We start from the raw sequence: 288358 nt of genomic DNA, 5'->3' as shown, positions 1-288358 counted from the left end.
GTCGTGAGGCGTCTCAGACGCCACGTCGCTGTTCTTTGATTATATCACACTACAAGGCCCGTTCATTGTTCATAATCGGGCCTGGTGCTGAAAATTTGCCAGCTGTGACAAAATCAGGCAGAATTCATGTAGTCTGATCCCAGCAATTGAGAAAAAATTCTGAGGTATGTGAGGAAAAACAACCCAAATGGAAATGTTGCCTAATGTTAAAATCTCTTCATATCTGCAAACATCATGTGAAATTTTCATAGATGGCCAGGTGTCAAACTCCGGCACAAACATACCACTTCTGTGGAGGTCTCTGTGTGCTCTGCAGCCACGTGCTCCTGCAGGGAGATCTCTGTGTAGCCCATCCTGCCACAGTAGGGACATGTGAAGGCCTGGGGCTGCTCCACCGAAAAGGCTTCTCCACCGTAGTACAGGTCTGGAGGGAAACCAAGGTGGACATTTAGTTTTTTTATTTGGTGGCAGCGGAATAAGCTGTGAACATAACACTGACGTATCATGACAAAGTTGTTAAGGCGAACATTTTAGCAAACAATAACTTCACATTCTGTAAAGCACGTTGTAACTATGTTTTGAGTGTGCTATACAAATAAAATTATTATTATTATCATTATTATTAACTGCCTGTTTACACACCCACCGGACACACATTGGCATTCATTTTGAGTCGTGTTTTCCAATTTTCACTTTCCTATGAGATCTTTTTGGGTCTACAAAGCTCCTGAGGGACATAACTTTGTCTGTCTGCTCTTTGAGGCTGAGCAGGTAGCTTATAGTGGGTTTATCTGCTGGAAACAAGGTTGATGAGAGTGGTGAGGCTGGATCAATATTTGAAGAACAAGACATCAAAACATTGAGTTGGAATACGCAAAAAAACACTCCATAGAGCTGAGGAAACTGTAGATTCAGGTAATACTTCTCTGTTGTTTTGTCAATGTGATTGAGCCCTTTCACATTACAAATACTCATTGTTGATATGAGATAACTGATTGGCGAAGCTTTAAAAAAAAAAAGTGCTTTGTAACAAACATTCCCTTGTCTGCTGCACATGAAATCACCTAAAAGAAGCAAGCTTACCTGTCGCTGACATAATAGTCAATATCGTGAATGCAACATACGGCTCTCATTACAGCTTTTCCTATTTTTTCTCCATCAAAACAATAAAAAATGTTGAATTCTACCCTTACACTGAGGTCTTAAAATGATACAGTATGGAGCTCTTAGTGCAAATACTGAGATCTATCTTAAAACACAAGCTGTCTGTCTAAGAAGGACTTCAGCTATGCTGAAAAACAACACAAAATGAAGCAAAGACAAACACATAATAGAGGACCTCTTCGCAAGTTCACACCTTCCTCTATGTTTTCTGCGACAGTTTGTATTTTTTTTTTTAACAGACTGTAAAACAGCATTTCCAATGTGTGGAAACATATTTCACAGCACCAATTCATGAAATAATGATTGAAGCAGACATCCAAAAGCAAAGGGAGTCACGCATTCTGTCCAAATTATAATTTTATTGCTGTTCAGCATGTGAGATGATACCACAAAAATGCCAAGTTGACCAAACATGTATAGTAGCTTAACGTGAAGTCTGTATGCTAAAGGATCTGAATATTTCTATCCCATCGCTGTCACAACACTTTCTCAGACAAAACGAAGCCAACAAGCCCAATAACGCACTCCCAAAAACTCCTCACGCTGTCTGGGTCAAATCAATCACAGCTAAGTCATTTGGGAGCAGCCTCCCTGTCTGAAAGCAAAAGCAAAGGCCAGTGAAAGATAACACACACTGTAACAGTTCAACTTGTGCAGGCTTATTTAAGCCAGTGGAGGGAGGTTTACTAAGACTGCCAGTATTAGTGGTTTATCCTTATTATGACATACCGAGAAATGCAGGTTCTTGATGGACTTTAAAGCTCCAGTTTTAGACTTGCTGTTTAGTAAATCTGTGACTGGGATCTACGCAACTATGTTTACCTTTTAAAACATAAAGTCACTGCAACAAGTTTGAAAATCTAGTCTGAAAAATGACTAATGACATTTATTTATGATGCTATTCATCATCTTTGTTTTAGCACATACTGCCAACATGCCTGCAGCTGGACTATCACCCATCACACCACATGAACACTGGCATGCAGATAAAGTCAAACTTTTCTTTGATAGTTCAGTGGTGATACCCGTCTTGCTGCCAACAATAACGTCTGACTCAGAACTGCAGTTTCAGGTGATAAAACCACAGTGAGAAATCAGTTTATGGGATGATGTGTGTCTGGTTTAGGGGATATCTCAAACTGTAGAAATGCAGCCACATTCAGACATCTGTGTTTTCTTGCCTGCCTGTTAGTGGAGTCAACATCTGTATATCACAATGAAGTGTTACTAAACGTCTTTAACCTCAACAACAAACACCGTATGAAAATGCTAAATCACAGGTGGCTCATAACCTCATGAAATGTGCAAACATAAGACAAATTCACACTTTTCATATTTCTTACAACCTGGATAGGCACTCAGCTGTAATTAGCCTGTAGGGAATATCGAATGTACTCACCAAAGTCGACTCGGGTTAATATACACTGCATGGGATGCTCTGTGGTGTGTCTGGTTGTGGTTGCACCGCTCTCATAGCACGATGCGCACAGATCGTAGTCGTAGCAAATTAAACATTTGTATCGTCGACCTCTGAAGTTGCCTTTTAAACATGCATCACAGCTCACACCTGAGGGAGGAACGACAAGAGAAAGGACAAAAAGAGAGGTCAAATGTTGAATATTTATGTCATCTTAATTGGGCTCATCAACACAGCATATTTTTTGACAAGTGGAGTGCAGCCTATTTTAAAATTTGACGTGTCACTACTCAAGGTTAACTTTGAAGAAAAACATCTAGATGATGAAAATAAATAACTGGTGACAATTTATTATGTCCTCTGTGTTCTTACTGCACATTAAACAGGATGTTAAGACTTGGATTCCCTGAACCAGAAGATGATGATCTAGATTCCCAGTTACAGAGAATACAAGTTTCATACATTACACATTGAACCATATCTGACTGAGAATTGCGCAGAACAACTTGAACAGGAAGGTGACTGCCTGTTTACAAATATACAGCTAAGATATTAAGAAGATAAATGGTTTTAAAAGTGACATTATCACAGGATGAAATGGCATCTGGTTTGACATCCGGATATGAAGCTAACGAATGATGCATCGTGTTTATTTCGTTGCAGTTTATCAAGGATTTTGCATTTTGTTGCTTCAGTTGTTTATTTGCATTTGCTCTGGTTGTATAGTGGTAGGACTTGGGTGGGCGAGATTGGATTTGTGTTTGTTCTTGTGTTGGTGATATTGTCCCTTTTGTTGCTTGGTTATGAAAAATGCATTCAAATGAAACAGTGCAGCCTAAAAATAACCAATCTGAAGAATCATCGCTTCTTCTGACACAGTCCATCTAGATTTAAACATTAAACATGTCACATGGCTTCTATTCATGGTAAGGACACTGAATTATATATTACTTTTTTTTCTAGAGAAAACTAGCTTCTCTCATAACACCTGCCTCATCTATAAATCGTCATCACAATATTCCCACTGACGACATATTTAAAAAGCTTCAACGTCTGTCTCACATGCGGTAAACGTCAAGTCAGGTCCAGGCAATCCTTGATTGACCAGGACAGTCGTGCAGTGTCGGTGTCTTGCATGACACCAGGCTGTCTAAACTCCCTCTTATCTCCATTCATAGCTATCAAGCTGTAAAACCTCAGAGTCAACCTGATCCTGACGAGTAGCTGCAGCAGCAACGTCAGTGACAGTCACAACGATAACTTCATGTTAAACCTCAGAGCTGAGTAACTTGATGACTGCTGGCAGTAAAGTTGACAACAACACAGGCATGGAAAATAAAGGCCGCTCAGGCCTGACTAACCTTCGTTACTGGCCAACATGAACCACTTAACGAATAAACCAGCTGCCGTTAGCTAGCTTAGCTGCCAAGCTAGTCAGCTGTGACTGACTTTACCTAACTCTACTTTTTGGTGGTCGGTGAGCTGAAACAAATATTCGTAATGTAAGCTGACATCAACTTGACACTAACTGCGAACTTCAAGCCTAACAAGGTTGGCCACAAGGACGAGGTGAGTGTTGGTTTGCTAAATGTTAGCTTGCGAAGCTGCAATCTAGCGTTAGAGGCCAACTTTCACCAGGAAGGAGGCTGAAACTAGCTTAACGATGTGACAAGCCTCAACCGCACACCGCCAGCTGCGACTCGCTGCTCTCCACTGTTTCCTATTCTCGGCACTCCCCCTTTTCTACCCAGCTCGTTAACCTACATAACCTACTGCCAGTTAGCTTGTCGGCTAGCTGCGATAATAGCCCCACTTAGCTAGCATTAACTATCTCCTTCCGCTTATTTGTCAGCGTTGTTTTGGTGAAACTAACAGCTGCCTACTAGCTGTTGTACACTGTTAAAAACATGACGTCGACTGCAAGGACCGTTTGGATTAACTTACACTCACATTTTGTGGCCGCCATAATGCGTCCCCAACGAAATTACACTGCAACCTTGCTGCTAACACTAGCCAACGCTAGCTAGGATGAGCTGCAAAACAAGAAATTGTCGGCTAGCGGTGCTCAGCCAACGTTTTCTATCTCAAACACTGACTCGAAGTGTGTTCTCACCTTCATGACGGGACATCCTACGAACACTAACGCAGCCCCTTGCTCGGGCTCCCTGGCTTGCAATAGAGAATAATATAAGTGAAGAGAAGAGAAGCCGGGGCTGGCTGGCTGTCCCTGGCCTCTTCCCTCATGAAGGATCCGGTGTGGCACACCGCCTCCTCCTCCTCCTCCGCCTCCTGCTGTGTCACTGCTCGCTGCGCCGCTGCTCCGTCCACACGATGGCGCTGCTGTCTCACTTATTGGCATGAAGATTTCTCTTCGTTACTGTAAAGATGACACTGACCCCACAGGGAATTTAAAAAACACTTCAAGATCCCCTCCAGACATGTTTTAAGATGTATATATAATACTCTACTTTGAATAATAATCTGTCTGATATGGTTTTCCCATAAAAAAAGTTAAATTATCTTGTTAAAATCCTTAAGATGACATCTTATTTCCTCTCATTCAAAATTCAAGAACCTATAAATAGGCAAATATATTTAATTTCAGAAGTTTAACTTGCTGGACACAAGGTGTATCAGTGTCACATCACACTTGTGTAAGTTGAATATTGGATCAGGATATTCTTCCAGGATGTGAACTACAGGGGAGCTCCTGCTGACTCCTCTTAATAAGACACAAGCTCCCCTGAAAACATGATTTGTGAAGTTTTGAAAGTCTCTAAGATATTGACAATATGCTATTTTCTCTAATTTCCTGTATCTTCATCATCGTGTGTAAAATGAGGCTATTGTCGATGTATGATTCATGTACGAGGGTGATTCATCACTAATTCACTTTGATAAAGATACCAGCATGCATGCTATCCTTGCCATCACCATCGAAGTGTGGTGGCGCAATATCATATACTTAACTCACTTTAACTCAAAGATCAGCAAAAAAAAACAACAGCCCACCAATAATGAAAAATAGGCTTCCCTGACAACCATGGCATAGTTCGCATCCTGTTTTTCACATCACAAATCATGCTGGTAGTTCCACCCCTTAAAGTCGTATTTTCAGTGACCACAGAGAAACTTTCCACTTTCAGGAGATGAAAGTGAAAACAGCCTCTGAGTTTCAAACTCTGCACATACATCATTCTGTACAGTGAAGCTCAAACATCCAACTGTAGGAACAATAAGGAAAACAGGGGGACTTTAATATTAGTTTAATTTAATAATTAATTGAATAGAATAGAATAGAATAGAATGCCCTTACTGTCATTGCACAGCAGTACCGTGAGATTAAGGGTGCAACTTTCTGAGAGGTGCCACATAAAAAGAGGATGTACTGCAAATACATTTACAAGAACAGATAAGTAAAAATAAACACTCACGAATATACACGATTCAAATTTACACCTCAGATACACATTGCACATTCACACATACATTCTTTCGTGCTTCCTCTACATGCACACGTTAATGCATACATACATACATACTAACTCCAATAGTTACACACATACATATCAAGTAAAAAATAAAAATTAAAAAACTAGCATTGATATTAAACATACAGACATTGACAGTTATTGGATGGTCAGTATTGCACATAAAACTTATGTTATGTCCTTGGCCTTAAATATTTTGACAACCTTTACTCTTAAATAGAATATAAATAAACTTTGTTGTTATTTGGCTTTGATAAAGGACTCCTGAGTATTATTAATACCTAGTGGATTATCAAAGTGAAGTAAACAGAATTGAATTGAGACAAACTTTTATTCCACAAACACGTCATTCTTCATAAGACAACTACTGAACAGTCGTTGACACCCATCACCTGTTAGCCTAAAAAAACTTACTTTAAGCACCAACTTGAGTCAAAAACTCCCAAATTTTTCCAACTGACAATATAAAATAACAGTTGACAAATAATTACAACAGCAGTGTGTTATAAAACGGAGCAGTAAGGGCTTTTCCGAATTTACACAGTAATGAATCAAATCCAAGTCCTCTTACTGGAATAACAAATACATGGTTAAGTAAATGATACAAATGTTAAACTGTGCTAACCTTTGGACTATCTCACATCAACTCTACTGATCAAATGCACCGCCTGGGCTTGCAGATAGCAAAAAAAAAAAGTAAAAGCAGTCACTGTTCACCCCATAAAATAATTGCAAACCTATACGAAACAAAAATAGAGAATTTTTAAGAAAGCTCACCTTGCAGCACCCCTTGCTCTTTGTGAAGTGTTTCATTTGTCCAAATTATACCTGAAACACCAAGATTTGGCAAAACCTGTCAGTTTCTCAACGTGACACGATGTATTTTTGCAATAATAACAACATATATGGCATATATAGCCACTAGATAATTCCCAAATGATCATGACATGACATTAAAGTTATCCTGAAGAATCCTACAAACAAGATAATTGGAATGGAGTTTCAGATGTGACGGTCATTTCTAAAAGGAGAGGGCAGGAAGAAATATGATGGAGGGTATGTATGTAAGTAGCTCTAAAAAATCTAAATGCTTCAAAAGTTATGGGATCTTAGACAATTTTGCATTAACCACAAAACAAGAATTACAGGGTATCCAAAACCTTTGTGTGCGTCCTCTCGTTCTGGCGTCATGGTTTCATACCTAAAATGTTGTACAATAACTTCAGGAATGAATCAGAGGTTGCACAAGATAAAGATGTTTAGATTATGCTCTTTGTGGTCTGAAATCTGCTCTTTCCACTGAACAGCCTGCGTAGGTGAGTGTTTTAATAATTCACAGCACCTCGTTGTTGGGTCCTGTCAGCCAGACCTTGTAGTGCAAAATCAGGACAGTTCAGCATAAGGCAAATTCAAACTGGCACTCAGACTGACCAGCTGGTTGAGGTACGGGTTGAGGACGGAAAGAATAACAACACCATTAATAATAATAATAACTTTTGTATAGCACCTTTCATTACACGCAAAAAAGTGCCAACGTCATCAGTCAAGCTTTCTCTTTCAATTTTACGGTAACATTCTGGGAAGTCCTTGATTTCAATTTGTTATTTGAAGAACAATATTTTTTCATTACTCTAACTTTAAAATAACAAACAGAAATTAAAGAGGGTGCAGACTATATTTAAAATGCAGTCAAGCTAAAAATATGTTGGTCTCAAAACAGAATCTAGGTCTAATGGAGACAAATATTTGTACAAAGTGAGAAAAATGTCTATCTTTACCCCAAACTGGAAGGTTGAGGTCAAACAATACTATCAACCGTGCCAATAAGACAGCTCCACTTTTTGGAAAAGTTCAGTTTTTGACAGCTAGGAAGCTCCTTAAGGATCTATCTTGTTGAAACTATTTTTGAAAGTGTGATTTTTTTTTATATACGGTGGGGTCCAAAAGTCTGAGAGCACTTTTCCATTCAAATGAATGGGAAAGTGGTGGTATTAATCCACTACTGTGGATGGTTTTCTAAAAAACAGGTCGTATAAAGGCTTGACTTGAGATTTCATTCACTTGAATGGGAAAGTGGTCTCAAACTTTTAGACCCCACTGTGTATATATATATATATATATATATATATATATATATATATATATATATATATATATATATATATACTGTATATTCTAAAAGTTCCTCTCAAACACTATACCATTATGACTGTAACGTTTAAGCCAAAATTCCCCATGGGGTATTCAGTCTCATGGTCACTTGGTTGTACTTTGTCTTGCCTATTCTCTGGTTTCTGCCATTAGTTCAACAACATGGAAGTCAAGTGGAAAGTCTCCAAATTGGCACAGATATCAAATAGATGTGATGCACCAACCCACCGCTTTGCTTCTCTTGCCACGAAAAACAAGATATGCGTGAAGTAACGTCAGTCTTCAGTCACTCCGAGATCCTGTAAGCCAGTAAAGGAAATGAATAACTGGTTGAGTTTTCTGTTTGTTTCAGTGGGGCTTTCCACACATAAAATCATTTGCATGAAATTAAGTAATTACCTAATTAGGGGAAGCAAGAAAGACGGTTCATTTGAATCAGTTGATCAGACCTTTGCAGCTTTCACAACGGCTGCACAGTGCAGTGTCATCATCTCCGCTCTTCCATCCAGAACTAACGTCCGTGAAGGAATCATTTCTATAAGAGTGAGTGAGCAGGATGGATTTTATGCTACGTTGCATCATCTCATCATTTGAACTCACACCTTCTGCTATGTTATCACAAGCATATGGTTATTAATACATGGGTGCTTGACCCTGTTCTAAGAATAGGAATGAGTTATTTTGGATGCTTTGTATCACGCACAGCCTCACTTTCATCATAAAATAGATATTTGATCTTATTAATGCTGTTTTTTTTTTAAAAAGACTATATATAAAAATGCATCATTTCTAGCCATGTCAGTTCAAGTCGCAGTGACACTGTAAGAGGCCTGATTGATATGCATTTGACAAAGATATTATAACTATTATTCCCATATAGATAAAGATTTTGGTCACAATAATAACCCTAAAAATACACTGTTGAGAGACATGATGGAGCAAGATCTGTCTGGCGTTACAGCTGATCTACTTGAGGAATAACTCACAATACAGACCATGATGAAAGATGTGAGGAAACACTGAATATGTAAATGTATTTTCGGCTTGTGGAGCTTGCAGTGAGCCTTAAACCCACTGACCTACTACACACTCAAACCGGCAGGATGACTTTGTTTTCGGACAGGCGCAAAGGATGTTTACAATCAAGGTAGCAGGGGCTGCTGGTGTGGCAGGTGACACTTCCTGCTGGGTAGAGAGCGCTGATATATGTACACAAAACAGTGGTGTTATTGTAGCAAAGACCCCTTGCGTGAGTGCGCCCATTCTTCGCCTCATCAATTGAAACTGGTCGGTGAGCTAAGCTGATGGTTTGGCAGCACGCCAGGCGGAGGGGACGAGTCTTTCAGCGGGGGAGGGAGCCTCGCCATCCCCCCCCCCCCCCCCCCCCCCCACACACACACACACACACACGCACACACACACACGGGTCGGAGCCTTTTAAATATTCCCATGGAACCGCAAAGAGGGATTGTGGGTTTCCCACGTATGATAATGAGCAAAGGAAGTTTTTTTTTTAAATTTTTCATTGTTTATATCACACTGTAACGTAAAACATAATACAAAATACAGCAGTCTGAGCACCGGTCCTGCCTGCTCCGATCCTCTGCAAGCGCCTCCTCCTGTCAATACGTCTCATAGCCTCATTGACTGTTTTGCCTATTTTTACACATTGTTTGAACTAGGTTAGTCAACAAAGGTATGGAGCTACGACCTTCATACCAACACTGAGCTACTGGAGACGTTTTATGGCGCCTTGCGTCAGTAGTACACATCCCACAAGGGTTAAAGCGCAACGTGAGACGCCTCGACTACAACTTCATTCAACTTTGCCACGCCTTTTCAACGTAAACAAATGGGGGCTTGACCAATAAGATCCAAGATAGATCAGCCGATGATCAGATGACTGAAAAGGAAAAACTATTTAAAACTCTAATGAGACACTTGATGCAAGTTAATACATTTCTTGAGCGGCGCTTTCACAGGAGCGCACCAAAAAACGCACCGCCGGCTCTGAACTCACTCATCCAGGCTACCTATCGCGCTACCACCGGCACAACAGAAAGACATTTTATATTCTCAGCAAGCTTTTAATTCCTCCACACCCGCCTGTGACTGAGAAATGAATCATAAAACCGTTTTACTGTGGATTTTCCTACAGTGTGCCGCTGCGCTCTTCTCGCCTGCTCTTGGAGACAACGCTGTTCTTGAAGGTAAGAAATGGCTTTGTGTCTATTGTTCATTCATTTCTATCATTAATTTATTTCCCAGCCTCAAGGGGAAGTGTCAAAACAGCAAACGTGTAAATTAGGGGGGGAAACGCGCCTCTGAAAATGAATGAGAAGCCTAAACAGCCAGTGCCCTACACATTCGCTTGATTAATTAGTATTTTTTTTAGGCTATTAGTTAAATTAGGCTACAAATACGATCAAGTGTGGCGGGCAGAGTGAGCGAGAAAAACGGGGATGGATTTAAAAGACGGCGACGTGTCCTTTTCGGGAGAGCAGCAGGAGTCTCAAAGTGGAGGACACACAACGCCACGTCTGTGTGGACTATTTGGAAAGATGTTCTGCTGAATCCGCGTTTTACCACGGACCAGCTTACGAGCCTTTTTTTACTACCCAGCTGAAGTCATTTTCGTCTGTGTGGCCCATCACCAAAGGCTGTTGAGTTCACCATTTAAATTCAGATGTGACGTTTCAGCTGTGCGCCACGGGATTCATCCTGATTGGTTTTAATCAGTTTATCCAAAATACAATTACAGCAAATGCATGTCTCTTACAAAAAAAAAAAATCAACTCCGGTTGTGTATTTTTAAAATACCCCCTTTTTAATTGGCAATATATTCATAATTAAATGATTTTTCTTAACCTGTCAGCATCCTCTGAATGTTTCCAAATGCTTCAGACAAACGCTTTAATTTTAGCTTAAGGGTTAGGAGCAGAGTGTGTTAACGTCAGATATAATTACCCAAGCTGTGGTTGCAGCTGTGTGAAAAGAGAGGATGAAATAAAAGAAGAGAGGGGTGGTTTGGCTCCGTGCCTGCATCTTCGGTATGACTCGCAACCAACCGGCATTATTGTAGCAGATGTGTGCTGTAAAAGCACTTGATTGGCTGTCTCAGCCACTCCCTGTAGTTTTGAGGGATGATTGGCTGGATGGTTTCTCAATTGTATTTGAAATTGAAGCAATTGATATGAGATTAGTGTTTATTTTTTTTTTTCTATATGAGATTATAGGCTTAAGAAAGACTGAAGAGACAGTAAGAAATGCATTTAATCAGAGATTTCCGTCTATTATATCTAATATCCTGTTTATTTTCCCTCAGGTGCAGACAGTGGATTGGATGAATTGTCAACAGACAGCAAGTCTCTTGCTGGCACGGTTAAGTACAGCATGAGAAAGAGTTTAGATCTGGACCACGAGGGCTGCAATCTGAAGACTGGCGAGAAGGAGTGTCTAGAGGAGTGTGGCTTCAACGCCACAGCCAAGACCATCTTCATCATCCACGGCTGGACGGTACAAATGAGCACACAATGTTTTTAGATCACCCACATCTATTTTGCAATTTCTCCCCCTCTTTCTCTCTCTATGTGGGTCACTCTTGACAAGATGCAGCCTCACTTCTACCACAGTGAACAGAGCTTGTGTGTGTGTGTGAGTGTGAGAATTTGTTGTCTCTCTGGATGGATTTGTTGTCTCTCCAACCAGAGTGCTTTGATTGATGGAATGTGACATAACTGTGTGAGTGTGACAGAGGTCACCAGGTTAAAGTAGTTTAGCTGAATGAATGAATGACTGACTCAATCCTGTTGTCCTTTTTTTTTCCTTAGATGAGCGGGATGTTCGAAAGCTGGATGCACAAGCTAGTCTCTGCAGTCATGCAGCGTGAAAACGAGGCCAATGTGGTGATCGTTGACTGGTTATCGATGGCTCAACAGCTTTACCCTGATGCAGTCAACTACACTCACACCGTCGGCCTTGATATTGCCGCCATGCTCAACTGGCTTCAGGTGTGTACAGTCAACTTTGTTCCTCATATCAGTCATGTTTGACTGTATTTCTTGAACTGACTAATGAAACCTTGCAAATAACTTTCCCCTCACTCAAAACTGAACCAGTTAACAATAAAAAAACCCCCATGAGCACTACAGAAACCTCAGGCAGGTATCGTCACTCATTCCCAACTTGCTTGGTCTTAAAGGCGAGGTTTCTAAAGTATTTAGGGTGGATGTATAAATGAATGTCATAGATGTTTTGGGATGCGTTGAACAAATGATTAATGAGGTGTGTGTATGTGTGTGTGATCTGAGCTATCTTGACAACTAAGTTATTTAGGCTGAGTGACAGAACACCTGAATACCTTCAAATCCATAAAACTTGTCCTCCTTCTGTCTTTCAATTGCATTGTGTGAGCATGACGGGCCCGTCAGAATGAGTCTGCAGAAGTAAAATATCATTAAATTATCTGTTAGATTAGAGTCCATGTTAGAGTCCATTCTAGTGAGCTAATTTTGGATAGTTTTGGATTTCCTAACTGGTCCAGATTCTTGTTTGTTTACCTCACACTTCAGAAAACTTTATATTTTGTCACAAAATTGGACCAGTGCACTAATGTCAAGAGAGTAGAGATTCGGGCATCCTGCCACGTAGTTGTAAGTGTAGACAAAGAGTATTTCATGGAGACAAACTGAGACAGATGGTGGAGGCGCTGTTGCATGGAAGGGACTGTCAGTAGACTGTGCTCGAGTTAACTGAGCTTGGCTCGGTTGCAGGCACGACTGATCATCACTGGCTGAAATCCAGGATTTGTTCAGTATGGGTTAGTGTTCATGGTAGCAGCTGCTTATGCAACTTTTTTGTCTTAACAGGACGAGCGGCAGCTGCCTCTGGAGAATGTGCACCTGATTGGCTACAGTTTAGGCGCTCATGTAGCAGGCTACGCAGGAACATTTGTTGAAGGGACCATCGGCAGAATTACAGGTAAATTCATTGAGAATCGGCAAAAAACTCAAAACAAAATTTGCTACGTGATTTGCCTAATCTTCTGTCTGATTTTTATTTAGGTCTAGACCCAGCAGGGCCAATGTTTGAAGGAGTAGAGGAACAGAGGCGCCTCTCTCCAGATGATGCTGACTTTGTGGACGTGCTGCATACTTACACACGAGAGGCATTGGGTGTGAGCATTGGGATCCAACAGCCAATTGGGGACATTGATATCTACCCCAATGGTGGCGAAGTGCAGCCCGGCTGTGCATTGGGCGACGTGCTGGCAGTGGCTGGAAGTAAGTGCTCATAAAAATGTCTGTCTTTGTTTGAAGGCTCCAGCTGTCCAGATGAACAGTTGTCAATTAAACAACATCTGCAGTAATCGGGGATTTTGCAACAAATGTTTTAGTGTCAAGATTTATGCCATTTTCACCTTAGTGTTTTTTTGGAAGGGGGGCACAGTAGTTATGGGATTATGTTCATCCTTTTGCACTGACTTTATCACTCATACATATACTGTTTAGTATACACTTGTAGTCTCTATCAACTGTTGCTTATCTAACATACCTTCCTCAATTTCTCCAGATTTCATGGAGGTGATGAAGTGTGAGCATGAGCGAGCCGTGCACTTGTTTGTGGACTCTCTGATGAACAAGGACCACATGAGCTTTGCTTTCCAGTGCACTGGCCCAGATCGCTTTAAGAAGGGCATCTGCCTCAGCTGCCGCAAAAACCGCTGCAACAACATCGGCTACAACGCAAGGAAAATGCGCAAGAGGCGCAACAGCAAAATGTACCTGAAGACACGTGCAGACACTCCCTTTGGAGGTGAGTAAGGACATGACACTTTTAACCTGCTGTTGGTTTTATCTTTTACTTCTACTTTATTATTTTACTACTTATCTGAATAAGATACTGATAAACAACTACCAGTTTCTTATCTCTATCATATCCAATTCTAACATGTTTATGACTCCACACTTGCCAGTCTAAACTACTACTGTAAACGGCTCCATTGCAGATCAAACATTAACTCAAATTTTTTTTTATTTTTTGTTTTTAAGGCTACCACTACCAGATGAAGATGCACGTGTTCAACAGAAAACAGGCAGACAATGCAGATCCCACCTTCTATGTCAAGTTGTACGGCGCCCATAACGATACAACAAACATATTTGTTGATGTGTAAGTACAAAATCTAAATACTTCCTGCAAAACAGAGTTTCTAACAACACCTCAGCATGACAGCACCTAAATCACTGTGCACTGGCTTGTGATTATAAATTTGGACTTGTTTGTGCACACTTTTTTTTCTTTTTCTATGTACATCCAGTCACATTACAGATTTGTGATGTACAACTAGCTCAAACTAGGAAGGGAACTTACAGTTCAAGTTTCCAGAGTTGCTAATTTAATAGAACAATTTGACTGACAGCTTTAACTAGAAATCTTGGTGCAGCTGAAACTGTTCAGCATTTGATGCCTGCTTCAGTCACTCACTACTTTTTGTTTCATGCAGAATAAATGACTAAAACACAATTCTACTAAAATGTCCATTTTCAGTTGTCTTGACACCTGACTTAACCTGATCCTCCCTTCTATTTGTCCAGCCATGATGACACTGTCGGTCTGAACTTGACCAACACCTTCTTGGTGTTTACTGAGTCAGAAATCGGTGACCTGCTGAAGATCCGTCTGATCTGGGAAGGAGACACTGAATCCTGGAACTCCGTCTGGAAGAACATTAAGAAGACGTTCTGGGCCTGGAACACAAAACCTCCCAAACCTGTGCTGGAAGTTCGTCGGATTCGTGTGAAATCTGGAGAAACACAGAAAAAGTAAGTTGAGGAGCAGCTGAGTAGTCACTGCACTTCTGTAATGATGCAGAGTTATGTTTTTTTATTACTCTTTTTAAAGATTTATTGAGTTTGGTTTTTTATGTTATCACAGGTTTACCTTCTGTGCCCAAGACCCTTCAAAAACTGAAATTTCTCCAGGGGAATCGATATCTTTTGTGAAATGTCGTGATGGCTGGGAAGTGAAACCAAGAAAACGGTACAGAACATGATGAAATGTTGGATGAATAATCTCTTATGAAATGACATTTAATTATAGTGTAAATGAATAAGGAACTGCAGTATGGTGTATAATTATTCTTAGTAAATTACTGTTTTTGATCAACAGGCTGCCCATGTAACAACTCAGCACTTCCAACAACCAATGCACCGTCACCATGGGGACCCAACATGGCTAAGTGAGGAGCACTGCCTTCTCTTTATTTGAGCACTTTTCGTAGGAGGATGATTGATCAGCGCACGGTGAGAGGGTCTTGATGTCTCAGACTCTGAGCTGCACCTAGATGGTTTCCATTGGTTTCTGGAAACGAGGACTCTGAGGTCTGTCCGGCGTTGGAAGGAAAACGGGGCGCAGGATGGAAGTTGGAGCAGTCTTAACCGTTAAGATTGCCGAAGGAGTTACAGAACTTTCCTTTTGTGTGAAGTAGAATATCAATCTGTGTCAATGGACATACACCAGCAATTGTAGTCGCTGTACTGTACATTTTTAAATATTTTTTTTTTTATTTATAAAAAAAAATGGAAGCACTGCAAGACCAACGTTATTTATCAGAGCACATCCCATTATGAAGCATATGTTGAATGCATTTCTCCTAGATGCAGTACTTGTGTATGTTAAGTGTGTTGTTGTTGTTGTTGTTGTTGTATGAGTGATTGTTTGTGTCTGTTGTGACCAATACGTGTGCCTTTCTGCTGAGTGAGATTACCGATACACTGTATAACTGAAGGAGATATCTGATCTCATTGCACATGATCTTTGCGGTTCTGTGCATAGTGTTACTGTTACTGTATGTGGCTTTTTTGGGGTGTGTGTTTATGTATATAATGTAAATAACTTTTTGGAAAAATAAATTCACATGTTCTTTGTACTAACTTTTGCCTTGTCTATGATTTTCATTCTCATATGTTGCAAGATCTCTTTGCTTCTTTTTATTGCGTTCTATCTCGGTAAGGCTGAAATTATAGTCACTCAAAATACACAAAACCTCTGAGCATCTACACAGAGGAGGGTGTTATGGGTCATCATCTGTAGGCCTTTTCACAGCTAGACAATAGCTCTGTTCTGTATTATTCAAGTCTCCAGTAAGCCATAGCTGTGAGCAAGTATGCACAATACCAGGACCCTGAAACTGAAGCAGCTAGATAGAACTCAGCCATCATTAATGTTATTATTTATTATGTTTACAACCCTGCCTGTGCTTTTTTTTTCCCCCCTCATTTTGGCCACACCCAACAGTGCATTTCGCCTGACAAATTGAGGTCTGGCTTTGCCTTAAGCAGAACTCACAAATCACTTCTTTGAAATGGTCCTTTGGAGTGTCAGCCAAGCAGACTAGTTTTATCCAACTCCTGCCAGGAGGAGGGACTGTAAGGGAAAACATAAAGCCCACTAACGTTATGCTTAAAATCTATAGTATCTAAGAAGTATAAAAGTAAAAGCCACATAAATGTATCCGTTTGTCTGCCACACACATTCACCTACATGCTGCCAAGAGAAGCATGTTCCAGCAGCCTTAAAATCAGGTCTCAACAAACAGATCAATTGTGCTACGTGTGTACTTCTTTCAAAGTTTCACTGGGACAGAGACAGTCAGCCACCTGAAACCTCACTTGTCAAACCTCAACATTGCTTCCTCTAAACTGGAGAGTTTATAGAAAAATATACCAAAACTGAAACACCTTTTACGTTATCTAGAAATATTAAGTACTGCACACGTCTGTTTTTTGGGGGGTTTTATCTTTTGGTTTGTCGCCACATGTTCTTACACGTGTACTGACGTTGTTCAGTATCTTTCAGCTAAACCACAACTTCTGTTATGTACCAGTCAGATTGTGAGGCGTAATAAATAAAGAATGCCACAAACATGCCCGATTTGTAATGATACATTTGTTGCGGCATGAAGCGGTAAAGTGGCAACATCCTGCTGAGCCTCTAGTCCCGCTCATGTGCCTTTTAAACCTCACGCCAGAAAAACTGCATCACAAAAACTCAAATAGTTTGTGTTACTCCATCCTTTGCCCTGTCATGTTGAAATACCTGGAAGCTGAGTGAGAGGAGGTATGTCGCAAGTGTGTTACACTTAACATCAGGTGGGTGTCTAAAATTCTCCAGTTTTAGTTGTTGTACCTTTGTTAGCTAAAACGATTCATGTCTTTTTGTTTCTATCAACTCTCTAACATTATCCTCATGTTTCCTGATTGTAATTATCTCCAACACTCTGTTCTATTTTGTCCTCATTTCTCACTGCAGTATGTGACCCATTTTCCTCAAAGCAGACAACCTACAATAAACCCAGATGTCTGTTACTGGGAACTTGGAGCTGTTGTGCCCCCACAGTAACCAACATACTACCCAGAGTTGGTTCTGTGACTCATTTTATCTCCATAGTCTTGAAGTATCTTAACCCCCTTGATTCCATCTGCCTCCAGCATTTAACAAACCACAAACTCTTTAGTCACCGTCTCCTTTGAAGTCTATAACTTGGACTTCTGGGTCTCTTGCATTAGCCAGACACTAAAACATTTCTGGATCAACCTCACCAAAGTGTTTTAGATTGTGGTTTGACAAGAGTAAAAAACCTCTTAAGTCAAGGCCTAGCTGACTTTTTTCTGAAAGAAGAACTGCATCTCATGGTGTCCATTAGCAGGTGGAGTTTGCTCAGTTGTCATCTCATGACGTGAGTTGCTGTGACTGGTTTTGGTCTGGTGTTCCACGACAGTCTGTTTTCCAATTTTCCCTCAGTCTGTTGTCCAGGGTCCTTGTCGTTTCACTGATGTAGTGCTCCTTTAGATGGTTGTTAAGTAGGAGATAGCCATTAGCTAAAATCAACACGTTATGATCAAAACCAAATCTTTTACAGAACAAAAGCCCGTTCTAAGAAGCAGGTTTATTGAACTTTCTGGAAACTTTGCAGATTAAAAACCAGCTCAGGTCATTGTCCATCAGACCATGTTCCAGATTTGAGAAGGTTTGAGTTTTAATCTGCAAATTTATTCACATAGTTTTTTGAAACAGGTCCCTGGTGGACATTTGTGTAAAGGCACCATCCAAGATTCAAATGTAAACAAAAATTGATTGATTGAGAGCTAATTTAGTACATCGACTATCATCAGACAACCACTCAGTCTTAGCTATTAAAGGTTTCTGATGCTGGTAAAGTTTACCTACACTGGTAACATACAGTAAAGCCGGTCTTTTTTTTTTCAATTATGACCAGCTAAGAAACAAAAAACAATCTTACTGTGTCCAAATCAAATCCTAAGAGATTACAGAACTGTCCACATTAGCTGTGACAATTATTCAGACTTTTATATGCAGCATGAGCTTTTGCTATATGCATCATAGTCTACCTATAAACCATCCCAACTGTATCATTAATGCGACGTTCTGTTCCAAGTGAATGATAAAATTTCAGGGGAATTCCACAAAATCACAAAAACTGAAACTGGGCAAACAATATGGTTTTGTTTGCTAGCTAGAGAGACGATACATTCTCACCTTTCCACTCAAAAAGGAACTGAGTATTCACAGAATCACTAATACGCTACAGTGCATATGTAGCTCTTCTGAGAAGAGGAATCCATGCTGTTACCATAAAGCCTACAAAGTGGAATCACATAATTAACTTTAAGAAAAACTGGTCCTACATCTGCAATCCAATGGTAAATTCATTTGTGCATGCCCTGCGGGGGAGTAAAATAAACCTGAACAAGGTTGCAAATATAAATGTTTGTCTTTGGAGGTGCTTCATGCAATGTCTCTTTCATTGCTTCCAGATCGTTTGGCGCAGCACGACATGAGCAGTCCTGTGTTGTTGGTTACCCCGGCGCCACGTGCCTGACAGATTAAAGGGTGGTAGTGCACACATTGCCACATGTTGGGATGTTGGCTCAAGCGCCACACCAGCCTCTGCCCTGTGGATCAACAGCACAGAGAGGGTTGGGGGGGGGGGGGGGGGGGGGGACTCACCTCACATGATCTGAGCAGTCGCTGCATGCACTGATGGAAGTCCTCCTTCAATTGAGAGGAGCCACTTGAAGGATGTGTCTCAAATGTTTCATGACATGACAGCGATCACAGTGGAAAGTCTGTCAGTACAGGCAGCTGTTGACCTCCCTACACCCACTGGGTCTACTGTAGTCAGTGTGATGCCAGCTGAGTGGTTGTGGCATGCCGGTTAGAGTCTGGCGTGAGTTGAAAGCATTGTGGTCACATGGATTCTCGGTGTTTCCAAGTAAGACGTCCTCTAAATTTTCTTGGAATGTAAGAGGCCAGAAGGTGGACCCTCTTGTTTCCAGGAAATATGTTCTTACATATTATTATCTGAACAAATAAATCACTGGACATTTAATCTGAGAATCGTGTTTTTGAAGATGTGTCATGATAATAAAACTGGATGAGTAAGACATAAAATACTCTTCTCTTTTACTTGTTTGTTTTCCCTTTTGGCGATAACGGAAGTCAAACTGAGTCATCTACGTATTTGGCTTTTTATCAGTCTTTCCATTTAATGCTAATCACATAATTTTGTCATGTGGGACATTGGCAGACAGAAAACACTGATTAATAAGCAGATGAAAAGCATGCGACTTTCGCTTTGTTCCCACCAGGTCAAAGTGGAGCATCATCTGCATCATCTGTTAAACTATAGCCTGCAGATGATTACCACCTTAAATACATGGCTACCTGTTCTACATAGTTTCCAAATATCTCATAGTCTTATTTATTGTTATGCCCTTGTACACTGCACCAAGTTACATACCTGAGGAATGTCATGACGTCCAAAGGAAAGTTGAGAACAGTGCTCACATGCAACAGAAGCGTGCTGTTCCTATGACAGCAAGTGAATATTATTATTAGCCTATCATGAAATAGCCGGTCAAAATGAATATCCAATCAGAGATCACATGCTTCGAGATCTATGCTTATGTTTTGACAGAACACACCATGTTTGTTTACAGGCGGCTATAATTACACTGTCACCTGGTCTCTGTATACATATGTGAGTGCTTGTAGGGGAGTGAGGGGGGGGTTATTTTCCATGAGATTCCTCAGTTCTTATTGGTGCGTACAACAAAACTTGACACCGCTTTAAGGGTGTCACATTTGTTTCCCTTTGTGCCTCTAACTGTACATTGTGTTTGGGTTCAGTGCTGTGCTATGATATTATGATGTCAGGGCCTCAGAGGCCTTCAGTTGACTTTTACGACTAGCAAGAATTCCTAAGGTCAAGTTCATAATCAGAGATGCCTAATGAATCATCACGGTGCAAAGGAGAAGTCTGAGGTCATCAAAACAAAGTAAATGATAATTTGAACCAATTCCCTGTGAGGATATCGACGTTCCTAAGTGACAGTCCTTCAGTATTTGGTGCGATGCGTATGGTATGATCATCACTTAAATTAAAGATCTGCTGTCCAGTGTTTTGGGGTCTGGCTTGTGTTATACTCTTGTGACAACTCTGTCTATTATTAGGAGATAAGACTTATCATATACTGTATTTATAGTTACATGAGATTTTATTGGCATCACTTGGAGATAAGCAGACAAGGACACTAGGCTTAACACATGATCTTATTATTATCTGTACACCAAGAGGAAGCATAGATGTCAATAATTGAATTTTATATAAAATCCTGCTCATGGGTAAAGTGTTGTTTTGCCCAAAGAAAGAATTTCAATTCTATTCAATATTATTTTCTATGTATATACAGTATATGTGTGATTTGTGGATATAGAAACAAACAGAAAAATCTATTGAAAAGCTGAGTGACCTCATGTTTTTTCAATCAAAGGTCGTTGCTGTAGGTAAAAAAGGGCCAAAGAACTTGGGATGTAAAAAGGATTTTGTTTATGCACATAAACGTGTTATTTAGAAGTATGTAGAACCATATAATAATATATATATATACCTGATGTTTTACCAGAATACGTTTGATATTGAGGGCTTGGAGCCAAAGGGGTGAATATGAGTTTTATATATCAAATGAAAGTTCTCAGTGAGATCTTGTCAGTGCCAAAAGGACACAACTGAAATGATGACCCATAGGTTGTAATTAGAAGAAAACTGTAAGGTGTAACAGTAAAAGTGGAGTTTTGGTCGGTGCCAAAAGGGCGTAAGCTCACTTGCGCCCTTTTAGCACTGAACAAAGCATTGTGGGTAGAGCATTCTAACAACACTTCAGTCAAAATGGCTGAGAGGAAAGCATGGTCAAACACTAAAAATTAATATTTGACAGCAGAGGAGGTTTTAATGAGTTTGATGGAAGATGAACCAGATGAAATAGATTATCTTATTATCGATTCAGAGCCAGAGGGTAAATTCTTTTATACTTTGACAGAATGACAGAATGTGTACACTATGTTATGCATACATGCTATGTACTCTACATACATGTTATGTAAAAGAAAAGCATAAATACATTTTTTTTTATTTATAAATTGTTTATTTAGGAGTGTATCTGACTGAGACCCAGGAGAAAGAGCAGCCAGGAAACAAGGGAGAGAGAGTTCAAGAAATAGAGAAAGAGAATCCAGAATATGAGAGAGATTGAGCTCAAGAAAAGGGGAGAAAACAACCCGGAAGCACGGGAGTGAGACCTCAATGCAAAGAGACAGAGCAGCCAGGAAACAAGAAAGGGCAACCCGGAAAAAAAAGAAATCGGGAGAGAGAACAAGATGAGGGTGAGACTGAGGAACAAATCCTTGTGCTAGAACCAGTGCTGATGGAGGATGTTGCTAAAAATGTGGAAGAACTCAGCGACAATGATACGCAAAGAGGAAGGAAAAGAAAAATACTAAGATACTGAGAACTGGGGGAAAAAACAAAGCAAAAAGACTGAGAAATTTAGGCTAAAGTTATGTTAACATAGTTAATATCTGTGTGCCTGCAAAAAGAGTAAAGGAGAGGAACTGTGCCTCTTGTCGGTACAAATGCAATGACAATTTCCCCGTGTCACACAGGTTGAAAATATTTGAGCATTTTTGGTCAATGGGAGATTCAGCCAGGCAAAAGGATTTCATCATTAACTATATATTGAAAACAGAAAAGAAGAGGCAGAGAACTAAAGGAGACTCAAGAAGACAGAGCACATCTGAATATCATCTCCATGGAGCAATGTGAGTAGCCTGTACTACTCACGCAAAGTGAGCACATACAATCTAACAGTATATGAACTGGACACTAAAGGAGCATGAGGGGGGAAGGTGGTCGTGGATCATCCGAAATAAGCACTTGTGTGTTCAAGTATCTCTCTGCACTTTCGGATGTAAATCGTGTAGTTCTATATTCAGACATATGTGGTGGACAGAACAGGAACGCAGCTTTCTGCTCAACGCGCCTTCATGCTGTTAAAACCTTTCCCTTCTCTGTGATCGACCATAAATACATGAAGTCTGGTCATAGTCAGATGGAATGTGACAGTGTCCATGCTGCTGTAGAGACAGCAAGAAGAAAAGTCCCTATCTACAACCCAGATGGTTACTACACACTAGTGAGAGTGGCAAGAAGAAATAAGCCATACCATGTTCATGAGCTGAGCCACAAGGACTTACTTGACTTCAAGTAATTTTCAAGTCAGATAATCAAAGGCAGAGTGAAAGATGAAGACGGAGAAGTTGTTCGCTGGCATGAGATCAAGTGGTTTCGCTATGTAAAAGAGGACCTCAAGACAGTTTACTTCAAGTATGAGCTCTCTGACCAGTCGTTTAGAAAGATGCAGGTGGCACACTGAGCAGCCAGAGGAAACCACTATGTCACAACACCACAGCAGATGTACACAAGTCCTTCAGAATTAGTCCTTCAGTAAAAGCAGCTGACACTGTGCAAAAGAGGAAGTATCCCACAGTGTTATGAGGAGTTTTATAGCTCTTTGAATGTGTCAAATGAGTAAGAACACCCAAGTCCCAGGACACATCAATAAATGATAAAGGCAAAATGTATTTAAAAAAAGGTTGATGTACATGCAGTTATACCGACAATGAGATTAGCTTATGTGTTTATAGAGGTTTTTAAAAGTTTTTAACAGAAAAATCAGTATCAGTTGATGTGTATGTTCCTTGTAGCCTAGAATTTTAAAAGTCTTAATGAAAGTTGCAGAGCATTACTTCAAAATGAAGATATTTGTTCTTATCTTTTTTCAGTGTTGACTTACTTACATAAGCCCATATTCTGCATTAGTCTATCAGGAAAATGTTTGTGCCAAAAAGGTGTATCTCACTCTTTTGCCGTTTTTTAAAAAATGTTAACCCAGTGAAAGAAAATTTCTCCAATTAACTATTTTGATTACCTATTACCTCCTAAAGGACTTATATAGACTGAAGATTTCTTTCTTGTATTTTGGGTTCGTGGTATCTTCATAGTTTGCTTAATTGACCAAATGATAAATGAACTGCCTGTAGCTGAGATTGTGCTGTAAGTATCATGAATTAAGGGTGAAGACAGGTTAATGGGTGTAAAACAAAGACAAAGTTAAGTACAGGATAACTGAAAAAATGAACCAAAATTAACATGGATTTCAAGTAATTCACATCTCCCATGGACAAATTAATACATTGATGTTTCATGATAGCAAGTGAATGGTAATTCTGCTCCAAATCTTTGAATTTGATATCTCTGTGATTTATTTTTGGTACAATGGAAGAAAGAGAAAGGAAAAGATTGGAATGAGTATTCAGAGTGATACTGTTCAGAATGACTTTAGGAAATACGTTATTATGAGTTCAGAGCACCGGGTATCCAACAAAGAGTGACTTCCCCTTTTAAGACTTCTGGTTAACTGTGTGTGCTGTTGCTGTCATGTTTTTACAAAAAGCTTTATATCCCAGAATTAAATCTCGTTTGTTCTGGAAATCCCCGGTAGCCAAATAATTACATGCCACATAACTGCAACGTCCCTGGTCCCTGACTTTGCATGGGACCCTTGTTGCATGTCAAACCACTCTGTCTCTCTCCCCTTGTTTCCTGTCTGCTTCTCCACTATCATCTCTCCATTAAAGTCATTAAACTCATCTATTTTATCAAACATAAAGAGGGAGAAAGAAGACAGGTCGAGCAGGGGTCATTGTCCTGACGTGCAGCTCCTACACAGCTGGACCTCTTCCTGGCTCTGAGCTGCCCACTCGCTGCTGTCCTCAGTCTCCCTTCATTGTCTGACAGGGAGTTACTTGTATCATACCATATCCAACCATGACCACACCCCTACCGCTGACTGCCAACAGAAGCACAACTGGAGAGACTGGTTAGCCAATGGTGGAAGAGCTGGCCATCTGGTAAACCCAGTTGACCCAGTCAGCAGTGAGTCTGCATCAGCATCGCTTCTCATTATTTTCTCTCATGGAATTTGCTCATTTGAGAGATTTATTAATGTTGTCTGAATGTCACATATTGTTCGAGACTTTTGCTTAGAAATGTCAAGTGGAAATTACAGAGCGATTTCCCAAACAATAACTCACACAACTTTCACATGTTAAAGTAATTATATTGTGGGAAAAAGGGACTTGTTGCGGAAGCGAAATGAATCACATTTCCACGTGCAGGGGAAGTCTGAAATATGATTGCACGTACACGCAGAGCTTCAGCACAACCTCCAACCGAGTGTCACTCCATGGGATTTTTAACTGTTTTTTGATGCAGTCCTTAACCTTTTAAAGGAGTGATCCTAAATTGTGGGAAATATTCATTTTATTTCAGATATATGATTAGATCAATACCACTCTCTTGTTAGGCGCAGGAGATGGTTAGTCTAGCTTGAAAGCGAGGGGAAAAAGCTGGCTTGGCTCTTTCTCCAAAGTTCATTTGCCTCCTAGCACCCCTAAAGGCGCCTGTCGACTGTGCAACAACAATGATTGTGAAAGTAGGTGAAAGAAACGCCTGTAATGAAATCTTGAAATCTGGTCACGATCTGTGTTATACTGCATAATATCAATATAAGGCATGTCAGATCCGTTTTGGATTGCCAATCAAAGATTTTACCACATTCATCTCATGATTGTCAACTTTTATCTCAGACAGCCCAAAATCTCACAGTGTAAAGGGGCCTTTCAGCTCACTAGTTAACACGTTGTATCTTGTTTGTTTAATTTGTACACAAACAGTAATGTAAAAACAAGAATTTGTGGTTTCAGGAGGATATAGATGATGTAGCTATGAACAACAGTTTATCCATCCGCCCAGCACTTCTATGTGACGTCTCCAGCATTAGCGCTGTTTGCCTGTTCACTATGGCAGCAAAACTCAGGACAGTCACTGCACCCACTGTTGTTGTGCTAAGAAATCATTTATAGTGCATAATCCCCCCTGAAACCACAAATTGCCATTATTACATTTCTGTTTGTGTCACTATGAAACAAATAAGACACAACATGTGAATCACTGAGCTTTAAAGGAAGATAGCTGTTTCCTACTGCCTCCAGTGCTTCAGGTTGATATCAATCTTCCTGTCGAACTTGCAGAAAGAAAGCAAATAAGTGTATTTTCCCAAATTGTTGAACTATTCCTTTAAAGTCCCCCCTACACTAAAAAAAATGTGTTTTGTTTTTTGTTCTTTCACATGGACATTTGAGCTTCACTATGCAGATGTGCACTAGATTTGACATCTGCTGAAAGGGGAAGGTTTCTCTGTGTTCAACTAAATCTGAGTTTATGTGTTCTTACAAGCTTCATTTGTGACATCACAACTAGTTTGAAGCTGATCATGGTCGAGGACACAATTTACACAAGTGTGATGTGGAAACTTGAGGCATCCACTGCACATACACTGAGAAATATCTTGCATCTGTGACCAGGAAAGTTCCTGAAATACATTTGGCATTGCCTCAAACCAATGCCAGACTCCTCGATGGGATGGGTCAGAGATAACAGATGAGCAAGTGTAACAGAGAGCGCCCTCTCATTCAGGTTACTCAGTAGCTCATGAAACCATTCGGTAAACAAAACTTTTGAGTCATAGTGGGTCCAACCCAAGATAAAAAGGTAAACATGTGACGCCTGTGTTTTGGAAACATTAGCATCCATGCGTAGCTGTACATGTTCACTGAGTTCACAAGTACCACATGAAATGTAGAGATTTAGAGATTATTATTATATACAGTTCCTCTGTGTGTGGTCGTCTCATGGATTCAACTGGAATTATATTTAATGCTTAATTTTTAGATATCAAGAATTCAAAGCCAACAGGGGGTTTTAATAAACCTATATGAACCACTACAACATCACTTACAATTTGATTATGAAGCTTCAGCCATCCAAATTAATCAAATCAATTAGATATCTTTCAATGTTACAGTCTTTTTAGTGCCAATTTCCCTCTTTTTGTTACTATACTTCCACTGTAGCTCAACAGGGAAACACTGTCCGAGGAAACACAAAAAGGGAATTTGATGCTAAAAAGACTGTAAATGTGGCAGTTATCCACTTGATATGATTAACTCAGACTGCTGATGTCTCAGATAAGCTTCAGATTAACTTTTAAATACATTTTTTTGCAAATGGATCTTTTAATATGAACTGGAGGAATGATTACAGCGAGGAAAACCTCTTTCAGTGTTTACATGGGCATCTGACTGTTGTTTTCAGACTGACTTGAAAAATTGTAAACCTGTCCTTTAGCTCTCAAAACATCCCCTTGAGGAGGTCAGCAACAGGAAAAATGTCCAAACATTCAAGGTCTAAAGCTCAAATTCCCCCCAAAATAGAAATAAACAGACAAGATCAGACAGAGATTGTTATGTTTTCCTCTTCTTACTCAGCATCACACAAACTGAAACTATCCCACAGTATCACAGGGAACATCACTGTTAACAGGACAATACTGGATTGAAACACCATGATTTACTCTGCTCCCACACTTACCCACCCGAACACGCACACACATACACACACACACACACACACACAAACAGAGCCTCTGATGCTGGCCTGAGCATTATCATTTCTTCTGAGGCCGTTTTTTGGTGTCAGGAGCGTAGGCTGAGACTTTCTCATGGGAACAAGCCAGACAAGTACGAGGAATGCAAAGAAATGCCCTTCAAGCTGAAAGAAAGTGAAAAAAAAAAACTATAATCTGCTGAGAATAGGATTTATGTAATTCTCACATGTTACAAAAGGATACATTCGGGTCTCTGTCTACGGTGAATTTTTAGAGCAGGCACGTTGATTTTGTTTAATTCCTCCAGCCATACCGCCCGAAATCAGCTTATATTTAAAGTCACAAATACATTGTGGGCACAAGAGAGCAGGTCAGCATCTCAGCACCCTGTTGTGTTTATAGCAGAATTACAAGATTATTAAACTACTTATAATTTTATTTTTCTGGATTTTTAATGTGATTAACTATGGATATCCATATTTTGAGAAGAATTTTAGGACTGACATCTGACAAAAGTCAATGTAGAACTGATGTGGCTGTGACCTGACTTGCTGCTTTGGGTGTGGATTTATATATCAACACTTTCAGCCTTCTTACTGTTTGTTTTCACACATCCCGATAACACTGACACCATTAGTTTGCTGCATACATACTGTAAATGATTTAAGGCGAGTCACTTCTTTAAATAGCTGCTTTGTACGTGACTACTCATGATTATGGCATGTATGTCTGCGTAACACAATAATCAGCTTTATGACGACTAAATAAACCAAACACTTAGTATTCAGTTTAATCTCCATGTGGATTGTTTTGTAAACATGGCCATGTTTAGGTTTAAATAACACGCTCAATAAATGACCAAACTCATTATGAGACTATAAACAACAACGGTCAAATGAACGTTGGTCTTTTATGGCATGGATTCAGGTCAGCACAGCATTGTGTTTTTGCCGAGCCAAATCCATCAAGTGTATAGAAATTATTTGACTTTGAAGTCACATGGTTTAATTCATATGATGTGAAGATTGTAACTCACTTGTACAGTAGATCAAACACAGCCGAGTGTCTACAGCCCGACTCACAGCAGCACCAGACAGATCCCACCTCAAAGGAAACTTCACTTTTCATCAGAGCTACAGTAGTGTGGAATGAGGATTTACTGTTAATCTTTTAATACCAACACCATGTTCCAAAGAAACATTTTTTTCTTGGGGAAGACAGTGAGAAGGGGCAGTTGTAAGTGAATTGAGGCCATCCACTCATCCCACGCTCCACTCCTTTAAATGTAAAACTTACTTAAAAGGTTTGCAATTTCCTAGTAAAATCCAAGGAAATTTCCTGGAAAGAACAATGCACTGTAATTTGTACAAATTATAAGAAAATAGAGACAGTGCTCAATTGGTCCATTTTGATATGATTAATGCCAATTAATTGCTAACCTAGAGTGGCTATTTAATCCATTAGAATTGAACACTCAGTGTGTTTACCAACCAGGAGCTGGTTGCACCAGTTGTTCTTAAGTTCAAACATAGCCTAGTTATAACACAAGTGTTTCCTAAGTAGGGATTTATGCATTACAAACAGGTTTCACCACACAAACTAGGTCTTATGTTGAGATTAGTTCTTACTAAATAGACCTACTAACTGACAGTTCTAACTGTGCAGCTACCTGAATTAACTGACAAACGTTAGCTTACTAACAACATCATTTAGGTTTGCATAATCACATTTTTTCACTCATTCAAAACTGAAGTTATTAGTAAGCTAACAGCTAATGTAGGTCAGTTCTTTCAGTTAACTACACAACAATCAACTGAACAAACTGACAAGTGTTGGGTTACTAACATCAGTTAGGTTAGCATGACCAGATTTTTTTTTTCATTCATTTATAAGTGACATCTTTGGTAAACTAAAATCTGTCAGTTCGTTCAGTTAGCTTCACAACTGACAAACATCAGTTAGATTAGCATAATCAGATTTTTCTTTCATTCATTTATAAGTGATATCTTTGGTAAACTAAAATCTGTCAGTTCGTTCAGTTAGCTTCACAACTGACAAACATCAGTTAGATTAGCATAATCAGATTTTTTTTCACATCCAAAACTGACATTATTAGCAAGCTAATGTAAATCAGTTCATTCAGTTAGCTACACAACTGACAAACATTAGTTAGATTAGCATAATCTACAGGTTTCTAAACCGTGCCCTCATACTCACATTCTGTGCGTATGGATTATATGCTCTCTTCTGTTCTTCAGCGGATGGACCTGCCTTGCAAAGATTGCAGTAACCACATCCACCCAGTAAATTCAGTTTTATCTAGATTTAACAGCAGATTAGCAGATTTAGCTTTGTGTTTGTGGAGTTTCACAGCTTTTACGTGTACAAACTTACAAACATGAATCCAAGGGCATGGTTTAGAAATCTGTGCACACAGTTTACAAATCCGTTAGCATGGATTTACACATTAAGTTTTTTTTCCATCATGTGACCCTCCGTACTGATGTTATTAGTGAGCTAATGCTTGTCAATTTGTTCAGTTACCTACACAATGGTTAACAGAACAAACTGATAAACATGAACTTACTAATAACGTAAGTTAGGTTAGCACGATTGAATTTTTTTTTTCACTCATTCAAAACTGCATGAATACTACTAACTCTGACACACATATTTCTCCATGTATGCAGATATAAACAAAACCAAGTCATACATGTACAAGTTGAAAATGTTGTTGGGCCTCCTAAATTTTTTTTTTTTTTGGAAGTTATCACTTCCTGTTTACACTGAAGATTGCTTTTGATTGGATAGGGCTTTCCTAGCAATCAATTTACACATTACTAAAGCTTTTATTAGCTATAATATCTTTATTTATATAGCACCTTTAAAAACAGAGTTTACAAAGTGCTTTAACTGACAAAGCAAGTCTGACATTAAGAAAACAGTGGAAGGCAATAAAAAACAATAGAGATGATAAAAAAGATTAAAACATGATAGAAAGATGATATAAAAAGAAAATACAACATCAGATAAAAGCAACTCTGTAGAAATGGGTTTTAAGAAGTGATATAAAAGAAGTTACTGATTTTGCTAACCTTATCTCCTCAGGCAGGTCGTTCCAAAGCCGAGGGGCCCTGATGGCAAAAGCACGGTCATCTTTAGATTTAAGCCTTGACTTTGGAACAGCCAGAAGGGCCCCACCTGAGGATCTAAGGCTGCAGGCTGGCTCGTACAGGGTCAGCATTTCTGTTATGTAGCTTGGAGCCAGACCCAGGCATGCTTTAAAAGTGATCAGTAAAATATTAAAATCAATTCTAAAACGAACAGGATTGGGGTGATGTGATGTCATCTGTTAAAACCAGTAAGAAGACTAGCTGCTGCGTTCTGAACTAGTTGTAGGCAAGAGAGGGATTTTTGTCTTATGCTGGAAAGGAGGGAGTTACAGTAGTCTAGTCTGGAGAAAATGAGAGCATGGATGATTTTTCCAGGTCAGAGTGGGAAAGCATTGGCTTAATTCTGGAAACGGTTCTTATTTTCAGGAAGCAGGACTGGACAACTTTTTTAATGTGTGGTTCAAAACTTAAATCAGAATCAAATAGTACTCCTAGATTTCTGGCAGCGGGCTTCATGTTGGTGGATAGGGGACCAAGACTGATGGGGTTTTTTGGATTTGGGGGACTGAACAGTATGATTTCTGTTTTTGAGTTGTGAAGTTACTGAGACAATCTATAACAGCAGCTGGGCTTCTTAGGTCACCGGGTCTCAGGGGACGGTATATCTGTGTGTCGTCTGCATAGCAGTGAAAAGAAACATTGTGTTGTTGAATGATTTGGCCAAGTGGAAGCATGTAGATGGAAAATAAAATTGTACCTAAAATCGAACCTTGAAGTACAGCTATGACATTCTTTAAGCTGTGATAGTGATTTAGTAACTCACTACTGTGAAACTAGCAAGTAGTACTAAGAATTTTGGAAGGACGTTATTCACAAACTTAGTAATGGATTCATGAATAGCTGGTGCAACCCAGTCTTGGGGCAGTTCAATTGGGCTGATGTGAAAACAGCATACAGCAGCTGCAGCATCCAGAGACAGCTTGAGAGAGGTGGTCTTGGTCCATGTCCAAGGAAACCCGAGTACGGCATTGCAGTGAAAACACAATACAGGCCAGATTGAACCCTAATGTAGCCATGGGACATCATTTGCCTCCAGCTCTATGGTCTTCTCACTAGTGATTTCTGTGCTCACAAAACATTTCTTCCTCTAAAATTCTGACCAATGGCTTGGTTATTACAATATCCATTGCTGCACCTTCTCACAGGTACTTAGCATTTTTTCTTTTTTGTCTGCCTGTCCAGCTTAAACCCAAATCGTATCAAACAGTAAGCTAAAAAAATAATTCAGACCAAGTTAACAGGTTGATAGGTGCAGTACAGCCCTGCTTTGTCAAGGACATAAGTAGTATAATATTACAGTTTTGGGGAAATTATTAGGAAAAACATACTTTAAAAACTTTCTGTCCTAAACCAAAGAAAATAAAAGACGAAATGTGTTTTTGCTTAATTAAAACTATAAAGAATAAATCATTCAGAGGACAGCAGTGAGACAAAAAGGAAGACAATCCTCTTTGATCCAAATATACAACAAACATCTGAAAGAAATTTTCCAAGATAAAAAACAGTCATCAATGAGAGGAGATTGAGGAAAGAGGCAGATGTGTGTCTGTATCGTTTGGACTGGCATTTCTGCTTGTCTTAATTAGAAACAGGAGAACATGGAGGAACTTGATTATTGAACTCGGCTAGTGCCACTATGAGTTGCAGTCTCTTGGACCGACTGCAAAATTATACCTATTGCTTATAGATACTTGGTCTCTTGATAACCATATAGCAACAGCTTAAAACCTCTGCTGTTTATATGCAAAGAAGTCCCGCCCTATATTGTGCACTTTGGACTTATTGTATGAATCAATCATCAGTTAAAACCTCATACATGCATTCCAAAGGCAGACATGTACCAGGTGACTGTTTTCCAGTGCGCATTATTCCATTGTGGTGCTAAGTGACTGAAAAGTAGCAATAATCAGTATTTTTATACTAACCATGGGACTAAGTGTAACGTGAAAAGGGTTACTCATAGTCAGGGGAATTATCATCTAACTCTGCAGTTCCCCTAAGCTCTATAAAGCGTTTTAAAGTCTTTCAGTAGTTATTTTGGTTTTATGACCCACAACACTTTGGTTCACTAGATTCCCTGATCAGTGCTGTTTCCAGCCATGTTTGGCAGCAGTTTTATACATTTAAATTGACTGTACACTACCTGCCCTGCACCAAAAGGCAGACAGACTAAAACCTAAAGCTAATGCTAATGTTGCTCCGTGTCTTCTGCATGTGTAAATAGGCAACACGCCAGCCATAACGTTTCAATGTGTTTTTACAGTCTATTTCTCTGTCTCCAAATGTCTAAAAAAATTAATTAAATTTATAAATGAATACTGCTTTAGGTGAATCAATTAACTGTTCTCAAACCCTTTAAAGCGCTGCTGCCAGTAATTTATGATGTAAAACATCACAGACACTAGTGTTTGTTTCATTTTAAAGGGAAATCACTTTGAAATCAGAATTTGACTGAGGTCTAGCCACATGAAAAGTTTGTAACTTCTGCAAGATTAGAGTTTCATTTTGATAGGGAATTGTGCCATCAAACTACAGTAAACTAGTACTGGTTGCTACAAATTCACTTGCATTGTTAGTCATCTGTCATTTTTTCAGACTGTCACTGATTTTTGCATCTGTGTCAGATTAAAACATATCCTCCAAATACAGGTTTGTGTTACTTTTCCCCCAAAGATTCCCTCCAAATAAAACAATGACTTGTTATCAAGAGGAGTTCATCCATCAACCTTCCCACCTTCCAGATGTATGGGAATGGACCACCTGAGCTTTACTGTATGTTATGGTATTCGGTGGGAATCCGTGTTGAGTAAGAAACAGAAACAGCTGGTTCTTAGCTTGACATGGATTATGCAAGGCCTGAAGGCAGATGACAGTGTTCCCACCTCGAATTACACTCGCTGTGGGACATCTGCAGACATACCTAAGTACACTAGCGCTCGCACACAGCTCCGAACCCGACTCCTAACCCGACCACAACCTTTCCAAAGAGAAGAGGATCAAAGGTGACCATAAACAGGCGACACTCCTGTTCAGTGCAAACACAGACATAGTCATGGGCAAAGACTCAGAGGTTGAGGGATTTCCCCTGGTATTGTGTATTTTGTGAATGAATGAGTAGCACACAATGGTGTGGCAGACAAGCTCAAGAGATACACGGACAAAAGCTTTAGGGGAAAAAAAGCTGACTGACTGGCACACACGAACAAATCGTAACCATTTCCGCCTCTGGGGGTTGTGAGTTACTCATGAAATAGTATTTCAGAAAGAATGAAAAGGAGCTGGGAAAACTGAAAGAGAGAGCGAGAGGGGGGGAGAAAAAAAGCACAAACGTGTTGATTGGCTCAGGGCAGGGTGCCTGATTCTAGACCCATTGTGATTGGCTGAGAGGTATGGCCTCACCTTAAAAGAGGGTTACTCCAGTTCAATGACATTGAGATTTCCATGGTGTGTGTGCGCATGTGTTGGCGTGGCTGGAAATCTACATTCACTACAACAACATGCTGTTCAAATCAACTACAGGCATGTCAGAGAGAGATAACAGCATGTGCAGGCATTGATCTGCGCATTCCTGATCCCTAAGTCACGTCATAACACAGCTGTATTACTTTCACATCATATATTTGTCAAATCAACTGTCAGAACACGCCTCATCAGTCATGATCAAACAGCAACCGATCCGGGCTCATATTCATAACAGAACATCTAAAGATATTTTAAATGAAAGCTCAAAGACCTGATAAAAAAAAATACTAAAGCAGTTTGCTTCACATTAGCAAGGTTCAACAAATAACTTCCTTTTCAGTTGCACCATTCAGGCATTTAAATGTGACAGGCAGCGTGTCAGCGTAATCAGCAATGGCAAGGAAAGTAATCGCTTGGAAAACACCACTAGGTACCATAAAATCAGCATTCAAAGTAGATTCATTGGTAGGCATGTACACATTCCTACTCTGTGTAGTGGAGCCATCCCCCCATGCCAATTCTAACCTTAACCCTGACCCCTTCCCCGCTCTCCTCCACCAAACCTTTAAACTGACCCTAATCCCTGGACCGTGACCCTGTGCTCACTTTGAATGTTAGCCATTGAATGTGTGGCACTTAGCCAAACAAAGGGACTTTGTGTCAAATCCAACTCGAGCGCTTGGTGGGAAAGTGGGTGTGATGAGTTATTTCCCTACTTTCTAAACTTTTGATCTTAAATTTATGGTTCCGCCCAGTATTATTCCAGATGAAGATTTCCTAATCTGATTCTGGTTATTACAACTATGACGCCCACTTCCTTCCCAGTTGAGACTGAGTAAACTGTAATGATTGAGTTTTTTATGACACATGGGGCTGTAACAAGCTGTAAACCAACAAGTCCACCAACTTCAGCAACTAAATACGTTTGACCATGTGCACTGCAGAACAACACATGGGAGCATTTTCTAATCAAGCGCACCTATCAGCAGTAATCATCAGGAAAACGTCATTTGTATGCACTGTTAAAAAATAATGATGTTTTATGAAGTGACAATGCTATGGTTAAGGTCTGGTTAGGTGCAGGCACAAAAAAACACTTGATTAGGTTAATGGAAACTCTTCTGCCACCACACCTCTTCTGATTGAGGAAAACTGTCAACTTTTATATCAACATGTGAACTGTGCCACTGCTTCGGGTCATAATTACTACAGCTGCTAGATGGCATCTGTCACTCAAATGTAATTATATGTCATTTTTGGGTGACATTATGACATATTGTGTCATTTTTCTTGGGGGGACAGTTTCCTGTAAACACTGACATATTATCTATTTCCTTATTAAGCTGATACAGTGAACGTGCTAGCAGACATTTTCCTATTTTCACATTCAGCAGATATGGTTTAACATTCATTTGAAGTCGTGTTAGTGGACAAATGTGAATCTAATACCACCTCTCTCTTTAGCTCTGTTTGTGTGTTAACCAACACTTGAGGGAAATTTCTGACACTTCAGTTTCTAGTTCACCAGCTAGCCATAACTTTGTCATTTGGTGTTAAGCAGGTAGTGTAAAGTGGGTTTATCAGCGGCTTTTTGATGACAAAAGCTGTCTGCTCTAACTTGAACGGGGGTTGATGAGAGCAGTGAAGTTGTGGGGCCTGAAAACCAAAAGACGATAAAACAGTATGTACAACCTTCTTCCCTGCAGGAAAACAGGATTCTTGTAAACGGAGTCTGAAATTACTCATTTGGCTTGGAGATTTCAGCATAGGTTGGACACTGCCAACACCCACAGGAGACAGACTGATTGACGCAACTGCAGACATGATCTCAGCCATCAAAGTTCAACACAAAACTGAAAGTAAGTATCTCATGATGGGTGGGTGGACCTGAGTTTACCTGAGAAGAGTGTTTATTCTGTCGCCTCATAAACACAAGTTCATCACAATTTTAGGTATTTACAAGAAGTCTGAGCTTTGGCAAACCGGTCAATGTGGCCTCCCAGTGTTGTGTACTTAGAGTAAATTTGGAAATAGAGTCTTATTTAGTAAAAAAATAATGCTGGAGTATTTCCTAGAACACACAGGAAGCCGAGTCGAGCTCACAGAGCACCAGACAAAAATAATCTGTTTGAAAAGATGTAGCTTTACACTGAGCGCAGGCAGCGTAACATGGTCATGTAGAGTAACATGTATGACCATCAAACATACCCATGTGTGCAAATGTGAAGATGAGAGGAGGTTGAAGAGGGTTTTTTGTCAGTTGAGGAAAGTACAGCCTGCTGTACTTGCAGGGCTGTTACCAGACAGCTGGAGAACACATGAGCACACACCTCACCCAACAGATGATGCTAAAAAAAATATAACAAAGCATGAACGTTTGTGTATTTAATTCCATCATTCCTTGTGCCATGACAATGACCTGCAACATTTTACAGAAAGTGGACCATCTAAGCTGTAAGGAAACTTTCTTGCCCAGACTTCAACCTCTCAGGAAGACCTTTCTCTTGTAGGAATCCTAGTGGTAAACCCGTACCCCAACCACGGCCTCTAAAATTATATTGGTGAAGCTTGTTGGGGGTTGGTAAAAAACAAGCATTGAGTGAAAGGTGCAATTTAGGGAGAGAAATGTTCTAATTATTGTTTGATACCATTTTATTGTGTCTTTATCTTAGGATGACTCATATTGAACAATATGTTGTCCTTAAGGTCAGTTTTGTGACAAATCTGACTGGTGGGAGAAAAAAAAAGGTCAAGGACAGCAAATATTTCCAAACAACCTCCAAAAAGAGCAAATTCCTCTGAGCAACAATCGGCTCATTCACATCTGTCACAACTTGTTCTATTTGCTAAAATGCTTTATTGCTTTTTCATCCAAAGTTGAAGCATTTTCCTCTCAGCCCACTGTAGCGCCCACCTTCAGATACAGTCATGATGCCCTGACTGAAATTTTGAATTCCTCATAAGTGTCCATGATTTGTGTTTTTATTGTTATTGTTTATACTTGATTTTCAGTAGAAAATACAATAGCTAGGATATGACACATATTTCTTGTTAAAATTACAACTTGAGAGCTTGTCATCATTTACACTGAGTTTACGTGTTTTTGTGTGTTTGATTCCAATGAGGGAGCACTTTTCATAGGATGCCAACTATTGAAAACCATGAAATATAGCAGAGCACCTGTGTTGAGTGAAATATCACCTAAGGGTTTCTTGTATGGTGAGTGACAGTTAGTGACAACTTTGAAGTTCCTAATAAAATTAAATTGTTCAAGAAGTTGTTCCAGTTTTCCACAGTAAGACACTGACTTTTTGAAAACAGTGACATATTGCTCCAAAATGATTCATTGTAAAATAAATAAATAAATAAATAAAAATACATTTTAAAAAAAGAATAAAGTTGATCAACACACTTTTAACGCCCACTGCAGGGTTAATGACAGCAGGTCATAAAGATGATGGAAGTTACCAGGGGCTTAACTACAACTTAAGATATTCAGCATGTGGTTGCAGAGTCAGTAGTGCTGGATTTGCACATCTGTTACTTCACTTTTTTTCTTTGAGAGACAACTTTCCCAGCAGCAATAAAAAGTCACATTTCAAAAATGTTTTTGATTTGAAAAACCAGATATTACAACTGTTAGCTTTTTATTTTCATGTACAGATTTTAACTTCTTACTTTTTGAAATATAAGATAAGATAAGATCAAACTTTATGGATGCCATGAGGGAAATTTAGCATTACAGCAGCACCACAACGAACCAAAGAGGTAGATATAATATATGTATATATATACAGATAACAACAAAGATGAAAGTTAGAATGCTATATATAGTACATTCCCCATTTTTCCATCCAATTGTGATCCATTTCCATTTTGACGCACTGCAAGTAAACCTTAGAAAACCTTCTGACCTATTTTCACCAGAACGATGAATTCCAAGACAGAACAAGTCACATAGGAATCTGAGTTAAACTATAAAAAGATCCATAAATTCAAAAGTAATTAGAGGGTGGGGATGATATCCTGCCTCTTTCACTATGCACAATTATGTGCAATCAGATCAACAGTAAAATGCAAACATTCAAAGAACAGACCTAATTCAGACTAATGCTTGCACTTAGTGTTTTAATGAGTAGGAGAGGCATTTCACAATAATTACATGGTAAACCTGTCTATGTCTGCCTACAGGTATGACTTCACATGAATGCTGTTGGAATGCTTCGCAGACATAAAGACCAAAGGACAATTCCTATGGCTTAAGTCTATCCAATCCGTCCAGATCAGGAATGCAGCAGCACAGCCGAGCAGCTCAGACACCAATTTCCTAAGCTCTTCCTGAGGAGACATACGCGCCACACAGGAAAGACAAAAGCAGCAGAATTGACTTCTGCCCTTTATGTCATGACTTAAACAATCTTAAAGTATTGTAGCTAAACTAAATCTCTTGTTTCACCTCCTGCGTGTGTTTCAAACTCAAACTCCAGAACAAAGTGTTGGAAAGAAGATCCAAATTCCCAGTTTTTGTATAACTTCCTGATTTAAATCCTTTCATTCAGTTCAGATTAAAGATTCATAGTCACTATGTTCACTTTTTTTCCCTAAGATAAGCGATTGCATCACTGTTCATATAATGCTGTGATGCTAGCTGGCTGTTTCTGAGTGTATTCAGTTTAATAGTAAGTTCAGTTTTGCTCATTTCAGGACAAAACTAGGCTCATATAAACACTGCAAACAACACAGTTATCACATCTTAATTTTTTCTGTTATAAAGTTGTTAGCTAGAGAGTAATGTACTGTATATCACAGCTGAGGTAACAATGCCTCTTTCAGTCACCAATGACAAAAGCTCCAATGCTAAAACCCACTGATGACAGTGACAATGATGATCAGTATACACTCAGCTAAACACCTCTAAGATGATGAAAGGTTTATGACAATTTGACCACTTTATTTTTTTTTTGCCTGTGGTATGTGATCATGATAAAAGCCCACACACTGGCCCTCACCTGATCCCTTCTTTTTAAAAATCCAAAAACAAGCATTGAAAATTACATCTGATGACATTTATGGTCTCGTTCCAGAAAAAAAAAGTTTTAGTTTCTCAGGATAAATGTGCATTATGTAAGTGAAAACTCTGCTATACTACCAACAGCAACAAAAACACATGTAGCATTTTGTCCTTGATTATATAACGAAGGCAATATCGGCAGCGGAAAGGAATGTGCTCATCAGATCAGACTGTTCAGAGAAAAATTGGTGTGCTTAACACCTTTGTTCTCCATGACAAAACGTTTGGCTGCAGACGAGGGTTCCCAGCAGACTGTAGTTATCACAGTGAGTGTGTGTGTCTCCGTGTTGTCCGAGTGAGAGAGTGTGCTCAGCCATCTGAAAGATAGACTTGATATCACACCACTCTGTCTGTCTGTCACGTAATTTGCCATGCAAAGCCCCTCTGACACCACCCACCAACACGCAACAACACAGCTTGGTCTCCTCTCATACAGCACATACACACACACACACACGCATACACAGAAAGTCACAGCCCAGTCACCTCATACACATCCCACCAGTTCTCACCAATAAGATGTCAGGGAGTCTCCAGTAACAGGTGTTTAGTGTGTGTGTGTGTGTGTGTGTGTGTGTACCGCAAAAGCTGTCACTCTTAATATTGGGAAAAGCTGTTGCTTTGCTCTTTCCACTGGCTTTAATTTATTTATTTCCTTTTAGTTTTCAGTTGTTTTGTTCAATTTTCAAGGGGTTTGTGGGTTTTTTTTGTCTTTGTTCATTGCCATTTTTACCTTCTCCATCTTCTCGACACCTACTCCTGTCTTCAGTTGTTGCATTGTTCATGCACCCCTTTGAAGTTTTCCACCGCCAAATACCACATACCGCTCCTTTTTTTTACAGTGTGTATACTGTATATGTTTAACATGCCCTTTAGAATTACTACACCAGTGTGGGTGTGTTTCAGTACCTCATTTGCACCCTCCCTTGAGCCGCTATGTATGCTAGGATGAAAAGACTCTGTTCATTGCTGTTGTTGTAAATAACAAAAGTCTAGTCCTTCTGTATGACTGTTTTTTTCCCTGTTGGCCGTACAATGTGGCCTGTTGAATAAAATGAGTAGCTTTCGGTTTCAGAATAGACAAGTTTGGTTTTGACCTCATTGCTTAAATTGCTGCCTACACCTGTTTCATTTTTATTGACTTCTCGTGCCTCTAACCGCATTCGCAGACAACAATGTCAGTAGACAATGCTGACAGTCTGCACGGACTGAAAAAAAAAACCTACAACAAGTCTTGAATGTCTTGCAGCTTTTCAAAACAACATGAAATATCAGGTTTTGGTGTCAGACCTCAGACCTTCAGAATTAAAAAGCAAGGCTCTTTGTCAGACTATTTTAAGTTGTTCAATAATCCCATAAGAGGAAATCCAACCCTGAAGAGTCTAAGATTTTAATTTGTCTACTGAAAGTCAACACACTGACTCCAAATGCAATGCAGTCTCACCATACAGGAGTTTTGTGTTTGGAGAAAAGTGCTCATCTATAATCAAAAACACAGTAGATCAATAGATCCCATTCACAAATATGCACAGCTTCAGCTGAAAGCAATCAACCATTCCTTAGTTGTTGTTTTCTTTCCTTAAGTAAATCTTGAAAATGTAGAAATGACTGACTGTAGTGTAGCCAACTTCAGAGAGAGTGGATATCCAAAAACACAATAAATGAACTAACTAAATCATAAAATGACTGTTGGAATGCAGTAAACACCAAAGACGGACAAACAGTCTAAGGAAAACCATTTTGTTGGTGCAGTCAACATATAATTAACATAAACAAACAAGCAAGGGCAGAGATACCACAAGTGTTACAGCGTGGCTAGAGGCATCAAATGAATAAGTTGTTTAAAATTATATGATCTATCCTCAACACACTGAGTGATAGGAGCTTAATCACATCCTACTTTAATTCCACTATAAGTCAGTGTTATGCTACATTATATGAGCTAATGTGCACAGTATGATATTCTAGTAGGTAGTATATAGGGAATTAATGCTCATTACTTTTTTATAGTAGGTAATGATTATGTGACCTTGGATCATTTGCAATCATAATTGGTGAGCATAAATGTTTTCACATCTTTTTCTACAGTTATTATTGTGCACCTTTTTTGCAGATGTATGTTGCATCCTGGACAACCATCAACACCACTCAAAAAAAAAAAAAAAATCAAGCAATTTTTGTGTCATTTAAGTATTTTTAAGGATACTTGATTTTGTTAGTATTCTAGTGTGAATGCAGTACATACTCAAAACAGGATAGAATTTATATACATTATGCAAATTAAACATTGTGCCATTGTGTATAATAAAAGCCGGAAAGGTCTTGAACACAGGCAGGAAATGTCAAACAAAGAAAAGATCACAGAATTTAGGATTGAAGGGTTAGGAGTGACTGTAAGTATATAGCTAGTGAGAGTGTAGTGTATAGTGTATAGTGTATAGTGAGAGTGGAAAAGTGTTTCTGTACACTAGAGCTGATGAGAGAATGAGCAACGTGTGACTCACAGGTGTGCAGGGAGGAGCAGGATCAAACACACTTGGGACATTTCCAGAGTGATGAGTTTTACTTCACCCTGTTTCACTGACAAGAGATGATGCAATATGCTTGCCTATAGGGCAGTAATTAAACAGACTTTTAGACCGACACTGCTGCGTATATTTTACAAAGAGAAAGAAAAAATGTTTTTCCTAAGATTTAATTTAAGATTTGGTTTAATTTCTTTCCTTCTTTTCCAGAATCCAAGAGCTGTCTCATCACTATCACCATTAATATTTGTTACATACTAACAAACAAAGCTAAGAAGAGACTAAACACGGTCCTGAAAATAGGTCTAATCAAGTGAGGGCCTTCACTTTGTTTGCATGCTAACCTTTTTTCCTGTTTTCCAGTGAAAATATACTCTAAACATGCTTAGAATGAGTATTTAGTATGTATTTGGGACACAGCTGTGGTCTGAAAAGTTCATAATTAACGCTAAACTATAAGTACAGTCACATTACGTTGCCGTTCAATATTATTTCATTTTCAACCCGAAAAAAATATGAGATCACACCTCTGATGATGACGGTGTTAGTATTAGTGGACTGAGCACATCCGGCTGGTTAAAGTAAAACAAAGGTGAACCCTGACCTGCGAAACCATGTGCTTTCTGTTTCGGTATGATCCGGAGATCATCTTTAGCCACATATTGTTTAAACCTGGACCATCTCCATTGGTAGCTGCTTCCTGCAATATGTACGCTTGTTTTGGTATGATCCAGAGATCCAGAGATCATACCGAAACAGAAGGCTCATGCTTGGATTCTTCCATTGGTCAGTAGAAGCGAATGGGAAATGGATGTAATATTCATAGGACAGAAGTGTAGTGTGACTATACAGGGACATATAATGCACATTTACTGGTCTGTATTTTTTTTATCTGGGGCTATACTGGAGTACCTATGCATGATTTACAGTAACCCAATGAATGCGTCTTGGCTGATTTCCAGCAGCTACATGAACAAACAGTAGAAGTAGGATTTCACATGCAACACATGGAAAAACCCTCGAAACAAAGTCGCGGCTGTAATGTAGAAAAAACAATCAGAGCAGGTTGAAGCCTGGGCTTTTGACTTGCAGGGAGCATTTCTACATACAATATGTTCACCTCAAGTTTTTGTACTTTGACCATGTTTAGCATAGATATCCGACATCATAACAGTATATAAATAAGAGAAAATCACAAAAAGCATAATATGTCCCTTTTAAGAAGGAGAGAGGTAGGATGCTGAAGATTGAGAAAGGGAGACAGCAGGTGTTGTCATGAACGGATGGGTTTTTTTCTATAATGTTGTGTGCATGTAAACAGCTAATTCTTTAGCCACATGTTGTTTCCATTCAAGCATAGACTATTTCCACTAGTAATTGCTTCCTGCAATGTGTAAACTTGTGGCATTTTACAAAAAGGAAGTGATATTTCACTAAAAGCTCCCTAACCGTATGTCATTCTGCAAAGAATGGAAACTTTCTTTGGTTTCAGTTCTTCTTCATAAGCCATCATTTATCTCTCCAGCACTCTGCAATGCCCCTTCACAAGTACCTTCTTGGTATGTGATATGCTTTTTTTTCTTGACAGCACTGACACTTGACACTGATGACACCTCACAGTGTGTCTGCTCTCAGTTTCCATCTCTCATCTCCAACATTGGTTTTGGTCTTAAAATATACATTCTGTGTGGGTCATATGAGTTACCTCTGTGACGTTTACCTCTGAAAAGTTTATTCTTCCCCATGTTGTTGATTTTAGATAGCAAGCAGAGCAGATATGTGACAATTTTATCATATAAAGTTTATTTACTCAGCATGTCACCAAAACTCAAACTCATTTTTCTGGATTCATGGGAGCAATTTGGCTGCGCTGTGTCAATTGTAAGTCATACAGTCATACATCAACAGGCGTGAGGGCATGACCTCACTTTTAATACGTCATTAGCAGATACTCCTACAAGAATCATGATGCTATTAATGGAGTCACACACTACATCTCATTTTACATTTACTTTTTAGGCCTTTAGTTGACACACATCCAGAGCCTTTTAAAATGAGTGAGCAAGTAAGGAGTGTGTTAGCAAAAACTATGGCTGAAGTATGATATTTTGGAGATTTTATTGACACATTATTTGATATTTGCAATTTGTGGTGCATGGGCAGACCTGCTATCACAGTGTATAATATGTGTACAGGGTCTCATCATACCATGGGGGCACTTGCAGGTGGAATGATAAAAAAAATCAGGCTAAAATCTGTAGCCATGCTATCAGTTGCATGAGTCTGTTACACATCAGAAAACAAAACTGTTGGGTGGATACAAAAATGACAGACAGCTTTTCTTTTCTCAGCTCCTTACCACTAGTAGGGCAAAAAATAGTTTGGCAGAGGTGGTTGTTACCTAAATCGAAAAGGGTTTATTATCTTTATAGTGGCCATTTTCTGACATCTGAGACTTGTCAGGCTCAGCTCTACATGCTAAAGGCTGAGTCAGTTGCTTCTTTTAAATCTAAGCTCAAAACGTACTTTTATTGGTCAGCTTTCCCTGATTTTATTTGATTCTAGTTTTATTCTGTTTTATGGATCTTACTATTCTTATTTGTTGTCAGTCTGGCTAGTTTATGTTGCTCTTTTGGTTCTTTTATCCTTTTATTGTTGCGCATACATATCTGTGATTCTATGCGAAGCACTTTGTAACTTTGGTTTTATAAGTGCGATATAAATAAAGATGCTCATTTCCATATATATTTATACTATATTTTTCTTCTGGGACTCCACCAGAAGAGAGTAGCTTTGCATGATTCACAATTCAAAAAACTACTTATTTATCTTATACTGGCCTTTTATGAAGCCCCTCAGTTCAATCTTTGTCTCTTTAACAGGCAGTCTTATCTCCCATCTCTTCAAGGTCCCCCTCCTGATGAACCCACTCTGTTCTAATTGGCCACCTTCAGGAAGTCTAGCGAGGGGTAGCACATATCAGAAGTGTGTTAAGTTATTTCCAATGAAAACCCAAGATCTCCTGTTTCATTGCTTCATATTAAAAGCTATTAAATGACTAAATAATGGGAGACTTTTATTGTGAAGAATTTATAATAAATTAAACATGTTCACCACTTAATTATTAGAGCTTCATAAGCAGTGCTACTCTTCAATAAAAACAGTTCTACAAAACAAGATGTGAGATATTTGGAGCTCTTTGTTCAGTGGCTCAGTTAGAAATATTGCATGGGGGAATAGTATAAGCAGGAACAGCCACAGTGATGATGTTTGATGACGAGCTGCAGATGACCAGCACACCTCCAACAACTAAACAATTTATTTTACTTTGCCCTGCTGTGTAATGGAAAAACACTCACAGCGTGCCTGCATTACTCGAGTCATGGCTCGGCATGACTACCCCCAAAATAATGGCAAAATGCCATAATGTTAGCAGAGTGGAGCAGTGAACTCATGCACTGTGTGGAGCAGATCACACAGATCAAGATCAAGAGTTGACGTCAGCCTGGTTTGAAAGTAGAAAACGCGGGAAACCAAGCGCTCGGAGCAGTCTGGAGCTGGTGCTTTTTTACTCACAGGGATTACTTCTACATACATTTACCTCATTATTTGACAGGCCATTCCTTGACCTAAACCATGTGGTTATTATTGTAACCATCACGACAAAGTTCCCCTGACCTTAATGAAGTAGTAATTTTAACCCAAACCATGCTCTTTCTCTAAACTTAACCAAGTTGTCTTGTGCCTAAACCATAGACTGTATATAAAGATGTAGCAAGGTGTGACATCACCCATTGGTTTGCAATGGAGCGAGTTTGAAGCCCAGAGTTGCTGTTTATGGTCAGCGCCATCTTTTCCATTTGGAGCCAGGACCTTCCAAATAAGGAGTGCAGGGTCTAGCCTTCAGTGCTCTGGAAGCACACCTTGCCACCTTGGACTGAAGCTAACATGAGCTTACTGAACTCCGAGTGGTGCATAATTGGGCTAAAATTACCTAACTAACACAGCAGGTACAGTATTGTTATCAAGTAACATTAAACTTACCGAAATATTGTAACAATAGTCTGACTCAGTGCAAATCCAGGAGCGGGGCAGAGCAGTAGGTGAGCAAACTGTCAATCACAGCTGTAAGTTGACGTCCACACAGCAGACATCAAAGCTATGATTCGTCTTGGAAGGGTTTTGGAAGGCACAGACAAGTGATACTGTTCTGTAGATTGTAGCATTGGATCAAATGCTTATATGTGTTGTTGTAGATGGCAAGGACAAACAAATTTTGTTGTTTTATTTGCAGAACTTGTGGCTTTCATCAGTCTAAGCAGTACATTGTCAGCCTCAGTTGTACAAGTCACTAGGGGTGTAACTGGGATATTGTCTAGTCTGCTTCATTTCTAGTCTGCCAACAAAATATTCAAAATCGTATTTTAACCATGTACCTGAACTTATTAAATAAAAAAGGATTAACATGCTATCAAACCTGCAGTAATTATATTAACAAGCATGTTTTCATATGAGTTTGGAATCAATGGCAACTTAACTTTAGGACAAAAAGGGAGGTGGGGTAAGGCTTCAAGAGAGAATTAAATGTTTTGAAAGTGAGAAGAGTCGGTTACTCTTCTTGGCCTTTTGATAACCCTACTCAACATGTGATGAAACAACATAATGACCTCTGTGTTTCTGGTAGATATAATAAACCATGTTGTGTTATTTTAGCAGTGAGAAAACGTTTCAATATCAGTTAGGTGATGGGAAAATGCACTCTCTGGAACATTTGGCATCATTTCAGTTCATTGTTGATTCTTACAGTGTCTAGTAGTAGGGAAAGTTGACGTTCTGCAAAGGTGAAACTATGCAGTTGGACAAAGACATCTCTGTGAAAGATAACTCGGCGCACCCACAGACTCACTGGGAAGTTTTACCTTTATTTAATCATAAATCGCATTACAGCACAGGACCTTTTGTGAACCTCATGATATGACTGTCTTACTGTTTGTAAGACCAGTGTTAGGCAAGTTTCTTGAACATTGTAATAATGAACACATTATATATATTACTAATTTAAAAAGTAATTATATTTCTTTACTAATAACTCAACAGCAAAAGTAATTAGTGACATTACACAACCTCAAAGCCTCCATACCCTCATGTTAAATCTTCTCTATTTAACACATGTAGAAAAAACAGCTAGCCAGCAGTTTGGTGGTATTTACTACCATCAACAGTTAGCGCAGCATTAGCCCCAGTGATCCTTTACCAGTGGTTAATGTTAACAAGCCAGCTAAGAAGCATTCAAATAAGACAACTTTGGAGTTAGCTGGAGTCACAGTTCTCCTCTCATGAGAGGTGTGACTTTGGTTTGTATTGGAGCCGGTTTGAAGCCCAGAGTTGCTGTTTATGGTTGGCAACATCTTTTCCGTTTGGAGCCAGGACCTTCCAAATAAGGAGTTTGGGGTGTTGCCTTTCATGCTCTAGAAACACACAAATCTACCTTGGAATGAAGCTAACACAAGCTTACTGAACTCCGAGCAGTGCACACTTGGGCTAAAGTTACCTAACTAACACGGCACGGTACTGGAGCCAGCATCTAGTGGCCATCGGTGGCATTACACTTTAAGATACTTCCACATTGGCTTCAGCCTCAAGCCATGGTAGTTGCCGCTTGGTCCCCACACCTCCAGCTCCCGTGTCAAGCTAGCATACACTGGACCAGTCTGTCCACTCAATGCACAGAACAAACTGATATCAACCCTCCATCAAACTGTAAGGTGGCAAACAAGTCAACCCCCAAACTGTCTAATTGTCTATCTAATTTAATTACAGAATTTCAAATTATAATCCCTATAACACTGCTTGTTATTGAAAAAAGGAATAACATTACTGTAACACATTCGTAATGAAACAATCTGATTTCTAGCGACACCAACATTGCTTATTTTATGAAGAAAAATCTCTCTTGCTTTGAGTCCACATTCCATATCTTGATAAGAAGACAAAATAAGCTTGCAGGACACTGCGGGAAAACAAATGTTTCATCATACAACATCATGTCTTGGTGCAAGATGAAAATGTTCCCATTACTCCCTGAACATGTTGACCATAATAGTTTTGAAGAATCAACATGTGAAATGCCCTCAAATGTTCTAAGTGTCTGAGGAAGAACACTGTGTACAACGTCAGGTGTGACGTGGTTAAAGATTATGAAAATGCACAATGATACCCTGTGTGGCTTTGTGAAAATGTGTTAAGTTCCCTGGATAAGATTCCAAGGCTGTGAGAAACCTCCAGAACATGAGTCACAATGAGCCGGATTAAACAGTTACCTATGTTTTAAGATTTTGTAATGTTCTTATGTGGGATTGGGTTAAATGTTAAGCTCTCTCAGCAAGATAAAATCCAGCATTTTTCTCTAATAACGTGGTTTGCAAAACAGAGAGGCGTTGTGGCCATAAAGATAATTCTGTATCTGTTATAAGGAAGCAATTTCTGACTTTCCTGCTTTTCCCTGTCACCTGAGCTCCACACCCATTTACACACCTGCTCCTTATTCCCACATCAAGCCACATCTCTCATCAATCCCATCTGCTGATGAACCTTGGCCAGACTATTATTGTGCTACCATAGCGTTCATGTGCTTGTTCTGTTCTTTTTGCCTGTTTGTTCATGATCTGTCTGTTTTATTAGGGGTTTTGATGCTGTTTGCCTTCTCTCCTTTTGGACTTTTGGCCTCAATGAATGACCACCAGTTGCTGATCTATTTTCTGAACATTAACCGAATGTAAACCTCTTTTTAACCTTAACTCCTCTCCCTTTGAGTCCACATGACGTTTATAAGAATCACAGAATACACTTGTGTTTTTTATGTATGATAAATAAAAAAATCAACTGTAAGCAGTTTGATTGAATCCATCCGAAGTTTGAAACTACCTTTCATGGCCTTTGAATTATAATGTTCTATCTGACATTTTGTCAAAAATTGGTCACATGAAATTATTCTTTAAGTTAACATTTTGGGTAGGTTTATTTGTTTATTTTTTGTTTTCTGCATTATTGGCCCTAAAATTTGAGAAAAGAAAAGGTTATATCTCAAAAATTCAATCTCTAACTTGGTGCTATAAGGCTCCAACTGCAAAGCACTGGTCAGCACTAGAAATGTAGGTGGACCAATCAGGTTCCTGCTGCTTTACCATGTGACCTCACTGCTCTGTGACTGTGGTTAATGGAGCTGAAAAGATCATGAAATGTTGCTCAATCTTAAATTTTGAAACCTCAGAATTGATTATTTTATGGAAATTTTGATGAAGGACACTGTTACAAATGCCAACTGTGTTAAAAGTCAGACTTATCTTGTTTGGACATTTTCGTGACCTGATGATAACTGAGTTTGTGTCTGATGATATAACTTGTGTCCTGCAGCTGACACAATGATGACATTCAGAGCTCAGACACCAACAGCAACCTCAGTTTGTCCAGACAAAAAAGAAATAAATTTGGGAGAAGAAAAAGACAAGAAAGACTCTGGAAAGAAGAACAGACAAAGAAGACAACAGCAATATAAAGTTGAACGAGGAGAGAAAGTATCAGCAAATTAATTGAGACATTTTTTAATGTTCTTTCAATTTGTCTTTTGGTGTTGGAAAAACTTTATGAACTATATTATGCAGTTCAAATCTGCAAGTGAAAACCAAATGTAGTTATGTCTACATTTTAAACACGCAGCTTAATTGTTGTCTGTGCCCAAATATCTTAAACCATGAACTCCCTTCAGTAGTTCATACTTTGATTTTGTGTATTAAAACAAAATCAGATTAATCTGTCTACTTTTTTCAAACAAAATCATTGCCTTCTGTGAAGCCTCAGCAGATAAAATTTGTTAAAATGAAAAATGAGTTCTCAGAATCAGAAGATTCAATCTGAAATCTACCTGATATAGAAAACCCTATTTAAAAATGTGATAGGATGGTTGAAAAAAAAGCTAGTAGGTTGACCTTGAGTTCAGACATTTTTTGGCAAGCTTCTGCTCAGCAGTTTAAGTTATGAGTTGCACTAAACCTTAAATGGTAGGTGCTGATTAACATTTGTTAAATTTGCTTTACTTTAAATGTTTTCTAGTATAATTTTGCTTTTTAATGATGAGTGACAGGTTGCAATGCATGATGTAAGGCTCTAAGATACAATGAACTCCTCACATTGTGTCTTAAAAGCCTTTAATACAATATAAGAAGAAAGCAGGTTCAAATGTTAACTGAGGTCTGGTAAGTTAGTAATACAAAATATGAAAGACATGACAGGTGATTGTAAGGACTTGGCCTAATTTAAAGCCATTTACTAGTCATTTGGATGCAGATATTGTCATCACTTTACATATATGAGAAGATAAAAAAAATCCTGGTGGATTTTTTAATATTTTATTTGGAGTTCAATAGTGCATGATTAACTTTTCATCAGTGTGAAACACTTACTATGTATGATGGTAGAAAGTGAGGTTCCTCTCTCTCTGCTCTGAGGGATTCATATACCTAAATGTCAGCATGCCTGAGACAGAGCTCAGTCTCTGAAGTGTCAGCTCTGTCTCTCGTTGTTAGCCTTTGCGGTGCGCGCTCCATGACAATGCAGATCAAAGAGTACAGTGCCGGAGTCATTAACTCGCTCCCCCTTGTTCTCCTCACTGAGGCTTTTGTTCCCATGGAGTTCTCTGAGGAATCTAGTCTCTGGACAAATGAAGAGCCGTGTCCAGTTCTGTTCTGTGCGAGGCAGTGTGAAGGCCAAGCCAGAATAGTTTGGTGAAAGTTACACCGGTATTTATGCTGGAATTATATACTGACATTTTTGTGTAAAGAAAATCTATAAAATACATTAGCTTACCTCAATTTGAATGTTTATGTATGCCAGCTCCACAGTATTTGATACTGGTACAGACTGTGGAAAGAATGTCTTAGATCTTAGCTGTGAACGCTGCACGCAGTGAACTGAAAAGCAAACAAAAGAAGCTGAATAAAAACATACCAAGCTCAGACTATCCTATATTATTGTTACGGCAGGTGTGTGTGTTTGTGTGTGTGTGTGTATGTGTGTGTCATACCTTTTTTAAACAACCAAAAAAAAAGGAACTAAAATATGGCATCAAAAACACACATATCAGCTATCGGTAATTTGTTTGTTGGATTCCTACATGTTGTTATATGGTGATGTGCGTCAGTGAATTAATTTTATAAACCAGTTGTCCTGTTCAAGGACATAGGAGACTGGAGCCAATTTCAACATGTACTAAGAGAGGTGACGTACACGTTGTACAGGTCACTAAACTTTAATGGGTTACATGCAAGCAGGCAAACAGAAACATGCACTCGAATTAGTCTCTAGTTCAGAGAATCAAAACTAGAAAACTAACGCAGACACGGGAAGAACATGTAAACTCCACAGAGAAAGGCCTCGCTGGTTCTCCTTGCAATGAGGATGACTGGATTAACCTGCTAGGGAGGCCTGGGGCAAAAAATGAGCTGCTGAGCCGTTAATCCCTTGTTCCTCCAGCTTTCTGTGCAATGTGTACAATTTTTGTATGCCTCTGGTCTCTGATTTGCAGGTGTGGAAGTTTGATTAAGCATATTAATTTAGGAATATGCAACATAAAACAAAATGTTGACACCCTCTTCAAGACAGGACAACAAGACCAGAAAACGCATTACCCACCATAAGGCCCTTATCGTGTTGATTATGCGCATTAGTGCTGCATGTGCCCAAACTAACGAGCCAGTTGATACACAATGAGCTTGGATGCTTTTGGGGCACTCAGTTGCTCACTTTACCTGTTTGGTAACAACCTTGGCTGTAAGGTGACTAAGCCTCTAAGTACTAAACCTCTTTGGTGATGCATTTTCATGTGAATAACTGGCCAAAAATAAGTAGGACACTCTTTAGATATATCCAGTGCAGCTACAATAAAGTTTGATATCAGGAAATGTGAGAATCATGTCTTTTGTTTAAGTCTCAGAATATTTAAAGGCATACAGGAGGAAACTCCTCCATACAAGAGACAGAAACAACAGGTTCTAACTTTACAGCAGATTCAGTAGAGCCCAATGTAATGCAGCTGTGAGACATGTTACAGTTTGAGTAAGGAGCACAGCCGCGTTCTTAGACACGTAACACACACAGCTGAACTGTCACCATGTCAGCCTATTTATATGCTGTTAGTAGGTTCGCCTTTTGATTTAAAGAAATTCTTCTCTGCAAAGGGTGTCAGAATTCACAGTAACTGAAGTAAAAGAAGATGAGACAGGTTGAAGGCAAGTGGAACATCACATCAAATATTGATAATATATGACAGAGTAGGGTGTGTTTTTCTTCTTTTGAAAGGCTCGGTCAACTGGTTTTCAAATTAGGATGTTATCCTAGGATGTGATTTTTTTTACATATAGGAACCGAAAACTTGACATGTACATTCTTCTCTGCTGAGAAAGGGATGTTTTCATGTGTCATTCAGCATTTCTCACAGCTTTCAGGTGGCTGTTAGGTAACATGTCTCTGCATGCATGTGTTTTTTTTGTTTTTTTTTTACTCCGCTCCATAAGGTGATCAGTCATGTCAGGTTCTGAATATTCCAGAGTTTTTGGAGGGCTGCAGATTGGAGGGAAGCTCTTACCTTCTGTTGACTCAGTCAGTGCTGGAAAGAGACATGACGCACTGAAACTTGACTCCTTGCACTCCGCAAAGAGCTTGGACTATATAAAGACGAAACTGTTGCCACAAGGTACATCTGAACCCCCTCAACCTGTGCACTTGCGCGCACACACGCCATCACACACGTGCACATCTACTTATCATTTATTTGCTTAGTCAGTTTCCCTATCAACTGCCTTATCTTCCCAAACATCTTCACGCTTTTTTTTCTAAAGAATGCACTCTTGAGCATCCTCAAAGGCTTGTTAGCATTCATCTGGTGCATCTGACAAGAATGGCCACTCTGTTTCTCTCCAATCAATCAGAGGGCCCCCTGAAAAACCGCATCGCCCTCTGAGCGCCAACACCTCTGTCTTCGCTGCTCTTCTGGCGTCTGCAGGACTCGGGGTGTGATTCCGGGCACTGGGATACCTAGAAACTGGGCCTTGTGGTCAGTGCCAGTTTCCATGGTTCCCCCCTGTCAAAGGGACGTTCTTTTCTGGGTCTGGTGTGTTTGTGAAGTCCCCGTGAAAAGATGGCTCTGTGTCCTGAGGTCCCGAGTCCACCGGCAGCAGAATTCCTCTGTGACTCTGGCTGAGTTGGGGTTGTGCAGCACAGCGGATGGAAGGGAAAGTGGGGGGAGAAAAACAGAAGCAGCATGTTTGGGTTCTGGCTCCGTGCCACGCATCAGTTAGCCGCTCCGGGGACTGGGTCACAGAAGGGGTTCACAGGAGGGAAGTAAACAGGCCAGTGTATACACATTTACACCAGCAAACACACATTCACCAGTGAAGACACAAGTAGATATCTGTGCATGTTGTGCATCCTGCCATTTAGAGTTTCCATTCATAATCTGTGAAAGATTGAGCACCAATTTTCACACAAGTGAACAAACAAACCCCCTTTAGATATATCATAATATACTTCAAAAATCTTTCATATGAAGATTTATTCACATCTTAGGGCTTAGGTTGAATTTTTTTGCAGTGTAGTTTGCTTATTTACATATTTTCACAGTGTAGTCATCGTGTGAGTCATTGGCTATTGGCACTCCCTGCTTCATTGTTTTGTCACATGTGAGGGTCTATATACACACAGAGTAGGAAGCTTCTGTTTAAACACCCACAGTGACTCACAGGAAGGAGAGGCGGAGAAACCATCCATAAGTGAAACTACACACATTGGATTCCCAGATATTTGTGAAAATATTTCTCATGAAACTAGGAAAACTACTATCTCTCTGATATGTTTCTTGTGAACCAAAATAAACCTGAGAACATTGACGTCAAGAATACTTTTTTTCACTGGGAGGAATAAATCCACTCATTCTCACTCATGCTTAGTCACAAAACATGATACCAGCAAATCACTGCACATCAGATATCTTTGTTCCTGCTTCTTACAGTAAACGGAATATGCAGTCCCAAGTTTTGCAGCTGACTTGACATCCTTGTGTTACAAAAGCACAATTGTCCCAGGCTGGTATGTGTCATAGAGTCTGATTTCAAAATGACAACCAGTATCACTTGCCCATCCAGTTACAGCAGTGAACTACTCACACCTTACAGCTCTACAAGCTCCACAATTAATTTCTTGATATTCTTGAGATTTGTCTATTTCTTTTCAAGTGTCAGGTTTCATTATTAATTGAATGTGCAGTTCAAACACAATTACCAACAGACTAAACAATACTGTGCTGTAGTAGTACTTGGGAATTTAACATCATGAAACCTCAGCCACCTGATGGCTGCACTGATAATGGGCATAGTCATGAAAGCATGTAGGAAACCTGTTGTGATTTCGGCTTCCTATCTTGATTCTGTATCTCAATTATGTGCGGCCAACATGTGTTAGTAATCGCCAAGGAGACCTGCGCCACAAAAGACTGTTTCCCTTTTTCCTGCTGACGTTTTCTCTTGCCATTGTGATCTTAAGAGGATATTTAGTGGTAAGATTATAAGAATTTTTAGTCATTTAAACTGGAATAGAGCTGCAATGATTAGTAAACGATTAGTTGACCAAGAAAAAAATTAATCAGCAACTATTTTGATGATTTATTTCTTTCATTAGAATTTAGAAGAAAAAATGCCCAAATTCTCTGGTTTCAGCTTCTTAAATGTGAATATTTTCTGGGGTCTTTATCCCTCTGTGATACTAAACTGAATATTTTTGGGTTGTTGTTTGACTAGAACAAAATATTTTAGGTTACATTTTGGGCTTCGAGAAACAGTGATTGACACCTTTCACCATTTTCTGACATTTTGTAACCCAAACAACTAATCGATTAATTGAGGAAATAACAAGCAGAAGAATTGATAATGAAAATAATTGATGATTGTCGATTGCAGCTCTTGACTCCTGGAGTCAATTAGACCAAAAAAGGTACATAACTAAACCATTAAAATCTCAATAACTCATTTCAAATTATACTGTCAATCACTATGGAAGATCTCTGACTGACTGATGCTGTCATTGATAATAAAAAAATATTATATCCTTTTGTATCTCAAAAAGCTGAACACTGATGAAAATGACAATGAGTTTTCTGAACGATTTGACAGCATCAGTTGAGCTCGTCTCGCTCCGGGACACTTCAGCAGGACAGTTGTTTGCTGTCACGGTGGCCTGAGGCTGCTGGGCTTTCCTGTTGAAGGACATGAAGTGTGATTGTTCACTCTGCTTCCCTGCAGCATCCGAGGTGTCACTCAAGCTCTGATTTGATATGAAAGGCTGATGAGCAAAAAAAAAACCCATGATGGATGTGACATTCTGCCACTGATTTTCAGCATTTGTACACTTTCCTTTAATCCTGGCATGCAGAGAGTTGCTGACGGTTGTTTTACAATCTACCTATTCTTTTTGAAATTTTCTTAAAATAAAATGATGTTAACACTTCTAATGCTTTTTCCACCATCACATGTTCCAAGTTTTCCTCTGTGCCTACACAGAAAATAGGCTTGTGTACGTCAATTGTTATTATCTTAATACCACTGTGCATACAATAACTCCCTTAAGGATAATATCATTCTTAAACAGGCAGGGGAAAATGCTGTGAATTTTCACCACAGCGTTCAAAACGGGCTGACTCCGCTCCTACTGTCAGCTGAATGCCTGACTTTGCACTCACTGAACGGCTCCGTTTCCACTGTGGCTTCTGAAAAAGCACCTGGGACTCCCCACATCGTGGCAGATGGAGGGAACAACCACACACCCACTCAGGGTTGGAGGCTCCGCTCCGTGGGGCCAAACATAACAATAACCCTCGGATTGGTCAGCGCTCCTGTGCTGCTCTGCTTTCAATGAATTTGCAGTGTTGAATCCAAGGTTTTCCATGGTCAGAGCCAATAAAACCTCTGTCCAGAACTACACTACACACTGTGACTTTTAAAGAGAATTATTTATTGGAGCAACACCGCCTTTCATTTAAAGTGGGTATCTAGTGGGGCCACCTGTACAAAACAATATCTGTATCACTATATTGTATGCATATTAGTGGTTTTGCAATAAACTTGAAACTTGCGTGCAAGGTGTAGACCAGTGTGAACTTCAATGTAAAACAAACAATCCTCACATATTAATTCACTATTTGTTTTGTGTTCAGTCTCTTTTTCATAAGGTAGATGCCATTGGGCTGAATTATTGCGGCAAGACATTGAAGTGCAAGTGACAGAGTTCTTCCTCCCTCTGCTGGACATGTGCTGGCTGTACTGCTACCTTCTTAAATGTCACATTATTCCTGGGCAGTGGCAGTTAAATAGGGTTGGGAAGGTTATTCTGTTGCTGATTATAATTATCTCTCTCTAATTGTAATCAATAGTATCAAGTATTCGATTGGATTACTCTAATGCCAATTTTGTTTAATTACTTAAGACTTACAGTTTTAAGGGTCCAGTGGACAACTACTTTGCAGATCATAAGTTTTTTTTAAGACAGACAAATACAACAAAATACAACCACACACATAGAAAATAACAAATCACACAAAATCAAACATAAATCAACTCAGACATTATAGTCACACATTTACTACCAAACCTGAAAACAAAAAACAAAAAAAGAGGAATTCTACATGTTCATTGTCATATACAAAATAATAACATTATGTGGAATATAAAGACAAATGTATTTATAACAAAATACTTTTTACCCATTCTCAGCTACAATGAACTTTTCCCAATGCTTAAGATAATTTGTGTCATTATATCTACTTGCCTAAATTGATTAATATTCACAGGATTCATCCCTTCAGTTTTAAAAATAAACATTTTAACATTATAATAACAATAATATTGCAATTTCTTTCTATAATATCACCCAGTACAACTGAGAAACGGCTCGGCTGGAAGTTGATTTCTGAACATATCTTTATTTGAATCTCCCTCCAAACGGCAGAAACAAAATGACAGAACCAGAACAAGTGATCTGTTGATTCAGATTCCAGGAAACAAACACAGCATTCATCCGACTTTGTAATGCTCCAAATCTTTAGCATTTTTCTTCAGTCATCAGTTGACTGTTACTCTCTCTCTGCAGTCATCATTAAAATTAACAAAAAAAAATGTTTTGGTAATCCTTGTGTCCCATGGACAATATTAGTAATCTGAAAGTAATCTCCATTTTTCAAAAGCACATTTAATTTGATCTCTTTGGTATATAAACCTTTTTCAACTGCAGACATTTTGACTGCGGGCACACTGCTTATAGGACTTAACCATGCCCACCCGCTTTAATGTCATACACTACCACAGTAAGTATATAATTATAATGGATCAGAGTCCTGTGAAACACAAATTAAACAAGCTTGTATTCTGTTTTTGTATTACCTGAATGAAACATTAACAGATTTATTGAAATAATAGACTGACGTTAATTATCTAACTCAAGCTGTTGATATTGGGATAAGAGAACATAAGCTTAATTTCCACAGCTATGCTGATGACATACAGCTTTATATTTCATTGGACCCAAGTGACAACCAAACCCTTTGCCATTTAAAAACTAGTCTGGCTGCAGTAAACAAGAGGACCAACTTTCTTAAATTAAATGGTGAAAAAACAGAAATATTATCAGTTGGTCCACAAACAAAAAGAGAACTAGTTAAATCAGAACTTATGAGCCTGGGCATTATCCTAGAGTCAGACTTAAATTTTAAATCTCACATAAAGAAGGCGACAAGAGCAGCTTTCTTTCATTTAAGAAATATTATAAAGGTACAGCAGTTCATATCCCAGCAAGATGCTGTAAAACTTGTTCATGCATTCATTTCAAGTACCTTAGATTACTGTAATGCTCTTTTCAGTGATCTTCCAAATCAATCCATTGATAAACTACACTTAATTCAGAACTCTGCTGCCAGGCTTTTAACTCGAACAAGAAAGAAAGAGCATATCACCCCAGTTTTAGCTAATCTGCACTGGCTCCCAGTGTCTTTTAGGACTGATTTTAAAGTTTTTTTACTTATTAACAAGGCTCTTAATGGTTTGGGACCGGCTTACATAACTAATTCTTTGTTGTTTTATAATCCTTCATGGCCTCTTAGATCCTCTGCTGCCAACTCTGCCTTTTTCAAACTATGAACCAAAACTTTGGAGTTCCCTGTGCAAGGATATAAGAGATGCAAGCTCTGTGAACAATTGAAAACTTATTTATTCAACATTGCTTTTAACTAACTGTCACTCCTCCTTTGTTTTATTCTTATCTTTTACATATTTTATTGTTCTTATGCCTTCCTTTGTTTTATTTCTATCTTTAACATACTCTATTATTCTCATCATACTTGCTCTTGCTATTTGCTGCCTCTTTTGTTTGCTATTCATTTAATTTCTTGGATTAATTGTTTTAGTTTGCCTTTTTTAATTTATTCTCATTTCTTCATTTTATTGTAAAGCACTCTGAGCTACACCCCCTGTATGAAAGGTGCTATATAAATAAAGTTGATTATTATAATTATTGTTATTGTTGTTGTTATTGTTATTATTATTATTATTATTATTATTATTATTATTATTATTATTATTATTATTATTATTATGTATCAAATACATGACTATACACATGTATTATCTGTGTGCTTGGCATACATAGACAGCCCACATAAAGTCTTCCTTGTCCACTGAGATGTTAAACCTAATGGACCTTTTTTACAGCAGTTATTTTGATGTCATAGCAGGAAAAGCACATTAATAACAGTAATAACGACCGCTTTCACTAACATGAGTCAGTTCCAGGACTTTGGTACTGTCTTTAATTGAAAAGGCTTAATGGAACAGAGTAATCATTAATAGTTAATAGTTACACCATTTCCTTCTATGTCAAGTAATAATGATTCCCAAGGGAAAAGGCTGGTTTCTTCAGAATGATTTACAGGCAAAAGAAAGATAAAAGAAATTTCTAAATTGTAACCACCAGACCCTCTGCATAGGTTACACATTACAAATCATTCAAAACCTAACAGGTGACTATTAAAGAAAATATTAAGCAAACCTGAGGTGCTTGTTGTTTCTGACAATTGCACTGCTTCAGTAGGTCTGACTAAAATAACAAACTAACAAATTGCTTAAGAAAAAAGAATACATTAAAGAAATATATTCTTATTGTAGCTGATCCACATTTATTTATATGTATGTGAAGATTCTTAGTCATCCTGGTCATGGTATATCCAGAGGAGCTTAGTCAAGGGCAACTGGACTTGTTTTAAATTCTTCAAGATGTTTCACCTGTCATCCTTTTATGTAGCTGTAAGCAGATGATTATTAATGTATTTGACAGTGTGGAAGTGGAACCTAGCATATAAACAGCTAATGAATGACAATATAGTGAAACACAGTTGTAATAAAATATGTCTTAAAAAGGAGAATAAACACTTTAAAATGTCATATCTGCTTATAAATAAATTATAGTGTTATAAACATTAAATGTTCATATACTGCTAACAAGTGCTAGTGATATATTTTATTACTGTCAATTTGTGGTATATTTATTCAATCTAATGAACAATTCAAATTTGAAAGTTTAAAGTGACTATGCTTATAATTTCCATCCTCTTAACCTATATCTAGAGATTGTATTCAATACAAGCCTTTATCATGAGATGTGGGCCCTTAAAATATATATATATGTTATGAAATTAATAAAAATTAAAATTAAAATTTTGAATAAACATACTGCTGACAATCATTTCTATCTATATGCAAGTCGGATGATAACTAACAGCCTGAATTTCTGCAGTTTATATGAATGTGGATCGTTCTTTACTATGTAGTTCCGGAGTACTGCTGGAACAAAGATGTTGATGACAAGATAACAATCCCAAATATAATCTAAGTATAATGTTCATGGGCACCTGCGCGTGCAACTAATAAAAATAAAACGTTTTTTAAAATAATTATACATATAAAAAAAGTTATTCGGCTACTAACTAGATAAGATGTGAGTTACTTCTGACTATATTTCTTGGATAAACGCCGAATCGTTTTCGTGGCCAAACCAGAAGTTAACAGCGCTTAATTCTCTCGCTTCGCCGGTTCACCTCTGCGTGTGTCAGGCCGACACCTGACCGGCTGTTGGAGGACATCCAAATACTCCGCTGAGGCTGAGGTCAGAGCATCGTCTACCATGAAACAATGAATTTTATAACAAAACCACGTTAGTCCGGGCATTGGCTGCGACGTTAGGTGCTATATTTGATTATATTATGGTATGTTGCCGTTGTCTTCGAGTGTGTTCCTAACATGTCTGCTGTTCCCTAAACAATGAAGAAACACAGAGCCGCAAAACATATAACGTTACGGAAACGGTGCGAACTGCAACCGTTCTTCTGACTGATATGTGTGTTCAAATTGAGACACAATTGTATAGCTAACTTAGCTTAAACAGTAAACGGCAGCTGACAACAGATCTACTCCGCTTTGATACCATTCTAGCCGTACCTTTAGTGTGCAGCTAGCTAACATCACGCTGTACTGCGCCGGTAACGTTACCGTTATAAGCCTAACGTTGTATCGTCGCGTTATGTGTTTTCTTTGTTATTTTTAGGCGGAGGATGAGCAGCACCGATGTGGCTTTTAACAAAAAAAAAATGAAAACACGGTGTAAGTGTGTAAAGACACACTAAGGGGCGCTCTGGCACACGTAAACAAAACCGGGTACCAGCTTATAGTAAAGCAACCCCGTAAACCAATTTTTTTTCATAGGATGGCGAAGTTATGACCCGCCCTACTCTGCTTCTGATTGGCTAGATATCGTTGCCTTCGTTGTTTTGATTGGTTAGGTTTAGGTATGAAGAGTGAGATTGGGTAGGGTTAGGGTAAGAATATCAGGTTAAGCCAATCAGAGGCAGAGTAGGGCGGGTCATGACTTCGCCATCCTAGGAAAAAAATCGCTACCCGTAAAGGCGTGTATTTTGTAACTATTAGCTGTATTAATATTGGTTAATACTAATCTTCATAGTATTTTTTACAGTCTATGGTTAAAAGCGAATTTACTTATGCTTTATATATAAGTCATAAGCCATCAATTAGAGCAACTTTCGGGTTTTCCAGGTCGTGAAAAATCGTTCTTAAAGTCATTAAGTTATTAATAAACTGTATCAAGTGTCTCACTTTCTAATAAGCCATCATGTCTTCATTACAAATGCTAATATAAGCCAACACTGAAAAACTGTATTTAAACTGTAATTATAAATGTTAATAATATTTTTTATAACAGCCCATCAATTATTTAACTGTAAATAGATTTTCATCGAAAAGCTCTGCAGCATTTTTCCAAAAGGTCAGGGGTCTTAGATTCCATTGAAGCATCTACCTGATCACCTAAAGGGCTAAGAAGACTAACACCTTATTATTTTCATAATCTATCAATCTGTTGATTATTTTCTCAATTAATCGATTAGTTGTTTGGGCCATAAAATGTCAGAAAATGGTGAAAATGTCGATCACTGTTTCCCAAAGCCTAAGATGACGTTCTCAAATGTCTAGTTTTGTCCCGACCAACAGTCCACAACCCAAAGATATTAGTTTACTATCATTGAGGACTAAAGAAATCAAAAACTGTTCCTATTTGAGAAGCTGGACTCAGAGAATTTGGAAATTTTCCTCATAAAGAATGACTCAAAATAATGAATCGATTATAAAAATAGTTGCCAATTCATTCAATAGTTGGCAACTAATTGATTATTTGACTAATCGTTGCAGCAGTCAGAGGTCTTTTCATAACCATTAATAATGCCATTAATTAAAACTTACAAACCCTTAGAAAGGATGCTCTGTTAGAACATGAGCTCAAGAACTGCAAATACAGTATACACCTTACTTCAGATGCATTATCATTTTACAATTTACACATCTTTTGTGTGTCTGACAACTATATAACATCAGATTTTCCTGTTTCTTACATTCTGTGTCCTTAATCTTTTGATTTCTGTAGGTGAGGCACCCAGACTGAACTACAACATGTAAGAGCCTCATATACATTTTAAAGAAGTTTGAGTAAAATTACATTGAATATTAATTTCCTAACCCTAACCTTAACCCTTTTTAAGCTAATGTCTTTTGTTTTTTATTTTTGAAGGTCAGGGTTGAAATACCACGTCTCTCTGCCTGTGGCTGTGGGCGCCCTATTGGTGGGTCTTCCATACTCCATCTCTCTAGCAGCCCAGTGGCTATATGGCTGGCCCAATAAGCCTGGATATAAGAAATACGTAGAAGCTCTAAAACCAAGGTAACTTGTGAAATACTATATATCTGTTTTTTCCCTGTGAAATACAATTTAGTTACAAGTTCTGACTTACTGTTTCCCTTCTCAATCAGGCGAATATACTGTTTGACCAGAGCTGTGCTGGAAACACTTAAATACCTACAGTATGGGAGACTTTACTTTCAGTGGAAGTCATGGTACAAGAATGACGAAAACCGTAAGCATTATGAGAAGGTGTGTTAAGGATAAGTTAGAAAAACCTGCTTGTTGTCATGTATGTGTCTTTATGTAGATCATGTATGTTAGAGACCACACATTCCAGTGTTATTGTTTCTAGAAAATGTTGTCAGTCTATGAAACACTTTATGTATTACATGTAACAGTTTGTGATAAAAGTCTCCATTTTGTCTGTCTGGATACTTGAAAGGGCATCACATTTGGTCGTCGAAGCAACAAACTGGACCTGTACCATCCGCCCAGGTTGGGTAAGTCTGAGGATGTGCCGGCACCATTGGTCATTTTCATCTACGGAGGTGCATGGGGCTCTGGAGAAAGAGCCATTTACTGTTTGTTGGCCAGACAGATGGCTGAAGAACTAAGTGCAACTGTCATATGTCCCGACTACTGCACATATCCAAAGGTAAGAGTTTAGAACAACACACAGTAGTCTTGTTGGCATTTGATAAGATTTCTAGCTCATACTGTATGACTGAAATATGAAATGTTCTTCTCATACATCCGTGAACTGTAGGCTAGAATTATACCCACATGATAGATAAGAAATTTAATTAGAAATGTTAGTGTGGTATCTGAAGTGACTTCTACTTTCATCTGATCGCCAGGGGAATGTTTTAGGGATGGTACAGGATATTGCTGACTGCTTGGTTTGGGCCCAAGAGAGTGGACAGAAGTTCAACTTTGACAAAGTAAGAAACATCTTTTAACTGTTCTGTAGAAATTCAGGAAAGGGCTGATTGTAATGGCAAGATTGACCGTTCTTTCTATGTGAATCCTCAAAAGAAGAAAATCTTTTAAACCTTCTATGAAATGAGACTCGTCATGTCATCGCATACATGAAGCCTACAGGCACAGTATCTCAGTATTTCACAATCCCTTTCAATATCACATAATCTTTGCAGATAACAGTCCAATCTCAGAAGAAAATTATGATCTTAAAGTATTTTCATGGGACATTTTTAAGCCTGAGGTTTAACATAACTAATTTCTAAAAACTCTCCAGTTTAATAACACTGACCCATATATTTCTAATGTACTAACATGTGAAAATATTTATATTTTGTTGGAGAATACTTTCATTTAAGTTGGGTTTTTTTTTAGACATTTTGCCATCATTCTGCACATCCACATTCACCCAGTGTTACTGCTGAAGGTTGCTAACATGTCAGTACAAGCATGTTGTTCATTCTCTGTCTCATTCTTCTTTCTTTTACAGGACAACATAGTGTTAATTGGCCATTCAGCTGGTGCACATTTATGTGCACTGACCACACTCTTTCTCACTGACTCAAGAGAGGAGCTTTTCATAGAGGCAACCAAGCAGCAGGACATTACACTTGCAATAAGAGGAGTTATTGGTAAGTAAGTTTGTATTGACAACAGTTTTATGCTAAAAAATGTATGTGTGGCTCAAAGATGTTTTCTGCCTTTGAATTATTTGGTGGTGGTTTTTATCGCCTTTTCCATGACCCGAGGGCATTTGACAACATTTCTAACAGCTGCTCAAGCTCAAAGCAAAGTTCTCCAAATACAGTTTTCCAAAAAGAAAAGAATTGTAGATTTGCTTTTTTCATATTTCCGTCAAAACCGATGTTCATGTGAATGAGTCTCTTTTGCATTTCCTGAACAGGTCTTAGTGGCGTCTACAACATCATGGACCATTACGAGCACGAGCAGAAGCGAGCGATTGAATACGTTTCCACCATGCACAAAGCCATGAATGGCGTAGAGAACTTCCCGTACTACTCGCCCACACACATGCTGCGGAAGTTGAGCCAGGACAAACTGAACAGGTGTGACGATACAACAGCTGAGACTTTATTTCTTATCTTCAACAGCAATGGAAGCATTTGTTTTTTTATTTATTTTTTACAGTATCAATATGAAAATGTTTTAGCTATAGTCTTCTCTTGTCTCCATTTACAGAGTGCCTCCATTCGCTTTGCTCCACGGTACCAGTGACATTATCGTACCCGTTGAATCTTCCACAAAGTTCTCTGAGCTCCTCACCTCGCTGTCTGTGCGGGTGTCGCTCTACCTGCTGCCCAGAGTCGACCACACTGAGATCGTCACCGACCTCATGGCGTCAGACAGACGCTTCTACCATCCCATCTACAGCTGTATCAAACAGGAGTACAGAAAACTTCTGGGAACCTGCTGACGTCCCATCAGATCATCCGTTCATCATTTATATTTACTGATTGTGCCATACACTTGATTTGTTTACAGTAACTGCTCTAATACCTCAAAGTGTATTATATTTAGCCTTGATTTCAACTTTATTCTTTTCAATTGTAATTCAATAATTCAATAACAGTTCATCATTTAGCCATTTGTGTGTGTGTATGTGTGTAATTGAGTAAATCCAGGAGTCACTTTTCTAATCATTTATAATGTATGGTCTGGAATTTTTTTTCTTAATGGATGGTAATCTGGATAACATCATACTGGATAACATCATACTCAGACTTTATAAGTGAAAGGTATCATGAAGTACAAACTTTATAATGAAAAATACATGAATACGTGTAGTATTAACATTGAAGTCCTGCTACTGAAGTCTCCAATTGAAGTGACAACATTTTGATTCATGAACTTGCCTGTTTATTTAATATAAAATATTTTCCTGACTGTAACATCTTGTTCTTACTATTTATTGATCTTTGAAAAGAACAGACATTAAACCCACCAGAAGGAACTGGTAACACTTTTCTCCTCGCCTCGGGTCTTTTAACTGCCCACAGATCTCTCACAATTTTATGCTTAATAGATCAAGGTGCAGTGTTTGACTTGTATTAAAGTTGTGTATCTGATCTGTGTTGTACATACATACAGTACTAATCTACTAGAGTAAGAATTTGGTATATGTAGGCAGTACAGCAAACCCTGAAATACACATTGGTTTAAAAATAAATGAAGGCAGTAACATGTAAGACACAATGCACAAATATGCATTTATGAGCACCAATTAAAGATTTTTCTACTGGTACAGTCAGCTTCCGGGGCTGATCCAGCATTGCAAATGACAGTAATCATAATTTTCCTTATTCATAATTCATAATTTTGATTTATTATAGTAGCAGCAGCAGTAAGAGTAATAGAAATAGTACTAACACGAGTAGTAATGAAGTTAGAAACACTAGAAGTAAAAGCAATAGTATTAAAAGTAGTAGCTCTTGCAATAACAGCAAGTAGCTAGTAATGTACAACAAAAGTGATAATAGTAATAGGAGTTGGTATGTTTTTATCTTAACTTTCTACTTACTTTTAGTGGGCTCAACCATAATGTAGAAATATATTAATTTGCCATAATCCCTTTATTTAAACTGTCCCACCACCTTTTACTGACATTTTATTACTATTCTTTTATGACCATTGGATATCAACCTTGCAGCAAGACCTGGCTCATATATATTTATATATATATATATGTGTGTGTGTGTGTGTGTACTAGCTCAAATATATATACTATATATAGACAAATATATATAAACCCCTCATCCCAATAGTGTATGACACTTTAAATTAGGACCCATGGCAAACATGAACTCAGTTAACAGTTCCATCTATTAAAACTGCATAGGCGGAATTAGGTGCTTTTGACTGGGGTCCCCTAGGACCCCAATACATCGGTACTTCTAAAAAAGCACTAATTGAGACAGAGACGGAAAACAATGTTATAAAGTCATTAGGAACAAATTAATTAACAAAGTCATGAAAAATTGGAGTGATAGAATAAAGCATCTGTGAGATATGACAAAAAGTAAACCTCAGGGGTCTGCAGGTACCCCAGTCAGTAGGATTAAGTTTAAAGTCATTTAGAACAGTGGTTCTCACTGTTTTCCCCACCAAAGACCCCTAAATTAACACAAAATATACCAGACCCCCATTTGTTAAGATTTTGACCCAGGGTCCCCCATCTGATAAGACTTTGTGTCATTGTGTTACTTATGGATGGAATCATAGTGAAAATAAATTATTCCCCTTTTTGCTGGGGACCCCCTGGTACACCCTTGAGGACCCCTGTAGGTCCCTGGACCCCACTTTGAGAACCATTGATTTAGTGCATACTTTAAAAGGCTTTAACTTTGGTTTTATAACTTTTTTTCAAAGTGTGACTTTTATTTTATATTAATGATTGTTCATTATTTAGGCAAATGTAATTAATGAGCATACTAAGCTCTTTTTTCCCTCTCCCACATTTATTTTTCTTGTTTGTGTTGTATTTTGTTTTTGTTTGTAACATGTGCCAATAAATAAACTTAGACTAAGAGCTCATTACATTTATATTATTAACACACTTATTTTAACATGACTGTTCCTTTTTTTAGTTTACATTTTGAAAACTGAGATTAACCTTCTGTTTTTTTTCCTTTGAGGAGAACACACGCGCGCGCGCGCTCACACACAGATACATGCACGCACGCACGCACGAGGCGGAGTTTAGCGAGGATCTGCTTCAGTGGTTTAGTTCAGCTCAGTTCAGTTCAGGGTCTGCGCTGCATACCGGTGGTCTAATACTGCGTCTTGGGGGGGCGACTAGCTGAACTCTCTGTGTTGTTTTTTTGGAGACGTTACCGAAGCCTGAAGAAGTGAAACCCGGTCTGTAAATATGTAACCGTTACCGTTTTGGTCTGTTAACGTTACTGTTTCCACCGGGAGAAGGAAGATGGACACCAACAAGAAGAAGTTGTGTCTCGGCGGCTTGCTTTGCTGGTCGCTCCTGGTCGAGCTGGCGTCGGGAGGTAACAATGCAACTTTCTAAAACAATTTCAATTAAAACAAACAAGATTTAAACGAATATAAAGGTACTTTTAATGACGTTTTGTTCACACAGGAGCAGCGTCACTCTGTTGGTGAATTTTGACGAGTTTCCCTCAATGTTTTGTAGTTTACTGAGGAAACCCTGAATGCTACTTAAAACCCAGCACCTCAAGAGTTACAACATCCTAAATAATATAATTAATCTTTTTTTTTAAAAGCTTGTCAGGGTGTTTGCGATTTCTCTCATACAGTATGGCTACAGCCCTATTTCTGTAACATCATGAGCGAGTCTATAAAAGCAGGCTAAAAAAAGCATGAATTGGCCTTTAGTATCACAAAGGAATGTTAAATGTTTTCTGTACGTGTTGTTGAGTCGCTTCAATGGTTCACAGGTTAAAAAATGTTTTCAGTCAGTGTAACACTCAACAGGATTAAAAAAAATGTGAATACAGGTTGGTGTGTGACACAAAGGAACAAATATTTTTGATTCATTGTCACTAGAACTGCCTCGATTAGTCGATTAATCGATTAGTTGCCAAGTAATAAATGAATTGCCAGTAATTCTGATAATCGATTAATCATTTGGTCATTTTTTTTAAAGAAGAAAATGTCCAAAGTCTCTGGATCCAGCTTCATAAATGTGCATGTTTTCTGGTTTCTTTAGTCCTCTATGACAGTAAACCGAATATCTTTGAGTTGTGGGCAAAACATAGATATTTGAGCACATCACCTTTGGTTTTGGGGAAACAGTGATCAATGTTTTTCACCGTTTTCTGACATTTCATAGACCAAACAAAACATTGATTAATGAAGAAAATAATCAGCAGATTAATCATTAATGAAAATAATCGTCACTTGCAGCTTTAAATGTCACGATTAATTCCAGCAACAACTGGAATAAACATTTAGTTAAATTAAAAATCAAAACAGCATGATTCTGCATTATTATTATCATTATTATTATTATTATTATCATTAATATTATTAGTGACGCATTAAACTATGGATAATCTATGCATGCATGGTGCACACAGTGTACCATAAGACGCCAGAGTGCATCACCTTATCAGAGGTGGCAGCAGAAATGGGACCGTGATGCCCACTGCACTGGAAGAGCTATCTGACTATGACAACGGCACACTCAAATGAATTCATAGGAAAAGAACAGTCGCTGTGTTGAGAGACACATGTTGACAGATGTATATTATTTACATCCATACGGGCATTCATTCATTAGCCTGTCTGGTTGATTTGATCCTGGGCATGTGTCATCTAAATTCAGCTTCATCCAGGCTGCGCTCCTGGGGATCATCAGGAATTATTTCACCGTGACTCACACTCGCCATATACTTCACTGAAAATAACTATATAGTATAGGCATTTGCTTTACCTTGTTGCATTTCTGAATATGTGCGTCCTCTTGTCTCTGCTTACCTTGGATTATGAAACAAGCCTTTGCTAAAACAGCCACATCCCAGGCTTCAACAATGCATCTGCAGCAGAGTGGCTTGACAGTCAACAAACCAAAGAGGCGCTTCAGTCAAGTTGCATCTCCGTTTTGTTGTATAAACTGAGCACACAGGCACTGACAAGCACTGGTCCTGCCTTTCAAATTAACTGTAAGCGGGTGTTCACTAAAAGTTCACTGGCTTTGTTGTTTGAAAGAGCGGTTTGTGAAATCTCACAAAAAAATGTCCCTGTCATGCAGAAACTGCCCTGCAGACATGTAGATTACAGAACAATGTTCAAACACCTCCTGTTTATGCTTCTCGGGGCACACAAGTCAGGTGTACGTGGGTATGTTTATTTGTGTGCATTGTTTTCTGGTCTGCTGCACTCTTTCATTTACATACCCCCAAAATATCCACGTTTCAGCACTCGAGTGTGCCAAAAAAGCTGAAACAACCTAAGTTTTCTTCCAAAAACAACATAATTACTATCTTTTACAGCTTTGCAGGCATCCAGCTCTTTATAGGCGAGTGCACTATGGGGAAGACCCGTGTTTTTAACCAAACGTGACGTTCAATCATTCGACTTAAACGTCATTGTGATAACACCAGAATACAATTGAGCGTGCATGCCCATCCTTGTGAATTTAAGAGAAAAATGTCATTGCGTTCCTCTTGGCCAGTTTTCAGAAAAGCTTCCTTCATGTTATGCACACAGAGTCAGTCAGATGAATGAACATGACGTTTATATGAGAAAGGACAATAAATCCAGTCAGTCCGAATCAGGGCCAGGACAAATAATCCTGCTTGCTGTGCACCTCTGAGTCAATCAATTTTGTTTATTTTCATCTACATTTAACAATTTGCTAACTGGCGCTACAGGCACTTTACACCTGACTGAGAATCACAATTTAGGACGCGCTGGTCAGTTAATGACAATTAATTCAGCTAACACACAACAGGAATAACTGAGATTGACAAGCACTTCTTCAGTCCACTGCCTTTGCTAGTGCTGAAAGATTTGTTATATCATATATAAATGATGATATAATAGGTATATACTGTATAAATATCTAGGCTTCCTCAGTGTATCAGCACGTAGAGCTTTGAGAGGAATCATTGGTAAAAGTAAGAACATATTCAAACATATTGTAAACTTTTTCACGCTTGTCAATGTACTTCAGCTGAAGTTTGGGGCCAGTTTTTCAAGGTGTTAATCAGTGCAAAACAGTGCTTTCGATATTTTTTTGGTGTGCACATATATGCACCAAAGTTGGCTATATTAGTGATAGGAGACTGGAACTATGTGAAGTTTGCTGGGAAAGATATGTAAATTAAAATAGGCTGATATCTGTTTGGGATAAACAAATTAGATGTGTGCACTTTGTTTTACAGCTATGGGTTTGGTAAACTAGATCAATGTCAACTAGAAAAGATCAATGTTGGTTTTGTTAAGAGAATCTGCGTTGGCTGACATATGGATATGAATGGATATGACACAATGACAACTGCGTACATTTAGGATGATGAAATATGACTGTGGTGTAGAGAATTTGGGTTGCAACTAACAATTACTTTCATTATCGATTCATCTGCAGATCATTTTCTGAATCGTTTTGTTTATAAAATGTCAGAAAATAGTGAAAATTCCTATTGTTTTCAAAAAAGTCAATGGTTATGTCTTTAAATGTTTTGTTTTGTCCGGCCAACAGTCCAAAACTACAAAGACATTCAGTTTACCATTACATATGACAAAGAAAAGCATTAAATCATCACAATTGAGAAGCTAAAACCAGCTAATGTTTTTGTCATATTTGCTTAAAAAATGACTAAAGCAAATATTCGATAATCAAAATAATTGCTGATTAATTTTCTGTCGAACAACTACTCGATTAATCGTTGCAGCTCAACAGAGAATTATGTTGTATATTTGATCCAAGGTGCTAGTTATATCTTTATGTGCCGATTTGGGATTTGTTCAATGTGCCAACTCAGTGATACATAAAATTAGTTTCTTTTTGTCTTCTACTGTCTTTTATGCAATACCTTGTTTTGTAAGACAAAAACAGAAATTGATTTTGTAAATGTGGTTGTTCACATACAAAACATTTGAATTAGTTGGTCACTTAGAGAAAGCCAGAGATTAGGAAAAAAAGTTGATACTTTATCAGGATAAACTTTAGACTAATAGCATTTCTTTTCCTTCCTCTGCTATTCAGAGTGCAATTAATTTGAAATTTTGCACATAAACTTATCAGAATAACAAATGATTAGTCGATTAATTGATTAGTCAATCGTCAGAAAATACATCAGCAACTATTTAGATAATTTATCATTTCAGTAATTTCATTTCAGTAAAAAAATGCCAAATATTTGATGGTTCCCTCTTCTCAAATGTGAGGATTTGCTGTTTTCCCTTTTCATATGAGAGGCCTCTGAGAAAAGAACCATATTTTCACTAGAAAATAATCGTCAGATTAATCAATAATTAAAATAATCATTAGTTGTATAACTAAAATATATGCTGTTTGAAAGTATATACAGGTAAATGTAATGTAACAGATGTTTGTCTTTTGGTTTTGTATATGTGTTAGATATTCTGCTGTATATGTTTTTGTTGTTTTATTGTGCTGACTTGTAATCTCACGTGGTATTGGTCAAATGTTATTGATATTTTTGATACACTGAGGTTAAACTAAATTGTCTGTCTGCAATTAGCTCCTGTTGATTGGTGACTGGGTATTGAGATGGCTAAAGGGCTATTTTCCATGGTTTAGTGGTTTAATTGTGTTACTTTACACTGCAGTTTATATAGATTGGATTTGGTCAAGCAAACTACCCATTAGTGCATTAACCCTTTTAGGAAAACAATGCATTAACTCACATTAACTTTATCAAGCTTTGTCAGTGAGTCACTCCGGCCCATTAGCAGTAGGCCACCCTTGCCCCTGGGTCATGAACTACAAATAAATCAAACGTGGACTGGACACGTTTCCTCACAGAGGCGAAGATGTTTATTAACCTTTGAGTCTGTGTGGGACTCTCAAGCTCATTAAAAACTAAACTGGTGATGCCCGGGCATGAAGGCTGAGATGAGAAAGCTTCAGAGGGCGTTAGCCCAGATTACAGGGTGATGTGAAATGGCAGGGAGGTGAGGTAGAAGAAACAGCTGGGTTCATCTGCCACGCTGCTTCTGGAACATGGGGCAACAGACAATGCAGGGACGTCAGAGCCTTTCATGTTCAGGTTGAAGGTTCCTGTCAGGGCATGGCAGGCCCAAACATGTCTGACTCCCTCCAAGCCACTTCCACATCCAGTGCCTCAGTTTGTATACCGCTGTTGTGGCATTAAAGTCAAATACTTTTAAAATTCACATATGTCATTTTGGCAGTTTAGGACAGTCCATGAACAACTTTCTCGCAAACCTACAAAGACATAAACCTGCAATTCTGCCACGATGCACAGGCTGGAGTTTGTTTCATCCTAAAGGTAGTTATTATTCTATAGGTAAAGTTTTAAAACTCATAATTGTGCTCTTGTCTTACTTGAATGCACGTAAATCATAATAAGCACATAAAGAATGAACACAACTGGCCCACCAGGAAGGCTAAGCTAAGCAGATCCGAAGAATCTTACAAGCATACTTTTAAATCAGGTGAGGTATAATTTGTGCACTGTGTGTGTTATAAAGCTGTGTGTGTATGGGTGGGTGCGCTTACCTCTTACACGGACTCTGCTCCACTTGTAAAGAACAACCAGGATGATAATTAGCCTGGCTTTTATATCTAAATGTCACATGTTGGCTATATTAAGACCACAATGCTTGACTTGACTTGCTCTGTGTTTGCTGTATTCACTGCCACTGTACTTTCTGTTCCAGCTCTCTGTCACACTCAGCTCAGTTTGAGTGAGTGTTACAAATTGGTTTAACAGCCTGCAAAAGACATTTGAACATATACGTTCTGTCCCTTCAAAATCAATCTCTTACTAATATTTAGTTCGTCTTTCTCCAGCTTCCTTCTATGGCGATGGCTTTGTACAGCTCAAGGCAACAGAGTCGTCCGACCATAACACGCTCCGCATTCGCTTCCGAACCTCCAGCACCAGTGGCCTGCTGTTTCTTGCCACTGGCCATACTGACTACTTCCTACTAGAGCTCCATGCTGGTCGCCTGCAGGTGGGTACATCCATGTCCCCAGCACATGAGCATATGTGTTCAAGCATACATGAGCATACACACATGTACACGCACATATATATACATCCACACGCACATATATATACATCCTCATGCATATATACATATTTCCACACAGATTTTTGTGCTGGACGACACACTGACCACCGTAAGCTATTTCTCCATCTCAGCTGACAGTGTCAGTCTCTCAACACAGTAACACAAGTAGACAAGCCTGCGTGGTATGAACTGAGTGTCAGCTTCATACCAGTCACTTCTTGTCACAGGATTATGAAATCTTTTTATCATTATTATTATTTTTTTTTTTTTTATTGTGTTTGGATTTAGTGCCAGATGATAATCACTTGATCACAGTGCACGGCACATCTACCTCACACCACCTCCAATCAAAAATGTCATATTTTCTTGAATTGTCAAAAACTGTTTGTGTTCACTTCACTTCACTGCTGGTTCTGTATAATTCTATGAAAATGTAATATAATATGCCAAAATGTAATGTAACCATCATTATTACTTAGTCTGTGAGATGTCAAAAAAATTGTGAAAACATGACTATCACAGTTTCTGAGAGCCAAAGTTGATGTCTTCAAATGTCTTTGTTGTTTTTGTTGTCTTTGTTTGTCCAAAAGTCCAAAAGATATTTAAATTACAATATAAAACAGAGAAAGGAAGCAAATCTTCAGATTTGAGAAGCTGTAAACTGTGAATGTTTGGCATTTTTTCTTGAAAAACAACAGAAATTAAGAAATTTTCAACATGAAAAAACATGTACCACTTGTTTTGTTTTTTTTGTTATTGTGTCATCATGGATAATTGAGATGGCCAATAAGAGATATCAATGAAATTGCCAGGTCAGAGAAATTATGAGAACCTGGCTTTAATGTTAAATTCAAGTTAAACAGTAAAAATGCTCATATTGTCACTATATTTTTCTGTCTTGAAATATGCTGTTGAAAGAAATTTAAAAAAAAAAAAAAAAAGCTCAGACATAGTCTTGTGCATTTTGTCTAGATTTAATGCCAAAAATAAGGGTGGGTTGGTGTCCCATCAGGGTGCACTATTTTTAGCCCACAACACAAGCATCGCTGAGAGGATTTAGGGATGAAATACATTTGTCTCTTCAAGACTGCCTCTGGAGTGTCCTGTAAGCAGCTCTGCCAGGCTAAATCAACATAAAGAATAGACAGATGTATGAAGACATTTTAATATGTAGACACTTTCAGAAGAAAAACAGGAAGTCCTGAGGTATCCATTATTGTTTTGTGATCAAACTCCACAAATTTTTGTGACTAAGCTTCTATTCATGTTAGACTTTTGCTGCCGGGAATGAATCACACTCACGTACTTCAGTGAGCACGAGGAGTGAACTGCTCGTCCCTGTTCCTTAAACTGGCACAGGTCACCAAATAATTTTTTTCGCACAAGTTATCCTCGGGCTCGGGGTCTCATTCCATGTGAGTCAGACATGAGCGTCTCTCCCTGGAAACCCATGCATGAATAGCAGGGACTCAACAGCAAGCCTTGACAAGCATGTCATCTAAATGCAGCATTAGTCTGAGATGGTGACATGATGCTCCGAGGACATACCAGAAGGCGAAGGGATAATAGTGGTCTTCCTGCTTTAAATCACAGGCAAAGCCCACTGTTATAACAACAGGTGACGTCATGGAATATGTGCCGTTGAAATGCTGTTTCTCTTTCCAAGTGTCACTGTGTCTATAGTTAATCATTTAATTCATAAAAGTCATAACATCATAGGATATATAAATAATTATTTCATATGATAAAATGAAAATATTTTTTGTATTTATTTTTTGTTTTCATGACATACAATTTTTTTATACTATATCATTAAAATATTTTTCAAACAGTTGTCTTAATGACCATTTTAAATAGTTGCAATCCCTACCCTCATATTTTAAAAAACAAGACTAAGAGTCTAATGCCACTCTAGCTGCTCTGTGATGCTTAGTTACAGCAGTGCTCTGAGTTAAATGCTAACATCAGTATGCTAACACTCACATTAACCATGCCAACATGCTGATAATTATCAGTTGTGGTGTTAACCATGTTCACCATCTTAGTTTAGCGTGTTAGCTTACTAACTTTTACTAATTAGCACTAAACACAAAGTACAGCTGACCACTAAAGTTATTACAATTCATCTATAAATGTCTGTCCCAAATTTCATGGCAATCCATCCAATAGTTGTTGAAATATTTCAGGCTGGACCAAAGGGGTCAACTGACGGTGCTAGCATGGCTAACAGCAATCATATTTATTGTGGGCGTCACAAAAATGGTCTATTCTAAACTGATAAACCTGAATTTAGATTGAATTGTTGCTTAGTTCAGTGTGTGTTTTTACTTTTTATTCCTGTAATGTGACAGAATTTGTAATCCAGTTGTTTCTTTCTTCTCCCAGCTGAAACTGGACTTCGGATCTGGGGAGCAAGTGTTACAGTCAGAAAGAGGCACTCAGCTCAACGACCTGGCATGGCACTCTGTGGAGGTCCGTCATGTGCAGATCAATGTCACTTTGACTGTAGATAAGAACTCTCACACAAGTGTAAAGATGCTGGGCTCCCATCACGATCTTAACATCTTGGATGGTCTTTATGTCGGAGGGTCAGGCGGCCTGGACAGACCTTACCTCCCTAGAGACTCAGTCGGCTTTCGAGGCTGCATGGATGACGTGGTCTTCAACGAACACGACTTGCTGTCATCACTGAGGCCGTATACTGGATTCAAGAATGTCCATGAGGTGTCTTTAGGTTGTAGTCCCCAATTCTTTGCCACTGAAGAGGACGCGATCAGCTTCTTCAGCTCCAGGGCCTACATTTCCCTTCCACCCTGGAATGCCCAGCAGGAAGCAGTATTCCAGTGTGTTGTGCACACTTCAGCCAAAGAGGGAATAATCCTGTACAATTCTGCCAGAGAGGGGGACTTTGTGGCTGTGGAAATTCAGGAAGGTTTGCCAGTGGCCATTGTTGGTAAAGGTGGGACCAAAACAGAGCTTCGTTCACTCACGTTTATCAATGACAAGAAATGGCATACAGTCAAGGTGCACTTCAGTTCTAAAGGTCTTGAGCTAACTGTTGATGGAGAGATGGTGAAAAGCAGCATTAGCTCTCGTTCAAAGGGGCTGCAGCTAAAAGGCTACCTTTTTGTTGGAGGTATTGATGACAGCACCAGATCAGAAGTCAGAAAGGTGGGGCTGGTGTCTGTGTCTGGAAAGCGTGTGCGTGGAGGCTCCTTTAAGGGATGTTTGAAGAACATCGAAGTCAACGGAGTGAAGATGGGTCTCTCCAATGCTGTAGTCACCAAGGATATCTCAGTTGGTTGTGAGCCAGAGAAAGAACTAGAACCATTGACCACTGTGAGTCCAACGAGTGCTCCAGGATCCCTATTTCACTTGGTGACACCAACACCTTCACTACACATGTCAACACTTGCAAGGGGCTTGGACAGAAGGTATGGCTCTAATTTTGTGCAGCTAAAAAATCTTGTGGTCCAAGAGGGTGGTCGAGCATCTCTCGAGGCCAAACACATCAAGGTACTCTTGGACTTCAAGAAGCTTGGCATTCGACAGTCTCAGATCATGTTCCGAATTCAGGATCAACCAATGCGTGGTCAAATAAGGCTTGATGTCGATCAGGACCAAGATGAGAACACCTTCAGCATGTTGGACCTTTGGCATGGACGAGTAATGTACATCCACGGAGGCTCTGAAGATCCGGATGACTTCTTCATGTTTTCAATTTATTCCAGCAGCAGAAAACAAGTTCCTGATTATCTGAAGGACAACAAATTGTACCGCTACAATATCACTGTCACACCCACCAATGATGCGCCTGAATTGAGTCTTCCTGAAGGAAATCTTTTTGTTCTGTTGGAAAACTCAAAGAAACGCCTCACCACGGATGTTCTGAAGGCCACAGACATTGACAGCAACTACACTGATCTTGTCTTCTCTGTGCTAGGTAACCTGAATGCAGATGCAGGATATTTGGAAATTGAAAACAACCCAGGCACTGCAGTGACCTCATTCTCTTATTCAGACTTGGAGGAACTGAGGGTGTACTATGTTCACAAGGGGGTTAGAAACTCAAGGATAGTGCTTAGAGTTAGCGATGGGGAGAAGGTCAGCAACACTGTGGTCTTAAGGGTCATGGCTGTAGCGCTTGAGTACAAGATTGCCAACAACAGAGGCCTTGAGATCATTCAAGGAGAGACAGCTATAATTGGATCAAACCAACTGGCCGTGCAAACCAATGCTGTGAAACAAATTGTAGACATCCGTTATGATATCATTGAACCTCCGCAGTATGGAGAGCTCCAGAGACTTCACTCAAGCGGTGAATGGAGATCTACCGACTCGTTTTCCCAAAGGCTTCTAGAAAAAGAGCGCCTGAGGTATGTTAGCACGTTTCAAGAAATCCAGACATCTAATGTCACAGATTACTTTAAGTGCAAAGTCAATGTAGCTGCAAGGGCAACCACTGAAATACTCTTTCCAATCACTGTGAAGTGGGTGAAGTACCACCTGGTGAAGAATGCAATGATAGACATGGATAAAGTTAGAAAAGTGACACTGGACTCAGAGAATCTTTTTGCTACAGCTGAAGGTGTGGTCCTCTCAGAGGATGACCTTTACTATAGGGTTCTCACCACACCAAAGAAAGGAAAACTCCTGCTGGACACCACAGTTTTAAAGAAGAACTCAACCTTTAGCCAAAGCAATGTCACAGATCTCAAAGTACATTATGAGCTAGTCGACAGGCCTTATGAAGATACAAGTGACAGGTTCAAATTTCAGCTGGTTTCTAAACATGCTCAGTCACAAAACTATGATTTCCAGTTCTTGATTAAAGCTGATGTTAACAGTGTGTTTATGAGAAATGATGGACTCGCTCTTCAGGAGGGAGAAAGTAAATTGATCACAAAAGATGAGCTTTTCGCCGAGACGTTGAGCACAAAGGATATGTACTACACTGTCATAAGCAGCCCCAAACATGGAAAGCTAGCCCGTATTAGTCAGTCAAATTCTAATGCTAGCTACAACAACATCTTAACCTTCAGTAATCAAGATATATTAGAGGAACGGATAATGTACATTCATGATGACAGTGAGACTACTCAGGATGAGTTCACGTTCATAGCCTCCACCAGCAAAGGGTTCAAATCTTCCATCACAGAGGATGAAATAGGCACCAAAGAAGGAACGTTCAACATATCCATTCAGCTTGTCAACGACCAGAAGCCAGTACGTGTCATTGATAAAGTTTTCCAGGTAGTAAGAGATGGACAGAGGTTACTCACTTCAGATGATTTGCGTTATCATGATTCAGACTCTGATTTTGATGACGGCCAGTTGATTTACACCCGCCGTGGAATCCCAATGGGAGACCTGGTGCTGGTAAATGACACTACTCATCGACTGTTCCAGTTTCGTCAAAAGGATTTAGAAGAAAAGCGAGTGTTGTTCATTCACAAAGGTGTAAGCACGGGCAGGTTTGTGCTCTTTGTCTCTGACGGAAAACATTTTGTATCAAGTCTTTTAGACATCAGTGCACATGACCCTTTCTTGAAGGTTGGCAACAACACTGGCTTACTGGTTCAGAAGGGACAATCAGTGACGTTTTCCACCACTAATTTTAGTGTCATATCAAATCTGGACATCAGAGATGACCGGGAAGTCATGTTCAAGCTGATTGAGGCTCCTAAGTATGGAAGACTTTATCGCAATGAAACAATGTTGGAGTCATTCACACAGTCTGATCTCAAGAATGGGCTCATATCTTATCAGCACAATGACAGCAAACATCTGGCAGACTCTTTCAACTTAACAGTGAAAACTAAAGGCCTTCAACTTGCAGTGAGGATCAATGTGAAGGTTTACCTGGAAAGTCATCAGAGACCACCCATCGTGCAGCATCACAACACCTTACTGGTGGAGGAGGGAAAACCAGTTAAGATTGGTGAAACTAAACTAGAGGTGAGTGTGTGAGAGACAGTGATACCTCAATTCAAGAAATATGTAAACCATTTTGAAGGTCAATGTCACCATTTTTATCAGTGTTTAAATATTCAATATTATGTATTTGCAATATCAGTACAGTTTGATAATTCCCTTGCCACAAAAATCTAGAGAATTAATTTCATATTTTGTTTTTTAAGTCAGTTTTCTAAACGTCTCCTTTAAACACATAGCATGATTATAAGAATAAGAAATAAAATCTTAATATAGTAGCACCACATTTAATTAGACAGAATTGAGGCTACAGTATTAATTATCAAAAAGAGCAGTTTTTACTGCTCTGGTATTAAAGGCTGCTCAAAGGTTAAAAACTGCATGCTGATGGGTGTTTGTACATTTTACAATGATGTCATGTTACACCAAGAGCAAAATGAAAAATAAACCTTAGTGACACATGGGATATGTCAAATTTAACCACTGAATATGGTTGCTGATTGCTGCAGGTCACTCACGAGGACAACCTGCCATCTGAGATTGTATTCACAGTCAAGGCGGCCCCCTCTCATGGCTTTCTCCAGCGTTTTGTGGAAGTGGAGGAGCGTTACATCGGAAGCAAACAATCTCCTGTCAAGACATTTACCCAAGAGGACATTAACAGCGGGAACATTCAGTACATGCAGGTGGATCCCAACAAAGTCAACGACACCTTCATCCTCGATGCAACCAACGGGGTCACTGACGTCAACGACATTAGGGTGTCTGTTGACATTATCCCACGCCTCATCCCACTTCTGGTCTCCAATTTCACGTTGAACGAGGGCGCCTCCAAGGCACTGACCCAGGAAGTGCTAAAAGTCACCAACCGACACTTTTCTGGAATCAACTTCCTGTATAGTCTAACCGAGCCCCCGCAGCATGGTCACATTGAGCACTCTCGACATCCCGGAGTTCCTATAACCTCTTTCACCAGGAGACAGGTGAGATATTCGTACAGACAATCTTGTCATTATTATATAGCAATATAGCAATAGACTAGCAGTTGGAGTATTGGATGGATGGATAATTAGATTTATTATTGCAGCTACTATTTTCACACCCATACCAAACAATAAATACACAGAGGTCCTTCCTCCATCCTTTTTTTTGTCTATTGCCACTTTACCCACAAGCTGATTTAGGAGGGAATGTTTTCTGTAATTTGACATAAATTTGCAGGTATTTTTACAATGTTTGTTACCTGAAATACATTTTTTTAAAAAGAGCATTACCCTGGTTTGACCACCCTTTCACCTAATCTTGCTTGAATCTCATGACCTTGCCACAAATTGATTTCTAAAATCTTACAAAGCAAAAATGTGTTATGTAAGAGTAATGAGTTATAAAATAAATGATGACTGTGATTTAAGAGTCACAAATTATTATAATGTGTCTTGATTTTCTAAGGTTCTCTCTAATCATTTTCATGTTTTATAACCAGGTGGAACATGAATTCATTTACTACGTACATGACAGCAGCGAAACCTTAGCTGACAACTTCACTGTGGTGGCCAATGACACAGGCCTGAGGAAGCAGAGTGCGGCGCAGACGGTGTACATCCAGGTTACAGCTGTCAATGATGAGCCTCCTGTTATTACAGCCAACAGGGTCCTCAGGGTGAGTCTGCACTGCCGCTCTATATTTATACTCTGGACTTTTTTTTTTACTAGCAGGTCTGGCACCATAGCTTACTGTCAGACGATTTTCATGTGGGCAGTGTTGCAAGTTGCCATGGCTGGCTGGCTGGATGAGGGAAACTATGTTTGCTATGTGGAGGAGGGTCCAGGGGGTTTGGCAGCACAGAACAGGCTTTGACATACATTTTGAGGTGCAGCGGGCTTGTAAGAGGAGCTGTTTTGGTGCTAAGATGTGAAGCTCTCAAACCAAATCCTCTTTTTATCAAAATATACAGTATTACTGCATTTTGGTGAGCTAATTTAAAGCAATGTTGCTTCAGTGGACTGAAGAGAATCTGCTGTTTAATATAGTCTGGGTTGCCTCCAGGCATTAGTCAGACATAAGGTCTTGCCGCTGCAAATATATCGCTTGAATTAATCCATCCCAAAGCATCGTATTGTTGAGTGACATGATGGCATGGCCCAGAAATGGCAAACACTGTTACTGCACCATTCAGTCCTATTTCCTCTACTTCACATCTATCCGCCTATCCATAAAAGAAGAAGAAAAAAATCCTGCTGGTTATTTATGACCTGTCCATAAAAATGACTTTTACTAACATATATTTTAAATATGTTTCTTAAATCATAAGTCGTAAATCAGATCAAAGCTGTCTTGTGTACATGTGCTGAGCAGTACTGACTTGTCAGCTTTAGACACTGGAGTTGGGAAAGGTCCAGCTGGAAAGACAGGCTGAAGTATAGGTCTCTGTTGTCCAATGCAGCTTTGCCCCAAATGCCTCAAATTCCTCTGGGATTCTGCAGAGTCAGAGGAGAGCTACTTCTAAATTGCACTGCATTGAAGAACACCATGAAGCAGGTTGAATCTCATCAGTTTTTAGCTGAGTAGTTTTGGAAGGGTGCTTTTTTTTGGTGGTCACTGTCAAATTAGTATGCACACATCATCAACCTGTTTAGCTGAATGTGATCATTAGTCATTATATACTGTTTTACTAGATGTTAGCAAAAACATTAACTGGGTTCTCAGTGTCCACAAGGTGGCTCTCTGCTACTGCACTTCTATTGGGCAGCATTTTCAGAGATTTACAGGTCTTTAAACACACGATTGTGTATTTCCCTACGTGATTAATCAGAAATTAACCTTTCAAACAACTTTGATGTTTGGTAAATAAAGCTTGAAAAAGGACTTGCTGGGACTGGAGTTCAACAGATTTATATCTATCATGTCTGCCTCAGGGATTGTGTCTTTTTTCATTTTAAATCGGCTTGGTAAAGAGTAAATATTACAGCAGCAGGAACCAAAAAATATTGTATAATGGAGGAGTCTGTTTTAAAGAAACTATATTTTTGTCATCATCCAGTGGTCCCTAAATCAAATCAGTTTAATTGGTAGAATTATAATTTGCATGCACAAGTAATAAAGCCAACAAATAACTGAAATTTATCTGATATCTTTCATATTCTTACGTCCAATCCAAAAAATTGTTATCCACTACAAATGCATTAATTTTCTAATCATTGCAATGACATTTTTGACAAATGATTGACATTTTCTTTCTGTTTTCCACATTCTGTGACAGACATATAGAAGTAATGTTATTAGTTTAAACTATAGGGACTAAAATCCATCAGTTTATCACAGAGATGTGAGAAGCGTCTTCTCATAATTGAATTATTTTGAAAGTCTCTTCTCTAATATGAACACAACAAGTACAAGTCTTCAGCCTGAACAGTTTCACTTACATCATCTTTTAGTTTTTATATTTAATATGTACAGTGATTAAAAAAAGGGTTAAACAATGAGAAAACAGTAGAGAAATAACTTATTTTGTGCAAGTGAGATAAAAACAAGGCTTATTAAAAAAAAACTCAACAAATAAACAACAAAACTGTTGAGGTTTGCCACTCAAGACTATAAGGAATTCAGTAAAAGAGGATCAAAGATGTAAATGAGGTTAAGTGTGTTTTGTCCGTAGACTTCATTTGATCTCTATCACTAAAGCCACAGCTTGATGAGCAGTAGACACCCCATCCTGTTTGAGGAATAGATCTCAACACCAAGGGGCAAGTTTGTGCAAATTGATCTCATGTGTCTTTCCTTTGCATTTTGTGAGTCACACTAATCCCGTTCATCAAACTGATCCTGCTGTGACTTCCTGTCAAGTGGGGGATTATTTGAGGTGCAGTCATTTCCCACCAGAGGAACACACACTTGCATGCGTGGCGAGTGTTCTCACATGTGGAGACTTTCTGCTGTGGGACCAATGAGAAGTGTGTGATGTCCTGTGTTGTGGGTGGTTGTGGGGTTTACAGGTGCTAATTGGAAAAGTACCCCATGCTTCTGTTCCAGTAAGAGCAGTGCAGTTAAAACACTTAGAGCCGAGTGACAGACCAGCTCGCTGCCAGTTAGACCTCAGCCTGTAATTTTGCCATTTTAGGTACAATTTTAGGGCCATTTGGACTCAAGTGTCACCTAAAATGTAGTCATTTTGCAAGGTAAAATTCAACCTAAGATACTCTGTGACCTTTCAGCAGCTGTTTTGTGACAAACTGTTATGACAGTTTTTTATACCCACTTCCCCTCACCCTACTACGTGCACTTCAACAGCCTGTGATCGCAAACATTTCTCACAATAACCAACTTTTAGAAAGGAGCAGAGGGAACTTTGTGGTAAAAAACAGCCTGCAAGTTTATCAATGTGTGAACACTGAAATATTACTGTGATCACACCCTTAACATAAAATGCTGCACGTCATGCAGCTGCATTGCACTTTGGCCCACAAAAAGTGCTCTAAGGGGAAATTTGCACTACATACTGCCTGTCTGTAAGTGACACTATATATGAATTATAGACGGTAAACACTGGAAACAATGAGCTCTAACCAGAGTAGATATTGGAAGCAAACTATGACTAAAACTTAATAGAAAAAAATAGGTAGTTGCCAGTTTTCTGTCATTCAACTAACCAATTATTCAACTAATCATTTTCAGCCCCTATTTTAACATCAACAAGTTTTTTTTTATTATTATTATTTACTAATTTGACTAATAATTTACTAAAACAAAATCCTAGTAATAACACAAAAAGTGCGACCATCACTTAGAGAAGGGATTAGTTTACCCTATAGCCACTGCATGGGCATGAAGTGCAAACATTTTTTTTTCATATATATGCATCAGTGCAAAGAAATCACTATAAAATACAAGGTATCTATAAAACTATCAATATGACAAACAACCGGCAATGATTGAAGAGTACCACTTCAAATGATCCAGTATAATTCTCATGATTTTCATTTTAGCTGCAGAACTGTCAGTAATATTTGGGGAATTACAACCTGCGTGAGGGACTGTGGCATGTTATGCAATTGCTGCTGTGGCCTGGAGTATAGAAGCTCATCCTGTGTTGTCAAGTGTCTGCACGGTTCAGTAGTTTTGTGTACTGTGTGTCAATGAATTCCTCTGTTCCTCTGTGGAGAAGTTAGACTGCCGCGTTAGCTCCAGGCTTTTGAATTTACATGGAAGGCAGGATCTAAACTGTGCCCCACCGACACTCTGCAGTGTATTCAACTGTTTACAGTCTGCATGGCTATATTTAGTCCCGAGTTGTCCTTCATTTAAATTACGCTTCTGAATGTAACTTGAGTGATGCCTCGACTGCCATTTTTCCATAGGTTGTTATGGTCTTACTGTTGTTTTCGTGCCTTAGTTAGAGATGGTTTTTATAGCATTTCTGCTTCATTGGATGATGTACAGTGGAAAAAGGCTGAAGAGGAGAAAGAGAGAGAAAAACATGTGTAATTGCCTCGGAGCTGAACTCACACCCACAGCATCCTAGGTCCACTGTGTGCGGTAATGAATGACAAGGACACGACAGTTGTTTCCATGTTTTTTTTTCTGTCTCACTTCCTTTTCAACTGTGTACTATTTGAATAGAGAGGAGGTGTTACACAGTTGCTCTACAGTGCATTTAATTCATAAAAAAGTAAATGAGAAATAATACTATTCTCCTCCTACAGACTTTTTTCAGTATACCTGTATCATGTGGATGTATTCAAGACTGGCATCTACAAATCCATCAAATAAGCTTTAATTTAGCAAGTCTTTTGTGCCATTGTAATATCTTGTATTTCATTTCTAACCATGAAAACAGCATATGCACAATTTCAAGAGAAATGTCAAAATTGCATTCAGTTGTCAAATATTGTTCCTACACATATGACAAGCCCTGTCAAACCAAACATCTCTGTTCCCATGTTCCTGGAGGTCTATATTTTCATATTGAGTACTGATGGCACCTGTTGTGTCCTTGTCCGTCATGTATCCAGGTTTGGGTGTCCTCAGTGACAGAGATCAGGCTGGAGGACCTGAGAGCGCAGGACATGGATACACCCCCAGAGGAGCTCCACTTCATGGTGACCCCACCCAGCAACGGACACCTGGCCCTGAAGAGCGCCCCCATGAAGGCGGTGCTTAACTTCACCCAGGCCCACATAGACCAGGGGCAGCTGCTGTTTGTTCACAAAGGTAAAGTCAGTTTTTTTCTATCACTGAATATTAACACTAAGTACTGGAGAAGACTGGAAAGGAAAGACACTTTTACTATGTGTAACAGGATTTTTGTGTCAGTGAGTAGTTTAAAGATCCCGTGTGGACATTTTTAATAGTATAAAAATACTGAATTTTGAATAATAATCAGTGTTTGATATGGTTATTCCACAAAGACAAGTTCAGTTACCTTAATATGCAAACATTCTGTTGAACACAAGATGTCACCTGTATGAGCACCGGAGGCTTCAAGTTTCAACATCACACTTCTGCAAGTTGTATACTGCACCACAACTGACCCCAAACTAGTTGTGATTTCACAAATCATGCTCATAGGTACACACATTAAACTCAGATTTTCAGTGAGCATCGAGAAACTTTACCAGATGAAAGTGAAAGCAACACATTTTTGAGTTGAGGGGGGCTTTAAAATAAAAAAAAAAGAAATGTAGCTACAGGAATATATTTCTAAATATTCCTCTGCTTCTCATCAACTTTAATTTATTCTCTTTCATGCTGTTGATGTATTGCAGTCCTTTTCTTACTGTGTTGTTTTGAACCAAGATAACTTGCTGTTGTCTTTCTTCTTGCGTCCACTAGAAGATGCTATTCACAAATTCCAAACCGTTTGATTTGCTCACTGCCAGTGTGACTCAGTGAAAACAGTCAGCAGCAGAAACAACATGCAACACTCTACATTAGCCATGAAATTACATGAAAAACACTGATATCGTTAAGACAGACCGGACCGAATGCCAAAGTGTGGCTTATTCTGATAATAATCAGAAATGCTGATCAGAAACCTTTTTTTTTTATGTGTATTTTACAGAAACCAGATGCAGCTTATTTGTATTTGTGCTCCTGCCAAGAACAAAATGAAAACCTGTACTCACAAAACTCTGTTGTTCTTTATTCACAGCTGCAGGCAGTCAACAACTGTATTTCATAAATTTCATCTTTTGTTTTATTTGATGTCCAGGTGCCATGTCAGGAGGATTCAACTTCCAAGTCAACGACGGTGTGAACTTTACTCCCAGGCAGATCTTCAGCATCACTGCCAGAGCCTTGGTTATCACTTTAGAGAGAAACCGTCCACTCAAGGTGTTTCCAGGTAAATCACCCCCTCTGAGTCAAAGCTTGTGAATTAAGGATAAGGCCGGATTTACAGTATTCTACTGTTTTTTTTACTTATTATCAACAAATCCCATGAAAATCACAACCAGTAGCGCCTTACTCAATCTTTTAATACCCACCCTATGTTTGGCACTCAGGCCTACGATGTAAATCTTAAAATATAGGTCACAAAAATATAGTTTCATGTGTTCAGCTGCATCTTTTTTTAGCAAATAGGCTTTTGTGTCATTATGCAACTGCACAGCTGCTTCTTGAAAATGAACTGAAACATGTTTTTTTCTGTTTCTCAGTCTTACACTCACAGTGGCTCTTTCTAGTTGTACTATTATTAACCATAGGCAAAGGTTTGGCTTCCTCTTTATTTTGTTTCTTTTTTTAGGACTCAGTTGAACTGTGTGTGCTCTTAAAGTGACATCTTGTCCTCTCAATTTCTGTATTTTGAAAGATTTAACCTGCTCATATTTTCACCCTGACTACCGTCTCTGACCAGAATTCCTTTGTTTAAATAATTCAGTACCTTTCCTGCAGAGAAGTCATTACTTAACTAAATAGCAGACTGGTGAATCAATTTTGCCATTGCTCAGTGTTTTGATACGCAGTGTGCTACTTTTAATACTCTGGAGCTAAAAATAGTCTGCATGCTGTCTGTGTCTGTAAACACATTTCAAGGTTTCCTGAGATTTCCAGTGGTCTGGTTTGTGAGTTAGGAGGAAAAGATATTGGGAGGGTAGCAAACTGCCAACTGGCACGCTCTGCTGAGCTTCCCAGCCACAGGGTGAGTGGCTACTTGAAAAGCTGTGCCACTGTCTGTCTGAGGCAGCCCTGTTCGTGCTTTGTGCCAGGCGGGGCAGAGAAGGGGGGGGGCGGGATCGGAGCTTTAACTGACAATGTGAGGTTTTTATGGTGTGAGGGGTGACATGAAGCACTTTGTTTTTGCTCTTCCTTGCAAACTCCTCAAATATGTGGGTGCTTTGTGTAAAACTATGCAGAGACTCCTCACTAAATGGTTGGATATGCTTAATTCAGAAAATCAGCGTTCACCTGAAAGCATTCTTCATGTGTCAGATGCAAATAACACACAAAACTTTATAAGTGATTCTTAGTGTGGGGAAGTACATTCATGATTTCTTTCAAGATTTTCATGAATTCACAAAGCGAATTATTTAATACAATAAAAATATAACCAAGTGTTATTACATTTGTATAATGGGAATCTGTTGCTGTATTCACCTGTTTAATTAGAATAATTTCATACATTTGTCATTATCCCATATGCCTAAATAACTCTAAACATTTTTCATAGTGTTTGTCTTACATCTTAAATTTCCAAAGCAGCATACAATTTTCTCATTGCTCAGGCATGGACTAACCAAGCAAATTTAATTATGTTCCTGTGAGCATTTCTACATTTTACATGTGTACATACTGTCACAAAAGGCTGCACAAATGTATCACAATATAGTAAAACCCTCTCTTGTACAGAAAGAGAGAGGTGGAGCAAGACCTTGTAGGTTTTCATTGTTAAAAGAGCAGAAAGCCCATCTCTCCCTCTTCCTGTAAGAGAGAAATTTCCCATGAGAGACAGACAAGGATAGTGGGAGTGCTTGCGAAAAGTGATGAATGAATTTCACTGTGCTTTGACCCCTCTTTCCCTCTATCATTGCCTTCCATCATTTGTCAGTAGTCTTTTTTTAGTATTCTCACAATCCTGACAGTGGCAGCAGAGCTATGGAAATCTATGTAATTCATCTTGGGAAGAAAAGAACCTCTCAGAAGCCAGTCCCTGTCATCTTGCACAGATGTTTCTACTTCCCCAAGTAGAAGATTTCTGCGCCTTCAAGGAACTGATCCACTTCTTAATTTCTTATTTTGTTTTTATGTAACACCCCGCACTGCAGTTGGACAGTGCTGTAAAAAAGTCTGTGATGTCTGCAGTGCAGCTTTAATTTGACACATCAAAGGACTCTCATCGGGTCTATTCCAGACCTTGTTTTGCATAATTTGGAGTCAAAAAGATGTGAAATGCTTCCAGAGGGAAAACTTTCTGCATTTGATGCAGCCACACAAGCATTTTAATAATGTGGTCACAGCTAAACTGAATACCAGATGCAAGGAAAAACTCTTTTTCTTGACAGATACAGTCATTAACAAATGTTTAATGATCATTAATCTAAGCCACTTCATCTGTATTTTTGTTACGTCAATTTCATGTCTTTCATCCAGGCTCTTCAACACCAATCTCAAATGAGGATTTACAAGCAGTGACCAATGACATCAGCAACACCTCCAACCGCATCATTACATTCAGTGTGATTCGGCAACCTAAACTGGGGCGTCTGGTGTCGAGGCAGCCTGATAATTCCACAGTGGACATCTCCACTTTCACACAAGATATGGTGAGTGAAGAGCTGGAGGTCTTAGCGACACTTTTGTCTCATTTTACAAAGGAATATTTTAAAATACAAAGGATGCAACTAGAGTAAGATTAAACATCAGAGTTTCTCTATTCATGTGGAAAGTTTCCAGATTTCCATTGTATGAATAATAGATGTTATGCATCTTCATTCAGGAAACCAACTATGCACTTCTCTAGCTTAATGGAACATGCAAGGCTTTTATGTAATCAATTATTTCTAGTAAATTATTATCTGACATGATTAAAGCTGTGATGCGCAGTGTACTGTGTTTACTGCTGAGAAAAACTAATTTAAAATAATGAAATATTGAAAATGTGAGTCAGAATAGCCAATAAATATTGAAACCACTTATCTGTTCATGTTGATTGAATTGTCAGCTCACTTTAGGAAAAGCTGGATCTGGATGTTGTGCAAATTTGTTGAATTATTTTGGTTCTATGGTGTTTTTCAGGTGGACAGGAAAGAGGTTGTGTACATTCAAACCCCCATCGAGTCAGTGGGCTGGGAAGCCATGGACTCCATGACCTTCTCTGTGGCATCACCGCCTGCTTCTCTGGACAGCCAGACCTTCAAAGTAGACATCTCCTATGAGAACACCGGACCTGAACACAACACAGTCCTTCTTGCAAACACAGGTAACAAAAAATACTGACTGACATGTTGATGACTTTACAGTATAAGTTGGAAACAAAGATTCAACAAAGTTGTCCTTGGTGATGCTTTCTTGGTACTAGGTGCTGAGGTAACAGAAGGGGAGAGTGTTGTCATTGATGAGTCCAAGCTGGACGCCACTAACCTGATGTCCAGGCTGCCGACGCCTCAGCGAAGCTCCCATGAGGTCTGGTTCCAAGTGACATCTCTACCTCAGTATGGTGTCATTGTGGTGGGTGAGAGAAACCTCACCAAGGAGAAACCTAACTTCTCTCAGTTCATTGTCAACAAATATGGTATCACCTACAAGCATGACAACTCGGAGACAACTCGTGATTTCTTTGCATTCAGTGCATGGATAAATCCAAAGGGCAAAACAGCGCAACGTCCTCTGGATGACAGTGATGTTATTGAGGAGCGTTTCAACATTACAATCACACCTGTGAACGATCAGCCACCTTTGCTAAAGACCAAAGCGCCGAGTTTGACAGTTGTACAAGGAGATACAGTCGCCCTTAGACCTGAGAACCTCAAAGTTGAAGACATAGACAATCCTCCTGATGAAATAATGTTCTCTGTGATTAGCAAGCCAAACAATGGCTACCTCGCTCTTGAAGGGAGTTTGAATGAGTCGATTGTGGCCTTCACTCAAGCCCAAATCAATAACGGAAGTGTTTATTTCATCCACGATGGAAGCCCTGCCTCAGGGGTGTTCTACTTCAGTGTCACAGATGGCCATCATAAACCAATTTACAAACTCTTCAACCTAGAAGTGACAGAGATCACCATCTCTCTGGTCAATTACACCGGATTGACACTAGAGCAAGGCAAGACTTCAGTATCACTGACTGGAGACAATCTTGCTGCCAAGACTAATGGGAAAAACACTACAATTCACTACCAGATTACCATGCCTCCACATTTAGGCAAACTTCTAATGGACAACCAAGAGGTTACACAGTTTGAACAGGAAGATTTACAGACTGGAAGGCTGTCCTACCATATGACTTCCCTTTCCTCTGCAGACAGTTTTGAGTTTACTGCTTTCACTTCTGAGGCAAACCTGACTGCCCAAGTGTTTAACATCACTGTCAGACCTTTGATCCAAGTTGGTGAAGGTTTGAGGATACCAAATGAGATTACTGTCAAACTAAACACTGGATTCCTTAATGCTTCTAACCTGGCTAATATCAGCGGTAGTGATCCTGTATTTGAAATTATCTCCCATCCAAAGTATGGCAAGGTGATTCAGACAAAACCTAAAATGTCCAAGAAAGCTGTACCCGCTAAGTCCTTCACTTTTAAGGATGTGATGCAAGAGAAGGTTGCTCTGGAGCTAAATGCCAACATGACTGGAGTTCAAGAGCTAAATGATTCATTTGTCTTTGTACTGAAAGCTGATAACGTGCAACCTGCTAAAGGGGAGATCCACTTTACCATAGTGCCATATGATTCGGCACTTTTTCCAACCACAAAGACTCCTAACCCAACCACATCATCTGCCCCTCAGACACCAATCCAAACATCCAGAAATGGAACTGCTTCACCGGTCCTGTCTACAGCTTTCCTTTCCACCCAGCAACCAAGCAAAAACCAACAGAAGTTCAATGGACGTAACCGCTGGGGAAACTCCAACAGAACTAGCATCTTCAGTACGACTCTTGGCAAACCAACGCGTGGAGCGGAGGATTTTCACTTCAGGAACACACCAGTTCGTGTGGAGTCATATCCTCAAAAAAGCTCTAACCCGCTCTTGGTGATCTTACCACTGCTGGCCCTGCTGCTGCTTGTGATCATCTTTGTAGTGCTGGTTGTCTTTCTTCGACACCACAGGCAAAGGAAGCAGAGCACCACCACACCAAAAGAGCCACCTTCTGGTTTTACAAGCAGTCAGTCCCACCAGGGGCAAAGCCAGACAAGTGCAACAGTTCCTACAGTAACTGTCACTCCGTTAAACCCCAGCTGCCCAGGTAGCCCTTTTCTTGATCGGTTATTGGCACCAAATCAGGGCTCGCCATATAACACCATCGATTCAAACATGCTCGTAAGTTCCTGGAGTAATGGTGCTCCTGCTGCATCTTCTCAAATTATTAGAACCGCCACTCCCACTCTCCAGAAGAATCAGTATTGGGTATGATCTTCCCCAAACCAACTCTTAGCTGTATGTGTCAGAGAATATTGTATAACAGAGTAAAATGTGGTTGTATACTTGATGAGGCGGAGTAGGGATTTCTTTCACAACTTCACCTTGTAGTATAAAAAACAACTTTATTATAAGTTGAACATTGTTTTGTATACTACAAGTGTTGCTGGGGTTTTGACCTCTTCATACTTGATGAGGCTGCAATTAATTATGACCTATAACAAATAATTAGCTTAAAGCTACATCAATCAATATTTGTGTTTTATATTGAATTGACAACAAATGACTGAATGAGTGTTACGTGAAAGATATTGCTCATAGTGATAAACTCACAGTGTGTTATCTGCCAACTCTGCAGCTTTATGATACATTTTAGCTTCTTTTAGCTTGTTGTTTTGGTTTTATGGTACATTATCTGTATATTTCAGTCTGGGAGGCACCAAAAAAGCCATAAACATACTAATACCTGTCCAGCACCTAACGGGAACAGTTAGCTACAAGCTTGTGAAGAAAGTCAAATGTTTACCAGCTGAAGACCCAGATTTTTTTTGTTGTTGCTAGGAGGTGGTGTAGACCAAATCAGAGCTAAAAGGCCAGTGAATATTGGACGTAAATTCGCCATGTGGCCAGAATCACGACTAATGCTGCTCCCTGTACGAGGGCAATTGTATGCTAATAACAACCATAACAACTTCATGGCCACAACACTATATTTGTGTCTGTTAGCTCGTTTTGGGGTTCTTCTGCCTCCTAGTGGCCTAAAAACAATTAATGCAGCTTTAAAGATGGATAAAGAATACAACTATTAAGTCCTTTTACGGTACATTAATTAACATGAGGACAGCTTTGACTTTTCTGAGAGTCACACAATCCAATTAAACACTACTTTACAATCCAACACCAACCACTGTTGTACATTGGGTTGGTGGAACAAACTATGTTCATTTGAACATTTGCAAAGCAGTTATCATTGTGGTAAGTTATAACCTATGTTTGGTGCCTAATGTATGTTAAATCACTCACATTGTTACGTCTTCCTCATGCACGTTGAAGTCTCTCCCGTTATGGGTTATGATCATCTGAGCGGAAGCTTCTAATAACAGCTTGAAACTGTGAATTACTAAGACTGACACTGGCACAGAGATGTATTGTCTAAGCATTTCAATTGATTGTGCAGATTTTATATTGTTATTATGTATTATATATTATAGTATAGCTTACAATTTTTTGTAAACTCAGGTATTTTGTCATTTACTTCATGTTACCTTTATGAGGGTTGCATGTATCACCAATAGTTGAGGTCTTTGTTTAATGTTACAGGTTTGAATAATATAAAATTGAGGCAGAGGCTTCTCAGCATGGCTGTATATTGATATGGGACATTAAAATGGCTGCTTCTGTGCCACTAAACAGTTTTTTTATTTATATGCCTGATCAAATCACACTGGTTAAAATATTAGCACTGTTTTTCTTATGTTTTTTTTTATTTTATTGTGCATAGTATTTTTATATTCTCAACAAGCATGTATGAAAAATCAAGGCACTGATCCTAAAGATTACACAAATGCACACTGTATTCTGCCCACCTTCACCTTAGTAATTAAAATTCAAATAGTATAATTTTGTACTTAATTCACAAGCTCCCCCATGGCTGAAAAGATGGTGGGTCGACCTACTTTTTGGGAGACTGAGCTGCTAAACTGAAAACACTCATTATTCTAGGAATGACGTTCTGGGGTGAGTCATTTTATATTTTTGTAGATTTTTGTAAAAATTAATTGGATTATTGTCAACAGGACAGGTTGTTAACCTGTTTGAGCAACAATTTCACAAGAAACCAAGAATTTCTTTGACTGAAATGAGTGCCGATATTTACGTATATAGATTATTTATCACTGTCTAACTTGTGTCCTTAAATTCTTGACATCATCTGCTGTAGGCCTTTGGTGTTTGACACTTTAAGAAGTGTCTGCTGTAAATGAAAGGTACTGTTCTGATGTGTTCTGGCAAGCAATGAGAGAAAAGAAACTGCTGTTACAGAAAACCACTGTAAATTCTACTGTATGTCATTAATTCATTTTTTTTACTGAACAGAAGTGTTTATCCAGTGTATTCCAGTCTCATCTGAATGATGTAACCTACTATGTAAAAGTGTCATATTTATTTATACCATATTTTTAATAAACCACTTTAAAATGTTTGCAAGGTTTATTTATTCATACTTCCCTGCCCTGTCTTACGTTCTGCTATGATAACATAGTAAAATCCTACAGTGTGTGTTTGTGTGTACGACCCATGCAAGTCTTTTTGACTCAGTATCTGCATATTTCTCCTCTAACAAGATTTACTAGTGTCCAAATTGTCCTTTATTTCTTCCACTTAAGCAAATTTTTGGCAGTTTTCTGTATCACTATAATTTCAAGTGTACTTGCAGCTTGTTTCCCTCCTCTAAATGATACTTCACTCGTTGCAACAAAAAACACATTGTACCAGAGGACTAATTAGAAAAGTATTAATTACCATTATCATTTCTTCCTGTTTCCTGCAATTACTTTAATTGTGGTTTTCTCGCATCCAAATGCAATACAATCAAATGGAGGATTTTGTCACATTATCTGCACCAAGGTGTTGTGTGTTATCCATCTCAGTAAGAAAAGTATTGTTGCCAAAGCAAATGCTCTCTATTAATGTCATGGATACCCAGAAGGTAAACATGTAATGTGATTTGGGATAGCACAAAGATTTTTTTCTGAAGCTGAAACTTCACCGCTGTGAGTCAGCCCACATGACTGATGGTATCATGCAAAGAAAGCAATTACTTGTTTTCCTGACCCCACACTAAATACTGGGGACATTAAGAACGTATGTCACATGTGCACAGGTGTTTATTAAAGATAACGATGAGCTCATAAAGAATGCAAATAGTTTCACAAAAAAAAAAAAATGCACCCAGTTCAGGACTCATACACAATGCTGCTATACCAAATGGTCTTGTTGATAGTAAATGAGCTTATAGGAACAGTGAGGAATGGCATCACATGTGAGTTGCAAACTTAGCACAATGATGTCAAGCGACAAAGTCCACAAACAGGAACTGCACTGGGTTACTGTTGTTAACCACAATATTGACATTTATAAAAAGGAAATTCCAACACAACTCAGGATAAACAGAATCAGATTGTTCAGTTGAGTCTTTGACTCACTGAAAGTGCAAATTACAAAATGTACTTCTTAACAAGAAGTGGAGGACTTCACTGCAGCTGATCTATTTCCACACTTCCTCCCCACAAGCCACATAAAGTGAAGTCTCACTGTCCACGTAGCTCAACTGAGTGTCAGAAGTAAAATTCATCAACTAAACAGACATTTTTTCAACACACTTTAATCTTTTCATAGACTCAGAAGTCAAATAAAACCCCTACAGCACTTTCTAATCTGAGAAGCATTTACTAATGTAAAGCAGCGTAAAGAAATGAACGTTATCAGGAAATACATGAGAAGCTCGAGAAGCAGTGCTCACAAAGTGCAGATATTTTCAACCAGAAAAGGTTCTAGATACATTTTGCAAAAAAAGAAAGGAAAAAACAAGATGAATAGAACAAGTTTTGTGAAGAAAGACCCTTTTTCAGGTATTTATTATTTCTAATATTATATTTAAATGTGTCCTTCAAATATGAAATGTAGACAGTACAGTAGAGAGGTTTTAAGGTTGTAGATACAGTTTGTATATGTTTTCAATAGCTTTTGGCAATGTTGACTGACCACTTCAAGTGTGCCTGCAGGTTTATTAAAGAACATTAATTATTTTTAACAGTGTGGTGAACATCAGCATCCATGTTAAGAAGAATAACATGTCTCATCCTGAACAGTGTCTTCCCCTTGCATGTGTGTACAAATACACAAAGATATACACATGCATTATGGTGTCTTTTCAGAGTCATGCATGTATTACCTGCCATTTTAAGGAAGTGCTTTAGCTGACAGTGTGGTGTGTTATCTTACTATCTTGAATCGCTGCCCACATCTCCAATTTTTCAAGTGATTTAAATGAGTCTGTTGTGCTTTTATAGTCCGCGGCTGATGAAACAACCAAAGCTAATGAAAGCTTTGCAGAAGTGAGAGTCTCAGTCTGGTTATCAGCCTGGTGTCTCACCACAATCTGAACAATCTGTCAGAACATTTGAGGATAAATAAACTGTCATGCAGCTTCAGTATAGATCAAACTTAGATTACAGCGTATGAAGCATCTGCAGCTTTTGAATATACACAAATGAGAGGAAGTGATTTAGATCACCCAGTCACTCCTTCAAACACACAAACACATAAACAAACACATACAGCACACATCTGTGTACTTCCTCAATTTGAATCCAAACTGAACTCCAACCTCAATCCCAAACTGTGAAACCAAAATTGTTTTGTGTGGATGAAAACAACTTAAGTGCTTTTGTCATCACAGAGGTAGAACTGAAATTATGCATTCACATCCACATATACACACACACACGCACACTCTTCAGTGAGACCACACACACGGTGAGATTGACTATTTGTTTTTAGGGATGTTGATGATCTGAAAGACTGAACTAAGATGATCCAGAGACTGAAACAAGCCAGCTCACACACTATTTATTGTCTGAAATCATCTGCAGACATGTTTTGCACATCATGTCAGATTTACAGTCTGGTGGAACACAACAGTCTGGAAAAATACAGAGGCAAGAGCAAAATGGTTTAGATACAAATAATTTTCAACATTCAGTAATAAATTTCACTGCAACGTCACACGATAAGTTCAGGCTTCAACAGTTTCTCAACAATTTGGTCTTATTAATGTCACAGTTTTTAAAATGACACTTTCTTCTGTGGCATTTTTCGGGTGTGGAAAAGTTAAACACACATTGTTGCTCATCAACAAAAATAGCGCTTCCTCAAACAGCCAAAGTCACACAAGTAAAAAAAAAAAAAGGTCTATGTCATTCAAAAGATGGTTTAAAAATGACAATACGGGGCCTTTGTGGAGTTGAAGTGAGTGTTTCATTATGTCTGCAGCAACGCACATTATCAGCTTTACATCATTAGTTAATGATATCTTACAGCTGTCATGAGAAAATAAGGTTTTATTACACATTTATTTATTACAAATGTGAATTTATGACGAGCGTTGTTACATTTAGAGCTCTTGTAAACATATGTTGTTGCATCACAGTTATAAATGAGGAAACAGTAACCCATACAATTATTGGTTTGACATCTAATTGCAAAATCTTTGTCTGGCAGTTTCTCTTGTCATTCTAACTGATGCTGTCACCATGAGCAGTGTGTACTCCCGTGAACTAAAGTCAAATTATAGCCATGAAAAAAGAGGAAACTAGTGTAGAGAAAATGCTGACATCATGGTATGCAGTTACAAAATGTGGATGTCTGGCAGGAAACATGTCACATGTTGGACACTCAGAGCTGCCAGGGCTTAAATTATCATTACACTAGCTGTCTGCAATGTTACCCAGTCACGAGGTCAGCCCTGGACTTTTAATGCAGTTGTCAGTCCAGCCTCTAAATTACGACACCAAGATTTACCAGTGAGCTAATGCATGTTGTCATACGGCTAATATAAGTTCCCAATGTATGTATGTGTGTGTGTGAGAGAGAAACTGAGACACAGAGAGAGAGAGAGAGATAATTAGCCAAGATGAGTTCTTGCCCTCAGATATAGATCTCAAAGTGATCATTGTAATTTAAGGGTTGGTAATTGTGGGGCAGAGGGTTAAAGAACAATAGCACCCTGCAAGTCAAGGACAAGAGAGACAAAGCAGTCTTGGCTCATTTGGTTTAATAAGGTTCCACAAAGACAAACCCAATGAATCACTTAAACCTCTGGTTACATTTTACAGACAAAGACAATGTTTAAGTTCTAAAAAACACTTTTCTTTCTTTTCTCTCTCTGCCACCGTATAAACTATTAGAAGGATATCAACGTCTCTGCGTTTGAAGCACAACTAACATGTCCTTTAGCTTTTTCATAAAAGCTAATTAACGCGTGTAAAATACTGCAAAGGGTTTCAGAATCTAACATGCTAGTGTTGAAAGCCTTGGTGGTTGCCTTTTAGGAGAAAGCTGTTGCGCAAATAATGAAGTAAAACAAAAAGGAACTCTAGGTATTTCTTCTTCCTTCTCAGAACCTTTGACCCAAGTGGTATCAATATCAGACACTGTTTTATCTGCTACAAAGCTACGTTGTGCTTTTGCTCATCTGTTTGGGAGAGGATTAGCTGCTGGATTCATTGACATGAATCTTCTCTCTGGTTTTTTTGGCAGTGAGCAGAGTTTTCTCTCTCTGTGCTGCACATGGCAGATGAGATCTGAAATGGTACCAAATACAAACAATGAAAACGAGAGGCTGCACACGCACCAAAGTATTTATTGCAATGTTTCAACCTGCTAGGTCTGTGTCAGGCAGTCATGTGACCACGAAACAAGCTATATATATACAGGCAAGTGACAACTCCGCCTACAATTTAGGAGATCACATGATACAAAACGTGTTTGTCTGACAGAGACCTTGCAGGTTGAAACAATTCAATAAATAAATATAACTTCTCTTTTTCCTTGTTGCTGTTTTTTATCCTGCATCTGAAGGCAGCTAGGGTTGGATGTACACACTATCCAAGTTTTTTGTACTATGCATGCATGGAAAGTAATATATAACCAGGGAAAACTACGATATTTACTTGTCATATTTAAGTGTCTCTTGGGATAATTTTGCAGGTGTAATTGACGATAATATTTGACTTGGTTTGAGGGATTGTTGCTACAGATTGTGATGAATGGCACACACAGCCATCTAAAACATGTACAGTGCTTCTGCAGTTCATTTATCTCCTCCTGACTTGTCCCTCTAGGAGTACATTTTTCAAAAAAACTAAATTGCTTAACAACCCTATTTTTGCTCTTTTATAAAATATAGGTATCTCTCCCCCTCTCTCTCTGCTCTTGATTTAGCTGTTTTGCTGCCTGTAATATGCTCCAAATTACATTTCACTTCTGCAAACTGATGGCAACATTTTAACCATTAGGTCTCATTGGTAGCAGTGTCTTTCCTAATTTTGAAACCTGGAACTTTTCCTAACAAATAACACCAAGAACATGAGGGCACCCCGGGTTGTGACCCAGTCAGTGTTCCCGTATAATCTAATATAGACAACCTCTTTATTATATTAGCATCTGATACACACATTTACACAGACACAACACACACACACATGCAGTCTCACGTGCCCCACTGTCCATTGATTTGGTAACTGTAGGTCAAAGGCTGTCAATAGATTCATCCACAGGGGGATCATAAGCAGACGTCATGCAGCAGATGTCCGTCCTGATGTTGTGCTTCCCATGAACCCTGTACAGACTCCCACATGAAGCATATTGTCTTCATTGTCTTCATCACTATTACACAGTGTGATGCAAGATGACTATTGACAAGTAACACAGATCACGAGCCAAAAATCAAATCCTCAGCGTCACTATCACACGGAACTACACTCAACTCAGTTTCATCTTAATAATCTGTTAAGCAGTGATGTTTCTGAACAATGAACCTGTACAGTAAGAGGTGTGTGTGTGTGTGTGTGGTAACTTTAATAGAGGTCAGACCACCAGTAGTCCGTGTCAGCTGCTCTATTTGATGACTGTGGTCGACTGCAGTCTGTGGGTGGCAGTGGACAAAGAGGGTGGTTAGCTGGTCAGCACAGTGTGTGTGTGTGTGTGTGTGTGTGTGTGTGTGTGTGTGTGTCTGTGTGTGTCTATGTGTGTTAATGTTAACGTTAATATTGATATTTTTATGTTTTGCCTGACCTTGTCCAAGTCTTCCCAGAACAGATGAGTCAACCAGTCAGTCTGGCTCTATATTATCATTAAATAGCTCACAGTTTTGATTTAATTTAAGCAAATACAGCTTGAAAACAGAGATGTTCCCTGCAGGGATCATCACATGTCATCTGATTTTAGGCCCTGATAAGCAATGTGCGCTTCACCACTAAATCACCATCACATAGTTTAATGTAAAAACAAGAAAATACTCACAAAAACACTCAGATTAGTGTGTGATTGACAGACATTTGCAAGCTTCTAGTCTTGAGTGAGAAAATCATTGTGTGAATGGGGGAAGTGGCCTCTTACCTAGTTGTTCTTGCTTGTTTATTGTAATTAGAGCTATAAATGAAACTCTCTGATGGGGGGGGGGGGTGGGGGAGGGGAGAATGCACATTGGCCCACAAAGACAAAAAAGTGTGTGTATGTGTGTGTGTGCGTGTATGTGTGTGTGTATGTGTGTGTGTGTATCTTGGAGAGCAGCCAGAGAGAGGTGGGGGTGGGAGGGCAGTCAGCGTTTTTCAGACAACATGAATGAGGCCCCACCGGAGAGAGCTTCCTGTGTGAGGGCTATAAAAACAAAACCGGGGCTAAAGAATGCCGAGTGCTCCCACATTCCTGAACATTCTGCCAGGTACAGGACACGCAGCATGTCCTCCGCTCTTTCCTTGAACAAACTGAAAAATACAACAATTCCCATGATGCCTTGCCATTGTTTGAGAACAAGAAAACCAAAAAAAAAAAAAAAAAATGCACATCTCCAAAGCTAAAAGCTGCACCAGGAGAGATTTTTATCTAAAACCAAACAAAACGTTGAGAACCCAGCTGGTGGTCCGCAGAGGCCAGAAGTTGTCAAGTTTTTCCTGAATTGCACTAGAGGGAAAAACTTATCAGGTCATTGGATCACGCATGTTTATCCCGAGACCTGTAGAACAGCGCTGAGCTGTGAGGCAATTTTGGCGACTTTTTCTCTTATAAAAATCAAAAAGAGCAGCTGTAACACTGAATACAATTTTACTGAACATCACAAACACCCTGGAATTCAGAATGAAATGAGATTTTGAGGGAGCCGGCAGGAAGTCCGTGGAAGACGTACGCCACTCAGTATCTACTATCTCTTAGTACATCCACTGTTTATCCCCTTGAGAGGAAGAATGTACTCAACCAATTGTATGGCAATCTCTATCCATTCGCTCATTCCATAATGTGTGAAAGTTATGATTTTGGCTGGAGAATGGTGCAAGAGAAAAGCATGAATATGGTCACTGAATGTCACACACACGACTATTAGATTTGGATATTTCTTTGGCCTGATGGTGGTGATAAACAAGAGTTCAGGGAAGTCACTGATAACATCAGGAGTCATTGTCTGACTGTGATGTCACTGTGATGGAAATCTGTTTTGGTATTGTTGAATGAAAAGATTTGTAGCCACTATAAGAAAGTGATTCAGTGATGGAGAAAAGCTGAAAAGTCTTTAATTAAAAACACTTTTTGTCAGGCAAAAAATATGAAATGAGCAAACGTGTTTACTCCTTTTCTGCAGTTTTGAGTAACACTAACAATGGGTCTGGCCAATGATAACATCTTTTATAGTGTGTCTTCTCCTATTTCAAACCACAGCCACCAAGAAAAACTCTAAATCAGATTAAGACCTGTGCAAAATTTTAGACACAGCAAATGTGATGTTAAGCTAAAATAATGTTTTTTAAGCAGGGGTGTAGCACGTCTGAGCCCAGTTCTTCTTATGGGCCTTGCCTCCGGGAGTGGGCAGGGTGCTTTCCACTGTGCTGAGGTCAGTCAGGATGATCTCATGGGAGCTGCTGACCGGGCCCACATGTTTGTCTAATCGTGCTTCCTGCAAAATCAAGACCTGTCTGTGATGCCACTGTGTGAGAGCAAAATAATATATATCGAAAGAGAGGAAAGTGAAAAATGATTCAGGTTTGTTTCTGTGTGTCCACTCAGTCAGTTCTGCTTATAGATTTACAGGAACAGAAAACAGGTTGAGGTAAAAACACTGATATATTTTGAGGGGAAGTGTAGTTAAGTGGTGAGCAGTAAACCTCTAGCCTAGCATACTGATCTCTTGGGAGTGACACAAATGCTCATTAGACTTAATTAAATTTCAGCATGATACAACACACACACACACACTGGCACATACTGTACATTCCAGACAGCTTTTATTACAATCAGATGCTTTCAGTTTCTTTCAAAAACATGTCAGAGTGTAAATATTTCAGGCATGTCACATGCTAAGGAAACGTCAGAAGAACGCTGATGTAGTCTTTTAGATTTGAAAGAGAGCAACGTGTTTGACCTCACACCGCCGGCAACCGTTAAATCTTCAAATGTCAGCAGATAACCACAGCAGACCAAACTTTCCAGTTTCACCTCAGTTATGTGAACACGTCTTGTATGACTGAAAAAGGTGAAGTTGTAATTTTCCACACCTGTGGATCACAGTATATGAACTGTCAGTTGTAGATCTTTACTATAATGTTTATGTTTATTATTATAGATTATCTCCTGTACGGTAATGGTACAAGGATTAAAGGATATGTTCATAGTTTTTCAAGTCTGTCTTAAAACAACACTCAGGTGCTCGTATGAACACTGACAGAGGTTTTCCTCACTGTAATCATTCTGCCTGTTCATACTGGCCATTACAAGATCCCCTTCAAATGTGCTTTCAATGTCAGTGACGGGGGGCCAAAATCCACAGTGTGTCCACTTTTTGTGCAAAAATGCATTTAAAAGTTTATCTGAAGCTTACATGAGGCTTCAGTAGTCTGAGTTAGTCATATCAAGTGGATATCTGCCACATTTACACTGTTTTTAGAATCAAATTCCTCAGACAGAGTTTCTGTGGTGGAAGTATAACAACAAAACAAAGTCAGTCAGCTTCAGATAAACTTTTAAATACATTTTTGCACAGAAGAAGGTTTGTGGATTTTGGCCTCCATCTCTTATAATGTAAGTGCATTATGAAGGGATCTTCTAATGGTCAGTATAAATAGGAAGAATGATTACAGCAAGAAAAAAAAAACACCTGACTGTTGCTTTAAGACAGACTTGAAAAATTGTGTACCCGTCCTTTAAGATGACGTGAAATTGTAATAAAAATTCACAGGGGACTAACTTATAATGTGTCTCAGGAGGTGGCCGCACAAACACAAACACACACACACTGTTTTTCATAGAGAGATTGTACCATTGGGACTGTAATGTGAAGCCAGAGTCTGAGGGAGTGGTTCTGTGATTTTTTTTTTTTTTTTCCCCAGAGACTGTGAATCTGTTCAGCCCAGGGCCTCAGAGCTCAGTATCCCCTCTGCTGCTCCTGCGACAGTCAGCTGTGTCAGGACAGCGTCTCTTCTCTTCCTCAGTCGACCCAGACTCTGATCAAAGGCCAGTAGAGACCCGGCTGTGATTGAAAACAGATCCAGTAAGAACCCCCCCCACCCCCCCTCTCTCCAGCAGGAATATGCTGAATACAGGCAAACACCTCACATTCCAAAAGCATGAACTCTGCAAAAAAAAAAAAAAAAAAAGAGAGAGAGAGACAGAATCCAAACAGCACTTGAAGTTTGCTTCTTCCTTACATGTGCAGACAAAGAGGGAGGGGGTTTCATTTGTGCTAGAAGGCTGTAAACCTGCAGTGCATGATTTTATCTGTCTCAGCAACTGCACACAATCGGGAATTGATAAAAAAAAAAAAAAAACTGAGACGTCAGTAGATTCCTGAAATGCTTGACCCGTTTGATCGGACATGCGGGTAAGTTTAAATGCATGACACACCAAGAGCCTGAACTAAGCCTGAAGCAACACGCAAAGTGTTACTTCAGTCAGCTTTTGAAGGTACAGGTGCTTTTTTTTTTAAAGATGCAAACATGAAACAATAAATAAGTAAATCAGCACTTCTTCACTTGCACATCATGACAACACTTCATTTGCAATGTTACCTTCACTTCCTCCTCAAGGTGACATCAGACTGTTCAAGCATAACCACAAATCACCGTCTGCTCCCTGGTCTTTGTTGCAAAGACTGTTCACCTTGTCCGCTCGAATATGTCAGATCAGATTTGAGGTCGAACACGTACAGATCTATTCAAGGAGTTTCCATTTTGAGCAAAGAGCGGCAAAACTTGTTTGCTACCATCAGTTTCATGATGTAATCTATTACAGTAAACTATTACAGGATTAGTGTCAACAGTTTGAGAAATACACTTGAGAAATAAGGAGTGAGAAACAGTTTAATCATCCATTTAGCAGCATCCATCATGTCATCACGGTGATGACAAGACTCGAGGTCACTACACCCAGCGGTTGTTAGCCAAGAAATAATTACAGTGAAACATGTACCATAACTTCTCATTTTGACAGTTTGCTTCTTGTATGGATTAAACAAACACGATGTCATGACTATTGAGCTTTAAAGATGTTTGTAGGCGTTTTTTTTTTTTTTATTCTGGAGAGAGTCAGAGCATTTGATTCACCCAGCTTCCAGTATTTATGCAAAGGTACGCTAATTGCCTCCTTGCTGCAGCTCCATAATTAGTGTACAGACATGAAAGTGCCGTCAATCTTCCCACATTGCTCTATAGGCGAGAAAGCAAATAAGTCTATTTCCCAAAATGTTCCCAACTCTTCCCAACTATTTCCTTGGTTTAGTCAAATGTAAATCTGAAAATTTGAATTTGAAAGAAGTCGATGACTGTGCGGTGCAGATGATAGGAAATTGGAGCAATTTGACATTTTAATTTGGGCTATTAGGCAATCCCAGCTTGGCAGGCTGAATGTCATGAAATCAGATCCAGTCAACAGCTCCTCTGCAGTTTGATAAATCTAAAGAGGAACAGCTCTTAGTCTGCATTTGACCTGCACAACACTATTAACTATGTAATAACAACAACATCTTCTGTTTTCTCACACCTTGACTTGAAATATGGTCCTGCCACCTAAAACAAACCATTTCCTTGCGACAGAAATCCTGTGTTTAGTTTTTCACTTCCTCTTTCAATATTGGAATATCAAAAGAAGAAATATGAGGGATGAAATCTTTGTGGTTGCTCTCAGGGCATTTCCTGGCATTATAGTGTAACATTTGGAAAGCCTTAATCGGCTGAAGCAATCAGAGGAAGTCAGGGTCAAACTATCACAGTGGCATTTAGTGTAGAATTATGTCCTGGAAAAGAAAAACCAGATACACACAGGTGTTATGGTGATGCCTGAGCAGAGATGTGAGACTTGTGTACAAAGTGAAATCAGTCTGAACACTTTGTTTCAGAAGTTTTTGTCCCCTGTTTTTCTGTTTCACTGAGAAATCAGCCATGAAAGTTGCAGAGGGTGGGTGCAACAGGAATTGGGTGTAATCTACACAAAGATCCGGAGACAATGATTCAGTCCTTTATGAAAGCAATGTGGGCAAATGCGGCGTCAGTGCCAGGTCATTAGTGGGGAAACCCGGCTCTCACAACTACTGTTCTGCTTTTCACTGCCAACTATGGAAACTGATGGAAACAGACCCATTTCTAGATAGAGGACGTGCAAACCTGGTCTTATGACAGGGGGGAAAAATACAGGAGAAGAAAAAACAGAGTGAAAAAATGATATTTGTGCAAGATAGAAGGGAAAATAAACTGTTTAAGTCTCAGTGTTTGTTTTGCGTGAGAGCAGCTGGAAGGAGGTTGAGCCAGACTTTCTCATCTTCTGGTCGTCACCATACTGACGACAGAGGTACAGAATGTTTCTGGGTCACATGCGGTGGATTCCAGAGAGCCACTGTCCAAAAAGGAAGAGAGCCAAGTCTCAAGACAACAGTGACGACATATGATTTCGGTGCCAAATCTCCCGATCGTTGAAATGCTACGACAACAAACTCTGCCAGAAAAATCCCACAGAAAAATCCCACTCCATCTCTATGTTTTTCCGCTCTTCGGCATTTACACTTGTACCGTGCCATGTCATCCCCCCCTCCACCCACCCCCAAACAGCATCTGGAGGGTATTTCCGGTGCTGCTCTTGTGGCTGTCAGTTTCACACACTTGATGTTTGTGTGTGTGTATGTGTGTTTGTGTGTGTGTGGAATGTGGTCAGCTGCTGACACTGCTCTGTCTCAAGAGAAATCCAAGTTTGAGTCAAGAGCTGTTGTTTCCTGCCCACCAGACTGTTGTGCCAAAGATGACGATGACATGACTCAAAACATTTGCACACTGCACGCTTTTGCACCACATTAAGCAATAACTCAACCTTCAAGCAATAAATCCCTATGAGGTTATTGATCTAATCATATGTGGGGATAATATTACATTCATTAACAACAATCATGTGTAGCAAAAAGTAGCTGTGTGTAAACTTTCCCAACCAAATTCTTCTTCTTTTGGGCTTTATGCGCCTAACATTTATCAGTTTTACTCATTAAGAACAGCCGAGTCTTCAGGCCTGGAAGAGCAACAATACAAAAAAACCAAAAAAAAACAAGAGCACCCATTTCCCTGGGCGTTGGCAGTATTTGCAGATGGCCTGAAGGATGACACTGCTGCAGGCTGCATGCATCTTGTTAAATTAATGTAGAAAATGAAAACCAGCGATTACAATAGAACGCAGAGGACAGGAAAGGGAAACGAGATGGAGAGAGTTTGCACTTTCCAAGCATCCACGTGACAGGATATTACAGGAATTAAAAGGCATCCTCTTATCCCTTGGGAAATTGATTCATTAACTGCACACTAAGAAGCCGTAATGTTTCGGTCTTTAAACGCACATTTAATTAATATCAGTTATAAAGTGCCTTCAATTAGACATTTCAGCAGGAGAATATATAGTCGGTAACCATTCTGTCTAGTATTTCTATGTGTTTCTGTATTCTGGCTTCTAGCAGTAGGAGATAGGAGCAGCCGGGGATGTCTTCATAGGACAGCAGCTCCTCTCTTCCTCATGATCTGCTGCTGGGAACATATTAACATATAAACATACTTAGAGAGCTGGGTGGTTGCATCTCGAGACCCAGCGGTGATGAAAGCAAGCCATTATTCGTCGTCTTCTTCGGCGGACCTGCTCGCTGTCACATCTGTCAAGCTGGATTCTCATCTGACAAAAACAAACTCTGTCCCTTTGTCACACAAGGACAAGACTGTCTATTCGCCTCAAGACAGAGAACAAAGGGCCAGCTTTCGTTACAATTGTGTACAGGCAGGAATTTTTCACACGTATCAGGCAATCTGCTCACGAGGAGGAGAAAATCTTATCTCCACTTGGCATTGTTTTGCAACTTTGTTATCTTAGGTGGTGGTGATGGCAGCTAATGAAAACCTCTCCCAGCTGTTTCTGACCTTTATCCTGTTCACTACATGTTGACTGTCATCCGCCCCGCCACTTTTTAACAGTGGCCAGATGTCCCAGATGGCGGGCCGGGCTGTGCGCTGTCAGCAGATCTGTGAGCCAAGCGTGAGCTTAGCATGAAACACTGACACGGCACACCAGTCCTCCAGGGACACAGCAGAAAAGCAGGCAAGGAAACCTGCAGAGCCGCTCAGTTCGTTCTCTTTGCCTCTGTCGTTATAAAACGGTCAGGTGGCTACGTGACATAGGTTGTATACGTGCCACAGTATGCATCTGAGGTATTTTGAAAGGCCATTGAGAGGTCAAATGAACCTGTCAGCACATATATAGTTGAACTTTTTCCATGTTGTTCACTGTATTCTGAATGTGATCAGTCCAATCAGTCAGTTCAACACTCAATACTTTGACACAGAAACACACAGGACCAACAAACAGCTTTCTGTGAAATTTATTTTGCTTCTCTGCTTCTACATCAATCTCTTCATGATGCAACCAACATCATGAAGGTTAAAAACGGTTGAACTGTCTATTAGAAAGACTGCATTAATAAAAACAGATGAGGAACCCTCTACCCTCTAAACAGCCTTCCTCTGACACTATCCCAAAACTAACCAACGGTTTTTTCTCGACACAAATTCAGGTATCAGGCATAGAAAGTGTTCATTACACTCATCCCTACCATTCTGAAAGCTTAAAACCAGCGACAGTACTGGCTGTGCCATGTGTAAGGCATGGGTTCCTCTCATCAAAGCAGGTAATCCTCTCTTGATCCTGACTTTGTCACACTGTGTGCGTGTGTGCGTGTGTGCGTGCGCTGAAAATCAAATCCCGGGGTCCTCTGGGAAAACGGCACAATCGAACAATATTATCTCCCGACACTGCTCTCGTCCAAAGCACAGTGCTCTTTTTTTTTTTATTTTCAAAGACTGCAAAATTTGTAGCTTTGTAAAAACAAATAGAATATATTTCTACATATACAGTATATAAAGCTTTTTTTTAGTAACTAGTAACAAAAAATGACCAGAGAGACGTAATCTGAAGGCACAGCGAGACAGTGGTGACGGTGGCTGCTCAGCGTGGAGACTGTAAACATTTTGTCCTGTTTGTCGAGGAGGAGAGAGAGAGAGATACCAGGAAGGGCTTGAGTGTTTCCAGAAGGCAGTGTGGTAGCCACGAGAGCATGGCTGCTCCTGGAGTGGCAGTCACTTCAATAGTCAGTTAAAAACAGTGTTATAAGGCTAAAAAAAAAACAAAAAAACACTTGATATATGAGATCTTGCAGCAGCGGATAAAAGGTTCTCTCTCTGCAGGTCATAACATTGATTAGATTTTATTCCCCAAGTGGTGCACCATCATTATCATTGATTCCTATCAAATCTGAAGGCATAAAAAGTCTTAAAAGTTGGCCTGACTTTGTTGTATTAAGTGTCCTTTCTTAATTAAGGACATCCAGCCCCTCCCCCCCCCCAAAAAAAAAATGTGGCCAACACACACAGAACCCTGGATTTGGTTGAAATTTTATTATTATTGGAGCGTTATCTCCTTGAATGTCCCTCCCTGCTGGATGAACAGCATTCAGCGGTGTGTGATTTCTGGCTGTTCTCCGCCAAACGACGCCACTGGCTGGCCGAGGGAGGCGCATGGCCATTGATCACCAAGGTCTACACCGACGGGCTGCCGCGAGCGATCCGTTACGCGTTGTCGTATTTCTGCAGGGCCTCCTCTAGCTTGCCGGTGATTTTCTGGAAGAAGGCGATCTGCTGCTGTAGGTAGTGCTGCATCTGCGCCTTGAAGTCGCGCACACGGATCTGGTGGAAGTGCTGGATCTCAGCCAGCGTGGCGCAGGAGATGATGTTGCAGCGCTCGTTGATGCCTTCCGCCTGCGCCCGGTCCATCTTGCCCTCCTCCACGTGCTTCTGGCTCTCTTTGACCTTCGTCAGGGCTCCTGTTTGGGGATGAAAGACAGCAGAAACGGAGAGTTAGCTAATGATTTCCTCTCTTTCCCACGTGTATTACTGTTATTGTGTTTCCTTTTTTTAAACTCCTTTATGAGAATGCATGCTCTATAAAAGAGAAAACACCCACAACTTTTTATTTATCACTGCTCAATCGAAGGGGAAGTCCTCTTTAGACATTTTTAACCAGTGTGGGAGAACAGCCCAAAAGTAGGTTCCTTAAGACATCAGATTTTATTTCCCTGAGTTTAACCTTTAACTTTTCAAAGTTATGCAACTTTCAGACTCCTTAACGGGAAAGTTAATAATAAGCTGAATATTCTTTGCTACACAGAATCAAGAGCTTGACAGTAAATCTATAACTTTAAGGAACAGACCAAAATAGTTTGAAGACTCTTAGCATGAACAATTTGTTCCAAACTCCCTGAGAACCAGAGCCACATCTGTGTCTATAGTTGGGAAATGTGAGTGGGCTCTGACTCTAAAAATACCTCACATTATGTCACTTAAAAGGCTTTTCTAAACAACCTTTTAAGGCAATTTTGATACCATCTACCAAGGTTGTTGGCAACTTCAAGGACATAATATTAACACGGGCAACTGCCTACCTCATGTGCACAAGTCTGTTGGCTATTCTTGGAGTCTGACATTTTCAGATCATTCAGACATAATTTTTCGAAAGCACAACTCTTTAAAGGTTTTACAGTCTTTGGGGGATGTTTGATTCTAAAATTTCAGCTACTTTGCATATAAGATATTTCCCATTATAGTCACTGAGTGGTTATTACTGTGTTTCAATTTCATTTTGAATGCAGTTGACATAGCTTTGATCTCTGTCTTTGTATTAAAGAGGAGGAGCACTACCGGAAAGGTTAGTTGTAGTAAGTATTTAGATCCTTTACCTAAGTAAATGTAGCAACACTACACTATAAAAACACTCCTTGACAAACAAAAGTCCTAGATTGAAAATATTACTTGAGTAAACATATGTAAGTATTATCAAAATGTACTTTGCTATAACTGAAGTATCAAAAGTAAAAGTACTCAAATGTACTCACTCCGGTGAGTGACAAACTATAATATATTATTATTGAATTATTATTACTGATGCATTTTTATGTAAATAGCATTTTACTGTTGTAATTGGTCGAGGTGGAGCTAATCAATTACATTAAAACTCTATATTACTAATTGGTGGTTTAATATATAACAAAGCATCATATTTTATAAACTCATTTTATATTTTATATGTAAAACCTTAATTACTTCAGTACCTGCTTCACTACTGACAGTACACTCCACTGTATCACACATCGCACATGTAGTTTCCACACCACCAGGAAGTTGTCGCTGTGGTGGACTCTTGTGGTGTGAGTGGACTAAGACATGATTCTTAAAACCTCCCATTTTCACACAGTCAACTGTCACTGCTGCTGCTTCCTCTTAAAAAAAAAAAAAAAACCCTAAAGAAAACCCACAATGCCGAGTTTTGCTTGCTGCAGAATGAGCCTTCGGCCATTTTGGTGCCAAACCGAGAAATTAGCCTACAACTTTCCAGACAGATGGTTCGATGGGAGCGGAAGGCAGGGTCAACACACCAGGAGCTCATGACAGATGACTTATCAAACTGATGACATTTTCTGACTAAGGAAAGGAAGAAATGTCATGAGCAATAAGTATTAAGTTGAAACGCGAGAGACACTGACAGGACACGACCTCCTGTCTGAACTAACTACTTAAAAATATTCATATGTCACAGCTGGAAGCGGCGAGGACAGCCAAAGAAAGAGACACATTGCTTCGGGGATGTGACATGAATGCTAATATACTGTATGAATGTTTACATCCTTTCTTAGTGTTTATTAAGGTTCTTAAAGCGTGTTCTTCTCAAAAGCAATTATACGCTTTACAACTTGATTTCAAGGACAAAGACAGGATGTTTGAAATGTGTTTCCTTTTTTTTTTTTTTTTAAATTAGCTTTGCAGCCTTTGTGATATTCCAAACACATACAGGAGGTACAGACAGAAGTCTTGTTGCTCGTGTAACAGAGAAGCGAGTGCAACAACAAGACTGTTAATCAAATGTTTAGAGCTGAAACAATTAGCTGATTAACTGAGTGACAAATGACTCTTAAAAATAATTGATTCAGTCATTTTTAAAACAAAAAAAACCTGGACATTACTCAGTTCCAGCTTTTAAATTACTCAGATTTATTGTTCGTGTGTTTTAAATTTAATTTCAAATGACACACTCATAGTTCCTTGTTCATGTGGTTACAGCTTTGAGGGGCTCGATGTGTAGTAAGACAGAAACCGACACACTCTGGTTTTTTTTGCAGGTGTGATGTTAAAATGTGTGTGAGTGTCGACATTGACGTGTTGTAATCTTTCAGAATGACACAGACGACATGCAGTAAGATGAGAGCAACACCCTGACAGACAGCGTAATCCTCCCAGTGCTGGCTTTAGGGCGGAGTGTGAAGGTGGGATTTGTGCCTTTAAGGCACGCAGCAAAACTTCCTGTATTCCTGTCATGAGATTTTCTAGTCATTATGTGAGCTTAGTCATAGCATCATGTTAAAGGTCTGATTCAGACTGATTGTTTCCAGAAACACAAGACCACAGATTACACACTGACCCAGCCATGCATTTATTTTGGCTTCTGACTACCCTTAAATTCAGCTTTACTAATTAACTGAAGCAACATCTCGATGTCCAAGCCAAGTTCACACAAAAAAAAATCTTTACGGATGCCTTTTTATTCAAAACTTGCAACACTCAACATGTAAAGGCTTTATATTACAGCACACAGAGAAAAGAAATATGCTGACAAAAGCCTCCAAAAAAGACATTTCTTCGCCGCCCCCCCCCCCCAAAAAAAAAAAAAAAAAAACTGTGCCCAGTCTGCCTTCTGGCTGTACTGTAGCTCCCTCAGCTGCAGTTTAACCCAGATCTTTGAAATTCTTCTAATGCAACACAGATTGAACATGACAGAAAAAAAAGAGGCAAAGATAACAGGGGAAGAGAGACAGGGGGTAGAAGAGAGAGAGACAGAGAGAAAGAGAGAGAGAGAGAGAGAGAGAGAGAGAGAGAGAGACAGAGAGAGAGAGACAGGAACAAACACAGCTGTCCAAAGACTTAAATGCCAATCCCAAAGGTGTTTACTGTACCTTAAAGGTCTCTGGCTTCCTGCATTTTAAAAGCTCACTAATGGACTAAGGAGGAATAATTGTTACCATGGAGACTTTATGAGAAAGGCAAGAGTTCAGTCATAAAATATGGTGTCAGCAAACTGTAACATACAGAGCCTTGTCGTTTTTACAGCGGCTGTATGTAAGCTACGCAGACCTGCTGCAAAAACAGAAGCACCGATAAAACGTTGAGTCTGTCGAGTAGATTATTTTATTATTGATTCATTGGCTGAATATTTTCTTGATTAAACGATTGTGAATCAGTTTCCCAGAGCCCAAATTCAAGTGAATCTTATCTTGGCTTGTTTTGTCTGAACAAAAGTCTAAAACCTGACGACATTTCCTTTTATTTTCATTTCATTGTCATATATGACAAAGAAAAGCAGCCAAATCTTCACATTTGAGAAGCAAATGTTTGGCATTTTCCTTTTAACAACTAACTGATTAACTGACTAATTGTTTCAGTCGACTCTTTTCAAGTTGAACCTGAAAGAAACAAACTTTTTCAAATCTTTAAATACAAAAAAACCCCATCTCTTTTAAAAACCTTTTTTTCAATTCCAAACTAAATTCTTTGAAGCTTATTTGGCCGGACATCTTGGAGCCATTTTTGCAACAATAACCAATTTAAAAAAAAACATTTCTCTACAATAGATCCTCTTTGGGATTATTAAGTCATGCAGTATTGCATTCAATGTCTCATTGAACTCTTGCTTCAGTCATCTTTGCTTTCCTGAGTCACAGCCAGTATTTCCCCTAAACTTCTATCGATTTAAACTCTTTTATATAAACCTGTGAAGATTTATGATTGGCGTCCGTCGCCTACAGTGATATTTTGCAGTGTCACAGTAAAAGCCTGATGAACGCCTCAAAGGAAATCCTCCCTGGGTGTGTGGAGATGGCACCGAGCCGTCCTGGGCTCACTGGAGGCAGCAGTTTCAGCTCTTACGTAATCCCTGGTTACACAACACCGCAGCTACTGGGAGCCTGTGACCCGAACAACCGGCGGCAATACCCATCTCATCACTCTCCACCACCTCGGTCGTTCCACTTGCGCATTAGAGGACATTTAAATGGAACTATGTAACTATATACCAGACGGACCCGCAGCGTTCGTACTGAAGGCTGCTGACTCAGCGGGAAAACCTGACGTCCTTGTAAAATCGGTGCTTTCCCTTACTTGCCAGCCATTGTTTTATCATTTCATGTTGTGATAAAACTGTGATGAGATCAGACAAAACAGAGCTCTTTGTAATGTGCTGAATAGAGAAAATCAACATGGGAAAGAATGCTTTTACTTACTGTCCTTTTCTACTGGATTTGTACTTTAGAGGACGTGGTCTCCTGTATGCAGTCTTTTAAGAAAACTGATTAAATTACAGGCGTTAAGTATGTAAATGTGATTGAGTTCACTCATCTTTGCATTCAGGTTCATCAGTGTGTGTTCTTTCCTGAAAATATGACCTTTAATTTAAGTTTTTGACGGTTTGATTTAAACACAAACCATCTCTAAAACATAACACCTGTTGTCTGAACATTTTTACCGACTAAAATAATCTTCTAAGCAAACTTAAAAGTGGGTGGTGCTCTATTATTGTAGCTAAAGTGAACATATGCGTCGGTCTAAAGTCAACAGAAAGTTTGTCCTCAAAGTAGCACCAAAGGCAAGATCAATATTATCACACTGAGCGAGTGTTTGAACAAGAATGTACAGCGCGGCATAACTGGTTGTTCTACAATATTCTCGAGAAACAAAGACGGTGTGAGCTGTGTTTAAAAAAGGAGAGATGTGTGTTTTCACTTCTGCATATGTGCACCATTTTTAGACCAAACCATACGCAGTCAAAGATATTCAATTAACTTCTCCTTTGTGCTTTAATAATGCAGAACAAGAGCATTGTTCTAAAGAAAAGTTACTTTATGGATTATAAACAGTGAACATTTATGAAAGCTTTCTCCTCCCTTCCCTTTTTTGTCAAGAGCTTGAAATAAGCAGAGAGCAACAAAAGCCCCTAATGCAGTTAAAGCAACAATATCAGGTTAAGATAAAAATAAAGGATGTGAGGCTCAATATGTTTTTGAAATGTATCATATCTGAGCTAGTATTGTCCCAGCCAAACTCCACGCTAATGGCTAATGGAGTCCCTGTAGAGGTAGAGATCAATAGAATGATGTTCAATGTCCCTCTGTGGGAAAGCTCACATTTCCCTGCTCATTTCCATGAGGACATATTAAAAAAAAAAAAACGTCTGTCTGGAGTCTGAAGTCCCAATGAGACAGATACAGGCAGCTAAAAATGGAAATCAGCTGTTGATAAGACAGATAAGAGCTGCTTTGACGCGTTTCTCCTAAATAGCTGCGATATGACTGCAAGACCACCGCCACCAGAGACACAGATGACCTCCTAAATAGGAGGACGTTAAGCTTATTAGCCTCAACCTGTACTTTCAAAGCTGCCATGGTAACCATTTCACTTATCTGGATGGCTTTAAAATTTTAATTAACCAATGCAAGAACACAGCACTATTTCAATCCCACCTGACCTACTTGGGCCAAACGGTTTTCTGTGTGACCACTCGTGTAGTGGAAACGTGCACTTTGGTCTTTGACAACAGAGGATGTGGCCTAGCCTCTCTACAGGTGTCAAACTGTAAGAGTACAGCAATAAGCCTCGCTTCATAATAGAAGAATAGCACTTGTGGATACTTCCTCCAGATGTTTATCAAGGAAGGTGTATTAAAACCTGGCGACACATGGGATTGACATAAACAGGGATTGTATTTTTAAATATATAAAAGAGGGAGAAGAAGACACCAGCAGACTGAGGGAGGTGATACTGTCTTCACACAAAGATTTGCCAGCGAACTACAAGCTGTCAGTGTTTATTGTTTCATCAAAGGTTGCAAATTCTTTCAGGTACCTGTCTGCATAATTACAGTCAATGAATTGCAGTATTAACAGCTGTTAAGCGCCGCACGATCCCACAAGACCTTGAGCCGAGCAGACTACAAGTAGACTTTAGAAGGTGAATGTCAAGTACCTTCTGCAGCAGGTATATTTGCATTTAACACTACCTGGAAACATGCAGGCTATTTGTGTAACAAGCAGCCATTCATTTGTCATGAAAGGGGGGAATTTTTATGATATTTAACTCGTCGAACTGTGCACACCCCTCGTAATTAGTCTGCAAATCTATTTTTTCGTTCATAAACACCTTATCGGTCATTAATAAACAGGTGATGAATCCTTAATGGAGCTTGCAGAGAGCATCGTGATTTGAATAAATGTAAATGTGAAGAACACAGCAATAAATACAAATAAATACACTTCAGATTTAACCCGGAAAAGCCTCTATGTACAAAAATATGCATGAGCTGCATAAAGAAGAAGTTGACATGTTTTCGTTTTTGTATATTCTAGGTCACTTTAGGAGAAGTAAGTTATTAAATTTCTGGCTAAAAAAAAAGGTGTTTACAGTGTTTTTACTGCTCTCAAATGTAAAAAAAAAAGGGTCAAATTTGACCTGAATAGAATGTTAATGTAAGGGTTAATCTAGTCCAGGCTCATTAACTGCCCCAATATATCACGTCACTATGCGCCATAATAAATGTTTATAGCCTGGAGCAGACAGTAGCACAGTATAGACCAGCAGAAGGCCCGGTAGTGTGAGTGCTTGCACCAACATTTTGCTTGCAGAGGTTTTGACGGAGAAGGATAACCTGGGATGACTATGTGTTTTTGTCTTTTACTTTCCGTAAAAATAAGAAGTTACTAGGAGTGTATTCATTGCTTGCATAATGATTAAGTGAAAAAGGAATGCAAGCGTACAAAAAAAAAAAAACTGGCTCAACCGGGCTAAAATAAATAGAGCCTCAGTCCATTAAATGCAAGATGAGATCAAAGTCATTCTGGATTTCAATATGCAACATGTGACTCTCCTTTCATCTGCTGCATGCTCTGCTTTTCCCGTCAGCTTTGTATCAAGTCTCTCGGGCTGTTGAAGCCCCGTTTCACTGCGCTCTGTCATCTTTTCTCTACATTTAGCCTGCAGCAAGGTCTTCTGTATTGCGGTATCAAATCAGAGTTTCTTATCTGCAGAATTAGCCTTGGCTTATCACACCAGATTGAGTAAATGGCTCTGTCACCTTATTTGGGCTATGTGTGGTTCATGGCGAACTTCATTTAAGCTGACTGGGATGTTTGTGGTCCGCTGCAGCCTAAACACAGTCCGTCCTGTTTTGCCCACTGTTGTTTATTGTGGACTGACAGGGCCCCAAATCATTGACTAAAAGGTCCACTGTAAGTTCACAGCAAAACTGCAAACTTCAGATGCGGCTCTACTAAAAGACACATCGGCACGTTGTGGCTTGAAAGTCCACTTTTTGAATCCATATACCTGGTAAATTAAATACCGGACACCACAGGGGGACTCACTCTGGCTGCTGGATGAAAAGATTAATTTCCCATCCTGATCTGAGAGCCATGTGATCGTAGTAAGTTGGAGCACTGGGACTGCACATAATTCATGGTATGAGAGGGATTAGTTCACATTATCCTCTAATCTTGCAATTCTGTATAGGCCTGTATGGTGTCCTACATGACACTGGTTCAGTCAGGACTCTCAACATCATGTTAGAGCTGCAACGATTAGTCGATTGATCGGTTGGTTTCCAACTTTTAAATAAATCGCAGACTATTTTGGTAATCAGTTAATCGTTTTGAGTCATTTTTAAGAAGAAAATTGCCAAATTCTCTGATTTCAGCATCTCAGATGTGAATATTTTCTGGTTTCTTTAGTCATCTGTTGTGGTAAACTGAATATCTTTGGGTGTGTTTGAGACCTTTTAAGTTGCATCTTGGGCTTTAGGAAACAGTCATTAAAGGTTTTCACCATTTTCTGACATTTTATGGATCAAACAACTAATCGATTAATCAAGAAAATAATAAACAGATTAACCAATAATGAAATGATCGTTACTGCAGCTCTATTCCATATGATTCAAATAGAAACCTACTAAACGAAAGCACTAATGCACATCAACCATGTAATGTTAAGAAGGCAGTAAGTCAGGTTCAACCTGATCAGAGGTGTTGCTTTGAGCCGGTTTTATTTATATATCATTTTCCCATCAGAAAGTCGCAATTGTGCCACATTCTCATATATGGTAAACAACAGTGAGGGCTTCTCTCTAAACAGCATATGCAATAAATTCTGTGCCTCTTGCATAACAGTGTTGCCTCTCATGAGAGTGACATTTACCACACAATGAGAACAATCATTGGCTTAGGGTCATGTGGGAGGATGGCCTGGATAAGTCTAACATTGACTTTCTGGACAAAAACAATTATTTATAACCGATTCAGCTGCATGAAGTTTACATTTCCGACAGCGGTGAGATCAACAAGTCAGGTAGGACATTCTCCATCTCCCAAGCATTAATATAATAGTTCACCAGTAAATGGAAAATCAAACACAGCATTCAGTCAAGTGGGTGTCGCCCCACTTGACTCAGCAGGTGGGACAAACCGGGAGCTACATGTAAACTAATCTCCCAATGCAAACACCGCCTATTTGTTTTGCAAAGCGACATAAGCTACTATTATGACCTCACTGCTAAAACTTCCTGCAACAAATTACACAGTTTATTTTGTTATGGACAGCAGACACACTTATTTCTTTACTTTATAACCTGTTGATTGTATCTCAGCCAAACTTGTGGTAGAAAGGAAGGTTTGGAAACTGGGATTATGATCCCAGAGGTGGCATGTTTTTCATTTTATATGTGCATATGTGGTGAATTGTAAATTGACTGGAACCCTGGAATTATGAGGAACATAACTGGCCAAGTTTTTGAAGAGATTTGTCTCCCAGTGTAGCTCTGAGCTTTATTTCAGTGGTGTGTCTTTTTCATGTTGCCTTATTTGTTTTTTTAGTATTCAGTGTTTTTTTCAGTTCAAAAAGATGATTTGATTAATCTGTCAATTATTTCCTTGATTAATCAATTAATTTAAAATGGCAGTAAAAGGGGAAACATGTCGATCACTGATTCCTAAAGCTCGAGGTGACATCCTCAAATGTTGTTTTGTGCTGACTAACAGTCCAAAACCTAGATAGATATTCAGTTTCTATCATAGAAGACTAAAGAAACCAACAAATATTCACATTTAAGAATCTGTAACCAGAGAATTTTGGCATTTTTTTCTTTAAAAAAATGTCTCAAAATGATTATTTGATTATCCAAATAGTTGGCAATTAATATTCTGTCAATCAACTGATCGTTGCAGCTCAAAACAAATGAAACTAAAAGAAAGGGTTGGCCACAAGCTGTACTGATGTCATGTATGAATAGACTTTACAAAAATACCAGTTTGGCTTCTGTGAAAGCAACTTTTGAGAAGATGATAAGGTGATGACAGTGTTGTTATTTTACCTTTCTGTACGTGGATGATGTCTGGGTAGTTTGCCAGGTGACCCTGATATAGAGCTAACAAATCTGTGATTGGGTCAAGATCCTTGCTGGGCTGCTCAGCAAAATACTCCCCAATGGCTTCATACGCATCCCCAGTGAAGGAAATGGCCTGGTTGAGTCCAGCAGAGTACGCCTGCTGGTCCATTTCAAAGGCTTGGCTGAGGACCTTGAATGACATCCCTACTTTCTGATACTCCTTCTTAAAGCCGCTGATCTGCTTGCGGGCGAACTCGCCCACAGTGGCGTTGAGCTGCAAGGTGCTGTCGTCCATCCTTTTGGTGAATGTCTTGAATCCGTCTATTTTGCTCTCCACCTCCTGAAAGTCAAGCGGAGCCGCGGGGGTGCTGATGGTGAGAAAGAAGTTCGCCCCGACCATCTCGTCCTTCTCTGCCTTCCTCTTACCCTGCTTCCAGGCCTTCTCGTCTGTGCTGTTGCAGGTGAGGAAGTGCTGGAAAACATCACACTTGGCCAGGACAGGGTGGCTGGTCATGTGGCTCATCCACCATATCAGGCCTTTCCTCCTCTTGGAGATGAAGTCCTCCTCAAAGCGCCCGGTGGCCTGCTTCTCCGGGATATGGGGCACTGAGATAACCGGGAATTTCTCCACCAGCCGAGCGTACAGCCAGTCAAAGTGCTTATACCTCCTGTTCACTTGGTTCTGCGTGTGGGTGGGTGTCAGCTTATAGGAGATGTAGCTTTTCATGCCCTTGAACTTTGTCTGTTTGGTGGGGTCGTCAATTGTACAGGTGAAGGGGTACGGGTTCTCCTGCCACTCTGGACCATACTGACCCATCACCACGCAGATCTTATCCCCGTCCTTCACAAATCCCGATGCCTCCCCGAGCACAAACGCCTCCCCTCCTGACTTCACAAAGGTGGAGAACCTGTTCAGGTTTCTGCTGACTGTGGCAGAGCTCTTTGCTTGCTGTGCGTTACCTCGTTGCATCGAGGACGTTGACACCCTGTAAGTGGATGGCCCGTTGCCTTCAAAGTCATGATACCTTCCTCCCACAGTCCCCGGCTCGTCCGCCACAGTGGAGCTGTCATCCCAGTCATCATCCCAGTCATCATCACTGCCTTGGCTGGGCTGATGGTAAGAGTGCTGCTGCTGTGGAGGATGCTGCTGTAGTTGTTGTTGTGTGGGGGCTGGGAAAGAGGTGAAACCAGGAGGAGACGGCTTTGGAAAGTTCTCAACTTTATTCTGAGGCTTATAAGAGCCGTCAAAACCTTCTGGTGGGATGTTGGCGTAACGGGAGTCCGGGTAAGTGTCCCCAGATGTGTTGCAGCTGTTGTTGTTGAACGTGGAGGCGGCGTCGCTCCTAAGCACCTCCACGTAGGAAGCGGGGAACAGTCCCCTCTCTCCTTTGCTGTTCACCCCCTCAAACCAGCCCTCAATGTCCTGTTCGCTGTACAAAGTGAGGACTTCGTTCTCCCGCACCGACACCTCTCCGGGGTTTTCGGAGTTGAAGTCATACAGCGCCCTGGCTCTGAGCGCCATGATTCACCGCAGCTGGCAGGAGAAGAGCAGGACAGCGGGCTAACTTATGGCAGGCTGGCCGGGGGCAGAGAGAAGCGCAGCGGGCAGCCCACCCGAAACTACTCCTGAAACTCCGCGAACAAACTTCTCGCAGTTGTGAGGGAAAAAAATCCCCGTTTGTATCCCCCGTTCAATGCGGTCCTCCCCTCTTGGTCCAGATCCTGGAGGAAACTGCGGTGTTTTTTAATCCAGAGGTTGCCGTGTGTGGAACTGGAGCGACGGTATTTTTCCGCTACAACAACATTAATCTGTGCTCCTCCAGCCTCCCTCCGATCCGCCTCGGACGCTTCTGCCTTCGCTTGCTGCGCAGCAACAGCACGTCGGCCAGGCTGAATAATCGAGGGCGGAGCTACAACATGCTGCAATCATCCAACCCAGACAACACAAATCAACCGCCTGTGTGTACTCAGAGAAGCTTTTCCAGACTTTATAGGAGCTTCATGCCCAAGTATCACAGAGCTCCCTCACCAGACTATGAGGAATTTCTGTCCCTAAAAGCCTCTAGTAGTCATTGCAGGCTGCTAATGCAAACTTCAAACACACTCGGGGTTGTACCCAGGATTTTTAAAAATACTGATACATACACGTGACTTTTATGGTTTTTGTATGTTTTGATTATGATAATGACTAACTAGAAGGCTTTGAGGTATGCGATTTCATCATTAAAGGGCGTGTGCACATTTTTTCCAAGTCTCTCTTAAAACAACAGTCAGGAGCCATAATGAAAATTGAAACAGATTTTTCTTGCCATAATCATTCCTCCTGTTCATACTGACCATTAGAAGATCCTTTCATAATGTATTTACTATTTAAGTGATGGGGACAAAATCCACAAGCCTCCTTCTGTGCAAAAATGTAGTTAAAACTTTATCTTAAGCTAATGTGAAGCTTCAGTCATCCAAATGAGTCAAATCAAGTAGATATTTTTCAACGTTACAGTCTTTTTAGTGCCAAAGTTCCTCTTTTTGTCACTATACTTCCAACGAAGCTCAACAGGGAAACAAAAAGAGGGAATTAGATGCTAAAAACACTGTAAATGTGGTAGATATGAATACTTGATATGATTAACTCAGACTGCTGAAGCCTCATATAAGCTACAGTTAAATGCATTTTTGCACAAAGTGACTGTGTGGACACACTGTGGATTTTGGCCTCCATCACTTGCATTGAAAGCATATTTGAAGGGGATCTTTTAACAGCCAGTATGAACAGAAGGGATGATTACAGTGGGGAAAACCCATTCACTCTTCATATGGGCACCTGATTTGTTTTAAGACGGACTTGAAAAATTGTGAACCTATCCCTTGATTGATACTATAAAAAGGTATTATTTTTTGTAAAGGTTACAAAGAAAGCATGTCCCTTAAAACAGTCTTGATGCTGAAGTATAATGTGCAATATTCATTTCATCATATATGGCATCCATGGCTGAAAGAAGGTTTCTGTCCACGACACAAATTTCAAAATATGCCTTGAAAGAGAGAACTCACTGCTGTCACACAAGCTCAGAGGAAGGCCTTTTGCGTCAGCAGATTTGTCAGCCTAGTGATTGTGAATAAATTCATCTAAAAGATTAATACATGAGGTGATTCTTTTTGCTGTTTTTTTTTTTTTTAACTATGGAGTGCCGCCATTTTTCCTGATTTTGTTCTGGAGAATATACCTTGATGCAATCAGTGATCATTACCCTAGAAGACTATTTCCACACCTGATTTCCACCAAAATTGTAAGCATCCCATAGTGACAGGCTGCTAAAACCCTCACATTCCCTGAAATACTGAGGACATAACATCTAAGTGTCCTCCCCAAAATGAGGATAAGTATAATTCCAGTATGCTCATGGCCATAACTACCTCAAGACTTGACCCGATTCTCATTTTGGGGCTGATCCTTGGATACTTCTCGAGGAACCTTTTGGGACCCCAACTTGGATACCAGAATCACATCCTGGATTGTAGGAAAACTAAAGAATTATGAGTTCAAGTCTCCAGAATGCATTTTATTTCCGAACACAAAGGTCTAAATGCTGTTTCGAAGCCTTGTCCATGTGCCAGGAACAACATTCTGGTGGGGAAATACCGGAATGCGCCTATAAAATACCCACAATGTCTAAGATTTTGATTGTTGCGGAAATCCCTAAATTCCCAGAAAATATACAGAAAACATGACTTCAGTGTCCCCAGTTGTAGCTACAATCTTGTTGGAAACCACTGATCCATGTTTACTCTCATGGCTAAAATACAGTATAGGTACTATAAAGTGCACCATGCTTTCAGACAGTGAAGCATGAAAAGTTATTCTTAGGCATTGACTTTCTTCCTTAAATGCCTATCATACAGTATTAATCTTAAAATGCGCAGCCCATCATACATCCACGTCTTTCAGAAAACATTTCCTCATAAATAATTTAGAAATGTAAGCTTTAAACAAAGCAATACTACACTGGATACTACACTTCTACAAGCCAATATCATATTTTGTAGTCATAAAGGTCAAATCCCCCACCTTGTTTATCAATTTAAGATAAGAATGCAACTTGAAGATGGTAGATTGCATGTCAGGCTAACCTGGGAAATTGTCTTCGTCATCCTCCATCATCTAGAAAGTATGTCATCTGTAAAACGCTGACATCATGCTGACTACTTCACATATTTAAGGACCTCAGCTTGTCTCTTTTTCAGTCCAGTGTTACAGTATGTAATCAATGATTTATAAATCACTGATCTAAAAATACATGAGTACATATATTGATCATTTAATCAGGCTGTCATCCTGTCTTAATGGCTTAATATCTGTTATTCAGTCTCCACCAGAAACCCTAAATGACCTAAATGGCCCTCCAAGTAAATATTTGTAACTATGAAGGATACACATCAATCCTTGCTTATGTGAGAGGTGGATAAAAGAGATTTTTTTTTAATCTAGCAAAAGATTATCTGTCATAAGAATGCAGGAATGGTTTCCTGGCCATCAATATATTTTAAAACTTCTTTTTTAAGTGATAGATTTTGTTTTGTATGGGATGGTTTAAAGGATAACTTCACAATTTTTAAAGTCAGTCTGGTGCACATATGAACACTTTAAAATGAATTTAAAAGTTTTGACTTGATTTGACTGTTTTTGGACAGCTCTGATATTAGCTTCTCATATTAGCTTCATATAAACATTTAAATACATTTTCACACAGAAGGAGGACTGTGGATTTTGTCCCCCATCACGTATAAAGGAATCTCTTAATGGCTGTTATGAACAATAGGAATGATTACAGCAAGAAAAACGTGTCATTGTACAGTTGGGCACATGACTATTGTTTTAGGACAGACTTAAAAAAAATGTGAACCTAACCTTTAACAAGATACACTGAAGTTGCCAATGTAACATTTTTAATCGGATGTTTATCTGTCTCTTGTAATTAACAGGAAATAGTCACTACTTTTGACATGGATCTCTCTATACTCCACAATTAAGTATGTATTAGTAACTGTCATCTATATCTTGAAATGAGATTGGAGTCTGTCCAATCATCTTATGTGTTATACTATTCAAAAAACATGAACTGGTGACTATGACATTACCCAGGATGCTTTTCAGGGTGATAAAACAACATATTTTTATATGACAGAGTGATAGAGTTAAAGTCATTTCTTTATTTCATCATTTAGATAACAGTTGAGACATTTCTTTTAATGGTCTAATGGTGCAGTAAGGCTAGAGCTTATTTCAACAGCTTCAGGGCTGACAGTCTATAAAACCTGCAATGAAACCTGCCTTACGGAGCCGCTGACTAACTCCTAGCCATTGCTTTAAATGAAGACTTTTAGTGTCCGACAGTCTTAATGCTGTTTCATGGGCTTTTGCATCATATAAATGAAATTCTTGTGAAAGCACTGAATCCTCTATAAACAGAAGGAAGTTTAAGCATGAAAGTGCAATCATTTAAATATCAACACAAATAGTCATTTGGCTGTGGTGGTGACCATCTCATGTTTACAAATTCTGTCTGCTCCAAGAATAACACAAAATCCTACCTTGATTGTAATTTCCTTGGGTTTTCCCCCCAAAAAACCACCAGTTTGTGCATTGCTGACATCCTGTCTCATAAACAAACTATTTCCTTTGGGAAAGATGCATACTTGACTGTAATAATGGTGTTCTCTGGTGGATACTGCCCCCATGTGGCTATGTTTTGATTTTTTTTTTTTTTGAAAGATTAAACTCAAGAATTATTTACATTTGGTATCCATAAAAGTAATGGTGAGCGTGAGTATATGAGTGTGAGACAAAGTTAGCTTGGTTTAACTTTCTATTGAGAATGCTTGTGTGATGTTTCTTTAATTGATCGAAACATTCTAGAACACATCTGACTTTTTTGATGCAAAATTAACACCTAAATGAAGCAATAAGATAAGATAAAATGATATATATGATAATGATGTAATGCTATAATGATATAGTACTCATTATGAAATGGGAGCTATGATATGTGAGTGTATGGCCTTATAGTCATGTAAATCATGGGGGTGGTGGTGGCTGTAGCTCAGGTGGTAGAGCAGGTTGAGCATTAATAGTAGGTCGGCCCCTCCTGCCCATATGTCGAGGTGTCTTTGAGCAGGACACTGAACTCCCAATCGCTCCCTATGTGTGTGTTTATGGGAAAAAAATGTTACTAAAGTTACTTTAGATAAAAGTGTTTGATAAATGTACTGCAAACCACCAATAACCCCAACATAGCATTCTCCTAGAGGCCACCAGAGGTCTCTCCTCTCACATTTGACTGGCCTAGACACCCTGAAGAACACTTACTTTATTCAATTTACAAATGTTTAAATACTCTGCATATTAAACTAAATGCAATTAGTCTTCTTGTGTCTTTTCAATATCCTCCATACATGTCAGATCTGTGCAGAGAACATCCAGTTCACCTTCCATTTAACTGTGTTCAGGGAGACTTCCATTATAGCACAGCACATGAAATATTGAAGAGGATTGTGGTCTCTATAGAAGAGGAATTACTTCAGTATGCAGCTTGCATCACATTAGGAGACTTGTGATTTATACTGTTCCTCTAATCAGGATGATATCACATAATTGCTTCGTCAGGGCTCCGTGTTTGCTTCCCGCTAGATAAATTTGTGCTCATTTTTGTTCTGTTAATTTGGTCCTATCTGGTATAATGGCTTTCCAAGTCCAAAGAGGGTTTTGTATGATTGTTGATGAAGCTAATGTGAGCAATGAAAGTCAGATTATCATTGTCCTGAAGGGTGCCATAGAGTCACAATGTCACACCCATTTGATTTCAGTCAGATTTGTCTTTCGTGGCTCTTTGAGACAAAAAAAGCATAACAATTACTGGGAGCTTTAGATACCCAAACCTACTGTAGGATGACACAAACACTGTTGTGACAGGTAACGCACAGTAACACATAACATTTTGCATTCATCTGACACATCTATATATATCTATACACATCTATGTATATCTTTTCCTTTATCCGCCTTTGTCTCTCTAAAAGATCTGTTGTAAGGCCTACGTGCAAAGAGGAACCAGTCTTTGACTTTGAACTGTGTTTCTACTTACTGTGTCATCCCCTTTCATTCATTATGTATTGTGTGATGTATTATGTCAGAGGTTGATGCATTTTGTGCTGTTCCAGGCTTTTGAAGCTGCAGCTATGTGTCGGCGCCAGGTCAGTATCTATACCTTGATACATGTTCAAAGAAAGTAACTGTAATAAGTAATATTGTGATTTATTAAAAAGTCCCTTTGATTTGAGGCAAGTTTGTGATTTGTGATATTGGAGTATTTAAATTAATTCAATTTTTTAATGTTTTTAAAAAAAAATATGTACATAACACTGGTGGTATGTATCTCATGTATTGTGCTTGAGTACAGCTTTGAGATTCTTGGTCTTTATTTGAGCATTTCAGAGGGAAATCTTGTACTTTTCACTTCAATAAATTTATTATAGTTACTAGTTACTTTCCAGGCTTAGATAATATATATAAAAAGATCATGAGTTAATAAAATATGATGCATTGCTATAGATCTAACCAACCAACACTATATCAAGTAGTTAAAAGTAGCTCCACTTCAACCGGCTATGACATTAAAATGCTGCTTAACCATGAATGCGTCAATAATAATAATAATAATACAATATTGTAATGTATAATAGTAAGAGGGCTATAATGCTTACTTTCACTTTAGATACTTGTACATTTTTACAGATAATGTATTTTTCCTTGTAAGATCCCAGTAAGATTTTGAATGCAAGACTTTTTAACTGTAATTGAGTACTTTTATAGAGAGGTACTACCTTTTTAATTCAAGATTTGAATACTTTGTCCACCACTGATGAATGGAAAAAATGACAGTTTCAGATCTGTTGACAGATCTGTCAGTCATGCGACCAGTTTGTCAGAAAGTCCCTCGATTCTGGAGAAGTGACTCTGCTGTAGCAGAGTCACTTCTCCAGAATCTGAAGATTGATCATTGTAGATTTGTACACTGGTGTTATATCACGGATCAGTGGACTTTCCTTTCTGGGGCTACATGAAAGACATTTATCATTACTATATAAAAATAATAATTATTACAGCGAGCATATAAAACCCACAAATGATCCCTGATATCTAAATTAAAATTAAATTAGAGGCTGTTAGGGTATACCAGCTTATAAATCGATTTTAATAGTAACTTTAGTTTCCTCTCAAAATGAAAATAGCCACCATGTGTTTGGTCATGTGACCACGCTACGTGAGCAAAACGACGTGCGTGACGTAGCGTTGTAGGCTTCGCTAGTTTCCTCAACCAAACACTCAACTGATATTGTGTGATACAAAAAAAAAACCTGGAAGTCAGCCGGTGGACGAGTGGCTATTTACACAGAAAAAAGCAGACGAACCGAGCGGTCCACGTCGTGATAAACAAAGGAGGACGTTGCTGCTCTGAAACTTGTCTATCTGGCGGAAAAAACTGGCGAAAATTCCTGCTTGTAAACCCACTAAAGGCTGTTTTTTTATTTCACTGTGGCTGTCGGAAGGCGGGGAATACAAAGCGACGTGTGGTCAAATCTATTAAAAAAAAATTTTGGGACTCGTTGAAGCAAAAACGGGATCACTACAAAGACAGTTCGTGTTGCTGTGACTGGTCAGCGATAGTACATGGATTATCTGGTGAGTAAATTAATCGAAATGCAGTGGTGCTGCTTTCTCCAATCAAAGACTCCTCTTAACGTTTGGTTTCTTGTCCGGTGGGCTCCTAATCAGATAGTGGTGTCACTCAGGTGTGTGGAGGAGCAATTAGGTGAAGTACCGGTTGGTTTTTAATGCTCATGTGTCAGCTGTAGCCTGTAGCTTTGTGTAACTGGTTCATCCAGACCCCGATCTGTTTACATGTGAAACACGATAACTAGCCAACTAGCTACACCCCTTTCAAGTGTACTGTTAGCTATGTAATAAGCTGCTATTTCCCCTCAAAACTCACTGTGAGGCTGCTGAGGATAAAGCTGCACTGTGTGTTGGAGTCGAGATGTCATTTGGGAGAGAGAAAGTCTATGAAAAGAGAAGAGGTTTGAGATATTAGTCACATACTTCTTGTTGTTGTGTGTGTGAGAGTTTTTTTTTTTTTTTTTTTAAATACCTGTGTCTAGAAGAATGTCACAGTGCAGGCGACTGTACCAGCTTTGGCCTGAGAGATTATGGTTTTTGGGCCTTTGCCCACATTGTGGGGATGGGATGGGTGCTGCTGAAACAGTGCAACAATAGAGAGGAAGCTGTTACTGAAGGCTTTCCCTGGGAATTTATAAAGCCAGAGGAAAAACAGTACACTGACATTGTGTTGTCATCAACCAGAGGGGGACACTGTCAGTGTTCAATCATTTTTATTTTAAGTGCAGAATCACCATGCAGCATGGTGATTCATACACTTTATAATTAAAGAGAATACATGGGACAAAACATACAGCAAGTAAATAAAATAATACAAATTAAAATAAAGCAACCACATTAAAAACATCAATGTAAAGGGATGTTAAAAAGTGATGGATCCGACTAATTTCTACAGTAAGCTATAATGAAGTGAATAAAGGTGAACGTGCCTCTTCAATATGTAATGAAAGACCATTCCAGTGATAAGTGGCATGGTAGGCAAATGCTCTGAAGCCAAACTGATTTTTGTTAACTGATGTAATGACCAGGAGACCATCATTGAGAGAGTGTGTGAAGTGGGCGTGCCGGTGTATATGGTATAATTAGCTCAGATAGGTAAGGTGATGCAAGTCCATGCAAGGCCTCATAAGTTAAAAGAAGAACCTTAAAATCAGCTCAAGAGCTTGCAGTGTTATCAGCTTGTTTATAATAGGCCTCCCAAGTTGTGGGGCCTGAAAGGAACTTTGAGCTTCTGCTTCATTGGGACATTTCTTGAGTTAAGATTACAAAGTCCTGGCTGGCAACTGGCACCAGAACAGTCGTGCTATAGGTAGTACAGACTGATAAATGATATCCGGTCTTGGCGTGACAAATCTTGTGGGGAACAAAAGGGGACCAACGTCAACTGTTCCTAGTTTAAAGAGGTCATATTATGCCCTTTTCCCAGTTTAATATTTTCATTTTTGTGGTCTATTTACAAACATTTGCATGATTTTATGGTCAAACAGCACCTTAGTCACAGCCGTACAAGCCGTGGATGCAGACCCTCTGTCTCACTCAGCCTGAAACGGGCTGTTTTGTGTCTGCTCAATGCCCCTCTCTTCTAATTGGCTGACTGTTTTCTGAGTGACGCACACCCAGGCCAACCACAGGTAACGGACTGTGAAACACAGAGAGCAGAGGAGAGGAAGAGAAACTAGAGCGACCATAAATGACAGCAAAACGCAGTAGAGACTCTCACACTGAGCTGAAATGAACAAATGCACGTAAATTAGGTAAACAACATAAATAAACATGTTTTGATTCTCTCAGGAGTGGTGAACGGGTCTCGTTGGAGAGGTGAGCCGCCCCTCCAAGGCAATGGTAGGGGAAACGCTGAGTGACTTGTGACATCACAACCCTACAGAAGTCCAAACAGCTTGTTTAAAGGCACAGTTTCTGAATACGGGCTGTGTGCATTTCTCTATGGACCGAGAGTTTTGATACTGTCACAGTATTTATATAGCACCTAGACCTGCCTTATAACCAAAAAAGTAATGGAAATCTCTCTTTCTACAACATAGTGAGTTATTCAGTTATCTTAGTTAGATGGTAATAGAGACTTGTTGGTACCAAAGGTAAACACAGGAAGCATTGTTGTCAACAGGAGAACCCTTGTGACGTGATGAAATGAATGGAATTTCACCCTCAGTTCTCTTCTTTCTCTCTTTCGAGGTGCTACAACAAGAGGACAACTTAAACTCACTTACATTCATTTCCCACAATTAGGCATCAATTTTAACTACAGCCCTCAACGCTACCAATAGTTTTTGGTCTGTTTTGAAATTTGATTGTACGTAAAGTACGTTTAAGCTCTGTGTGCATTGTGAGAGGGGAAAAAAAAAAAACATTTCCCAGCTTTACATGCTTGAATAATTCAAGATTTTCTGTGACAAACAGTTTTCTGTGGAAAGCACAGCTGTAACTCTGTGGACTGTTGGAGCTGAGTGCTTGGCTGTCCTCGGAGGTCAGGCACTCAATAGGAGCAGGGCCTCCTTTCCTGCTGTGCAACACTGGAGACCTGGCACAAAACCCAGGCTACAACTATGTCTCTCTCTTTCCTATAAATCAATATGAACTTGTTACTAAACCTTTGAGCTCATTTTATGTCCTGTTCATGATTTTTACGTGAGGTTATAGATCAGGTTTGGCCTGTAAGGGTAGTTTGGATGAATAGAAATGATCGCTGTACGTCGCTGGATGATAACTGTGGTTTTAACTCTAACTGTAGTACAGGAGAGATCTGGCCTGTAGTTTTTGTTTTAACTGGCAGCTGGAGCATGTTGAAGGGACTTTACTCCTGCATGGTCAGCACAGTGTTAAAAAAGACCACACAAAACGGCAGCACCGAGAGAGGAATTTGGTGCTAGCTGTTGCCATGACACAGCCTTACCAAATTACAAGTGTACCGTGTGGCCAACTCTCGGACCGTAACTTGTTGCAGACTTCACCAGACAGGACAAATTGCACTTGTTGTGAGTGACAGCAAAGATATGGCTACTTTGTATATGAGGACACCAGACTATAGTTGTGTTGTATGGGTGTGTTGCATATAACACACCCATACAAGCACGTGCAGCATCACTGTGTTTTATTGTAGCAGATACTGTTTTGAAAATAGAGATGCACTGTTATTCTTGCACGGTTTTATTAACACTACAGCTGTTTCACTGTGTTATAGGCTATTTCTTCAACCTTACACATTTGCTGTTTTTTTTTTTGAAGAAAAGACCAGCTATTTATTTTTCGCTCCACACGAATAGCTGAACCCTCAGGTAAACTGACATTCAGGTCATTTTTGTAGCTCTGCCCCGGAGGAAGCCAGATCCGCACCTTTTGGATGGTGTAGAAACAACCAGTAGGGGTTTGTGTGGAATTTAGGTTATGCCAAAGATTCAGTGAGAACCACCACCGGACATTGATGTCAGACCACAGTAATGATGGGTGTGACGGACAACTAAACAGAAATTCCTCTGTCAGTAGGCTGGCCCACACCTCTTTTCATTGGGCTTTTGAGGAAGAATATAAGGGAAAATTGAACTGTTGTGTGACAAAGATTGTTTGTTTATCTAATTCAGATAATTGTCTCTTTATTTCAATATAGCAGTTACATTGAGTATCTTAATTTTATTGACTTCTATGCATTTTTGCATATTATCAGTCATGTTATACTTGGATTGGAACAACGTAAAAACACTAAGCCACTCTGTTTGGAGCATATAGACCCACACAGTCATTTTGACTTGTCAAAGCAGGAAAAGCACATTAACGACGGCTGCAGTCCATTTAGTCGTGTTAGTTCAGGCTCTGCTACTGTGCACTCGCTCACTCACATGGCTTACTGGGACAATAAGTGGAATGGAGCCATTGTTAATGTTATCATTTATACCTGTGCTTTTCCTGCTTTGTCAAAATTTCTGCTGCGAGAAGGGTCTATTGAAGTAAATGAATAACATTTTGGTTTAACTATGACTCGTGAAAGCAGAAATGCAGGCTAATAGCTAAACCTTTTTCTTTTCTAGATTATATATAACTTAATCACAAGACTACACGTAGCTGTTCCCTTTGGAATAAGCGGACTTTCTCTGCACCTCAGCAGGTTATTAATTAAATATTTTGGGAGCGACGGCGAACACTATACTCATCTCATACTTCTGAAAAGAGAAGACGTTTTAGACAACAGGTACACCAACTGAGAAGACTGTTATTCAGCTGTCATGACTAAAAATAGTTTGGTAAAGGCAAAACGACTAGCCAAACACCTGTTTTCAGCTACTTAGTTTTAAATTATTACTCAAGCTGTCTGCCACCTGTTTACTTTGTCTCCCCTTTTTCCTTTTTGTGTAGTTGTTGTATGTAGAAAGTAGCAGAGTTTGATTTTTATGATGTTAAACTGAATAAAATCTGACCAGGTATAATGGTTGTCAATAAACGTGTGTTTTCTATCTAACTTGATCAAATGGCAAACAAGAAGCACAGTGTTTTGGTTGTCATTTGCCCAGAAATTCTCTGTTTTTATATGTATATATATATATATACAGTCAATCATTTTCATTATTGATACACCTGCAGATTATTTTCTCAATTAATCGATTACTTGTTTAATTGAGAAATGCTTGTTCTAATTTCTTGAAGCACAAGGTGATGTCTTCAAATGTCTTGTTTTGTCTGATCAACAGTCTTAAAACCCCAAAATAATAAGTTTACTATTATGTACGACATAAACAAAAAATCGACAAGTGGGTTTTGTTTTGTTGCAGCTTTAATCAACAACAACAATTTATCTCCTCTTTACAAGCTCCTATTTGGGGAAAAATGAACATCTCATATGATGGATAAGCATATGAAGTTGTCCTTGAGACATCTGTAGTTCTCACACTGAACATCATTAGTGTTGACAGTTTTAAAACATTACAATTACAGTATACTGTTCACAATCATTTCTACAATTCTTTCTGAATTGGTCCTTAGCACCCAGCCGTGCGTTAAAGCCCACAGTTAGCGAAGAAGACACATTCCCAAGATAATTTAACATGTGAGACCTCCACTGATGATTGCTGTCATTATACTAAAAGCATTTTAGGTCTTGATGCCAGTAGCTGACAGTAGCTGTTACTTGCTATGAGTTCATAGTTCAGAGGATGTTTGAGTTTTTCCACAGATTCCTTACAGAACATCGCTACATACAACATACAGTACGCAGCATTTTGGAGTCATTCTGTCGTGTATCCAGTCTGCACTATGATCACACCTTTTTTTTAATGAAATTAAATTGTCTTAGTAGAAGCCTGCATTTGTTTTTGGCTGAAGCTGTACTTAAGATCTCCTTTCCAAGGACACACAGCGAGCTATAGTAGATTGACATCTCACCTCCGTAAAGGAAAGCGAGCTGATGGGAAGTTCTTGGCAGCATATGAATACAGCGTGTGAGCCTATGGGAGACGAGGCTGGTGTTACTTTTCCTCTCGGTGTTGTCCCCTGTCTGACCTTGTTCCACACCTCACTGGTGCTGGCAGAGATACAGGTACTTTTTTTTTTTATATAGAGGCAAACAAAAATTATCTATTGTATGTAGATAAGAGTCCAACAATCCCTCAAAATATTTCAACAATATGTGTGCCTTTTTATGTGGCTGGATTTTAGGCTAATCATTTACTTAATCCACTGGGGAGAAGCAGGTTTACTCAGGTTTCAGTTTGAACAGATATGAATTGATATGCATCTAAAGTTTGGTCAAGTTGGCCACAGTTCCTTAAACCCGCCCTTTTATTTAAAGCGCGTAGCCTCCAGCTGTGATGTGAAATACCTTTCTGAGCACAACTGCATTCCTAAACCTCAACCCCTGATTTTAGCAGCATGTCAGCCAGTTTTTTTTTTTTTTTTGTCTGCTAGCTAGTTCACTGCAGTGATTCCCTTGCGTCTGTGGAGAGTGCTAGTGAGTCAGCATCTCAGGCCGGGGCAGCATCACTGTTGCTGTTGAAGATAAGGGAATGTTTATGGGGTTTGTTAATCCTTTAGATCATAATCAAGCACTTTGAATTCCTTTTATTTCGAAATCCACATGCCTTGATGGATGATTGCTCTGAAGAAACATTAGTGAACTGTTCTCCTAAGTTTTATTGCATTTTGTTTTATTACTGTCTCTCAGGCCATTTACTACTCTTTTTGTGTAGGGCTCTACTCGGCTTTTCCTCACTAGAAACACATGTTAAGGACATGGTAGGCAGGTAGAAGCTCTTGTTTTGTTTGAGGAGTCGATCCATAAAAACCTTTAAGAAATCTTTATCAAGGACTCAAGACATTCATAGGAAAGCATATCACGCTGACCTACAGCAAGAGCGGATAAAATAGAACCAGGCTGCCTTGATACATGAGGAGTTGCATTACAAGAGGATATCCACTGCACACACTGTTCAGCACTGTTAGGATTTTATTCGAGAGAGAGAGAGAGCGAGAGAGAGTGAAATAGGTGGAAACGGAACAAAAGTTCTGGGCCGGATTTAGACACAGATGACAAACAAGACCATGTTTTGTTCTTGTTGTGACAACTGGGTGGACTGGAGGTACTTTTTAGCTTCCTTATCGTAATAAATAGGCTAATACAATGAGCACTTGACTTAAAAACAACCATGATGCAGTGTGTTGTGGAAAGTCTTCATGTTGCCAAATGATGGAGAGCATAAAATTGACGTGTATACCAGTGTATAAAACTAATGGTTTTACAGTCATTATTTTTTAGTTTATTGATCTGTGGTGTAATTATGTCATAACCAGATTAGGTAAGACGACAGACCAAATTCAGTTTTTTCACTCAGTGGTTGAGTTTGCAGTCGTGAAAAACAAAGTAGAACTGTGTTTTAATGTACTGAGTACAGTGACAGTGGTCCTCTAAAAATAACACGCCATTGTCATAAGCCAAGCTTTTCCCATTCTTGATTTTTAAACTTTGTATACTTGCGATAGTGTACTAGATGGAACCCAAACATGAATTAGTTCGCTTATAGGCACAGTTAAAATGTAATTTGATGTTGCACGTTGCAGTATGATGTTTGCAACCTTTCGAAGATGTAATCGGTCTGAACTCAAGGCTAATTGTTGCTGGAGTGATAAGATATCTCCTAGCGTTATTGCTATACAGGTGAGTAGTACATATTATAACAATGGTTACGTCAGCAGGTGGTGGCAGCAACTATTACTAGACAGCTGACCAAAACAAGCTAATTCAAAATGACTCACAGTTCTCCCCTGAACAGACAGACTTCCGACAAAGCGTCCCACAACCAGTGACTGAACTCCCCACAACCGCTGTAAGCTCAGAGTGGTCCATCCTTTCATCCTCCTCCATGCACAGAAAGCAATGGTTTTCATACTTTGTGAAGCTGTGCGTACAGTACGGGCATAGTGTGTGGGTGTGTAATGGTGACTAATCCAATTTGCAGTCTTATTCTGGATCCCTAGTTGTCGCTGAGCCCTTAATCTCTGTGGAGAGAGAGAGATCCTCACAAACTAATCTCACGCTTGTGTCTGTGCGTTGATCCTTGTGGCAATAGTTTATCTTTCTATGAATGAATACAGGGAGTAAACACAAGACAACCTTCAATCCAGCTCATCTGCACCCTTACAGAACCCCTCCGTTAAGCCCAGATTGTAAACTGAAATTGCTTGTGAATATGGGCTACTGACAGTGAGACAGTGAAGGGCTGGACTCATGTTGTTGACCTGACACCACTGTGTTCAGCTACTCCTGATCCTCCTCCATCCATTCACTTACTCCCGAGGCTTGGCTTGTTTGTTGCCGGGGGTTACGCTTGTGGCTGAGCACAATGTCGGAGCACATGCAGCTCTCCCTCGCCTTGTGCAGGATTGGGCTTTACACGGTAAGAAAATGCATACACGCTGCTGTCTGTGTGATAGAGAACGGCAAGGATGTGTTTGCGCGCATGCTGGAATGAATGCTGTTAGTTTCACCATGGTCTTATCTTCCCTCGTTGTGTTTTGAAACAGATACTGACCAACAGCGGCTGCTGCTTCACTGTTGCTTGTTCACTGAAAGGAGAGTACGCTCTGTTTCATTCGAGTGGGTGTTAACGCAATATTAAGGTGGAACAGGTGGACATCGATACTGTGAGATTGTAAATTAAACCTAGAGAGAACAAGCCGTCTCGGAGTAAAGGCTGTTTCTCTGAGAATAGAAACAAAGATAGATTAGATTTTTCTCCTCAGCTCCTAGCAACTGGCTCGGTCAATGGTTGTAGTTCAAACAGTCTGAAGTACAGAGCATTTATGAATGGACCCATGAACATTGCGCTATAAGTGGTCATGGTAGAAATATTGTAGAAGTTGCTTTTGTTTTGTGGTAGTGGTCAAACTTGATGGTGTAAGAGTGGTTAAAAATGAATTTTAAGTCACACTGTGATCTTCATCTGTGATAACTACTAAATGTACTTTGTTCCATGTGTATTTTTAGGTGCTGTAAGGATTTTTTTAATAAGAAAAACATAGAATTTAAGGCAAATTGTTTGTCCTGATTATATTTTGTAACATGTTTCAGTTGTATTTTAACCACAGCTGATGACTCATGTTGCGTATTGTCAGGTCTCCTGTTATTCACTGACCAGTTTGGTGAAGCTTCTCAAATGAACATCAGCAGAGAGGCTTATTTGGAATACGAGTGTTGAACAGTAAGCTTTTGCTCGATACACATAATGCACATTTAATACTGTATCTCATATATGACTCACCTTTTCAGTCACACTTGAATCAAATGAGTGGGAATACAGCAGATGCTTATTGTAAGTGGAGGTAGCAGAAGCTAGTTCCTTTATTATTGAAGTCTTCTGGGGTCTTTTTGCGGATCATGTAGGCAGATGTATTTGACACTTTCCATGAGTGTACAGACAGCCATGTGCGAGCTCTGCCTATAGCAGAGCTGTTCATGACTTCTATGTCGAAAAAGCGTTTCATGGATATTGGCTGATAATATTAACAGTTATTGCTGGTAACAACGATAGCAGTTTCACAACCTCTTATGGACCTGTTGTACTTTTGGGTCTTACTTCATTAATTGAATCTTGACAAATGGGACAGTTGCGCAAAATGTCCACTGGATACAGCTGCATTGTATTTCACCTTTGAACCGTCTCTCTCATGGCTGAGGTCAGGTTGTCTTCTTGACTCTTCTGTTTTCTCCATCTGCTTTGTGTATGACGTGAACATGAAGGTGTTGATCTGAGAAATACTCATGGGAGTATAAATAGACCTAAAAAAAATGCCTAATTTAATCAAAATGACTGCAGTTTCAATTACAAGTAGCCCACTTATTAAGTTCAGCTTACTTATTGCACTATTGTGATCTCTGGTACCATTATTTCTGACCTTGTATAGACTATATTTGTTTATTAATACAAATGTGTATATCAAAAGTGATGCAGTACTCGCGGTAACCAAGCAAGAAAATTTTAATCTACTCTATGGTGTGACAGCAAATTGTGCTTCCCCCCCAGAATAACATTAGATGGGTGAGGTAATGTGAGACTAGATATCGTAATATCGTGATAAGGAATAAGTGTTGTCTTTTCCTGCTTTTAAAGGCTGCATTACAGTAAAATTATGTAATTTCCTGAACTTACCAGACTTTTCTAGCTGTTCTATTATTTGCCTTCACCCACTCAGTCATTATATCCAAATTACTGATGATCATTTATCAAAAAAAATCTCATCGTGTAAATATTTTGTGAAAGCACAAATAGTCATCCCTACAACATTGTATCAATATTGATATCGAGGCATTTGGTCAAAAATATTGTGATATTTGATTTTGTCCATATCACCCAGCCCTAGAAATCTGTGGCTTTCATAAATGCGAGAAGGTCAAATCCCCTACTTGGACCTTTTGAGTATTCATCCCCTCATGCAGGATTCAAGCCGAGTTACTGAGTGCTTAAAATGGGGATCATTATAAGTATGAGGCTACCACGGAGAAGCTCAAAGGGGTGATTGTTTTTGTTAGCTTGCGGGCATTGAGATTCAAGCCCCTGCTGAGTCACCACAATATCCTGTACAGTGGTGTGCAAATAAAACCCCTCAACATGTGTGATGGTGTGGCAGAAGAATGCTGTGATCCATTCCTAGTGTTGTTGCAAATATATAACTTTTTTTTGTGAGAACACCCAAATTTCTGAGTCCAAAACTGTCAACACTCAGTGATAGATATTTGAGCTTGACAATCGTAGCGATGATGAAAGAGCTATGCTCATGGGAAAAATCAGGAATAGGTGTTGAGATGTGGCTGGAATCTGCTCTTTATTTCTTTACACTGGCCTAATATTTTGTGTCATTTGTAATTTCACACCAGATTTATGCTTTGCGGTTTAGGATTATGCTCTGAACTGGCTCTGTATGAACAACAAACTCTTCTTGTTATGACTGGATAGATTCTCTCTGTATTTGACACTCTGGGCTCTCCCATGTTCCTGCTGATTGTTCTCTGTAATGTCACCCACTCACACTGTGCACTCTAAAAATAGCAGAGACAGCATGTTAAACTTTTGCCAATAATTTACACCACTTCTCATCAATCTGCATAATGTCAATGTCAATGTCTGTCAAACAGTAGCAGAGGACTGGACAGCATTGTTGATGCCAGGAACCTATAGAACTTGCTGTACAGTATAGCCAGTGCTTGTGTCCTATCCACTACCATATCCAGCCTATTAACCTAAAGGTTTCTATACTTAAACAGGCCTGTGCAACCTTAAAACCTCACACAACATTCATCTGTTCACCTCATAGCGTTCTGAGATGTAAGTAATGCTACTTGACGGCTTTCTAGCTCTTTAGTATCAATTAGTACAAACCCAAAATGCTGCCACATTGCAGCAGTTGCATTTTTTTCTTTTTCTACCTTTTTAACCTGAGAGGGAGCAGTCATGTGTCGGTACTGGAAAATAGACCTATCTTCAAATATTATGATGTACCTGCCCAACCTTTGTGCTGCTGTTATCATTATTGGTCCAGCAGGATTTCCTGCAGCGTTTTTATAGCAGAGGCTGTAATGGTTTCTAATTTCAGAAGAAATTATCACATAAAAGAAAATAAAACATCGGGCTTGTTACGCTTCAGGGAAGACGAGCAGTAGAGCTGCATCATACAGCGAAGGCCACATCTACCTGTCATCTAGTACCTGTCTGATTCAGCTCAGCAGGTGATTGACTGATCAACCAGATCATACGTTTGATTCGCAGTAGTTAATCAGAGCAGCACATCATAATGTCACAGGGGGAAAAAGTAAGCCTTCCCAGTATTTACAAGTTTGGAAAAAAAAACAGCCCAGTCAGTCCCCAACTCTGCCCAGAGTGACTGCTTTATCACACTAACATAAGTTTAAACACTATTCTTAGAGGATCTCCTTCACGCTTACATTTCCAACACAAAGTACAACATAAATCAGTCAGGCAATATGACTTTTTAGTGCAAGACTGCAGTTGGATTTTAGTTAATTTCTTGGTAACAGCAGGTGCCATGCGACATTAGTATGAGTGACCATGTGCTGCTGTGGGTACCATAGCTACTGCTCTTTGGACCCTGTCGTTGTAGGATGCCTTAACCATTAAGGGTTTAAGTGATCGTATTAGGTACTTGGTGGTCACCTCATTATGTTATTAATGGACTGGAAAATGGCTGCTCCTCTGATTTGCTGGCTCCGACCCCCAGGCCTAGGCCACATCATTCAGACCAACAGTCCCAAGGCTGGTTCATGCTTAATTTGGAAAGAAACACGATGGAGTGTGCATATTCCTGAGTGACCTAATTGAAGCTAAAATATATGCTGGAGCCCTAAACAAGGTTGCACATTACAGTACAGTACCTAAATCCTAAAACAGCATAGATGCAGCACCTTCCTTCAGGATTGGTTGATCAAAGAGGGATCTGGAATGACCTGCCAGTTTATGGTTTAAAGGTTATGGATTTATAAGTTATAGAAACTGAAAAATCCAGAGTAGTGTATCTTAAAGACTGTTGTGTTTTGTGCAGCTGCCACCACAGTGGTAACACCTGCATCCTGTTAACCACATGAAGATAAAATCTGTCAGTTTGTTTGTATGTAAAGTTTTCTTGTCTCAGTTTTATACTTTATCTGGGTAGTTCAGTAAAAATGTCATACTCAACTATGGCACCTGCAATTAATGAACAAAATAGTCAAATAATTGCATTAGCAGAAAAAAAAGAAATATGCATTGCTGGCAAAAACTATTGTGTACACAGTACTGCCAACTTGAAAATTACTGCCTAAAATGGAAAAATCTGCTGTCCACATTTCTTTTTCTTTCAGAAATAGTATCACAATATCAGTTTCTCGGTCTCATTTCACTTGATCCATTTATCAGTCTCTCGGTGAAGACTTCATTTGAAAGTTAAGTAAAGGCACAGAGTCTTGAGGATATTTTGTTTCTTCTTTTGCATCCTTTGTCCCTGGTGTGTCGCCGCACAGGGCTTGCTGTTTTCCTGTTACCACGGGCCTGATAAATGTTTGTCTTGCTCATCAACTGTGAACAGCCACCTCCTCCCTGTTACTTTTTTACCCACATGACAGTGGTTGAGTGGTGTGATTGTTATCATTCAGAGTCTCCTCCCTATTTTTTCTCTTTCTAAGCTGACATTTATGGCTGAAACCCCTGTGGTGGACAGCAATCTTTTACTGTTCTCTGACACTGTGAATCATTCATGGCTTTGATCAATATTTTTAATGGAGCTGCGAAATATAGTAACAGTTTGCCTGTGGCTAGTATCTTTTCCCTCAGTGTTAAAATTAATGGCTGCGTGATTCACACAAAAGCATGACAACAAGGTTGTTGTCGTTCAACGTTTCCATTAGATCAACCAGCTAACAGCTAAAGAGCAGTTATCTTAGTTCAACCCAGCTCACAACGTAATAACAGGATAGTCCTTTTAGTGTTGTTATTGCAGCTTGGTTTTGAATAGATAACTGCTAGATGTTGCCAAATGGCTTCAAAGTTCAGAAAGACCCCATGTGAGTGTACGAAGTGGGAAAACACAAATGATTGACCATTGTGCTCTCTGAGCTGTGATGGGGAAATTACTGGTGCGAACATCTCAATTTGTAATGCAATATGCGCGCTGAATTTCAAAAACAAGGGCACACTTCATATTCTATTTACATGGTGAAGGAATATTTGCATAGCAGTTTCTAGTTTTGTGCACATCAGCGTGCTACCTCATTTTAAAAAGGTGTGTATCAGCTAGGCTAGTTATGCTGTAAACATTGCAAATTATAAAAATGAGAATGAGAATTCTCTAAATGGTTTGAAATTTTAGTTAAAGTTTAGTTTAGTTAAAGTGATACATTGCCAGATAATGTAATGACACCACATTGTTACATTAACTGGCTGTTATTACTTAGTAAGGGGTGTATATTTTTAACTGATGATGCAATAATAATGCTAGTAATGGGCTATTGTGAGGAATACAAGGTTGCAATAAGAGCTTATTACATTACAAAATAAGTATTTATAGTAGCAGTCAAAAGTTTGGACACACCTTCCTTATTCCTTTGAATGTAAAAGTGTGTCCAAACCTTTGACTGGTCCTGTATATCATCAGTTAAATAAAATATAGAATTGTACTTCCTATGATAATCAGTAGTCAGTGTGATGTTATTGCAACATACATTTATAAGATATTGTTACATCTTCAACCTATTTCGGGAGCAGGACATTTTTATTATAGTTTGACAAGTCGCTCCGCTGTCTGACAGCTACTTTATTATCACTTCATAGAGAAGAGGATTGTCTTATTGATTAGGGAGATAGCTTCTTGTCTGGAAGGATATCAGTTGATACCCCTGTCACAAAGACATCCAATGTGTCAAAGTGACCAATACTCTGAGAGATGGATTTACAAAGGCTGTTGTGCCAGTTTTTAGACATAGATGCGACGCATTTGCCGGTAACACGTACGATATTTCTCAGAATAGAACAGTCACAGAACGCTGGAGCTGCAGTCTGTGTGTCATTTGTCAGATGTGCCTCTCAGCTTATTGCATTTAAGGGAGGATCATGGAAATAATAGGAGGAGTTATAGTAACAGATATTTATTATGTATTCCATTGGATTTACTAAGGTCATCGTGCAATTAGTGACTGACAGTTTTGCTGTGGTGGCGCCTCTCTGTCAGTTCATCTTTTCATTTTCCATGAATGTATTACCTCCTAATGTACTAATAATTAGATCAATATGTTATTATTTATTTTCTGAGCCTGGTGATCTCATAGAAACCCCACTGCTGTACTGTGCCTATGAGCCATCCTTCACTGGCAGAATGTGTCTTTGAGGGCAGGACCCGACTGTAAAATCAGCTGCTGTCTTATTAGGCGTCGAACACAAGCAAACTCAATTAAAATCTCAGCGCACCATTGTGCAGTGTTATTTTTGTCAGTCTGGCCCTGAGTCTGTACCACCAGGAAAGACTGTGTTGTGTGATTTACATGAGCTTTGAGGAGTCTGTGGAGAGAAGGAAATGACTCTCATCTCCAAGATCACATCTGAAAAGAAAACCTACCGGCAATTTTTAAAGGAAATCCCAACACCTACCTTTGAATCAGTGTGTATTGTTAGACTGAGAGTCATCCTGTTTTTAGGAAGAGGTATTTTTAGCTCTCTTATCTTGAGGTACCTCGGGCGTTGGGTATAATCCACTCTTCTTTATCTTCCTTTATCTCACTGATCACAGCATAACATGAACTTTGATCTCTAAATGTTCCATATGATTTTTTTTTTCTGTTAAGATTGTGTAAACAATATGTCGCTCAACATGTACAGTGTATAGTACAATAGTTCAGGTAAAAAATATATACATAGAGTAGTTTTTTTTTTACTTACTTATTTAAAATTGTGTCTTAGAGAATCATAAGACCTCTTTGAGCTCAGATGGACCTTTAGAATTAGATGCGATAATAGGTTTAGGTCCTTTTTAAAACCCTCCTTGTGACTCATAAATCTCTAAGAGTAATTGTTTTTGTGCCGCCTATTATGTCACAGAAAAGTTTTTGCACAGTAAATAAACCCCTCTTGTCACGGCGTGTGAGCACCGTAGCATTTCCAACCTGCTTCCGTGCTTTTGAAAGGCAGGATGGGAGCAACCATTGGTCCATCCTGGGCAATGAATATCCCACACTTCAAAATAACTACAGGACCTGGTGGGATGATGATTGAGAGATCATCAAGGGTCACCCACCCACTATCGAGTACTGTTTCCTTAAACGCCACTGCCAGTCCTTACCGGTATGTTTTTTTGCGTCAAGGACATTTTGGGAAGGAATTTGGCCCTGGTTGTTTGGGAAACAACAAAGAATAACTTCCTGTTGAAGATGTATTGGCTGACAGAGGGAGGTGGAGCCACATTTGGCCTTTGTGTACCATGTATACCAGGAACTCAGGGCAGATTTATTTCAGGACCACATCCTTTCTTTTTGTACGTATTATCAACTTATGCGGTAGTCAGGTCCATCAAGTTGTAAAATTTGTGAAATATGTGAGTGATTGTTATCAGAGGTGCAGCTTCAGTATATAAATTGGATTCTCTATAGGACACAACCAAGCAGAGAGGCAGTAAGTAGCAGAGCAGGTTCAGGAGTAAGGAAATAGACAAAATATAGTTTCAGAGGTGGGATGATGGGGCAGCAAGGATAGCAGAGCCATCTGGTCATGGAAGCAGGATAGAAACATGGAGGATAATGAGGATGTGTTCAAAACAAGCATGTTTATAGTGGCGAAATAAACTTCTGGTGCGTCTTCATTTCTGTCTTGTTAGGGCAGTTGTAAATGATGGCATTTAAACATTTTAACTGAGGAGAAGTTTGTTTGGACTGAAAACATTTGTCACATTATCAAACCACTAGAAATGACACAAGATTGGTTTTAGGTTTTAGGATTAGGTTTACTGGGTTAGGGAGACAAAATTATGGCAAAAATCAGATTTGGAATTGGGTTTGTTTTGACACCTCCAGCCTTTATGGCTGCCAAAATCTAATCTTGCCAAAACTCATATAAATCCAGCTGACTTTGTCCAGTTGAAAAACAAAGAAAAATACACTGCTCTCACATCACTCAGAAAAGCTGACAAGTTGAAGCTTACAGCTTTGCATAAAAATTATACGGTTTTTACACAAAAACGTTTAATTACTTTGTTATAAATTCTTAAAATTGCATCCACCCATTCAAAAATCCAGAATCTACGAGGATGCAAATATTGTTCGTGTCAAAAGTTTAACTGCTGGACACAAGATGTCTCCTATTTCACTGGAAAGTCCATTCTCAGCTTGCGTGTGCTAAAGTTATCAAGTCTCTACATCACACTTGTATAAGTTGCATATTGAACCACGACTGGCCTCCAAACTAGCTGTGATGTCACAAAATCATACTTGTACATACATGTTTTAAACTGAGATTTAAACTGAGCACAGATGAATGATAAAACAGCTTTCTAGTGTCCATCTCTGAACAAACATCATTCAGCATAGTGACACTCAAACATCCAAGTGAGTTAACAATAACACAAACACATTTTTGGCTGGAGGGGGATTTTTAATTATGTTGCACCAAATAGGTTCAATTACAATTCAGATGCAGTTTCAATGCGACATTTTGTATTTGCTACATCTTTATCATAAATAAGCGTGTGTCTTTTTTTTTTTTATACATCACATAAACATGTGCTGTTGGCCTACATTTTGAGAGGTTTCCCTTACAATGCCCTCGAATCTGAAACCTCTCCCTGTAGGCTTTTGTTGTGAGACGCCTTAAAGCGTCTTTCTGTGATACAATAGTCTTTGTCCCCATGACGTGACAAGGACCCATCTTCACACTGAGCTCAGGGCCTGAAGCATATTGTAATATGCTTATCCAGTAGACATTGTAATACATGAGTGGGCTGCAAATTCTTTTAGTAATCCAAGCTGGAGAGCCTCTTTCTTTTTTACTATAAGACTTTTGGCTACCAGTCATTGTTAGTCCTCTAACCAAGACTATAGGAGACTATATCTGTGATCTGTGTTTAAAAAAAAAAAGAAGAAGAAGAAGAAAGGAAACCAACAAATCTCATATCTCACACAGAATTTGTGTTTGATTGTATAAAAGCCACAAGAATTGATCTTTTCATCCTGTTCTTCGCAGATTCTTTTGTTTGGTTTAACAATGAGGTTTAATCATAGTTATGATCTATGTAGTGTCTGTGCTGATATCAGTGATGGTTGAAGTCACCACCATGCAGAGTCAATAAATAATGAATTTATGTAGTATTTAGAGGTAATATAATAATAGTATTGTGATATGAGACAAAATGCAGTCTGGTTAGGGAATTTTACTTATTGTGATACTATAGTCTACAAACTTCAATGTGTATTTGCTGGTTTTGAAGGCTGCATTCACAGTCAAGAGACACAAATGTCTTCATTTTTGGAACTCACTCGTGTTTAAATATCGAATGAAAACACAGATGATTATCCCTGTATCGCTTAGCCATAACATGATAGCTCAGACAAGGAGGTAAAAGCTTGTCAAATATTTTGTTTGGTGAATTTCCAAATAGATTACAAAATGCATTACTACACTTAATTTGGTCGAGAGGAGAATCTGTGTGATGGCTCCAAGCTTCATAACATCCATTACACAATCACCACTCTACGTCTGACATCTGTTAAATGTCTCTTTCTCTTTTTGTGAAGGCCGCGTTTCCTTTAGGGTTCAACAGCAATTTGATGTTAATGCATTTTGTATGATTATCATACAGTATGTTGGTGATGAATCAGATTGTTCCTCTTATATATGTGCGAACTAATCTTTTGACAGTTTTTGCATTTGCAGCAAATCACATTTCTAAATCTTTTTTTCTTATCCCTCTGAAAACAGCACGACCTGCCATTTGAAATGATAAGCTTTAAAGAAAAACAACAACAACAACAACAACAAAAACACTGTGTGGGTGATAATCCCTGCTGTGAATCTGCCTAATTTCTCACTCAACGATGAAAACTTGTGACGCCGACAAATCTTGAATACTTGACAAATTATTACTCCGAGAAATGAACAGTAAGATAATCAAATTCCTTTTTCCTTTGAGGAACAGGGTTCAATGTTGGAAAAGAAGTCTTTCAACTGTTTGTGGTCTTTAGTCATTTTATGTCATTTGTTTGATGGACAACATGTTTTGATCTCGGAACCATTCCACAGGAACAGATATCGATTTGAAATGAAACTATTTTTTTTCACTGCTTGAGGTCAGTTTCCAGTGTTTTCTGTAGCGGCTCCTGAATAGCCTGCCTGAGTCTGGTGATCCTGTTAAGATGCACCTTAAGACTCACTTTTATTCTCTGGGTTTTAATTGTGTTTAATCTGTTTTTATTTTATCTGATTTCTTGTGTTTAAATTGGTTTCTATTTTAATCCTGCTCTATTTTCACAATCATCTGCACATACATGTCCTTGTGCTTGTATGTGTATACATATGTCTGTCGTTGTGAAGCACTTTTCTTTTTAAAGTGTTATATAAGTAAAATAAACTTGAAAGTCCTGCAGGATGAGAGCTGTTTGTAGCTGTAATTGTGAGCATTTTATGTGGCATCATTAGAACTTGAGGGAAAATATGTACAGTTCAGAAAACTATTTTATTTGCCCTACTTCCACTTCCAAATATTTTGTGGGCTTGAATTTAAAAGGTTCTGTCAGATTTAAAAAAAAAAAAAAAAAAAAAAAAAATCAAAGCTTACTTGTCCAAGTCTTCATCTTTTTCCTGAATAACTTTTTTTTTTTTTGGGTTGAATATTTAAAAAGGTAGTGAGTTTTTCAGCTGTTATAGTAAATCCTTTATGCTTGGTGTCTCAGAACTGTACTGGATCCAGATAAAGAAGTTCCCCCTTTCCTTTTTTATTCATGTGAATCATATGAATTCAAAAAAATCCCAGTGGTTAAGACACATCTTTGTATCAGACATTGAAAGCTAAGAATCTGCTCAAGTTCTGAAACCTTTAGGACTGATATAGACCTTTTGCTATGGATGCATGAGACCAAGAACGACAGCGCAATCTTCTCCTTTAGAAATTATTCATCCAAGATCTTGCATTTCCTTCGCCTATTCAGAAAACTCAAACTCTGACCATTATGTCCAGAGATGGGAATTTCCGCTCATAACCGTGTGCTTCAAGTTTGCCTTGAAAAAAGTAGTTTAGAAAGTGAAAAGAAGAGGAAAAGGATGTTAATGAATAGGCTAGTAGATTTATAAATCCAGTGTCACACTGACTTGTGATTCAGGAAATATGCAGACCAGCCTTCAGTCCACAGAGGGTCGACTGAACCTCGTAAACAACTTGATTAAAATGTTCCATTCAGAGAGGAAATCCATTATTTCTTATAAACCAGTCAAATGATAAAAAAATGTCATGTACAGTAAATATTATGTCTGATTACTTTCTATATCTGGAATATCTATAAACCTCTGCACATGCTCACCCACTTGAGAAGACTCTCCATATCTTCTGTCATTCAGGGATTTAGGATTTATTTTCTATCAACGGCCAAGGCAAGAACAAAATATCTGATATTAAATATTTGTGTTTTGACAAAGCTCTAAACAAACACATTGACACTAAACTGAAATCAACAAAAAAAAACCAGACACCTCAAAGGATTTGCGTTGAATTTACCTGGGATTACTACCAATGTACAATAAATAGGTTACAAGGAAGAAGTAGCGTTGAGATTGCTACATGAAGCCGGTTATAAAAAGCATATCTACAAATGCTAACTTAGTTGGCTCATTAGCAGTCATTCTAATAGAGTCTTCAGGTCGTCAGGCACGGTTCTCCACCTGTTGTCTCACTGTGACTGTCAGCAGCACAGTCGATGCAATCTCCGAGGGACTCCTAATTATGAAAATGGAGCTGGTGCGGATCATGCTCCAGTTACTATTTCTGACAGCTCTATTTTGCAGCAGCATAAAATAGGCATCTCTTCTCGCTAAGTACAAATCTGCACCGTGATACCACAAGAACAAAATCAGATCATATGAACCTTTTTAAACAACATATTTTGCAGATCTATCATTGTGAAACAGGAGATTCTTAACTGTCTGTCCAGTAAGATGTAACATTTGTTCCCACACTATCGCTGTGCCTACTGAGACCTGTCCCGCCTCCAGATGTAATCCTTTTTGATATGAGCAACCAGAGACCCATTCCTATATGAATGGGTTTCCTCTTAAAAAAAAAAAATTCAATGAGTGTGGATATTTTTGGCCTTATGTGGAGGAAGTGTGACAGTAAAAGATGTTGACAGCTGTGTTGTTGATGTCTATATTGACATGGCCTGAAGCTTACACCCACATTTAATCATGTGTAAACTGTAAGCTTCCTTATTACTGTATATGTAATTCAGGGTTAAAATAAACCCTGCACTGACAGTTTCACACGGTGGTCCACATCGATATCCCGCAGGCTCAGTCTTACATTGATTTATCGTTCCTGTGAAGACGGCTGGGTATCCAACCTCAGTATATACCAACTGAAATGTGTCAGTAGCATCATTTATAGAAAACTGTCAACTACCGAAAGTTGGCATGGAATGAAAGTCAGATCTGTAGAGTTGTTTACTTATTGTTTTAGTCAAACATTTACTAATTCAAATCATAATTTGGTCAATTTCAGACTGTATTTTATTGAGGCAAAGTTTTTTGGCTGCTTGTATTTAGAATTTTGGCTTCTTTTGTTTTTCATTTTGTTTTTTAAAACTACATTTTTGTTTTTGCACCTTGCAAACCATTTCCCCTATCCGCTACCTCCCTCAATTAACATTTTAACATGAAGAATTTTAATTGCTTTTTTTTTTCTTATGGTAAGGGGTGCCCCTTCAGAATAACTGAAAGGTTGGGAAGAAAAGGAGAATATGCTGGATAAACACAATGCAAAACGTAACTCAGCATGACTTATAGCTCAAATAAAATAGGTTTCCAATTGGCTTTCAGGTGCTTAATTGTCATTTTTATCTATTTTTTGCAAAAGCACATCAGAACCTTTTAAACTACAGAAGTCAAATGATGAAGATTTCTTTAGAAGATGTCTGAAGATGCCTTAAGACATGGAAGCATAGTGGTGGTTCTGCTCCTGTTATCACTTGTGGAGCCATATGAGCAACAAAAGTCAACTATAAGCTCAGCTCATCACTCTCATTCCAACCTCCTCTCATTTGTGCTTTTGTCGCTTTAAGATAACACTTCCAATTAAAACGTCGCTAGTGCAGAATCACTTTTCAGGTCACATAGAGATCTAAACTTTACACACTGGTTCAATCCAAGATCAGTACTGATTTTCTAACACCTGGGAAATGCTTCACACCAGTCTCATGGAAGTGAGGGTCATGCCTGGACATGCTTGATATGTTTGAATGAGCTGCTCATTTGAAGAAAGGGCAATGGCGCCCTCTATTGTTATTGAACAGAATTGTCGTGTCAGATAAAGATAATGTAAGGTAACCCTGCAACTGCTGAAGTTGTTGAGGTTTTACTCGTTTGTGTCAGGTATGTCAATGCCACTTAATACTGTTGTTTAAATCACACTGCATACTGTGCTTTTTTTTTTTGTTGGGAAATAAAGGGCAAAGGCAAATGTTGGAAGCACTACATGAGAATGACTCAACCTCTGTAGTAGTTAATCCAGTTTTGCAGAGGTAGTAACACGGACAAATCATATTTAATGCCTTACAGTGCTATGTTCACTGTGTGGGAGTTTCCACAAGGCCGCAAAGGAATTAAGAGTTAAAAGAGTGAAAATGTTTGATACCTGAATCACTGCAGTTTTTGAGACTAATGCACCAAAGCTATTTTTTTAAATTGCAAGATGATTCACAAAGTTTACACAGCGTTTTACAGTGAGTTGTTGAAACAAGACACAAAACAGGAGACTAATGGCAACAACACAGCACTTAAACATCAGAAGCAGTTCCTTACTGTAAAAACAAGTCTATAAAAGTACACTTGAAGTGATTAAAAGGGATTCCGTGCTGCTTTCTGTTAGAAAAACACAAGCAAGCTGCCTTTCCACAGAGGAAGAATGGTTGCAGTTCACCTCACTGGAATTCAAGACTTGTTAAGATGCACACTGAACAGGATGGTTGCCAAACACTGATGTTTACACTCAGTTTGAAATTGTGAAGTAGAACTAACAAAAAGTTAGTAAAACATTTGTTCTGTTGAAGTTGATTGACTCCTCAGCTAACACACACAGAAGTATAAGCCAGACATGAAGCATAAAACCTGCACCTTTAAACATTTACGTGAAAAATTGCTGCCCGGTTGAGTCATTTTTCACCTTTTTACACAGAGATCATGTTTGCAGAGAGCCAGAAAAGCTTTCAATCCAGTCAAGTTATTTGACTTCATGATTGCTCTGTATAATTGTGTAATAGACAAGAAATACGAGACTAATTTGAGGGCTCGGCACACTCATTGGTGCAAATACTTGTTCTCTCATGATATTCCTGTTGTCCAGAATGATTCTCCCATACATTTCACCAGACAAATTCAGGAGTGTTTTTATGAGACAGTTTATCTCAAGTTTGTCTCCCGCGTGGCTTCCAAAATTACTGGATCTACTGTTCGCACAACTCTTAAGGGATGTAGTTTAGCACAGAGTGTACATTTGGTTTCCAAATCCCACTCATCTGTCAAACAGCTTGAAATTTTCCTTCTTGAAGAACTGTCTAATATCCCACGAGACACAGTTTAGGAAATGAATGACAGCATTCCAATGCAGATTGAAGCGTGGACTTAATTTATTGGAAGATGCCTCCACTACATTGTCCAGCCAGTGCACCTTGTTCTTTTAAAGATAAGACAATATTTTTGTATTTTTCTTATTGTCAACAAATCTCATGTGCAGAGCCAAACCAACAATGAACTCATCCTACTTTACAAGTATTGTGCGTGTATCCAAAGTCTGATATATCGCAATCCTCTGTGCCTAGACCGCCGTTGTTGTGCAAAAACACGTCAATCAGCCCCAGTGCTGCACTAGGTGACATGTGCCTTTGCCAGGAGTGAGATTCCTTGTATGGCAGATGCCACTGCGCATGTGTGAGAACGCGGTTCTGTTTACGGAGCTTCGCTAGCTTTTTGTGCTATATATCACAACCTCTTAACTTTGTACTGAAGTTCTTTGAGATATTTATAATATAGTACATTATTGGCTCTGTACATGAGCTTTTTCCTTTAATGTGTCAAAGTTATTGCCGCTGTTACCAACAAGTCACATGTTACCACCATGTCTGCAACTAATTGATGAATCTATCAGTTGATTAATTGTATAGTCAAAATAATCACAAATGCCCGCCACAGGTTACCAGAGCAAAAGTGTCTGTTGGTTGCTTGTTTTTTAGGATCAACAGTTAAAATACTCAAAGATATTCAGTTTACAATGACAGGAAAACAGAAAAAAAGCAGGAAGTTCTTACATTTGAGAAACTTGGACCAACAAATGTACTTCACACTTTTATTTTATCTATAATCTTTAGGATTAATCCATCATCAAAATTGTCGTAAAATAATTTTCTGTCTGTCAGACAATCTGTTAAATGACTAATCGTTTCAGCTCTAGTTACCACTTGCACTAACTTTATGGATGCTCCTGTGACTAATACAACGGTAAGGGCAACAGACTTGACATTAGCATTCTTTCCTGATGAGCTCAAAGGCAATTTAACCACAAAGGTTTTTTTTTTCCTGGATGTCGCTACAATGTGAAACCATGACTTATTTAGTTGAAAGCTTTAACAGTTTGCAAATATGTAAAAATAAGCTGGCCTAACAGTCGTTTTTCCAAAACAACTCGTTTCATTATAAATTAGATGCAGATAATAAAATTGAATTTCAGTACACAAAATTGAACTTAATTTATCCTGTGGCATAAATTACAGTTCACAAATTCACTCATGCGTCCTCTGGGTGGAGCCATGTAGCCACTGATCAGCTCATCAGCTCAACTGCAAATGCACTACAGAAGTTTGTTATAATCATTAGTCCCTAAAACAAAAGATGGTGTCTCATAGATGACACTTTTGATACCTTGTAAAACACAGCATCATTAAGCTCAGTGAAAATGGACTTTTCTATGTCCCATTGATATTAGATGAACACAGGCCATTGGATGCAATAACCATACAAAGCAAATCATATGCTATTGTATTGAAAATTCCTTTTGTCTTTTGATAATTATGTTACATCACATGCTTGGCTGCGGTTTGTTTTAAGAGGCATGAACAAGCATGATCATAAGAGGTTGTATGGAAAACCTGTGGGCAGTAAAGGGCAAACCGAAAGTGGTGATTTTTCGTGGTATTTGAGGCAACATGTAATAGCATGCGAAAGCCACATCAAAGAAGTGCACATTTTCAAGGATTTTGTCTGAAGAAAAGATCACCGTCTTTTGTTCGTGCTTGTTTATTGTGTGCTATCGTTTTCACTCTTCTAAAACTTTAGTGGAACGGGCCAGAAACATATGAAATGTTTTCAAAAGCCCTTCATTGATGATCACGCACTGGAAGTATTTGCCCTGACTCGATTTCCAGTTCTTGATACATGTTTCATAAAATCAATTTCCTTTGCCTTTACATGGAAGTCCCACAAAGCAGAGCACTTCCAAGAGACCGGATCACAGTTAACGACATCTTCGAGGCTTAACACCAGTTTAGGGTCTGCAGTCTGAGATCAATTCCAATATTTTTTGAAACGTCTTTTGAATCTCCCCCATCTTTTCATGGTGGGTTAACATCAGGTGCTTTAAGTTTCCAGAGCTCTCTGTAGTGCTTTCTGACATGCAGATATTTTCTCAGTCACTATCGTACTCGTTCTATCCACAATTGGTAGGCTGGATGCTCTCTCTCTCTCTCTCTGGGGAGGCAGGCCTCAGGAAGGGCTTAGGCTACCTCTGAATCAGGTTGCACTGCGCAGTGTCATAGGTAGGCCTGTGATGGATCATGGCACAGTTGGCCTCTGCCTGTTCTTTCCTGTCTTTGACTAAGTAAACGTTTCCCTCTGTGCTCAGTCGTTTATGAAAGCTCCTTTGCGCAATACTGCCATACGCACAACATCTGTCCATCAGCCTTGGCTCTTACTCTCTGTATGTGTGTGTGTGTGTGTGTGTGTGTGTGTGTGTATGTGCGCGAACGTGTCTTTCTCCTTCTTGTCTGGCGTCCATCTCTACTTCCGGTAAAGTATGATTTTGTCAGTAATGTGGAGTCCTCGTCTCGTGTTCTCTCTGGATCACAGCAGGCTGTTGCTCAGTCTCACATAGTGTTAATCTGCTCTGTCTTTAATTATATTGATATTTAGCGTGGGCAATTTCACAATGAGTGTTTGCACAATTATGTTATAATAGGTAACATTCACATGTATCTGACTTATCCATAGCAGATCTTATTATTATATTGTTTATTCCCTTCTTTGTCTACTGTATATTACTAGAATTATAATTAATGTCAGTGTAGCCAGAACTCGAACAGAATAACTGGGGTTGTTAGTGATACTATGCAATGGAGTTTCAATATACAGCTCCAATCAGTATTTCAGTGAGACCGCAAGAACGTTTGGCCATCCAGTAGGTGTCAGGATAATGCAGAGCAAACATGCATTGCAGATGGCCTCTGTGAAGAAGTGACTACATATAGTAGACCCCTGAATGATATTGGTTCTTAAGCTTTTAAAGCTTCAAGGTTTACACTTCCAGAATATTTCAATATATTTATTGTAGAAAATCAAGACTAAACGGCTGTTGTATGAGGCCATGAAGTGGTTAGCTGGGCTGTTTTGGTATATTTGTATCATATATTGACTTTTATGTCTGTCCCTGTAAAGGAGGAGGATGGGTTGGTATGATGTGATATATTTTTTTGTCCCCTTTGAAGTAGGAAAGACATGTGGAGTCGATTGGCTTTAGTCAAACGCTCCCTGTGTGGGATTTAGTCTTACAGTTTGTATAGTAGTAGCCTACACACATGTTTTCCTGGTTCAGCTCATAGCCTTTTCTATCTGCACCATCTTTCACACACGTGTACTCTGCAGGCACAAAGTATTAGAACAGTGACACATGTTTTGTGGTGTAGGCTCCATACTCCAGCACATTGTTTGAAAATGAAACAATGATTATGAGATTTAAGTGCTGATTTTCATCCTTAATTTGAGAGTGTTTACAGGCACATGAGCACAGGAGTCATAACCTTTTTCATTAACACTCCCCTAAATTTAGGAGACCGAAAATATTTGTAACAACATAATAAAACCATAAAGTCAGAATTTTTAATATATGGTTCTAGATCCTTTGTAGACACTTGGTATCTTTGTGGTGATGATCTGCCAAACATGTTCTGCAGCCCTCTTCACTTCATACTTGTTAAAAGAACTTATTATGTTCAGTTTCTTCTGCAAATAAAACACATCATCAGTTGGATTGAGATCAGGCAACCGACTTGGCTGGTGCAGTTGCAGTTTGCGATAACAAAAAAATAACTCCTTGGTCTTTTTTTCTAAAGTTTAGGATCACTCTTCTTATGCGTTGTCCTAATTGGTGGACTATACATAAAAAGGGATATGAGTCCCACGGTATTCAGCCAGTATTGATGTTGTGAATGACCCTCAAACACTCTTAAAACTGGAGGTCAGCACAATAGCATCATGGTTACTGTTTTATTTTAAGTCCAATGTGCTAGAGTACTGAGTCAAAACAATGACAGCCATGTCCGTCCATCGTCCATCCATTCATTTACCACCGCTTATCTGCTTATCTGGGACTGGGTCACGGTGGCATCAGACTGAATAAGGAAATCCAGACATCCTTCAGCCCGGCAGTGCCCTCCAGCTCCTCCTGGGGGATCCCAAGGCGTTCCAAGGCCAGAAGAGATATGTAGTCTGCTCTGGGTCTGCTCCAGGGTCTCCTACCAGTTGGATGTGCCTGGAACACCTCCAGAGGGAGACAAACATGTCCTCATCCTAATACTTTGTGGCTCCACTGCATTCACACATACAGTTCAGTTAGGTGTAGCTGAACCACACTGACCCTCTCTGTCTTAAGGCTAATGCTCAGCCCTCAACCACTAGTCGCATGTGGGTGTGCAACAAATAACACCTGTGTATTAGACCAAGCACATGTTTAAAGGCATACTATGCAGGACTTTCCTAAAAAAACTGAAAAATGTGTAGACTCATACAAAAGTAATCCCTCTTAATTATCACTCATGAGCCATAAGTTATGACCCACTACAAATGTGTGGTGGTATATGTATCTACAGAAACCCTGTCTGTATTTTCTTATTATTTTGCTGTGTTCAGGACGTTTCTGGGCGTCAGCCTTTAGTCATAGGATGTGTAGCCCCCAGCTAATAACAGTACGCAGGGTGTGAGGGCGGGACTAGTAAGGTAGCGACCAGGTTACATCTCTGTCTCTCTCCCGCAGGTGTGGGCATGTTTATTTGCGCTTTAGAACATAACTGCAGTGAAACAATCAGAAAATAACATTTTATTTGTCTGATTCACTTCCTTGTTCTTGCTAGCATTGCTCACTCTCTTCGTTCACTCTCTAGCATGCTTGACCACCGCTGCACTCTCTCTCACACTCTGGTGTCCTTGAGCCGGGGAGGAGGGGCCAACTTTGAATGTTGTGTTTACAAACCCCAACTGACAAATCGTGCATAGTATGTCTTTAATGTTTATTTTGGAATTGGCTATGTAAGCACGAATGAATGATTTAAATGAAATCCAGCAGTTTGGCATCAGAGTATCTGCCATACTATGATTCAGGAATAGACTGCTGCGGGGTTACAGGGTCACTGTAAGATGTTCTTGCTTGTATCAAAAGAACACATCACACCTCTATTACATGGTGAACGAACAGAGCCCTGATCCCATGGCCCACTCTCACTTGGGTGCTTTGGACCAGTGAAGGCCAGAATCTGGTTCTGATTTACTATTACATAAGCACTTTGAGACTGTTGTTTTTGAGAAGTTTGCTTTGTAGGGAAAAAAAGCTGAGGAAAATAAAATAACAAACAAGAGAGTGATTCCAAAAGTAAATGTGGTATGTAAACAGATCTATCCAGCCACCTCTTATACCCCCAACAATGCTATCTCTCCACAGTTAGTAGGAGGTGAACGGGTTTATATGGAGGGTTGAGGGCGAGCTAGTTAAAACTGGCAGCCAAAGCAGTCCCCCTACAATGGAGAGGAGCCCCTCAAATGGTGGATAAACAATGTACCTAAACCAAACAGCAGGCAGTGACACACACTAGCAACCATGGGGTGAGAAGTAGGGATGTAAATTTTAACCGTTGACATGACCTATGTTCAACACAAAATCAGAGTAGGCTACCGTAGTAATTAGTTCAAAGAATAGATGAAGTAAACACCAAGTTAATTGAATGATAAATTAAATAACACAAAATAACGCCTTAATTTAAAATTACGGAACTCCCACTCTGGTCTGTCACTGTCTATTCAACAACTGGCCTAACAAAATCCACTTTTGTGTTGATTTTGTTGGAAACATATAATTAGAGTCCTGTTTGTCCTGGATGTTAGCATTGTAGCGCTGCTCTCTGCCTGCATTAGCTGAGCAGCTGCTTCTGTTCAAGATGCTAGTTTAGCATTAGCATGAGCTTCAGATAGCAAAAGTGGACATCCGCCATCAACAACTCCCTGGAATTTTCACAACTTTTTGCCTCAGTGTTCATCTCCCAATTTTACTACTAGTGTGGGCCTTACGGGCGGTCTCCAAACACACCTGTAACCCCATCTTATTTAAGTTTAAGCGGCTCCACCAAATCTATAGAATATTTTCTGACAGTTACACCGCATATGATCTTGTATTCTGCATTATCAATTAATATATTTTTAATCGGTTAAATTATTAACAGCAATTGATCGATAATCGATTAATCATTGACATCCCTAGCGAGAAGAGGTAGGTGAAAGTGGATTTGAGGTTTTTGAGGCTGGACCTACAAAGAATCCGCCAGTCACAACTGAGGGGCCCAAAGCGTGTGATTATTAATTACTGATGGCTTCCCAGCCTTTGAAAATCAGGGGGCCGCAGACATCAGATGTGTGGAAGAGGCAGAGGAGCGAAAGGCCTGTCATTACCATCACAGAAACAATGCTCGAATTTGGCTGTCATGCATTTTTGCCTAATTGACTGTTTTGATGCAGTTTTTTTCCATTTTGTTTTTGAGGGGGCACTGATGCCCCCCACTCCCCAGTCTTGATGAGGAGAACTTGGTGGGCTTTCAGCTTCACCCAGCAAGAACCTTCCGGAGGTTCTTTGATGGCAAGAAAAGCCACTGGAGACCTCAGGGGCCTCATTGGCCTCCATTTATGTATCACCACCATAACACTCCATTTTTGATTCCTGACAAGAAATGAGTGAGGAGGAAAAGTAATGTATGAAAGGCATACAGTGTGTGTAAATGAACATATGTGCTATATGGAGTGTGTGTCTGCAGGGTGGTACTTTTTGTGTATGTGAGGTTGCAATGAAAGGGGGAGGCCAGGGACCCAAAAACCACATGAGGGGTCTCCTAATTTGCATAATTAACTGTTGACACTAACTGTGCTTAATGAAGGCCTATTGAAGTCATTGACCCTTTTACACAGCCAGCCCCTGGGAATGAGACAGAGGCTCCTCCGGCAAAGGTTAAAACAATGTGTCTGGTTAACTTCCGACAAACGCGCCGAAACGCCCCAAAGTCTCAAAGATTCATGCTCAATCTAAGAGGTTATGGCACAGAACGACCTTTGATTTCCCAGACCTGAAATACCACCAGATGTTTGGCTTTGGTGACTTATCCTTCAGTATTATTCTTTGTTCTAAAATATGTGCATAGCTGCATCATTTTCTCTGTAATAAATGAGCAAATTTAATAGCGGAGTTGTGTAACAGTATCAGATAGTTATTTTAGATCAATTGTCTCCTCCATAGAAAAAGATAATCATCCACACATTGTTTTTAGGTTTCAGCTTTTCAAAAAAAAATTCTTCACACTTGTGATTCCTATCACAGTCTAATCTGTTTTTTTTGAAAAATATGACTCACATACAGTAAGAAGGAAGGTTTTAGTTAGCCTTGATCGTCTCCTTGTTCCCTTTGTGTCGGTTTTGTTTCATTTTTAAGATTAAAGGCATACATAAAATGATACCAGCGTTGTTTGTATTTCAGACACTGTGAATATCAGCCAAACGCGTATTTATGGAGTGCATGTGGGTCACATACCCTCCACCATTGTATAAATCTAGGTCTATAGCATAAAGTATGTAACAACAACAACAACAACATAAACAGGGCCTCTGGGATTACCCTTGAATTTATTCGAGATAATGTTGTTTGTGAGGAGCATGTTGTATAAGTCTATTATTAGAGAAGGGCCATTAAAACACCCGAAATCAAGTGAAAGCCAACAGTGTGTAAACTGGAGGTGTGTGGTTAGAAAGAGCCGTGGCTGGTGCTACTGTTTTGGAAAACACTTACACACTTCCATACTGACAGACCACTTAGCATATGGCTGTGATCCCTTTATACAGCCTTGTAAATAGGCTCTTTCATGCTTTAGTGTTTCTGTTGAAACAAGTAGAAAATGTGAGCTACATTTACATGATAGTAAGAACAATTTAAAGGATGATTACTTGTTTATTTTTTTTATGTTTTTGAGCTAAAATTAAAACATATTTGAGCCAAAAATGAAACTATTAGGCATGAAATGAAGTTGTCTGAAAGTAGTAACTTTTTGTGACACATAGTTAAAAATGTCAATAATCCATCACTGTAAAGACAGCAACATAATGTAGTGCATTTCTATATTTTGCCCCTCTAAGTAGGCCAAGGAGAGTTAAAAGTGATCTGTTTTTGTTTATATTTAACCACAAATATTAAGTTAAATATACATATTTAGTTATACACATATTGTAAAATTTGCACGGTGAAAAATTCCCTTCACAATTTCCCAGAGCCAAGGACCTACAGAGACCTACAGTCCTAAACAAAAAGATCTTCAGTTTACTGTCATACAAGACAAAAGAAAGCAGAAAATCCTCCCTTTGAGATGCTGGAAGCAGAAAATGTTTGGCATTTTGCTGAATTACTCAGTTACTCAAACTGCAAATTGATTATAAAATTGCTGACTACTTTTTTGTTGACCAACTAATTATTTACTAAATTGACAAATAATTTCAACTCTAGTCATGTCCCAGATCTCACAAACCAGTTCTCACCAAAGCGGGCCACGGACATATCAAAGAGTATGGAGTATACCTCAACAGACCTTCCGAACACTGGCAGATTAACATGTATTGCACTGTCCAAAGCTGAAGCATGGTACCGAAAGCCTCTCCAATGCGTCACTGGTTGAATGGCCTTGTACAAATGTGTTTGTGCTGTTTAGTAACGGTCACAGTTTCCCATAGATAAAAGGAAATCTGATCACAAGTGGTCACTCTGATGCATTTGAGACGCATTCTAGTGCCAGGTGTGAACTGGAATCTGTCTCAACCGGACACAGACAAAACCCATCTGGATACAAGACACTGAAAAGGGTCTTCCTGACTTGGGATGATATACTGTAGCAGTTGTACGCAGTTAGAGTTTCACCCAACTGTACAACTGAAGGTCTCTTTATCACCTGTGAAATATTACACAAAATATACGCATGATAAAAAGAGTCACGGACGTATTTTCGTAATTACAAGAGGAAAGATTTTAAGACACTAGTGTATACTTTTGGGTTGTAAAAGGGAGATGAAAGCCATCTGTTACACAAAGTTGTCAAATGTCACAGCACTGTAATTGTCACCTCTCCAGAATCCAGCTGTCTTTGATGCGTTATGACTAATTTCTTCTTATGCCGCTGAAATCACTCGGTGCTCCCTTAATGTCTAACAATAGTCAAGGGTCATGACGCTTCCTGAGAACGTCCCTCTGTTCTCATCTTGGCGTCACCGTTAGTGGTTCACTGCTATTAAGGGCTTTTCCATTTTGTTGGTCTTAAAAGCCTCGAGAGGCCTATCTACCATCCCCGTACTGGGTTTGGAGGGATTCTCTCTGTCCATGTCTATAGTTTGTCATGGACAGCCAAAAAAAGCTTTTCCCTTGTCCTCCCTCTTAATCCGCACACTTTGACGTGTTCAACGAGGTCATCGGGGAACGTTATGAAAGATCATTGTGGACCGGCCTTGTTTGTACGACGTAATGTGAGGAATAGTTTGCTCTATTAAAGAGTCGTCGATTTTCCATATCCTGTGAGAATCTATTTGCATTGAAAAAGCTTTTCCAGTTTGGCCCCCTCTACCCCCGACTCATCAACCTAATTCTCGGCTACCGCACAATGTATAAAAACAGATTTATTGTTTGGTTGGTCCCCATCAGGTTTTTTTTTTTTTGTCTCAAAGGGGCCTAGAAATAATTGATGGGGAGGGGTCTTTCACATTTAATGACAATGTCCTTAAGCTTGAAACTTTCCCACACTTGTTTCAGAGAGAATGGGGGCCCTAAGATTTGTTTTTTTTATCAAAAATTGAGTTTGTCGTCGATAGATAGATAGATGCTGTATGAAAATGTGCTATAACTGATGTAAGTGGGACAAGTACCCTCCCCATCCACCCTTTTTATGTCTATGAGATGGGGCGCCCCCCACCCCCCTTGGTTCTTGCACACTGGTTTCAGGGCCTTCAAAAGGGGGCCCCTCAAGCTTTGATCCTCTATATGGGTGCGGAAAAACATCTTTTTGCCCTACACTGTGCCCAGGAAACCAAAGTTTTTGCCGCCGCCGTATGCTAATGCAGCCAAGCTAATCACCCTTCCCAATTACAAGATTTATATACCGTAATGGCGCCCAGTGGTACCCCTTCAACCCCTCATTTCTGTGGCCCCCTTATCTACCCTCCGGATGTCTCATGGAGCAAAGGTGTCTTCTGTCTGTGAATGCAGCTGCTATGCCACCACCTCAGCCTCTTGCTTTTCTTTTACAAAAAAGAGGGTAACATGAAAACAGTCCTGTGGGTGGGCCCCTTAATGCTGTCCCTCTCATTCTCTACCTAATGTACGTTTCCAGTAAATGTCGTGAAACACACAGTAGCTCTAAGGTAGGCTCCAGACAGATAAATGTGTCGGGAGGGGGGGAGCTGTGGCCCCTCAGCATGTCTAGTGGACATGCTGTTTGGATTATATTTCTCCTATCAACATCTTACCAATCAAACCAATCTTTATGAGTGAGCTCCCTCAGTGTGACGGATTTCGTACTTTTAAAACACATCCTCGTCTCTCCTTTTGCTTCCTTTTCTTCCTTTCAGGCTGCTAAAATTCCAATTTTAATGGTGTGGAAGGGTCATGGAGGCTATGAACTTTCTAGATGAGGGGACATTTGTACTTTTTGTAAGAAACAGTGTAAGTAGTAAGCTATAGGGAAAACACTGTGCAACTTTAGTCTGCACTGTGACCCACTCCTGGCCCCTCTGAATGGGACAAACGTGTAGCCCTTGCAATGCTGGCTGAACCCGCCAGAGTGCTTGGATCTGTCCCAGGTTCTCCTCAGGTGAACTCTAATCCTGCTTGTTGAAAGCGGGGACATGTTCTTTCCAAAAAAAAAAAAAAAAAAAAAAAAAAGGCAGTATTTCAAAAGAAAAGTTGTATGGGTTATGGGTTGGGTTGGAGATAATGAACTTGAAGAATTACATTGTAAAAAAAAAGCACTGTGTGTCTACACACTCAAATCATTGCAACAGCATTTTTGGATTTGAGCAAAAGTTATTTTTTATACAAGCTTCAGAGAGAGAGTTGACGCTTGAGAGCATTTAAAAGGTTTGGTTCCACTCTCCTTACTAGATGCAGTCTTTTTGTGAAAAGCTGGCCTCTTAAGCATTAGTCTGTTCCTGATGTAATCAGCATGATTCAATACATGACTTCCTAGACAGACTGTAGTTTGGAGAGTATAAGTGGTGTGGGTTTGCTTTGACTTGACAAATGACATCTTTAATACAAAATGGGCAGGTATCATGCCCTACAATAAGGTAAAGCTCATTTAACGGGGAAATAGTAAAACAAAAAAACAAACTTAAATTGCCTCAGAAGCCTTCATTCCTTTTTTTGTGGTTGTAACTCTCAGGATTCCAGATTAACACTTTGCAATGGTGGCTTTGGTTCCAGTAACGTTTTCAGTTACTGGGGCCAGTTACAAAATTGGGACATAAAGGTGAAGTTTGTACTGTAAGCCTTAAACTAGAAATGTTTAATTTCTATGTAACTTAATGTGGTGTATATTTTTTGTGTAGCCCATGCCTATTTAGTAGATACAGGAGGCAGACAGCACAGATATAAATAAAATCAGACCTGCTGTTGCACTAGTTAAACCAGTTTTTAATGATCCTAGGAGGCCATTAATTAATCTAGCACCTTCAGTCTTTGGTCTGATGATTTCAGAAACTGTTTTGTTTTACTACTACATGCTACTGTACACTTGTGCTATTCTTATACAATCTGCATTGTATTTAATTCAAAACTCTAACAAAGTTTTGCTTTGTACAGGAATGTCAGTCATAAGATATGATGGGTAACCTGTTGTTCTAAGATTTCCCTGCAGTGATGCAGGGTATATGCTGTCATTGCATAACCAACATAGATGCATGGCAATATAAAGGTCAAAGCCTTTGCAATGGCTTTGAAATGGTGCACTTTGTATACTTGCTGTCTGTGTGTCTGTATGTGTGTGTATGTGAACCATAGCAGCGGACACTTACTGCCACATCCAGATGGTGCTGGAAACAAACAGGGCTACGCTGTAGGACCCCTCAATAGGACCGTCTAGACTGGTCCCTGACCAGACAGATACAGCCTCCCATCAAATTAGCGTTTGTCAGATTTATGGTAATGGTCCGCAACAGTCTTCCTGTCAGTGACATCAAGATTTACAGCACTGACACCCACCCTCCACCCCCCCCCCCCCCCTGCCACACACATATACACCATCCTCATCCCGAGCTCTCCCTTTATCCCATCCACTCCTACAAATGCGCCCTCCCCTTCTCTCTCTCTCCATCCTTCTTTTCTTGTCCCCTACTCATTGCTACTGAACAACTCTTTCCCGCCACCAGGCCTTGTCTATGCAGTTGGGAGGAGAAGTTGTGGAAGTGGTTCTGTGTGTACATGTGGGAGGTTAGTGAGAAGGCTGAGGACATGAAGTCCCCCAGCCTCCACTGAAAGCATCACAAACCCAGTGGAGGAAAAAAAAAAAAAGACCCACTCGGGGTGGCAAAACCACCCAAGCCCCCTCTGCCTCCTTAACAATGGGTTGTGTCAGGGTTTCCTGTTAATCCTCTGTGATGAAGCTTGAGTGTTTTTGGGGTGAAGGGTTCGGTTAGGAGGGTGAGGTGGTGGTGGTGCAGCGAAGCTTGGGGGTTTAGGGGCGTGTTAGGTTTGTGCAGTTTGGGGGTAACACAGAAAGATACTGAGTGGTAGAGAGTTCAGAGGGTGAGGAGCAGAAGGAAAGAAGGGATACATTATTGGTGGTGGAGTGCGAGCGGAGGACAGAGAGAGAGCCCCATGTATGCGGATTAGCGTCACCCCCTCTTTCATGTCGGCGTTTTTTGGGTGGTAACCCGATCTCTGGGCCCTAGCACTAGCGAGCCCAGTGGGAAAGGCTTCCTGACAGATATCTCGTCCATTCTCAGCCCAAATGTTTTTCCAAGGCTGCTCCTCTGCCTTTGATCTGGCCTCCTTCTCAACCACACAGGGTCACAAGCTACCATGTCAGGCCATAGAGGAGAAGGCTAACACTGGAGCTGCTTACTGAAAAGGGGAAGAGAAGGAGAGAGTGGGAAGCAAAGAGGGGGGGGGGTGGGTCGCTCCAGTCTGTTGTTCAGATATCTTGCCCCAAAGTCTAGACTTGTTTTGGTTGTCCTTTTAAAAGTGGACTTTATGCTCCAGATGGTCAGTTGGTCACATCACCTCATTCAGTCAGATGATACTCCACCTTGCACCCCTGTTCCTAAACAGCAGGTGGTACAGGGCTGTTTTCCTGTTTTGTTTTTGGAACACTGTGTGCACTGTGATGAACAGATTCTCGTTTAGAAGATGCTAGTATTTCAGGCAGGCTAGATGTCCTTCTTCCTCCTCTTGTTTTTCATATAATAATGACCTCTCACAAAAGAAATACAAGTTATGGGGGACGCCTGGTAGTCTCAGGGTTAGGGCGCCGACCATGAACCGCAACATTGTAGTTCACATCGAGGTGGTTACCTGGTGGTTACTTTCCACATCTCTTTCTCCTCTCATTTCCTGTCATCTCTGTCGATTATCTAATAAAGGCAAAACATGCACCCATAAATTTATGATATATATATATATATATATTTAAAAAGAGGACTAGAAATTACATTCTGGAAATGCAATGTGATACTGTTTTAAAGTTAATTTGGCTCATTCTGTTTTCCCTTTTCTTGCTTTTTTTTCTCTTTTAAATTATTCTTACAAGATGCAAATTCAGTTTACTGAGTTACCGCAATGCATTGCTCCTAACTGTGCAGTGTGTTCCAGCAGAAAGCTGGGGGGCGCTCTAACTTCACTCTATGGCTTTCTGTGTGTGTGTGTGTGTGTGTGTGTGTTTGTGTGTGTGTGTGTTTCAGCTTGTCTCCTTGTCCAGACACCTTAGCGTCAGGGCAATAGTGTTCAAGCTCTGAAATGAGGGCCAGACAGACAGAAGTGGGATGAATGAATTGGGTAGCGGGGGTGATAGGAGAGAGAGAGAGAGAGAGAGAGAGAGAGAGAGAGAGAGAGAGGGAGAGAGAGGATGTTGCTTCAGAATAAGGGGATGATGTGCCTGCAAAACAGTGACAAGAAAATCAGCTTTAAAACAGGGCCTCCCTGTACACACACAGACACGCAGGCATAATGGATTTGTGGGTTGTTTTGTCGACTTAAGTAAGACACGGTCTACTTCACCAGACGGGATGTTGAGCTGATGCAGACAGGGTCATCTTATTATTGCTGTATGTCTGTCATTTCAGTCCAGTAGGTCTCTGTGATATCGTGTATTAAGCTATTGAAGTCAACAGTAGACATATTCAACACTCTCTGCATCAAAAACATTCCACACAACTGGATGTGCATTGTCGAGGCATGGAATGGGAGTGACGTGTTTCCCCCAAAGGTTCCAGTGTACTCTTTCAGTGTATCTGTTTGTGTGTGTGTGTGTGTGTGTGTGTGTGTGTGTGTGTGTGTAGGTGTCTGTGTTTGTACAGGGATCTATTTCTGATGCGGGGGTAATGACTGGCACCTGTTTAGTGTCCTTAGTTGGCCATCATTTTCGAAGTGCAGTAAATCTTGTATTTCATCACCCGCGGCTACAGTTGAATGCATGTCACAGCGCTCGCTGCCAAATCCACATTTTGTTTGTTTTATCTTGCAATTAAGGTTTTAAGAAACCGGTCACTCGTGCCTGTACTAGTGGCGAGCATCGTGCCTCGGGTATTATATCCCCTCCACCCCCAGGAAGAAAAATGTGCTGCCACAAGAAGCGAGCGGTGGTTAAGAAAGCTGGCGGAGGAGGAGTTATCAAAACATCAGGAGGACTTAAGCAATCAAACATCCTGGACTGAAATATGTGTTACGTTATGAAGCAGAATAAGGGGTGGTGGGTGGGTGGGTGGGTGGGTTGGTGAGGTGTGGTGGGGACCCAGGCTCGAAGCCGTCTGTGGTTGGCGCGGTAACAACTAAGCATGGGAAGAGTCCAGTGAGCAGCCTTGTGTGTCTAGCATGTCTCTCTCACCCCTTAACGAGAATGGCATGCAGTGCGCCCCACACACCCCCTTCCCTCACTGTACTGAACCACACTGTGTCCCACCGTGCACCCCCCAACCAGCTTCAAAGCGGCAAATAACAACAACAACTGAAGGGGGGAGAAGATGAATGAGGATGAATGAATGTGCCCCTTCCATCCCCCCTTTGCCTGCGCACCCCCTACACCCCCTGCCCCCAACTCCCTTCTATCCTTCCTTCCATCCCTGACTGACTGCCTTCCTACATGCCCTTCTTCGCTCCCACCCTCTGCTTTCCCCTAGTTTCGCAGGCCTGTGTTATGACTGTGGCCGGTGTGTATTACACACATATCTGTTAGCGCCACTCCTCCGTCGGGACGCCCATATAAAGGACTGTCATTTTCAAAGGTCAGGAGTGAGCCCTGCACACAAGTGTTGTCCCGACACTTCGTCTGGAAAAATAAAAACGGCCTGCTTGCCCGTCCATGTCCTGTGCCTGTCTGTGGTGGCTATGACTCCCAGAGGCCAGTGTCTCGGATGTCCTTTCCCTTTTCTCCTCCTCCTCCTCTTTTCTTTCCCTTTGCTAGCTCCACTGTGGTTGGGAAATCAAGATACCCAGCATGTGAAAATTGGCAGCCAAGCAGGAAGTCATGGTTTGCTTTTTGGTGTGCCTAGCTATTGGAAAAGCCTTGAGGTAAATGTGATACCACAGTTTTTTAACAGGCATTATTACACTCATTAGCACCATTGCTGGGCCGAGTGCAAACAGTTCAAGCATATCAGATGTGTAACCTACCTTTCAAGAGGAAGTGTGCCGTGCCACAGGCGTGTTGAGCAAGGACACGACCAACTGTGTCGGTTTTTACTGCAAGTGAACAGGGTTTGTGTGTCCCTGTGTGCTTGTGCTATTGTGAAAAACGAGCTTCACACTAAGGAAGGTGTACTACACCAAATCTCCCTGAGCTGTAAGTTTCCAGATTAATACCCCTTTTTTCCAAAGTGGTGACTCATCAGTTATCAGGCACTTACTCCCAATAAACCAGAACACTATTATTATTATTATTTTTCCCTCAGCCTTGCAGGAATTTTTGGTCAACTCCCAAAGTGTCAAAAAGATGATCTGATGCATGATTTCATCCCACTGAACATCCCCACTTAATGTGTACGCCTTATGTGCATGCAGATGGTGAAGATGGTGATGAGATCTCAGTCAATGATTAACCATGTTCTTGAAATGAATTAAATTAAATTTTCCCTTTTTAAATACCTTTAGTGGTCAAATTTTTTTTTTGAGTTTTTGACAGTACCACACATTGTGTATTCTGTCTGCTTCCTTCAGCACTTTAATATCGTTCTTTATGGCTTACATCATCACTTCAAATGGAAAATTCACATGTCTTGCTCATCATTTTAAATACATTTCTCTATAATTCAGTCGACCTATTTGGTGTCTTTGGAAGAAAGGCTTAAAAATAAAGCTCTGTGGTTTTGAGCAACACAAATCTAACCCTAACCCTAAGTGCACATGGAGTTAAGAGTTAGCACCTTCTTAACACATATCCGCCAAATGTTATTTTTATCTGAACTCATGTAACAGAGCAGTTGTGCATATTAAGTGTAGAATTTTTTAAGTTTAAATATGTTACCCAAACATCTAGATAAACAGAATACTATGTAACAATCCTAATGACCCTGAAAGACTGCTAACCTTCTCTGGGCAAAACATTGGATTAATTATGAGGTTGTCCTGAATATTCCAGCAACAGCAATAGTTGATGCTGCACACCTGTATAAATGTTTTTTTTTAGCATTGTGCAGGAACAATACTTGTTCTGTTACTATTAGCATATTTATGTCCCTAAACAGAAAATCAGAATGCACCTACACGCAGCATATCACTCTTGCAGATTAGGCAGTGAATATCAAAATACCCAGCAGGAGCATTTGTAGGCCATATGTTACATGTGTTCTTTGACGACCCCAATGTTTAGTATATACTTCACAATTGAAGCGAGGAGAAAAAATGTCCATAGAAATTGGAATCTTAATGGGGCTCCTCAATTTGGAATATGCTGTCATGCCCCTTCCCATTTTCATGGCCTGTGGTGTCTCAATGGTAGCCAGGAGAGTACGAGAGTGAAACATGAACTAGTCTGCTGTGGCGGTAGCGGCTTCCCTCTAACCCACATTTATTACATCTAAAAATACAAAGTGGTTTTCTAAAAAGAGCCGGGTTCCTGTTTTGTCCAACCACGTCAGGTGAATTTGCAACACGATGGGTCATGACTCATTGACAGAAAGGTTTTCCTTAAAATTTTTAAACTCTTAACTGATCCCCCTCAGTTTATAATGGCTGAACCTTGTGCCTTCAACTTTTTCCATCTATGTACTGTCCACAATATCCATGCATATGTCACGTTCTAACAGTAATGCAAATCAACAGATGGTCACTTGAGGTCAGGTTCCTTGGTGGTGTTGGTTTAGCTGGTATTTTGAAGGAAAACATTGGACAAAAAGGAACTGCAGTGATTTATTTTACAATCATACCACTCATTGTCCTTTTTAACTCTGAGTTTGGGCTCCCCTGTTGTTTACATGAAGCTAACTGCCATTAAGTTCAATGTCTTCAGAGTTATGGTGCTGCTCTGACCTGGCCTTGCACAGCCCATGGTAGACCAGCAGTAGTGTCTTCAGCTTCTGTTCTTGTGTGCTTCAGCTCTGGTTCGCTGCCAGGAGGCCCAGTTATGTCACCCAGTAAATGTCTTGACATCTTTTTCAAATTGGAAACTGGGGGGGCTGTTTTTTTCCCCTTTCTTTCTGCCATGCATCTTTTAAGGAGACATTTAATCTGAAAAAATACAGCCTGGCTATGTCTTTGTTGATATTTATATCCGGCTGTGTTTCTCATTTACATAAAGCCTAGCTAATCAGCTTTCACAACAACAATGAGGTAATGTCTCGGCAGGTCTTTCAGGGAGGCACAATTAAAACATGTCCAATCCTATAAGAGGCAGCCAATCAATAAAGTCTAGGAATGGCAGACTTTTTTATGGATAGTGTTTTGGCAAAGGGTTGCAAGGTTTTATTTGTTTTTCTTAAAGATTGCCCTCTTTTTAATGCACAGGTGGCCTCGTGGTAGTTTAATAGTAGCCTTAATAAACAGTTTTTGTAATAGCCTATATTAGTATATTTTCATAACTCAGTCACTTCCATGTTGTGTGAACATACTGTAAATCACTCAAACAGCATTCAGGCAACTGTTGACTGTACATTGAATTCAATCTCCAATTTTAATCTCAGTTGTTTTTCCTGAATGCCTCGGCGATTTATTGAAGTAGTCATCATAGGACTGTCTCAGAGTCTCAGTGACACAGCACACTGACTCTAAGATCATTGAGAGTGTGGTCAACAGGGGAGGGGCATGTTTTGAAGTAAGCAAAGGCCTTTGGACATATTTATTTTTCTCCTGTGAGCCTTTTGACCAAGCTCCCCTCGTCAATCTTGTGCTGTCAAAGAGGGCCAGAGGTGGGAGCTACCATCTCTCTCTCTCGCTCTCTCTCACAGGGGCCACTGTCTGCCTGGGGACCCCGGGGTCAGGCCCTGGATGCTTCTTTTCTAACTGTTGTGAAATCCGCACTGTACGTTGAGGGAGAGGTGGTGGGAATTGTTCGGCTCCCGCATGCCAATTAGGCAGCAACCTTATTTGTCGCCGCCTTTGTCATGTCCACTCGATCAGATAAAATTTATATAAGAGAGTGAATAAATAATAATCACCCAACTCATAGCAACTTCATATCTACTGCTCCACTGCTTCCATCTTTCCTTACTTCTACCGCTTGCTCTTTCTGAAAGATCAGTTGTCAACTTGGAGGATTGACAGTTGAAGGGCGGATTTCACCCTCTACAGAAATCTTTACATGTAGCCTCAGGGAAGGTAGGTGGGGGGTAGAGGCAGCAAGGGGAGCAGAGAGCAAGAAGGAGAATAGAATGACCTCATCAAACCAAGTTTTTACATGTGTTCCTCCATCTGACACGCGTGTGTTTCTGATCTTACCGTTTTTCTGGAAGAGGAGAATGTTTCCTGTTTGAGCAGACTGGCGGGTTCACCAAGGAGTCGGGGGGGTCGGATTGCTCAGCCGACGTCTGGTTCTGTTGAAGCAGATTCCCCACATCTCCATCAAACAGCAGCTCTGTTTTGGCACGGCTCTGAAAACTGACCCTGGTGGTCACTGATGTCTGGGGGTCTGCGGAAGACTTGAGGCTGCAACACTCTTTGCCGCTCCCCTGTTCCTGTCTGATTTCAAAGAGGCAGTGGTCGTATCTCATAGCAAGCGCTGCTAGTCTGAAGAAAATGCTTGTTCATAGTGCTTCATGCATCTCATGACAAGAAATGTGTTAAAATTTAATTTTCGAAAAGAAATTCTTGTTGTCTTGTATTGAACCTAAATCTTGAACATTTGCCAAAGATACTTGAAAGTTGATACAGCATATTTGTTTATCCTCCCATTTGTTTATATCTGCTTCTCCCCACTGAGGTATATGTTTTAATGGCATGCCAAAGCACACCTGGAGAATGTGCGCACAGATGTGCTGCAGTTCATGTACACTTGTGCTTGTGTTTTCCTTCCTGTCAGAGTCTTTGATTGAACAGAGTAGCAGTGTGTTGAACAGGGTCGTCCCCTGACAAGAGCAGTAAGCAATCTTGTGTTGATGTTCTTCCACCTGAAATGTGATATAGTAGATGGGAGAGTGAGGGTGTGTGTGTGTGTGTCTGCCCTGCCTTGTCCAGACTGGTTCCTGTCTTGCTAATAAAAGAGATCTCTTTTTAGTTTTGGATACTGATCTCTCCACACAAGTTTAAAGATCTCATTCACGGTTCACACTGCATTTGCTCCTTAATGTCTCACAGCAGGCCCTCAGTCCCAGGCCGTGATTTATTGAGTGTCAGGTCTGCCTCTGGCTGCAATAAGGGCCCAATCAGACAGGGTCCACACACACAGACACTGCAGACAAAAACATGTTGCGCTAGTGCTTAGATGTGTGCATTTGACACTCTTATTCTCCTTCACATCTTTTCTTTTTATGTAGACTATATGACATGATTACATTAAATCATAGATGTAAAAACATCTTGTGGTGTTACATTCCTTTAAAAAAAACAAAACAAAACAAAAAAAACCTTTCTGGTTTGCTCCTCTTACATCAACTGACAATCTGGAAGTGTTTCATAGACAGACACGTTTTTGAGATGTAGTGGGGTTTCCTGCTCCATCATATGAAGACAGCAGGGAGGCCCATGAGAGTCTTCCTGCAGAGTTTGAGAGATGCAAGTTTATGCCAAGAATATTCACTTTCAGGGTAGCTGAACTTGTTGTGATTCCAAATGTAGAATCTTAATCACTACCCTATCCCTCCAGGTGCATTTGATCTTTTTTCCAAAGTATTCATTCTTTTATTTGTCTTGTTTTCAGTGTTTCCGGGCACTGTGCTGTAAAGGACCCCCACCGCCAAGACCAGAGTATGATGTGGTGTGCATTGGCCTGACAGGTGCTGGAAAGACCAGCCTGCTCTCACGCCTCTGTAGTGAGGGCAGCGACGGAATTGTTCCTACCACAGGTATGTGCACATTACATATGGATCAGTGGGAAAAAAGGGACATTTTTCACTGTAAAAATGTGTATACCTAAATAGAGGCATGCAGATAGACCTGTACTCCCTTCCCTTCTTGCATGTTTTCCAAGCTTCTGAAGTGCTGTCATGCTTCAAGAACATGTTGTCCTCCGAATTGGAATCACAGATAGATAATGCTATCCAGGTATTACAGCTCTCCAATAGGGGGAAGCGTGTCTTCGGTATGTCTACCCAGTAGTCATGCCAGAAACACTCTGCTGTATCTCACCAGCCAATACTCAGCTTCTTTCTTCTAGTCAAGTGGGAGGCTGGTGTTAAGTATGTCCAGAAGAGGAGGCTTTAGGGGTTCGTACATCATTCTGCTGGTAGTCAATGCTCTGCTTTCAATATACGCAATGCAGTCCCTCAAGGACACTGACATTCCTCTTCCCTCCCCTGGCTTTGTCAGCAGTCAGCGTTGAACTGTTGCAGAAGTCCCATTTTAGATTTAGTCATTGTGCACTTTAAAGGTGCAGTGTGTAGAATTTAGTGGCATCTAGTGGAACGGACTTGGCAGAAATGGAATATAATATTCATAAGTAAGTAAGTAAGTAAAAATAAGAATTGTTGTGTTTTCATCACCTTACAAAGAGCCCTACATATCTACATAGGGAGTGGGTCCTCTTCCACGGAGCCCGCCATGTTGCACCACCATGTTTCTACAGTAGCCCAGAATAGACAAACCAAACACTGGCTCTATAGAGGGCCTTTCACGTTTGTGAAAACTGAAAGGGTGCTCCTTTTGTAATAATAAATAATATTTAAGTTATTAAATATGGGACTATGAGTGCGCCATTTTAAAGAGGTCTGAGTGTGATGATTTTCTACTAACTGATATGTTGACAATTAAAAGGATATAACTGGACCAAGCTCACACTTACCATTTAGCAAGAGGCAAAGCAGAATAAATGAGGTCCTGTAACTGATGAGGGTGGGTGAGGTTCTCTTCTATTGGTCTCCATGAGACCTGAGCATTGGACTCAAGCCATGTTAACACAGGGCGTAACATATACGACCAGAAATACAATTTAAAATTCGGGACAGCCAAGCCACCATCGCTTTTACTTCTGTGCAATGTGGACAACTTAGTGCATGGCCGTTTACCACCCCACGCAAACTTAGAAATTACTTTGTTTAATTAGTCCCAATAGTCATTTGGGGGAAGGAGGGGTATCATTATTGGAAAAGAAGTTTACTCTGGGGAGAATGTCCATTTTGATTATGGGGACTCGAGCTGACAAAGAGTTAGGTATGTTTGTCCATCTATCCAAGTCTTCCTCTACTTGTCTTAGAATGTTTTGGAAGTTCTTCCTGGAAATAGATTGCGGAATATGAGATGGGCATGTAGATGGGTTTAAGGACAGATTAAGAAGCATTAGTTGGGACTTGGACCAATTGATCTTATATCCAGAGAGAGAACTAAATTGGGCAAAGACATCCAAAATGTGAGGAATTGAAAAAGGGGCATTATTGACATGAAGTAGTATATCATCTGCAAATAAGGACAGAGAATGGTGTGTATTGCAAAAAGTGATAGGTTCAATAAGGGAATGTTGTCTTATAATTTGGGCTAGAGGTTCTAGAGAAAGAGAAAATAACAGAGGAGAGAGAAGACAGCACTGATGGGACCCTCTAGAGATGAAGACCGGGGTAGATAAGACGTTGTTGGCTGTCACCATGGCTGAAGGATTTGTATAAAGTACCTTAACCAGCTTAATGAAGCCCTGGCCAAGGCCAAACTTCTCAAGCACCTCCCATAGGTATTGCCACTCAAGCCGATCAAAGGCTTTTTCTGCATCGAGTAACAATACAGCATAGGGTGTTTTAATATCTATTGAAAAGTGTTATACATGAAGTATTCTGTGAATGTTGTCTCCCGGCCTGGGGCCTTCACATAGAAAATTAGTCCACAGGTTGTTACAGACAACCGAGAAAGTCGGGGAAAGCCACATTTTTTATGTTAAATTGCTACTCGTTCACTAACTGGCATTAATGATTAATACATGGAAATTGCTTCACAATTCTGTCTCAGCAAGCTCAGCTCAGAGTGTATTGCATCAATGGTTAACGTGAATAACAAACTGTGGCTCAGTGCTCTGATTGGATCCACATGCAGAACTGGGGCTAACGTTAGCTGGGAGGCTAGCAGAGGCTAGCTGGCTGTGCTTCCCTCCAGCCATGCTGCGGCTAATGCTCCGCTAACCTCTCAGCTAACGTTAGCCCCGGCTCTCCATGTGGATCCAACCAGAGCACTAAGCCCTGGTTTGTTATTCAGGTTATAGTGGGAAGAAGCAGCTGGTCTGACGGGCAGCTTGAGTGAAGTGAAGCCTGTGGAGGAAGCACCGGGACTGTCAGGGAGAAACAGTCACCCCTGGGACACACTGGATACGTGAGCAATGCGTGTGCGTCGGCGCCCATGTGAGGCTGCTGCGTCGCTTCATCTAGAGATTCGAGGTCTCGCCTATTTTCTCCGCATGACGTGTGTGGTTCTCAGCAGAAATAGACAGGGAAAACGAGAAAGTTAGTGTTGCCAGTGGCAGAAGCGCGGCAGCAGACACGCTTCCAGCGTGGACGCTGCAAGCGTGAGAGACGCAGCAGTTCAGCGATGCACACGCACTGCTGAGGTTCATGCATCCAGGCGTCAGTTGAGGTGCTGCTAAGTTCGGCTGCACAGATAGGAAACACCTCGGCTGACAGGATGTACCACTCTGTTTGGAAAAAAAAATCTTTTTGGTTTATAATGGCAATTGGCAACCAGCGTATTAGGTGCATTACCGCCACCTTCTGCTCCGGAGTGTGGACCCGAGATTAAATCCTACACATTAATCCTGTCTGTCTAATGAACTCAATGAAAACTCCATTGCTCCACCAATTTGGCAGGTTCATTAAAGTTTTAAGGCTTCCTAAATTCTTCCTTCATATATTGTCTTTATTGATCATACTTAGTACAATCTGTGTTGGCATGCATAATAGTCTCCTCAGCCATCTGGAAAAAAATATGTGCATATATCGGCATCGGCAATCGGCCATAGTTGGAAATATCGGCATATCGAATATCTGCAAAAAATCCAATATCATGCATCCCTATCTTACACCTGTTGTCAGTACTGGTCTTCTCTGTGGTGTCCATATGCTTAGAAAGAATGGAAGTGTATGATTGTTGTAAAGACACATCCTTTGTGCAGATAGAGATGTTGTGATGCATTTTGTCAAGTGTATCATTCAATTCTGTGAACTTGGATTCCATACACTGACGCTGTTCGGCCATGGTTAGCTTGATCGTACTTAATACTTTATCCTCCATACCACTGTTGGATTTGCTTGATGTTTAACTCAAATTAGTGTTGGTTTGCTTGGATGCCACAGTTGTTTGTTTTCTCTGACTGCATTATTGAATGTTCGTGTTCAGAAAAATGTTGAACTAATATGTTTAATTAGATGATTTGGGAAAGATGGGGCAAGAGCAACAGAGCTATGCAGCCATCTTGTCTTCAGGTCACGTGTCTCCTTAACTTCTCTGAAATTAGATTTAGCTGTCAGCACTGTCTCTATCTGCCAACATCTACAGAAAAGATCATTACGAACAATGGGGAAGTGTCCTGTGGTTTCTCCCACTTCTTACTCCATGATTTTGGAATGTTATAATGTGCTTAAAAGCCACATTTAGCAGTTCATTCAAATGTTTAGAAAATCATAATCGGTTTTCTCTCCTATCTCTCCTCCTGTTTGTGAATGTTACCAAGAAAGAAATTCCCACCAAGACAATTTAGCATAATTTGAACAACATTAAATGTCTTTTGTCAGTGGGTTTCTTTATTATTTCCCACTGTATGCAACCACAGAAACAAACCACATAATACATGGTAGCACTTTAGACATTAACTTATTCTCCACCAGCTCCAACATGGAACAAAACACTATTCTGTTTAGCTTTTCTTGTTTTTCTGTTTTGCTAACCCAGACCACACAAAGTGTTCTTTTCTTTCTTTTTTACAACACAAATATGTTGTCAGTGCTCTTTGTGTTCATCAGCTGGTGGTTTGGAAAAGGTTCACTAAATATCCCAGGGAAACTAAATGATAAAGTAGATTTCTTAAGTCCATTTTTTTTTGCCATTTTCTCACTATTGAAAGGCAATCCAGCCAACATTCCTAAAAGTTGACTCTCATCACTCCTAACACGTGCTGTCCACACATACACACACAAACTCAGATACACGTAAAAATTTCTTTGTCATTTCACTGATGGACTCTCATTTTTCTCCTCTCAGGTTTCAGCATCAAAGCAGTGCCATTTCCAAATGCCATCTTGAATGTAAAAGAGCTTGGAGGTAAGAAACACATGAGCAGCCTTGGTGTACAAGCTTTAAGAATTTGAATTTTACAATTTCCTCTTTTGCTGGGTGAAACTCACAATGACAATTTGTGGGTGAGTCTGTGTTTGTTGAAATAGAGTGGTCTAGCAATGACGTTTTCTTGTGGGTCAAACCAGATATTTGCAGGTTCATTGGCTGCAGCCTCAAGATAATTTAATTGGTTTTCTACATGTGGTTTTACACTGGAAAACTGCATCAAAGGCACTACGGTTGAGGGGAAAAAAAGCAATAACCACTCTTTGAATATACAGTGAAGTATTTATTTGAAAACAGTCGCAAGTACTAGGGTATTGATGTGCCATTTCTTTGCAATTTCTATTCTTTATTCGGACATATGTCATCATATCAAACTTATAACACATAGATTTTAATGGTTTATTTTATTTGACAAGATAAAAAGAAAAATCTCTATTGAGCACAATCAATTAATGTATGCTAACTTTTTAATAATTTTTAGCAGAGGCCTTGTGGCTTAAAAAAGGTAACTTAACTCCAGGTTTTAGGACTCAAAACTTGATCACTGATATGGCCAGTTCCATGGTAACATAGGCTTATTCTTTCTAATGAATAACACTTAAACAATACAAGCTTTAAAAACATTATTTGAGATTTTTCTCCTGCAGTTGTTCAGTGTTTAGTACTAGTTACTAATAGTCAATACTGATTTTCATGGGTTTATAACCATAAAATTCTCACAGTATCTTCTTTCTTCAAGTATGTGCATGGGTTGTTTTGGTAACATCACAAATCTGAATGTGCAGATTTGCCTTTTTAAAAACATGTTTCCCCTTTTACTTGATAACACCTGTTTTATATCTCATTTAATCTCATCTCTCAATATTAACTGCTTACACAAAACAGTGTAAGCAAAGGATGCAAAAGCATGTTTGTTTTTACCTCCAGTAGCATCACACCTTTCGGTCATGGACTGACATTTGTGTACAGACGTCAGACCTGTTAATGTTTTTTAAAGTGGCTGTACAGTCTGCACACTGTTATTCCTGGAAATGTTCAGCACTCGAGGAAGCCGTTTAATAAGCACAGATGAGGGATCTTGAGGTGGAGATACATAAACATAACAAATGCAATGGGAGGCCTCCAGTCCTTAAAGGGAGCCTTAAGAGAGGGATAAATCAGTGCTATCCCTCCTCCTGCAAGCAACTCAGTGGCACAAGAAAATGTATTGTTTTGTTGAGAGTTAAAATAATTTATGTTTTCTGCACACTAGGCACTTGACAGGTGCAGTGCATATTTTGAAGGCTCACCCAACCTAGCCTCCTGAAAAGATGAAAAACATACACGCACAGACACACACACTAACACACACACAAAGAGGCACCGGGGGACCACCAACGAGAGTGCTACCAAATTTGGACAGAGCGCATTAGGGGGTTTTCAAAAGAGGTTTTTCTGGATTGGGTCAAAGCCAGTCTGGTGGGACATTATTGTGGTTGGAAAAACACTGGTCCCACGGATGACACGTTTGATTTAGAGAAGTTAGTGTAGGCTGCCACCACAGCAAAGGATGATGAAATCTGTTCTCTTTTTCTCTTTGCCCCCCTGCCTGGACCCTTACTCCCCTGCTAAACAGACACAGAGCAAAAGAATTTGAGCGATTTATGGTGCCATCCGTTATGGATGAGTTGCAGAGGGTAAAAACAAGCACATGATGTTTTGATGCCTCTGCTTACTAGTTTTTATTTGGATTGCAGTAGCAGATTTAGTTTGAGGTGAAATGTTGACATGCAACCCTTTTTTGTTTGGCTGAGTGAAGGTGTACTGTTCTTGTTCCAAATGTATATGACGTAAATGTGGAGTCTTGAGAGTTGATGCTCTTGCATAATGTTCCACTGGTCAGTTTTCATAATGAGCCTTTTCCGATCCTGTTCTTATTAAAGCAGCCCCTTTCTGCTCTGTTTGTGACTTACTCAACACTTCCCATTTTTTAGCATTCATTTTCCCCCCTTTCCCTATGGCTTTAAAACAAGCAAACATGCCTGGTTTAGTTTTATGTTATTTTGCACTGCATCAATGATGCAGAAAAATGATACAAGATGTGACGCACAAACATCAGTATTCCTGACCCCAAAAACTTGTTTTACACAATACCTTTGTGGCTTGTTCTCTTCACTCAGCCTTGACTAAGGCAAGGGGCGAAGCGCTTGTTGAGAAGCGTGAAGCACTTCCCATGTATTTCCTTCCCCTCCCACCGGAAAACCCAGTGAATGTCAATTAAGTATTCTTCCTTTGCACTAAGAAATGTAAAGCAAGTCTTGCATAGGCAGATGAACTTAAATGCAGGAGGTTGAAAAGAACATTTAAGACACAAATGCTGATGCTGAAATTAACTATTTGTTAGTATTTGCAGTTAAAACTACATGTAATCCTTCCTTACTAAAGTTCTAGCCTTAACTCTTTTTTTATGTAGTTACTCTGTCTTTGCTGTTTGCTTGGCAGGATAAGCCTGATTATTTCTCAACCCATTTCATCTGGGAGACATAAGTGGTTTAAGTTGAACAGGAAGAGGGCACATGGGAGACAAGCGAGTGTTAAGGTCAACACCTTTGGCACGCAGAGAAATCTTGCATACAGCAAAGAGCAGGGAGAGATCGTAACATGGCACTAAGAGTTGGCTTATGAGCCAGGTCTCCTCTGTCATGAAAATGTTGCAAGCTATTAATCCATATAAATAAAGAAGTACCCAGCTGATCCCAAGGATCAGTATCAAGGCTGATCCAGGCATATTTTAAAGGATAAGTATATAAAGCCGATCAAATGTAGATCTTTTCATTACTATACTCTACTAGGGCTGCACAATATATTGTTTCAGCATCGACATTGCAATGTGAGCATGTGCAGTAGTCACATTGCAGGACGCGCAATATCAAGTAAGGCAAATTAACTCAAACACATCATGCTACAACTTTTTTGCTGCTTGATCCAAAAGGAAACCTCGCAAGGTTCTCATTTTCCATGACTAATCTAAAAGAAAAGTCTGTCTGGTATTACATAATTTAGTCTGATTTAAGGGTTCTAGGATAAACAGTTTGATCAATTCCCAATGTGCACTGGTGAAGGAGTGCTCTTCATCAATTTATCAAACAACCAAAGCAGGCCCCACAAGTTGCCTACCACAACCTGAAAATGAGCCTTTTTTGGTTGTTTGATAAACAGATCAAGTGCACCCCTTCACCAGAGCACATAGCAAACTAACCATTAATCAGTTAACCACAGCAGCTAATTAGCATGGCTAGCATTGTTAGCATAGTCATGCACGGCTGTGTGCTGTGTGTAGCCCATAGACTGTATAAAGATAAGGTGAGGTGTAGCTGCAGTGTTTCTGATTTAACAGCACCATGCAGGGCAGGTGACAGGTGTGTTTACAGCGTTTGCCATCGAGAGCTAATGTGACAAAACGCATTGAAAACACTTTGAGGTGAAGAAGGATGAGCTGAAAGTCAAGCTAACCAGGGCAGACAAGCTAACTCTTACCAGCAACTGCTGGACAGCTCTCACAAACGAAAGCTACATACACAACTTTTCTAAAAAATTAACCAGTTAATTACCGGTTAATAGGTGTTAGTCTATTGAAAGCAAAATTAACCGACACGGACACCCCTAATCCAGATTTGTCTGTACTTACATCTTGCCAGCATATAGATAAATCTGTTTGTTGCTTGAGTATGAGAGTTTTACCATCCTCAGCCGAGGCCTGTTTATCTTCCACCACGCAAATTAAGCATACATTTGAACATAGTAAGAAATGGTAGATTACATGTAAATAACACAAATGTGAGACACAAGTCCATTCCTAAGTTTATTAAGAAACGTGTTGTTTTTCCCAAATACCTCTTCACCTATTCTCTCTCCACTTGTCAATGTGGCGTCAGAGTTGTGTATGTGAAACCGAAAGTGGAAGAGTCCAAGCTGATTTCTGGAGGGGTGGCAGAGGGCTGAACCAAGTGTGGTAGAAGAAGGAGGGAGGTTTTGTTTTGTTAGAAGAGGATAGACTTTTAAAGTACCCAAATGATGAAAATTATGATTGTTAATTGTATATCTGTACATGAATAACACACTGCATGTATCTGGTGAAATTTCCTGTATTTTTCATATGGCAATATATATATTTCAGAAAAAGAGATATCAAAATGTCAGATTTTTCCAATATTGTGCAGCCCTAAACTCTTACTGTGTTGTAGGCTGACAGATCATATCAGCTGTTGCTAATTAACATAAATTTTGTGAGTAACTTGATGACAGGCCAAAATTAAAGTGAGCTGTTGTCAGGTTTGTGTGCTCTCTGCAAGCCAATGTCTGTACTTAGAGTGTTTCCATGGTTCCAACAAATCCAACGGGGTGATATGTCGTTTTTCTAGCAGTTCGCATCACGTCAAATTTAGGGGTTCAGTTAAACTTTCATCCATATCATGTCAATTATTTAAGATAATTTTATAGTTTTGAACCTGGATCTTCAGTATTTTTAGATTAAATTAATTTGGAAGGTCATACCTGTTATTTCAATGCGTCTCTGCTGCTATGTAAATATAAGTATCAAATCGGACATGGTGTCAGCAGATACCCAATATTAAAGGACTCGGATTAGGATCAAGAAAAACTAGATTGGGACATCCTGACATGTAAGTGTAGGTGACTTACAACTGTAACTTGAGTTGTTGCTAAGCCTGGTAATACATTTTTAACTCTCCCTGCCTTGAATGCGCCGGGCCAGATTGTCATGAGCGCAAGCTGTCTATTAAACCAGAGGCACAAAGCAGCTTATGTGCAGGAAACCCTGTTGTTTGATGCCTGTAATGATTTAGACCGAGCTATATACGTGTGTCTCACTCATGCATTTGTCACTGAAGTCCCTGCCGTCTTGTTTTCATTTTGTTCTCTTTCTCATCTTCAACTCTGGCTTTTGTCTCTGTTTTCTTCCTTTCCTTTATGTCTCCCGTCTCCTCTTCTCTTTACCATTGCTTCCAGATTGTCCTAGTATTCGTCCTATTATTTGTTCTATCTTTGTGTCTCTTTTTGCCTCTCTTTCAATCTTCACTCCCTCTGTCAAGCTCTCCGTACTTATTGATTCGAACACATTGTCTGTCCTTGATAAAGCACACAACCTCACTATCATTACCAGACAGGACTTTTCTGTCTTGTCATTTGATGTGTCTAAGTAACCTAGTTATTGGCAGCTCTCTGCAATGCCCTGATTTCTTAAATATTATGAAAATGAGAAACCTGTTTCCTGTCATCGGAGTAAAGGATTTACAGAAACTTGGTTAATACAGCACGATTTTTACAAGAGAAACCTGATTTATTGGGCATGTGAAAGGATAACAGGTTTTCTAAATGGGTTCCTACATGTGTGCATGTGCATGACAAAAATTTCAAGCAGGGAAAGTATCATTTTGACAGCAGTGTGGCAGGATGAAAGGACAAAATAATTAAAGCCAAAGTCTGACTGAAGCTGAAACTGAAATAAATATATCTAAATATGTTGTTTTTCACAGCTGAACAGCAGATTATTTGTAAAATTCAGACACATGTGCACACTAAAAGGCAAACTGTGTGGTCTCTTACTAAAGAGTCCTTTGTCAGAGCCGTCGGTCAAATGCTCAGAAAAGGCTGCTGTGCCACATTTTACTAATGCATTTAAAATGTATAATAAAAAATATGGTAGTAAAAAGTCTGGAGAGAAATCTGATGGCTGTTAAACAGTTTTACAATAAGCAGGTTACTGCAGCGTATTGTAATATAAACACTTTCTCTAATCTGAACATGATCTCCCCAATGACCTCGTTTCTTATATGCAAGTAAATGTAATGAGCCCATCTAAACACACATTCAGTTAGTAGCCAGTATTGAAGAAGGGGTTGAAATGATCTTGTGCTCTATCTCTTTAAGTGTGACACTGACACAGCATGGTGATGTCACCTGCATGACACATTGTATTACTTACTCACTTAAAAGCAATTAGAAAGGAATTGAACAAATACCCAGAGAGAATTTAGCATTTTTGCTCCAGCATGAAGAGATGGACATGTTATTCATTTTATCACAGGGTAGCGTCACTGCAGCAAAACTGGGTAGCAACATTGTAACATGAAACCTCTTAACGCTCATCTGAATAAAGTGTAATTAAGTGTTTTTATTTGGTTGACATTGGGAATTTTGTATCTGGCAATCTTTAGTCTGGCAAGCATTTGCTACTCAGCTGGTGCCAGGTATGGGGATTAGGTGGGAAGGGCACCTCCGGGGACACAGGGAGGAATCTATTAAGTGTGTGTGTATGAGTTTGTGTGAATGTGTGTGTGTGTATATGTCTGGACGGTGACATGACGTCAAGTCTAGACAGGCCATTTCACAGTGTGCATTCATGCCACGCGATGACAGCTGATGAAGAAGTGGTCCTAATAATCACCACTCATTGCTGTTGTTCTTTAGTGTTGTGGCTGTGGTAAAGAGTTGAGGCTTTAGATTGGATGTAGATATTTGCACATGCAGTATTCTTGTTTAAACACAGTCAACAACAGGCTTTCCTATTCTTTGCTCTATTCACAATGTACTAGAAATCAGACTATTTATAGAAAGATGTTCGCTTAAATGTGTCAATTTAAAGATGGATGTGCTTTTGTTTGTAGATGAGAATGTGTGTGTACATACAGATATGACAAAACGGATGAACTTACACCTGTGATGCACCTGAGGTAATGTGATTGAATTTAACCATTGTGCAAATTTGGACTCACGTTTGGGTTAAATACCGTGTCATATCTTGGAAGATGCAAGAACATCACAGAACACTCACAGGACCAGTTGTCTATGACCACCAACAGCCATAGGAGATATGTGAGCACGTCTCAAAACCAAAACCACATCGTAGTCATCACAGACTCAATGTGGTTCTTATTACTATCAAGTGGGACCACAGTGTGTGTTACTGAGTGAGGCAGGGAAGCTTTTCCTTTGCATAGGAAAAGACCCAACCAAAACTGAAATAATTTGTAAATTGTCATTCGGGTTTAAATATGGTGCTGGCAGTCACATACTGTTCTGATTTTGGAGTTCTGAGGACAGCTGTGTAACTGATCTCTATTGAGGCCTTGTTCAAGGATATTTCCCTGTTTGATGTTTGGGATTTTTGATACTGGGTGAATGGTCCATCACAGATACTATAAGGGACAAACCATTAATACCTTTACAGTGCAATAGCCAAACCAACTTTTGAAGTTAAGATTTCTAAAAAAAAACCCTTCAAGGACAGCAAGCAGTCTATTTTGACATTTTAATTGCAAAGTGTGAGGACAAGTGTCCAAGGACAATAAGGACGTATCCATGTGGACTTGATATTTTTGTGCATATCGGCACAGCAGGCTATATGTGCAAAAGGGCTGGGTAAAGTGGAATATTAATAGCACAAGTGTGGTGATGAATCACACGCTTTCAACCAGTCACAGTACTTGTCTTTAACTATATTCAACTCTGCCAATCACAGCAGCACGTGATGAAAACTGACAAAAATACCACTTCTATATCACAAAAAGGCACCACATTTCTGGAAACTACAGTTCTCAATTATATGCATAAATGAGAGGAATGAATGTGTTTCAGGCTAGACCTCACACAGGAACTGTTTACTTCAAAACAGACACTGCTGAGACTGCAGGTTATAGGAGTATCAACAGCTGAAGTGTTTTCAACCTCACTCCAGCCCCAGCTCATTCCTCAATGAAGTAAGCAAACTTTACTAGAGGCCTCCCTCACTAGTCCCAGCACTCCCTCCCATCACTGTATTGTAGCTGTTTTGTTCAGACAAAAAAAAAAAAACACTGTCTGTTTTTTGTTAAGGAGACATCAAAAAGGGTTGCTTTCAGTGTTTCAACTTCCAAGAGTGAAGAAAGACTTGATTAGCAACATGTTGGCATTTATTTCAAGGTGAAAGCTGGCCAGAACTGGCGAGGGATAGGAGGCAGAAATGTATGAGAAAGTGTTGTTCAAGCTTCTTGTGAATCTGAAACCATACCTGCATTCATACCCAACAGCAAACAGAGCAATTATCAACAGTAGCCTAATGGAGGCCAAATGGAAATATAGGGTAGTAGGCTGAAATGTAGACCATTTCATGCTGTTTGAATTTGCTCATGAATTTAGAAACACTAACCAGTAAACACTTAAACTGAAAAAGAATCTGAATTTAAGGAGAAGACTGTCTGTATTTAATTTTTACTGCATAATTGCTTTCTTATGTTTTACTGGCATTTGCCTCTGAGTTTGGTTTATTAACTCATAGCCACACTTTGGTAAATAAAAAGAAGTAACCTGATCAGGGAAACACTGTTGCCACTTGTGTTTGTGTAACCAGTAGATGTCTGTTTTTCTCATTCTCTTCTCTCCCAGCACTACTGACATCATGACTCCCACAGAATCGTAGATCTTACTGTTTTTCATATTTTCGCAACTTGTTTTGACCTTCACTTTTTGGAATGACAATAATAATAATGCACTTGGACTTTTCAACAACACAGTTACAATAAGACATAGTTACAATTTTTGTAAAGAGTGCTTTACAATAAGACAGATAAAACTTAGAACAATAAGAATATAATCAATCAAATGCTATTTTGTAAAGGTGAGTTTTTAAAAGTGATACAACATTTGCTGCCCTGATCTCCTCAAAGTCCAGGAGCCCTGACAGCAAAGACTGTATCAACTTTGTGTTTGAGTTCAGATCTTGGAACAATGAGAAGGGAAGCATCTGAGGATCTCAGGGAGAAAGGGGCACTAAAAGGTCAGACACATTACTTCAGGGCTTTAAAAGTAATCTGTAAGATTTTGTAATCACTTTGATAAGCAACACGCACCCAGTGCAGGAATGCCTGGATCAGTGAAATATGGTCTTGTTTCTTAGTTCCATTTAAAATTACATGTAATGAATGTCAATTGGATTATTGAATTATAGTTTTTTGTCTCAAAATGTTGTCATCAAATGTCCCTGAACCCAAACTCCTCGACCCCTGAACAAAATTGAACTTTGTCCAATCAGAGCAGATCAAATACACCACAACAAATACATAGATGTCCAACCCTACTATTCTAGCTTCTGGTGCACTGGCTGCTATTTCATGCATATTTGCATTTAGTGTCTCATTCTTCAGTTTTTTTAAAAGAAAAAAGAAACATAATACTGGAGGTTAAATAAATAAAGCTGCCTTGCATATCGTAGAGTTTGGGCATGCCGTCATTTTAATAACACGTTAACAACTACAGCTACAGTCCAGTAGTGTACATAACATGAATTCAAAAACACAACGCTATCCGGAAGTTTACGGTCGGTGATTTTCTTTTCTGACAACAAAAAAGAATAACACTTAACACATCTACATACATACAATACCTTCATTAAGATTCATGTCTCCTAGAACTCAAACCATGCATAAAAGTTATACATTCATATATAGTATGCGGTGCATTGCATAAGTAATTAAACTCCTTGTTTCTGCCTGTTGTCATCTGCTGCACAGGGCTGAAAAAGTCTCACTTGGCTGAGTGGGAGAGGGAGGGCTGGGTTGGCTGGTGATGTGTTTTTTTTTCTCAGATCATATTTCTCTCCATTTGATTCCAGAGAGAGTTACTCTGACATCACAGACTGACATCACATGTTTTTTCTGTAGTGTAATACTGTCGTAATTGCTGAAATTATAGCGTGGATTAATATTTCCTTAAATAGCGGAAATAAAACACATACAGTATTTACATATTTACAACTACAAATAATATGGTCGTTAGTTTTAAATTACACTTAAACACTTTCACAGTGGTATACATTTATTGGTTCAGTGTACTGCTTCTATTTGAATGAATAAATTGTTAAATATGTAAAGAATATGTCACGTCGAGCTAGTTCCAGGACAGCTGTAGTGGACTTTAATATAATAACAAATTAACAATCTCGCACACACACTGGTGTAAAACAGTAAGTAAGTCCTAAGTCTCTCAGTACAGAAGTAAAAAATACCCCATAACTGATGCACCATATTGTATAAATGTTTAACAACGCACACAGGGATTAAATTCATCTTGGAAAAGCAAGAGATACTAATTTCCTGTGCCAAGGGTAGCCTCAGTAGATGATTATGTAATGGAACCACAAGATAATGTTTTATGATATTGCATGCTAACTGGAATTTTTTGCTCTCTTGCCATTACTAACATGATAGCTTCTCTGCGCCTACACATTAAACCAACATCTAAATGTATCAGGTCCAAGACAGTCAAAAGGATGCAGGCAGCTATTCAGGGAAACGCAAGTCGCAAAAGTCCCCCTTCACTACATTTACTGTGCAGAATAATGTAGGCGCAGAGTTTGACACTAGAAGGGTAATTTCACATTCATTTGACGGAGAAAAGTTTCTCTGTGTACCTTTTTAAATCTGAGTTTAACACCTACAAGATGATTTTGTGACATCACAACTAGTTTGGAAGCCTCCAGCTTACGTACACTGAGAATGGACTTTACAGTGAAGGAGATATCTTGTGTCCAGCAGTTTAACCCTTGAAATTAACAATATTTACATATTCATAGATTCTGGATTTCTCAAAAAGGGAGGAGTAGATGTAATGTTACGAATTTTTAATGTTTAACTTAAGTTGTTTTTGTGTGTAAAACCATATCATACTATTATGCACAGCAGTAGCTCATAATTCAGTTAGATTGTTGATTTGAATAGTCATTTATTCTTCCACTCTTACAGTCGAAACCCAGATAGTGAATGGAGGCAATAGGTCATCCAACTCATGAGGCAGTACTTGACAGGGTCTGTAAGAGGCATGATTTTCACTTAAATGCTGTTTTTACCTCTTGTGTAGTGCTGTTGGCTTTGAGAATCTAAAAGTGGAAAGACATATTTCTTGTAATCACTATCTGCATATGGGGGAGATAAACAAAAGTGTTTAAGGGCAGAAAAGTAGAAAGGAAGAGAGAAAAACGATCAAAGGAATGAGGTCTTACTGGTGCACTTTTTTGATTAATGATATGTGGTAGGATTGCCAGAATTCCTAAGAATCATGATGTCATGTTTGGAAATCCTCCTGTCAGACCAATAGGTGGCAGAAGTTTCCAATGAGATCCAATGAGATGTGACGGACATTCCACCATTTCCAGGCAAAGATGAGAGAAACTTCCTAGTCAATCGCTCAAGTACCACTTTGTCTGATAGCTTTCCACTCCAGTGAGAGGTGTAAGTAGAAAGAGTGGGGGAGGAAAGAAAGAAGGGAGGGAGACCACAAGGGAAGGGAAGTAAATGTCACTGCGAGAACTTTGCGATGTTTAAACATTTACCAGCCTCACATTTCGTCACTTCTTGGCAATTACCTTACAATGAGCAACAATAACAAAACAACAGTTCACAAGATTGCAAAGGAAGTAACCTCAGCAGAGGAGCATAATTTTAACCAGAGAAAGTACATTTTCTAAAATAAAAAGCATGTACTTGCACATGCAATGTGATAGGACCCTTTGTAGTTGTTTGTATGCAGTGCAGATGAGTTTGGCTAGCATGTAAAACATACATTTAGTATGACAACATGTAAAAAGGAAAAGGACAGCATTCAACTAATGAAGTGTAAGAAAGAGCAGAAGGCAGAAGTATTTTATAGCCATGTCAGTGGCATGGCTGTAGGGATGGCGATGTCTGTTGGTTGGTTGGTTGTTCCATCACTATGGTCCAGACTGTAATATAATGATGACTATTGGATGGATTGCCATGAAATTTTGAACAGACATTCATGGTACCTAGAGGATAATTGGTGATCCTCTGACTTTTCCCCCAGCACCACCAGCAGGTCAAACTTTTCACTTCTTCAGTGAAATATCTGAACATCTACTCAATAGATTATTTACAGAAATGCGTGGTTCCTGGACAATTTATTGTAATTACTTTAGTGATCCACTTTTCCTTTAGTGCCAGACCTTTATCATGTGACCTTTCATCTAGGGCCATTATCAGGTCAACATTGCTGTTTGTCCAATACTTTGTTTATGACCAAATACTTGCACAACTAATGACATTCCCGTTAGCCTCTGCTGTGTAAGTGTGTTTAGTGCTGATAAGCAAATGCTAAACATGCTAATTTAAGATGGTGAACATTATACCTGCTAAACAGGCTAGAGTTATCATTGTGAGTATGTTATCATGTTAATGTGACTATTTAGCTCAAAGCAGTGCTGTACCGTACAGCATCACAGAGATGCTGTAGTGGCTGCATGGCTGTAGACACTGAGCATTGTTGCATATAACATGTTTATGAAACGTGTGGTGTTTCTACCTCTGTATAGAAATTTACACGCCATCTTAAACCTATCTTTTGATATTAAAAAAAAGTCACTTTTGGCTTCAAAGTTGGCTGTAGAAAATCTGTAGTTTCCTCAATCATAGTAATCAGCAGCTTTGATCAGCTTGTCTTCAGGCAGTCAGAGTGAATTCCAATAAGAGGACAACAAGATTAACAAGAAAGGAGCAAGATGTCCCAATACTAAAGGAGCATGAGTAACATGGAGGATATGACTAGTATATCATGGTTTGTGGTGCTGAGTGAGTTTGTCAGCATCAATGAAAAGAGGGTGACAACAGCAGCTGTCAGTGGGCAGTCATTCCTGACTTTAAGAACAACCAAGTCTTTTGGGGGGGATTACTGCTTGGAAAAGGAAGAAAGGTTGTAGATATGCATGTTAAATAGATGAGCATTTCCAGATCCAGATGAGTACTCTTGGTGTACAGTCTGCAGACAGGGCATTAAGCCAGAGTTTGTTCTGCAGCCCCAGTACATAACAGACTGATTCTTTTTTGAGTTTTGGATTATAAGATGGTGTTCAGTGTATTCGGTATGAAATGATTGTTATTTGACAGGGGCATGGTTGCAGACGACTGTCAGGGGACTGAAATTAGCAGACAGAAAAAAGTCCGGGGCTATGAACTGGCCCCATTAAGCTCTACTAATCATATGGCAATGTTTTGCTTCTGGTGAGAAATAGTTATGGTTATGGTCAAGTCTGTGGTTGGAGTTTGGTTAGCATCTACCAGTCCTTCAAAGCTGACCCTGAGTCCCCTCACAATGAAAACAGTACACAAGAATTTGTCATGAGAATAATAGGAATGGATGTTAGTAAACTTTTTTATATAAAAAAATATTTCCTCTTCAAAAGCACTGCCCACACTGTCAGTAAGAGAAAGAATGGGCCAGCAGTGGAAGTAGAGGGAGGCTGTGGTGAAACAGACACGACTGGCTCATTTTGTGAGCATGTTAGTCTTCCTCAAATTACTTACACTAACAAATGAAGTTGCCATGAACTAAACTGTTGTGAGTGGACATTGTTGCTCCAAATTAGCACACAAAAAAGGAACCAGATGTTGTTCACAGTGAACTCAATGTTGGGGTAACCTTGAGATAGACCAAATAATCCACTGAATATGTGTATTTACTGTAACAACTTCAGAGATAACTCCAGTGTTGTATTAATGAGTTGAGGACCTGCTGAAAAGAGGAAGTCGGATCTTCATACCACAATGCCCTGTGGTTTAGGTTTCACACAAAACCAAGGGAAATACTGTGGATGTTTGACTTTCGAAATTGTATGCATCATGATTAGTTTTTTCTCAGATGAATTAACATAATTCCAAACATTACAGCAGTAATTGCTTGGAAATTTAATTTTTTACATCTGTTTACCTGGAAAACATCTTCATGTTATGGTTAGTGAAAATCTACAGTCAGATTCAAGATGCTGTGATGCATAAATTGCAATACATGAATTAGACCAAGAACTAATAGAAATGAAGAAAAATGTTTCTGCCAAAAGGACTGGTCTGTATTTATAACTGTCCAAAGTGGATCTATCACTATAGTTTCTAATGTATAATAATATATTCTAAACTCAGATTTATTGCTAACAATATTAATTATTTATTTAGTTTATTTAGGAAAAAAATAAAATGGGTTGTATTGGAGCACGCCTGTTTGCAAAGTTTACAATTACGAGATAATTATTTTTTGATGACGTATAGCATTCTATTACAGGAGCTGTTGGCGTTTCTGTCACCAGGAGATACATGACAGCAGTGACATCAGTTCTGACAATGACTCCTCCCAGAAGTTGACACATTTAATGGTATCATGTCTTTCTGCAGGAGCCGACAACATCAAGAAATACTGGAGTCGTTACTACCAGGGGTCACAGGGTGTAGTCTTCGTACTGGACAGTGCCTCATCAGATGAGGACCTCGAGGCGGCGCGTAACGAGCTCCACTCGGCCCTGCAGCATCCACAGCTCTGCACACTGCCTTTCCTCATCCTTGCCAACCACCAGGACAAGCCTGCAGCAAGGACGCCAAACCAGGTAACTTAGCCTGTTTACAGTGTTATTAATTCGTGCCGTCACATGCATCTCTAACTTCAGTTTGGCTTACATAAAAGCACTGCAGCTTCCACTGAGTCAATAAAAGCATTAAATAATAAGTATACACCTACGCATGGATAGCTCTTATTTGCACACTGAAATAACTGTCTTGTTGGAGACAGCACCCCAGGTCATGTCTCCAAAGGCAAATTGGTCCCTGGTGAGGGCTCAAACAAGAGCCCAAAAAAGACCCCTATAAATTGGTGTTTTGGGGAAGGGAAACCTCATCTGGAATATGGAATACAGGGCCTCTCTCTGTAGCCAGGACTAGATCAGGAGTTTGCAGGCAAGTCCCTTGTCTTGTTGCAGGCTGGCCAGGTAAGACTCAACCCCAACAAATGACACAGGACTAATGCCAGCCCCCTCAAAGTTTAGGTGTAGGAGTCTAGTATTTTGCCAAGTGGATGGCAGGCCAAGGAGGAGGCCATTGTGTGCTGACCCATGAAAATTGGCTCTTAAGAGCACCTTTCTGTTGAGGAAGGAGTCGAAGCTAGCACAGGACGTGAAGTGAAACCAACTAGATACCAAATAGATATTATTGGATTCACCTCTATGCACTGCAGTGCCTTGGGAACTTGATCCCTGGGCTGGAGGAGGCTTTTCAGGCTTGGTTTGCCCAAGGGTCTCATGAATCAGCAGACAAGAATCTGGAGTCTAGGAGGACTGCAGCTTCTGTTGTTGCAGAATCAAAACTTGAATGTGAAAGGAGTTTTGGGAGTTCATGAAGAACTTGTGGACTGTTTGGCCTCAACGAGGTTCTGGCAAACTGTTTGATGACTCAGGAAGGAGAAGTAAGGGCTTCTCAGTGGGGGAGGAGGACTCCTGACCTCGACTGGGGATATTACTGAGTGGAAACTTCTGGACAGACATGCCCACTGTAGAGAAGGCAAAGTTGTAACAATCTTTGCATATCTTTGGTGGCGCTCCCCAGGGCAAGGTGCCAGGGATGGATGAGAATCACTCTCAGATTCAAAAGGCTCTTGGATGACACGCCTCTTCAGTGTTACTTGGGGGCCTGGGACAGTGCCTGTGGGCTCCCTCATGGGGCTGGTAGTGCTCTTGTTGGTGTATCACACTGCTGATCCTCCTGGGGAAAGCTGGCTGAAAAGGAGGCTTAAATCGATTATTGAACTGTAGATACAGGGGGATTAATGCAAATTCCTTTTTATCTCGCAAGGATACTGGGGGTAGAGACTGAAAGAATGAGATGATGGATACAAGCGGCAGAAAGGCGTTTCTTGGCTCACCTTCAGGGACAGGGTAAGGAGTTTGAACATCTGGAAGGAGATGGAGGAACCATTGCTTGTCTCGAATTGAAACAAGTCAGTTAAGTTGGTTTAGGGATCTTAATTGGATGCCTGGACACCTCATTGTGGAGGTATTCTGGCAAATCCACCTGCCCTGAGAACCCACAAGATCTCAAGGGGGAACTGGATCACATTATGGGTAGATAGATGTAGTACTTTAATTCTTATTTTGTTTTGATGACACAGTTATGCATATTTTCAATGAATAACTGTACCAACAGTAGGGCTACACAATTTAATGAATCAAGACTTCTATGCAGTCTAATTTTTATGTGACATCAATTCTATTGTGTTTGCATTAGGGGGGTGATTTGATGCATCAAAACAAACACTCTTAATTTCTCCCTAATGTGCACCAAAAAAGACAAGTGTGTGTTACTCCACATGACAAACTGCTTTCAGGAAGAATGGGGCAGGACACTGATGTAAAGAAATCTAATGTGTGAGAGCGAGCAGAGTAAAATGCAATGAAAGAAAAAGCTTTTTAGAAATAAGTGTTTTAGAGTTGCAGAAACCCAGAGATGGTGTGGAAGAACAAATATATTTATCCACACCCAGTTTTGAAAAAAGTAAAAGTAAAAACATTTGCGTGGAATTCAAAGACTATGATGGCTGTCAAAAGCACCCATGTTACTTTGAAATAAAAAATATAATTACCAATTAGTACAAACACCTGAAACACCACAAAAAGTCCAGCCTGGGCACTAAACTTCTACCTGAGCATTAAAAAAAATGCAAAAAGGGGTTAATGCTTCACTAGAAAATTGCCACTCAATGCCTTCATGCATTCCCTCTTAATGTTGTGCTACCTGCTCTAATGCTATACCCTAATGTTAAATGTCGAGAAGCAGTTGAGGCGGAAATGCAAAAAATGCATAATTTTGAGGCCACAGCAGATTTATATTCAAGCTGAAAAAATTGTGATTGTCATCTTTACCAGAACCATGTAGCCCTAACCAGCAGTATAAATATTTAACATAAATATCTGACATAACAATTGACCATCATCATTGGGGATTCAGAATTTGTCCGTTGTAGCTGTTTTTTTCCCTTCTCAGCTCTCTTTTTGTATTACATTCATCTGTTTCACAGGTTTAGTGAACACACAGGACATGTGCTTCCAAGATGCTCGCTTTTTTATCCTCGCCAGTTAATGGTCCATGAAACAGCTTTTGGGCTCTGGTACACAGATTCCCCCAATTTTTTATTTGCCCATATGTTTTTTTACCCTTATTGAAAGCATAGATTTATGCCTTAGTTTATTTGCTGTTTGGCAGGTCAATGTTTAGCATATAATTTTTAAAACAGAAAATGATTTATGAATAGCATAGTTCTAATTTCAGTAAGTCAGTTCATTTCATTTGGCAATTAGCTTGTGTCACTCAAGATTATTTTAAAAACATCTGAATATCTTAATTTATTATGATTTTGATTCCATATTTTATCATTATTTGACAGCCATATAATTTTGTTTGGGTAATTTCAGAGGCGAATTCTCACCCCAGAATCATTTATATTTTGTGAGTGAGTTGTCAGAGTCTAGATTGTGTTGGACAGGCTTTATTCTTTTCTCTAAGTCTCTCAGTGCATTGACTGAGCAGGAGCAATATACTTCAGACTGAGCATCACACCAGCACAGAACCCTATCGGTACAAATATTTTGTTGTAGTCATTTTCTTTTCTTTTGTCTTGCTTGACAGTTTGCCACTCCACCAACAGACAGGCTCTGATAGCTAAACGATAGTGCAAATGTCATGGAGTAGTCATGGCGTAGTGGGTCATGTCATCACCTCCCTTCAGGACAGAATTAATCACTGCTTGTGGAGGCAGCGATAAAAAAACAACCAGGGTAGTCTGTCTGTTCCACCCTTCTTTCTCTCTCTCTATCTCTCTCTCTCTCTCTCTCTCTATCTCTCTGTCTTCCTCTTCGCTAGCCATGCTCTACCACTCTACCTCCCTCACAGAAGGAGCCTCTTGGAGTAGGATGTTATGGCTAGCATTCCCAGTGCAATGCTAACTCATGTTTCAAAAACCTGGAGCCTAATTTTCCTGCAAACTCACACATGCACACACACACACACACAACGTATACACACACATGCATCATCTGCAGTGGCCTATTTTAATGTTTCTGAAGGATAACTAAGATGGATGGCTGGAGAGAGGGCCATTTGCATTTCCTAGTCTAGACCACCGGTGTTGCTGCTCTTTAGTGATGCAAAATCTGCACTGGGAAATTAAAGGGAGAAAAGTTCTATACCAGATTCTCTTATTGTGACCCAAATTAAATGCATTTGAGGTTAACCTATGGCTCCACCTGAATCAGTTTAACTTAGTTTAACTGATTAGTATGGATTGGTTGCACCTGAGCACAAGCCACGATAGTCACGGAAACAACTAATCTTATTGTTATATTAAATGGCAACTGTTCGTTTTAAGCCCGACAACACTGGGCTCTTTGTCGGCCCTCATAACGTAGCCAGTTAATCCAGTCTGCAAGCTGCCCACACTTGCCCACTGGTCTTAGCGTGATCTGTCCTGCCATATTTGACCCGTCATTGCATAAGTCTCGGGAAGTATTGACTTTTCTGAACTGTTTGCAAACACTGATGACACGTGAAACTGGCTTATGGGGATGGAGGGATGAGATGGATGTCGCCCAAAGGCATTTTTTGCACCACGTTGGGAGGGCCATTTCAGTTCATAATGAATGACTTACATAAAGTGAGTTGGTTAGGATAGCTGAGGAAGCTGGTGTTATTACTCATGCAGTTGTTTTCATACTGCATCTGCTTCCATCAGCTTAATAAAAGTGGGCATACGGACATGTATGCCTTGTCCAGGTTGCTATTTTGTATGTATTTATCTGCACTCTCCTTCTGTCTCAGTCACACATACACCTACAGTAAACACATTGAAAGAAATTCATACATGCAGATTGAAGTGATTTCTAGTTTCCAATTGTAATAGAGCTAATAACAAATTCTTCTAAATTCAAAAAAAGGGAACATCCACATTCACAGATTTGTCTATTCATGATAAGCTTTACATAAGGCTTTGAAATCTGCTGTCAGTGGTTACATCTTTAATTAATTATATGAATTTCACTGATGGTCTCATTAAACACTTTAACACTTGTGCCAGTGAAACTCAGTTGTGGGTACAAAAGATTAGGCATGGTTTTCTTAGTGTGTGTTTATTCTTTGTAATAAGTTTGGTCATGTTCATTATGAGTGTTGCCATGCCTGTGTGTGCATATTATCATCTGACTCATGACTGTGTAACCTGGTGGTCAGTGACTCACAAGTAAGCTTTGCTAAGATGAAACCAAATCTGAGCCCACCTATGAAAGAAATCTTTGACTCCACCTCTTCTCTTACAACAGGTTTCGTTGCCTCTATACTGTACATTCAGCTTATGAATGAAGTAATAACCCTTGCATGTTCTCATCAATGATAGTCTGCCTTCAGGTAGTATCATGTCTCATACAGTTAAAAAGGAAAAAGGGGGGAATAGTGAGCTCACTCAACCACTGGAGAGTGCAAGAAGGCAAACTCTCTCTATATGTTAACCAAACATTTGCTCAACATCCGCAGGGCTGTCTTCCTGGAGTTTATTTTCACTTCTCCCCAGGTTCCCAGGCTATCGCCTTTACTTCACTTTAAAGGGGCTTTCACTTCCATTATAGGGCTTGGACTGCACATCTAGGAAATATACGTATATTAAGAATTAAATAAGTTGTTCTCTGATAAAACATTATTTATATAGCATGCTGAAAACAAGTACAGACCCTCAAGGATTGAACACATAACTTAACAGGTATTTATTCATGCAGAGTGGTACTTAAATGCACATTGGATGGCTAAAAATGGCTTTGTGTGTTTCAAGGAAGTACATTTCAGTGCCACTGGATGCAGATAGCATTCCATGGATATTATAGAGCGTTCATTTTTTTCCAAAACAGGGAGAAAATGAAAATTCCTTTTTGTTAATACACTACACTTAACTCTCCTAGAAAACCCCCCAAATGAAAATACTAACTATATCTAATGCTCATATGTTTTCTAAGCATACATGTAGGACTCTTTTACAACAGTAATAGTTTCTATGTCATCACATACCACATTACTGAAATGTTTATTTCCTCTTAATATTCAATTTAGATTTGCTTGTTATTGTTAATTACTAACAAAAATCAAAGGGTCTTCTCAGAAGATACAACTTGTAAGGTACATTGTTCCTTAGTCCCCTAACTTCTGTGTGTCTCGTCTTCTGAAGGTTTATGTGTTCACATTACTTATTGATAAAGGTTGTCAAAATGCTCTACTGTAGAGCTGAAGTGCTTAATATTAAATGAAAGTTACACTAAAAGTACCCAGATACATGTCAAAAACAGGTGGCAAACCAGTACTGGTCTGGTTGGTCCAGTATAAGTGCAGTGTGTCCCCTCAGCTGAGGATAAAAGCACAATTAAATATATGTCATTTCCTATTTCCAAGACTTGATCATCCTCAGCAGCAGGGTTGTTGAAGCATCGCAGCAAGGCCTCACAGTGAACCCTAGCAAGTGTTAGGTTATGTATAATGTGTCACTTACAGTCATCACTTACAGTATCACTCATTTATTTAGGCTACCTGGAAACAATCTGCTTACATTGTGAATTACATCTCTGAATGTGTTGCAGGAGTGCTTTAGATTTTTTATTGAAGATTAGATATTTTATGATTAAGATGTTGACAAGTTCTTAGTTTATGCATATGTACAACACAGAAATTAATTTAAAATGGTTGAAACATACAACAAAGAAGAGTAAGTGATGTTATTTTGACTTATTTTGACTTACGCTAACCACAAGGAAAGCATAGTTAATGTTATTTATCGTTCTAAACAGTCATTTTCAACTTGTCGAATTGAAAGAGTTTAAAGAGTCTTTCCCAACTCCCACATCAGCACCATAAAAAGTAGCTACTTCAGTCATGTCCAATGAACCCACTTATAGCCTTGTCTTTTTTCGCAAGACCCAAATCTCACACGCACATGTATCCTTTAAAGGTCTCGTATAAGACACCATGTATACCCAGTATGTTATGTATCTTTTCATTATTTATTAGAATTTCCATTAGCTTTTTCCTAAGTAAACTCAAGTCCTGTTAAGGGTCAGTGAACATTGCTTTTGAGATGTTTTGGGCTAGTGAAGGTACTCCAGTGAAACTTTTGCTTCATAGATGCTTTACACTCTTCATAAGGTCATCAACATGTTAGGAGACTAACAGTGTACAAATACTGTAATTTGAGAGAAGGTGAGAGGGTTTTTTTTTTTTTTAATTTTCTAGCCATCATATTGAACGTCTGAACTGTAAAAAGTGGTAAATTGAAGTGGTAGATAATAATACTACCAATGTTCTCAGTTGGAAATAAACCTCTCTTTAACTTCATATTCTGCAGATATGAAAGCCAAGTCATCTAAAGGTAAATTGTTTAAATGACTAACTACTTCAGAGAAACGCAGGTAATGAAAATAATAATTTAATTTTTTCTGAAGGTACAAAGTAAAGATTATACTGTAATCCATAAACAGATAATGTTTAGGATTACTGTAATCTGTAACACTTTGAAAATAACCCTTTCAACAAGGGTCATAACCCTTGAACCACCATAACAATTTGCTCCGGAAAACTTAGTCTGGTCACATCCTTAGTAATCCCTTTGAAATGTTTAAATGATTTAAGTATGTCTAAATGTTTATTAGACAGGTCACTCTAAATTAAAACAAGAAGTCATACGTAAGGTTTTGTATATACCATATGTGATGCATGGATATAATTCTGCAGGTCTTGCCACAGTGTTCCTCTTCAATTCCCCAGGTCAAGAACAACAGAATGACATTGGGTACTATCTTCAACTTTGTTGTTTTCCAGAGGCATGTGTGGACAAAATGAGATTTATCTAGCTGTCCTAAGATTAAACTTGGCATTCCCTTAAATGTGGTCACGTCAGTGCTCTTGTTAAACACATGCTAAATGTTTTTAGTGGCTGACTGTACCCATCTGATAGCAACTCAGAGGAATCCCTACAGACGATGTTTGAATGGAAACAAAAAAAAACAAACAAAAGAACAATTCACTTTTTCTTCTAAGTAGCACAAACACACAAATACATAATAGCATTTGAGTAGATTTGAAATGAAGATTTATGCTTCTAGGTAAAAATAACAGTGATGTAATATGTACTGTAGCTCTCTGATTGAGATTTCCAATTGTTATATAACTGGAAAATGGAAAATCACCAGAATGCTATATACTGTATATTGAGATATTAAAAAATATTGAAAAAAAGCTTTGTCTTGTCTATTGGCTATTGGATTCCAGAGTAAAAAACTATCCAAACAGGGATATTCTAAAGCACATTATATTGATTTTAGCTCTTTGTTTTATAATTTGCTTTCATTGATGTTTTTGTCATCTCAGAAACCTCAAGCTTCAGTTGGAGTTCACCTCTCCAAATTATGTTAAATGTCCCTTATGAAATTTAAAAGGATGCTGTATGTAAATATAAAGGCGCGCATTCCCTTACACAGACATTATATGGTGTATAATGTTACAGCCATTGATGGAAGTCTGTAGAGAAAACCATGTAGTGTAGTCTGCCGCTGAAGGTCCGCATGTGACCCAGATTGCAAAATTAGATTAGGCCCGCATATGAATGAAGTTAGCCTATATATTGTTGCAGGGTTTTATTGGAACATGTATTGGATTTTGCAAGTGTCCCGCTGCAGACCCCTGACTCCTGCAACAGGTTTCCGTCTGAACTCCACTAACCTCCAAAGACAGCAGCTGCATTACAGGTTCTTGTGAATGTTTGACAAGCACCACCCATGAAACAAGCCCAAATTTAGTTGGTCTAAATTCTATTGGCAGCTTCACTGGCGACGACACTATATACAAATGACGTCTCCGTATTGGCCGCCTTCTCACAGCAACCACTCTGTTGACAGAAAAAGGTGGCCCATTTCCTCAACACACACATATGCTTGCATTTGCTAGTGCTGTTTTCTGGGGCACTCCTTGTTAACAGTGTCGCGTTAGTGACTTAGGGTGTTTCTGACACTGCTACAGCGAGGGGTGAGAGAAGGTGGTGGTGGGTAATACAGCTCAGCGGGCCTGTTAAGGCCTCACTGGGGCCCTCTGTGCTGGTGCAAGTGTTTTTCAGGAGCAGGGTGGGTCTGGAGGAGGTAGAAGGAAACATGGGACAAAATTCCTTGTTGACATCAATCTCCTGCCGTTGGGGGGCCCAAGGAAGCTGGGGAGGAGTGGAGGGGAGGTCACCCTGTTGATATAACACCTCAACAAAGCAGGTCTGTTTGGATGGCTGGGCCTAATGGACTGCGTCCACGAGGGGCTCTTGTTTTAGAAAATGCTGTCAGTGTTAGTGGGCAGAAGTAGAGGTCTTGTTGGTTCTATTAGCGCTTGTGTTAACTGAGGAAGAAATACTGTAGAAGAGAGAATGAAATTGATGATACACTATATGAAGAGGAGAAAAACAATAGAGCCCAGGAATGAGTCATAGAGCTGGAGAAAGAAAAAGGGGGATCACAAGAGGTTGAGCTGGCTTATGTGGAAATGGTAAGAGATTACAAAAAAGATTAAAATAAAGCAAAAATACTTTAAAACAAAGAAGAAGGGGTGGCTTCAATATCTAACCTTGATATCCATGACAGTGGCTCCCCTCCAAAATTACAGACTGAAGAATCGAAACATTATCAAAGTCTCCAGATGACTGGACGGGAAGGCGCCCCCTCATCCTTTCTTTCTCTCCTCTGCTTCTGTCACACTCTCAATCAGTCAGTTATTCACACACACACACACACACACACACACACACACACACACACACACACACACACACACACACACTCAAACCCAAGTCAATCAAGTCCTGAACCATCCCTTCAAAATTTAGTCCATTGTGAGGAAAACAATGCCTGGTATGAATTGGATCACATCTGTTTTCAGTGTACCAAAGCTAAATCTGATATTGCTTCTGCACTGTGACAAAGTTACAACGCACAGACAAGCAGCCACTCAAATGCGTCACTCGCAGGTCCTTCTCTGTGCCAAACCACCAGAAAGAATAAAGTGAATTACAAATGGGGCCAACGGTGGTGTAAATTGTTAAATTGTGTTATATTTTTAAACATTGTTTCAGCTATAGTTATCTCAACTTCCGGACAATCAAGGCAACTTTACCAAGAAGCAGAATGGAGACAGAAACAGATTTTCACCTCTTCACAACCCAGCATGCAAACATATCATTAATCATCAATTTGCCATGTTTTGACAGAAACAGTCAGACAGATGCACACATATACTTAGACACACACGGGCACATTGACACACACATTGTTTCATATGTGCCATGTTTTCTGCTTTCACTCATCCTAGAATCCTCCCAAAAATGACTGTTTTCTCTCAGCTGCTCTTGACCGCTGTTGACATAATCACAAGCCAAACTGAGAACGTCTCCTCATTTGTTGTCAGGACCTGCATAAACAAGCATAATTTCTAAATTGGGTCAAGGGGAAAGCCTCTGACTTCTACTGTAAACCACTGTGCTCGCCCACAAACTTTCCTCACCACAGTGTTTCAGAGCATTAAACTGTAAATTATCATTATGCCTTGAATCCCTCTCTTATAAAAGTACTTTGTGTCTGGATTAGCTATAATCTGACATAATTGATAAAGGTGTAGTTGGTGTATGTGAATGACTGACTAGATGGGTTTTGGACTATGTTCATGTAGCATAAAGTGGAAATCACACTGTCACCAGGTGTTCTGGCCTTTTACATTCACCTAAATGTGTCTGATCTATACTCTGCATTGTAACACATTGTAACACTGTGTGTATGTATGCTTTGTATGTGTCAGAGAGACAAACTTACTGGCTAGATGAAATAGATCACTGTTGTGACAGGTGTGATTGCAAATTCTTGTACCTAATGGATAAATTGTGTGAAGGTTTGCACTTTTACATGTTGCACTATGCTTGTCTAATAATTTTACATCTTACTTTGTAATAACACATCATACCATAAGAATATTGCATTTTGCAGACAACGTTGTTTTCTTTTCTTTCACCAATGTCTTTGGTAATTTCGCGAACACTGACTGACCAGTACAAATTTGTATCTGCTTTACTCTTCCCACGTTTTTGGGATCCACGCCTAATTAATGGAGATGTTCTGATTAGGGATTGGTGGAACTGTCACTGACAGCTATAGGTGAGACCACCACCAGAGATTATGAGGGTGGTTGGGTCATGGTTTAGGGAAGTAATTGTTAACCAGCTTTTTTGTCTCTATTATCAGACTTCCTGAAATAAAGTGGTTGGAGTGGGGGGTATGGGGGCTGGGCCTGGCTCTCTGTTTGATCATTGATCTCCAATGACCCTATTTGAGGGATCTTAATCTTTCAGTTGACCTCCTCAAGGATTTTTTTGGGGAAAGGTGACAGGGGTTGATGTTGACTGGGAACTATCAAGAGAGTGAGGATGCTGTGGGGAAAGTGATTGGGGTGTTTTTCCACTTGAGTGGAGAAGAGTGTAATGAGCCTGGAAGGTGTGTGAATACACGCATGTGTGCACATGCACAGTTGTATGTAAATCTGAGATATGGACCTTACAACAAGTACCAGCTGCTTGTATTTTTCCGACTGCTTAACCACAGATACCCACACCTCAGCAAATTTCACCATCAAAGTTTACATAGGCCTAGCCCAGCCATGCTCAAGAAGGTGGAGGCATAGTTTTGTTGTCTAGCACAAGCATGCCTTTTCTTTTTTTTTTTTTTTAGACATTTAATAGATTTTCAGTTTACAGAACAAAAACAACCATTGGCAGTGTAGAACCCCCACCCCACCTCTCCCCACCCACCCACTACAAGGCATAATGGAAAAAGACAAATAAATGAATAAATAAATCCAGTACATACATATAATATGGTTGCAGACATTTTCGGACATGTGCATTATTTAGCAGTTTTTGGAGTAGGAACATTGTGTAACATTATGCATCATTGGATCCAACTGGCTATCTCATGTGTATGTAGGTGTGTAAGAATAAATGATATCAAGTGAAGGGTATCCTTTTGACAAATTCTATAATGGGGGCCCAAGTTTTAATATATCTATCCCACGGGAGCTATTCCGATTATATCTCAAATTCTCTAATGGAATCATAGAGAGTACTTCCTTAACAGGGAGTTAAAATGAGGGAGGTTTCAGTGACTTCTATTGCAGGCCAGCAGCTTTACAAATGCTATAGCGTTTGCCTGAAGAACAGCAAGTTCTTCTGACGGAGACACCCCAGAGACAGCAATTATGGCGCTAGGATCTACTGTCCCACCACAAATGTAGGAGATTGCTTAGAAAATTCTCACCCAGAAGTTACCTAGTGAATTGCAAGACCAGAACATGTGACCTAGCGTAGCTGGACTGTGGTGACATCTTGGGCACTCAGGGTTGGTGCCAGGGAGAGCGGTTAGCTCCAGGTCTGGAAAGTGAAGCCAATGCAGAAGAGACTTAAACCTGCTTTCTCACTTATGGCCAGCAGGGGGCAACTCCACTGGCTCCAAAAAGAAATTAGATTGTATAGAAGCCTATGAGAAAATGACCCAACTTCTCACTTCTCAGTAAACAGTTTCGTAATTAGTTTATGGTCTCAATTGTCAGTTTCAACTCCTCTTCAATACATCATGATGTTCATTTTGTAAATTATGGTCCCATTTAGAGTAAAGTAGACGTTAAAGCAGGGTATGCTTTAGGGCGTGGCTATGTTGTGATTGACAAGTCATAACCACTACCACAGCGACAATGTCGGTTAAGTAACATAATCATAGCATAATTCTAGATTCCCAGAGTATAGACATAGCCGTCACTATTTGATTGTGTTTTCAGTTCATCAAAGTTAATTGTGACATGTTGGTCGCCTAAAAAAGTCTTGTTCAGCATTTGGCTGTACTAAAAGACCCTCTAAGGAGTCAGATGCTCAGTTTTTCTGGTAAGTATATTTTGTTTTAATGGTTCTAAGCCTGTTTTCTGCTAGCAAAAATTAGCATTAGCATTATCACAATTAACCACAGACTGTAAATGCACCGGGTGAACCAAGCTAGCAGCTAGTGTTAGGGTCACTTCCATCCTCTCATCTAAATATGGTCACTTCTGGTTCCAAAATTCTGAGATGATGACTGTCAAAATGCAAACTCGAGGCTTCAAAACGGGAGTCCACAAAACAATGGGTGATGTCATGGTGGCTACGTCCATTTTTTTTTTTTTTTTACAATTGATGTGCCAGGGTATAGTTCGGCCAATTTCTCATTTGAATAGTGCAATCGATGTATGACTTTGAATTGGATGAGACCATGTCTTGTGCAGAAAGAGGTGGTATGTATACGTTTTAAACTACGTTGCCATGTCTCATCAGAGAGTACAACATGCATGAGGGGTTGCTGATGTCTTATATTGTTTTATAGATTTTAGGTACCCTCCCTTTCTCATAAGGGTCTAATTCCAGTGTAGAATCTATTGCATCTGTAGGTGGTGAGGGGGGAAATGCGAAGTGTTTCTTAGCAAAAATACGCACCTGTATCTGAAAAAAAAAGGTTCTTTGGAGTATTGTGACCTTTCCACAGTGTGTCAAATGAAGCGAATGTGCATTGTGACATGTTAGTTGCTCAGTAGTAAATTAAGCAGGCTCTTCTGATCCTCTTTTGATTGAAATTCTGTAGGGAATCTGTCTGGACCGGGTGGCTTCCCACTCTGCATGGAACTTATTGCCTGCATGATTTCCTCATTTGTTATAGGGGCATCAAGGATGGAGGTTAATTGTAGGTAATTCTAGGCAATCTAGAAATGTTTGGATTTCAGCAGTATTTGTGGAGGTTTGTGATGTATAAGGTTTGGCATAATATGAATTGAATTGGTCATTTATGATTTGGAGATGTGAGGTTGTTTGGTGAAATGCGGATTTCAGGAATTGCATTTCATGCCACTGCTTGTCTGAGTTGATGACACAGTAATTTTCATGCTTTTTCACCGTGTTCATAATATGAGTGCTTTGTTTTAAGTACTAACCGTTTTGTTTGTCTTATGGAGAGGTTATCTAATTCTGTTTGAAACAATAGCTGTTCTTTAAAAAGTCCAGGTGTAGAGTCATGGGCTAGCCTCTTGTCAATGTCCGATATGTGCTGGGTTAGTTCCGTAATGTGCTTAGTTCGTTCTCTTTTCCTGTGAGCTGCATATGAAATGATCTGTCCCCTGAGGTAGACTTTGAGTGACTCCCATATGATAGTATATGACATTCCAGGGGTGCTATTGGCCTCCACGTAGTAATTAATTTGGTCAGAGATGAGCTTTTTGAATGAACTATGTGTTAGTAATAGTGGGTCAAGTTGCCATGAGTGCTAAGGTATGGGACTGTTTGGAAATGGCGTGTCTAGTTGGATGGGGTAGTGGTCAGAGATCGCTTTGCTATGGTATTGGCAGTTAGTTACAAAGGAAATGGTCCTATGGTCAATCAAATAGAAGTCAATTCTTGAGTATGAAAGGTGAACTGGTGAGAAGAATGAAAACTGTTTGGTAGCGGGATTGGAGTGTCTCCAAGGATCGAACTTGTAGGACCCGATTTGTTTTGTTTTGTCTGGGATAATAAGTAATAAGTAGCATTAGTAGAATAATAATAGTAGTAATAATGGTAATACTAATATCAATAATGATGAAAATAAAAACAAATTATTGCAAACTGCAATAATCGGGGTCCAAGCAAATTGTGAAAAATCGCATAATTTGATATTTTTAGAGCAGAAGACCAGATGCAGATGAGATTAAAATAATGAAAGAATTTTGACTCTAGGCCAAGCCGTTTTTCCAGATTATTGCAAAAACATAAACTTGATTATTACAGTGTTACCTTGAGGTCAATGAGTGTCATTATATGTGCCTAAGTAGTGGGTGGAATTTTCAATCCGCTTGCCAGTTTTTGCTGTTTCAAGGTCTCACAGTTTTTACTGCACAAACAGTTTTGGCAGAGAAAAATAATAATAAAAAGAAATGTTCATGGGGTCACAATAGACAACCTTCCACTTAATATGACCTCAATAAACACTTGAAAACATACCACATGCCTGAATTGCTACATTGTTGGCAAGTAGGACTTGGCCACCTGGGGATTCGAACCCTGGACCCTTGTATATCAGAAGGTGATTTACTGACTGCACCACTGGGGAGACATGGTTTCCACACACCTTCTCAGAACTTGAGGCAATGACATCACATGTGCAAAACTGGGTTATTTATGTCTAAAAAGGCAAAATTATGGTTATGAAATTCTGAACAAAATCACACTGGTCTGCTGATTTCGGGTGTACTGTCAAATACTGTGGTGAAGTTTGATCAAACATTTGGTGAAATAGAAAATGTTTTGCATACAGTATTAATTACAATAAGACACTGAATTTCACTGCGGACTCACTGTTTGACCAATCTAAACACCATTTTAAACATGTGATATCTGGTATCCAAAGAAACAGGAGGATGCTGATTCACACGCCTTGGTGCCAAGCTGGATTCATACCGTTGATCTTACAGTTACAGGGCATGTGTTTAGACCACTAGACCATCAGGACAACACAGATGTCACTGACAGCAGTCGACTCTAAATATTAACTTAGTTATGCATACAATCAGTAAATTACTGCATAGAAGTCAATAAGAGTGAATAACTTGGATGAATGAAGTGTATGTGATGCATGCAAACAAAACACAAAACCCTAACCCATCTAGCTAGTGGAGGCCTGGGAGGAATAGAAGAAAAAGAGGTTAATATGGAAGCCACCCAAAATAGGGTGAGGCCTAAACAAACCAGGTGAGAGTAATTTCCTGACGCCCTCCCCACCCCACCCACTGGCTCCTGAGCCAGGAAGCCAAACCAACCTACCAAGGAGAAGACAGAGAGAGGGATGTCACAAAACTTAAAAAATTCACAACAATTTAACCGTTGGGGATACAATTCTGAAAAAAATCACACATCAACCAGCTTTTTTCAAGTGTATTGTCAAATTTGTTTAAAATTTAGATGAAATAGAAAGTTGTGCATACTGTTCAAATTACAGCAAGCAAACTGAATGTCACTGCAGACTGTGAACATCATTCAAAACACTTGATATCTAGTATTCAAAGAATGTCTTTGTCAAATTTGGTAGTATATGAATGACGACTTCTGGAAATATAGATGTTAATTGATTTTGCATATTTTGAAAAATATAGAGTGATGGACTTCTGAATTGACCATAGATTGCAGTGAGGCAAACTTTTGTCACAATTCAGTGGATAAGCTGACAAAATTTGAGCTCTGGACATACGGGTTATTTGTTTTGATTTGAATTTTGACACTAAGCCAAGCTGTTTTTCGAAATAATTGTGAAAATGTAAACTTGATTGTAAGGGTGCCACCTTGATGTCAATGAGTATCATTTTATGCGCCTGAGTAATAGGTGGAATTTGCTACCCACCTGCCAATTTTGGTGACTTTTGGTCTTACAGTTTTTGCTGCACATACACTTTTAGCTGAGAAAAATAAAGAAGAAAGAATAATGAAAACAAAAACAATAGGGCTCCAGCAGTGAGTTTTGCTATTTGGGCCCCTAACAACAACAACAACAACAACAACAACAACAACAAACAACAAAAAAAGAAAACACATGTATGCATTCATAGCCACACACACACATGCACATATAGACACTGTGCACATTACACACACACACACACACACATATATAAAATAACACAGTAGACTAATAAAGAGTAATGGTGATAATGATGATAGGAAGAGTAATGGAAGCAATTATATTAACAGAACTGGCAATAGGAAGAACTCTGGAAACATTTCTAATGGTAGAATTGTAAATGCCATTTCGTGAAAGGACTTAAATGGTCTGAGAACAGTACTCACTCTGACAGTCTATGGAACGGCACTTTGAAGGCACTGATTCAGTCACAGGGCTCCATATTAGGAGCTCAGCAGTTAGTTATTGGGAGTAGCCCTATGTGTAGAAATGTTCTTTGTGATGTAGGACTGGGCCTCCTCTGGTGTAGAGAAGAACTGCTCCGGGTAGTTATGAGTGATTCGGAGGCTGGCTGGGTAGAGGATACCATATCGGACCCCCTCCAGCCCCCAAAGCTGTTGTCTCACCCATTGTACCCTGCTCAGGCTCTGGCCACTCATGTAGTGTAGTATGGGTAGACAGAAATAGTCATCCTGTCCACTTTGACCTGTTGCTTTTCTCTGGCAAGGTGAAGGATGTTGTCACAGTCTAGGAAGTAGTTCACGCATGGTTGGCCGCCCTGCCTGGATGCTGGTAGTAATGATCAGTGGGATCTGTCCAACACTGGTGCCTCCGTTAGGCTGAACACCTTCTGAAGTAGCGCTGACATAGCAGCAATGGAGCTGCCTTGGTTCTCCAGCACTCCCACAATACTGATGTTATTCCTCCTTGACTTTGATTCTAAGTATTCACATTTGTTCTGTAGTGACTCCTACTGAGCCTTGAGATGTGCCACTTCACACTGTAGAGTAGCAATATCATCTGTGCATGATGACAGGCTCCTCACCAGTAGTACTTTTTAGTGTGGCTAACTGTGTAGCAACCAAGCTCTGATAGGATTGTAGTTCAGTCCTTACTGCATTAATGTAAGCCCAAACCCCTCCATCTCCTTTTCCAGTACACTTCTAATTTAATTATGCCTCCGATATGTTCACGTAGTGATGTGAGCAACTCTTATCTGAAAGCTTCAGTGGCTAGCGCTGTAGTCGCCTCAACTGAGGCTGGTGATGAGCTGGGGGCGCTAGGCCTCAGAGCAGATGAAGTTGTGTTACGGGTTTTTGTCAGCTTGCCAGCCATGTCACACTTAACTGATGTACAGAAGTGTAACGAAACATAAAAAATAAAATAATATATTTTGTCAAAAAGTGCCTATTTAAAATGTTTTAAATGAAAAGTTCTGCAGAGTCTTGTCACACACATGTTCCTAGTATAGACTGATTTGTGTCACATTGTTTAGACAAATGTACCTCCTCTCTCTTTCCCCCCTTTGTCTTTCCTTCCTTTCAAAGCACTTTGAGCTGTAAATTTATTTTAATTAATTATTATTATTACTATTATAACAGCTGAAGAAACAAAAAGGAACAAAAATATGTACCAGTGAATTCATAAATATCTAGCTGGCAGAAAGGTGATTTTCTATCCTAACCCCACTGTCTGAACACAAAGCCTTCCTCTGAGGATGTTCTTCCATCATGCAAATGTATAACTCTATCCCCAAAGAAGATTTAAGGCTAACTTTCCTCCAGCCTTTGTGCCTCAAGTCTCCAAGGCACTACTCTCCATCACAATAAGAGGATAACGCTGTCTCTGTCTTTAGGGCTCAAACTGAATGTTGTGACAAGACAACCAGACCGCACCCTTTCACATACATCTACACCACAGTTGAGCTGCTCTATACACTAAACCATCGCCATGGTCCGTCTCCTCATGATGGTGCTAATTGACCATGGTCCATGTGGGATATTGCTATTATTATTTTTTGCCCTTCGTAACAGTTCCACATTTACTTATCCAAAAGAGTTACCCATGAAATTCTTTCATTTTTTTCAAATAAAAGTTAACAATTATGCTTCATTTCATCTTTTCTTGTCAACTATCTAAAATCTCTCAAAAAACAATATATTAATTTTTTGGCTAAAAGGCTATTTTTTTATGAGATGGTGAATAGCAGATGATGCAGTTCCTAACTGTTTGTATTGTCCACTTAAATACATTTGATCCAAAACTAAAACTTAAGTTGGGGAAGTTGGTTTTTCTAACAAACTAACAAAAGTTATGTTTACATTGAGTGTTACTCACCAAAATGCATTGTGTGTATCTTCTAGGTCTGACAAATGTGTTGAATACATTTCCTTCCTTATTAAACATTTGCAAAGCTGATCTTTTAAAGTATTTTAAATTGTGCATCGTTTACGTTCATGTACTAGCTTGTAGTCTTCTTCTTCCCTGCCTTTTCTGGCACACTGCTGCATTACTTGGCGCATTACAGCCACCTTTACATCATTGGAATAGTGTGAAACCACTGGAAGAACTGTGTATCATGTCACCAGCTTACATGTACTACAATACGCTCCTACAGTTCAGGGACTCCACAGGGTACCTTTAACTTTGTTTGAAACAATTAGTATGCGAGTGACTACACATCCTGAACCTGATTCAATTGAGCCACAATATTTTCCCATTATCTTGAATCGTTTTTGGATAGCAGAATACAAAAATAACTGGAAACAGTGAGTCAAGTTCACTTTTGTCTTAGCTGAGCAAACCTGTGCTCAGCTAAGACCATCATGTACCAGGGATCAAGAGCAAGTATAGTGCATTTTGAACACACTCTTTCCTCTACCAGACATAGGATGAGGTCATTGTTTGCGACTTATTTCCAAAGCAGTCTCCTTAGTTTAAAATCATTTCAGCATATTAAACATCCAAAAACACCCGGGGGCTGCAGCAACTGATTGATTCAGGTGGTCCATTCGATTTGATTACAGGGGGTAACTCACACAAAGTTGTTTTGAAACCACGTCCTCTGAGAAAAGATCAAATTTGCAGTCTCCTGTCTTTGATTTTTGCTGACATAAATCACAGTTTTGCAATACAGTTTATTGAGGTCACTATGTTTTCCTGTCTTTGTAACTGCTCTTTTCCAGTGCAATTAACAGGCTGTTGATAAGATGTTTTGGTGCACTCTTTATTTTAAGGCTTTCATGTGGATTGCAAACATCTACCTGTTTTGTGAGAAGAAGAAACACCATGACAGGAAGAGAGAGGAGAAGAAGAGATGGGAATGTTTTCATGTCTTTGTCTTTGGTATTCAGGCCAGATAATTAAGTCGCTCTTTTAACTTGTCTCTTCTTCAAGTCCTCCAGATGCGCCCAAGTGTTGTCAGACAAGGTGTGTCGCTCCAACACGCCCATCCATAAGCAGCTGTGCGGATGTGCTCATTTACGCATGCATGCGCGCCCTCGTGTAAATCAAACAGTTGCATTTTACATCAACAAACCTTTCTGCCATAATCTCGCTTCCTCATTGTGTCACACTCCCACACGCACCACGGTGTTGTGTGGTCAATTCACTGCTTACCCTCAGGAATGCAGCTGCACACCAACCACACCACATGTAGGTACACACATACATAGACACAGTGGTCTCCTTCTCCTTTACTATCCTCAGCTGGAAAGGTTTAAAAAACTAACTTACACAAGATCCCTGGGAAGGAAACCATAAAGAATGGATTTGATGTGAAGAGGAAAACCACAGTGCTGGGTGAATTGTGATAATGACAGACGGAACACTTCCTGGCTTCTTGTTTTGAGGGGAGATACTTATCTCAAGCAGTGTTACCTAAGATACTCAGTGTAGCCAGGGACAGAGATTACACGGATGAGGCTGAGGAAAAGCGAGAGGGCCAAGGAAACATAAAGCTGCAAATGAGAATGTTATTGTGGCAGAACGTCTTGCCCCAGACCTCCCCCTCTGCTTATCTCTCTGCCCATCGTCTGGGCCTTTTATCAGCACACCAATAGTATCCAGGCCAAGGGTTCTGCCTGTGTTTTCATATGTAGCCATACTTGGTAGACGTGTTAGAACATGTTCTTATCAAGGTTTTGCATAGTTGATGAGGACTGATGGAAACTAATTGCATTAGCTTGTATTATAGGGAACAATAAGGTGACATTTTTGCTTATAGACCTTGGAGGCAATGATCACCAAACATGGTTGGTTGTGGCCCTTTGTACTGTTTCTTTCATGTTTGTAACTGTCATCCATTGGAGGATTTTTATAGTTAAATGTAAGTGTTGTCTATTTGTGAAATGACTGCAGTGTGGACCTTTTTTGAAGTCCGTATCTTCTTGTGGATCTTAACTTGAAGCTCAGATTCAGGATTGGAGATCCTTCTTCTGGAAAGCAGCACCATTGAGGATGGTGGTTCACCAGTGGTTCTTGACCTCCACATTTTCCCGTTACAATTTACAATTTGCAATTTTCATTTAGCAGACGCTTTTAACCAAAGGGACGTCCATCTGAGAGCTGATACGTTAGTTGTTGATGGAGATTTAGAACTTCTTGAGTGTCTCTCTGATGTTGTATTAATGCTGTTTTGATGAGTCACCAGGGTTTTCCTCAGCTGGTACAAGACCTGATCATGAATCGAACATATGAATAACACTGACTGGCCTATCAGAGTTGTTGCTGTATAATGCAGTTAGTGAGGCTATATATGTTGGCCTCCTCCAGTATACTGCTGTTGGTGTATCATTTTCTAAGCTGTTTTCCTATACAGTATAAAATGTACACACACACAGTAGACACACTCACATTGATGTAATGATGCTCTGCACTCTGTCCAAAGCCTCTGTCTTTTTAGCGTCTGCATTCCTTCATGGCACAACCACCTCCAGATGTTCACCTCCTATACTGTACCCATGTACGAAGTTCTTTCTCTGAAAATGCAGGCAACCCTAGCTTGGGTTGGATTTCCCCCCATAAAGCCACTTTATTTGCCAATGTTTTTCATCTCTTCAAAAGACTTTGACATGGGAGCCCCTCAACAGAGCATTCTGGATAAAACATTAAGGGAACCAGGCCTTACAAACAAACTCTTTCCCTGACTTGAAAGCACACATGACAGCTTAGAATACATGACTGTGTAGTTTTATCAAAACCAAGAGAAAAAGTCAACAGGTCCATCACATGAGCAACACTTCAAGGCTTTCTGTTATCACACTTTGCAGCAAGGGTATACCTGCTATACCTGCTTGTGTTTCACACTCCACTTGTATCCGTCTTCTGAGCTGCCCTTCATTATTAACTAATATGCATATCAGGAATGGCACACCTTCTCTACTGCTGCAAGGTGGAAATTATTCGCCAAACAAAATATTTTTGTGTGCTCTCTCCACGTGTATATTGTTGTTTCATATAAGAGCTATGTATTTGTTTTCCTCTCCATCCTGCAACCAAGTTACCCCCTGTGATGGCAGACATGACTGATCTGTGGGCTTGTCAGGTACCATCAGTGCAAAGCTGGTGCCATGTGACGCTCCCAGCGGCTTGCCAAAAGCTAATTGTGCTAATTGGCGAACGCCAATCCTGTAACAAGGCTTTGAGGGGCGACCCACCGACACAGATGAAAGCGCTCAGATTTGTCTTGTGTCAAGGACTTGCGGGTAATCGGCGCGTCTGCTGACCTGCAGGCCAGGAGGGCAGGACCACATTGCGACCAGTCTGTGTGGACAGGGATGAGAAAGGAGACATTAACTGAAGAATCCACCCACTGGGTCTTGCCAGACATAATGATCTGGTGATTAAAAATGACACTGTTACAGCTTGTATCTGAAACTAATAATTTCACCTCAAATCCCTACATACATAAAATACAATATTTTAATGCATCTATTGAGTTTTTGGTAACAGTTACTTAAGAACATATGTGCACAAAGATTTATAAAATGTGGAAACAGCACTAACCATAGACCACATTCTAAAAATCAGAGTATGTCATTCGTTGAGTTGTGGGCATCAGAAGTCAGTCCAATGCTTTTGTCTGTGCAAAACATTGCAGTATATATAATCCTGTCTCAGGATTGATAGATGAGCCCAGAAACCAGACATAAATTCTCCCAAGAGCTTTAACAGTCACCAGGTCATTTGACTTTTGCAGCTTTAGTTGTCTGATAGCCTTAGCTTGGGGTGGAGGGTGGGGGGGTGTTCGGTGTTGGCTGTCTACGATGAAGAATTGGTTTAAAAAAAAAACAATGAACATAACCTCTGTTTGTTTCTTCATGTGGTTGTTAGTTGTGTCAAGCTAATTCTAATGGGTGTAACGTTCTATTTCCAAAAATCCTTCAGTCAATTTTCATACTGTCTAGAAACCTGTTAAGTGTTTTCACACAGCACTCAGAGAGCCTTGTGCAGGATTGTCTTTAAGACTTCAGAGCTTTATTCAAGACTCAGACAAGACAAATGCAGTTTGTCATTTTTGCACATTTTAGGACATTTGCCTGTCTTGTTGATGGATACTGCACACAAACAGACTCTAAATCATGTCAAAATGTAGGGATTGTGGCCCTGTTACTGGTTATGGATTTGTGATCCACAATGCCCATGTGCATCCACTAAAGCTGCTGCGGTATTGATTTTGTACTTACTGCACAATTTAATAAAGCCATTCAAACCATCACGGTAACATTAAAATAAGAATTTAAACCTCAGGTGTATAAAATAATTGGTTCTTAAATAGCATCTTAGACCAAATATAAGGCAACTCTGATTATAAGATGCCCCCCCCTTTTCCAATACCTGTTTTTGAAAAAATATTTTTTGAATATAACTTACATCATACTTTAGTTACATACTCACACACTGTCCTACCAGGCTCTTGGAAGTGGTCAAAAATTATTTTCTCAGGCAGTTAGCATTTATATGACTACCCGTTTGTCTTTTTGACCTTCTTATCATCTTTGACAGTGGTATTTGGCAGCTTGACATATTCTGTTTCTGCAGTAGAGATGTCAGAAGACGCTTTGGACTTGTTTTCGCTCGTCATAAATTTATTTCCTCCGTGGCAGAAAAACACATTACACAAGCCTTCAGAAAATCCTGCAGGTTATGCTGGACTAACAGAGCACTTTTAGGGCTGACTGGCTGTAACACACTCACTATAAACTGACTTTAAGACACTTGCTAGCCTAGCAACATTAAGGCTACAGACAACCCATAATGCAACAACACTTCATGTAAGAGTCGGTTTTACACCTCCACTTTATCCATTCAAAAAGAAGATCTGATGTTGTGAACACGTAATTGTCTAGACCCCGAATATAAGATGACCCCACTTTTTCATATGTATTTCCAGGTCTTATATTTGGACCAATATGATAAACTTTTCAAATGCATTTATTCCTGTAGTAGTCTATTCTTTGTGGCTTCTATGGTCTAAGTATCTGTCTTTATGTCTTATGTCTCTAAATGTCTTAGCACGTCATTCAGTACATCATTCTTTATGTTGCCTGAGAGAATAAATAATGTCCCATCACTTGAGCAGTGGCTCCATCATCCACACTGGTCATCATTCATCCAATAACAGTGGAGTATATTTACCAAACAAGTTTAAGCAGTCTTCTGATCACTATAAAATGGTAATGATGCATGCCTAAAGAGGTAAATGGTTTTATGACTCAAAACTTGTGACTAATTCCTGCTTGACATCAGGTGAGAGACTTTTTTGACTCCTGTTAGGCGAACTGATTGGCACCCAGCGGCTTCATCTAGCAGAGTCAGCATGCAAACACACCACTTAAGTTTCTGTTTGTCTCATCAATTCCCTTCAGCCCCACAGATATTCAGGGATGGATTAGCCTCCACTTTCCCGATAGATGGCAGCCCAGAACCCAAATAGTAAGCAACTCCACTGGGTTAGGATGACTCACAGAGAAGTCATGGAGTCTGGGTGTTGCTTGTGTTGTTGAGGTTGTAAATGAACCCTAATCTCTTCGCAGTCAATAAACAATGCAGCACTTTACTCTTTTAAGTCCATTTAGTTTATCTCATACATTCATTCAACAGCTTTTGCAATGTTGGTGGTATTCTACTCCAAGTTACTGTAATATACTGGCACTTCACCAGAGGGTTTTGCAATCCTTAATTATGATGTGGCTTACTGTACTTTACTGTATTTGATTGAAAACATGTTGCATTTCATCATAGATTATTAAACCTCAGCTGTCAGTGATCTGAAGTTTTTGGCTCGGATTTTAGAAGATTTAATTAAATTTTGAATCTAAGTGATTGAAATGTATGTTTCTAGTTGTCTTTGTACTGTAATCAAGTGTGAAATACAATATTACCTAATTATAGCAGATTTTTTTCTGCATACCTGGGTTGAATAATGTCTGGAACTTGATACACCCCTATACCTCGTATCCATTCATCCACGTAATACAGTCATTACTGTGCTGCTCAGCAGTAACATGAAGTATATGTGCTGAACTTGGATGGCAATATATGTATATAAAATATCCTTTATTTAAACTAGGAGGCCCATTGAGAGCAAGCTCTGTTTTACAAGGACACTCTGATTACAGTACATATAAAAACAATAAAAACACAGTTATCAGTGTACATCATATTAAAATGTAACAAAGCAGAAGACTCAGAAGAGTCAGTCAAGAACGTTGGGATTTGGTTGTCATTCCCTGAACTGAATGAAAGATCACACACACCTCCCCCTTTGACTTTGTTACACCTGTGACAGCTCATGTTCGAGGGGTTAAACTGTGTGTGCCAGAAATCAAATGAATGCACAGAATACTTGGCACGTCACTCTTTCCCAGTGCAATGTAGCTACATGAACATGTAAACTGTCTGAGTTTTGCAGACATTGCTGCAGGGCAGAGGGAATTACACTGTCACACAGAGGATATGGAGCTGCCGTGATATCCTCTTGGCACATAGTTGAAGACCATCCAGGTGGAAATTGGTATGCTCTGCCAAGAGGGAGGTGGGGAGTGAGGTAGTTGCGTGGGAGGTGCTCATCTGCATCAGCAAGCATCATCTTTCATGTAAACAGTATATGGCTTTACCTGTTGTAGCTGTCAAAGGCAGAAGAGGTGGTTTGTGATAATGGGTGTGGAAGCTAGCAGATGTTAAAGCTTTAGTGTATGTGTTTTAGGTTGTGTACACCTGTGCATTTTTGGCTGGACGGCAACAGCGCGATCAGCCCTATAACTTCAATCGTCTGTGACTGATTGAGTAGCTGAGTAGCTGAGTGATGAAGTTACACCATTGGTCGGCCGCCCAAGTGTTGGCGTTTTTTGTATTGGCTGTTGCTCTTTAAAAATGAATCGGCGCAAACAGTTTTCTATTATGTCCTCAGGAGGCGTTTACAGTCGTCCCACTCACTGACTGCAGCTCATTCCAAATTTATCGCACGCTAAGAGCGCCCTGCAGCTGAACCAGCAGATGCCCCACCTAGGTCTGCACCTTGACTCCCACGCCATGATTGTAAGACTGTCGGAGGAGCGTGTGGTGACACTGTTGCGGGTGCGTGAGGTCTGTGGCGACAGTGCCGGCAGGGAGCATCATGTCGCTCCTCGGGATGATGTCGGCAGATCACCCTGTGGTGTGCCTGAGGCTGCTGCACATGAAAAACCTCCAATGTTGGTTTGTGCGGTTCCAGCTGCACCCAAGCTGGGACAAACAGCACAAGCTCACAGAGTAGGAGAGGAGAAAGCTTTCCATCCGTTGAGAGGTATGAGGGAGAGTTAAAGCACCTCAAATAACAATCACTCTAACAAAACACTCAATACAGAGTGAGTCTTTGAAAAACGAGAGAAATCCACAGATAGAAACAGATGAAAGAGCAGGCAGAGTTAACAGATAATTAGAATAGTTACAATTAGAATTAAAATAAGTTTTCTTTCAAATCAAACATCAAGATATGAGTGGAAAGTATTGTTCTTGCAACTGCATCTATACCATGTCATGTGATATGTTACTTCAGTACATCTTAACAACAAATATTACAGGGACCACTACAGAAAATTGCAGATGAACATAATATCCAGGAATTCACATTATAGACACTACCACTAACTATCCTTATAACAAACTGGCCACAATTTCGCACATTGACCCCACATGATCCAGCCATATACTAGGTTTTGACCTAGTCTTGTTATGATTCATTAATTTGTATGCATATCTGTCAGAATTGTAATTGTACCACACAGCAGAGACACATGTCAGTCAGATATAATTTGTATCTATATGTTTGCCGGTGAGAAAGAGCTGTTCAGTAGTGTCTTAGTTTTGTTTGTTTTTGAGGTTATTGAAGGCATACTAAAGCCATAAATTAATCACCTTTTTATCAAAACTAATCATGCATTTGGGCTCCAGTACAGTGCATTCTGTGTTGCAGTTTTCTACATTCAACGGGACAATGCAGATCATTACATTGACAACTTGGTAGACTGCTAGCATCTCTAACTTCAGAGCTTGAGGCCCCTCTCTAGGTTACAGTCAGGCAAGCTCAGCACTGTAACATGATGTAACCTAAAATTAGATGCCTGCATTTGAAAATGGCTGCTGAGATAATTTTGATGACAGTGTTGGCTGAAGACTTTCTAATGATAGAAATACCATATTTTCTATATATAAGGGTAATAGGTGGTCTTGTAGTGTTGTAGCTAATTCTGTCTGGTACAATTCAGACCTGCCTCATCCAGTTCGACTGACTGTGGTCTTTGCTTTACTACCCTGTCAAATGAACAGCTTAGTCAGTCAATCAAATAATATTGAGTGCAGTGTCTAAAGAATATTCAACTTGGTTAAGAAAAGAAAGGCTGATTTTAATTCAACTATTCTTAACCTGCTCATGAAGAACATAAAAAATATGATTTAATATGATTAATAGATAATAATTACCTAATTTTTCTCACACAACAAATAAACATACTTCTAAATTTTACCAATCATAGTAGTTGTAAACTATAATTTTATAAATGGCCATCATTTTTAAAAGTTATCGAACTGTCATAATACAGTAGTAAAAAAAAAAAAAATGAATGTAGTGCAGGAACTGGTGTTTGCAGCGCTTCATCAAATGCCACTGGGAGTTTTGATGAATTTCACTCTTTTTCAAAAGCAGCATTCTTCATGCCTCATGCCCCAGCCAAAGCTGGTAAACAGCCATGGCCACCCTGTCTGCAAACACAGACCAAGGCACATTTAATGGCTCTGAAAAATGTCTACCAAAAATGGAGATGTGACCGACAGGATTTGGAAGCCAGGTGCCTAGAGCACCACAAGCGTGCCCGGGTATGATTAAAGCTGCAGCATTATCTCAGACATTCTTCAAGCGAGATAACATATCGTGCTAAAAGGGTTACTGAACTGTCCTAACTACTGCTTTTACTGTAGTAACTGAGTGTGTGTGTGCAACTGACCAGTTCTCACATCATTTCCAGTCGGTGAATTGGTAGGATAAGGTTGCGTCATGTAGACTTTGATGACAAATAACTGGGAATGTTTCTATATATAGAGAGAAGATCAGTGTGGTCTACTTGCATGTGTTTTATGTTTTCATCTGACCAAAAAACATGGACCCTATACACCCTCAGGACTAAAATATGTGTATGGGTATGTTATTTATATTGTTTGCTTTAATCCCTCTATGCCACATGTGTTTATATGCTATTCATGTGTTGTGTTGTCTGCATTGTGTCTGCATTGTGATTGTATCTTGCAGACCATGAAAAAAGGTGAGCAGGGAGGCGGTGTTGTCGACAAGAATAGACACGGCAAATAGAGGTTCATTAAACAAGATACTGTACTGTCTTTTTTTTTTTTTACTTTTCAGTTTCAATGGAAAGAGTGATTTGACTCTTTCATTGAAGGAAACAGAATGGATTATTTTTGCCTCAACAATGCTTACACTTGTGGCGCCACCACAGTAAGGAAGAGCAATGATGACTGGTGGTAGACAGGGAATGTGAGCAATGCTTAGTGGAGCTAGACCAAAGATGAAGTTTGCACAATTTTGGAGACTTTACCTACCACAAATGACGGCACTGGACATTATTTGATAATTACAAAGAAAAATGCAAAAAGAGTATCACTAAAGCATGTCAACAACCAGCATAATAAAATACAGTTTCATTTTCCCTTTCTGTCTTTGTTTGTCCCCTTTCAACTATGGATTCAAATACCACATTCACATTACAGTAAACAGCAAAGAACAACACAATGACTTTGTTGTTCTTTGTATTGCTTGCAAAATTCACATCTTTAACAAAGCCGATCTTCAAGAGTAACTTTTATGTAAACAGTGTCACGGCTCTTGTCAATCAGATGTATTTGTGCATAATCTTCACAGTTTTTTTAAGATACAGTGAAAACCCTAACAAAACTTTTAGTCTCTGATTTGAGTATGAGTTCCTTGGAAAGATCCACAACAGAGAGGATCCTAGCAGCTGATAAGTCAGTATTTTCCCCTAAGTCACTCCCACACATCTCAGTGCCTTACCCTCACTGCACTGTTTGTAGTGCATGCTGCATTGGGCAGTTTCACTGTTCCAGCTCGATTTGCGTCTTAATCGCACCAGATGACAGACGAGTCCCCTGGGCTGTCTGGGCCACATGAGACGCTCTTCCTCAGCTTCCTGTGATCTGTGTTACCCTCCCACAGTGCTTAAGAGCATAGTCAAAAGAAGCCTGAAAAATACTATGGCAGTATTACCCTAACAGATAATTTAAGGTTGAATAATGTCTTAAGCTCACCACACCATTAACTCAATTGATTCTCCAAACACAGCGTCAGTCATTTTCATTCAGAAAATATCAACAAAAAAAGCCTTTGATGTAACAGTAGCAGTTATACAGTTTAAATGCCTAGAGACAGCAACATGTCATGACTTGTCTCATCACATTTGTACCTCTGTCATATCTGCGACGTATTCCAAGATTTTATGCAAATCGTATCGCCCCATAAATAGTACATCAGTTTTTTGTATATAAGTTGTGACTTCCACTGAGTTTGACCTTTTTTTTTCTCCACAAACTTTACCCTCTGGGAACAGTTCGATGCTGTTTGTTGGAGCTGATGTGGGTGGTGTGAGCCATGCAACCCTGCCACCCTGCCCCAGTGTCCTCGTCTGTCCCTGTCTGGCCTGCCCACCCCTCCACCTCCCTCCCGCGGTGTCCTTTCTGAGGGCCAGCTCCTCTGAACCCAAACAACAGTTCCATTTGTTCTGCCAGGGCTGGGAATGCACTCAGCCATCTTTAGCTGTGTTTCTGCCAGCCCCACTGGATGCCAAACCTGTGGACCTTACTCATATGCCAGCTCTTCTCTTTCTTTCGCTTTCTTTCACTCTGTCTGCCTGAGTCTGTGACAGTGCCAATGTCTAAGTCACTGGTGAAGGGTCCTGAGAAGGGACCATCTGTGATAGTGAACCTATTGCACTGTGTACGCCACAATCAAAGCACATATTACTGTAATATGTTGTATTCCACTGCAGTGAATGAACAATCGAAGAATCTCTCGGTTTGTTAACAAACAGAAAAAAAATATGCAGATTACTGATATTATTTTAATATGTTTTCATTTGACAGGGATGTATTAATACTAGTGTGGCTGATGCATGATTGGATGAAGCGAGGCTTGAAATGTTCAGTTAAGCGCGAAACCCCACATTTTCAGCCATGTAGAAGGGTTGTCATCCAGCTCAATAAATTCCACCATTTCCTCCACTATCAGCTTTTCTTTGTTGCTCTCTGGATGTAAGATAAGATTCTCGTGCTTCTTCATCGCTTCCAACAGTATTTGTTGCTAAGGCAAACTTTCCATCTTAGTGCTTGTTGCTTGTACAGTTTTATTACATTCTTTGTTGCGTAATGCTTCTGCAAGTTGTTGTTATCATGTTTGTGGTATTGAAACTTTCAACACCGATTCAGCACCTTTTTAAGCTCTCATTTTTACATCTATAACGTCCTGCCATTTACTTTGAAGGCAGGCAGCAGATATCGCTCACATGCTATGCTAGAACGGCTGCTGTCCTTATCACATGAGGTGTTACCACTTCTGTTTGTGACAGGTTATAGAAAGTGTGACTACTATGCAGGGTATATTCAGTCAATATTTATTATTTGTTTTTTATTTTTTCATATATCTGACCCATATATACTGAAATCCACACAGCAGACACAACATATCAATCAATGCTTATTTCAGAAAATGATAATATTTTTGATCTGCTAAATATTTTTTCACAGCAACATTTGCTTTTTAAAATTGATTATGTATAATACATCTGTTGTTTTTAATAGTCAGATTTGATCATTTTTGACACGTTATGTTTTCTGGTTTAAAACATGTATACTCACAATACTTCCATTAATAGCAAGGGAAGAGAAAATACATATGACACTTTAACAATTACATTTTTATATTATATAAATTCAAAACACACACATACTGTACATAAATACATTTTCAGATTTCCTTCCGCATTTTTACAGCAGCAGTATTTTTAGCTCGCCTGAACTGAGAAACAAGTAATGAATATATTTTTTTTCAGCTATTTGCATCTGAGCAGCCACTGCTCATTGGAGACAAATAGGCCATGGACTGGACATGAATGCCTCATTGCCCAACACTCCTCCATCACTATTGTGTGTGGGATGGATGAGTGAGTGTATGTAAACACTGCATAGGGTCCCAACACTGCTCGCAGTGCCGAACCAGTGTGGAACTCTTCAGATTGCTCTTGAAGAACTTAAGAAAACACAAAGTCGCTGATAACTATCACTCAGTCTCGGAGATCCAGCTGTTACCGTCACTTTAAACAATCCATGATGCAGAATTGTTCACTCAGAGGAACCGTGGGCAGAAGTCATGGAGCGAGATCAAATGAATAGTTTGTTCTAACCAAAAATCAACCCTATCCCTTTTTTTTGTTTGAGCAAGCTTTTCTCAGATAAGCGCATCGGATGGCGTGGACCACATGGTATGAATATTAGTCTAATTTAATGACCAGGAGATGAGGTGAAACTAAATTTAATCCAGATGAAAAAAGTTAAGGAGCTTATGTTCTTCAGATATATAAGACTTTTTGCGACTGAAACACCACCAAATTACTTAAATCTTTTTTTCTAGAAGTGCTGTACGTCCGATTTCAACATTCCAAATTCAGGCGCACTAGTGGCGTCTCTGTCAACTTGAAAAACAGGACAACAGAAAAAGTGGGCGAAAAGGCATGGACAGGGAGGGCTTCCTCGGCTGAGCGGAGAGAATGAAGAAAGGGGAGTAATCTGCTCTGTCTGGTACATTACCCATGAATGAGGCCTGAGCACGTTAGGGGACTCATAGAGGATGCACTCTGGCCTTAGGACACAAAGAGAGGGCATGGCCAGTCACTTTGTAGCACTTAAATCCACCGCTCCTGCTTACACACATCATTCACTTCAGTCATTTCTACGTTTTTTTTTTTTCAGTTTTGTTTTTTGCACCCACGTCACTTCCTCAAACGAGTGCGTGACCCTTAGACATTGCAATGTTCATACTTGTGTGCTTTAGCAATCGAAGGCATATCTGTGAGTTTATTCTTAAGCCTCTTTCACACGTAGTTCCCGGTAAATTACTGGGATAACTTTTCAGGCACCGCTAGTGATTTTCACTATTCACACATGCAGCTACATTCAGGAACTTGCGCCATGTATGCCATGGCAATGCCGGAATAGATGGGGGTGTGATCTCCTCCCTGGGTTGTGTGTGTGTGTGTAGCGAGTGTGGTAGTGAGAGAGAGAGAGAGCGCTCCATAAGAGTGGTTAACGTAATGGTGATGATTTGGATTGTGATATTAAAGATAAGATAATGATGTTAAACAGGTGCCAATGTTCTTGTAACGTATTTAATATTCAGCACGTTTGCGGTCAAACGGATTCAAATACGTCATCAGCGGAGTCTTGTGATTGGTTTGCTCGCTCCACGTGAAAACGTCTTTTGTCAGACTAACCTTTTACGTGCCCTTCCCCGCAACGTTGCTGCTTTCACTCACAACCCAGCCGTAAAGGCATTTTCCCTGAAATGTTACTAGGTCTTGAAGTGGGAAATTGGCGGTACAGATTTCCCTAAATAGCGATCCATGTTCCCATTCACACATGACCCCGTGCAGGAAATGTTGCTGAACATTTCAGGGATAGACTGCATGTGTGAAAGGGGCTTTAGATGGCTTAGAAAGCTTCCTGTGACTTCAGCAATACTTAAAAGTCGCTTAACATTACATCTCAGGCATCCTAGAAAAGACTTAACACTTCCCAAATACCAGACCAACAATCTTTTCCCTGGCGCATAGTATTCAATCAACCCAAGAAATTAATTAAAATGACAAAACATACAGGGGAGCCCACATTCCTGACATTTTCCCATATCTCCTTTTATATCATCCTGTATTTTTTTTCTTCCCCTGATCTTAGTGTCAGAGCAAGCATCACCTGCTTTCTTGTTCCCCTCTTCAAGTTGTTATCTATGTTAGTAGGCAAACACCTTGTAAACAACAGGCCATTTGATCCCTGCGCCCCATCTCTCTCCACTTTTAGAAGCAAGTGGCCCCTTAATGGGGATGTCCCGGCTGGCATGGATGTGTCCAGACTTGTCGCACAGCCTTTGCCCCCCCCCCACCCCCCACCCCCCAACAACAGGGACCCTCCCTGTGAATCATGGAGATGTCTTAGAAGGGATATGCTCATCTTTCAAGTAAATTGGGCAGTGTTATCCTTGGGGCCTTATTCTTGACAACAGTTACCATGTAGGAGATCTGATTATAGCCCCAAACATGGCTTATTCTGTGGTTATGATGTCATGAACATAAGTGATGTCCATGACCTCAGTGCAACCTGTTTATGTGCCAGGCTTAACCCAGGGCACCAGCAGGGAGTGTAGGGTCTGCATTCCTCTATATGTGCATTATGATCTCATTACATGTTTGACTATATTGACATTAATTCGGCTTCCCTTGATCTGTCCCTGAAGTGTATCATTAGAGGTGATAAAATGGCCCAAATTACCCTGCATCAGAAAAAAGAACAAGTTCAAGAATAATTCGTAAACTACTAATATCTTGCTGTCTGAAATGACTAAACGGTGCGTGTAATCCCACAATTCAACAAATTATTTGGGACTTCCTAGTCCAAAGTGGGTTTGGTCTTACACATAAGAGTATTGCACATAAGTGTAATTACTATAATAAAGTGGGAAGCAATGCTTCATACCGTATCAAAGAGGATGACCTATTCTTAGGATGTGATTAATGTATTCTGTAGTTTTACTGTTTTCATTTAAACAGTAGGTAAAAGGTGAGTTACAGTAGGGGAGGGTGCAAAAACACTCAATTACAGTTCACTGTCAGCCCCATATAGATTTACATGTAATTCCAGATGCAGGGGTTTTAACCACAGCACAATATCTGAGCAAAACTAATATTTCTGCAAGGAAAATATTAAGTTGCACGCAAGGTGAAAATGCACAATTGTTGGCATTCAGATGGGTAGCTTTGGACTGTTTCAGTAGATTTGATCTGCCTTAAGAATATGCACCCAGACGTTTTAAGATATTTTGTTCTGCAGTGCAATACAACTGCAACACAGACACTCACTGCAGACAGTATTGTGTGGGACTTGGCAGACACCCCCTGAAGCGTCTTTTGAAAAAAGGTTACCTTGTTTGCCCCTTGAGCTATTTTCACTCTGCCTCTCTGTCTGGACTCGCCAGTCTGTGAAAAGTACTCCTCACTAACCTTACCTCCTCCTTTCTCCCTCCCATCTTGTGGCTGTCATGACATCACCAACATCAGGTATCCAAAGCAGACAGCAGTAAACGGGCGTTTGTTTAATAAGCATTATTAACACACCTGCTTTGCAGCACATTCCTGATTACATGGTCTAATGGGACGGGCACTTCAAGTAGGATTAGTCGAGCCCGGGGGCCTACACCTGAACCTCTGTCCTATAGATCAGTGTTTTTCAATCCTGGTCCTGGGGCACCCCTTCCCTGCATGTTTTACATGTTTCCCTCTTCCAACACACCTGATTCAAATGATCACCTCATCATCAAGCTCTGCAGAAGCCTGATAACGACCCATTCATTTGAATCAGTTGTGGTGGAGCAGGGAAACATCTAAAACATGCAGGGCAGGGGTGCCCCAGGACCAGGATTGAAAAACACTGCTATAGATGCAAACATCTTCTAGCTCAAACACGAAAGGTTGCGGGAAAGTCTACTGTAACCTACCTCTGACAGTGTGTTTGATCAAACTGTTTACCCATAAACACCAGAGGCTGTGATCCATCCTGTTTATCTGATATTTATTTTTTTTAAATTAAAAACATGAATCCAAAACTGACTTGAAAGAATAATTCATCTAGAAACCAAAATCTTGTCCGTATGTACTGTAAACATTGTAGTTAGTAATCCACATAACACACAGTGGGATAAATAGCGAAGTTCCACATCTTTGTGTTTGGTAAATGTGGAAAATGTATGGTCTTGTAAGAAATTTAGTTTGTGCTCTTTAATCTAAATGATCTGAAACCAAATGATTGCGTTGCCCCAAACAGCCATAAAAACTGTACTTGATCTGACCATGTGACTCTAATTAATCTGTAATTCTGCGGTGATGTTTTGCCATTGGCTAGCTATTGTTTGCTTACACTTGGTTTGGAGATGGCATACATAAAACTAAACTACACAATAAACTTGCTGAGGACTTAAAATTTTCACCAGGGTTGCAACCGCACGGGTGCTTCAAATGTTAAGTGTCATTTTGAGACGAACCTTGTTTTTTTTTTAAATAATCACCCCCTCATCCAAAAATGTGATCAAGGTATTGCTGAGCCACTGTGATATACATCAGAGTCAAAATCTTAATGGCGTGTTTGTTTTTGGTAGCACATGTTTTGTCATGCCCAATATGCTATTTGTCCTGTTGCTAAGTGCAAATATAAAAGAAAATCTGTCTCGTTTCCCACACAGAACATTATTCTTTCCAGTCCCCAAGTGGGTGGCAGTAATTGTTGTCAATTTTGCCTCTTAAACTGTGGGCATAGCGCATAATTGTTTCTGTACCATCGGCATGTACCAGATTTGCAAAACCACCTATTCATCCTTTTTTATCGTTGTGGGTATGTCAGCACCGATTTAAAGCATTTCCCCCAGTGTGCCATGTTGCATTATACCATGAAGGAATTGTGGGCTGGTAGTATGGCTTGTTTTTTGGTGTTGGTTGGCAGAGTGGAGGCAATTTTGGAAGCAGGCACATATAAGTGTTAACTTTTTTTTTTTTTTGTATTTGAACAGACATGTTCTTTCCCACTATCTTTTTATATAATAACAAATTATAAAAGCAATTTACATGAGACCAGTGAATCTGCATCCCTGCATGCATTCTCCTTGCACGTGGCCTGTTATATCAGTCTTAAAGTCTAGTCACTGCCCCTCAGGTTTAACCAGTGATTGCGAGGGAATGAACAAAATGTCCAGGGATATGACTAAGCCCGCTAAGACCTAATGAGGGCTAATGGTGAAATGTTAAAGGTCTCTGATGTGATATGACCAGAATGACCCTACATGGGTTAGCTTGCAGGGAGTCTGCCCAAATGTCTGCTCCCTACGGCATAACCAGTTCTCAGTACTGACATTCTCTCAGAACACTGTGTTTCTGCTGATTTGTTTCGGGCACTTACTGTCTGGAAGTGAATCAAATGATTTTGGGTGTTTGAGTAGCAGCTGTGTCATAGCCTCCAGATGAAGCCTGTGTTAGCTCTGCTTTCTAAGGATGTGGATGCAGACGCACAAACAGGATACATGTCCTTCGCTTTTATTCCATGAAAAGAAATCCCCTATTTTTCAATATTTGGTACAACTTGTTAAAAGCTTCTTTCCTCCTTCCTGCTCTATTTAAATTACTCCTTTGGTGTCTGTTGCGCAGAAGGGGCTTTCCGCTATACAAAATATATGATATTGTTTCCTCTTTTCTTTGGTAATCCTAGCCTGTGGAAAGATAGTGTGTTTTTTTTCACCTGTGGAAACGAACTGCCATTCATTTACAATAGATAGGATGGCATTCCAACTCTCACAATTACTGCTGAAAACTGTATACATCCGGACAATGGCATGTTTAACGGAAACGTTTATGTGTAATAATCTCTTGTAAGTGGGGCCTTTTGTAGTAATGTATGGGTGCTGAGGGCCGTATTGTTTCCTTGACATGCACACCTACAGTCATGCTCACATCTCCAGTTGAGTTACCTCACCACAAAGCACCATATTGAGTCATATATATTTTCAACATTGTTTTTAACTGTTAAAAAGATGCAGGTGATACCTCTGTGGTACTTCTGTGCAGTTCACATGGTTTGAACTGAAAGATCCAACAGGTCTCAAAGAAAGGTGAAAGAATTGCAAGTAGGGGTGTAATGCTACACAAAATACACGGTTTGGTATGTACCTCTGTTTTGCTGTCACGGTTCGATTTCGGTACAGCAGTAAGCATCTAACAATGCGTCATTGGCCAAAACTATTACTAACACAATTTAGTTGTGCTCAGTGGAAACTATTACTCAAACAGTTTAGTTGTGCTGCAGTGGAAACTTACTGAAACAGATTAATTGCCACATTGGAAACTATTACTGTACTGAAACAGTTTAGTTGTGCTGCAATGGAAACTATTACTGAAACAGTTTAGTTGTGCCGAACCGTAACGTCCATACCGTGATGGTTCCTGACGAATACACGTACCTTTACACTCCTAATTGCAAGGCAGCCAGACAATGAAAATGAACAGTTCTTTGCACAACTGAACAAGCCACTGCCAAGTTTTGGAACAGGTCCAACCAACACAACAATGCTCACTCAGCAAACTGTGCTTTATGAGCTTTGATTTGATTTGACTTTGATTTAGTAATTTACGTTCATTTGACTCTCATCCAAAATGTACTAATTTACTCCCCACGGTGAAGGCTTCACTTAATCACTCGGAGGTAATTGGCCGGCAACACTACAGAAGAGTACTTTCTCAAGGCTCACCTCTACTACTGATTAGGTGCCGCAAGTGTTGCACAGTGATACAGTTACCTCCAACCGATAACCTCTGCCCTCAGAGGCATTTCGTTAACCTCGTGAATGCCTGATTCATGTGATGAGTCACTCAAAGTAAGTATTAAAGTGTGTGTGAACAGCGTGTGCAAACATGATTCTCTATTCTCTACTCATTAATGTCTCTTAAACCATCCTAAGGCTGTAACATTGTTATTTTTTTTCTACAGCACTGATATTGTAGAATCTGGTGGAACACAAAAACAAAATGATGGTGCAGTCTTCTGTCAGTATATCACAGACAGCTTCCCTGTTTTCTTTTGTTTAATACACATTCAGGACGTTTGTTTAAACAAATTCTCAAGATCCTTGGTCCTTGGGATTGATGATAATGATTTTGAGCTTCCCAGCATTGCTCTGACATTCAGTGACGGTTTGTGTTTCGGAAATCTCAATGATGTGATAGTATAATTATTTCTCTTAGTTTAGATATTTGTTTGACTTACTCATTCATTAATAGAGAAGAATATAAACACCATTAACTGGAGACATTTCTCACCGTCATAATTTAAAGCATCTTCAGGGATTTCCTCCAAAAGTGGATCAATGGCGCTGTACCGCAGCGCTCTGTTGTAACACTTTTACAACTCGTTAAATACCTGCAGTGTTAGAAAAATGTTGGTAGTATACTTAAATTATTTAATGCAAGGTCATGCATGCCACGTTTTCAAGCCATGTCTTAGTTTAATTTTGTTTTGTTTGTGTTCTAGTTTGAGGTCAGGGAAACCCCACCATTTTTTTATTTTTTTTTTAGAATTTGAGAAAAACAGAGCTGTGTGTACTGTGCGTTAAGGATGTGATAATTCATTCATCTGAACTTGTGCACTGGGCTGCAGCTCATATGGGGCTTCAGTGTCATAAGGCAGAAAATTTTAACAACTAATAATAAACGCTGCTCTTCCTGCTCTCATCATGCATTCCCCTCAGTGGACTCTGTTTATCTCTTCCTCTGCCTGTCTGTGAGTGTGACGGCTCACACACACGTCACTGCCCCCCTTCACCCCTCAGTTAAAGAAAACACAGACTTGCCTCTTTGTACCCACCGATAGTGTGCCGGCTAGAAGAGTTTGAGCACCGTAAGAGATATTCTTAACACACGACGATCCATTCATTTACCTAAAGAAAAGCATCAAGAGAGCAATAACTGCAAGCACTATAGAAGGAGTCAGTAGATGCTACAAAGAGGCTAATCCTACATTTGCAGTTCATTTCCAAATTGAAAAGGAAAGTTTTTTCTGCATAATTATTTCTGTATTATGAATTATGAACAGATAGATTTTTAATTTTTTTTTTATTATTGTCTTTCTGGCACTTTATTAAACACTGTCCAATTCATAGAATTTCCTTATTTTCATGTCTGACTAACACAAAAGTATTTATAAAAGATGGAAAAAATCAGCTCGATCTACCTTTCCTACAACTGGAAGGAACAAATGTGCACCTTTTTTCTTAGGAGTTCTTCTCATAAGCACTTACGACACTACTTTGTTGCTAGAGTTGCAGTTGAATCACATTGCACCACACTGCATCATATTACATCCTGACAAGACTCAAATCATCTCAATTCTTTGGCTGCTTAAAGGTTTGATATATCTCATTATGTGCATAAATAGAGATCATGACTAATAGCTTAGACAGGCACTGATGATACCCGGGTTAATGGATTCACAGGTAGATGATATATAAATAGGTAGGTTGATTGATTATTCAATTGATTTGATAAGAAATTGAACTACTTGAACCATTGTTGTTATGGATAAAGTTAGTAAGATCAACTGTGACTTTTTGTCTGAAATATGACGCATCTCCTTCCTAGCCACATAATGTTCTTAGTCACCCTCAACAGGTGGTAGACATCCAGATGGCTACTTGAATGTTACATCCGATAGACCACTCGCTCCATTAATTAGTTCATAAGTTTTCTCAGCATGTAGCACGTAGGTAGTTACACTGCCAAGTAAATAATGCGTTGCTGCGTGTCTTACCCTGTACAACTTATGGAGCTCAGCACATGCTGAATCTTGCCTGCCCTCTTTGCACCTACAATATATGGTGCATTAATGTGTTCCAAACATTTGAGTAGGTTAATAATAATAATAATAATTGCTAGCACACGATCTGGAAGCTATGATCAAAACAGGTAATTTGTTAAAATGGAAGCCTTCCAGAGAAGTCTCACACAATGACAGGCAGCATATACAGTATATCATGTTTTGGTTACCATGGGATTGTAGGAATTTCTAAACCGTGTTGCGCCTCTTTTATGAAATTTATTAGGCCTGCTCACTTTATTTAAAACTCCAGCCACCATCGTTCCAATTAAACCTGAGCGGCTTTGATAGTTATGTGTAAGTGTAAATACTTGCTTTTCAGAGACACCCCCGGGGGTCTGGATAAATTAATTGAGCAAAATTATCTGCACTGTCGTTGAATCCAACAAAGTGCAAAGCATGTTTTTCTTATGCTCAGAATAACATTGTGCTGATGTCTCTGTGTTCTGCTGTTTGAGAAGCTACTAACCCAAAGAAAGACTCCCATAGATTTTGGATTTGTCACGTAGCTCCATTGTGTCCATTGCAGGCACTTATCATTGCAGAAAGTGCAATGATACTGTAACTTTTGATCAAACTGTGTTGGGAAGGATCCAGGACGGAAGTGGCTAGTCAACCACTGTCCTCTGTCACATTTTGCACATGGTGAACTTGCAGGTCTTGGCAAACATTGGGTGGTGGCTGTGCTCAATGACTCATGTGGCGCCCAGTGTCTGAAACTTTCGTCAAACGTCTGGCACATGGTGTGTGTGTCATTGTGGCCTGTGACGCTGGTGGCTCTAAATTCCCCAGTGGCTGCTGATTGGTTATGTGGAAGATGAGGCACAGGTAAGGGCCAATCAATGAACCTTAAGAAGGAGACAACACAGTGTGAGCAACTCCGTTACCAAATGGCACTAATTAACTTGTTAAGATCACCCTTACAATACCTTGCACTTGCGTCATTACTGACTGGAAATGTTTCTTAATTCATTATCAACAGGGTGAAAGTTGTAAGTTAGTCACGAATAAAAAGTTGGGTGATATTTTTTGGAATATTTGAGGGAAATAGTTACTGTAACTGCATTTGTGTTCATTATATCTCTCTTTTGTGTTAATTTCCTTTTACAAGAGTGTATAAATGATGTCAGTACCAACTTTATTTGACCTTCTGATTTCTGTTTTTTTGTAGCTTTCCTCAGAAAAACAGTCTGTAATTGACAAAAACAACAAGGAGAAGATTCTGTGACTGCATGCTTGAAACTCTCCTGGAGTAAAATGTTAAATTAGTCATTGTAACTGCGGGAGGATCACATCTTTATCCCTTTGCAGAATGCAGTCATGTTCAGTTAAAATTCACTTTATTAGAACTGAAGGATCATAATTAATATGACATCTTTGCAGGTCATTTCTGAATAGAGACAAGGCAAACAAAGACAAATATTGAAACAGAATGACTGGTTTGAACAGAAAAGAACATCTCATAAAAAGAATAATGTCAAGTCTCTCAAAATAAAATGTTTTCGCAGAACTCAGCTGTTTATGATATGACACCAACATGACGCTTTGAAAAGGGAAGCTTTGCTCCGGTCACAAGATGTGATGGGTCCTGTTGCGCTTGTTCCGTCCTCCCTCTGCTTGTTTTGTAATTTTTTTTTTTTAGGAAAGGAAGGGCTGGTGATATTAAAAGGCCTGGAGGGGGGGGGGGGGGGGGGGGGAGGGGGGGACATGTTTGCTCACCTCCGCTAGCTCATAAACACTGATGCTTACGACAAAGTGATGCTATGCTTAATGCTTCACAGCATGTCACTGTTGCGTCGGCTTGCCCTTTGTTTTTTCGCATACCTCATCGCCGGAATAAGCTCCGGCCAGTGCTTAATCATCATATAGGCAGTCTGTGAGCTATAACTTCTCTTAGTCTTTATATTTAATCACCAGTAATAAGCATTCAGACCCTCAGACCATCAGTAAAGTGTTGCTGCAGCCCCGTCAAATGATTCAGCAGATGTCAGTATCCTTCAGTGGGTTACTTTTGCCTTAAGAGAGTTAAGTAATGTTGCAAAAGTTGAAGTGAGCCAATTTCATCTTTCTTCTTCTCTCTGCAGAATAATAATTAAGAGAACTTCCAAAAGGGCTCCTTGCCAGTCCTGTAAAGATGAGATCATTGTGCAATGTCAAATATTTTTTATCAGCTAGACTGCCAAAGATTGGGACTAATGAAAACTGCAAATTGAGTGCAGTCAGCATTTCAAACAGACATTCCTTTTGGATTCTGCTAATTTCCCATTAAAGCCTTTCTTCATGATGCCAAATGAAGATGAATGTGCTCTAAACTTTAAAGGTCCAGCAGCTGGAGAAATATTTCTGGTGCAGAGTTTAGACACAGCATCAGCAATGAGACCAGAGTATTTTCATAGATTTTGGGAATCCTTCATACAGATCTGGATCTTTTAACTGTTTTTTTTTTTTTGCTTAATTTCAAACAAAAAGTAGAGACATTGTGAAATCCCTCTTGTATGATGACAGTTAAAGCTACTAGCCTTTAGAATATTTCTGCAATCACTGAGATCAGATTCTCTCACTGTGTATGCTGAGTGAGCAGACGAGACTGATGGAGGTACTGAGGGGAAGGACAGGGGATGAACAGCAGGAAAGCAGACAGGCGGAGAGGGAGGGGGGTCAGGTGGCGTGACTTTTTACTCCGCGGCTCACTGACCTTGACAATGGAGCCACAGCCAGCGACTCGGATAGCTCTCTCCGATAGCGTCTCTCGCTCCCTCTCTCTCTGCCTCGCTGTCTGTTTCTCTCTCTCACTGTCTCTCTTTCTCTCTCTTCCTCTCATTCTCTTTTTCCTCTCATCCCCTCTCTCTGCTTGCTCGTAGCGAGTCTAGCCTGCCGGCTGTAGCAGCCAAAATGCACCACCACCTCTCTCTGCTGCAGCTCAACCCCCTCTTACCTCACGTCTGCTCTTTTTCCAGACAAGCGGGTTTAAAAAGTCAACTGCGTATTGAGCCGTCTAGACTGAAGCCGGTCAGCAACCACCCTCCCCACCCCCAACTCCCCTCCCCAACCCCCGACTTGTGACTTGCTGGCTACAGTGGAAAAACGGATGAGGAGCAGGTGACCTTGCGGAGCTCTGTCCCTCATTTCTAGCCAAGTGCAAAATGCCTCTATGGCCACATTATATAAACATACTGGGCCTCATGCATGAATGATTTCTTATTTTTCTCTTATATTTGTTCTTGCACAAAGCAATAAGAGGAAAATAAGAAAATCCTACCTGGGATTCAACAGACTCTCTTAACTGCCTGAACTTGTCGTAAATCGCTCGTTTCAGCCTGATGAATGCCACCTGTTCATGAGGAGGTGTGCGTTTTGTGAGATGTCATCATTAGCACAATCCACTCCCCTAAAATTGCCATATAAGGCTCCTTGTTCCATTTGTGGGCGAGTTTCATTCACAAAAAGTTCCCAAAGAGTAAAAACAGTGCGCAGCATCAAGTCCAGCTTTCAGAAATCAGAAGACAAACACATAACAAATTTAGGAGTGACAGCAGGAAACAATTAAAAAAATATGAATCCAGCTAACATGTCATCAGAACAGCTCTGCACTGTGACAGAAATAAAGAAGGGAACGATGTTGACGTGAGGTTAGATGCTAAAAAACATCTTTCTAAAGCAAAGCGCTCCATGATGTGAGACGGTCAAGGGATGTGACAGTCACCGAGATATTAGAGTCTACAGGTGATGTTACACTGTCAGCTGCAACACAACATGATACCAGACAGAGACCTGCAGAGACACACAGAGGCAGCTGTCACAGTGAGAGAACTTTCCCAGCAACTACTGAAATGTAGAAGTTGCTGCACCAATATATGGCCGTAAAATCTAAAAAAAACCTTTTAAATAAATCAGCAGCCATGATGATGAAAATATGGTAAACAACATATAAATTTTGCATTAAGTTTGTTTTACTTATATATTAATTTTTGTTCATATTTAAACTCCAAATTTAATTCAGATTAGGACATTATAGTTATAAGTCAAACAACTGTTTCTCCTCAGTGACGAAAGGCAGAGATGATCTATTCATGACACGTACGACAGGTCTGGACCACTCGTAAATTTCATTCATACCTAAGAGGAAATACTAAGCATGAGAAAAATTGATGAATGCCACAGATGTTCTTAAATCACTCGTACGTGCATTTTAAAAACAAATCTGCTCATACGAGAGCTTCTTGCATGAGACTCTTTGGCCATAATGTACTAAAAGCCGAGCTCAACTTGGCTCCGTACGTGCCGACAGCGTGAAAGAGATGCTCTGTCACTCTGGCAATAAAAATATCCAGTGACAGTGTTAATTGCTATAATAATATCTGATGCATGATACCATTTGTTTTTTGTGTGTGTAACTCCTCTTCAGAATACATGAAAATCATTGTTTTCAGCGCACTGATAAAAACGCATGTCAGTGTTCTACTGTTTACACATAAACAAGATAAATCAGTCCAGTGCCTTTATTTTTTCTTTTTCTTTTTTTTTTTTTTTTTACAAGGTGTTAGCCTTTTAAATGAGGGCACACTCTCCTCAGATTAAATACAAGTGCCAGTGCCAGAGTGAACTTCCCACTCTGCCTGTTTACTCTTTTGATGTTCGTTTTATGAGTAATTTTTAACTTCCTGTTTTGGAAGCCAGCAGCAGCTAACTGATTTACTTTACGCATGCTTGCCATGATTGTGGTTCGTGTTATCTTAAAGTGCACAAACAAATCATTTGGTTGTTGAGCCTTGAGTCTGAATCAGAAATTTGGAAAGTACAGTTCGTAGCATTGCACAGGTCTTATGTTTTATTGACACAGAGAAAAAAAACACTGATTTATTCATCCCAGTGTATTATTTTCTAAAAAATAGATATCTATATCGCAATAAATGAAGGATTTTATCAAACAGATGTTTATAGAACAATTCATACATTCTGCAGAAGATCCAGTATAGTTTGAGTGTGTTTTCTGTTCCCTCCTGTCAGTTGACGAGGTGTACTGTATGGCACCCTGAAGTGTGACATTCCATGTAAAGCAGCGCGTGATAGTTTTTTAAGAGGTGTCTCCAGCCAGCGGCCCCCGCCATGTGCAGTTAGATGACTTGATCCTCCCTGGTAAAACACAGTGTTGACAGCTTGATTTTCCAACAGGACATTAAACTGTTACAATTAAGCTGTCTTAAAATGTCTGCCTTTCAGTCTTGTGTTACACTTCACCTTTTCATTGCCCCCTGATTGTGTGATTTAATCGTTTAATAATGTAACTCAGTATCGGGATGTTTGAAAGTTGTTTTTCACATTCTGTCAGGTTTGCAGTTCTTGGTTATTTCTTCTCATCGAGTTAGAGTTTCATTATGAATACCACAACTATCATCACTCATTTTTTTCCAGTGTGAAGAAAATAAACAGAGATTGTTGAGAGAAATCTTACATATTCAATCTCTCATCCCACAAAGTCTGAGTTCTGGGAAATTTCTGTTTCGTAACAAACAGGACAACAGACCGATTGCCTAGGTGGTGGCTGCAGAGTGAGAAACACCTTTGCATTTTGCATGTGACTCATGTCTGGTTATCACATTCTCTCACAGTTTGTGGAAGGAAAGGTAGCGGGAAGGTTTCAGTTCTACCGATGGTGACTGAAAAAGGGGCTGCGAACATCAGTCACTAGTTAAAAAATGTGAACTCATACGTCCATGCAAACGTGCTAGGTGGTCTCATGTCAGACTGCGCTACTAAGTGATTTTGAGTCCAGATGTTTTAGCTAGTAAATGTATCTAACTGTTTCATACATGGTTAGCCACTTTAAGAGGTAAAGTAGCGTAGAATTCCATAGCACCTATTAACCTATGTGTGCGTGTCTGAGCATGAGTGATTACAAAAAAGGACTGCAGACCCTCAGTGTCAGGAGAGATCTTACAGACGTGTACCCGGCGTTTCATCCATCCTTCCTTGGGAGGCAAGGGTTGGAAAACCAGTCAAGCAGCACATATTGATTACCCTCTAGAGAATGTGGGCTAGACCTTCGAAGCGCAATATGTGAAGCTACTTAGAAACCTCTCATTTCTTTGATGGTTTATCTCTCTTATATCTTTGTCTACCGTGCTAGCGCAGCCCTCCCCGCCCATCTTCATCTCCGCTTTCTTTTCCTTTTCCCACCCATACAGCCTTTCTCATCCTGTCATCCCTGGGCCGGTGGTCTGTCCCTTTGGTGAGGTTAAGGGGGACCGTGGGTGAAAGGCAGGTTGTGCGGGCACCGTTCTCGCCTTTTCCCACAGACCGCGTCAAATGCTGCTGAACCCTGACCCCAGTGGGTCCTCACTCTCAAAATCGGCGAGGAACGCAATTCAGCCAGCCAGACCCTATTGAGAGCTGGACTCTCCATTGGAGGCAAAAAAAAAGAATCTCCCCCCACCCCAATCCCAATTGTGATTGGTGCCCTTCCTTTGTCTGCTGGTCAAGCAGGGTCGGACGACCGGCCGCCACTAGCCAGGACAAGACTTCCGAAAAGCCTATTCAGCATGTGATTTGACCCCCAGGTTCCATTGCTGACTCACAGGGATCAAACGCTGGGAATCTTTGGGGGTTCTCTGCCATGGAGTTTTTCATCAATTGAAACTTACCCTTTTGACAAAACTCAAAATGACTGATTTTTTTTTTTTTTTCTAAAAGTTTCCTTGACTGCATGATAATGTTTTACAAATGTGGGATTCCCTAGAAATGTTTCATGCAGGCTCTACAGAAGCGGCTAGGGAAGACTTCTGTTTCAGTCTCCTTTGTTCTTCAGTTCATAAATACCTCACTCTTGTTAATTTAGTTTATGCATAATTAACAGAAAACGAAGATGCACATGGGACATCTTTCATCCTTGACAGTTGTGGTATGAAAATGTTAGTCAGTGCTGTGGTTGCGGCTGCTTTTGCTTGGGCTGGGCTTTTGCTTGGGCTGTACACTCCTGGTTTCCTGGTAGTGATTAAAACCAGTCAGCAGCAGTTCTGTAACAGAGGGAATTAATAGTGCATAAAAATAAACACATTTTCTAAAGTACACCAAATTTCACTTTTGATGCTTAGCCCAAGGAGCGCTGTAACTATGCGTATACATACACCGTGATTAGTAGAAATGTAGAAACACGCTTCAAACAGCTGGAAAAGGCGGCGTGGAATTTGTGTGTATGTGTGTATGTGTGTTTTGAATAAACATGACTTGGTTTCAGTACTGTATGTATTTTGTTATATGATTAGTTTCTCTGGTTTATGATTAGTCTTTGTCCCATTTGTCTTCCCGTCTACTGTAGGGAACCTCTCTATGATTAATTTACAAAACGCATACAAACATGTACATTGACACAAAGAAACAATGTGAAGATGTGGTCATGATTATGAACAGGAGAAGGTGTACGAGGCAGAAAAGGTAAGAAAACCCAGGAACTTTGAATTTCAAATATAATGATCCCATGGCATATGAGAGAGTGTGTGTGTCTCTCTGTATTTTTTTGTTTTGTTTTGTTTTTTTTGTCTGTGTGAGAGAGTGTGTGTGTATGTGTGTGTGTGCAGACTCCAACTGGATGCATGGTTTAAATCTTTTGCAGAAGGGGAGCACTTTGATTGTAATGCCGCGTGCTGTGTGCTAAAGCGGGGGCCTGCTGCAGCTTTCAAGCCGGTCAACTGTCAGGACTGGAGCGTGAAAGGGGGGCCTCAGAGTGAAAGGAGTGGAGGGTCCCACTAGGGGGGTCTTGGAGGAGGAGGAGGGGTTGCTTGTGACGGACCTCCTGGGCTTTGAGGGCCCTCTGTGTGGGCTGCTACAGCATGGCGGCCCTCTTCACAAGAAATAGGGAGGGAGGGCGGGTCGAGTGAAGGTGCTGGCGCATTGGCCCCTGCAGCAGGGAGCATGGGCAGGACGCCAACTCACCCGTTCAAGTCCCACAGACCAGATGTTCCTTGTCAGAGGGCTCTTGGCTTTTAATAAATTGAGTTACTGTAAATCTGTAATAAGGCAAGGCAAACATGGGCACCCCGCCTCCCCCACTACACACACATCCCAGATATTCTGCCCTCACAGACTCTTCTTAGTGTCCTAAGGGTCAACCCCTGGTGAAGGGGCCATGGCCCAGCTACTGAACCTGCCAATTATTTTCCAACCTACACGAGAGGATGGATGTTTTCCTTCCCCTTTGCCCCTAACCCATACTCTAACTAAAGAAAATGTCATTCATGCTTCTAGATTGTAACACCACCAGGTTTCTGACCTTCACTCCTCTTTTAATTGATCAGTGGATTTACAGAAAATCTATCAGCAGGTTTCATTTTCAAGTAAAAACACCAAACATTCCCTGGTATCAGTTTCTCAAATGTGAGGATTTGTTGATTTTCTCAGTCATATCTGATAATACATTTTATATGTTAACGTTTTGGACTATTAGTTTAACAAAAGCAAAACTGATGACATGATTGTGAGGTCTGAGAAAGTGCAAATGCCAGGTTTTCACTGTTTTGTCACATTTCATTCATAGATTAAACGATTAACTGAGCGAATAATCGGCAGATTAATCGATAATGAAAATAATTTAGTTGCAGAGACCAAACTACATGTATAAAACAGAAAAAAATTGTTTAGTTTTCATCATATCATCACAGTATGCCTCTGCTAAAAGTTGACCAATATTGAATTATCAGTATTTTTTAAATATGTTCTCTGCAAACACACACTGCATCTGCTGTTGTCACTGCTAGACTCGAGACACGGGTCATTTACCCAGGTAACAGCAGCCAGTGTTTTTGGAAGCCATCTGATCTGCTGCAAGAAAAATAAAAAATAAATGATTCTGTGCTTGTAAAAACAAAGCAAAAAACATCAACCTGCTCACTGTCCAAATGGGAATCTTCTCAGGCACATCTTTTAGATATATTTTCAGAATGCCTGCCTATATGGAAAGGACATTATCACCGTGTAGGCTCTTAAGTGCAATAGCATTGTTCCAAGGAGCACACTGAAAGGGTCGGCAAGAATGTCCCTTGTGCAGTCTATCTTAGATTTACAGCACCTCTGAGGATGGCTCTGATCTGGCAGTGGTCAGTTGGCTTTGAAGAGAAGTGCACCGCGAGTGAATCACTTTGAACCTGCACTGAGCTGAGCCTGAGAGAGACCCATGGTCCCACCAGAGTGCAACAGGACAGTAAATCTAAAGGCAGCTCAGTTTTGCACTGTGACATGGGGCTTAAGTCTTAATTTGTTGCCTGCTGGTCCAACAGTTCTACAACTGTGGCTTGGTTCCAGGGTGTCCTCAACGCTTTTACTTGCTGGCTAGGACGGGTTTCTGGCGCTCACACTCTCCACGCACAGACTTCAGGTTTATAGTTTTTGTCTTTTATTTTTTTGTCTCCATGATTTCTTTAAAACTTCTACATGCATTTTCTCCTGCATTTCCACTGGAGGTCTGCTGCATGGTATGAATGGACCTCGTGCCGGTCTTTGCACTCTTGCACACACTGGCAAACCTCCACAGAAATTTGAAACATCGAGATGCCAACTATGCATGGCTCCTTGGTCTGTGGTACCCCAGAGCCGATCGCTTCCTCTTTCACCTCCCTCAAACACACACTAGCAACTAGATAGCCAATGTATTTTTACAAACGAGAAGAGTGAGGAAACGAATGCATGAAATAAACAACATTTCCTGCTTTCGTTGACTTCAAGAGCGACCTTCCTGTGTGCTGGTGGACACAAGATGAGGCGCAGTTTGGCATGGGGACTATGCTGAGCCATTTACACTCCCTTCTTTTGCCACTGCTAGCTATCCCAACAAAATTTGCGGGTCCTGGAGTCTTCACATCTTGTAATCTAGAAACAAAGGAAGCCGTGTCATGTGCCTACAGCTAATACTTTCACTTAACAGATGATCAGATCATTATCTAGCTTGGGTAAGGCTCGGGGACAGTAATCCCCTCAGATGCAAAACCCTGAGTCCATTGCCCAAGGTGTTACAGCCTTGCTTAAATAGGCTTTAGGCTTAACTTACTGGCCAGTGGGCTGTTTCATTTGACACCTTCCAAAGTTTGTGGTGCAATGTTTGTTTTTTCACTGGCTTCCCAAGTGTTCCCCTCTGGGGGACCTCCGGGCTTTCTCATGTCTTTAAGACTCTTTAGGTAAGCCGGAAAAGCAAACAAAGGCATATCTATTATATGGTAAGTGGATCTCACATTACCCTCCCATTTCAATGCAGTCGCCAGTGTGGGCCACTTTCCAGGTGACTGATATCTTCACAGGGGCCAACATGTCAAGGGATGGTGTAATTGATTGTCTTGGATATTTGAGTATGCCACTTTCCCTAGTTCAAAGACCCCCTAATGCTTCCTTCTCCAGTTATATAGCTTACTCGTGTGGTGAGGTTTTGACACATGACAGTGTAGCGTGATCATGTGGTCATGGTTTTTATTAGGACAAGGGCATTGGAGGCCTTATCATCCATTTTAGAAGGCACAGTTATTTTAAAGCCAACACTAAATTAGAAATTTGTTTTTGGCTAAATATACTGCAACGACGTGCTTTGGTCACTTTCTGCTGCCTCCCCCATAGGTCGCTTTATGCACACATGCTCTTAAGTATCCTTTGAACAAAGGATGTTATTTTTGTTGAAAAAGGGCCCCTGCTGAAGTTTATCCAAATGAAAACCTCAAGGCTGAAATCATCAGTTCTCCAATGAGTTTATTGAGTAAAGCTCTCGTTGCCCCACAGAGGAGTTTTGATAGTTGCCTGCAGGAAAGCAGTGTTTGAAGAATAACTTATCTGTTTGAGCAAGCCTTTTATCAGCTTCTCTTTATGTTTTGGCTTTTTAACGCATGGCTGAAAGGCAAAATCTTCTCAAGTGAACATTTCCTGTTCTTCCTTTTATGATCTTATTACTTAAACAGGAAGAGATTATTAGTATTATTTGATATTATTGAATTTAGTTTCGATATTTTTCTCAGACTTTTAGAACCTGAGGCAACTACGAGAGCGAGACTCAACAAAGAAACTTGCCCTAGATGAGAAACTGAGAGTTGACAGTAGAGCTGGGTGATATAGCTGAAAGATTTATCACGATAACATGATTCATTTCACTCAATATTGATTGACTGATTGATATTGAATTATTGATAGTTTTTAATGACCTATTTTTAATAAAGATCAGGAGAAAAAAGGTTGAATTTAACCTCTTTCTTTTGAATTTAACCCAAAGAACTGGCGAGCTGACCTGTCCTTTTTTTTATCAACAGTTTCTTCACTGTCTGCACTCATTTTCTCGCTCCACTCTGTTTCTGTTGTTGTGTCACACGTCGATGGTGCAACTGAACAACAAACCTGTTAAATGATTGGCTTGTTTGCGTGTCACTTGTAGCACGCTCCATTATTAAGGGATATGATGAAGGCTGTTTATAAGCCAGGGAAGGGAGCACGCTTGGAGTTTGTTCATGCAACCGAACTTTGCGTATTCGTTATGTGCTTTCATGGCAGTTTGCATTTAATGCATTTAAGTGAAACTATCGAACATTCTATCAAACTATTTTTTTATTGCTATCGATGAAGTGTCTATCACTGGTACATTTTGCTATTGTTTTATTGCCCAGACCTAGTTGACAGCGCAGGTCATTTAACTTTATTTTATGATACTGATCTGCTTCAGGAGAGTATCCAACATACCTGCATGTGTTCCATCTGGCTTTGCTGTTAACCTCTGCAAGAATGCTAGACCTGACTTTAGATTTTCCAACTATGTTTGTCAAATATGACCAGTCTTTCTATCAGGAAGATCATGAACATGGCATGTTAACTGAGTGTACTCTGTTGCCTTGGACCTGTGCCATTGCACCCTAGAGAAAGGCACTTAACCCTAATTACTGAATGGCACAAACTTAACTGCAAAAATGACTGTAGGAAACACACAGGGTACAGATACACACTATATCTTGGGTATCCAGAATACAGATAATGATAACACTATGAAAAATAACTTCAATTTTGAAGTCAGTAAATCATCATTGCAAACACTGCAACAAAGATGGGTCGTATTAGGATTTTTTTAATATCATCTTTTGTTTTACAGTCTGTTTCTCTCAGCATTTTAATTTACAGATACATGTACAATTTTAAGAATAGGTGGCTTGTCATCTTTGAAGCTGTTTTATTCATGATGCTGGTGGTACAACAACAATTCTTAGGCTAAACTATAAATTAGTTGCTACACTGGAACTGTGGACTGGAAACCTGTTGCACAGTGCATGTTGGGATAGACTGCAGCTCTAACTATGAGCGTAAATAGGTATAAATATTTACTTCAGCTTAGGTTGTAATTGTACTGATTTTTGTTTTCTTTTTGTTCTTAAATACAGGCCATCATTTAATAAGATAGACATTTGGGCACAATACACCTGCTCTCTGGTTTGAATCCTCAGTTTTATTATCAAACTGAACACCACTGCCAAACAGACAATATAAATTTGTGAGGGATATAAATTTGTCAGGGGGGTTTTCTGACATGTTCTTAGTAGCCAACATTGCGCACCTCCATGACTAGAACTTGGCCTCAGGCATCTTTCTCTTCTCTGTCATCCAGTCTGTCTTTTTTTTTTCCACCCCTGTCTGCCTCCCTAGTGTGTTTCATTGGTCAGGAGGCCAGAGCAGGGCTCTGCTGGCAGTAGACAGCCGCCAAGACTGACAGGATATCCTCTTGACTTGACACGGTGCCAACAGTGACCATCACATGTAGTAATCTGGCAGTGACCAGAGAGCAGCCGGGTGCCATGCATGCCCATCCGCCATCTTAAGAAGCCTGAAGAAGGCTTGCCAGAGTTGGAGCTTAAGCTTAGCTGACTAGCTGTACAGCCATTCCCTGCATACACTGGATAATTGTCAAACCTGACGTTGTACAGTATTTATAATGATGTGGCATTTCCTCCAGACTCATTTTCAGCCTTCATGTATTCTCACTCAGGTCTACAGTGAAAATCAGCCCAACTATGACTGCTGAATTGTCATATTGTTTTAATCAACATGTGAAATTTTCGATTGAAGTTGGAAAAATCTGATTCTTTCCAGGGGAAGATTACAGTTTTGTTGACCTTGCTGTCTTATTGAAGCTGATTTTTCCACTAATAGCCTAGATACTGATTTCCAGTAGTGATTAAAGAAACGTACCTAGAAATTACTTTATGTACATTTTCCCTCCTTGACCAACATGTCCCTCATCTCTCATTCATCAAATCATGAGCATACCATAATATATTATATCAAATTATACCATCCATCATCAGTCCATTTATCATCAAATCTCACTAACTGTTACACTTACTGTATCTGTAAGTTATTGTTAAATGTGCCGCAACTGAAAGCCATTATTTTTACAAATGTTTTCCACTAAAACATTTACCTCCTTGGTGCAAAAGCATGTCAGATATTGATGCTGACAACCAGCTTTTGATATGTTACTTTAAAAAAATCTCCAGAATTTGATCATTTGTCACACAGAGTTGTAGTTTTTTGGTGTTATTTTGTATCTTAGAAGTACTTCAATCCACCATCAACCTCCATTTTGCATACATCACAAAGTTTGGCCTCTAGACTTAATTGAGAGGACATTTATCAGAATTTCTCACCACTGAAGCCCTGGACCTCTCACAGCAAAACTACATTGCTATGAAGCCTCTTGGCCTTGCAGCGATGCTCTTCCTACAGAATTTTGCGGCATTGTTAGCATTACTTTTAGCTTAGTGCCTTCACAGGTATCATCTTTTCATATTTAGGAGGTGAAAACAGGGTTCAACAAATGTGTTATATGCCTGATCCTCAGTTTGATAAAACTGCTATCTTCATTTTGTTGAATACTCTGGATTTTCCTTTAAACATATAATATACTGTATAAGGAGAAATGGACCTCTTCCACCTTGCACAAAATGGTTACAAATCTCATGTTGATCAGTTATTCTGGAAATAGAATAAAACAGGAATGCTGATGACAACTGTCTGGGAATAAAGAACTGACGTAATAAAAATTCAACATAAAATCCAGCCTATGCAAGTTCTCAGTCATTGCACTGTCCACTCTGCACAACTAGTCAGACTCAGAACTCACTGTAACTATTCAGGCCTGTTGCCAAAGAGTTCTGCTTTACTGAGCTGTACAGCTTTCCCCACAACAGTATACCCCTGTGGCCAGTGTGGCTGGATTCCAGCAGAGGGAATACAGTTGACACAGACACAGGTGATTAAAGATTTTTTGACACCCTTATGCATGTATAAGCCGCTTTCTCCACTGCACAAGGCGAGGCCCCCGGTCTGTATGACCTAGAAGAAGCTAGACTGGATGACCCAGTGGTCATCCTAGGAGCCATCTGGCAACCACGTCTTGTGTGGCTTACCCTTCCCACTGCCTCACGCAATTCCTTAAGCAAGCATAAGTGCGCTTAGGAGGACTTAATCTCAGAGAAACTGGTTTGGGCCATACTGCTGACTGCCAATGTGGATGCACCCAGCCGTTAGGTCATGGGGTTCCTTCAGTCATATAACACTAAAGCAGTGTCTTCCTCTCCGTCTGTTGTCTGATTAAAATCTTTGGATTGGATGAACAGTGTCAATGAAATGTCCCTGGTATGAAGGGGTTTATACCAATTAGGTATCATATAAATGGGGAATTCTTTGGTATCTTATACTACTCGTGTTGTTGTGCGTGCCCAACTGTAAACTGCACTGAGAACATAATAAGTCAACTGGTTTCGTTGGTAAGATCAGTTGTCTGGTGCATAGTGCTAAAGAAGGCATTTGCCGCTCTGTGAGATGCCCTTGGGTATGTTCTTGTGGCCTGTGAGGTAAGGAAGGGAAGTGAAAGAAGCTTGAGCCTGTCTGCACTTGCACAGAGGTCACTGCTGGCCTTTTGACTGTCTGCCAGTGCAGGGGCCAGGGTCTTCCAGAAGAGGGCCTTGGCTACAGGCAGACAAGTGAGCCAGCCAGCCAGACAGGCAGCCAGCCGCATCGTCTGCAGTCTAGGTCTGGATCTAGTGCCTGGACTAGGGCAGCTCAAGTTACCCAGACAGATTTGTTAACACTGTTTGGGTCCGCTCGGCTTTCTAGCCAGGCCTCTGAGCCAAACGCGGCTGAGGTGACTTAATCTGTCATTAAACTCACATTACACCCGGACAGAGACTCGGCTCAGGGGGGCAGAGACAGCGCTCACTCTCCCACTCACTGGCATGGCTGGCTGGATTTGAGCAGACACAAAGAATACCCCCCCCCCTCCTCCTCCTCCCCATCCTCTTCATGCCACACACCATGGCACAGCTAGACAGCCCAGCACGGTCTAGACAAAAGCAATTTCACTTGAAGTTGAAAAGTCATTTGACTGTGTGACGGGCACCGGTGTGGATTTGGTGGTGTTTCCAGGGTGCACAAATCTATTTGTCTTCTTGCATTGGCAAAGACCTATTCAGAATACTAAGCTTATCTGTTATTTTAAAGATTTGTTCAGTCACCAATCTTTGTTTTTTTATTTGCAGAAATATGTAGAAAAAACATCTTAAAACTAAACAAGTTGTGATTAAAATTAGCATTGTTGAAGTCGGTATTATAATGTCTCCTCAGCAATGCTATTTCTGCAGTGATTGATGAATGTCACCTCCTCACCTCAGCCTGTGTCCTTAAATGTGCAAACTGATCATAGTAATTAGTATAATAAACTGTTAAAAAACAAGTCTGGTTTTGATATATATGATCATATTTTGATTTCAAATTTTGTATCACCATTGCATAGAAATTGTGGGTATTTTAACTAAACTATGATGAAATTATTGATCAATGGGATAGATATATTTCTTTAAACCTTTTACCAACAAGCAAACATTTTGTATGGTGGGAAGTTTTGCAGCTTTATTGCATCAGGGACATTAGCGGCACTTCAGATTGCTTTCAGAGCTGCTGACGGTACACATTTGTCTTTGTACATTCTTCACTGGCTGTCAGACAAACAGGAGGAGATGGGTGAACTTCGTTCACATCGGGCAAGCGAAATTGCTTCCATTACTCTCAGCTTGAAAATGTCAGAAACCCTAACAACCTGCAGTACCTCCAGTGGAGGTCTAAGACATTGTTTCCCTCTGCTGAGATTTGTTTTTACGAAACAGCTGGTTCTGGTTCTCCCCCCCCCCCCCATCCAACATCACTGCAACCAACTGTCACGAGCTGCCAAAAGCCAACATATGAACTTTATAATCAACTGTTACAAAGAGCAGTGCCAATTCAATAAGCCACATGTTTCTCAGACAAGAAGAATATTTTTTTTATTTCATTTAGTTTTATTTATTTATTTATTTTTCTTAAATTTTGTACATTGGTTATTTGGACATTTTCACGGCTGTGACCTCATGTGTTTGTGAGTGATTATGTGAAGAAAACACATTGTCCATGGAAAACTAATTGCAGTGTGTGGATAGGGATGAGACACAAGGTTATCCCCCCTCACCCCCCTTTTTTTTTTTTTTTTTTTTTTACTTTTTAATATTCTTGGCCTCAGAGGACAGAGACTGTGGCCTGTGAAAACTGCAATGCAACAGTAAAGCCAGGATTTTCTAACATTTAAACCAAGGTAGAATTACAAAATGATAACCTGGTCCTCATTTCTATTTGGCCGAGTTATATACTGACCACATACTGGTCTAAAGACACCCCAAAGGTTTACCATGGAGGTCCAATAATCTGCAGAATTTGCAAGATTAAACTGTCCTCTCAAATGATTTAAGGTCACTTAATAACTGAAATCACATGGTGTAGTGTTCATTTGAGACGACAGTGTACAGACTATTGGTCATTAATGCATATGGTTTCAGACAAGTGATGTTAAGAAGAATGTGTCAGTGTGAAAATAAGTTCTGTAGGTGTCGAACAGAAGCCTTATATATACTTAATTTGATAATTTCTGAATGTCTGGAGTGACAGTGAATGTTCCGACTGACCAAATTGTATGTTTTTGCCGACAGGTCAAGAAGTACTTCGAGTTGGAGCCGCTGGCCAGGGGGAAGCGCTGGATCCTCGAAGGCAGCACCACCGACAACATGGAGGCAGTGAAAGAGAGCTTCGGTCAGTTCATTTGCCTGTTGGAGGACAAAGACACAGAGCCTGCAAGGATTTGATGCTAATGCTGCTAATGCTAAGAGACATTAGCATCTAACGAGAAGGAAACACCACATCCTGCTGGTGCCCACGTACACACACTTCACCCACAGACACAAACATGTACACACAAGCAAACACAGCAGATGTCGGCCTCTCTCTTTGAGATGTGTATTGTATGTTATTCTCCCTTCACTGTGCTCTCATTTTTCAAATTGGAGGAGTGTGCACAAGCAACAGTCAGCCACTACAACCTGACAGAGGAGAGCCGCCATTAAACCTGTCTGACGTAAAGCAGTTTGTCAAGAAAAGAAAAAAATCATTGAACTTTGCTGGAAATGGAAATCTTGTTTACTACTGTTTGTGCCATTGTGATAAAACCAGTGGCATTTGGGATACATGGCATTCCTTCAGTCATCATTGGACACTAACACATACATTCTCACTCTTACACACACACACACACACACACACACACACACACACAAAGTGGAGCCTAGGTCGTCTGTAGATATGTTTAACATCTCCACTAATTACTTTAGCGGATGTATGGGTGAGCACGGTTGATGTTCTTTCCACTGAGAAGTACTGTACGGCTGTCAAGTGTGCTTCTCCTTTTGACTTGCTAACAACGAATGTCGTTGTGTGATTGGAGTGCATAGTCCAAAGCCTTGTGTTATGTACAGTAGTTACATATCGGTGTGTCACACCATGTCTGAATATCTAATCTGAATATTGTAGTCTGAGTATCTCATGGAGTATTTTGTACAGTACATGCAAACAAGCATAATGCTGTGTACCCTCCTGTGTGGCCATACAGACGTACTACTAATCATGTGACTAAGTGCTAGGCGACTTAATGGAGAGTCCATTCGGAGTAAGTGGGAACAAGTCTGAATGCTTTTATAAATGTGCATCTTAGGATATATTTTATAGCTCTGTATGTTAACCTTGTAGAGCTACATTCGGATTACAATGATTTTTTTTTATATTATCATACCACACTTTCAATTCTCTCAAATCAATGAACAAATAAATCAAAAAAGTGTTGATTGACCGGGCTGGATGTATTTCGCAAGTTGAAAAAAAATGTGATGGAATTAGTTTCATTTCAGTGTTTTAGCAAAAGTGTTGTTTGTTTTTTCTACATTTTTTTTTTTATTTTATCTGGCATAATCCCTCTCGGCACTGGCTTGCGACTCCAGTTTCCCATCAGGGTGGAATACAAACTCTATCAATCAGCCACAGCAACAGCTGCATCTGACAAGTCCCTGTCCGACACCCTAATGCCTTCCAACTGTCTGTGAAGACCCCTCCCTGTCTGCTGTTTATCGCGGACCCCCCGCCCCACTTCATCCCTACCAGTCCCAACCAAGACTGCCCCTCCACTCCACTCCACTCCACTCCAGCTGAATTACTGCTCAGTGTGGTTTTTATCCCAGATGCCCTCATGTGGACTCCACACCTCTGAAACGAGTCCTGTTCAGTGTGCCACAGGTGTGTGTGTGTGGTCGTCCCCAAAATGTGCTTCAGTAACGGCGGACGCACACACCTCCTCCATGTGTGCTTTGTATTTCTGTTGTTGTTTTGTTCAGTATTTGGTCAGGTTTTTAGAAATGGAATCACTTTTTGTACCTGACATACGGTCTACCTTCTTTTGTAATCTACGTGGCTTGGTGCATTCAGTCACTTACAAAATAAATCTGTCGATTAGCAACTATACCAGTGCTGGACTTCGCATATCTGCTTGAACTTAGGTTTTAAAACATTCAATGCGGTTTTTTTTTTTTTTTTTGTTCTTGTTGTTGTTTTAATGTATTTTTGTTTGTTTTTTTTTGTTTTTTTTCAATCATGAGTTTTGTCTATAATGGCAATTAAAGTTTTAAAAATCAAAAAATTGTCTTAGTTGTTATTCATATTCTGATTACTTTTGCTTGTTACAATGTTGTAGTAAAATATTTTTTTATATTTACATCACTTAGTGGAACATAGGAAGCCATAATGCTTCTTTATCTTAATGTGTAAATGACAGTATGGATGATAGTTTGTAGGTTTGTTAAGCATTATAAATAATATCTGTATTCTGCCTTTACAGAACAATCCTTGAACTGTTTAGCTCATGTTTGTCATTTTATCTGTTTGTAAATCTAGAAATTCAGCTAAATTAGGTTTGAATTTCTGGGACTGGATTGGCTTTTTTTGGCTGTTTTATGTGAATATTCATGCTGTTTGCATCAGTATGAAATGCGTGATGAGCTGGATGTTTGTCTACCCTTCTGGAAACATTTTCTTCACAATGTCTCTGATTTGTGATTTAAGGTGACCTGTGGAAATCTGAGATGCTGGAGGATAATCGGGAAAAGGCAGACCAGCCAGTGGAGGTCGAGCCAAAGTTTAAAGAAAAACGCTCAAAGTCAAAGTAGAGCAGTTGAAGAAAGTTTTGAGTGGAAAGTTAACCAAGTGAGACAGGAGTTCCTGATAAATATACTCTACTCTGTGCTACCTCTGCCTCCCCTTTTCTTCTCCTTTTGCCCTTCTTCCCTCTCTTTCAAATTAACCGTGTGGCTTTAATACAATGTGTGTCATGCAGGTTGCCCTGGCGACTCTTTGATCCTGTTTTCCAGTCTCTGCCTCTGGGGCAGACGTGCTTCTCTTCAGTCTGCTGCACACCAGCTCTGGAAGCTGCTGCCCTGAGACAAACCATGGGCTGCTGCGCTCGTCTCGCTCCCCCTTTTTCTCCCTGTCGCTCTCACTTTCTCCCTGTTTTTTGAGTCCTCTCTATCTCTCTTTCCTTACCACTTTCTTTTTTTTTTTCCTCTCAGGTTCTCTCCAACTCTGTCTCTCTCTTACTCGCTCTGCTTCCCTTTGGTCACGCCAAAGGAGCCCTCCCTCAGCATGGGCATCCAGGGTGCCCAGGGGAAAGGAAGAGGCCAGGACCTCAGCGAAGCAGCCCTCCTGGGAGAAAACAGAGAGACGGGGGACCTCTCTCTTTCACTCCTCCTCACTCTCTCTCTCTGTCTGTACAGTTGATTTTATTCCCCTGAAAAAGATGCAGCCAGTCCTCCCACACTGAACCTTTACATGCTTTACCTGTTTAATTGCTGGTGTCTGTCTGAAGTGCTCAGGGAGTTTCTCGTGCCCTTGTTGGCGGCAGAACTGCAGTGTGGCTGACAGATAAGCAGCTGCAAAGTTACATTATTGTTATAGTGTGCTAACGCAGTCCAGACTTTTCTTATCAGTCTGTGCACACAATGGCAGCACCATGAAACAATAACAGAGACATGATGTTTACTGTGATGGATACAGTATCTTAAGCAAGCTTCAAGTCTCTGCAAGTTGATTTTTATAATTCACTAAAATGAATGATAATTAATGTCTGCCTGGAAGGCAGGAAAAACACTTAAAGAAATCTAACTGTGCCAAACCTAATTGTTGGCAGTAATATAAAGTGAAGTTGTGATTTGTAACAAAATCGTGAAATATACAAAAATGCCAGAACAATTCTTTGAAGATACTGAAGATATGACATGTAGAGGACTGAGAAAGATGGTACATAAAAGCAAATTGAGCTGACAGCACACAATAGAGTGCAAAGCTTTGCCAGCCACAAATAATTCTGCTTATCTGCATCCTCCATCATAGTTTATGTATCACTTTGGGTTTTTTTTTTTTGGTTTTGATTTTCTGACATCAAAAGCTCTGCATTCACGTCATTAGTGGTCTTCTCTGCATGTACAACCTGGTTACAGTGTGTACAGGACACACACACATCACAGTAAATGAGAACACTGCAAATTTTCCATCATTGGATTGGATTCAAACATATTAATACTCACAGTTGTACAGAGTAAGAAGTAATCTGACTATAGAAATCTGTTTTTGGGGGGTTTTTTATCATTAAGAAGACAGTTTATACATAATTCATTCATTTTTTTTGTGTTTGAAGTAGAATCTCATGATGGACATATCAGGTTTGATGAAGCCAGATATTTAATGTTGCACGAAAGTGAAATATCAACAAAAACAAAAGAAAAGGTGTTTGCATCATAACATCAAATGTCCAACATCAAATTAGGTATTTTTGAATGTTTTAGAATTTTAATCTGTATTAAATGGCAAACGGTTGATTTTACATCATGACAGAAAACATTCTATTTTATTTAAAGCTGGATTTTAGCAATTTAATCGATGCACATTAAAATGTCAATTATGGTTGGTAAGCATTAATATCTGCTTGATTCAGTGGGTTTTGAAATATTTTGGTGTTTGTAGCATCAAACAATGGGGTCAAAAATGTGCCACACACAGTATAACGACCTACCAGAAGTATAAACAAATGCGATCACACACAACCAGATGAAGCCTGTGAGCTTTGTGAAATGCAAATGCGCGACCCGACAGGGAACCTAACTTTCGTTTACAAGACAAACAAAAGCAGGCATGTTTTCTTAAACTCTGCAAAGAATGCCATTTTCTCTGTCTTCTCGCTCTCCCGTCCAGTGTGTGTGGCAGCGTTTCAGCTGATAAGACCGAGCCAGGAGGTTGAACAGATGTTGCCCTGACATCCATCTGGGCCTTGTACCCCTGCTCTCTGCCTCCCACAGCCAGCCGATGCTCCACGCAGGACACCCCACGTTCCCGGCCCCTCACAGCGAGGAACTCCTCCAAACGGTCCTCAAGAAGTGACGCAGCACAGGAATCAGCCTGGATGCTGCTTTCAATCATGTCATATGTGTGAGATACCAGTCGGTTATCAGACGGGATCTCTGGATACATTCAAGGTGTTTCCTCGTCGTTTCAACACCGTCCTGCTTCCATGACTCACACACACACACACAAACACGCCCCTTTGAAAAACAAACACAAATGATGGAAATGCACCGATATGATGTAAGCTTGTGAGGAAATGTTCCCTGGTCCAAATAATTATTTCCAGAGCTGTGAGACAATTGTTCCACAGTCACAAAATGTGCAGTTCCTTGACAACGTGACTCCGCATATTTTTATTTGTATAAATCGACAAACAAAGTCATACTTTTGTTTGTCCAAAAGGTGAGAGACCGCAATCCTCCAGCTGCTTTCAAAGTCTTGTACGTGGACTTTCATCAATTTCATTTTAATTAGATGGATTAATAATGATGGAAAATCAGCTTTGGACAAAAAGCTGCATTTTTGTGGTATTAAAACCTCATCAGTACGAAACAGTATTTGCAAATAATTCCAACTTTCTGCTCTGACTGGAGCACCACATTGTTAGAACTTCCAATGTTAACTAAAATCATCATTTTTTGATTATTTGAAGGCAATATTCACATACTTTTGTAGGATTTAAAGCTTGTTAGAAAATAATACCATTTTAAAAGCCCTAGTTGTTCTAATATTAATAAAACTAATCCAGTGAAGTACTTGTCAACATTTTTTGAATCCTGTCTGATATGGACTGTTGTTTTCTCACTTAAGCAAAATAACTTTCATATAAGATTGTTTTAACTGCAAATATTACGTCACCAACAGGTGTCGTTGAAAACATTCACCGATACACCAATATTATACTGGTGTTTCCTCGTCGTCTTTGTGCTTTCAGATGTGCAGCAGGAGATTCCTCAGAGCTGACGCCCCTGACTGGTGAAGGCGGAGGAATCCCTCCCGTCGTGCATGCGATCCTGCAGGTTTGTGGTCGAGCTGTAAAAGTAATGAATGGCTCTCAAACCTGATAGAATCTTAACGAGTTACACCCCTGCCAAGCAGTGAGCGCACTTTGCAGCAACATGCCACAATGATTGTTACCATTAATTAAAACTTGATTTGATCCACTTGAATTTTCCTACACAGTGTTTTATGAGTCACTTTTTTTTTTCTTTTGAATTTGAGTTTAACTCTTTTTAAACCTTGCTTCACCTTAATGTTAAACTCGCCACAACCTTCGAGGCACAGGTACTTATGCAGCATATTAACACAGTAATCTAATCAGAGGTGGAAATTGAGGATATCGGGCACTGAACCACACAGCTACCACCATCATTTCTTTATAATTATTGCAATTTGGACAAAGACTTACTTACACTAACCCCAGCCTTTATTACTGTCACTTGCATTTAATTTTTGTGTAAGAATGAAACTGTAAACTCAGACAAAATGTATTCTGGAGCAGATTTGGCCTGTTGAAACCTGTGAGCTCTGCAGTCCCAAACTCCATCCACTACCTCCGATTCACGAAGCAGGATCTCAGTGGATTCAGGTTTGAAAAACTGGAATTAATATTGATCCACTGCAGGTAAACTTTAGCGAATGTTAAGTTTCACAGGTGACAATGAACCGAGTTTATCAACTATGTTTATTTCTCTGATTCTCTATTAAAGCGATGAAAACTTTTCAGAACCATTTCTAAAAATAAAAGCACATCATTTCCCACATGGCACGTTGATCGCTGTTGATTTGTGATCATTAGCAGTCAATCACCATTTACCTCGCAGTCTCCTTCCTTTAAAAACCTTTAAGTCAATTTTGGTATTTATTATTGTGTTAGTAATGAGAAAACATCCTTTAATCGTCTGCAAGTCTGACAGGAGATGAAACTCACGTGATCCTTTCAGGGTTCTGTATGTTACAGATATTAAAGGATGTAAACATTCAAACTTTTGTCTTCCAAAACTTCAGGGAACCATGCAGTGCAATTCTACTCTGGCCCTTTGTGGCCACCTAAACGCCTCTTGTTTTTTCTACGTGTTTGAATGCCTCGTCTGTTGGGTGACTTCCGTGGGATTCCAGCAGGCTTGTCACTCTGATTGTTTGTCCTGGGGACGAGATCTGTGTGAGTCCTGTTTCTCTTCCTCTCTCCTCGGGCCCGAGTGCTGATGGAGACCCGCATCCCAGGTGGCCCACACATCAAAACAAGAGGGATCGCGGCTCTTGGTTTTCAGACAAACATCACTCACTTTCTTTGTTGTCTGAGGGACAGGGGGCATGGCGGTTTATCTCCTGAGGATCTCCCCCCACTATCGCCTTCCACAAGCCCACCGCCCCATCCCACAGGAGCCGCTAAAAGCAAATGTCAGTCAAGGAGAAGGCGTTGCATTCTTTCAAAAGGTCAATTAGTGGTGGCCACTGAAAGATCTGTTGCATTTTTAAGTCAAAATACGGAGACTATTTCAAAATCTCACACCTTCTTCTCTTGATCGTCCAAACAAGTCACGAGTGTACTTCTCTGGTGCAAAACAAAGCCACACACGGTGATTTTTCTTCTCCAGTTTAAATCCCTCTTTATGGTGACACCTCCGTCACGTTGCAGTCCATGTTTTGAAGATACCTGCCCTGCCCTCCCTACATACCTACCGCACACAGCCCAGTTTAGTCTACTGTGAGTTATTTGACGCTGAGCCTGATTCACGATGTGCCGCATATGAAACCTATTGCTCTCTCAGGCCGTGTGATGGGGCCCAGTAGCAGCTCAAAGTGTAGCACCTCCTGACCCATCTGTGCAGGTGATTCCTGCTCCGGCTCTTCCCCTCCAGGCCTATAAGGAGCACCGTGTCTAGGGGACTTTTATGAGCGTGACCTTAACATGCCCGTCTCGAGTGGTCTAGACTCAGTGCTCCGTTTACTGGAGTCCCCATCCCACTGATGGCTATCAGACTTTTCGCTTTTTACTAGTGACTCTCTCTTGTCATAACTCTTTGAAGACGGACAGACATAACGCTTTGACCATCCTTTTTGTGGACTTTGTAGAATTTACTGTCACGACGCTGAAAAACAGGGAATAACAAAGGGGAGGGCTCTGACATGCACTGCCTCTCTCTCTGCAGGAGAGTCAGATGAACATGTGGAGAGTACAGCTGAGGTTCGGCTGCACTCGGAGAAGGTGGTGAAGCAGGCATCAGGAAGAACATATTCGGTCTATTAGGACAGGTCATCACAAGCTGAGGTCGAATCAGAACATTGCCTCAAGTGACATTATTTTAACACAAGTTAGATTCACTCCAGCTGACCTTTTTTCTCGCAGTTTTTATGAGCCTTGGCCTCTGATAATCCCTGTAATGAGCTGACAGTGAATGTTTCATAAGAAGCCACAGGTGATTAATCAGTTGCTAATACGTAGTAAATATTTAATTGCTGTCTCTAATTTTCTCCTTTTATACATTATGGTCTGTCTGGTATGCCGTGTGGCAACGAGCCAAACACTGTAGGTGGATTAGCTCATTGAATCCAAACAGTTTACGGGGAAAGCAGCTCTGGTGACGACACTATGTGGGCAGCTTGCAGTTCTCAAAATACAAACGTTCCGTGTGAAAGCCAAAAAGAAGAAAAAGTGAGTCTTTCACAGGGACAGTCTAGTAAACACGGTTGCTGCGCAGAGAGAGAACACCTGTGTTTTTACCAAAGTTTTGGCACGGAGCAGTTTGACGACTGCCTGAGCCATATTTGGTAGAGTGCAAATTTAACGCTGCCCTTACGGTTATGACGAAACGCGCTCTGACTCACGTAGGAAAGTGCAAAGTCAGTCACAGATAAGATATATGCGTGAACAATAACGACAGAAGAAGGTGAACAGCGTGGCGCTGAGATGAGTCAGCTCTGCTGGAGTAGCAATGTGTATATAACACAAACACGGGTTAGATAGTGGGAATAAGCTTAGAGCTGCGGCCAGAAATAGTGTTTAAGGTTTTGGATTAGGGTTAAAAGTCAGAGAGGTCAAGTAAGAGACCAGTTTAGATTGGCTTAGAGAGGTTAGCTGGAAGGAGCTCGCTGGACAATTGGTCAACTGGCAGCTAGAGTTCATGTTAACGGTGGTCAATGCTGTACAGTATGTGTGTTATATTTACAATATAATGTTAACAAACCTGAGCCTTTTTTTGCATGAGGTATTTCCCTGATAAACCCAAAGCTTTTGCAGAAAACTGTGGCAATTTAGAGACAATTAGTGGCTCTGAAACATTTTTATTTTGAGTTAACGTAGAGAAAAATCTGCAGCATTAAAGCCTCAGTCCATGTTTTTATTAAACATATTAGTTATTTCATCACCTTCCAAATGATGACGTACATGACTAAATAAACCCACAGCTTCAAAACACAAACATGTTTTACACACATTTGTCACTTCTCTGTCAAATTGAGAAATATTTTATGTCTCCAGTCCAGTGTTTTGGGATCGCATGGCAGTGCTTCCCCTCTGTTTACTGTTGTTCTGAGGATTGAACCTAAACATCCTCTAATAGGATTACCCAATAGGAAAACCCAGAAGAAAAAAATATGTGCTCTTTCTCTCTTTACGTGGAGCATGACTCACTGATCAACAACTGTGTCATCATTTAGTCCCAAAGCGTAGTTTCTTTTCAAAACATTATTTTGGATTGACGTTACATTCATAATAAACAGATGACACATCTTTAATGAATACTTTTTTGACCTATTTCAATTTCTAACTTCTAACTTCTTTCTAACATCTGACAGTGTCACATATTTATTCTATATCAGCGTTTTTCCAGCTCTTCATTTAAACTCTGTGATATTTACACGGACTAAATTATTCAAACCCAAGACTCCGATAATATTCTTGATGTTTTGTGCATCAGTTTAAACACACTTCTGTAAATGTGGGTATTTGTACTTGCAGTTATTAACAAACATCAGAGTAAAATGTACACAGTGTAATGTATAAAATATTCTATTTTATAAGCCAATGCAGTATATTTGCCTTAATTTGGTTCCATAAATTCTAGCAGGTTATAAACATCATTTAATTGATTTCAACAGCCATTAACAACCTGTTGGCCAAGTTAAATAACATTTCACATCCAAACTGCAACTGTAAAATCAGCTTCATATGTATAGAAAGCACAACAACAGTCCAGCTGTGTAAAGAAGTTGAGAAGTGAATTAAATACTTTTTATGGCTTTTTTCACCACTCGGACAAAATAAACAGAAATTAGCTGTTGAAAGTTGAGGGAGTGACATTCTTTCATTCTCTTCAGTATGTCTCTCCTGTTGCTGCCCGGCGGACAGCCCCCCAGCCCCTCTCTGAATCACCCTGGTTCACATACACAAGATTAAGTAGCAAAAGTGACATCCAAGACCAATCGGGCCACCCAAGAGAACCGCAACCAGCGGAAAGGCTGTCAGAGCCCCCTTTTGCAACATTAATCTTCAAGCCTCTCCTGCACTGCCAACTCACATCTCCCTCAAACAGGACAGGGAGGTAGAAAACTGAACTTTTCCCTCCCTGAAGGTTTCTCCTCTCCATCAATTAACTCTTTGGGGGACAATTCATCGTCACCCGCCATGTGCCAGACAACTTCAAACACTGGCAAAATGAATTACTTTTCCAGACATTTTAAAACCTGCCTTTAATTTGGCAACAAGGAGATTAGTGAGGACGTTAGTTTAATTTGTAATCGACCTAAATGCCTTCACAATGACATGAGGCAGAAATTACACAGAACCTGATGCTTTAAAGTGATTTATGCCTGGGAAAACTACATTTAACTTGTCTATAGAGACGTTTTTATTGCATCTTCCACCAATTAATAAGATGTTAACATCCAGCAATGTAATTTATCTTAAACGTCATAAGGCCGTTAAAATAGACATCGAGGGATCAATCGGCTCCTTTAACCACCTCAGCTCACCCTTTTGTCTTCTTTGCTGACCGAAAGCATCTTTGATCTCTTTCAGGAGGGTGAGAGGATAACTGTGTGGTGTGTATGGGCGTGTGTGTGTGTGGTGGGGGTTATCCTGACCTTCTGAGGGGGGGTGGTGTCACGTCCAACCTGATAGCGGTGTGAATGGGGAAACAGAAAAGATGAATACAGCAATTGATAAATAGCGGAACATGAGTGTGTTATGCTGTGGATGCCTTCAGTCCCAGGAGAGGGCCTTCCTAACCCCAACCTTTCTTCTGCCCGAGACCTGAGAAGCAAAGGGGGACGTCGCGCCATCTAACAGTGTTCCTTTGAAGAGAGCAGCGCTGAAATCAAGCAGCATGCCTCGAATACTTTCTGCTGGTTTTCAGTGAGACTCTTTGCACATGGCTGGAAATCTAATCTATTGGAATATATCTGGTTTAAGGGATGAGGCTGGTGATATTTTATGTTTTCACAATGTTTTCATTATTGTTAAAAAAAAAATAACATAAAAAGACCAAAACCAATAATGAATTGATCCTGCTAACATGTATTGTCTGTGTAATCAAAGCTTTAAGTCTGAAAACCATTAAAAACATAATGACGAGCCACACCACTGCTGTAAATACTCACGAGTGAACCAAATGTGTGTTAATCCGCCGTTGAAAATAGTCCCCAACAAACGCACTAATTACTCCTCTATGATTAATGTTAGCTGAAAACGTCAGCGCCCAGCCGTTATGGGAAATTATTTAGTCTTTTTATAAAACAAAGGTATGTTTGTGACCCATTTTTAAAGAATTACATCTTTAGGAGGAACGAATGGGTTTAAGGCTGAGTGACAGACAGACTGCGGAATAGGAAGTATTGAAAGATGGACGAATGCATTGCTGATTTTAGACTTTTGGTGATAATATCAAAAATATAGAATATTTCCAGCTTTACCTTTTGATATCCATTTAAATTACATGCTTCCTTCTTACCCCAACCTAGCTGTGTAGTTACAGTAGTTTTGTTTTTATTTGCTGAGGTTTTGAGATATCTGCCTTCAACTCGATACAATGGAGAGATGTATGGGATTTTTGTTGTGGTGCTCACGGCATTAAAAAGCTACAGTTTAAAGAATTTCTTTCCCAAACTAACTTCCTCTTTTTTTCAGGATCACCCACAGACCTGACTGTGAGCAGTTTTCATTAGAACTATTAAGAAATAGTTCCAGTAAAAACTGTTGACTCTGAGTTCTGTTTTTAATTTGTTCAAATGTTTTTAAAATGTCTTTTTTTATTTATTTTTTTTAGTTTTTCTGAGCACCACAACTGAAATACCATTCATATCCATTGTTTAGTCTCCAAGCCCAGTAGAAAACCCTGATGACGTCACTAGGGGTTTTTCCCAAGATTTGGAGGAAATTGGGCAATTTGGATTAAATCCTTAGTCACGTATGTGTAATTTTATACATATAACATACATATATCATGATATAGTAAGGTCTCTGAAACATCTTGTGAGAAAACGTTTAATCTGTTTTTGGCTAATCCAAGTGGATTAAAAAATGAAGAATGAAGGTACATCATCGCACTGATTCAAAAATCTTTTTTTTTAAATCCAATATTACCATACAGCAGTCCTGCTCATTGATTTGCCATCAGTGGTCTAATACACTAAGAGATGTTGGCTACCATGATAATAACAGTACAGCAGTAGACAAAATGTAAACGTTCCATGCTATATGTTACACATCTTACTTGTGGTGAGAAAATATAATTTATTTAGTGAACAAACACTTAAACAAAGTTGGAAAGATCACTGTGATCATTTTTACTTTCAGCCTATATAAACCCCCTCACATAAAGATCTGTGATGAGAGAAATAATATGAGAGAAAAGGCAATAATATGAAATAGCTGTTTTTTTGTTGTCTCACTGTACGGAGGGTAATAAATGGTGCAAGAATAATAAACAGTACACTTTAGGTAAACAGGTTCTTTTCAGTGTTGCTTGCTGTCAGCTTTTGTTTGGATAACCAGAAGTCATCATCAATCTGTGATCTGTGCCCTTCAAAACAAGTTCCAGTCCACACAGTGTGCTGAAAACACACACACACACACATACACACACACACAGAGGGAAGCAGGTCTTTGGCTGCAGACGAGCTGGTTTTCGTGCCTCATCGCCTGGGTTGTGGAGTTCACAGTAGTGAGCGACCACAGAAAGCAGTCATCGCTTGGTCATTTGTGTGAATGAAGGTGTGTGTTGGTGTGTGTGTGTTATTTAGTGAAGCATCTTTAACATCAGCTTGGTTGGCTCACGTTCAAACTAAAACTTTGACATCAGGTCTTCTGTCCAGCTGCTGAGTCCAAGCAGGATGCGAGTAAAGCCTGTAAGCTTCCCACCACAGTGTAGAGGTATGTTTTTAATGACAGGAGGCTCTACTGCGAAGTAAAAACATTAAGTCACGATTGAATCATCAGTTGTAGACACAGAACTCCTGCAGGAATTCCTTTGTTTTTACTATCTAGATTACATGTTGCACTATGATTAAATATTAGAGCTTTTTTTTTGCATCAGGACGATAAAATGTCAACGTTAAGTGTGACATACGTAGATTGTTTGTACTGATGGTTCGTTTCTGCATCACCCGCTGCAAAGTCTTTTATTGTATCTTCCAGCTGGTTAGGCTAATTATTACTTAACCCATAAAACAATAAAACATTATGACACTGTTAGTGACTGAAAACACCATAATAATGAGCAGCTGCTTCACTGTATGTTGTATATATCAGATGTGGCAAATTGTGTATGGGCTCCAAAAATCTACTTGGCACATATGCAATCCATGTGCTATGTGGGAATACATTAAACATGCTAAATACAGTCTGACACGCATGAATTAACTGTCCTCTTTAGTCCTTTTCACACAGAGCGGTCAGCAGGCTACTTTTATTAGCATCTTTAAAGGGTTAGTTCACCCAAATAACTAAAGAACATTTAGTCTCTAAGGTGTCTGCTGACACCTCATAATGCTTGAAATTATATTTAAAGCCCTTAAACCCTGTTTCAAAACTTATATATTTCATTATAACATTAAAACGTCATGACAGTTAAGACATAACGGAAATATCCGTAGGTCGATTAAGTCCATGCACCTTTATCGCATGTCATACCCCTCTCTTTACCCGTTTCTTGTCTCTGCACTTTCAACTTTCAAATAAAGGCAAAAATGCCAAAAAAATAACCTTAAAAAAACATCTTCAAGTGTTGTTTATTAAGAGTTTAACACTCAAAAACTCAACTAATCTGTTTCATCAGGTCTTTGCTGGTGTTGTTTGATCAGATGTGAATTGAGAGTGTTGGCAATATAAGCAAACTGGCCATGACTACCATGACATTTAGATTCAAACGTTGCTTAATCGTGATTGCTGAATGGAAGTTCATGACATCACCTTTTTTTTTTTTTTTTTGGCAAATTTGAGTAGACAAAAGAGATAAATGTAGAAATCACTTATGTAAAATAATCAAAAATGTTTGGCTGAAGCTTTTGTGTTGACTCAGTTGTTCAAAGTATGAAGCTGATTTAGAGAAGAGAGAAACTTCAGAGAAACAGTGTCTCAACTCATCTGGATAATCCACAGAACACACTGTCAACAATTTTCAGACTATTTCAAGTAGTTCCAATGAAAAGTGTTCACAGCGACGTCTGGTTATCATCAAGAGTATGGTGGACATTGTTTTTGGAAATGGTGTAAAACATTTTTTTTTTTTTTATATGTGATTTTTCAACACTGAAATCCATTTACTTCCACTGTATTGGCGCAACAAAAATCCCCCGCAAATAAAACATAACGATTTGCCTTCCTAGATACTTCAGGTTAGAGAAAAATGTTTATTGTTGGGTTGAACAGAACCTTTCACTATAGTAATACTGAATTCAGTACAAATAAATAAGTTTCTACACATGATGTCAGTATAGTTAATGTGATATGTATCCTTGTGAACATGTTTTTTCCCCACCAACAGTAAATACGATGGTATTTATGGTTATTAAATTCTCAGGACTGTGTGTACCGTTACACGCTTAAAGCCCGTGTTTATTTGACTGATCACAGCAGTTGTCTTGCTGGTGTTTGCGTTGTAATGATGATTTCGAACAATGCCACCGCGCCGCCATTCTCATTTCACATACATTATTGTGCTTATAGGCCAAGACGGGCGGAATGCTTTCAACTTTTATGATACAAAGTTGTGCCAAGAGCGTTTTTTTCCCCGCTGCTTCTCTCCGAGGGGATTTCAAAGGGGAAAAGCAACACATGCTGTCATTCATGTCCAGCCGTTCAGAACAAAATAAATAACGAGCGCAAGGCTGTGAGAGATTTGCAATGCAGTGCGTTAATTAACGAAGGGCTATACCAATTAGGCGCCCATGATTGGTGTGTGAATATCAGTGCAGTCACGCAGTTTGGGACTCGGCGCAGAGTAACACCACTGTTTACTGAACACAAAGAGCATAAACAAGCGCTGGCAACATGTAAACTGTCAAGTGTGAATAGCTGGGCATTTCAAAGAATTTATGGTTTTTCCACATATCTCATCTTTATCTCAATGGAGAAAAGAAAATGGGTCATAATTTACAATTTTATTGCGTTATTGAGACATTTTGTTTTCAGGCCACTAACAAGATTAAAGGGGCTTTTTTTCAAACCAGGAATGGAAATCAGTTCATGTTTCATATGAACTGCAGCCACATGAAAACACTGACAAATTTTATTCACCATTTGGAATTTAACAACAAAACTGGGATGCATGAAAAAGATGGTTAGAGTTTTGAACCTGAAAGGACCAATATAACTGACTTTAACTGTTTTCAAAGAGTGTATTATGTAAAACTGAAGTACAATTTAATTATTCCCCATAACATTTTAGTTTATCCATATAAACTATTATTTTGATTGTCATTTTTAAAGCAAAATTGCCACTTGTGATGATTTTCTGCCTTTTTCTTTGTCTTATGTGACAATAAACTGGATATCTTCGGGTTTTGCAGTCATTTTGAAGACTTAAGGAACATTTTATTTACCGAATAATGAATCAGTTAATCGAGAAGATATTCATCATGTAAATCAATAATTGTTATTGTTATAATTGCAGCCTTATATCATGTGGGTCAATGTTTTGTCACTTTGTAACTTCATTTATTTGTTGTACTTTAAATAAACTGTACAATAGAAATAATGTCACAGGCCTTATTAAAAAAAAAAAGACAGTGAAGGTTAATTCGAACAAGCCACATTTTAGACTAATGCTCATAAAAGAGACTGTAACCTCACTGCACAGATGTTGCAGTAATAAAGTGGTAGAAAGTAATAAAATGTAAGAAAAGTTCCTATTTAAATTCCATTTGTTCAGCTCTCTAAAACAATTCAGGTAACAGGATGGGAACAAATACTTGAACAGGAAATATGTAACTGGTTTTGGCCTACAGATATATTTATCCTTTAGTTTAAACAGGTTGTAATTCTTATAATTATGAACCCCTTTGTTTTGCAGTTGCTCAACTCTACTTGCAGGACAAACACTTCATTAATCAAGCAGAAAACATTAGGAAGTCAGTAATGAGGTGAATGTTTGAGGAACAAAAGTAATAACGACTCAAGATTTTTGGTTTACACAGATATAATTATGCATTTATTGACAAGAATTATACAGGTCTGCTGTGGGACAAACTGAGGTCAAGCCAACTAACAGATGGGCGTCTTCAGTTTACTTAGCAGACCTCCTGGTCCTCTTGTCCCAGGAGAAGTTTGCTCCGTAGGATTTCACCCGAGGCTTTGAGGTCCTTTTCTCTGTTATGTCGTAGCTCCAACCTGAAGGAAAAAACAACATCAGCGTAAGCGATGAGGGCGAGAACGTCACGTATATTCATTTTGGACGAGTTCCAACCGCAATGAGGTGTTTTGTAGACATCAACAGGCTGTGTGTAGTCAGAACTGCACTAATCGCTTTCATGGTGCAATAAACAGAGTAAGCCAGTTTCCTTTGCTTAGTTTCAACAAACTTTCCCAGATGGTTTGAGTTGAAGTGTACTTTCTGTTCAAAGTTTCTAGACAGAAAACTGTATTGAACTCCAACTAAACACAGGTCTGTTTGGAATTGTCTAATGATCTTATTAGCACATCAAAAGTATTAAATAAAGTTTTATTGCTTGATTTTTTAAAATATTTTTATGAGGCCCACTCGTTGTCATCAGGTGCATTTGTTACCATAAAGGTTATTATTTGTTACTATCACGACCACCTGATGACAACGCTACTCTGAGAGGTTTTATAAGTTGTGAATATAACATAAATAATAGTCAAAATGAGTTTATCTTCAAGGATCTGATAACTGACTTATCTCTGCAGAGAATATAAACTGCAGCGGGTCGCATTTACAAAGTTCTGTTATTCAGGTTTTCATACCTAGTTTCCAACATGTCATTTCCTACATATTCCATGTGTATTGTATCTATGCAACATGTTAAAAATCACAGAAGTGTGACTGCTCAAAGTATAACTGCGTTTATGACCAAAAAGAAATAAACAGACACTGTTAGTCACCATCTAGTGATGATATGTGTTACATAAGATGCTGTAAGTGATTCTACTTTAAATGGGATCAGAGCGCATATTTAGAGATCAGATAAAATCCAGTTACTCTTGTGCTGACTAAATCACTCTCTGATGTTGTAAATGCCAAAAAACTGACAACCTCAAATGTTTTCAATATCACAACCCTCTTACTAATAACAGTGACTTACTACCACTACTTCTAATAGTACAACTAATAATTAATGTCTTTAAATTGTGTGTGTGTGTGTTTTAATGTGATTTACTGTCTGTCTAATGATCTGTTCATTTATTCTGTTCATCCCACAGATACTCATGTATCAATTTTAAAGCTGAACCAATTGCCCACGATTAGTATACTCACTGTTATATTTTGTACAATACAAGAATCTTGCTTTAATGTTTTAGATTTTTACCGTTTTTCTCAGCAAAAGCAATGGCATCTTCCTTGGAGGAGAAACTGAGCACCATGTTGGACAAGGGATCAGCACTGAAAGGCAAAAAAAACTAATGTTAGCACACAATAGTCACAGAATTAAAGTTAAATATCATAAGTAAATGTTTTATGATCCAAATTTCAAAAACTTTATAGCAAAGGTGTTGTATGTTATATGTACAGACACAGTCATAAAGTCCTCTGAGGCAAATTTGTGATTTGGGGATATATAAACATACAATAAACCAACAATTATTTGCTAAAAGTCATGCAGACTCAGCAAACCTCAATTAAAATAATGATGACAGATTTCAGTATATGTGTTGCAGAGGACGGTTCTTACGTTGAGGCCCAGCCCATCAGTGGGTTCTCCCAGCGCTCTCTGGTATCGAAGTCCATCTTCCACTTCTTTGTGCTGTTGACTCCTGACTGCATGGCCGTTTTGGCCGGCACAAAGATGTGAACCTTCCGTGTTTTGATGTGCTCCTCTGGCACTCCTGTCAGGCTGGTGATGTCCTAGAAGCAAACAGAAATAAAACACAAACAGGTTTATGTAGATTTAAGACTGGAGAACCAAGACATATACTGTAGCTATCCATTCTTTATAGAAAGGTCCTTTAATCAAATTTGTGCTCATAAATGCACTTAATAATAATCTTATGTTACAAATAAACGTTCATACTAATGTGCTGTGAGTCCTTGACCCCGTTCCAGCTCCTATTTTTCAAGCAACACTCAATCTTTTGGGTGATAATCCTGAGTTAATGCTAAAATCAGTTTCACATTTGACAAATAATTATCTTTACATCAACTCAGCAAAATAATATAACATTACAATTAATTATTAATAAATGGACAAAAGAGTTGTACTGGTGTATTTCAAATGAAACCATTATTGCAACTAGAAGAACTAAAAAGAGGGTTCAACTAAGCTTCAACAGAGGAGTTGAAACTTCGCAATCATGCTTCTACAGTCCTCTTTGACATATGAAAATAAAAAACTGACATGTTTTTGGTGACACACCAGCCAGCTGTCGTCCTGGACTTTGGTTTGACTTGGTGACTGATGTCTTTTTCTCTTGAGTTTGTGCAGAGATGTATGTGTGCGTGTTATTAAAGGAGGGTCATCCGAAAGTTAGCTCGCAGGTGTTCAACTTCGAGGACTGACAACATGTTCTTAATGTCAGAAAAATTGGGCGAAGGGGTTAGGAAAATGTTCAGTGCCTATAAAAAGTACTTACGTGATAAATAACATGATGTTTTATATTTTTGTACTTCACTCTAATCTGCAGAGATTTATTGGGGTCAAAAGAAGCTAAAATACATCTTCATTGTCAGAAAAACGATTAAATATAAAAATGTCCGACGAGTGAATACTTTTTATTGGCACAATAAAATAACAAACTAGGTATGTGGATTGTGTTTTTATTGTTTCTGAGATGTTTTGTTCACTCTTCAAGGGAGCCGCACAAGCCTGCGGGCATTTTTAGCTTTACCAGCACACCAGTTACAATTACATATGAATGTTTTGTGCGTTTTAACCCGTCAGAAGTTTGCTGTGATTTTTATTTTTTGTTATATTGCTTGTAAATTTCCAATAGAGTTCAATGGATCTAGTATCTCAAGGAACAAGTTCAGTAATTCAAGTTATTTGTGTTCTTAAAACGTTAAATTCAATACACTTTTAGTACAAAAAGAAAATAAGAATATTGTAGCCATATTACTGCCTTCTTGTGCATCTAGGTGGATGAAATTAATGCCTAATACTTGAGGTGATTTATTCCAGACCATCAGAAAGTAGGCCAGCGCAACAAGGAGGAGGAGGAGGGGCCTTTGGGGCGTAAATGCATATTCCTGAGCAACTGGTGCCCCTTCAAGCTCCTATCAAGGATCTGGTCCAATTCTTCAGGGAATTAGCAAACAAGCAATGGGAAGTGGGCGACAAAACACAGACGAACCTCCCAGCACGCAGGCAGCAGCCACCCAAGACTGAGGGCTTTCCAGGGCGCTCTCCTTTCAATTCAAGAATTTTACACATTTCAATGGCCATTACAACTTCAAAGAATCAAATTTTCATCATTGTCTGTCATCTGCCAGTTGATTTGTAGAAAGGGGGTCGTTTTGCATGAACTCCACACAAAAGCCCGCCTTTCCTTTGGCAAAGGAGCTTCCAGTGGTATTTAAGCCTTGTAAATTACAGGTCCAACTGCTGAACTACTGCTTGTTTCAGTGAAATGTCTTTTGCCATGCTAAGAGGCAAGACCAGACTGAATTTAATCATAAACAAGATCTGCACATTGAAAAGATTGTTCAAATGAAAAGGAAAAGAAGGACAAAAGGGGGAAAAAACTTCACAAGTGCTTGGTAATTATTTCCGGCTGCCCTATCTACTTAACCTTAACAATTCCTTCTTGTCACAGAGGAGAAAAACATGTTCTCTTCACCAAAGGGGGAATGGTGGATGGTTCATGACACAATAACACACAAGACAGTGCGAGAGAGCAACAAAATGGGGTGCCAAGGTTTTTTTTTTTTTGGTTTTTTTTTTTCCAACTTGGAGACTGCAGCAGGTAATCAAACTGGTTTTAAAATGTTACCTTCTGCAGGAGTAAAGTTTTTATCTTCGGTGGATAAGGTTCAGGAGAACTCCAAAAGCTAGAACTAAGAAGAATTTCCTGACAGTTCTGGAGAAAAGGCAAAAACCATTAAAATACTTTGTTCACAGTGATCCATAACACATTTGGAGTTGTGAATCAAGGGAAAGACAAAAAAAAAAAAAATCATTAAAAAAAAATATGAAGTAACGTTTCAGTTGAGGTAAATCAAATTTGCAGTTAGGAACATTTAGCAGCTCTGTGGTCTGCTCTGTTCTGTGGGATAGATGCATGAAAATCCCTCTCCGAGACGCATTAGAAATTATGCCCTTGGGATTAGCAGGCCAGACTATGGTTACGCGTATGTACGTTACATAAACCATAACTGACACATGAGGCCCATTTATGGTAAACTCGTGCAATAATTTGTCCAGATGTAGCAGACCTTAAATCACATCTTAGGCGTGGATGAGCACAAAAGGTCCTTCATGAATGAGGGCGGATGTGTCATAATAAAAGCTCTGCTCATTATCTGGCATTGTTTGCACAAATACGAGTCTAGACTTCTATGATACTTGCATGCATTACACTGAAAGCTAGGAGGGTTATCGGCATAACGGACTCACCCACAATACCAGGATTCACAAAGGGAATGATTGTGGCTGGAATGTGGTGTGTTCCCAGGAAGACTAGAGAGGGCCATCACAAAAGGAAAACCCACACGGTGGGCACTTTTTCTTCTGCCATGTACAGGAAGCAAAATGAGAACTATCAAGTTTGACACTATTCACAGGGCCTTCACGGAGCCCTACAATACCTGGCTGGGCAGACAGAATGCAGAGCTTAAGAAAGGGGGGGAAAAAGCTAGCAAAGTCTCCGTCACGTGAAAGCGTGTCGATATTTCTGACACCTCCAGGCTACATGCCAAATAAAGAGCATAGGGGCTTGTCGCTGTGGGGCCGCTGGGCCCACCAGAATGCTGAAAGCTGTTAGCCCTAGTGCTCCAACAGAGACCTGGTTGGGTGATTTTTGTGTAAACAAGAGAAAAAAAAAATTCTGTATGACTAAGTGGGAAAAACAGAAGAAAATACTCACATATCAGCAAGAAAAGTATAAGGAATATTGCAGTGCTTATTTAAACAGACACTACTTCTTATTCTTGGAGGGATATTGAGGTGCAAAAAAAAATGCTAAATCAAACATTTGTGATATAAACTGTGTTCAGGTGAATGTAACTGATATTTCAAGTCCATCCAGGTACTTATTCCTCTATGCATAGATGTGTCATTTCTATAGTTGGTTAAAAAGCTACCCGTCTTATTCGAATTGGTAGAACTTACGAGAACATTTGGTTATTTATCATCCTGCTCATGTTAGCGTTTTCTCTTGGGGAAGGGTTGTTATTTTGCTCTGATTCAAAAGCAGCTACTGACATGTTTGTCCCATTCAAAGACATACGGTGAATTAAGGGCCGTCATTTCTGTACGTTGACTTACAACAACCTGTATACCTGCGTCATTCTCATACACGCTTTTCAAGATCATTGTGGCCATTTTTCTGATGCTATTTGTCCAGCTCTGGCACAGGAAGGTGACATCCCCTTTTCTTAATCTTGCTACACAGCTATAATCACCTCAATTGTTTTTTTTTCAAACCATTCAAACAGCTGTTAATGTACACAACACCTCATCTTTTTGAATCACTAAATAAATCATAGACGTGTTGGTCTGGACCCAGACTGAGAGAAAGCATCTATTACTGTATGTGTTTAACACTGAACTTACTCAAACTGTCTTCCAGCCAATACTGTCTCCATATAGTTTAGCACATCTTGTCAGTTTTGGATGATTTGCAGGTCAATGTCTGAATTTCCTGCAGTTAATTTCCCACAGTTTATACAGTGGAATATGAGACCCAGTTTTGCCGGCTCAGTGATATAAAATATGGTCTCTGTAGTCTTTTTGATATCATTTGCAGATCTGCTCCAAATGGAAGGACAGTTTAAGGATATTTGTAGTATGTAAGGCATCTCTGCGAAGGGTTATCTTTGCCAAGAAAGCAAATGTAATTTTCTCTAAAAAAAAAAAAAAAAGTGGTTTGCTGGTAAGAAAACAAGCTTTAAAAATCCATTTTTTTACATGTCTTTAAGAAAATTGTAATATAAAAGGTACGCACATCACTTGAATTTTTTCTGCAGCCAATTTTGATGAAAATATCAACTGCATGGGACGCTTTGAATAGTGGTTCATACTGTGGGGCTTGGAGCGTCATGGGGTTTTGGCAGAGTGTAGGCGAGGACTTGAAAAGAGGTGAGTGTAAGGACCATGTCTTCTGAACACATTACTGTTCATTCACTTAGTGAATTGAATAGCCGCGTCTTTTTCACTCAATCACTTGATACTCCCTTTGTGCCCATTTAGAAAAAGAGGATTATTTTAAACCTAAAACAAACCATAAAAAGGACATTCACATCTGTTCTTGCAATGATCCTGGACGGCTCAATTATTAGTTGTGAAAATGATCAACTCTCCTATTAACTGGTGAGCGAAGACTATGTGAGAAAGACAAAAAACATGAAGCTACGGTATTGAAACAGTGGAATTAACATATTTGTTGGATTTTAATTAATAACTATTCATAAGGGGATCCCAAACAAACAAACAGACACAACCAGACTAGTACTGTAATGACTAGTTCATTCTACAACAGGTAACTGATCACAAATGATTTTTATAATCAAATAATTGAGTCATTTATGAAGCAAAACATCAAACATTCTCTGGTTCTGGCTTTTCCAAAGTGACGATTTGCGTCTTTTCTCTGTTTAATATTACTGTAAACTGAATATCTTTGGGTTTTAGACTGTTGGTCGGAAAGAACAAGACATCTGATGATGATGATACTATTTTGAATAATTGAAAAAATAATCAACAGGTCAATCGATAATGAAAATAATCAGCATTTGCAGCCCGAAACTGGACATGCGTGTCTTCTGATCCTAGAAAAATAGGCCAAATAGTGGGTCACATCTTCTAAACACATCGTTCCTTGAACTCCTATTTTTAAAACTTGTTAGGGTTTACAAATCCAAACTGAGGTATACAGTGTATTTTCCTGTTAGAACAGTGACCAAACAGACAAACAAATAACGGACGTCTGTGCACGACTGGCTCAGAGAAAACATCTCTAGCTTCTCTTCCACCCTGTGATGGGTCGCGGTGGACATCGTGAAAGCCGTGACATGAGTACGGTCAGCCTATCAGAGCACGAACGCCCGTATGCCAAAACTGCAGCTTGGCAGCCAGGAGGGGTCACAGGGTCAGCCGAGCTGAATCATGTTGAGTCAGCATGTGGTGAAAGCCCAAACACATCACCCTTAACCCCCCAGTGTCCGGCCCACACCCAGACCAAGAGCCTCACTCATCAGTCTCCGCCGGTTCCCACCTTCAGACGTCTTTGAAGTGTACAAAGCGTGCCAATTACTGATTGGACATAGGGGGCGTCTCTAATAGAAACAAATATTATGTTGCTTGCTCATGTGTGGGTGTGTGGTGCGGTTCAGCACGAGAGAACGAGAAGCAGCTGGCGTGAGGGTCATCTCGAATCTCACGTTACACATACCGGTGAGGATCAGAAAGGCAGGATAGAGGAGGTGTGGGAGGGTCGTTTATGAATATCCTGGATCTGGACACGCTTGTTTGTTTGTCTTTGAGATGCATCTCAAAGACACTTGTTCAAATGGCCTTTTAGAAGTAAAATGCGATATAAACAACTTATAAATGATGCGTGTGGTATTTATCAAGTAAAATTGCAAAACATTCTCAGGTTCCAGCTGCTTAAATTGAGGATTTGCTGCTCTTGTCTGTGTTTTTTTAACTTGTATTTAACCAGGAAAACCTTGTTGAGATCAGAAATCACTTCCTCAGAAGTGTCCCAGCCAAGATAGGCAGCAACAGTGAGTACAGACAAACAACATGAAACAAATTACACAAAATATGTCTCAAAGTACATCACAATATCAGAGTGAAACACTGCAGTTACAAAACATGAATAGAATCTCCAATACAATGAAATATTACATCCTAAAGACAACTTAAAACTCCTTTAAACAACCTAATAGCTGTCTATATCCCAAAACAAGTGAAATAAAACAAGTGAACCAATCTAAAACAACTGATGAATAAGACTAACATACAGCAGACAGAATGTCAATAGAAACCAAAATAGAAACCAAATTTTGTGATTTTAGATCAGATTGCAGAAGCTAACAGATTAACTCACAGATATTATTATTATTATTATTTACTACATCTTTCAGTTTTGGACTCATAGATATTCTTGAGATTTCCACTTAAGCTCTAGGAACCTGTGATGGACATTTGGCACTATTTTTTGGATATTTTCTAATCTGAAAGATCAACAGATTAATAAAAAAAAAGAAGATGAATTGATAATGAAAATAATCATTAGTTGTAGCCCTAAAACAGTGCAACAACAGTACACCTTGCAAAATAGTACGTGATATGTTGAAAATTCAAAAAGAAACACAAATTATGTTCAGAACGGCCTTTTGTTTTAACGATAACCTACAATTAACAGCTTGGAAGGAAAAAGACATGGGAGGGAAAATATGGAAAAGAGCTGCCATCTTCTAACTAATGAATAAATGGAAGAGCAGACAAACAGAAGTAGCAACCAGCCTTTTTTTATCCACTCTGCAAACACTACACTTAGCAGCTAGACACTTCCTAAAACTAGCCAGCGCTGACAAGGCTGAGGAGTCCTCTTAAGAGGCTTAGTCTCTATGGAAGAGAGTGTTAATGAATGAAATACTATTTAGTGGATGATACATAATAAAGCCTCTTGTCTGGCACTCTTCAAAGACCAACATCCTCTGACCCACTACTCCAAACTTGAGCCGAGAGATTTTTTCGCGTAAGCGCGCCTTATGAGAGGGCAACCAGACAAAACAGACACTTAAGTTGTCTATGTGTGAAGGAGGGAGGAAGGGTAGGAGAGAAGGATGAGAGGGAGAGGAAGGGGGGTGGGGTGGTGAATGTGGTCTGCTCCACTGTAGGTCACTCTGTGTCTGAGACTAGACAGGCTTAGAGAATATACACCCCTGTACTGCAGACTTAAACTGCTTGTGCTAAATATAACCCATACTTGGGATAGCTCGTGTTTTATTATGATTCTCTTTCTTCGTTGTCCTGCACACAGGTTTTCTTGCAGTTTTTTTTTAAATGTGACAGCAAATACCAGTTTGAGATTGGAGCGGTTGAAGGTACTTTGCTCAATGACACACTTAAAAAACACATTTAATTCTGCAGAAATTGAGTTCCCAAGTGTCACTAAGCAAACTAGCGTGTCCAATTGCGTAGCGCTGAACAACAGCACCCTTGAGTGACTTTTGTATCGGAGCATTTTCTGATATCTTAGTGTGATAAATCTTGACTGACAGCCTCAGGATCTTTCAATGTAGGGCTTTAAAAAACAATCAACAACCTTCTTTTAGACTCAACTATGTCACCAAAATCAAATCCCACATCTTTTGTCCAGATGTGATGTGACTCGCCAAACCAGCGGTGTGCTCTTAATTTGCAAGAAACCAGAGATTTCAGATTAGTAAACTAAACATGCCAAGCATCATATGGGCTTACCAATTCAAGGACAAGGAGCTCTTCCCTTCCCCGTTTTTTCCTCCGTCCTTCCCCCTCAATTCCCTGCACTCTAATAACGGTCCCCCTCTGTCTTGTAAAACCCCAGTGCCTTTAGAGAACTCTATAACAAGGCTTCACAAGCGCTTTAAGATTATGGTGTTGTCTTTATGTGGAGAGAGGGAGCGCACTTGGCCACGGCTGAAGCAGGACTAGACACCCAGCCACTCAGCCACTCAGGCATATGTGGGAGATGTTGTATTATCGCATATTGAAGCAGCTGCTAAGGTTATAGGCGCAGTTGTTTCTGCAAAGGGCCAGAGAGTAAAGCAAAAGGCCGGACTCTAATTGAGGGAGGTCGCAGACATTCCGTGTAAAGCTGTGTATCAGTGGCCAGCCAGCCGGACCCTGGGAGCTGCCCAGCATGCTTAATCAAACAGTAATTACAAACAAAAGCAGGTCGGCATGGGCACTCTAGGGAACAGCTCTGGGCACTGGGGCTCCATCACGCAGGTCTTTCTTTGGAATTATCTCCAAAATTCAGACAACGCTTTTAAAAAGATCTTCTTGTAAAGATGTAAAAACTTTAGGCAGGTTTTTCCATTTTCGTGAGATGTTTAATACGAGGAAAGAAATGAAAACAGTCGATGTCTGCATCAAACTTACTTTGCTCATTCAATCTGCCAGTTATTTTCTAAGTTAATCAATTCATGTTCAGTCTAAAAAAAAACATAGAATCTAGTTAAAAGTAGTTACAAATGGCCATCAAAATTCCTAACGCCTTAGGTAACATCATAAAATAGTTTATCTGACCAACAGCCAAAAACCAACGACTCTAATAATTATCACATAAAAGATAAATCAAAGCAGCACAATTCAGAAGCTAGACAAAAGCTAGAAGCTTGACATTTTTGCTTGAGACTTTAAACCTGCATTAACTGATTTCTTGTACCACTCGGGGACGGCAAAACTGACATATTTTCACCTTTCAAATCGATACGGCAAACTTGTTAGTTATGTTATCCATCAGACAAGGAGCAACATTAGCATTCATTCTCTTTTCGCTCTGGTTTTGGTCTCCACTCACACCTGAGGGAAATATCTTCAGCTCTTTGCCTGCTACTGCTGAAAATAACGCTGATGTGGTGAGGGTGAATCAAAACTAGGGCTGCAACTAATGATTATTTCATTATCGATTAATCTGTTGATTATTTTCTTGATTTATCATTTGGTCGATAAAATGCCTGAAAACAGTGAAAACAGTCTGTCATAGTTTCCTGAAGCTCAAAGACGTCATCAAATTGCCTGCTTGGTGATCGAACTGTAGCAAAATCCAAACATATTGAATTTACCAACAAATGACATGAAATGTTTGGCATTTTCTACTTTAAAAATGACTAAAACGATTAATCAATTATCAAAATAGCTGCCGGTTAATTATTGTCGATCGACTAATTGACTAGTCATTGCAGATCTAATCAAAACAGTCAAGTCGTGGGCTGGAAAACCAAAACAACGTGTCAAAAGACGCTCGGTAGAACTGAGTCAGATGATAATTCTGTTTGTGTTCATCACTACAAGTGACGCTTTTCACATTACACATCATTTGATTATTATAAAAACATGAGGATTCAACAATTAGCCTGTCAAAAGTTTCCCATTATTTTTCTGCCTGCCGTCTGCAGTAAAACTGTTCACAAATACCATTAAAAATCCTCTTCTTGGATGATTTCATATTTTTGCCTCGCAGGCAATTCTTGTCCTTCACAGCCTAAATCTGACTGTAATGGAGATGGCCATTAAACAAACTGTAGAGACACAAGTTCCTGTGAGGTTTGCATTTTTTGGACAGATGAGAACTAAGGACAGGATAATGAGTCATACAAACATTCGAAGGGAGAATTCAAAATATCATTTGCCCAGGCCAAAATGCAACCTCATCTAAATTAGGTTATTCAGAAATTTTCACTACACAGGCGAGCGGCACACTACTTTCTCCTCGGGGCTGCTCGAGAGAGAGAGAGGGAGAGAGAGAGAGAGAGAGAGAGAGAGAGAGAGAGAGAGAGAGTGAGAGAGAGTAAGTGAGAGAGTGAGAGAGAGAGAGAGACAGCGCGTGAACCCAGCATAACCTCTCAGTGGATCGAGACCTTTGTTTGATTGGTCTAACCGGAAAGCAATTCACACTTATTGACAGCCTGATGAATGACTAGCGTGCTGATATACACTGAATGCCCAAAAGGGAGAGCGCTCTCATTGCCCTCTTCCATGTGAGACGGAGACCACTGTACTGTAAACAGCTGAGGGCCTCTCTTTTTGGTCTGTCTGGGTGAGCATTAGAGTACTTCCCGCCGTCGCCAGCAACAGCATGCCACAAAGGAACCTCTGTGGCCGACAACACTGAAGTGGCCACTGTCTTTTTCGTGAGTCTCAGGGTGTCTCACAAACTTTTTTCCATGCAAGCTTCTTTTCTTTCACCCCCTCCCCATTTTTTAGAGGCCCTTTTTTTCCTCTCCTCTGCTGTTCCTCTCAGTGGCCCCTACTGAGAGGACAGAGACAGACACTCCGCCCAGCCAAAGGTTTGTCTGCCAGTATGGTCAGCTTTGGTCTGGGACAAAAGCGCACTGACGCTGCCCACACACAGCAACCCCCCCCCCTCCACCCCCCCCACCACCCCCCAAAACAAGTCCACAACAGACTCCCACATTCTCCCTAAACTCCCTCGTTCTGCGTTATCTCCTATCTCCTTCGTCTTTTAATGACAAAGCATTCACTTCAAAAGATCCCTCTTTGTTTTGTACATTTGGTACATTTCTGACCTTGGCCACTTGAAATGCATGCTTATCGCTGTTTAGGCTCTGCTTTAGCACTTAATGAAAAGAGAGGCACCAAAGACCTTGTCTGATGAAATATAGAGTTACCCTAAATACAGCTGCACCTGGCTTCATAGTCACCTGTTGCTCTGCGAACTAGCTTTGATTAAACAATTATAACTGAAACCAAGTGCTTTCACGGATATGCTGTGAGTCCAAGCCACATCAGTTGACAAGCGTAATGACCGTTCATGGAAAGCCTTGAAAGAAAGCAACAGATGTATTTTCCAGCTGCTTGGTAAACAGAGAAAAATACAGCGTTTTCACTTCATAGAGATTCTATTATTTAAAATTCCAAATGCTGAATAACAGGAATGAGTGGAAACGTTTTGAAATTATAATTTCACAACCGATTTACATGTCTTCACATGCAGGATACACAAAATGGTGACAGACCCTTTTTTTTTTTTGGATATGGTTAGGAAAAAATGATCAATTCTTCAATGCATTGTGATAAAGCTGCAACTAACAATTATTTTCATAATTGATTAATCTGCAGATTATTTTCTCGATTAACTGTTTGGTTAATAAAACAGTAGGAAACAGTGAAAAATGTCTATCACAACATCCTAGAACACAATGTGACACCTTCAAATGTCTTATTTTACCCGACATACAGTCCAAACCCAAAAAATATTCAATTAACTATGATTTAAAACCAAGAAAATCAGCAAAATCTCATATATTAGAACCTGGAACCATCAAATCTTTGGCATTTTTGCTTAATTACGATTATTTGATTACCAAAATATTTTTCTATTATATTTTCTTTCAATTGACTAGTTGATTAATTGACTAATCGTTGCAGCTCAATATAGTGAATTTCTTTGATTGATTCAGCATCAATACACAAATCCCCATAATCACATTTTCATCAGTAAAAAGAATACACAATACAAATGTGCTCCAGCTACAACGATGAACATTAGATGAAGAGAACAAATCAGTCTTGAAAAAAAAAAAAAACACTTTGTTGGGCGTCAGTTACAATTAAACCAATCGACCTAAATTACCAGAGAATCACATTAAGATTAAGCTTACAAATGTAAACTGCCTCGAGGGCAATGGAGCCCAGATAACTGACTGCAACCTGAGCGCTCTAATTTAAAAGTGTCAGTGTGTGATCACATTTTGGTTTATAGGAAGTAGAGAAGAAAACAGAACTGGATAAGACCTGTAAAATATGCAAACCATGTCATGTCAATATTTCAGATATTTCAAAACATCCTGCTGTTGATGCAAATCAGACAGCCCTGGAGCAAGCGTCAGAGGTTCTACATAATAAGTCACTGGCGTTACTTCAAATGATCACTGCCAGTCACTGAAAACCTGGGTTTAACACATTCTGTTGTACACATCGAAGCTAAAACGCAACACACGCACACGCACATAATGGCGAACCTTCACTAAAACAGCAATACCCTCAGTCTTACTATTGTATTAGTAGATATTACAAATAATGCTACTGTGGTATGGACACAAATAGATTCCCAGTCTCATTTCTGTTTTCCTCATTTTTTTTTAAATGGTCACTGTGAGCACATAATTTGGGATTGAGTAAGTTACCTCAGCCGATTTATTAATGCTGTTGCTCCAAAAATAATATAGCGAAGAGAATCACGAACTAAAAGCTGAAGGTCACACAAGTTTAACTGTTTTACAGAGAAGTTGACTCAACTTCATGGTCATTTTGAAGGTTGTAGTTTATGGTTGTGTTAAATAGTATTATACTGTACTGAGAAGTGTACTCTCATCGATAGAAATGGGGCGGACAGAATATTGGAGAGTTAAAAAAAACCCCACCATAAAAACTGTAATATATTTACATTTAACTAGTAGTTTTGAACAGTAGAGACAACCCTATAAAATGTGCAATATGGGTAAATTAAATTCAATCTTTCTGATCTCAGTTTCAGTGTAAAACATTTCATATTAAACTAAGTTTTCACCTACGCTCAATTTGGTTAAATACTCACTAGTTATCTTTGATACCTTGTCATCAAACAAGAGAGGATTAATGGGAGCTGTGAGCATACACGGATCTACCAATGGTAACATTTGCCATTACCATCACACTGTTACAAAAGCCTACTGTCTTATACAAGCTCACTTTGGCAGCGGATTAGGAGAGTTTTTTAACAATTTTTCCAGTAAAGTGGAAATGCACTGTCTAATTGGAAGACAGTGGAACAGACAAAAACCAATCTGTGTGTCACGTTGAACAGGGAGGGATCCTTACCAATTTCTCATCAACTGTAATAAGTTGCGTGTCTTGTCCTGGTTTCTCTGCCAGCCTCGATGTTGATGTGCTTGTAGACCTGAAAACCATTAGACAGACATTACATGCAAATCAAAAACCGCCAAAGGCAGGCGAGCAACAAAGACCAACATTACACAAACAAGTTACACTCTGCAACTGCTGACTATCTTGGAGGACGCGGCTGGGCAAGGATACAGTGAAAAGGAAGAAACAAGGAGGGAATCCCCCCACCACCTATTAGTTCTGTCTGGTGAATCTCTGGCAGACTCTCGTTCTCATCCTAATGACAGGACGTGCTTAATGTTGGCTGTGGTCATCTGTCAGTAGAGGACTGTGTAGCTCTTTGTGAATGTGCAGCCGTGTCCTGTCACAAAACAGCAACGTGCCATCATGGCCCCGCCAGGGTGGGACAACTCCAGATAATCATATTCCACATAATGCCAGATAATCACATTTTCACAATTTTATATTTATTTTAAATGTAGGAATTTTACACCGAGAATTTCCCTTGTATGGGCTTATATTACAATTAAAACATGAGTAAAGAAGTGAAGCACACCACTGTGACTGACACAACAATGGTTTCAGGTGTAAATGTTCAACATAAATATGATTTTAATTCATAATATATTGATATTCTGTTCCTTAAATCACCTAAAGAAAAAGGTATGATAGATATGACTGTATCTGGTGAAGGTTGGACGACCAAAACCTTGTAAAATTAATTCAAGTACTGAAATGATTGGTTTATCAACAGATTAGTCAACGGATCAAAAATTCCCTAATAACTAATAATTAGGTTTAGTCATTTACCAGGTAAAAAACCCAAATATATGAGAGCAGTTGCCTAATTTTTTCCATTTCTCGGATTATAAATTAAACCCTCAGAGCTTTTGCCTGCTGATGCAATACACAAATTTACAATGTCACATTTGATAAAGTAAATGTTTAATCAAAGGTCAAACAATTAATGAACATTTCTTGGTTCAAGCCTCAAGTAAAATGTATTACTCTGAAAATGAGGACCATATGTAACAGTTTGTTGCATTATTTCTTAAAAATATTGATCTGGATTTTATCTTCTTCCATTACGAAAGCCAACCATTTTAGCCAACAATCTGTTTTAGTAATTAAAGGTCTCCATTTGTTATCATTAGTATCTTTATTAACTCACGTTTAGGCCGTGACATTCATTTCTGATTCAACAATAGCATTTTCACTTGAACAAAACCATGCATCTCATGATTAAGCAACGCAATCAAACATGACATTTATTATTTTATTTGCACGATAAGTCTTCTTATAAAAGCTAAGAAAGCCATATGGTTTTATTTAGTCAAGCAAAACAATCCTAAAAGTAATAAAAATCTCCTTCTACAAAATACACTGGATCACGCATTATAAAATTGTCAAACTGAAATTAAGCCATTTAATCAATAAGTTAATCATCAGAAAATGAATTGGCGACTATTGCCAAACATTCATCTGTTCCAGCTTCTCAAATGTGGGAATTTTCTTCTTTTCCATATAATAGAAAACTAATTATCTTTGGATTTTGAACTGTTGGCTATATAAAACAAGAAATTTTAAGATGTTGCCCTGGGTTTTGATTTGCATTTTCACTACTTTCTTACAATTTAATAATCAACATAATAATCAACTGGTTAATCAAATAGCTAATCTGCATATTAATCAATAAAGAAAATTAACGTAAGTTGAAGCCCTGATAAACTCTGATATTGCTTGAAAAATTCTGATGAAACTGCTGCTCTACCTTGCCTTAATGTTCACATTAATCTATGTTGTTTATGACCATCATACATTGCAGACTTAAGCACAAATGTGGTTACAGAGGACATCGTACTTCATAAACACCAACCACTGTCAACTAGTCCACATGCTGAACTAGAGCTGGGAGATATTTTTAAATCAGTACCTTGTTATGTGGCAATATTGTGGACTGAAAATAAAATCATTACTATTGTTGATAAGGTAACAAAGTCACTGTTCATTTCATTAAGCTAGTCTGCCAAATTAGTTCAGAAATAGCTGCTGGTTGTCGTGTTACAATACTGTTAAAATATGACATTATCCATAATTCCAAATAGTATCTAGTGACATTAGGACTGAAACTCACAATTACTTTCATTATCCATTAATCTATCAATTATTTTCTCTTAATTGATTAATCATTTGGTCTATAAAATGTCAGAAAAGGTGAAAAATGTAAATCACTGTTTCCACAAGCCCAAGGTAACACAATGAACTATTATATTAATGGACATTCTGTTCTTTTCAGTACTATTCATAGTAAGTAGCATATGTTATCGCCTTAAAAGGACAGTTCACAATTTCTCAAGACTATCTCAAAATAACAGCCAGGTGCCCAAATGACCACTGAAAGAGGTTTTCCTTGCTGTAATCATTCTATTAAAAGATACCCTTCAAATGCACTTTCAATACATGTGATGGGGGACATAATCCACAGCATGTCCACTCAGTCATTTTGTGCAACAATTTAAAGTTTATCTGAAGCTTATATGCGGCTTCAGCGGTCTTAGTTAGTCATATCAAGTGGATGTCACATTTACAGTCTTTTTAGCATAAAATTCCCTCATTGTGTTTCCTCAAACAGTGTTTCCCTGTTGAGCTGCAGTACAAGTATAGTAACAAAAACAGGGACTTTGGCACTAAAAAGACTGTAACCTTGAAAAATATCTACTTGATTTGACTAATTTGGATGGACTGGACAGTTTATCTGAAGCTTCATATTAGCTTCAGATGAACTTTGAAATACATTTTTCCACAGAAGGAGGCTTGTGGATTTTGTCCCCCATCACTTACTTTTTAAGTGCATTATGAAGGGATCCTCTAATGGTCAGTATGAACAGAAGGAATGATTATTTTTTTATTATAAAAAAAAAAAACAACCTCTTTCAGTTGTCATTTGGGCACCTGACTATTGTTTTGAGACAGACTTGAAAAACGGTGAACGTGTCCTATAAGGTGATAATATACGCTACACATTATGAATAGTACTGAAACGAACAGAATATACATTAATGTGACAGCTCATAACTTGACCACTCTTTTATGTTTTGTCCATGTTTCATGAAGCATATTAGGCTACATCTTTCAGTATGAAATATACCAAATAAAGTCATAGTAGTATAATTGCAGAGCTGTCTGTTACAACAAGAAATGCGCTGTGTCTAAACATGAAAATATAGGTTGTATTTAGTTATTTTAATGATATATTTGTTGGTGTCTTTGCAGCCAGCAGTATACTCCCTACTTCACCGTAACGTTAGCTGTCAGTGAGTGATATTGGCCTTTCCAGTGAGGTCTGTTATTTAATAAAGTCCCTTGTCTCGCCATAAATTAGTGATAGTATGCAGCACATGTTATGTAGATCAGTGAGCATCGAACAACATTTAATTGCGTTTGCTCTTAAACTTATTTCATGACTATGTGGAGCTAGCATTAGCTAATTAGCTGGCTAGCCGAGTGCTGTAAGGATGGTAAGGACACGGGATAACATTGAAATTAGCTTATAGTCCAGGCACTGTAAAGACAAAGTATACCCGCACAAACTTAAATAAAGGTATAAACTCTCATTTTGTGCTCAATAAAAAACGAAATGCATGCTTTATTTTACTGCATTAAGCTTTGACGCTGGCTAGCTTACTATCACTTGTTAGCCTGTGATATGACAGACACACGGCCTACTTGCTTCGTCTTTAGTCAAATATTTCACACAGAATGACTCATAGCAACACCTGCGAGACTAAAACCTAACAAAAAATTAATATGCAATTACCTGATAGGATTCAGGAACACTTTAGTAGCCGCATTAATCACAGATAGACGCCCCAGGCCCAGAAGTGACATTGAGGACGCCATGATTGTTGTCAACAATGACGTACGGCGACCACGAAGGAACAAACAGTACGAGCGGAACAGCGGGTGGATGAGACAGCTGAGCTGACAGAGTTGGAGGATTGATGCCAGCAACTAAAAATTGCTTTACAGGGATGTGTCACATACAGTGAGACATGTCCAGGCATATCTAGCGTCTACTTAAACCACTGATTTTCTTTTCATATCACAAATAACGACGATGATGGTGTTTATGGAAAGGAAGTCACCACTTCCAAAGGAATTTGGGTGTCTAGTAATCGCTTCAAAATAGCAGACTCTTCCTGTCTTTTTTCTCCCTTTTTTTAACTGATCAGGTCACTGTGTCACTATATAATTCAGATTATATAGGGCCACTAAACTGTGGACCAGATATGCTTCAAATGTTTACTAAACTTGGTTGATTTTCAAAACATGTATGAGCTTGCTCGTATTCTTATTCTGATGTGATGGTTTTAATGAGTTTAATTAATTTAAAGTGCTCTTGCATGTGATGTAGCAACTAGTTCATGAAATTATAAATGTCGTTTTGTTGAGCACATAGAAGCCTTATCCATAAAACAAACCATTAAAAACCAACCACAAAGTTTATGTAGTGATTATTGGACTAAAACACTCCTAATTGCTGTTTTTAATATCATGTTGCACAACGTGTAAAATGTTGTATTCAAGTGCTTTTTGGAGCATACTGCATTAAGGGTGGACAATAGGGATCAAATCCCTTATAATGAATTCTTTATATTGCGATCATGTTATAGTAAATTTTCTGGGAAATCTACAGACATCCTGTTTACACATAAATAACAGACAGGAATGTCTGTTATTGGCCACTCCAAATGATTTAAATAACTGATAAGTGAGGTGTATCGTCTCACTGATGCAAAAATCATAAGAAAATCCAATATCCTGCTCATTAATTTGTGAAGTTGCCCACAACTTTCTAATACACTCAGAGATATTAAAGGTAAAGATGCTGTGATATAAACAGTATGGTAAAATCTCCAACAAAGATGGAAAGCTTATGTCATATATTGTCATATCGCCCAACCCTATGCTGTGTGTAGGTCTATAACATGATTTTGGTGCAACTATTCCTTTGAATTGAACACATGTATTGAAATTTTGATACATTTAACTACATGTTATCCATAAATCAATAACATAACAGAGTCAGAAAAAGTATAAGGAAAAAAACTTTTATTGTTTCACTCTTCATATCTGTACAAATACCATCAAACTTTGTATGTACATATGACATTTACATAAAAAATACAAAACTATATATTCATAACAGAATTTTGTATTTCTCTTGTGATGTTTGAAAATAAAAATGCATTCTGAGAAAAAACAAAAAAAACAAAAAGAAACAAAGTGATGAAGTCTGATATAGTGTCGAGTACTGCAGTACGTTAATTCTATTTTAGCTCTGCGAGAGCAATATGGAGCACATTGGCAAGAAGACAGCACACAAATGTTAATGGCACATTGTTTCTGAAATAATCAAGTATCATCCAAAGTCTACCTCTGCTCTAATGTGGTGAGACAAAATAAATGCTATTGAATAATGTCTAAAGTTGTTGTCTCTGTGTAGAAACAAATCTAAGGGGCTAAAACTGAAGAATAACCAAAAAAAAAAAAAAAAAATTATAAGAAAAGAAAAACAAATGGCTCTTTTTTTTCTCTTCCATTTCATCACTGCTGTGTTGCACCTTTTACATTGCTCTTTTGCAAAACCATTGAGAGAATCCCTTTGGTCAGTTATTATGAGTTGTAAACAAACCAGAAACACTTCTGTACATAAAATGATTGATATATTCCCAATAAATAAACACACAGCCTAAACATGCATTTACCTATGTGTGACATAGACATCTGTGATAGAGATTTGACAGTAACAAGCAGATTTTTACAGCTCAGGGAATGCAATTTACAGCTTGTAGAGGACTTATACTTACACGGTAACATGACAAATAAATAACACTGCTTCTCTTTGGACAAATATATTTCTTCATGATAAAAAAAAGAAAGTAAAAAGGACAACAACAAAAAAAGGGGAAAATGAGTGGTAACACAATATATCATGGTAGATAGTAAGCCTGACATTGTAAATGTATAAATTATAAAACACAAAAAAGTATAAATAAACATCTAGCAGACTGAACTATATGTATACTTCCTTTTTCTTTAAAAAATAAATAAGCATACACATAATGTACAGTATGGACATGATTCCTTGCCCTGGGACTGTTCCCCTAGTGATGGGGGCCTATCCATCCAGTATAGAAGATAAATGGACATAGGCCATGTAGTCTGAGTCCTCATCTTCCTCATCCTCCTCCTGGTCTTCTGTAATGGCTATATGGGAGAATATATGGTAGCTGTTGTATGAATATGGACCGCAACAGCGCAGAATATCACTGAATGTTCTGACAAAAAGCTCACAGCAAAGCCACTGGCACACAGCCTCCCTTTTTTCTGCTTATATATGTTTATGTTTATGTATGTGTGTGTGTGTGTCTGTGTGTGTGTGTGTGTGTGTGTGTGTCTATGTTTGTGTGTATGTGTTTGTGTGTGTGTGAGGGGTGGAGGTGGGGGTGGTCTGTGTGACTTGGCATCAATAATTACTGTGGTATTCCTAATTATGCAACTTCCATTTACATAATCTAGCAAGTCAGGGCTGCAACAAGAGAAAAAAGAGGGATGAATGGGAGGTGGGGGAGAGGAGGGGGTTGGGAGGGGGGGGGGTTGCAAGGTGGGTTAGGGGGGAGGCTAGGTGGCGGGTAGGGAGGCACTGGGTCTGATGGTTCCAGTGGCTTGGGTCTCTTTTGGACAGATTCCTGAAAGCAGACACACGTAACACAAAAAAAGTGCTCTTGTGTTCTTGGATTTGCTATTTTCTTTGCTCTTATTATTATTATTATTATCATTATTTTAGTTTCTGACTCGAACATACAGGGAGGGAGGACTCTGTGTCACAGCCTGGCCTTAGCAAGCAGGTCAAAGATCATCAACACAGTTCTGAGGTATTTTCTTTTCTTTTTACAGAAGAGATTTACATCGGACACATAAAAAAAAAAAAAAAGCACACAAGCAAGAGCAAGAGTGACAATACAAAAAAGAAAAAAGAAAAAAAAAACAGGCAGTCCCTCATCAATCCAAATGGATTTGTAATTTCTGATACATATTCTGATAGACAACACATTCAGTGGAAACAGCACGAACAATAGAAGTTAGCTGATAGACGTTTTTTTTTTTCTAATGACGAGATGAGATGTAAGAGAGCGTGTTTCTACAAGCTTCTTCTGCTTATCCTGCACACTGTAAACTATCACATTTATATTTAGCTCATGAGGTGATCATAAAGTTGGTCCCTTGGATTCCATTGCATACCTTAAGGCACATCACATTAAGGTACTCAGTCAGGAGAAAGAAACTAACAAGGAGACATTCTTTAACATAGCAACGTGGAATGTAAATTTGATACTTCCTTGAGGCTATTGTTCAATTTGATGGTTTTCCCCCAGATTTGCGAGCGTATGGATGGCTCAGTCTGGTCTACAGATAGGTAGTCTACGTGATTATCAATTTTAAAATCCATTGTCTTAATTAATCATTATCATGGCACCAATGTTACAATCACCTTATGCACATCATTTGAGTATATTTAAAAGTATTCTGTTCTTATTGACATGTTGGCAGTGTGGTGTATGTCACAAGAGGCAGTGCATTTTGAATTGATTGATTACAGCCAAAAGCAACAAAAAAGAGAAATAATACAAAAACACAAATACACCATTACCTTTAAAATAGCAATGTGACCATGGATTTTACAAGCTGTAAAGATATGACCACTATCATAAAAATAATCCATTACTGATTAAAAAACGGTATGAGATTTAAGGCAACCTGCTCCTGCAGGTCACTAGCATGACCATAAGCTTAACTAGATATTTAAATATCAGGATTGTTCCACTGCAAACAAAATTAGTCTCATTTTATTATTTGCGTTACTTTTATGAAGTTAGCCTTTTATCAGACTCCCATTAGAGTCGACTGATATAGATTTATGCCTTTTCATACACCTTTCTGTTATTTTGTTTTGCAGAAGAATTGGTAAAAGTAAAATAAAAAAAAAAAAACAACAAGAACACAAGAACAAAAGCCAGCGACAAAGACAACGTCATGCAAGTTCTTCCATTCCCAAGTCCTTTCTGCTTGCTTAAGCTGTGCTTGGTGGTGTGGCTGGGGTGGAAATTTGGGGAAAGTTGGGGTGGGGGGCACTTTCAGAGGAGGGTTTTTGTTGGGGGAAGCAACATGGAATATTGTCTTTTGCTTGGAGGGGAAGGGGAGTTGTTTTGTTTCTCTTTTTTTTCATATTTTCATTATTTACTTACAGTTGCAAGATCCCGAATGCTTGACTTCCAGCAGCACCCCCATAGAACAAGCAGCTTGCTTCATGGCACATTCACTGGGATATGTGGTGTTGTCACTGGCACACACCGCCTCATCCGTCCTGCTCTCTGGACAGGTCTCATCACACAGTGAGCAGCGGCCTCGGCTCATCCGAGCATCCCACAGACACTTTTTCCCCGCGCTGCATTGGATGTCCTCACACGACTTGGCCTCTAGAAGGAGAGAGGAAGGAATCAGCACAAGGGAAATCTTTGATTAGATGGATTATCATGAATGCTTTTCAAGCAGGATCAGATGACTGCTGAGTTTTTGGAGAACTAAGCTAGGAATAAAAACTAAATCCTGTTTTATAGGGTCAGGTCTTGTGGCGGTTAACATGTAGTCATGTTTTAATTAGCATTTTTAAGACTACATGACTTTGATTGACTGCTTTCTGGATACAAATCCATCTGACTCGAATGTTAACTTGAAGCATGTCTTCATGGCCCCCAGCACTCCCTGTTTTGCTCTCTTTCTTCCTCCCCCTCTCTTTCCCTCTCTCCCATATGGGATAGTGCTGCCAACATCAGGAAATAATAAGATGTCTATCATTTCTTGAGCAAACACAAGCAACTACCAAACACACTCTCTCTCTCAAAGACCCCCTCCTCGGTGGAATGTTGGCAAAAATGAGCGGTGAATAACTGCAGAGCTGGCCAGGAAGAAAATGCACTCAAACAATATTCAAAGTCAGTGGCTGGAGGCGCTCTCAGGGAGTGAAGTCTCACGCTCTCACGTCTCTAGTTGCAGACTTACTGATGCATTTTCCCTCATATGCCACTCCAATAGATCTGCCTAGAAGACAGGTAGCTCTTCTCAGGTGACACGCGCTGGCATAGATGATCCCGTCGTTTCCACACAGATACTGCTCAGGCGGTGTCACCTCGGGGCAAATCCGATTACACGTCACACAATATGCGTTATTTGTTTGGTCCACAACGCACGTGGAGCTGCCGGGGCACAAGACGTCACGGCACGTCTCTGTCGAGACAAAGAAATGGGAATTTTTTGTGAAAAATGACACGAAATACATGAAAAATTAGAACAGGCCGCTGGATTCGTAGCACTTGCAGCGTTGAAAAATGAGGAGTTTCGTAAGCAGATAGAATGTAAGAACAATATTTAGCCTACTTACTCTTGCACTTTCCCTGGTACTGCACGTCCAGGTCAGGGTGGCCTTTACATTTAGCCTTCAGCAATGCGCATTCGTCTTTGTAGGTCTTGCCATCCGAGCCGCAGACTGGTCCTTTCCAGGTGATGTTGGAGCAGTCTGGTGCGCACACACAGCGCGGCTTACTTCTTCTGTTCATCTTGCACCTCTTTCCAGGCCCACAGTCAACATTATCGCAGGTTTCTAAAATAAAAGATCTGTGTTATGAGATGCTATTGAGGATGTTGGGCTTGTGCGTAAACTTACTCTGGCGCATATAGAGCGTACTAAGGATTAATTTACGCACGCTGGTTGGATGTAAATTAGATCATCACTGGGATTAATTTACTGACTGAGGATGTGTATTGTTTATGATGTGGAAACGAAGGGAAATGAGTGCACCTCCACCTTTGCAAGGTATGCAATTGGGGGCTCCGCCATTGAAGATCATCCACCTAAAGAGCGTGCTGTTGGGGACGTCCTCCTCGGTCCAGGACGTTCCGAGTCTTCCACTCCGACAGCACTCCTCCCTGCTCATCCCGGGCATGTAGAGCACCTGGCACCTCCCGTTCTTTCCCTGCTGCAACCAGCAGTTCCCAGCTGTAAACAGACAAACAAACAAAAAAAAAGCTCGAATGTCGCACGTTGAACGTCTGAAACCGCTGACCCAGACGCACTATAGACACACACGCAGCCCGTATTATCCGAGACGCTCCCTCCCTCCCCTTTCGCCCTCCCGGCAGTATTTTGTCTGATTCTTTTTTTCTCGAGACTGTTAACACTTGCCTATCCCATCTGTGACTGACAGCCCTTACAATGCAGCCACAAACCAAAAAAGTAAGAAAAATCTTTGGAGGGGGGTTGCCCTTTATTCTCAGACCCTGCTTGTTATCACTGGACAGAAAGTGGAGAGTCTAGACAGCGTTAAATAGCAGCCAATCTCCTTCAGAAAACCACGGTCTTTAGGTTACAAAGCTAAACACACCACCGTCTGTAACGCCTCAGAACAATATACCAGACATGTACACACTAGACTATGACTTGTTTATTAACAAATTAGCTATATAAAGTTTATTTTAATGAAATAAAAATAAAAAAACAGAAGTTTTCCTCTTTCTGTGGCACAAAAATATCCTTTGATCCAGACAACAGCAGGATGTCTAAACCGACACAGACACACATGACATGAAGTGTTCACGAACTGGTGGATATCTTAAATTGAAGACAGATTTCTGGCATATCCATTTGAGCTATAAGCTCTGAAACCACAAATAATATGTTTTATTCTTATCTAATTCTTTGTTATAATTTAACACGTAATTTGGCAAAAAGCAATCTATCGGTGCGCGTGAGAAATAAATAACACGCCCATGAACTCACAGTGGATATTCTGAAGTTTGTTACAGGTTTGACCGCAAGATCTTGAGACACCAAACGCTCAAACAAAAGTATCTGAATATGTTCAGGTATTATGGAAGGCTGACGCTGCCACCAACACGGCGTGGCGGCTTAAGTCGTGCGCCTGGCGAGATCTGCAAAACTTGCCATATAGTCTCACTTTGAAGTGTCCCAAACGGCACCTGTTTTATGGACGCTTTACGCACGCACTGTCTGATGTACAGAGAGTTTTATCAGCGGGAAAAATGGAAACTCACTTTAAAAAGTTTCACGGTTGCAGTAAGTATCCGACACTCGTGCGCGTTTTGTGGCTGACAGCAGTCGAAGTTTTTCAAAAACGGAAAGATTAAGCGGAAATTGATGAAGAGAGCTTACCTTGAACTTTTTGATGTTCCATGAGGTGACAAAGCCATATGAAGAAGAGAAAAATGCCCGGGTGAAGATGGTGTTTCAGCATCCTAAACATGATGGAGAGGCAAAGTGAACCACGTATTTGACACAGGCAGCGCAAAAGTAATCTGCTTAAGGTGGCAGTGTTGAATAAGTGTCAGTCTGAGAATGCAGCCTCTCTTTTTAAATCTATAAGGGGTCTCGGGTTGACTGTCTCTGGTGGGCGGTCTCCTCTTCTGTGGGGGTGGGGAGAATTTTTTTTTTTCTTACCAAAGTTCTTTCAATCCCAATCAGGTGACATCGTTACAAGCAACTTTCTCCTGCCACAACAATTAAAGAATATGAAAATGTCTGTATTTGTTTAAAAAATATATAATTTTCGGAATTATGCGGCTTTGCAGTCAAACCAAAGCAAACACAGCAGGTAAGACAAATTGTGCCAGTTGACATGAATTTGGTTTTGATGGTGAAATTGTATCGTTTTAGTTTTCTGATCACATTATATCAGTCTGAGACGCATAGCTCCTTTTTACGCATGATTTGGACATGCACCTTTAAAGCTACAATAATAATAATAATAATAATAATAATAATAATAATAATAATAATAATAATAACAATAATAATAATAATAATAATAATAATAATAAAGGTATGTGTGACTCATATATCAAGGCTGTTATTACTGTATAATTAAACAGGCCTAGAGCCAACATACCTATCCGGGCATGCCATCAGTCCTTCAAATTAGGAGTACTACTTGTTGGTAACTGATATTTTTTCCACCAACTGCACACAAAAGTGTAAATCTTTTGATGAGAGTTGCCTTTTGGAATATATCCGAGCCCAGACAATAATAGAATTCATAGTAGTCCGCAGCCGCACTGCTA

General features: G+C 39.6%; 8 protein-coding genes and 2 long non-coding RNA genes across 15 annotated transcripts in view; 5 read left to right on the top strand and 5 right to left on the bottom strand.

Moving 5' to 3' along the window:
* LOC122999601 (E3 ubiquitin-protein ligase KCMF1-like) overlaps positions 1-4871 on the bottom strand; it is a 14495-nt gene extending 9624 nt beyond the window's left edge. Inside the window, exons 1-3 of the mRNA XM_044376627.1 lie at positions 4695-4871; positions 2564-2731; positions 285-424 (exon numbers count right to left, since the gene is read on the bottom strand). Of these exons, the coding sequence (XP_044232562.1) occupies positions 285-424; positions 2564-2731; positions 4695-4710 (324 nt within the window). The 5' untranslated portion in view covers positions 4711-4871. The remainder of the gene's footprint in view (positions 1-284; positions 425-2563; positions 2732-4694) is intronic.
* Positions 4872-10156: 5285 nt separating this feature from the next.
* lipg (lipase, endothelial) lies at positions 10157-16153 on the top strand. Its single transcript, XM_044376615.1, has 10 exons — positions 10157-10433; positions 11549-11739; positions 12054-12233; positions 13092-13203; positions 13287-13505; positions 13795-14037; positions 14274-14394; positions 14820-15047; positions 15160-15264; positions 15394-16153. The coding sequence occupies exons 1-10, from the start codon at positions 10343-10345 to the stop codon at positions 15404-15406; spliced, it is 1503 nt and encodes a 500-aa protein (XP_044232550.1). The 5' UTR covers positions 10157-10342; the 3' UTR covers positions 15407-16153.
* A 10667-nt stretch (positions 16154-26820) lies between these two features.
* On the bottom strand, positions 26821-29517 carry LOC122970959. Its single transcript, XR_006399370.1, has 3 exons — positions 29370-29517; positions 28189-28285; positions 26821-27316 (listed from the first exon to the last, which is right to left on the bottom strand). It is a non-coding gene; the product is annotated as an uncharacterized LOC122970959 (long non-coding RNA).
* Positions 28292-39908, top strand: LOC122970965. The gene is made up of 3 exons (XR_006399373.1): positions 28292-28388; positions 35494-35646; positions 37979-39908. It is a non-coding gene; the product is annotated as an uncharacterized LOC122970965 (long non-coding RNA).
* Positions 39909-59432: 19524 nt separating this feature from the next.
* Positions 59433-64681, top strand: si:dkey-193c22.1 (uncharacterized protein LOC567837 homolog). Of its 2 annotated transcripts, none has more exons than XM_044376608.1 (9): positions 59433-59635; positions 61463-61490; positions 61607-61756; positions 61846-61966; positions 62160-62372; positions 62575-62658; positions 63186-63327; positions 63600-63762; positions 63896-64681. In XM_044376608.1, coding segments are annotated over exons 2-9 (1110 nt in total). In that variant the 5' UTR covers positions 59433-59635; positions 61463-61488; the 3' UTR covers positions 64131-64681. The 2 variants fall into 2 exon arrangements, with proteins under 2 accessions (XP_044232543.1, XP_044232534.1); XM_044376599.1 differs by having other exon boundaries at positions 59433-59735.
* Positions 64682-66417: 1736 nt separating this feature from the next.
* cspg4ba (chondroitin sulfate proteoglycan 4ba) lies at positions 66418-93126 on the top strand. Its single transcript, XM_044376587.1, has 10 exons — positions 66418-66714; positions 72195-72358; positions 74804-78376; positions 78862-79335; positions 79836-80012; positions 84362-84560; positions 85561-85692; positions 87939-88111; positions 88584-88767; positions 88867-93126. Exons 1-10 carry the CDS (start codon positions 66639-66641, stop codon positions 90918-90920), a joined length of 7206 nt encoding a protein of 2401 aa, XP_044232522.1. The 5' UTR covers positions 66418-66638; the 3' UTR covers positions 90921-93126.
* A 13445-nt stretch (positions 93127-106571) lies between these two features.
* Positions 106572-119947, bottom strand: snx18a (sorting nexin 18a). Its single transcript, XM_044376536.1, has 2 exons — positions 117717-119947; positions 106572-108084 (listed from the first exon to the last, which is right to left on the bottom strand). Exons 1-2 carry the CDS (start codon positions 119251-119253, stop codon positions 107831-107833), a joined length of 1791 nt encoding a protein of 596 aa, XP_044232471.1. The 5' UTR covers positions 119254-119947; the 3' UTR covers positions 106572-107830.
* Positions 119948-124920: 4973 nt separating this feature from the next.
* arl15a (ADP-ribosylation factor-like 15a) lies at positions 124921-247016 on the top strand. Of its 4 annotated transcripts, none has more exons than XM_044376558.1 (5): positions 124921-124979; positions 169790-169934; positions 174259-174318; positions 188547-188755; positions 244993-247016. In XM_044376558.1, exons 1-5 carry the CDS (start codon positions 124926-124928, stop codon positions 245143-245145), a joined length of 621 nt encoding a protein of 206 aa, XP_044232493.1. In that variant the 5' UTR covers positions 124921-124925; the 3' UTR covers positions 245146-247016. The 4 variants fall into 4 exon arrangements, with proteins under 4 accessions (XP_044232493.1, XP_044232502.1, XP_044232511.1 ...); XM_044376567.1 differs by lacking the exon at positions 124921-124979 and adding an exon at positions 126073-126468 and having other exon boundaries at positions 244993-247014; XM_044376576.1 differs by lacking the exons at positions 124921-124979; positions 244993-247016 and adding exons at positions 134052-134357; positions 195954-196426.
* A 14384-nt stretch (positions 247017-261400) lies between these two features.
* ndufs4 (NADH:ubiquinone oxidoreductase subunit S4) lies at positions 261401-280109 on the bottom strand. The gene is made up of 5 exons (XM_044376521.1): positions 279981-280109; positions 276140-276218; positions 263123-263295; positions 262760-262833; positions 261401-261602 (listed from the first exon to the last, which is right to left on the bottom strand). The coding sequence occupies exons 1-5, from the start codon at positions 280061-280063 to the stop codon at positions 261499-261501; spliced, it is 513 nt and encodes a 170-aa protein (XP_044232456.1). The 5' UTR covers positions 280064-280109; the 3' UTR covers positions 261401-261498.
* A 1149-nt stretch (positions 280110-281258) lies between these two features.
* On the bottom strand, positions 281259-287659 carry fsta (follistatin a). 2 transcript variants are annotated; one of them, XM_044376501.1, is made up of 6 exons: positions 287454-287659; positions 286083-286280; positions 285666-285884; positions 285287-285511; positions 284473-284703; positions 281259-282433 (listed from the first exon to the last, which is right to left on the bottom strand). In XM_044376501.1, the coding sequence occupies exons 1-6, from the start codon at positions 287542-287544 to the stop codon at positions 282345-282347; spliced, it is 1053 nt and encodes a 350-aa protein (XP_044232436.1). In that variant the 5' UTR covers positions 287545-287659; the 3' UTR covers positions 281259-282344. The 2 variants fall into 2 exon arrangements, with proteins under 2 accessions (XP_044232436.1, XP_044232441.1); XM_044376506.1 differs by having other exon boundaries at positions 286089-286280; positions 287454-287658.
* Between the last annotated feature and the right edge of the window lie 699 nt (positions 287660-288358).

This window comes from Thunnus albacares, chromosome 2, assembly GCF_914725855.1.
Source record: "Thunnus albacares chromosome 2, fThuAlb1.1, whole genome shotgun sequence".
In the NCBI taxonomy this organism is placed as follows: Eukaryota; Metazoa; Chordata; class Actinopteri; order Scombriformes; family Scombridae; genus Thunnus; species Thunnus albacares.
The sequence above is the reverse complement of the archived record's forward strand: the minus strand, read 5'-3'. Positions and strand labels throughout refer to the sequence as shown.

Excerpts from the sequence above, each read along its gene's own strand:
- arl15a (XM_044376558.1), top strand. The coding sequence starts at position 124,926 with ATGCATTTTGTGCTGTTCCAGGCTTTTGAAGCTGCAGCTATGTGTCGG. Across the intron at positions 124,980-169,789 it reads CAGCTATGTGTCGGCGCCAG|TGTTTCCGGGCACTGTGCTG; the intron begins GTCAGTATCTAT and ends TCTTGTTTTCAG. Across the intron at positions 174,319-188,546 it reads GAATGTAAAAGAGCTTGGAG|GAGCCGACAACATCAAGAAA; the intron begins GTAAGAAACACA and ends GTCTTTCTGCAG.
- cspg4ba (XM_044376587.1), top strand. The coding sequence starts at position 66,639 with ATGGACACCAACAAGAAGAAGTTGTGTCTCGGCGGCTTGCTTTGCTGG. Across the intron at positions 85,693-87,938 it reads TCCACTCAAGGTGTTTCCAG|GCTCTTCAACACCAATCTCA; the intron begins GTAAATCACCCC and ends TCTTTCATCCAG. Across the intron at positions 88,768-88,866 it reads AGTCCTTCTTGCAAACACAG|GTGCTGAGGTAACAGAAGGG; the intron begins GTAACAAAAAAT and ends TCTTGGTACTAG.
- fsta (XM_044376501.1), bottom strand. The coding sequence starts at position 287,544 with ATGTTTAGGATGCTGAAACACCATCTTCACCCGGGCATTTTTCTCTTC. Across the intron at positions 285,885-286,082 it reads CATACCTTGCAAAGGTGGAG|AAACCTGCGATAATGTTGAC; the intron begins GTGCACTCATTT and ends CTTTTATTTTAG. Across the intron at positions 284,704-285,286 it reads ATATGAGGGAAAATGCATCA|AGGCCAAGTCGTGTGAGGAC; the intron begins GTAAGTCTGCAA and ends CTCTCCTTCTAG.
- lipg (XM_044376615.1), top strand. The coding sequence starts at position 10,343 with ATGAATCATAAAACCGTTTTACTGTGGATTTTCCTACAGTGTGCCGCT. Across the intron at positions 11,740-12,053 it reads TCATCATCCACGGCTGGACG|ATGAGCGGGATGTTCGAAAG; the intron begins GTACAAATGAGC and ends TTTTTTCCTTAG. Across the intron at positions 13,506-13,794 it reads CGTGCTGGCAGTGGCTGGAA|ATTTCATGGAGGTGATGAAG; the intron begins GTAAGTGCTCAT and ends CAATTTCTCCAG.
- ndufs4 (XM_044376521.1), bottom strand. The coding sequence starts at position 280,063 with ATGGCGTCCTCAATGTCACTTCTGGGCCTGGGGCGTCTATCTGTGATT. Across the intron at positions 263,296-276,139 it reads TTACAGTTGATGAGAAATTG|GACATCACCAGCCTGACAGG; the intron begins GTAAGGATCCCT and ends GTTTGCTTCTAG. Across the intron at positions 262,834-263,122 it reads CTGATGGGCTGGGCCTCAAC|TGCTGATCCCTTGTCCAACA; the intron begins GTAAGAACCGTC and ends TTTGCCTTTCAG.
- snx18a (XM_044376536.1), bottom strand. The coding sequence starts at position 119,253 with ATGGCGCTCAGAGCCAGGGCGCTGTATGACTTCAACTCCGAAAACCCC. Across the intron at positions 108,085-117,716 it reads CATCATCCACGTACAGAAAG|GAGCCCTGACGAAGGTCAAA; the intron begins GTAAAATAACAA and ends ATCCCCAAACAG.
- si:dkey-193c22.1 (XM_044376608.1), top strand. Across the intron at positions 62,373-62,574 it reads ACTACTGCACATATCCAAAG|GGGAATGTTTTAGGGATGGT; the intron begins GTAAGAGTTTAG and ends TCTGATCGCCAG. Across the intron at positions 63,328-63,599 it reads TGCAATAAGAGGAGTTATTG|GTCTTAGTGGCGTCTACAAC; the intron begins GTAAGTAAGTTT and ends TTTCCTGAACAG.